This window comes from Serinus canaria, chromosome 4 (assembly GCF_022539315.1).
Source record: "Serinus canaria isolate serCan28SL12 chromosome 4, serCan2020, whole genome shotgun sequence".
Taxonomy (NCBI): domain Eukaryota; kingdom Metazoa; phylum Chordata; class Aves; order Passeriformes; family Fringillidae; genus Serinus; species Serinus canaria.
Genome location: NC_066317.1, coordinates 65,496,861 through 65,750,316, shown reverse-complemented (window position 1 = coordinate 65,750,316; position 253,456 = coordinate 65,496,861). Strand labels below are relative to the sequence as shown.

The following is a 253,456-nucleotide window of genomic DNA, read 5'->3' as shown; positions in this document are numbered from 1 at the left end:
ACTGTCTTTCAGGTTGTTTGATTATTAGTTTGCTGAGCTGTTATCTTGATAAAGTCATTAAAAATAGTGTGATGTTAACATGTAAAGGATTGAATTAAGATGTTTAATCCCCTGTTTTATGGTTAATCCTCTGTTTTACTGATCTCAAAATGACAATACTTTTCTTATGTTCCTCCCAGAAGTCTGGAAAGTGGATTATTGTCTGTATTCCCAGGCTGCACAGTCAGCAACTGCCCGTAGGAGAGGATGGGGGAGGAGAGGGAATCCTTGTCATTTACCAAGGGGCAGCAGAGAAAAAGACTGCAGATTTAGTTGACAAGGAAAGGTGGCTGTCCCAGTTCTCAGGATTTCAAGGATTTCAGTTCATTAGCTCCCAAATTATGGTGGTTTTTTTTTTTTTTTTTCTGCTAAAATTATTTAAAAGCAGATCCTTGCTTTGAGCTTTTGTTGAAAGGTGGAATTTATATTCTCCATTCTCTTCACATTTGTAATGTTTGCTCTGTGAGCATAGGACTGACTGACTGATGACTGTTTAATGATGTTAATTAAGTAGTGTTAACCCTGGGGTCTTTAAAAATGCCAGTGTGTGTCATCTTTGTGTTCAGCCCCAATGAATTTCACTTCACTCTTAAGATATTTAGATTTTCCAGATAATTAAAACTCCCTGAAAGATTGTTTGCAGGTGACAAGTCAAAGACATTCTGAGCTGCAACTGGAAACCAAATGACAGCTACATTTAGAAAATGGAACATTTTCTGGTAGGGTCAGCTTAGTGCATTGGGGATGCAGAGGTGGGGAGGGAAGAGAGGATCAGAGAGTCTGGGGGAGGCACTGGATCCATTTAGGTTTGCTCTGCCAGACCTTTGGTTAACTCCTCAGCTGCAGTTCTTGGTTGTATCCTCCCCTCATCCTGGTGCTTCAGTGTTGGCAGCTGCTTTGTTTTGGGTTGTTTTGGGGGATTTTGAGTACTGGCTTGAAATAACCCTGAAACGACTCCAGAGCTTTGAGTTCTGGCAGATGATTGGCTTTGTCTCTGCAGGGGCCTCATTGAGCTCAGGCCATGAGCACTCGGATATGACGCGCTGGTGACAGCCTCCCCAGCAGTTGGTGTTGCAAATAGTTCAGCTGTGAGCGTGGACGAGTCATTGTTGTGAGATGCCTTCCTGCCAGGGGAAGCCAGGGCACCCTGAAGAAATGACTGGGGAGAATAAAAGGAAACTCCTGGAGTAGAGTCTGAGGTGCTCATGTAAAACAAAGAAACAAACCCCAAAACAAACCAAACAAAAAACCCCACCCCAACCCAACAATGTTTTGTAAGTGAAGTTAAATATACAAAGTCCTTCTTCAAACTCCTACCATCACTTCGCAGGTGTGGGAGTTACTTCACACTCACTTGAAACAAAAGGTAGAGAAATCAGGCAAAAGTGGCAAAAAAAAAAAAAAAAGCTTCATAGCTTCATAAAGCTTCTGGAAAAGAGCCCTGTTCCTGGGGCACTCCTGGACTCAGAGCCTGCCTGAGGCCCTCTGACAGGTGATGGGAAATGTTTTATTGGCTGTCCCCTGGCTCCACCAGCTGCAGGGACAAAGCCACTCCCTTGGCTTTTGCCAAGGGCAAAGGATTCATCTTCCCAATGCTTTGCCACCTGCTCATTAGGGAGATGGGCCTTGGCTGAGGCAGGGCAAGTTTCCCAGGCTGCAGTGGCTGGGAAGGAGAGAGAAGCACTTGGCTCTGTGAGCCCCTCTGCCGGGCTGTGCCTCTGGGACCTACTGTCCCACCTGGACTCTGTGAGCCCCTCCACCTGACTGTGCCTCTGGGACCTTCTGTCCCACCTGGGCTCTGTGAGCCCCTCTGCCGGGCTGTGCCTCTGGGACCTTCTGTCCCACCTGGGCTCTGTGAGCCCCTCTGCCGGGCTGTGCCTCTGGGACCTTCTGTCCCACCTGGACTCTGTGAGCCCCTCTGCCGGGCTGTGCCTCTGGGACCTTCTGTCCCACCTGGACCTGCCACCCGGGACATGCTGCAAACCCAGCGGAGCTGCCGAAATCGCTTTGTATTTAACAAAGTAGCACCAGCAGATACAAGGCTTGCAGTCCACTTTTATCTTTTCCCAAAAGAAATGTTGAAGAATAAAGTTGTATGTGAGTCCCAGTGGAAGGGCACAACACTTACCAGCCCATAAGAGCTTTGTGAGGGGCTACATCTGCAATCCCTCCACTCTTCCCCTTTCAAGAGCCAAAAGGAGCCCATTCCTGAAGAACAGTGTCATGAATTTTCTTCTGGAAGAGGCTGTGTTGGCCATGTCACAGAATGAGCTGAACATGAATTGTTGAGATTTTTCATTTAAAAATCATATCAACACACTGAGAAACCTTTAAATGTGTTTTAAAGTCTCTGAGGAGTAAAGTGATTTAAATGCTTTTTTTCCAGATCAATATTAGTGTGCCTTTTTGAAAATGGATAGTACAGAATTACAGCATGTACACTCTGGGGGGTTCTCAGTGTTTTTAAATTTAAGCTGTGCTATTTTTGTGCTCATCTGTATGAGCTGCCAATTTTCATGCAAATTATGGATTCTTAAAATAACTGAATATACAGAAGCACTGTTGAGTTTCTTTCAGAGGAGAGCCTTCATCTCAACGCAGTAGCTTGATTTTAGTATGTTTTTTGTAGCAGGTTAAATTGTATTTTTGCAGGCCAACACTTCTTGTACAGCCTGGCATGGTTCTTCGAAGATCCACTTCAGCAGGGCCCCTGCTGTGCTCCAAAATGCTTCCAATGTGAGCACAGCCCCAACTTAAACCCTTGTCCGAAGTCAGGGTGCAGCTTAAGTTTGCCTTTGGCTGTCACTTTGGCACAAGCTCCCAGCACCCGAGTGCCGAGGCCAAGCCGCAGAGTCGGAGTTCGGAGCCGCGCAGATGAATCTCACTGAGGAATTTTGGAATTTGCTTTCGCGCCAGCCTAGGGCTGGGAGCTGGACTGGCGTGCGGGAATGAGGAGCGGAGGGATCATCTCTACACCCAGCAGCCCGAATCCAAATAAACTTCGTCCACTAAGCTGCCCTAAAACTGCCCCAACAGATTGACCCGGCAAATACCGGCCCCCAGTTCTGGCTCTGTAATTTTTTTTTTTTTTTTTTTTTTTTAAATGAAAAGCATCGGCCGAGTCGGATCCTGCCCTCTCCCTCGCCGGTATCCGAGGTATTTATATATTATTTTTCTCGCAGCAAAGCGCAGCTGCAGGGTCCAAAGTTGCAGCCGGGGACAGGGATACGACCGCCCCCAGAGCCCGGAGGTGCGGGGTCGGGCCGCAGTGCTGAATCACGGCGGGGGGGAAGGAGAAGGAGGAGAAGGGGAAGGGGGAAAAGGGGAAAAAGGGGCAGGGGGGCGGAGCTGGCTGTTCACGTCACTGTTATGTCTCCGCGGCTCCGCCGGGGCGGGGACAGCGGCAGCGGCGGGCGGGAGGCGGGGGGGCCGCGGCCCCGCTCCCCTGATAGCCCCCGCTCCCCTCCCTCCCTCCCCAGCCCGGCCTCCGGCTCGGCGCTCCCGGGAAGATGTGGGTGAAGCTGTGCTGTTTGCTGCTCTACTTCCTGGCGCTCTTCGTGCTGGCCCGGGTGTTCGAGGCCGTGGCGTGGTACGAGAGCGGCTTCCTCGCCACGCAGCTGGTGGACCCGGTGGCGCTGAGCTTCAGGAAGCTGCGGACCATTCTGGAGTGCCGCGGGCTGGGGCACTCGGGACTACCCGAGAAGAAGGATGTGCGGGAGCTGGTGGAGAAGTCAGGTACGCGGAGCTGCCCCGTGACCCGGGGGGACGGACGAAGGTCGGTGCCCGGCCACCCCCGCCTGGACTCTGGCCGCCCTTGGATGGAGACGCGGGCGCTGCTTCCCTCGGCAGGGCGGGTTTGGGGAGCGAGCTGACCCCCCCCACCAAGGGGATCCGTGGAGGGAGCCCGGGGACCCCGGGGGGTGACGGTCACAGCCCCGCGGCGTTGTGAGCCCGAGCGAGTGAAAGGCCTGCGCTGGACGGGGCACCAGCAGCGGCCCTTCCCTTCCCTTCCCTTGCCGGCCCTCCCCTCCCCTCCCCTTCCCCGGGAGTTCCGCTGCGGGCGGTCGGGTCAGTGCGGGTGGCACAGATGCGACCCAACGTCGTCCGCCGTGAAAAACGAGGAGGAGAGACTCCAAATAGCTGCAGTAGGCTACTGTTTACAGCTGGGGCCAGCTTGTTCCCGTGTATTGCCAGCCGTTTGCTGGGTTTGTTGCAGGTACGGTTATCAAGATGGGCCCCAAGGAAAGCAATGATTTCATAGCTGAGGAGCACAAGGGATGGGTACCCAGGGTTGAGATGGTTTTATACGAGGGGAGCAGAACTAGTTCCTGCGTACAAAAATCAGCTCGGAAAAAGGCAGGGAGGCATTTCAGAAGTAAGGAGAACCAGGTGAAGGAGATGGACTTCTCGGAGCTGATGAAGAGCAGTGGCGATGTAAGAATGGCAGAAGTATCCTGAAAGTAAGGATGCTGCCTGGAGCAGCCGGAGGGAGCTGGCCCCAAGGACTGGGAGATGGGGCTGATGTAATAGCTGTAATGCCAGCCAAGCAGGAAAATGTGAGTAGTTGCTTTTAAATCAATGATGGAAGGGCTGATCCAGGCGAGAGAGAAATCCCAGCAGTCAGGATAGGCAGTGAGGGTCTCTAATGTCTGGACAGAGAGGGAGAAGGATTTGTATGGCTGTAGTGTCTGCCAGATAACCTTAAAAATGTTGGTTTAAATAATTGATATTAATCCTGGGCATGTAAATCTATTTTGTTGTTACTGCTCATTGTTTATTTATGTTTTTATGTTGTTTATTGGCTTTGCTGCTCCAACAGCAAAAAGCATTAGGCACTTTCACTTTTGTTTCCAATCACTTTCACTCCTTGGCTGTCAGGTACTTTCATGATGTCATGCTGTTTGGGTTGCATATGCTTCAGGGAAGTGTTTAGCTCCAAACAAGCTGTATTAACCAACTTCTTCAAATGTCATGGAAACACTTCTCATACCAGCAGGCTTTGCAGCATTCTTCTGTGGTTGCGTTTTGGTTTTTTTTTTTTTTCCCCCTCTAAATTTTATGAATATTTTTGCAAACCCCTAAAGGGTTTCAGCCGTTGCACTTATTTTTATATTTTTAAGGAAACTGGTTTTGGACAAGACCTCATTTCTTAAAGCTTAGTAGATTAGTTACTAGAGTGCAGGTTGTCATTAACAGTGTTTGTAATGATTGTGAAACAAAACATGAGAAGGAAATGAGATTACGAAGGAAACATCATCAGATGATTTTACCGTGAGCTTTTTATGTCGCTGCATTTGGAGTTCCTGGGAACTTTTCCCAACTATGCAAACAAAAGCCAACAGCTGAATTATTCTGCCTGAGATTTTTACTAGCAACAGGACTACAAACATTGGGTTTTGGTCCAGAATTAATGATTGACATTCTGGAAGTCTGTGTGAATTATCCGTGTTAAGAAATTGCTTGCTGCAAAATCACAATCCTGTGAAATGAAAGCAAAGATGTATCGACTAAAATTGCTCTCAGCCACTGAATATTGATATTTGCAGAGAATGAGCCTTAGAAGATGTTCTTTTATTCCTTTGTGTGCTCATGCATGCATGGTGCATCTGTGTAATCAGAAACAGAGCATTCGTATCTTCTGTGGTCTGACTGAAGTCAAATTGTTCACAGTCACGTCACCAGAGATAGAATTATAGTAACAACTTAAGGTTTAGCTACCTTTGTACTGAAAAGGCTCTCTGAGCAACCATGCAAATATAGTTAGTTAAACTGTTACTAGAATTCATGAAGTAATCTTTCTCCAGTGCCATTTTAATTGAATTTCTCTAATCGTCTCTTTTTCAGGAGACCTCATGGAAGGAGAGCTTTATTCAGCTCTCAAGGAGGAAGAGGCCTCTGAATCAGTTTCCAGTACAAACTTCAGTGGTGAAATGCACTTCTATGAGCTTGTAGAAGACACAAAAGATGGGATCTGGCTGGTACAGGTATATAAATTTGACCTTTTATTTTAATATATATTGATCACACACAGAATGTGTTTCAAAGGGGGAGTTTATAAGGGTAATTAACTAGTTGTAAAAATGTGTAACAGGGAGATGGTGACAAAGATAAACTTCATCCGGGAGATGAGGAATAGAGGAATAAAACAAGAAAGGCTGGAAGTGCCAGAGTTCCTATACAGACAGGAAGGGGAAAAAAAAAAGCGCTTGTTATTCTCTGGATTGTTTTTTGAAATGCAGGCATTTTAGAACCAGAAAACAAGCAGAGCAGCACACACTGAAGTACACAGAGTATGCAAGTTCTTGGCCCTGGGTTTGTGAGAGCATTGTAATGGGTGAAGTAGGTGCATTAGTACGGATGCTCCCAGCTGGCACAGGCTCCTGGTGCTGCCCTTCCCTTTGGTTGCATTGCATGCTCAGACCAAACCAGTTTAAGTTTCTGCTTGTCTAAGGGGCTTAGAGCACTTGTAAAGTCTCTGTTGGCTCTTCACAAAGGCAGGAAGGATCTCAGTCTGCCAACTTCCCATGCTAGCAGGCTGCTTCTGCAACATATTCCAGTAGCTTCAAGTTAACCTTCTCCCAAGCCTTTTTTGCCCAGCAGTTTTACAGTCTGTTTTCCAAGGGTTGCATGAGAACAAGAGATCATTTAGGAAAATAAAGACAGACTTTTTCCAATAGGATTCTGAAGCAATTATTCATCATTCCTGAGAACATAGTAACCTAGACCAAAATGTAGAAATTATTTGTTGACAAGAGGGTGTTTTTTAAGGCATAAGTTTCCTCCTAACAGCCACATGAGGTGGAATTCACACAGGTGAATTCCCCACCAGACAATTAATTGTTCCGTTGACAGCTCCTACCTGGTTTGTCTGGTCTCACTTAATGTTTTCTATTTAACAGGAAGTCATTATATCTTCATAATCTATTTATTAGACCTGTACTGCCACCACATCAGATCTCATCCCAAAATAGAAAGTGGACAGATGACCTTCAGACTCGGAATGGCCTTTGTGTTTTGGGAAGGATACATTTGGAGTTCATTGAATCCAAGTTTGAGGTTTAAATCATGCAGGAGGGTATTCTTCAAGCAGAGGGAGAGTGTTGAAAGGCAGTTTACATGTCCCCAAGCTAGCTGACAAATACTAGCATGAATATGCTGTGAAAAACCTTCCCTCCTCCCTGTGCAGCTCAGAAGGGTGAAATATGATATTTCTCTGTTGTCTTTTGCTTGCAGAATTTTATTTGTAATGGATTTTCCACTAGCATCCTAATAGCAGGTCAGATAGGCTGTGTTTTGATATCTCCAGTGTGATGAATGTTGTCATCATTCTGGGAATATTTGCACAGCTATTCTGTTGGTCACAATAGCTGTGGAAAAAAAAATAGTGGAATTTACAGAATAATTTACTTGCTGAACACTATTTGTCTATTTCTCTACAATAAAAACCACAAGAGATGTTGAATTTCTATTTTTCATTCTTGCTTTTCGAGTTTTCATCACTTTGAGTTTTCATTTGCTCCATTCCCCACCACAGCTCCTGTCCAGATAACTCCTGTGCTGAATTCTTCGTGTCCTTTCACAGGTTTTCCCTCTCTTCTTTGATCTCATCCCTGCAGAGCTGGTTTTTACCATCATTTCCCAGTTCTAGCTCTTGATTCCCTCCCTTGCCCATCCTCCTTTGCTGTTTGGAATCCTGTGGAAACTTTCCAGCTAATTAACCAGCTCAATGCTCATGCAGGGGAGCGAGGATGGGTTTGGTGACCATGGGCAAGGTCAGAGATTCCCCTGCTCTGTTGCTGCTGGCTGGGAAGCAGAAAGGATCTCCAGATCCTTTTCAGTATCCTGAGCCCTGAATCCCTGTTCTCTGGGGGCTGCTGGAAAGGAGCAGAGGGAGAGGAGCAGTTCTGCCTCAGCTGGCACAGTGGCTGTTGCTTGAGTTGAACACTTTGTGATGATGTATTAGAGGACTGAGACCTGAAGATGATTTTTATTTTCCAGCTCATATAAATGAAATTTCTGGTGTGGCATAGGCTGGGAGTGTGATAGCCATCACTGTCTCCAGAGAATCAAAGGAAAAAAAAAGAAACAATTATTATTTCTTGACACGTTTGACAAAAATTGAAGCGCAAGTTTATCATTTAGAGTCAGCAAGATGAGTTCCTTGAAGAAAGTCAAAGCCAGTACAGAAGAAATCAGTGTTTTGTGGCTTTGTTTCTTTATTTTCTGGAAATCCACATGCAAAGCATCCTGGTCCAGTGGTAATTTGTTTACCAGTGTAGCTGTTCACAGCTCCTGTGTGGCACTTCCATAGAGCCACAGACAGCAGCATGTTCTTTCTTCTATTAGCTCATGATCTCATCACCTTTCCTTTTATGCCATTCTTCTTGCTTGCCAGCTGCTGTTGTGCACTTCTTTGGCTGCAGGGAGGGTGGCTTTTAGTTTCTGGAGCTGCTTCTCTTGTTGGTTAGGGGAGTTATATGTACATTCTTACTTTTCCAGGCTCTGGTTAGTCTCTAGAAGCCTGTCACATCCAACAGTACTGTAGTCCTTATGGCTTTTGAAAATTATCTATAGAAAAAAATCCCCTCTGAATGAAGGTAAAATCTAAATGAATGTATATTTTTATTTTAAAAGTCTCTACTATAACATAGTGGCAGAGAAAAAAAAAGGGAACTTTTTTCTTGGCATTGAAGTACGAGGACAGACATTTTGATTGTGTCTGGTAGAACTGCAAAGGGCATTGTTATGGATATAAAATTCTGCAGTCTATTCTGCATCTGTTTGTAGTTCAGGCAGTGTAGTTACAGGGCAAGGGATGTGCCTATAGCATTTTGGTGGTGATGGTTTGTTTGTTCTTCCTTTTGCTTGCGTGTAGGATGTGATTTTCATATTTATTTGCATTCTGAATTTTGCCAGGTGATCAGCTCTTCTTGCTAAAAAGAAACAAAGCAGAAACACTCAATTCTTTCAAAATACATAATTCAGTATTTGTATCTTTTCCCAGAGCCCTTTACCACAGGATAGCTGATTTTAAGTTTCAGTTTTCTTCTTGAGACTTCATACCCAGTCAAGGGTGCAGAATACCATCAGCTGGAATGGATTAGTCCTTGTAGTGCCTGTGTTTCTGTGTTAAGTCATAGCAGAAGCTCATTTATTCTCAATCTCTGACTTAACTGACAGCATAACTGACTGTCCAGATCAGTGCATAGGTCACTTCACCTCCCTGGAGAAACTGCACATAATTTTGAGTGGTTAATTTTTGTGTGCTGTGATGGATGTAGTCCTTGCCTATTTGGATGTGATTTCTCACAATCTCTTTCTTGGAAAAGAAAGGCAGAAAATCTCCAGATATCTGCAGTCCATATGGATGGATTCTGAATGAGTTGTGAATTCTTAGGAAAGAGAGTCTAAGTGGAAATTCAGTTCCATTAACACATTGTCAGATAATAAACAGAAAGTGAGATGTCTCAGAATTAATAGAAGTGCAGACATTCGTGTAGAAACTTACTGACATTATCTGGAATAAGTGAGCTTTTTTCCAAGCTTCTAATAAGTAAATTACCAGTCCATTTATAATTAATTGTATTTTTACATCTATTTTAAATATAGAAGCAGAGTTTGCAGCATAGCTGTTGATGAAAAAGGGTTCTATGACTAGAGTTTTTGAAGCTTTTTATCTTTGTGGAGCCCTAGAAATCTTCCAGGTGGTGCATGGAATCTTTACAGTAATATTGAGTTTCCTCTGCTCATTTACCCTCTGCAGGTGCCGTGCAGGAGTGCATGGGTGTCTCAAACTGGAAACCACTGAAGCAGACAGACAATTCATGCAACCTTACCAGTTCATGAAATGAATTAGAAATCACTTTTGTCTTTGGCAAACCTACACAGGCTTTTTCCAATTGAAATGTCTGTATTCCTTATGTGAAGAGTGACTTACTGAGGCAGCTGTGACTGATCCTGAGAGAACCACCTGGATTTTGTGTGTGCAGTAGGGAATAGTGTCTCTTGCTTAATGGTTTTGTTCTTCCTGATGGTGTAAAGTCTGTCACAGTGCCCTAGTGCCCAGAGCTGAGGAGTGCTTGGAGTCATTGTCTTTGTGGCTGAGCTGTAAAACCAAGTTGTCACTATTACTGTGTATTTGAAATTGGGTGCTGTTGATATGAGCAGGTGTGCCTGACACTTGCTGTCCCAGCTAGAATTGGTTAAAATAATGAGAGCTGGAGCACATGAGGTGTTTGTTCTGCTTTTGCCCCTCTCTGACTCATTGTCATGCCTTGTGATATTTGAACACTTAGTTTTGAGCAAGCTTCAAAACTTCCTGAGAACAAATCTTGTTCCTCTGACCTGCTTTGAGATCTCTGTGTACCTGTCTGAAAGAAATTGAACAAAATCTGATTTAAATGCACAGAAAACAGGACAATGCTCAAGTGAGGTTGTTATCATGTCATGCTCAGGTACTTCAGGGGTAGCAGAAAAGGAGTCTTTGCATATTGCATTGCTACAGCAAACTCTAACATCAGCTGGGCTTCCTCAAGCCTCTTCAATTTCAGTTGTATCTTCACTTGTATTTTAAGAATCTATGTTTCATAAAATAATCTTTAGAATGGTTAAAGATACTTGGAAATTAAGGAGCAGCTGGATCCGTGATGGCTATAAAGTAGCTATTGCAATATTGATGCACCTGCCCAATACACTTGGGTTTGGATTAGTCAAGAGAGGCAAAGTGCCTTGCTGACTTAGTCCTCTTTTTCCAAGTGTTTGTATCTTTCTGGCTCTGGGATATTTGCTCTTTAAGGCTGTTCTATAATGTCGTAACTATGACTACTTTAACATATAGATAAAAATATTTCTATTTTTCTAATTACTTTCTTGATTGAACTCTTTGAGGGTAATTCAGTGTCATGAGAACTCTTCCAATGCAAAAGCTCCCTATTCCATTGTCTTTTGAAATCATCGGAATCTCAGCATTTACAGTATTACAGAGATGGTAATTCAGACCCTGCTGATCCCCTGGCCTGGGTTAGGTGTGGGTTAGGGAGCAAATCCACTCTGTGATATGAACTTGTTAAATAGCAGGGTTACTGTGATCCTGTTGGATTCCCTTAGCCCATTAAGATGATTAATGGATTAATTGAGTTACCCTCATTGTCTTACTTGTCACTCTGACATGTGATATGTCACAGATTGTGAACATAGCTAATAATAAACAAAGCTGAGAGGGTTTGTGCTTCTCCAGACGTGGTGTTTGTTTCCCATCTGTGTTAGCTGATCTCCTAAAAGGTACCTTCTCCTAGGAGCTTGGGCTTTATTTCTGCAACATTAAATAGAGTGTGTGATTGAAAGGGACCTTTCTGATGAGCTAGTTCAGCTTTCTGCTAGACTGTAAAATATGTGTTTAGAAAATATTTTGCTGTCTCTCTTACACTGTAAATTGTTCAAATGCTCCTGTTGACTGTTTTCTTCTTGGAAATGTGTGTCTGACTTCTGGCTTGGTTGTATTCAGGGCTAATTTGTTCCTATTGGGCATAAATTGACATTGCCCTTAGTTTCACGGTATCTTGATGTCAACCACACTCCTCTCAGTAAGTGAGGTCAATCAACCAGTTTGTTTTGTCAGGTCTGATATAGCCTGGGCTTTGCTTGTTTTGCAGGCAGTTCATATTGATGGCTGGTGTTTCCTTGTGGAGCAGCTGATAGCCCCAAGCGTTTGCTCCCGTTGCTGTTTCTAACTGATGAACTCCCCAAGTGCCCTGTTCATTACTGAATTCAATTTCATGTGTGACACTCTGCATTACAAGATTTGTGCAGCTCTTCCTGCATGGTGTTGTAATCCTCTTTCCCACATAGATGTGCTTCCCAATTTTATGTCTTCTACAAATGGCTTTGGGAGACTTCAAGTTCCCACAGGAAGGGCATTAATGGCAATATATACTGAACTGAGCTCTAAGGTAAATCTGTTAAATCTGTTAGCACCTTTCTGGCATTTTGATGTCTTTTTGCTGTAGCAAATTTCTTGCTCATTTTTAAAATTTCTTTTTTTTTTTCACTCACTATAAAAGCCTATCTGTAGCTCTTATGTAATTTTTACATGGGGCATAATACATGATACACTACCAAACTACAAACCGGTACTACATTCCCTTTTTCTCTTGAAATTCAGTTCATTTCCTTCAGGGAAAGTTTCTGTCAATCAAGAATGATACATCTTTAGTAGTTGCATGCTGGAAAGAGGTGGAAAATGCAACTGTCTCTGTCTCTGCACCTCTAAAAATTTTACAGTTTTGCATCCTATTGAAATAAACCTGGTGGAGTTTTTTTTTTTTTTTCATTTGCTCTTAAATATAGCTACAGACTTGTTACTGTCCTGTTAAAATGTGAATTGGTCTGATAGGGGTTTGCAAGAAATTTTCACAGGTTCACCTGTGATCCTGTGTGCTTGTGCTACAGTTCTAGGATGGAGATATCCTGCTGACCCTGATTGAAGTGCATTAAGTTATTTGAGTTCTGCTTTCACCTTCAGGTGATGTAGTTTCTCCCATAAATTTGCTAACTGGTCCATGGCCAGCCACCTCTCCCCTTCACTGAAAACTGAGTCACAGTATTAATTTACCTATAAAAAGAAAATTATCTTACATTTCTATCCTGTCTTCATTGTTTGGTGATCCTACTGCTTCTCCCCCTCTTCTATTCTTATTCATATGACTGAAAAACCTTTTGGTACAGCTTGTAATAGTCTTTGTGTGGCCTAACTTGAATAGCTCATTTTTCCTTACCTTTTTTTTCTTTGCATATCTTTCTTTGATAGCTCTTCCTTTTGACCTTTATTTCAATCCTTGTAGATTGTCAAACTATTTCTAACCTTGCTTTGGAAGTGATTGCTAGGAAGAAGTGCAGGACTTGGCAACCTTTTTTTTTTCCTTACTTGAAATATAAAATCCTGATAGCTTTAACACCATGGGCTTGAAGAACTTCCAGGCCTCTTCCACATTCAAATTCCCAGTCTCCTCAGTCACAGGTTTTTAAGCTAAATTTCTTAACTTATCAAAATTCACACTTTTAAAATAAAATCTGTTACAAGTGTTTGCAGGTTATTTTTAATTTAAACTGAAGTACATTTTGATTGCTTAACCTGCAGTATTTTCTTGAACTCCCTCATGCACTGAGGTGGTGACTGCTTTCCAAATTTCCTTGCCTTGGCATGGTGAACTCCCAGTGCTGTAAGTGGGTGTTGTCTGCAAGGAGCAGCTGCAGTGGACATGTTTATTTGGATTTTTTTTCCATAAGGACATAAAAAAGCACGAGCCCAAAATATTTTAGGAAACTTCAGTGTGCAAAACCATAGCAGGGTTCTTCTATGTAGTTACAAAATACAGACTGCTACTTAGGTCATTGTTCTTCAGTAAAAATAACTTTCTCCAGGAGGAAAGACTTTTTCATAGGAAATTAATTAAGCTGGTGGTAAAATATAATGGTGTAAAATATAATGGTGACTGTATTTGCAACAAAGTTTTGTCTTGACACCTAAAGTGAGCGTTGTGGTGCCAGGCAGAAGAAACAGTGAGCAGGATCTGTCCTCCTGCACACATTAACGTTTTCTCATCACTGTTTCACAACATGCACACAGTTTTGGAAGAAGCCAGTCTGTGAGTAATTGTACCAAAGAGTAATCCAGTCACCAAAGTTTTACTTCTGTGCTTACTAATAAAACATAGTGGTTCCTTGCCACATTGGATGCATTTATCATGCCATAGTAGCTCTGAGGATATTTTAAGGCTATTGTATGGCTTTAGGGTGTCTTTAGGAATTTGGTCTCCCTTGACTGAAGTGCATGAAAAGAAGAAATTTAAAATACCCAAAGCTTCAGTCACATTGGGTGATATAATACAGTAATACAGTAGATTTCCCAGCTGGTTGTCTCAGTGTGTGATGGTTACATTTATCTAATCAGAAAGGCTTTTCTATATGATGTGTGTGTTTTAAGAATAACTTGAAGGATTCTTACCTAGATTTTCACCTCCAGTGTTATTGAAACATTTTGGGCTTAGTGGAATAGGAATGTAGTCTGAGACTTCATTTTGTTTCCCTATGCAGAGCATTCTGCTTGGTGAATTCTTCTATTTTAAGATTCTGTGAGGCTGCTACTTACCACAAAGCAGATAATATTTATGAGTCTCAAAGGCTGGACACGCTTTCTAGGTTGAATCTCAGCATGTCTACAGAGAACTGTTAATCATGGTGACAGCCCAACTTCTAGGGGCAAGCTGACATTTGAGGTTATTAAGTCAGAAAACGATTGGGATAAGTTTAATGGTGGGTAAACAAATATCTAACAAATGGAAGTTTCAATTTTTAATTTCAAAATATATTTTAAGTGGCTGCCAGTAAGCCTGCAGATGCATGTGAGCTGTTTCTAAAGTAGAAAATGTGATGGCTTGTGGAATAGTGCATGATCAGTCATGTCATTCAAAATTACCTGTCAGCTGGCAGAGTTTTCTCCTTGTGGGTTTTTCCCCCTCCCTGTACAGATATAAGTCAGAGGTTGAATGCTGCTTCTTTGTCATCTGTGTCAGTAGAAGCTTACAGTGAGGTAACCTGAAGTACAGCTGTAATATACTGGGTTAGAGCAAATTAAACCTTGGGATATATCATAGCAAGTGATTGTCCTGAAATGGCAGATGGGACACTGGAGTTGGTGGAACAGTCACATCAAGTTGCAGAGTGAGTCACAGGCAAAGCTGGAAGGAGTCAAGATCCTTAGGCATTATCTGAGAGTTTAATCAGTAGTTTCCACTGCTCAGGAATGGCTGTTGGCAGTTTAATCCGGTACCAGGTACATGCATTCCCATTCATTCTGCTTGCTCTGAGACAAGGTTTCTTTGGTATGTTGTAAGTTCTGAGGGAGAATTGTAATAAAATGTTGGTCCTTTTTTTTTATTACAAAGAAGAGGAACCTGCTGCACCCCCTCTCCTTTCTCCCCCACTATGAACTGGTTAATGATAGTTTTGTTATTTTACTAAAGTTCCTGTTTACTAGCACTGATTTTAGTATCCTAACATGTACTTAAAATGACAATGCACTTCTTTCTGTATGCAGAACCACATTTCTGTCTTAGTGCTTCACTCTCCAAAGACATTTACCATGCCTCCCAGTTGTACGTTCATACTCTGTGCCCTAAAAGAAGGGAAAGGACTATCAAGCATGACCAGCACTCTCTTTTCTTGAAACTTGCTCTTTATTTCAGGAACCAAGCTGACAGTGATACTAAACTGGTATTTCCTTTTGGCAATAGGTCATAGCAAACGACAGAAGCCCACTGGTGGGTAAAGTCCACTGGGAGAAAATGGTGAAGAAAGTCTCGAGATTCGGCATACGTACTGGCACTTTTAACTGTTCCAGTGACCCCAGGTATATCCTTAAAGGATTATCTAAATCCCAAGAGTATCTTAAGGCTCAGCTGTGTTCTAGCAGCAGGGCTTGCTGTGTTGTAAAAGTAGCTGTGACAGAAGGTGGCTTTATTCGTGTTTTTATCTCTCCTAAAGTCTGCTCAGAATGCTCCATTACATTATTTATCAGCTCTGCAGCTTCCTAAAGTGTCGTGTGGGAAATGCATGATTAGACTGTGGAGGGCATAATACAGCAGTGGAGAGGAATGAACAGAAGAGTTTGGCCTTCCAGTCTAGGCATTCAGGGAAAGGAACTGTGCTTGCTTAGGACAAAGCTGAATAGATCAGCTTTAGATCGTTATATCACCATCTGGAAGGGGAAAGCACAGGTTAGCATGAACCTTGCATACAGTGCCTGCCTCCCAGAATTACTGACAAATCCTGTTCCCTGACAAATGTATGTTTATATATAAACTGGCACACACCCTTGGACAACACACAGTGTGCTGTGCAAGAGTCACTGTGTTTGCATATGATTTCTAACCAGGAAGAAGAGCAGAGCCAAAGAAGCTATTAATAACTCTCTGCTGCTGTAAAAAGAGGCTTTTTTTAAACATTTTGTTGGAGGCGTTTGCTTTACATGACAGGAGACTTTGTCTAGAATTCCAGTGGCATGTATGGATGTGCACGTCTTATGCAGCTTAAGTCCTAAATGTTTACAGAAAGCTCAATGTTAATCTTAAGAGGAAATTCTTAGGCTTTGTGGTGCTTATGCAAAATAATCTTGTGTTTGAACATCTTAAAAATTTGGCAGTGTTTCTCTTTGCATATCTCCTAAGTAGCCTTAATGTTCTGATCAAATACCATGTTTTAAATTAATTCATTTTTTTAATACAAGAAATTTTATCGAGTAAACCCTTGTGAATAGTTTTCATCAGGTTGCAGCTGAAATTCAGGAGAATACTACATGCTGCAGTAATCAGGATACCTTTATTAGCAGGGTCATATCTTATGGCTCTTTCTAAAAATGCTGCATTCAGATTCCTGCCAAGGGGAGTTGTAATTGTCTAAATACATGTTGACAGAGCAAAACCACAGAGGAGCTAGGTAAGATGGCTAGTGGTCCCAATGTGCAGGGTTTTCAGAGATTGCATGCCTGTTGGCTCTGTCATAGTTTGATTGTTGAAGCTTGCCAGATATTTACTTGAAGGAGGACTAGATAATTTGGTGTAGTGATATTGGTAGGAAAGGTGCATGAGTGAAGGGATCTTGTGAGAGTTACTATGCTCTGGACCATGATTCAGAGTTCAGCCATGAAGAGCCTCTCCTTTTAGTTACAGATTTGGGGTTCATCCCATCTGCCTCCCAGGCAGCGTGTGTATTTTTTTAGCCCAAATCATCCAGCATCATGTGTGTGCTTCCTGTTCTGCTGGTTTTGTGACCAGCTCTCTCACCTCACCCCTTAGCCTGTCTGCATCTTGACAAGATGGTCCCAGTAGGAAGTGGACACTTGTCAGCTTCATTAAAGCAACTGCAAACAGGCCAGTGTCTGTTCAACTTCACCCCACAGCTGTTTGGCAAAACCAGGATGGAAGGAAGCACTGGGAAAGCTGTGGGATATTGAGTTACACTGGAGTGGTTTTCTTCTTGCCTGGAAGGCCAAGGAAAAGTAGCTTTTAGTACTAAAGCTTTAAAGCAAAGAGTCACCTTGTGTATTATTCAAATCCAGTTCTAAAGCATCAATGGCTACATGGCTTTGTTTACTTTAATGACCTGTGAAAATTAACACTGTTACTCTTCCTGTTTTATGAATACACATCTCTTTACAATATTCCCATAAGATAGAAAGATATTGTAGGAATAAATATGCTTTTCTGGAGAATATTTGGTACCCTTATTTCCTGCTATTATAAGGGTTCCCAGGTGCTCAGCATGTCTCATTTTTGGGCTTAGAATAGAAATGTAGTTCTGGGGTTATGAAAGTGGAATCTAACGTACTGTTTTCTTTGTAGATACTGCAAGAGGAGGGGTTGGCTGAAATCCACCCTCATTATGTCAGTTCCGCAAACCAGTACCTCCAAGGGCAGAGTCATGCTGAAGGAATACAGCGGGCGCAAGATCGAAGTGGAGCATATCTTCAAATGGATCACAGCCCATGCTGCTTCTCGGATCAAAACCATCTACAACTCTGAGCATTTAAAAGAAGAATGGAACAAAAGTGACCAGTACCGGGTGAAAATTTATCTCTTTGCCAACCTCGACCAGCCTCCGGCCTTCTTCTCTGCACTGAGTGTAAAGTTTACTGGAAGAGTAGAGTTTATTTTTGTCAACGTGGAAAACTGGGACAATAAAAGTTACATGGCAGAAATTGGTATCTACAAGACACCATCGTACATACTGAGGACTCCTGAGGGGATTTACAGGTATGGAAATAACACTGGTGAATTTATATCACTACGTGCCATGGATTCCTTTTTGCGCTCGTTGCAACCAGAAGTTAATGATTTATTTGTTTTAAGTTTAGTTTTGGTTAATCTGATGGCTTGGATGGACCTGTTTATTACACAAGGTGCCACTATAAAGCGTTTTGTGGTTCTTATAAGCACTTTAGGGACGTATAATTCACTATTAATTATTTCCTGGCTACCAGTGTTAGGTTTTTTGCAACTACCCTACTTAGACAGCTTTTATGAGTACAGTTTAAAACTCTTCAGGTACTCTAACACAACTACTTTGGCTTCTTGGGTGAGGGCAGATTGGATGTTCTACTCTTCACATCCAGCCCTCTTCCTCAGCACGTACCTTGGCCACGGTTTACTAATTGATTACTTTGAGAAGAAGCGAAGGCGCAATAACAACACGGATGAAGTAAATGCTAATAATCTGGAGTGGCTGTCCAGCCTGTGGGACTGGTACACCAGCTACCTGTTTCATCCCATTGCTTCGTTTCAACACTTCCCTTTTGACTCAGATTGGGATGAAGACCCGGATTTGTTCTTGGAGCGGTTGGCCTTCCCCGATCTCTGGCTTCACCCTCTGATACCAACTGATTATATAAAAAACTTACCCATGTGGAGGTTTCAATGCCTCAGTGCCCATTCTGATGAGGAAACGCTGGAAACCTTTCCAGACAGCGAAAGTGACTCTGACAGCGAGAACAGAGAGGTCTTCAGCAGCGACAGAGAAGTCTCAGAGGACGATGAGCTGACCACATGTCACAGGTGCAGTGAAGGAGGTGTGGATGCCTGTTCCTGTGGCTGTCACTCTTGTCACCACGAGCCATGCCAACGCAAAGCCAGGTCCTACAGCTCGTACAGCTCCGCGGGTGACCTGGAGCCAGACTGGTCAGCCTGGCCCTCCGACATGTTGCACTGTACAGAATGTGTGGTGTGTCTAGAAAATTTTGCAAAGGGCTGCCTGCTGATGGGCCTGCCCTGCGGCCACGTGTTCCACCAGAATTGCATCATGAAGTGGCTGGCAGGCGGGCGACACTGCTGTCCCGTCTGCAGGTGGGCATCCTACAAAAAAAAGCAGCCATACACACACCCGCAGCCTTTGTCGAGTGAGCCCCCGTCTTAGCTGTGTGCCCGTGTCTTTTGTAAGCTTTCAGGATATTACTGCTTGCCTTTTAAATGTTAGTCACTTAAAAGATTATGTGGTTTGAAGTTTTAGTTTAAATGTTAGTGCAGTGAACTAAAATATACATGATGCTAACGTTAATGACAGAATCATTTGGTTGCCTTGTATGTTGAACTGAATGCAAACTTACCTTACAAATAATTTGTTCTCTTCAACATCTGGAAACTTGATGCTGTTTTTGTAAGCACAAAAATCAAGCCTACAAGAGAAATGTATTCCAGCAAACATTTACAAGTTGGGATGTGGGTGAAATTGAAATTCTAATCGGAGACAATTGCTTAATTTAAGTGTTTCTTATTTTAGAGTCTGTTCTGCACATCTTTGTTGAATAATGTATGTTGTAAGACAGTACCATTTAAAAAGAAATCGGTGAAATAAATTATTTTAAAAGGAGATTTGTAATGTTAATTGTTTTGATAAATATTTTGTGTGTATGGTTACGGATGTCTTGCTGGCCTGATTTATCTGTGAAGAAAATAAAAATATAACACAACTCTTGTGACTAATAAATCATCTCCTAGGGATGCAGGAATTCAGTGCTCTGAGCCACTGGCCAAGGAGAAGGCAGTGGTGTTTCACTGGGAACTGTTTCCTTCATAAGTCAGCTGTGTTGAGGTGCTTCTCTGCTGGATGTGGTTTTCCAGTTGATTACAAACTGCTTTTCCAGATGGAGACCCTCTTCTAGCAGCTGTCTCTCCAGTACCCTCATCTGCAGACATCTAGGAAGACTTTAGGGTAGCTTCCTCTACAGCCTCAAAGTAAACTGTTGAGAAGAAGCAGAATATTGTCATGCAGTGACAAAAGTGGCTTGTAAAAGTACAAATTGCCAGCTTCCAACTGTGCTGGTATTCTGAAGTGATTTCTGGCGTCTTTGATAGTTCTTTTGGAGCCATTAAAAAAAAAAAAAGTCTGTTGTTTTCTTTATATTTCCATATGAAACTCTGATTTTGGTTGTACCTTTCAGAAATCATTTGGCTGCAAATAGAGAGGAATTGTCGGTCAGAAAGAAAAAAAGGGGGGGGAAGAGTGGGAGATTATATGAGTAGAGGAAAAGGCTAAACTGGAAAGATACTTTCAATTGTCTTATTTCTTTCCTAAATCTTGCTATGTAATACGAAAGGAGGATAATGACATAAAGATTATGATAATAGGAAATTCAAACACAGCTCCCCATTGCAGTTACAACCCATCTCCCAGTGTCTTTACAGAGGTGGGAGGCTGCATCTCAGAGCTGCTGGCATTGTTTCATCTGTCCAGGGTACCTGGGCATGTTCTTTTTTATTAACAAATGTTTCAGGGCTCTGTCACCAGGTGTGTTCCCAAGAGGATATTCATGTAATTAGCAGAAGAGCTCTTTTTAATTTACTGAGTCCTTTTTTCTCTCTCATTTCCTTTTTCCCAGGGCTGAAGCAGAGAGGTACAAGGGGCACAGTATCAGCAACTCTCCCGTGGTCCAGAAAGTAATTTTTATTCCAGTTGAGACCTGCCAGTACATGTCCTGTCTGTGTCATTACAGCCTCAGCAGAGCAGCAGAGAGGCATAATGAGGGCAAAGATCATTTCTGCTTCCAATTTGTGCACCAGCACAGCGGATGTGCTTGTCATGAGTAGCTGAAATCCACATTGTTTCAGGAATCTTTTGAAATCTGCACTGAACTGAGGCCTTGCCAAGGGAAAGGAGAAGTTCTGTGAGTATAAATAAGGCTGTAGCTGAGGTGCTGACACACACAAGTGAGGTGCTGTATCACAGCCCGCTGCAGCCTTTTGCTGGTACCTCGGCAATTTGCCAAAAGCTGTGAGTGCTAAACGGGCAGTGCTGTGTCCTTGGAGCACTGAGTGCTCGTGGAGTGCACTCTGCTGATGAAGGCTGACCTCCTCACCCTCACACACAGCCCCAGCAGCTCTGCTAATGTGCACTGGCTCAGCCTTGTTTGCAAACCTTTGTGCACACCTGTTACAGCTGAAGACTTGCTTTAATGGCCTCAGTTGCTCTACTCATCCTGTTCTTTTGATGGATGACCCAAACTGCTGTTTTAATTAGCAGGAGAGCCACTGAGGGCACATCCACAGGAGCAGGTAATTATGACCAGTAGGTAGCTGTGGAGGAAAGTTTAGTCCTCTTGTGTCTGGGTTATATAAATTGTTGTGATGCAGATCCTGGCAACGCATCTGTTACAGAATCTTGAGCAGCTGGCGTAGTGTATTGAGAGTCCCAGCAGGACAGAAAAAGCAGTTGGATGTGTTTATTTTATGAAATGCCCGTGTCAGTAGCAGCAGAAGCATCCCAGTAACATTGTTTTCTACCCCGTGCAGAATCTCAGACAGCCCTTCCCTGACGTGTTGACAATTGAACATCCGGAGAAGGGAGCAAAGGAGCAAAGACTGTGCCTGTAACAAGGTCAGCGGTTTCGCTGCTCACATGTTTTGCCTCGCAGGGCTGGGTTGTGCTAGTGCTTGTGAAGTGTCTTAACTGAGATGCTAAACATTCCTAAAGTGTTGTTTTATTCTCTGATGTCTCGTGCCTGGAAGCTGGAGACCAATTGTAAACAGAAAATGTCAAACCACTGAGGTGAGGGTATTCACTTGTTTGTTAGGTTTAATAAAGGCAATGGATGTTTGGTGCTGCTATTACAAAGGATGGATTTAAATAATCTCTAAAGCTCTTTGTCACTCTCGAGTTCATCAATTACTGTTTTATTAGCACTGGCTTTCCCACTGCTGGTGCTCAGTCCAAAATGAGAGCTCTCTTTTCTAAAGTTTGTTTAGATCTTTTTTCTGCATTAAATTCTGAAGGGAAAGATGACCAAGGTGAAACTGTACATTTTTGTAACTCATTAAAAAGTCTGTCTCCAGTAATTAAATAATGAGGGTAAGTATAATCTAAGGTATTAAAGACTTAGATTAAGTTAATAGCACCTTTTTTTTTCCTAAGCTTTTGCACTCTGTGCATCACTGATTTATTTCCAATGCTCTCAGTCTCAGATTGTGCACCGGGGCGTGAAGAGATGGACTGACTCGCTGGAGCTCCAGCAGAGCGGCTCCAAGCTGTCCCTTCATTTCAGCCAGATGACCCTGCGGAGAGGAGGGTGAGGATGAGCCAGCCTGGCCACCGGGATTTTTCCGAAAGAGCCCCGGCAGCTGGGGTGGGGTGGCCATCCGCATGTATGAGCCCTGCCCTGGCGTGTCCTGGGGGCTGTGCCAGGGAAAGGCCGGAGTGGGAATCAGCCCGTGCACCAAGAAGTTATGGAGGTGTTGGAGTTCCAGAGAAGGGAGCGGAGCTGGGGAATGCTCTGCAGCACGGGTGTGATGAGCAGCTGAGGGGGCTCAGCCTGTCAGGGGCACCTTATTGCTCTCTACAGCTCCCTGACAGGAGGGGCAGCTGGGTGGGGATCAGGCTTTTGTCCCTGGAAACCAGCGACAGGACCACAGGGAGCAGTATTAAGCTGGACCAGTGGAGTTTGGGTTGCGTATTAGGAGGAATTTCTTCACAGGGTGATTCGACATTGGAATGGGCTGCCCAAGGCGATGGTGGAGTCGCTGTCTCTGGAGGTGTTTAAGGAAAGACTGGACGTGGCACCCAGTGCCATAGCGGTGTTCGGCCGTGGTTGGAATCGATAATCTCAGAAGTTTTTCCCAACCTGACTGACGCTTTAGTGAGTTACAACCACGCTCAGCGTGCGGGGCGGACACCAGCGCCCGCCCCTCAGCGCCTTCCCGCCCCTCTGCGGGGGCGGGGCCCTGCGCAGCGCCGTGCGCAACGCCACGTGACTGGCGGGAAGCCGTGAGGGGCGGGGCGAGTCCGTTCCTGTCCCGCCCCCACGCGGAGTGAGCGGTGTCTGCGGTGGCGCAGGCGCAGTGTGCGCTGCGCTCGGCCCGGCTGCGGGAACCCGGAAGCGCCGGGCGGTGCGGCCGCCATGGGGCTCTTCGGGAAGACCCCCGAGAAGCCGCCCAAGGAGCTGGTGAGGGGCCGGAGCCGCCAAACGGGCCCGGGTGGCGCTGAGGCCGGGAGTTTGAGGGGGAGTGGCGGCAGGGCCGTGTGGCGTTGCTATGGCGTCGGGCGGGGACTGCGGAGGGGCCGGGCTCGGCCTGGCCCTGGCGGTGCTACACTCGGGCCGGGACCGGGCCGGTGAGACCTCACGGAACCTCCCGGTATCTGAAGGGGCCTGCAGGGAGCCGGAGAGGGGCTCTTTGTGAGGAAGTGGAGTGGCGGGGCACGGGGGAATGGGTACAAGTTGATAGAGGGGAAATTTAGGTTAGATACTAAGAAGAAATTCCTCCCTGTGGACGTGGTGGGACACTGGAACAAGTTACCCATGGAAGCTGTGGCTGCCCCATCCCTGGAAATGTTCAAAACCAAGCTGGATAGGGCCTTGAGCAACCTGGTCTAGTGGAAGGTGTCCCTGCCCATGGCAGGGGAGGTTGGAGCTATAGTCTGTAAGGCTCCTTCCAACCCCCTCACATTCTCTGGTTCTATGATTCTAGCTCCTCTTGCAGACACAGCTTTAAAGTAGGAAACAGTAGCTAAAATGTTGGGACTTGTAGGGGGAAGACAAGTCTGTAGACAAACTGTGTTTTCACAAACAGCTTTCTGCTGTCAATGTGTGCAGTGAAATAATCAAGACACTGGTGTATTTCACTGTTGCCTTTCATAAGTAGCTATAAATGTCTTAAAAAATCTGTTTGGTGAGAGGAAGATCAAATACATTAGAGGTACTGGAAAATCAGCAGGGAGAAGAATGACAGGCACACAAGTTGAAGGCTTAGACAAGCTGCAGTGTCACAGATATCCCCTGGTGCTTTGTAGCAGCTGAGTCCCAGGGGAGCAGGTTATGGTTGCTGCTTTTGGGGTGAGAGAATCAGATGAGAAATGTACCTTTGGGAGTGTCCTTTCCCTTCCTCCTCTGCCTGTGTCAGAGCACTGCATGGGCTGGGTCAGTCTGCTGAGTTCCTGAGTGTGGTACAAGAGAGCACAGGGAGAGCTGGGGCTGGGGGGCTGCTGCTCTCAGGGGTGGGTGGCACATCAGACAGCTATGGCACCCATACATGTGGTCATGCTGCTCTCAGGAGTTCTCATCTTCTACCTGAGGGCTGCTCTTTTGCCTTCCCTAACTGGTGAGCTTGCCATGTTTTCCAGTAGCACAGAGTCTGTGGGGCATCTTGGAGCTCTTGGAGGATGGTGCCAGCCACCTTGAACCTTCTTTTTGGTACACAGCAACAGGACAAGGAGCAGTGGCCATAAACTAAACCACAATAACTTCCACCTTTACATGAGGAAAAGCTTCTTTATGCTGAGGGTGGAACAGCTGCCCAGGGAGGCCCTGGAGTCTCCCTCTCTGGAGCCATTCCAAACACACCTGGACACATTCCTGTGTCACCTGCTCTGGGTGACCCTGCCTTGGCAAGGGGTTTGGACTGGCTGATCTCCAGAGCCAGTGATTCTGTGGTTCTTTGCAGAAAACCCTGCAAAGGCAGTGTGGTACAGGTGGAGGGAGAGGTGACATGAGTCCTCTTGCTGTCATGAGCCTTCCCTGGGGGTGTAGGCTGGCATGGTGACTTCAGAGCCCTAACACTGAGATATTGAGACACCCATTATTAGTTAAAAATTCCTTTCCTCCTGCACCTAACTGCAGCTTTAGAAGGAAAAAGCAGTAGCTGTTTCTGCATCCTAGCTGATGAGGACACAGCACAGCTTAGCTGGTGTCTGCCAGCAGCTGTGCCCAAGGTGCAGTCCCTGAGCAGGGCTAGAGGGAGCCATCCAAGCACTGCAGGAGGTGGATAATGGTGGGGAGGGGTTGAGATCTTTGCAATGGCAATGATTTGCCCTCAATTCTTTTGTCTGCCCTCTCTTTGGATGTGAGATAATTTATTTTTGATCAATACAAGGCAAATATCTTCAGCCTTTGTGAAGAGCTGGTGATACATTTCAGCCTGTCTAAAGCTGGGGATTTATTGTACTTTTAATGCCATGTCTGGATCAGTTGAACTTAAAAAATGGGGTTTCCTCCAGTGTAGTGTGAGTTGGCTCTTTTCATCTTGAGTGCTTTGCTGGCTGACTCTGGCTTGATGCAGTGCTGTGAGAGTGATATTTTTGTTTAGATCAGGAGTGGAGCAGAATTGCTTCATCAGCATGGAATTGTGCTCAGGGTAATTATCTCTGCTCAGCTGGACCACAGACTCCTGTTCCCAGCATTGCTGCCTTGTGCCATGGTCTGCATCCATGTCCCTGTGTCCTGTGTGAGATGAGAGGTGTGGCTTCTTTACAGCTCAACAAATTGCTGTCTCATGTAGCTGGGAGCAGGGACTAGCCTGGATAAGAGTCAGTGGGATTTCCTCCTCCTCTTACACAAAACAGGAGGGGAGCTGGAAGCACCAGGGAGGGCATAAGCACCTGTACCTTTAGAACAGTCATGTCAAACCCGTGGCAGTGCCAGGGATGAGCTGTGGAAGAATTTTCTGCTGTCAGAATAAGCAGGTTTTGATGACAACACACAACCAGTCTTGATTTAATGAGCTGGGCTGTTCACCACAGAGACAGAAGCTGCAAATCGTGCTGTGGTTCATTTGACAGTTGCTGACTGTGCTTGTACATGAAGGCTTGTTGTGTGTTGGTTTGTTCTAGAATACAAGTTGTAGAGCAAATCTCTGGCAGGTGTTACATTTGAGACAGGACAGTTGGCCAGCCAGAGCTCTGTCATGTTTCTCTCAGTCTCTTCCCCCTGCTTTTTTCATTTCATCTTTTTTCCTCTCATTTTCCTCATACTGTAAAAGGCACCTTCTTGGCTTTCTGTCAGGGTGAGGAATGACTCTCCAGGATGTTCTCTCCTCTGCTCTGAAGAACAAGAGAGGAGGCTGCAGTCAGTTCCGGGTTTGGGGTTTTTTTGCCTGTAAACCCAGGGTTTAACTAAAGATACAGGAGCTTTCTGAAACCTGTTGGAAACTTCTGCACCTCTGCAGGGCTTTGGGTTGTATGTGGGGGTTTTTAAGCTGATTTTGTGCTTAGGCACCACAAATGGTGGCTTTTGTCTGCAGCCAAAACATCACCATGACCAAAGGAAATCTTTTGAGACTGGTGAAAGTCTGAATGTGTTGCTCTGCTGGGCTTGTGCACTGAAGAGAACTTGCTTTACAAGTTTTCATTGCACAAGTTCTCTTCACTCTGCTTCCCTAGAAGGATGGTCAGGGCAAGTGGAGCTCCCCACCTCCTGGGTGAGCCAGAGGATCTGGAACAGAGAGATCTTGGCAAGTGCCAGGAGGGAGCTGCTAAAGGAGTGGCTGTGTTTGAACACCACCAAAGGCAGGGGAAGGGAAGCTGGAGGGCAGAGAGACCTGAGCAAGTGGGAGGAACCCAGCAGGAACCTCAAAATGTTGAGCAATGCAAGACTGGGCCAACCATCCCTACACACAGGGATGTGCAGCCTGGGGCTGGCTGGGCACCAGCTCTGCAGGAAAGGGTCTGGTTTCCCATGGATAATAAATGAGCTCCAGTGCACCTCTGCAGCAAGGAAGGCAAACAGGGCTGTGTTGGGAAGCTGTGATCACAGTGCTGAGTGCTCAGTCACTGTGCTGCTCAGCAGTAAAGTAGCCACACCTGCAGAAGTGTCCCAGTGTAGGCACCCAGCTCAGGAAGGATCTCAGCAAGCTGGGGAAGTGTGGCAGAGGCCATCAGGATGGAGGAGGACTGCAGCCTGTGATGCAGGAGGAGTGGCTGTGGGAACTGGGCTCATTTTGGCTTGGAGAAGAGAAGGTGAAGGAGCAGGGGTCTAAAGCCTCTCACTGCCACTGCTGGGGTTGTAGTCAAGGCACAGACAGGTACTTTTGAGGTGTGTCCAGGAGTGGGGCTACAGTCACAGAGGAGAGTTTTGAATTGAACATGAAAGGCCAGGTTGGATGGAGCTCTGAGCAATCTGGTTTAGTGGAAGGTGGCCCTGCCAACAGCAGGGCGCTGGAAATAGATGGTCTTTAAGGTCCCTTCCAACCCAGACCATTCTAGGGTTCTAAGAGGAAAAGTCTTCACCACACAGGAGTAATTTAGATGCATTTGCTCAGAGTGGCTGTGAAGTCTCTGCCCTCAAAACTCAATGGATTAGACCCTGAATAACCTGAGCTCTGTACTTGATCCTGCTTTGAGTAGGGGTTGGCTTGGGGACCTCCTGGAGATCCTCCTGACTGAAATGGGCAGTAACACTCTTGGGGCTGTCATCTGTGCCAAAGTCTGTCCCTTCTACTGAGACCCCCTGTGACAAGTTCCCTGTGTACAGTGACAGGGCTGTGATGTGGGAAGTTGGTCAGGCAGTGAGCATCTGACTCATAACTCACATCCTGGAGTCATTGAAGAGTTTTGCTTGGAAAGGATCTATAAAGGTCCTCTCTAACTCCTTGTCTAAACATTAAGAGCAGTGCAGTAATTGATGGTATCTCTGCAATGTTTGGGGGTTGTATTATTTGAATAATGAAATATTTTAACATCACTCATAACTTGCAGCTCATGCCTTTTGAAGTGCTGCTTTTGATACTGAATATTTAAGTTACATGAAGGTATAAAAGCGTAGTTTTGAAGTTGGAATTTCAAGTAACTCTCACTTCCTCTTTTTAAGGTCAATGAATGGTCCTTGAAGATAAGGAAAGAAATGAGAGTGATTGATAGACAAATCAGAGGTTTGTACTTGTGTCTCATTTTTTGTTTTTACTCTCCTTGTGTGTCTTCAAGGTTTTTTTTTACTTTAATTGAGGCAGGCTGTGAAATTTAATAACTTGGGGTAGTCTATCACATCTCTAGTAAAGGAAGATAAATGTGATCCTGGGGCCAGACTTATTAGTATGTGTTACAAAATGATGGTGCTGTGAAGTTATCCTAGTAAAATTTTCAAAAGAACATGAATATTTCATGTTCCCAGTAAGACATAATGCTCTTAAATCCCTTTGGATAACATGTGTTAGACTTATTATCCAGAATTTCACCCACATTGATTTAATGAGTAGTATCAGTGTGATTTATAATTCCACATGTAGACTGTTCCACTGGCATGTACTGGTGTGAAAGTGCACATGCCAAGCAAAAGTAGCTTGCTGTCAGCTTGGAAAAATTACGGACAGAAGAGAGGAAGGAAAAAAAAAACATTTTCTGTGTGTGGGTGTTTTGGTATTAAATAATGAGCATTGCACTGCTGAATGTATCTTGAAAAGTAGAGGAGTTGCTTAATATTGCACTGCTGTTAGTTCAGAATTTGTTCTACCTGCCTTCCCTGAACCTCAAAATAGGTTTGGGCCTAGGTTTTGTTTTCCTCTTCTTTGTCTTCTACCCTGTCCCTGGGATTTGTCCATGGGAGGTGCTGGTGAAGGATATTTTGTGTCAGCTTCTGTTACTAGCACATACCTATTTGGAGTGACACCCTGAGAAGCACATCCTGCATTCCCCATCCTCCCCCAGTCCTGGGGTGTCTCTGGAGTGACCTGGCAAGGTTTGTGTCTTCTCCCTCTTGTGGATTTGGTTGGAGAAGGTTGCTTGTGCAATACAAAGTGTGTCTTTGTCCTTGTCTCCAATATGAGGAGCAGAGTTTGTGTCTTTCCCAGGAAAACTGATGTACAGGGATGTGAATTCTTTGCTTTCTCCAGGGCACTTTGTGTGGCTGTATCAGGCACAGAGGAGCTGCAACTCTGATCTTACAAGCAAAATATGTTTTAGAGGCTGCATCTTCCCCTGAAGCAAAGAACCCACATGTTCACTACTGATGTTTCTGGAAATTTGTAGTTTCTCTTAACTTTTTACATGCCATAATGCTTTTAATGGCCTACACAGATACTAGGTTACATGGCAGTGTGATATTTTGATGTAAATGCAAATGTAATTATTTTAGCAGCTCTAAACCTGTCTGTGTTTCAGAGTCCTACATTCTAAGAAATACAGTTCAGCACTAACCACCAACCATCTGCTACACTGGTAATTGCCCTTAAAATAAAGTACAGAATATCTTTGTGCCAGAATTTCACATTTCACCAAGGGTCACCTATGGAAGTACATGGTTCTGCTGGACACTTCCCAGGCTAGCAGGCTGCTCCTGAAGGATGGCAGCCAAGTGCCACTGAAGGTTTCCTCAGAAGTTACTCACTGTAGTTGGATTCTGCCACGCTCTCTTGTTTCACCTGAGCCTTACACAGGAAATCACTGCAATCTTTAAGGAAGGATGCTAAGCTGGAGCCTGTGTTAGTTTCCTTGGGGAAGGCTGTGGATGTGTTTGAACAAGGCAACACTAGATCCACCTGGGATGAACTGAGTGGGCTTGGATCACTTGAGCACTTGGCGTGCCCAGTCAGCAGAGATACTAAAATAGCAACACACTCTTTGAAACCATCTGTTGTTGGACTCTTGCTCCTGTAGTGATTTCTGTTTGGAGTAGGTTGCTTTTCAGGGCTTGGAAGGTTTGGAGAAATGGAAGGTATCCTTGTTACTTCAGAACTGAATTTTTTGAGTTGAAAGAGTTAGAGTAATACAGTAACTTAGTGTTTTGCTGAGCTTGTGAGTGCCTCTCACAGGTGCTTCGGGCTGCTTTGTGCCTCTTGTGCTTGATAGTGCTGCAGAGGCACTGGGGAAGTGATTTTGGCTCCCTTGAGGAGTGTAGCTGGCACTGACCTTCAAAGATGGAGTTGGCTGTTTTTGCATACTTGTGCCACTGATCTCATACTCAGCACGTCATGCCAGTGAGAGCATTCACTCGGGTGCAGGCTGCCCTACACTAGCCTGGGTGCAGTAACACAATACTTGTGGTTGTTTTCAGCCTGACAGAGTGAATGTTGTAATTCCTCAGTGCTGCTGGGGTTTTCTAGTGCTTTCTGTTTCCTGCTGGAGCACTTCAGCTCTTTCTTACCTGCTCTGATATGCTGGGACTCAGTTCAGTCCCATGTCTGACATACAAATGTCTTCAAGTTTGTGGTGTTTCTGAAAATAATAGTGGGAAAGCAGCAAAGGTGTGTTTTTCTGATTGTAATCCTACAGCTTTCTGCCAGTCCTTTAAGGTAAACACCTCAGTGAATGATACTGAGAGAATTACTGGTCTTGAGTACAGGGTTCATTAACTACCACCTGAGAAGCTGTGTTGAAGTCTCCAAGTTAGCCTGTGCCAGAAGGTGTGTGTTGGTGCCTTTGTTTTTATAAAAGGGCAGCTTCTGATTCTTCCAGTGTATAACTGTTTGGCATAAATCAAGAGGACTCAAAGCTAAATCTGAACAGAGGCTTTCTTTGAAAAAATTATTCTTGTGGTCATTTCAATCAACTCTTTGTAGGAAGGTGAGGAACCCTTACTATCTGAATTCTTTATTTACTTTAGGATAATTTTTCTTGTGGACTCTGAGATCCACATTTCATCAGTGACTAATTTATTGCTGAGTCTGGAGAAGAAAGGAGGTTGATATTGTCCCTGCTTACTCTTGCATTTTTTACTCTGGGCTTTTTGGAGTACCTGGCTCCTGCTGTTCACAGCCAGTGTTACCTGGCAGGGCAGAACTGTCAACAGTCACATCAGATTTGCTGGAGAAACCAATGGTATTTAAGAAGGCCTTTTTAGTGTTTAATAGTCAAACCAACTCTGTGCTCATGCTTAGTCCAGTATCCCCACTGAAGTACACTCTTTAAAAAGCTGTTGAACAAAGCTGGATGCCAGGAGAGTTTGAACAGGATGTTTCAAGTTAGATGTATATTTTGTGTATATATATTTGTATCAGGCCAGTTTAATAGTCAGGAAGTTATTTTGAAGTTGTGACTCAAGTCTTCCTCTCAAAGTGCTGTGTTCTTACAGGACCTTTTTTTGCTTTGTAAGCTCTTAGTCAGCTCAGCATCATGGACTAATATTCTCAGACAGTCCTGTAGAGTACTCTTGGCTGCAAAGGAAATTACAGAGCTGGATGTTCACTAATGAGAATTTTCCTATTAAGATTTAGCTGAATTAATCAGCTGACATGTAAATCAGCCTAGAGCAAGGTCTTTGAGTAACAGAGGGAATCTGAAATCAAGCAGAAACAATTCTTTGCATTGGAAACACACCTCAGCAAATGACTGATTTCTCTTATATATCCTTAGGAGTTGGTTACTGTTTGCTGTGTTTTTCTGTGCTCCAGATATCCAGAGGGAAGAGGAGAAGGTGAAGAGGTCAATAAAGGATGCTGCCAAAAAGAATCAGAGAGATGTGTGTGTGATCTTGGCCAAGGAGCTGGTCCGCTCCCGGAGGGCTGTGAGCAAACTCTATGCATCCAAAGCTCACATGAACTCAGTTCTCATGGGCATGAAGAACCAGCTTGGTAAGAGCAAATTCTGGGCCCAAGCACTGCTCTGACACTGGAAGTGAGGTCTGAGGTTTCCTTGTCCAGAATCAAAATCAAATGCAGACAAAGCTTGAATGTGGGAACAGCTGTGCTCCTGTGAAAAGCAGCTAATTCCAGTGGGCTTCAGGAACCTGGGAAGATCATCCCAGAGCTGTGAGGCTGCTGAAGTTCTACCCCCTAATCCCAGCAGGCACCCACACTGTCAGAGCAGAGCCTTTGCCACCACCCCATAAACATACACAGCTTTCACACACTGTGAGCAGCTCCACCCTGTTCTTCCTCTTCAGCTCATGAGGTCCACTAGTAGAACACATGTGTACACAACAGATCAGTTGTTCCAGGAGCTGCTCTCAGATGCTCTGTCCAAGCTGGCCAGATATCTGGTACCTGCCCCAGATCTCCTCTGCCTGAACTGCTGGTACCTGGTCCTGCAGGTTTGTGTGTTTCCTGATCCACTTCAATCCATCCCCAATCTACCACTGGACATTCCCCCAAGATTCAGGTATGTTCCTGTAAACCCATTAAAAGATCCATTGTAAGTTTTCCCTGTGTCCAAACATGCTCTTTTCCTCTACATCCCTGTAAGGAGTCCTGCATCCCTGTAGGCATAACCCCCCTCAGTCTGCAGGATGCTCTGAGGCTGCTTCTCCAGTGCCCTGCCTGGATAGGTGTTCCACCCTGGGCTCTGAAGTAATCAGGGACCTCCCAGTTTTAGTTTCTTGGGGTTCCTGCCCCTCATTGTTCCCTGTTTCCTGTGATGAGATGCTCAGCAGATGATGTCACACCTCTCCTCAGAGCCTGAGGGTTCCAGTGGTGTGAGAATCACATGCTCTGAAACTGAACTCACAGCAATTAGGAGCACATTCTTAGTGTGCATTTCCAAACAGTTGGAATGCATTCCTAATACCCCTGTGTCCTGGTGGAGCCTGTGTCACTGATTTTGACAGGACCTGTCACAGGAGTAGAATTCTCTTCATCTTGTAGATGGGTAGATGGTTGCTTCCCTAGCAAGAGTCTGGGGGCATTTACCAACACCTGCACAGAGATGGGGGAGCAGTGCTTGATTTCTTAGTTTGGATGAATCCTTTTGCCCCTTGGCTTAACACCCAAGTGGCAAAAGGGTTCTGTAAACCCTCCTTGGTCCTTTGTGTTCCTCCAGAACCAGCAGATTTCCCTCATTCCTTATCCACATGAGAAGTCTGTTGAAATAGACTGCCTGCAGAATTTTCCATAGCTGGAAACAGTCCAGCCTTTAACAAGCAGAGCAGAAAGCTGTAAAGACAGGAGAAGACTTGCTGGAGATCAGCATGCTGCTGAAATGTCAAAGCATTTCCCCCACCCCAGCATCCTCCCAATAGATTTTAATGTTGGATGAGTGATAAAACAGGAAGTCACACTGTGAACTTTAAGTGTAATATTATGATGGTTCAAATGTGGCTCCCCATGCAGCTCACTCAGGAAAGGAAGGTAGAACCATCCTTGTACTTTAAAGTGTCCATTAAAGGGAAAAACTCAAAACTGCCTCCTCCTTATTACCACTGCCAGCATCTTCATCTTCCTGGGAATGTTCTGATACACTTGGATAGGAAATATGGAGGAATCTAGAATTCACTCTGGGGTTTGTAGTGACTTGAGAAATGACCACTCAAGGCAAGGTGTCTGTTAGTTTGTTACAAATGTAGGGCTTTTAAAAAAAATTACTAAAATGAAAAATAATATGTGCTGTACCTTCATTTTGCTTCATTAAGGACTGACCATTTTATATGCAAACAGGTAAGTTCTCCATGTCCAGGAACCTGCAAAGCTAGATGGCAGAATTCAAACATCTTCAAAATACCCTTAATTACTGCTTTGTGATCTTGGTATATCAATACATATAAGGAGAGCTTGTAAGTTAGAATAGCCTCTTGAAAGAGTATTGTTAAATTCAGTTTAAACAAGCTCTTTTGTGGCTTGTCTGCTTCAGTATTAATATTGTAGTTATTCTTTGCTGTGGAACTATTGCAGCAGAACTTCTGCCAGGGTTGGTTTCCAGTACCTGCTGTCAGACAGGAGATCCCTGGTTCAGCAGTCACTGCAGCTCTGCTGCTGAGGGGCTGGGCAGGAGCAACTCTCTCCCTGTCTGTGGTGAATTGGGTGCAGGTGGGTTGAAATCTCTCTGCAGACCACCCGGGCTCCTCATTGTACAGGACATTTATAGCTTTCCTATAAATGTGACTTTTCCAATGTGGGATAAGTTGGGCTTTTCCAGGAATTTAGTCAAGAGTGAAGAAGTGCAATGCCTGTTTATTTTTTAAATTGAATTGCCTAAATGTAAACGAATTTCTGTGTAGAGAGGATATAATTTTTCTGCTTTCAGCAGTTGTTCAAACTGTTCTGTGCCTCTCTCCTTCACAGCTGTCCTCAGAGTAGCAGGTTCATTGCAGAAAAGCACAGAAGTCATGAAAGCTATGCAAAATCTAGTAAAAATCCCAGAAATCCAAGCAACAATGAGGGACTTGTCCAAAGAGATGATGAAGGTAAGGTCTGGCACATAAATCAGACTTGAGTGAACACAGTGGGGCTGTCTCTGAGCTGTGCAGTCACTTGGGTGGCCCCTTTGTCACAGGGCTGGAGTGAGCTCAGGACACTCTGACTCCATGGCCAGTCAGATTCTGGTGACACAAAGAGTTTTAAATCTGACAGCAAAAAGCTGTTAGACCAACATTCCTAATAACAATTTTGAGTCAAAATTGGCAACATATAGGGAATTTATTCACCATAGACATGTTCAAAGAAACAACAATTTTTAGGCATTTGTATACACTATAACAGCCAAGATTTTTTAATAGACACTCTTAAAAATCTGCCCAATTTATTGCATCATGGTGGAGGTTACTACCAGAATTACTGGCAGAACATCTCATCTGTCTTTGTTTAATGGATAACCTGAGTTTTATCCAGCTGACAGTACTTTATTAAATTTGCTGTCCCGCTTAAACAATTCCTATTGATTAAGTTTTCTGGGGAGTACAAGGCTATGAAGTGTCTCCCTTACTACACCTGCAATGTATTAATCAAGTTTTCTGGGATGTATAGGCCTTTGACTCCTTAACTCTCTCAAGATACTATTCTTGTTCTATGACATCTCATTCATCTCTAGTTATATGATAACCATTAAACAATTATTTCTTGAGTTTTGTTCTTCAACTATAGATTCTCTAAGGGGTCTGGGTCCATAGAGCTCCTTTCTGCAGGTGCAGTGAGGTAATTTCTCAGGGTTTTCTACTGACAGTTAGTCAATACAGATCTAAACCAATACCAGCCAAAATAACACAATTGAACATTCCTTAACTAATTAATTTTATTACAAAATTTTTAAAGAATCACAAAACTCCTGGCTCACTCAGATACAACTCACTGTCACTGCTTTAAAGCATCTAGCTCAGTGTCTCCATGTGATGGGAGTGCTCTGATTTGAAAGCATACTAAGTCTCTGTTATGACTATTACATTTTCAACTACCAAAGTTATTTTTTTTTTCCCCTTCTTACCACTCTAGACTGTTTAATTCAAATAAGTTTATTTCTAAATCATTTTATCATTGTGCACCAGCATGGTTTGGCCATATCTAGGTTGCAGGGCCTGCAAAGGAATGTTTTCAAATGCAGATAAAAAAACCAAGCTGTGTCAAAGAGCAGTTTTACAGTGTGCTGCACAATTCATGCTGCATGACTGAAACCTACACTTCTATTTCACATGCTTGGAGCAGGCTGGGTTCTTGGTTTAGATGTGCAACAATAATAAATAGCCATGGAATCATAGAATGGTTTGGGTTGGAAAGGATCTTAAAGATCATATAATTCCAACCCCCCTACCATGGACAGGGACATCTGCCACTAGAGCAGGTTGCTCAGAGCCCCATCTAACCTGGCTGGGAGCACTTCCAGGGATTGGGCCTTCACAGCTTCTCTGGGGAACTTTTTCCAGCTCACAGGGAAGAATTTCTTCCTAATATCAAATTTGAATCTCTCCTCTTTTAGTTTAAATTAACTTGAGGTTTTCCAAGTGAGAACAGGTGCCTTTAATCCTCAGTTCTCTTCCTGCTTTTCCTCTGCAGTGGTACAGGTGTGTGCTCATGTTACATGCCTGGATAGGCATAACCTCATCTCAGTAGAAATGAGTTTTCTTATTCTGCTGTTTCCAAGGGCATCACACACTGCCTTGTTTTTTTTCTGCTAGGCTGGAATTATAGAGGAAATGCTGGAGGACACCTTTGAAGGCCTGGAGGATCAGGAGGAGATGGAAGAGGAAGCTGAGGCAGAAATTGACAAAATCCTTTTTGAAATTACAGCTGGTGAGTTTGTGGGTGCTGCTGAGAGCCAGGTCCCTGCTCTGTTCAATAAGATGCAGCAACTGAAATCTTCATCTATTCTGTGCTCTCCCACTGGCATCTCTTCCTTTGGTGATGGGCAGAGAAGGCCAGTGGGGCTCAGCAGGACAGAACTAATATCCATCAGCTGCTCTCTATGCAGTTATGTAATTGAGGCTCTAACAGATCTGTTTGGCTGTGCAGTGAATCCTCTTAACAAGGTGAAACTTACATGATTGGCTGGGTATTGTTATTAATGAAACCAAGAAATAAACTCTGCTGCACTGCCTTGAGTCATAGGCTGTGCTATGGGTCCTGGTAGTAACATGCTGTGTCTTGTTTGGGGGAAAAATCCCAAAACAAACACAAAAACCCTCTTAAAACCGAAACCACAACTTCTGCCTGCCAGCTTATGAAGTAATGAATGATTTAGTGGTTCAGTTCTTTGACTTGGAGAATGCTTAGAATGCTCCTTTCACCTGGATTGCTTGTGCTGTGGTGTGACAAAAACAAACACCAGGGCTGCATTCAGCTGCACCACACTGCAAGTGCAGGGCCCACCCTGCTGGCACCTGGTGCTCAGTGCCTGGCACATTGCCCTGTTCTTTCTCACATCCTCATTTGCTTTTTCCATCCTATTTTCCTGGCTGGAGCAGTTCCTCTCCTCTCGAGCAGGCAGGGGGAGCTCCCGGGCAAGCAGCAGGGCTTGGGGGGAGCCTCCTCCCAGAGGTGAAGGAGCACAGAGGCTCAGAGCTGGCAGGTCAGTGCTGCTGGGCAGCCATCATCCCTGGGCTGGCCCTTTCCCAGCTCAGGGCTGTGACCTCCATGGGAAATGACTGGTTGGGTTATTTTAGATGTCTCCAAAAGCCACTAATTATTAAATGAAGAGTTGACACTCACTAATGAGCCTGTGTGTTGTTGCAGGGGCCTTGGGTAAAGCACCCAGTAAAGTCACAGATGCTCTGCCAGAGCCTGAGCCCATGGGAGCAGCAGCTGCTGCTGTGGACGAGGAGGAGGACATCGAGGCCATGCAGTCACGGTTGGCTACCCTGAGGAGCTAGGGCCAGGGTGGATGTGTACAGTTGGCTTGATTTTATTCAGTCCTACCTTCAAAATGCAAAACTTAATGTATTCTCACTTATGTAATATATATGTATTTTTTTTCCTTCCTGAGGATTTTTTCCTCCAAGACACTACTGTAATATACTTCTTGGGGAGTGCAGTCTCTTCCAGTTTTCTGTTCAGCCCATGTTTCCTGTGGTGACATGGCAAGGGTGGTATAATGTTATGTATTTTTAGATATAAAGTCCTGAAATATATTCTCATATTCAAGCAGCATTTCTATCTTAACAGGCACTTTGGTTTAATCTGTTACCAAAAACCTCCAGCACTGTCAGATCTGTGTTTTCCTGAATCAATACAAATTTTATTAAAGCTGCTTCTAACAGTCACTGCCATGGCAGCAGTTTAGTTTGCATCACTTTGCCTCTTTCACAAACTATACCCACCTCTTAACACCTCCCTTTTAGTTTTGTTACACCTTTCTTTAGCACATTTAGGGCCTTCACTGCATCGTTAAAGAGAAGTTTTCAGTCTGTTCCAGCTCTGTGAGGTCACAGGAGAGCCTGGCTTAGCCAAGGCCATGGCACAGTGAGGGCAGGGCAGGTGGCAGCAGTGGGAGGGGGCCCTGACTCACCAGGCTGTTGGCAAAGCTTCCCATGGCGGTGCCAAGGCCTCTCTGCTGCTCCAGTAGCACATTTCAGGGTCACAGGAGAGCTGTGGCTCCGCCCAAGGAAAAGCTTCAGGCAAAATGGATGTCATGGCTCACAAAAGGCTGTTTGGAAACCAAAAATCTCTGACCCAAACCTGTCACTGCCACAGCACCTCCCCAAAGGCCAGAGCTCTTCTTCTAAGGAAGCCAAGTCTCTAAATAATTGTACCCCAACAGCAAGGGTAGAAAAACACACAAGGCACAGAGAGCTGGATGGAGTCCAAAACCTCCCATTTTCAGCCATAAAAGCATAGGGAGGGCCAAGCACTGTTCACCTTTGTATCCCCAGTGCTTCAGGGCTCTGCAATTCAAGTGTTCATCTCCACCCCAAATGCAACAAAAACAGGCAAGAGGGACAGCTTGTTTCTTGTGGTCTTAAAAAAAACAGAAAGGACATATCAGAAACAAAAGTGGGTGAGACTTGCAATAAAACAAGACTGAACAACAAGTGAACAGCAGAGTGGTAAGAGCTCAAAATGCAGTTTCAATAATGAGTGTTTTCAGATCAATGTGCACACACACAGGGTGTGCAAGGTCAGTGTGACTCAGCTCCCAGGGAGGTACCTGTGCTCCAGCTGGCTCCAAGGAAAGCAATTAACCTGCTTCATGTCATCTTCAACTCGATAGTTCAAGAGATACTGTTCAGGTAAGTGTTGTTTTTAAGCATACTTGACAAGTTCAAGCACAAAATGCCAAATCAAGGGACCTGAAGTGACTGGAACAAGTTATTTACTGTCAAGAGGTGGCAGCAAGTGAAGGTGGAGGAAAGCTTTCAGTGAATACAGTGAAGGGCTGGTGTGTAGGCAAAGCTTTGTAAATCAACTTAACTCTTGTAAGAGGCTCCTGCTTCTTGCACATCACTGAGCCTGTCCCCTCTCCTGAAGGAGCAATCAGAGGAAATTTCTCTGAAGAAGAGCCCTGCCCCCCCAGGCAGACTGAACAGTTGCTGCTGATCACAAACAGCAGGTCAAGTCGTACAGGGAGCATTTGCAGAGTTCAATTTGTTGCATAAGCTCAGAAAAGTGAACTTGGAGGCCATCTGGCAACCTTCAGTGCTGGGAAGGAACTGAAAGGTTAATTTTGTCTCAGGGTATCTCATCAAATGAGAGATTCACTTTTCCATTCATAACCTCTCTTCCTATTTTATGATGTTTTCAGTGTTTCTCCAAACAGCCCTGAGTTCTGTGTGTACAATTTCAGACTGAAGCTGCAAAGCTCATGTGACAGACCACAGCACTGGCAGCAGTAGTGTCAGCTAAGTCATGCTTAGTGTAACCAAAAATAATTATAAACAGGTCTGCTGCTAAATTCCATAAACTAAGCCTTCAAATTCTTCAATAAACAGTATGAACCATTTATGATACACAGTTTTCTTTTGCATTTCAAAGTACTGCATCAAATTAATTACATTTTAAACAGCCAACTGAAGAAAACAGGCAAGGAACAGTATCTGAAATAGATGAATTTTTATGTAACCATTCAGTGTTAAAAACAAGAGAATCAAACATCAGTTCAAATTAAAGAGCAGTTTTGAACAGAAGACATTTGATTAAAAGTTTCTTTTAACATTTAGAAATTTAAATACATTTACCTAAAGATGGTTAACTCCCATCTCTATGTTACTATACAATAGCTTAAAGCTAATTTAAATGCTAGTTCTATGTTAATGTGAAATTCCAGAACTGCATTCTTAACTTTTTATGTAAATTGGTTATTAAACTGAGTGATTCCATACTTCCTCCCACCCCAAAATAAATTTTAAAAATTGAAGCTTTACAATGCCTTGAATAATATTTTTCAAACGAGTAATTTGGAATAGTTCCCAACAGTTCTATAGGAGGTATTTTGTACAGTTTGGAGAGCAACTCCGTATAAAGTTCTATTGCAACTGAGCATTCACAGTATGCCACAGTCCATACATATTACTACATATACATATCAGGTTTGTAAACATTGGAAGAATACACAGAACATAGTACCACGATCCTCTGGTACTGCTGAAAGGAAGATGAGGTAACATTCATATAATCTCAAAGTCCACAGAGGTCCTGACTGAGTAGGTAAAACAGCTGCCAACGCTTCTGTTTCATAGTGTGTGGTTAAGGCGCTCTACGTCACGGTCTGCTAAGGCTGGATTCGTTAGCTCTCAGTATCCCAACTGCATCTTTAACAGCGTGGTAAATGACATTCTTCACCTGCAGGAGCAAAGGAAAAGGTGCTTGGTTTTACAAGCAAACAGCACAAATGGTTTTCCAGCTTTCCTGCTTACTTCCCCTCACCTGGGCAGGTCAGTTTAGACAAAACCATTTGCCCAACCCTCATGAAATGACAAATTTCAGAAAACATTTGCTGTGTTTTAGTGGGGTTTTTGTGAAGAGTCCAGAGCACAGAGCATTGGGAAGTTACCTGCAATTTATCTTCATGGTTCGTATGCGTATGTGACAGATATCTAAATTCCTGAGTGAGCCAGAAGCAGTGTTTGACATGCTCTGGGGATACAAAGTCTTCTGCAACTTTAATACAACTGTACAAATTATGAACCTAGAGAGAACAAACAAGCATTAGGCACGTGCTCAAAGGGCTGCCCAAGCAGTCAGGCCATTCCATGACCCTGGTGCTTGCCTGATGTGGAGCTCCTGCTGGGATGAAAACTACATCTCCTAGAAACTGTACAATAGCCCAGCCTTGAACTCCGTACTCCTGGTGAAGGCGTTTCCTCAGCGATCGGTCCAGGTACCAGCTCTGATCATGAATGGGATCATGATCCACAGGGTTTTCTTGGCCTTGCTCTTCTGCAACCTGGCAAAGTCACAAGACAACAGGTATTTTAGCACACCAGTCTGACTGGACAGTCAAGTTGTATCTGTGGTATTCCACACAAACGTGTGCCAGAGGGACTTGCACCATGTGCTCAGGTAGGAGAGTTACACAAGGGAAGTGTGGATCTCTCCTCAGACCTTTGTCAAGGTTTCAGCATTGCTCAGGTCCCACTGACTTCAAAGACACATTGCAAATGTGGATGTGGAAAGTGCAAGTAATCCCAATGGACAATGGCAAGTGAAGCAGCCTGTGTTCACATTGGGAACCACTGCCATACATGGAACCAGTGCTCTGACATTACTCATGCTGGAGAGGGGCTGTGGAGGAGGGTGTGAAGTGACAGGACAGGGGCAATGGCTTTAAACTGAAGGACAGTAGGTTTAGATTAGAAGAAGAAAATAGGAAGAAATTCTTTCCTGTGAGGGCCCTGTGGCACTGGCACAGGTTACCCAGAGAAGCTGTGGCTGCCCCATCCTTGGAAGTGTTCCAGACCAGGTTGGACATGGCTCTCAACAACCTGGTCCAGGGGAAGGTGTCCCTGCCCACTGCAGGGGGCTGGAATAAGATGTTCTTAAATCTCCCCTCCAACCCCAACCATTCTGAGATTCTGTGACTCTATAGCCTGTGACTGGAAGACACTACCAAGTGTGGAATTCAGCAGGTGTCTGCCTTGAGGCCACCATCAGTCAGTGTGTGCTCACTGACCCAGAGGATGCAAACCAGATTTTCAGGAGAAACGAGACTGGGAAGCACAACAAGCACTTCAGGACACAAATTTGAGGGTTGTGGGGAGAATTTCTGCAAGAAGTTGCTGTATAAATCCAACTTGCTGCAGCAGCCACCTACACCCAGGACTGTAGCCCAAAAACTCATTTGGGAGGAGATAAACAGCTTGATTCTACTCCACTAAGAGGTGCTGAAAGCCCCACACCTAAGTGTAATAAAGGGACTGTGGTGTGAGACACAGATGTCAAGACTCCAAGTGCTAGTGCTTATCAAACCCAGTATCATGTTTGATCAACCATAAGATTTGTTCTTTGTTAATATTAAGTAAGTCTGTTGCAGCCTCTCCCAGCTTCCACCAAGAAACCCATAAGCCTGACCAGGCCAACAGCTGTTTAGATAATCTAATTGATCTTTTTAAATATCAGCATATTGGTTCTTTCCATTTTTAGAGCACCAATGAAGTTTCACCATTAAGACCACAAAGAACTCTGGACCATCTGAGATAAATGTGAACACTGAAATAAGCCCTTTTGGATGTGGAAGCACATCTCTAAACCCTTAACTCCATGAAAACATGACACAAAATACCACCCTTAATTCAGACCTCATCAAGGTAGGGAGGAAAAAAAACAGGCAGCAAGAGAGAGAACAAGGAAGAGTGTTATGTACCATGTACTGATCTGACATTTCTCAAAAACATCTCACATTCTTTGAAAAAGGATCAAATTAAACTGCTTTGCCTTAAACCTAAACCAGCTGTTTTCTTGTTCACTATGTAACATTACTCATCTATGAGAAGAGTGGGCAGAAGGAACCTCTGCACACAAGGTAACAAGCTTCAACTCTCCACCCTTTTCAGGTCCTATGTCTTAGATACAACTCAGGTTGTTTCCACAGTAACCAGGATATGAAGGAGGAGAAAAGCCCCAAAGATAGAGACTTGCAAGCCTCCACAGGCAGAAGATCAGTTTTTAAGATGAACAGCTCACCTTCTTAAGGAACTCCCGGATTTTCTCTGTATCCTTGGCAGCATAAATGTGCCACAGAGCTCCGGGCTTTTCCCGGCTTTCAGTGAAACGCTTAATTGTCAGTTCATCAGAGTCCCCATCCTGGATGGTCTTCAGCACTTCTGTGGACAGCAACACCAGCAGTTACATTACAGGATCTTCCCTCTGGCCACAGAAATATCCCCCAGACACCACCAAGACTTTACCTTCTTCTTGATCAGCCTGGCCTTTGGGGATCCCCACGTAAACCATGACGTTGGCTGCGTCAGATACATCCAAGTGCAGGTTTGTTGTGCCATATTTTCTGTCCTCTGGTGTTATTAATCCTGGGGGAGAAATTAAAGAAGGGAAAAAGGAGTAGCAGATCCATTAGTAAGACAAAATAATGGTGCACCACTATCAGAAGCACTTTCTGAGAAGATTAGAGTGCTTTTACTTCTACCAACAAATGCTTCCAGAACAGCAATTTGCTTTCTATCCAGGACCTTGCTCCATCTTGTGGCTTCCCAAGTGATCTGCTGACAGGCTGATACAGATCAATGTATCTCTGTCTAGCCTCTATGATATATATGTTTAAGTCCTGCTAGAAAAGGGTTTCTACAGCAGTTTAGGATAAAGCATTTTGAGAAACAGTCTCTTTTTCACTCTAACCAGCAGCTTATACAGGATTTACAATCCACCATCTCTGTACTGGCCATGATGCTTCTCCATTTTAAATGTCTTTTGAGTGACAGCAGATCAACCAGACACAGGAAAAAACTGCTCAAGGAGAGATTAAAAACTAAATGATACAGTTCATAAAGGAGAACAACAGAAGCAGCAAAACAAATATACATTGCCAGCTACAGGAAAGAGGCTGTGGAGCAAGCTGATTGAAAGACTGGGAATAATTACTATTGCCTTGAAACCACCTGGAAAAAAGATGTTCAATAAAATTTATCCTATCATGCTCTGGACATCATTGATGCCTACAGATGAGCCAAACTCAGGTTTTCTGATCCATGGGATTAATAAAATCGTCTACAACCACAAGGATTCACATAATCTGCAATAAATTTCAATAGGAACATGTGGTCAGTGTGACCTTTAGAGTGAAAGATTCCTTACCATAGGCATTGTACATCTTGGGGCCCAAATCTGGTCGCACAAAATAGTTGGGAAGTCGAGAGGCAAGGTTGAGTTTGCCACCTCTCCTGGTATATTCTGGCAATGGGATATTTTTCATCAAATCATCAAACCTAAGGTAATGCAACAAAATTTAACATTAGGTACTGATAAAACCAAAACCAGACTGAAACTGACTGCAACAAAAGCACTCTCCAGTTGAGGATATGTACTCTTTCCCTCAGGGGGTTTGCTGGACACCATGAAAAGGAGCCAAACAAACAAGGCACAGAAATACAGCAAAAAAATTTAACTGCTCTGGAGTAATGCTATTTTATTGTGTAATCTTCTCAAGGAATATCAAACAGTTTAAGTCCAAATATTTAAAAATGTCTGGCCAAAAAGTAAGCTTCAACTGAACTTCAGATTTCAAAGTGATCCAGGCTTTTAGGAGCAGTTTTAGGTGCTCACTTTACTTAGCAACAAACACAATGAACCACATAAAAATTTATCATTAAACTTGTGTAGGATTTCCATTTATGTCAGGCATCTCTGAGAAACAGAACTGTTCACATGCACCAACTGCTGCTCAAAGCTGAGGGAGGTATCAAAACACAAGAATATTCCTACAGTCCGTGATTTTGGGGGTGTGCCACAGAACAATGAACATTTCCTCTGGAAATTCATACCTAGAGGGCATCATATCTCTGAAGTCTTCTCCTGGAGGCCAGTCCTTAAGCTTCAGTACCATTGGCTCTCCCTCTTCTGTTCTCAGGCGACCTAATTTGAAATATTAACAAGTCTCAGTTTTTAATAGCTGTATAACTCTGAATCTGAAGAATTAAGATAAAGAAATCCTTCTCAGTCTAAAATCATGTTCATTCCACAACTTTCACATAAAACTGAAGACATACAAGTTCCTCTGACACCAGAGTAGGGTATCACTCTCATGACAAACATGTTACAACAGGAGATGTCAGACAGACAAGCAGCCCTTACTGCTTCCCTGCCCAAGCACTTCCCACAATTTAGCTCAGAAACAGGTTTGAGGCCAAAAGCAGCTGATGAAGCCAAATCTCTTCAAAGATAAGTAACAGAAAAGAAAGGTGTGAGTCTTCCACCTCCCACTCTTCTTGCCCTAAGCACAAAACTCCCTGAGCTTACAACTGATTTAAACAGTAAAGCAGATCCTTCGATAAAGATGTGTAACAGACGCAAAGTAGAAGCCCAAATGAAATGGCAACTGTTAATTCTCCTGGAAAACCTCAAGCTCACTGCCCCTTAATCTATTTTTATACAAAGTAACTTCAGTTCCTCAGAACAAAGAACCTTCAAGTTAAAACAGCAGAACCCATTTAACCTGTGAGCACCACCCCTACCTGTGCTCATCTGTTTTACTCCACTGGAAAAAAAAAAACAAAACTGGCAGATACCTATTTACTAGGAAGATCTTAAATTTCCTTAGAATGTTTTCCCAAAAGACTAAAGGCAGCCAAACATACTCCTGAAGGAGAGTACTTCATGGGAATGAATTTTTATCCAGGCCACAATCCTAAAAGCATGAATGTCTGCAATGCATCCGCACCAAAGTGCCCAAGGTAAGGAGAAATCCTTGAACATCTTGTACCATGCATATGGATCACAAGTCTGTGCTAAAGGCAGAATCATTGCTGCTGAGTGTTCTACCTACTGGAACAAAGAGTTACAGTACTTACTTGAAATATCTTCAAAACCATCCCAGAAATCCCCTACAGTAGCTCCAGTGATGATTTCATTGGTCCTGCAGTTAACCAGATCTACTTCCTGTTGGCCAAATTCCTTCCTAAAGGACTCTGGTCTCCAGAGGTCTGCATTTAACTTGTGATGCACTCCTGACACCATTACAGGCTAGAAAGCAAAAGAATATATTCTGAAGAATTATTAAACACCAAAAATTCTACAAAAACTACAACAGAGTAATACATAAAATACATAGAGCATTTGGATGCAGGCATTTTGCAAACTAGATCAGTATGCCCTACTAGAATTCTGCCTTACCATACATTTAAGCATTCTCTGTTTCAAACTGAGGCAGCTTTTTATACATAGAGCCATAGCTTTTTATATAGAGAGCCATAATTGCACCTCTCTGCTTAGAAACAGATTTAGACAGTAAAACAGATCCTCAGATAAGGAAGTGTAACAGTGCTCATGTCACACATTTGATGAAGAATTAATGTTGCTTATCACTACAGTAATTGTAGCTGTGCTTCAAATAAAGGACAAAGCACGTGAATTGCAAATGGAAAAAGCCAGGAAATGAGGATACCTGTCCCTGCTTCCAGCACTCCCTGAAGACATTCCAGTTGCTCTCATTGTTGGGGTCCTGCAGACAGAGCAGGCGGTTGTCACACAACCAGTAGTGGGGTGTGTCAAAGCCCATGATAGTGGGCTTGATGGTCAGCCCTTGAGGCTTCTTAGGCAGGTCTGTAATGGCTCTGTTTTGCACCAGGGAAGCAAAAATGTCATCAAGGATTTTGGGTGTACTCTTCAGTCCATTGTCTGTCTGATAAAACACATGAAAGAACAACAACAAAAAATTAGTGCTCTTTTCTGTTGCCTTATCCTGAAGGCTTTAAAGAAAGTATTTGCCACTTCAAATATTTTTCACTTGAGATCCAATTGTGCAGAGAAACCAACAACAGCAGAATTCTGCTGTCTAGAAATGCACCATCATTAAATGCCAGTGCCATTCCTTAAACTTTATCTACAGAATTCTGACACAACAATTTCTGCTGATTTGCATCTCAGCAACACTGCAGAAACCTAGAACAGGATTTGCTTTATATCAAAGAGCAGAAATTCAGTTTTGGCAAAGAACTCTCAAGGCCAGTATTTTTCCCCACCACTCTGAAGTCACATTTGTAAGATCAGACAAAGCCCAGAAACATCTGAAGTGACCAGGCTGCAAATGAGGAAAGGGGAAGACACCACAGAAGATTCTTCCCTCCATCTGCAAGTTCATTGGTGCCTTTTTTTTGAGTCTAAAAGACATCCCAATCAATGCAGTTGCCAAACTCTACCCTAAGGAAGTTCATCTGCCTTATCCCTTAGCTCCCAGTTCCTCACCAAGACTTAGCACCACTAAGCTACTCTTAACTGAGCACTCAAACTGAATTAGTCCTTTTTCCCAAATGAAGACAATTTTACTGTGACAAGAAAATCAACTGCCTGTGGCAGCTGTTCACAGGTTTAAAACAGAATCTAAGCCTGGGATCAACTCAAATTGTAGGATAGAATTTTTCCTGTACCTTTCCTGCAGAAGAGTTCAACAGGTTCCTCAAGAAGCCCGTGTTGTTGTTGCTCACAGGGGTTAATATTGCACTGTTGAATGTCTGCAGGGCTGCAGCTGGCTTGGCTAAGCTGGGGAGTGTCTGAAGAGGTTTATTTTCATTCTTTGAAATTGGTAGGAGAAGTTTCTCTGAAATGAAGAAAAGGAAAACCATGGGAACACTTCGAAACCGTGAAAATACTTTGAATTTTTTTCAAGACAATATCCTCCTACATGCATACATACATATATATATATATATATACATACATATATATACACATATATATACACACATACATGTATATACATATATATAAATATAAATATATATATATACACATACATGTATATACATATATATAAATCTTCTCCCAATACATGCAGACAAAATATTTCTTTCACTTAACTTTCTTCAATAAACCAACATTTTAAAAATCCACATTTTAAAAAAACCCAAAAAACCAAAACCCCCAAACAACATGAATTCTCAAACTGAACTTTCAAGAATACTTGCATCAATGGGATTTTAATCCAGTTTTTGAAACAGAATATGCTAGCTCTGCCAGGCTTTACTCCAAGCCACTGAACACTTATCCCAGCAGGCCAATGACATCACTCTCAGCACAAGATATTGCTGGGTCTGACCTATATTCTTCTGACAAACAGCCACAAAGGGGTTACTCTTCACTGGTTCTGCACATACCTTTGTTTTCTTTATTCACGTTTCCACTGGTTAGGTTTGAAAACCAATTTAATGAAGGAGAAGTATTTACAGAAGCAGTTTGTTTACTTCCAAGTGCTGATTTTAGAGGAGGAGGATCATGTGTAGTGACTTGTGGGCTCAGGACAAAACTGTTGTGTTGAAGGCCAGGCCTGTCCCCAGATGCCAAGTGCTGAAAAAGCAAAGCAATAACTTGTTTACACACAAACACACTCTACAGAAAGGGAACACAAGCAGTAGCATGTCCAAACTCATCCTTTAAACAATAAAATGGTTTGGCCCTCAAAACGTGTGATCTCCACCAGAGGTCAGCACTGCAGCTCAGGATCAGGAGATGGCAGCTCAGCAGGATTTGGGATCTCCCTAATTTAGGAGCAGCCAGAGTCCATCACCCCTCAAGACAAGCACAGAGAGCCAAGTTTCCCAGGTGCCTTTTCTGGGATTGCTTTGGGAACCAATTGCAGTTTCAAGAGCAGTTCTTACATTTCTAGTCATAGCTGATGCTCAGGCCAGGGCTAAGCTGGAGATGCAGTTCAGGGGACTAAAACAGACATGGAACATCCCTAAATTTCTCTCTTAAGCTGGCAGCAAACATGCACTCACCTGCCAGGTGTGAGCTACACCTGCCTGAGTGCAGCCAGTGCCAGCACAATCCAAGCACAGGACTGTCCATCTCCTGTGCAGCTGATTTAGCTGGTCATTTGGAGGTTCTAGGAACAAACTAAACAAAACCACAGCTTTGCCCTGGGATTCCTGCATGACTGGTGACATTTCCTCTCTGCTCAAATAATTTTAAGCTAAGAAATGATTCTGCTCTTTCATCTGCCTATCATTACATTCTCTATTTCATCTCTCACTGACTGCTGATGCTTGGCAAGGATTCTAAATATGACATCACACAAAATGTTTTAACCTTTAAAGAGCATATCCTCACACAACCAGTGCAGTAACTAATTCTATAAACACGTGTAGATAAATTTAATGCAGCTCTTTGTCCAGAATCACAGGAAATCTTGATTCAGAAGACTGAAGCCAAGTCAGTTGAATGCTAACTTTTGATTCACATAACTATTTCCCACACTTGTAACAACTGAAATTTTTTTGTCCCTTCTGTTCATTGCTTACACTGAAATCAAGTCCAACCTACTTCTTACAATTAAGGTAAGATTTATTTTCAAAATAAGGCTATGAATAAGGATCTAACAAAATTAAAATCACTTAATTCACCCCATTTCTTGTGAGATACTTCTAAACTATGCTATTAATTTGTGCTCTGTTTTCAAAAGCAAAAAAATACTACATCCATTTATAAATATATGTATCTTGTGGGGTTTCCTTTGTTTTGGTTTTTTTGTAAACAGAGAAGCAAACCTACCAGATTGCCAGAGAAATCACTGAATCCCCACACTCCTCTAAAAATCTTTTTTTTTTCATGTTTAGTTCTTTTATGAATCCAAGTACTCTTCCACCTTACTAAATCTTTAGATGCTGCATGTATTATATCTCCAGGACCCAAGGAACAGCATACACTTCACTACCATTCCCTCTCATCTGTTCTTCATTTTCTTCTCTTAAGGGATCTCACAATTTAATCCCATTTTTGCTCTAAAAATCCTCACTGAGCCTTTTTCAAGGATAAGTCAACTACTGAGGCCTTAGCATCAAAGGAGCTGAACCAGAAAGATGAACAGTGAATAAAATTGTCCCTATGTGGTGGGGTTATCACAGAGGTCAGGGCTGGCAACCTACAAAGTCAAATTAGCAGTGGCTTCAGGAACATGCAATAGACTGACACCAACTTAACTGCACAGACAGAGGCAGTAACAAACCTGTTTGGAATCCTCCTTTAGAGCTGGCTTTGATAGTGCTTTGAACTGCTTATTTGCACAAGGACAATTTGCCTTTATTCCCCACTTTGTTCTTACGGAGTGAACGATGTCACCAACGTCATAGAGAGCTGAAGGGAGAGAAGCACAAATGAGCTCACATGTAATCATAACATTCAGCAGTCACCAGGACTTTTTAAGAAATTGTGTGTGTTGTGCAGCTAAACACTATTATGTGAATACTGTTCATCATCAAACAAAAAGTTCTGCTACTTCTTTGTAATACTATTTTATTATCTTTGACCTTTAAACACACACGCTATTCCTGTCTTTGGATAATAAATGTTAAGCTTTTACCAACTTTACTATTAAAATCAAACCTCACTCAGTACAATATCAACAACACACAAAAGACAGCAAAATCCTACAGCACATTTTAATGTTAATCAAATATTTCCAATACCTTTCCCAGGAATTATTTGTGTAGGCATTAGATTCTCTGGTTCATGTGCCTGCCCCTTCACACATTTAAACCAGGAGAAAGTATCTGAGTCATCATCTGTAAAACAAAACCATTACAGTTTTTTGTTACTGCTCTGGAAAGCCACATATTTGACTATTATTGATACATCCAACCACAGGCCTACAACACATACTCTTTTGCCTGAAGGGTTTTTTCGGCTAATTTTTATGGCTCATTTCTTACATCCAACCACAGGCCTAAAACAGGTCTTTTTGGTTGGGAAAGCTTTTTTCAGCTTGTTTAAGGCTGTCATTGACTTCCCAGTCCAACACAGATTTTATTTCCCCTCCTCCCCCTTTGTTTCAGGTAGTAATAAGCACTCCCACCTTCATGTGAGCTTTTTTTCCTCATCCTGTAGCAATCCACACACACCCCAAAGCCACACTTGGAGCAGACCCAGTGCAGGTTGAAGATGGTGGTATCGCAAACGTCGCACATCTCGCGAACGCCGCGCACCGCGCGCTTCCAGGCCACCTGTCCTGCAGGCAAGGACAGGACAGTCAGAGTGTTAGTGCCAACAGATTCAGCATTTGCATGGTAACTACAGCCACTTCAACTACAGTGATGTGACTCAGACTTGGTCTTGTATTGGGACTCCAAAAAATGCTTTTGTTGCTACACAACAGTCCAAGCAATTGAGACCAGCTTGCTTCCTCCTGTGTAGCACCAACCACAGCTTTTACTCCTGACACATGCCTGTCCAAGTTAACAAGCACATTCCTGGCATTCTCCTAAGTGGAAATCCCACAGCTACTCCAGGAAATAAATTCAGGTACTGCTGGCAAGTTAAACTTAATGTGTAGCTTGCCACAACCAGCTTATCCTTGCTCTCTCTTCAGCAGCATGGTGAACAAGCAGCTGTCTTCCTTTGGGGAGGTTTTAGGTGTATGCGTTTGTCTGACCTTCTCAGAATGGTCAATTTTCTTCTCTGAAGCACTGACTGCTGCTGTTCAGGTTTCCTATGTACCTACTATATTCCCCCTTCCTCATCCCAAGCCACTTCTTCAATCCACTCCAAACATCCCAAACATTGACAATATCTTGCAAAAAATTACAAGCCCTTCCAGGGCTGTATTATTTTTCTGTGAATCTGTGATTATGCAAGAATTATTTTAGCTTGCTCTCCATTTCCTTAGGTTGCCAGCTAAAAAACTAGACAAGACAAAAAGCACACACCTGCCTCCTCCTACCACCTTCCACACTTGTAACTTCTCTGAAACTTTCCTGCCCACAATGTTTCTTAATTTTAAAAGCAAGCTATGAGAGACCATGTCCTAATGCATGCTAAGAAAACCATAACAGCATCCAAGACATCTGCTGCTCTTGTTCTGAATAATGCCCATTGACTATGTATGGAACAACACTGGAATAGCTCAGCACAATTTGTTCTTAAGTAGGAGGTAAAAATTGTTTGACTACTTGCTTCAGAATTCTTCCAAGAGACACAGGTCTAAATAGCACCAGCTCCATTCTTCTCTGCCTTTTAAAAACATGCACTATATTTATCATTTTCTAGGTCAACTCTCCAATTTCCCCCAAACAGGATGAGGGTTTTTTCCTTATCTTTTGAATTCCATTTCCTATCTTTTCTGAATCTTCTCTCTTTCCTCTACTCCTATTTTTTTGGTTCCTCCTTGTAGGTTAATCGTGTTTCCTTTAGGCATTTGGTGGCCAAGGAACAACTTGACCTAACAAGCTGTTCTTTATACACTAGTCAATCTTTTACTTCACAGGGAAAACACAATTAAATTTACCATAACTTCAAGCCATGCTGGCAGAAGAATCTCCCTTTTTCCTGTGCTGACTGAGCACTCTCCCACTGTACTGTTCAAAGAAACCATGTATTCAGACTGTAAATTACTTCTTTCCTGCCCAGGGCATTCAAAATAACCTCCATATTAATGAAAGTGGGTTCCCTTATTCTCACCGGTCAGGGCAATAAAATCAAAGACGAATTAATGAGATTTTGCTCCTTTCAAGCCAATTCCAGAACTCACACATGTCTGTGCTTTTTAAGCAGAGGATGTTTCTGGTAGCTATGCCAACAGATGCATCCTCTGCTATTAAGAAACATCACACCTTCCTTTTGTTTCATGAATTCATCCAAAGCTTCACCCTCCCAGAAGTGTTTCTGTATTCCAGTCTACACATCTCACTCTGGCTACAGATAATTTGGTTCTACAGACCTGAACATGTAGCAGGTCAAGAGAAGAGCAAAGCTTGCAGATTCCAAGCAGCTCAAGGTAAGACCCCCACAGTAAGTATTTCTGGAATATCTCAAGACTTCCCCCCACTTTTGAAGGGCATTCAAGCTTGTTCAGCTCTTTTTCTTCTTTCAGGACAGTGGAGTGACTGCCAAACTGAGAGGATCTTTATCTAATGTCAACACTCCACAAACACAGCAGACAGTGGCAGCCTCCTAAACTGTGCTGTACCCTGGTCATGCACTTAAAATCTAGAAAACAAACTGAGTTTTAGAGTCATTCTGCTCTGAGAAGTGATTATGTAAGGTTGTAGACTTCCCCATTTGTCTGCTCACATTTCCTACAGAAATATCTTGATGTGGCCAAACCCCTGTGTTTGGGGGTGCTAAGTTTGCCCTGTCTACACTAATTAACCTCACCAGTCAGTTATCCCATCACCAGCACTCCTCTGGTCTATGCCCAGTAGGGCTGCACACAATCACTTCTAAAAGTGCTACTGGAAATTTGCAGGGGGAGGGAAAAAAAAATATTTTACTGACAGCATTAGGTCCAGGATGCTATTATAACAAAATAGGACTAAAGCAATCTAACAGAACCCTGTGCAAAGTAAATTCTTTATTTCATTTTCACACCAAGAACAGATTTTGTTGTCAGCTACCTGGTAGTTTACTTGATTTTTTTTTTCACTTTGTAACAGGAAAAGTAATTTGATAAATTGAGAAACAACTTCTGACAAAGAAGGAGAAAGGTGGAATTGCCCTTCCCTTTCCTCCTCCCTGTGAGAAGCAAAGAGTTGTTGACACCAGTTCACAGTGGCTCTTAACCATTCCCACTCTGAAAAGAGAGAGAGACACTCAAGTCTTATATGATATTTCCAAATATATGCAATTAATTTTCTCACAGCAGCTTAAAGCTTCACACAAAGCACTGAAAACACAAAAGATTTCAATACAAGTTGATCTTACTGTGTGGTTCAATTGTTGACATGACTTCCTTTTCAGATATCACCAGCTGGCAGAAGTGGTCTCCAATGTTGGCCAGGATGTACTTTGCTGTGTCCAGATCTAGACCCACAACATTTTTGGACAAAGGCAGCCACAGGCTAATAGCCTCAGGGTCATACTTATTTGGAGTTAAGAAACCTTCCTCACGCAGTATTCCATGCTTATTAAACTGCAGCCTGATGAGAAAGGGGGAAAAGGAGAAAAAGCCCTCATTAACTCAAATGCTGTACTGGTTTAAAGTCATTCCAATCAGTCAATGTTTGAGTTGCAAGTGTATGTACTGTATGCCAATGAATTTACTCAAAGGTTACAACAGACATGGGTAAACATACTGGTCACTAACATCAGGCACATTCAATGCACTGCTTGTTTTAAAGAAAAAAAATTCAGATTTTTAGTTAGGAAATCTACCTTACAACAAGTTGTTCTTTATTCACACAAAACCAAATCAGGTTTACAATTTTTAAAATGCACTGGCATTAAGGCCACATCTAGAGATGGCAAAAGCAATTTTATCTAGGACTACATACAACTCTCAAGAGAAGTTAGAATGCCTTAAATATAGAATATATTTCAAGTAACAATTCACTTGGAAGCAGCTGTCAAAAAGCATCAAGCAAAATTTGAGTAAAATATATTCTTGAGTGATTCTGAGTAGGTGGAAAGAATGAGATCTACATTGTTAGTAGTGTCTAAAATGGAAAACACGAAGAGCTCTTTTCAGGAACCTTTTTACTAAATGCTGAAGAAGGAAGGTGACTTCTGATGACAACATGTGCTCACTGTAGTGTTAGGTGTGCCATGAGAACACATGCTGGCAGCTATTGTCATCAGACAAATGCCATCTCCAGATTTGTCAGATTGCACATTCAATGAAAAGAGATAATTCCATTAGTATCAAGTTCTAAACCAAAGGATTCATGTGATTTGAACTGCACTGCAAGTCTGGATTGCTACGCTGAGAGGATGAATTAGCCTACTCTGTTGTTACTTTGGTCTCACACATCAGATTATACAAAGATTTACTATAGTAAAATCTCTAATCTGAAGATAAATAACAGATTAGTAACATCTGTATTTTTTAAAATGCTTAGCAACAAAACTGAATTCCAGTGAGTGCACAGATTAAACACTTCCATGAGAAGCTTTAATGTTCCCAGCTGAAAGCCCATAGCCACTTACTGCAACTCTTCCATGGCTGTGGGTTTATGGCTAACATTTCAGGTGTCCAACCACTAAACTTTAGGAAACCTGCATGGAATCTACCCTCTCATTAGTATCTCCAATTCTACTGAGCTGTAGCACTCAAACTAAACTCATGTTATCCTACTGGCACTCAGCCCAGAACAGCAAAATAAAGAGCTCTAAGTCCTGCCAAAATATTTTCTGCCCAAATGAAGCACTTGTACCATTTCTAAGGGCTAAAAAACCATTGGCAGCCACTCATTAGTTGGGTATATTGGGTCTTATAGCTACACACCAGCATTAAATAGCTCTGAAACAGAGACCTCCATGAGACCATACTGGGTTTTTTTCACCTTTGCCAGGGTGTTGATGTGAATTGCTCTCACCTCCTGAAGTGGAAGAAGCGGCAGAAGACGGTGGAGTCTCTCTGCTCCTTGTTCTTGCGGTAGCTGTCCAGGCGGCACTCACGGCACTTGTGCAGGTGAGGGGCGATGTTGTTGCAGGAGCCGTCCTGCACAAAGGCCTCCCCGCTCTGCTGCAGCTTCTTCACTTTAGCAGCATCAGACAAAATGGACTTGCGGACAGTGACTGCAGGGAGAGCAGCCAGAGTTAGAAAAGCTCGGTTTTTCTCACAAAGTGCCAGCAAGTGTATTTTAGTGAAAGAGTCAAATCGACTTTTCCTCTAAGTTTTACGTTACACTGAAACTAAGTTATGCTAAAAATATTTGCAGTTGGCAGAAACCTCTTCTCCAGTCAGCAGGAACTGTCTCAAGCTGCAGTTCCAGTGAAGTCACACAGACTCTGTGGAACCAAGAGCTCCTTCCACTTTTTCACAGAGGAGCATTTTGAAAGAACATCTGCTTTTAAAGGAAGTTCTTCAGCCAGAGCTGGAGCCCTGAGCAACCACATTTCACAAGAAACAGGGACAGAGTACAACCCAGCCATTTCTCAGTCCTGTTTTCCCCCTTCATGATGCAACAGCTTTCAGCATCTTACTGTAACAGATGCCAAACATTTCCCTTCCTCCTACACTGCCAGTGAGGCCTTGCAGGGGACACAACAGTGACTGCTTGGCTGGCTGTGTATCCATGCTAATTATGGAACAGCACACGGTAATCCAAGACCAAGCAACAAGAGATAGAAAAAAAAAAAGGGAGGTGGGTATGTAGGGGGATTCCCAGAATCCTGAACTATCAGCAACACCACCTGAAGCACAGCAGGACACATGACACCAGGAGTGCAGCTCCTTAAACAACCACAGCCTTTCCCCACCTGTCCCATGTCAAAACCTGACGAGCTCACCAAATGGAAAAGAGGAACAAGGCAGGTGGTTTTGGGGCTCAGTGCGTTTTAATTTTTGGTGGTGATGGGTGGGTTTGTGTTTGTTTTGCTCTCGGGACAGTTTTTAAATCAAAGCCCCTCTTGAACAGAGCTTTAATGAGGACAACTTCCATCCCTCACCATGTTTGTAAAATTTAGGACCATTGCTAAAAGGTAGGCTCATTATGCCATCAGCATCTGTATTGCAAAAAAAATCTTGATTTTGTAACAACTTATTTCTAAAAATTAATGATTAGTCCTTTTCTTTTAGGAAAAGGTGTTTCTCCAGTTTGTTGCATTCCTGTCTTATAAGAAAACACAAATGATTCAAACTCCTGATTTACTCACACAATTTAAATTACTAATTTTGCATATCTAACAAATTACCTACTTCTAAGTAGTTAGAATTTACAAGGACTTTCAAATAACAGGAAATTTTAGGAACACTTACTGTTATCCTGGACCTTGGCACTTCCAGTCCAAAAGCTTTCACTTTCACTTTTATCACAAAGGATCTCATTTGAATTTCTTCTAATAAAAAACTCCATGTCTGCAAGTTCATCAATCTTGTTTCCTTTGTGGCTGCTGTAGCTGTTTTGTGATTTAAGCCCACACTCACTGAAGGACAGAAGATGAGCATCTGAGGTTGAGGGTCTGCAATCTAAAGTTCTCTGCAGTTCAACAGTGCCACTGCCTCTGGGTATTGCTATGGAAGGGTTGGGATGCTGCAGCTGCTTTATGGAAATGCATTCCTTGGGAAAGTTTGGTGTGGCCTTCATAAAAGGTTCATTAGTATTCTTCAGGTTGGTTCCCTTTTCATTAGCTGAATCAGTCAAAGATGAAGACCTTGAGGTTTTCAAAGAGGTATATTTACCATTTTGCTCACTGGGATTTTGTGTTTGTTCTTTAGACATAAAGCCCACTTTAGGAAAGGCTGTCAGCTCTTCTGTCAATGGTTTAACTCCAGTACTAAGACAGGAAGGATGAGTTTCTGGTAGGCTTCGTCTACATGTGCTGAAACACAACATGCAATAATTAGGAAAAAACCGCCACAAACAGGTCAAACAAATCAGAGCATTAGCTGCTCAATCTAGCCAAAATTAAAGCTTGAAAGAAGAAATTTAGTTATTTAATTATGTGCTTTGAGTTCTGATGTGTGAGTATCTTACATTTTGTGTGAGGCTAAAGAGATTTGTGTTTTTCAGGTGTTTTATCTGGGTTTGATTTTTTCTAAGAGTTAGAACAATAAAACTCTACACCCACGTAGGCACACACAAATTTGAGTATTTGCTGCTACTCCACTTCCTTCTCTCACAAATAAATAGTTGCTTTCTCATTTCCTCCAGGCAACTGCTGAATAACCAAATGCATTTCATTTGCATGTCTGTGGCAAGATTCTTGAGGAACTTCTGACTGGCACCACAAGACAGTATGCTGGAGACTGTAAAACCTCTCTCACAAAAAAACCTTTTAAAAAAACATATTTTCCACATTCAGCATGTGAGAGAAACAAAACTAGCAGAAAAACCCCTTTTAGCACATCAAAATTGGGTTCTTCTGTCACACTATTTCTATCATTACATCCATTTTGTGACAGAACTGGGGGTAACAAAAGTCCAAAGGCAATGGTGGTCAGCAGAACTGTAACTGGGGACCTGTAGCTGATCTGCAAGAAAGCAGACACCTGTCTGAACAGGTTCTTCTTTTCTTGGGGGCAGGGAAGGAATGCATTTGACAAAGCAGGCACCACACCTGTGTATCCTTTTACAGATGGGGACAATGAAACAGTGACACTAGCCTGGGACATTGAAGGGCCACTTCCTTAAAGTTAAATAAGAACATGGCCTTAGGAAGTAAATTACATATCCAGGGCAGGCAAATCTAACACTTTCCTATGCTGGTATTACAGAAGAGAAGTTACTACAGCTCTTGAAAATGACCTCAGAGTTTGTTGAGCTAAGAACAGAATTCTTTTTGGAGGTAAGATGTCTGTATAAGCATAAAACTGTTTCCTTACCCCTGAGGAGTCTCTGCACCAAGGTTGGGTGGTGAGTTGGCTGGCAGGGGCAGGCCTGGGTGCCTTTGGTCTTTATTTGCAGGAGTACAGCCCAGCAGCGCTTCACCCAGCACAGTTGGTACTGACTGCACATGTCCCTGACTGGGAGAAACCTACAAGAGAGATTTTAACAGTTAGGAAGATTCAGGACAAAAAATTATGGCTTTGCAGGGTTCAGCCTGAAAGGAGAAATAGAGTAATACTCTTCTTACCATATTTATTAAAGTCAATTAAAGAGTCACTCAGTTCATGAGGTGGAAAGACTTTAAAATGTCCTTTTAAACATTAGAGGTTTCATGAAAGACTGCTCATGTTACTTCATTTCCCACAATTAACAACTAACTTTTTTGGGGAAGTGTATTAAGAAAGTGGAAAAAAAGGCAGAAAGCTCTGCTCTTTGTAACTGCCAGTGCAACAATGTTTCCAAAGTAACTGCAGTAATTGGCAGTCAGAAATAGATTTCTAATCTCAGCTGAAAATCCCAGAGAAAATCAAAACTGTGAAGACTGACAGCATTACCAAAGATCTTGATGTGAACTTTCTTGTAGCAAAAAAATCTTTGCACCAGAGTTCTAGGAAGTGTTAAGTACAGAAATCCTACATTGATTAAAATATCATCCTAAGAAATCTGTAATTAATTTAGAAATACAACAGGCCTACCAAATTAGCAAGTCTCTTTAGAAAGTAGCTTTTCTGTGGGGGTCCTTCCACAGCTGGGAAGTTACACTACAGGCTCATCAGCATCAGCTCCAAAAGATTTCCTTTTTGCTTTGCTATTACACAGCTGTCAGGCACCAAGTCAAGCTCTCAGAAAGATGCTGCAGATAATTAACTCCACACAAGAAATCAGTACTATCACATACTTATTAACAAAAAATATGGCTTCAGCTAATCACTCCCACATACTGACATCCACCAAAATCAGAGTAACAAATAGCTTCTGGTTTCCTTACTAGAAAGCATGCTCACTGTAAGCACTTTGAAAAAAGGGTTCCAAGGCATTTCCCAAAGAGTGCAAAAGTGAAAAATGATCCAGTCCTCTGAAGGAAGGTAGACTGGAAAATGAGGAGTAAATAACTTCACTACTTTAAGGAAAAACAAGTTATGAATTCAGATCATGGTAATTCTTCAGCAGGGCACTTGGAATGTAAAATTCAGCCCAGCTCTGTGCGTGTCAAGCAGGCTGTTCAATGGCTGAATTATGCAGAAAACTGAAGAAAGGCAAAGTGAGCACCAAAAGCTGCTAAAGGTACCCAAGCACAAGCTGTGGAAACCCAGGACTGCAATCCTTGGCTACTCCAACCTGCCCTGCTGCACACTCTTCCTCAGCAGTAAATACAGTAGAGGACACTCTCCTCATTGAGCCGTCTTACCCTGTGCTTGGTACCTCATGCTGATTCTCTGTGAGCTTGTGAAAGATCTGCAGAGCTGACTGCCCAGAAGCAACACAACCCTGTCCCTCCCATGCCAGAGCTTCCCAAAGACTGGCTACTCCTGCCTAAAATGCAGCTTTTGGTCTGAAATACTGAGGCAAAATTACAGGGCAAGTTTTCTCCAGCCAAGCCATGATTTTTCTTTTTTGCATTTCTACACTGAAGTTAGCAGATTGTCTTTTGACCTTTGAGAGTTGATTTATCTCTCAGTGATACCTGGCAGGTCACTCCCAAAAGAAATCAAAGTAGACATGAGAGTACCAGAAAAATCACATCTCCTTTCTGTACTGGAACAACTTTCAACTGCTGCTTGAGCAGCTTGAATCCCCAAAGCATCCAAGTGCAGCTGAAGGTTCTGGGTTCATGTACAAAATGGTTAAAAGAGGAACATGAAAAGCAAAGGTTATAAACCTCAGAACTCCTTTGTGTTTTCTCCTACTGCAAGAATACATGACCAGGCAGACCAACTCTTAAACAGAAGGAGGGAGCAAAAAGCCAAAAAAGTAAAAAAACAAAACCCAAACAAACAAAAAATTGAACAAAACCCCCAACAAACTACCAACATTCAAGGCTTAGTAGCTTTTGCTCCAATTATCACAAGCAAGATCTTCAATTAATGCCCAGACAAGCTTGAAAGAACTCACACCCTCCAAGGGATTATATTCATCATTCTCCTTTCCAATCTAATCCTTAGTTAAGATGTTTTAAAAAGTGACATAATCATTATGTAACAGCCATATATAACAAAGCAAGACATTACCTCAGGAGAAGATTTTGTGTGTTTAGCATCAACACTTGCACTGCTGTCAGATGACTTCCTTTTCACACCCCCAATTCTTTTTGATTTATCTGGAAGAGAAGGTGATCAAGATTAGTCTATCACAAATAACCTACTTCGTATTGGAAGGACAAAAAGTAATAGGTCTTACCACATTTTCCATTGTTGTCATATATGATTTCAACATGAATTAATTCTGGATCAAGAGTTTTTAAAGCTGGAATCTTGGAAAGGACAGGAAACACAAAAGCAACCATTTAGAGAGGTGAAACTCTATTTTAAAATATTTATCTTAGATGTGCTGGTATGGACTAAGCTTAGACACTTAACTTCTAGGTTCTTTGAATACCAAGCTGAATTTAACAACACACCATGTGACAGTGTCTCTGCATAATAACACAAAACTGGTGCTTGAGAACTTGTGCAGTCTGCACAGCACAGAGAGCAAAGAAACCAAGATCATGTTTGTTTCACTCAAAATAAAAATTCCATGTCTCCCTCATTCTTCATAGAAGGACATTTGTTATTTAATAATCTACCAGCAGCATAAAGAAACACTTTGGGTTATACTGTTCTGCACTACACTGACACCCATGTTTAAAGATTACAGTAAAGACAGGAATAAAAATGGTGCTGGTGGAGACATAAATAAAATTTGCACTTATTCCCCACATCCATTTGTAAACCACTGCAACTGGTTCCTACCTCCTGACAGTTGACTTCTAGAGTTCTTGTAGCTGGATTACCATTGACAACAACTGCTGTGAACCACTGAGTAGAAGGGTCCAGGCTATAAATCCTAATTTTTGAACCAATGATATTTTTTCCACCTACAAAATTAGGGAAAAAAAAAAAAGAGCTTAAAGACAAAGGAGATATGAAGATGACCACAGTTGTCAAAATTAATTATTCTTGTCCTTACAGTATGGGAAATGAAAACTGTAAGGCACAATATCTACCTTTTCAATAAGGTCACTCCCTGCATGTGCAAACACCTAAGCTCAAATATGCTGGTGTGAACCCAGTAATTAAGAATTTAAAGCTGGCAAACAAAAGGAACAATTTTAAATTTGACTAAAAAAGGAAGCCTCTATACAGCACTCTGGAAGTTTTGATAAACAAGCAACAAACTGGAAAAAAACAAATCAAGTTACTTGCAACAATAAACAATTCAAAATTTTTAAGAATTGCTACAAGTTTGATCTATTTCACAAGTACCAGGCCATCTGTATGTGCCCAAAATGACATATTCACTCTTTCAAAAGAAATACTTGAAACAAATATCTACAATCCTTCACATTTTGCATTCACTGCTGTGAGAGTAAAATCAGTGTTTTTAAAAAGCTTTTATCCCCTAGAACAGATTACCAATTAATTAAACCAACACTGCAAGGATTTCCCTTTGGACTTGGGCATTTATTGCCAGTTTTCTGCTCCACAGTATGCTTGTACCTTGGACCAAGCGTGTCTCATCAAGGTGTTTCTTAACCAGAGCCTGAATTTCTTCATTTACATTTTGATCATCTTTAAGAGAAAGCCTGGAACCATCCACATCCTATTTCAGGAAAAAAAAAAAAAAAGAAAGAACAGAAGTTTGGATTCAGGATAATGCTTTTAACAAAATCCCACAATATTTAAAAACCAGATGGCAGCAATTTCCACAAATCCAATTCTCAATAATCTTTTTCCCATCAGTTCTAGGATGTTGAACTGGAGGCAGGTAATTTTTTATCACTAATTCACAACAAGGATCTGCAGGAGAGTCTGAAATGAGCTCTCCAGGTCTACTTTAATATTGCTCTGAAAAGAACCCAGCTTTGTAGTACTACATTGCTAACGAGCAGTAAGTTTAATTGAACTGTCCATTCTTAACTTAGGATTTTAAGTTCCCAGAAGCAGCAGCATATTTGTCCTGAGCAGATGCAAATGAAAATATTTTATGTTTCTATTTATGATAATGCCAGGATCCAGTCTGTGTCAAGACACCATTATAAAATGTTTCTATGAATGAAAACAGAGTCAGCTACATCTAAATTATTCATCATTCTTCAGCATAATGTACATGTATTATTTTTTACTGTCAAATTCTTGAATGAGAATTGATTCTGAAATGGAGAGGTCACAGCAAGCTTCCACCCAAGGCTCCAAGAGTGAGAATAAGAAAGGGGCTTGGGGTTGGGTTTTATTTTTTTTGTCCCAGGCACAGCTCTGATATTTGTAAGAGGCAGAAGACTGAAGAACTAGAAGTCAATAAAATGTTATTCCAGATGCCAGTAAAGCAATCTTTTCCACTGCAGTGCTGAGATAAGGCTTCTGCATAAAGAGATCTCAACCCTCCTGTTGAGCCAGCTTAAGCAAGACAACTATCTACAACTCAAATTTGGCTTTTAGTGACTCTCTTGTCAGTTTCTCTAAAGTACTTGTATATTTGCTGACTGTTAACAAGTATAAGTAGAACATTAATGATTGCACTACTTGCAGTCTCAACACAGGACAACCCTTACTACTTTTATTTCAGATTGTTTCCAGGCCTTGAGAATAACTTCCTAAAAAGGCTAAATCTTTTATCTTTAAAATCTTTAGCAGATACTATGCTTCCAAGCACCTGCCCAGGGACAATAGTTTCAACCCACCTGTACCTAATTTTCACTAACAAACTTTCCTCTGGTGCTCAATAATTCAACCACCTCATGTACATTCTGCCCAATTCCTCATTGGTTTAGGATTAGCAGCGATGTGTTTCTGTTAAATAGCAAGATTTAATGCCAGACATTCCTGAAACTCGTTGCACAAAGTTCATGTTCAAAAGATAGGGAAACTATTCCAGGTTATCCCTAAAATCAACATGAAACTGCTGTCACCTGAGCTGAATAACTGTCCTAGCACACTCCCTCATCTAGCTCTCCTAAGTGACCCTGTCCTGAATCAGCTCCAGAGGGTTTTTAATCAGACATGCTATGTTCAGAACTGATATTTATGAGTTACAGAAATAAACATCTAGAAGTTTTTACCCATCTGAAGTTTGCACTGATTACATTACCCTGATGCATCCTAAATATCAAAATAAGAGATTAATCTTTCATTTTGAAAAAGCCAGTCAAGATTACCTGGATGGGTGTCAAGAGGTCTTTAGAAAGGAAAACACATTTCTCTTCACCCAGGTAGCGCACTGAAACCAGTGATCCCATTCCAGCTTTGTCCACCAAGGACTTGTAGGTCTAAAAAAAGTAATAAAGATGTTCTCAGAAACGGAGTAAGATCTCACCATTCATCATTTGCATATAAAAAATACTTTAATTTTGCTTCTATTTCTCTGTTAAGTTACCACATCTACATGCAACTCTTGAAAACAAAGTTAGTTTCCAATAAGACTTCTAATACACACCTAATGAAAGTTACTGGACTTCACTTGAAATTAATTTCATATATCAGCATGAATTAGGAATTCAGTACAGGTGACTATCATTAGCAATTAATCATTCATGTCCACATGAAAAATTTATTAATGTAATAATTCTAATTGCATATATATTACTAATAAACCTCTTTATGGCAGACTGGGGAAATAGCTAGGAAATCAATCAATGTCTGCAGCATAGTTTACATTAAAGTTCTCAAAACTTGTGCAACCCTGATAACACACTGAAACCTTTATTTAGGCACACGTGATGATCTGGACAGCCTCACAGTTGTAACACTGCAGTGCAATGCTGAAGTGTTCAGATGTACCAAAAGCTTTAAGAACAGACATGGAAAAACAATTTCCTTTAAAAGCTTCTGAACACTTCCTAATGTGCTCAAAATTAAAATTTGTCTAGTGACAGTACCAGATCTGAGAGGACAAGCACCAGGAGCCTGGAACAAGAGAAGTGGCAAGAGTAACTCCCCCCTATCTGAAAGGTGTAACTGTGCCCCACTTAAAAAAAGGAATTCAGTCTGACTGATCAACTTTTTTTGATCAGTCCTCCAAAAACCCAACCAGACTCTTTTTTGTCTTCACCTCAGGACAGCACTGGCAGAGGGACAAGATCCCCACATGAGGGAGTAACTGGGCATTACAACACTTCTACAGAGCTACTCCATTTATCACAAACACACTCTCCTATACACTTGAACCAGTAAGGTGTGACCAAGTTTCAAATAAATTAATTCACACACCTCTTTTGTGACCTCTGCTTTCCTGCCCTGCGTGATGATAAAAGGAGAAAAAGTCTTTTTTTGCCAAGCAAGATCCAGGAATGGCCTAGATTTTGATCCTTTGCTAAATGAGCTTTGGAACACGTACCCTGCACGAATTGACATGTCAAACACTTCAGGAGGAAAACCTTATACCAAAACTGAAGTATCCAGTAAGAACTATTCAGACACTTGGAAATGGACAACAGCTAAGTTTAAACATGAAGGTTTTCAGAACAAGCTGTCAGCAAAATCTACCAGAGGAACTGCTGCTATTAATGCACAGCCCAGGAAATAAAATTAAGGATTTATATTTCCATTTCTTCTCCCATTCTATTGGGTCCTGCTTGTAATAAGTATTGCTTAGATTGGCTTTGCTTAAGAAAGAAAGACCAGCTAAAATGCAGCAATATGAATTACAATGCACACTTTATACCTAGCAAAGTTAATAGTATTAAAACACAGACTACAGCTTCAGCATAATTCATGTCCAGCAAGTTTACATGTTTGCATTTCCACTTATCTCACTACTTTCTTAAGCAGCAATAGCCAAAGCAGTTAAGTACAACTATACTGGCTGAATACATTAAGAAATATTCCCTGTTCACCTCCCCTGGCTAATTTGCCTATTCAGCCATGCATGGCAGGTACAGAAAGCTTAGTTCTCTCTTTGTACAGTATAGATCAGCTTTTTGTATGCAGAAAATCTAAATCTCAAAAATCACTCATACCAGGCAGGCATCACGTAAAAGTAATCTGAATTATTTTTGTCTCAGGATCAAAAATTACCATAGCATTAACTCGAGGCAGAGTCAAAAACTTAAAATAAAAACACAGGCTATCCTTAGATACCAACCATTTACACTTTTTCTCTCTATTTTTAAGAAGAATTTCACAGAGGAAGAAAAAAACCCATGAGACTAGAGGGAGAATGAATTAACAATGTACAGAATGGGGGTCTGAGAGAAAAGCAAATTCATAAAACACATCCTTGTGTCCACCAACTTCAAATGTTGCTGAGCTCTGTCAGCTTGAGCTGCACAAAGAGATTTTCTCCCTTCCCAAGACACCTAGAAGTGAGACTGCCCTAGAGGAATTCACACTGGTGACAATGCTGTCCCAGAAAGTGCAACTGCAGAACCCAAATGACTTCAGCCAAGAGTGTACTTGCCATTGCAGGCCACTGGACAGGAGGCATGGACTGGGTTTTTCTTTCAGCCAGCACCAGCTTTTGCTCCACCAGGAATGCAATCATCATCCTGCTGTAGACTTCTATCCATCTTCGCTTCTCCCATGATTCATCATCAAATTCTACACAAATCTACAGAAAGGAAGCAAAGTGAGTGAGTGACTACCTATAAAATTCAGACACATCCAACATGGAAAAGATAAACCCATCAAATTATTCAAAAATAAAAAAATCATTAAATGTACTTATAATTCCAGCGTGATTATTGCCTGTCACATAATCAAGCAATCACTAAGGCATTCAAGGTTGACCCAGTATTTTATAAGTGACAGTCAATGTTAATTGGTTTATCATCATTACTGTCACATAAAATAATAGTATTTACATTTAACTTTACAACTTCCCACCTCAAAGTTTTATGCTGCTCAAAGGTAGTTTACTATGTTAACACTGTCACTGGTATTTACAAGCAGGGAAAAATACACACACCTCCCCCAAAGAAGTCCACTAAAGCTACAGGACTGGCCTACAGTAGTGGCACATGGATTTTCCACAAACTCTAGAGCACTGGAATAAACAAGGTTTTTTTTTGTTTTGGTTTGGTTTGTTTTTCCAGAATTATTTACAAAATACAAATCCCAAAGATTAACTTCAGCCAACTTATTGAATGCACAAATGACAGTAGGAAGAAAAGGTGATCAAATTATGTAATGCGAAGGTCACTTCTTGACTGCTTTTAACTGCTATTTATCCTTTTGAGTTTCAGGAACAACTATGCAGATTTTTCAAGAGGAAAGCTATTTCGTGGCAAAAATAAAATTGCTTGACCAATGTCTTTGGGATAGCATTACTCTAATTTCAAAGGCAACATGGGAGATCAAGCTATTGGGAAAGACCACAAATACAACTTGGCCTGAATACAGGAATTGGAACATCTTGGTAGAGGACTCTACTCTTGGAAAAAAACATTTTCTCTTCCCAAAGAACACAGCAATCCAGCCAAACTGCACTTAACAAACAGCACAGGAATCTCAATTGAGTGAATCTCAGAAACATTTCCTGGAGTTTTATCATCCCTCTCAAGGGAAAGGCAAGTGAAAACATGCATACAAACAGCATTACCACAGCCAGGAGTCATCAAACTAATGGGTGCAGAAATGAACTTGGTAATTTTGAGGTGCACAGAAACTATGAAAGAGATAAGCAAATAACAACCAGAACCAGAATGGCTTGTTTTGTCTACTGCATCAACACTGCACACACAGGAAAACACAGTTGCGAAAATAATTTCAGAAGCAGTGGACAGTCCTTCTATACAAAATAAAAACTGAAATAAATACTTCTACTCTTTTACAGGAGAAATACCTACTCCCCCCTTTCAGTCCTTTATTTTTTCGGGTCTATGATGCTTGTACAGAACTCGGAGAGAAAAGGAGATGGGATGTGCTTTGGTACAAAGCTCTCCACACCTCCATTGCCCATTCTGCAACTTCTTTACATTTCAACTGGAGAGCCCATCAAGTCAATCGCTTCTGGCAGAACCGTAACCAGCGACAAAGCTCACAATAGAGACCCCATCAGCACCTGCTTCTTCTCCTTTGCGGACAAAGTCCCTAAGAGTTTTCTGCACCAAGAACCTCCTCCTCACTACCAGCACGGCACAGGGCACAGCCCCGCGCCCAAAAATGGACAAAGCTCCACCCCTGCCGCAGAACCACAACAACAAGCTGGTAACAAAGTTTACGCTTTCAAGAAAGAGTTAGAAACATCCAAAGTTTCGTTTTGTTTGACAACTAAGTCAGTTAATCAGGAGTCACTAAATTCTCATCACCAAAAAAAGAGGAAAGGAGACAGATAAAATGGGAAGATGGTGCTGTTCTTGCTGTCACAGGACAGCCATCGAAGTCCTCCGTAGAAACAAGCACGAGATGCCGCTGCTACAATGGAGTTTTGTCCTTGGGGAGCAAGCACTCAGTTTATACTCTAGTAAGTGTCCAGACATGGCTGAATACTTCTACAGCTACCAAATGTCTACAGCTGCCAAATAAAGCCCCTTAATAACTTCACAGCCATACCATAAACTTCGCTTGACTCTCACACAAAATGCACAGCTAACCAATTACACCACGCTTGCAGTAACTACGTGTTCAAAACCCCCCTTGGTAATCATTAATAAGAAGAGGCCACCATGCAAGAAGAGTCTGAGAGACCTCCAGCACCAGGCGTGAATTTGGTGTGACTTTAAAACCCAAGCAGTTGTTCATGACCAGCTGCTCCGAAGAACAGGAAAGGAAAGTCACCAATCCCAACAGCGTTGGAGGGTTTCGGTTTCAACTCTAGGGGTAAAAACCTGTTCACAGCTGGCAAGACCTTAAATTACCTTTAGGAAATAAACCATAGGCACAGTGGGTGCGGTAAAAACCTGCTTTTCAAAATGCCGGTGGAAGAAATGACATTTGTAATTAGTTAGAGATAATCTGCGGCATTAGTACAAGCACATCGGGGACTTGGGCAGGGTGCACGTTTCCAAACGTGTCGGCCAAGTCTCCGTCTGCTCTGCCCCCGAGAGCAGCATGTGCACACACGTGTACACACAGCCACACCAACTTCCCCGGTCACACTCCGGATTCAGCGGGTCTCTCGGAAAGTTCCCGGTTACCTTCAGGTCTTGTTTGGATATGTCCGTGTGTGACACAGCCCGGATCCTGCCCGACTTCCAGGGCCATTCCGAGATGAGGCTAGCGTCCCACGTCCTGTCCTCTTCTTCCGACAGGCAGAGGAACCTCTTCCCTACGAGCAGCGACCAGCTCCCCTCGAGCCTCAGCACCATTTTAACTCATCGGGAGGCCTTCAGCGAGGAAAGCGACGGAAGGAGGAGAGAAACACGCAGGGCGGTGAGCGCTTCCTCCTTCCTCTCCCGGCCGCCCCCCCCCGCTTCTCCAAGCGGCTCCAGCCGGATCCCCGGAGACCCACAGGTCTCCCCCCCCCCCACCCACGGTCCTGTTAATCACTACTCGGCGGGGGTGGGTGGAAGGAAACACCAGAAGGTCTTTCCAGAATGGCTGCAGCGCAGCTCCCGGCCATTCCCACCCCCGCCACCTCTTTGTTTCCTCCTCCGAGGAGTCAGAGCGCCGGGCGGCAGCCGAAGGGAGGGAGCAGGCGACCAGGCCAAGCTCCTTCCGCCTCACCAACACCCCGGCCTGCCCACCCGGGCAGACCTCCAGCCCTGTCCCTGCCCTCACCTGCTCCCCCCCGGCCCCGCTGCCGGCGCACCCCGCAGTCACACCGGGCACTGGTCCCGTTCCCCTCCACCCCCCCGCGCCGACCGCCACCGCGGCCAAGCGACACTGTCGGAGCCGCGCCGCGCACACGCCCCCTCACCCGTGCGCGCGCCCCCGTCCCGCACTGCTATTGGCTGAAACGTGCCAGCGGGGCGGGGCCGACAGCGAGTCTCCCGCCGCGATTGGCCCGGAGGGGCGGGGCCCGAGTGCCTGGTCACACCCCCGAAACCGTTGCTCAGCAGATGGCGGATAAAAAATAAAAATGATATATCCTTCCGCTTGAGCTTCGAGAGAAGGAGTCCCTCGGGGCCAGCCGGCGGAGCGCCCGCCGCCGAACCCCAAGGGAGGCACGAACGCGCTCGGGAGGGCCGGGGCGCCTCTCTAGGTCCGTGTTCCCCCCTCGGGAGCGCCGAGCCTCCAGCTACTGGAACTGCCTTTAGAGACGGCGGAGGAATCGAAGCGAGGCCAGAGGGCGTGATACGGCCCCTTATACGTGCGGCTCGCGGCGTACTCAGATATAGCACAGGGGGCGGTGGCACCTGTGGGGTGTTTCTGCGCATGCGCACGGGGCGGTACCAGCACCTGCGGGTGCCGCACAGGCCGCCATCTTGTCATGCTGAGGGGAATGGGGGCAGGCGGGCCCTGCGGGGCAGGGGAGGCGGAACAGGGTGAAATATTACAAAGTAACGATGTGCTCGAGGTTCCTGGGGAGGACAGTAGGCTGTGGAGGCACTCCAGTTGTGGCTGATGGAGGTTGTGTAGCTGCATCTAAAAGCAAATGGCTTCCACCAGCTCACGGCCTTAACATAAGACCTGTGTGTTCTTCCAAGTAACAAGGCGAGATGACAAAATCATAATTGGTTTGGGTTGGAAGGGTTCTGGTGCCTCGCTGCCCTTACAGGGAAGAATTTCTTCCTTATATCTAATCTAAATCCATTGTCTTTTAGTTTAAAGCCATTCCCAATGAGAACCAAAGAGTTAAACAGAGAATAGGATGTGATCTGGGTGGTGTTGTTCAGCAGTGACCCAAAAAGACACATGTACTCCTCTGCTGTAAGACTTTCCCACCAGAGCACGTGGGAGGAAGAGACCAAAAGTGCAGAAAGTACCCAAGGCAAAGAAGCTGTTGACTCATCCAGTTTACTGAAATCTCACGGTGCTCAGCTTGTGTTTCTCCAGGGTTCCTTCCATCAGAGATGTCTGAGCTTCAAAATCCCCCATCAGAGAGCACTGCAATATTTCTGCCTTGTTGTGGTCTCATCCTCCATTTTCTCCAAGAATCCATTTCCACACTTAGGTTAAATGTATTTTAAAAGCCTTTCCCACCAATTTGCTTTCACCCAATATTTGCTTACTACATTTAAACAAACACATTCATGTATGAAATCAAGAGGCACAAAAAATTCTTCATGTGCCATGATGAAGAAATTGCTGTCTACTCCACAGAAATCAGACAATTTCTATTACAACTGTAGGGAATCTCCAATGATTTCTATCAATGAGATGAACTTAGTAATTGCTACAATTTTCATCGGGGAGAAACAAAAGAAATAAAAGTGACTAATAAAAAAATGATCGATCAGCAACTGTGTGCAGTCTGAGAGCCACTCATTAGCTGGCACTGAAAGAAAAAACAGGTATGCTTGCTTCTCAGATTTAAATATTTACTATATAAACCAGACCAGCAAGGTGGAATTTATGGTATCACATAAAGCAAGCTAGATGTGAAACTACCAAATTATTTGTTTCATTGTAGACTTTAGGCTCGTGTGTCAGTAGCTGTACAATTGACACATCACACCGTGTAGGTGTTGCATAACCTCATTATTTAAAGCCCTTGGATTTTCTGCAGAGAGAACACTTTGCCTCAAAGAGCAGATGATTAATACATGCAGGAAGAAGGATGTCAGGCTATAATGAAGCAATATTAGTCAATGTAATAGATCAAGCTGTTGGTAGCACTCCAGTTGCCTAATAGTATTTTTTCCCATTAGCATCTTAATAAAGGAAGGCTTTAAGGAGAGATTTGAATGACAACAACATGAGTTTAGTGAATGAACTACTCCCATATGCAAAGTGGCATGGAGGTTGGTCAAAAGTGTTTAAAATTTAATGTTTTGGGTAGGTCCTGGCCTGGAAGGCTGAGAGTACAGGGTGACATAGTCCATGAATGCCCTTGAAAATAAACTTATATAGCAAAGGATGCTAAAAGAGCTGTGATCAAAAAGCAGCATTCTGAATGAATAAAATAAAATAAAATGAATTGGCAGAGATCAGAAGAGAACATGGGGAAGCAAACAGAGCACAAGTTGACAGAAGCCTGGACAAAGCTCAATCATCCATGGTATAAACAAGCTTTCAAAGTCCTGAAAAAATAGAGGTGTTCAAACCCTAGAGGCTAAGTAGAAGCCACACAACTGAAGACTTTTTGCTTTTGAAACAGAAAAGGTAATTAGCTACTTGTTTCCATTTCCTAGGATTCTTCATTTCTTGAAATTAAACAAGGACCAAATCTCTTTCTTAAATTATCTTACTTCTTTAAAAGTTATAAGTTAAAGGTGACCAGTAAAGTCTTGGGTCAAAAAGTGAAACACATAAAATTTAAAATTATGACTATAAACATCTCTGAATTTGCTGCATCATTTAAGAACTTGTTTCTCAGTATGACAACCATACAGCACAGGAAAAAAGTACTGTAATTGTGATTGTAATGTTTGTAATTCTTTTTCTTAACTGGTTATTTTATCACCACTTGCAATAGTCTTCACAAAAACTAATGTCTCTTGTGTGTATTTGCCCACTTCCAGTGTGTCAAGAGAAACATCACAATGTTCATGAATAAGTTTCATGCTAACCCTATGATAATGGCACAGGTGCAGTTGTCTCACTCTGCATTATTTACCTCTGGAAAACTCAATGTCTGTTGAAGTACCTGCAAAACAAAGCACTGTAGTAAATAAGCAGAACTGATTGAACCTCAAAACAGCAGTTTTCAGCCTGTTCTTCTGCCTGCATGAAGTCTTGAGCATAATTTTTTCCAGCTGGCCCTACCTACCGGGTTGAACTGGTAATAGGTAAGCCTTTAGCTCCTATGTGAGAAAGAAATAATCTCTGCAAACAGGAGCTCTTTAAATAGTAACTTCAGAACACACTTCAATAAATTCTTCCTTTCAGCCACCATTAAGTAACAGAAAAATTCTCTTTTTGTGGGGTATCACTAGGAAAAGAAGCAGAAGAGGCTATGAGATTTGAATTTAACAGTTCAGTTTAAATTGGAATTTAGCAATAAAACTCAATAGCCAATTTTATGCCTAAACAATTGCACATTCAGGCATTTACGCCTACCTCTCTGCATATAAAATCTGGATGTGCTATTCAAATATTTGTGCTTGAAAATTGGCCTCCCACTACCTAGAAGTATTTGATGTCACAGACCCTTTATAAGAAAGGCACATTTCAGTCAGAGAAGGGGCTGTAGATAACATTAACTGTCCTGGCACTGTGTTCTCCAAAGATGTTTTCCATATGAGGGAGCAGATTGTTTTTCAGGGCTCTCCTGCGTTTCCAGGTTAAAGCTACCAGTGTGTGTGCCGCTACAACAAGCAATGATCAGTGCAGGACATTATTAAAATCTGGTTTTTAAAATCTCTACTGTGGTGACATTTCAGGGTCTCCATTCTCAGTCAAAGGCCTTCTGAATAGAGGGCTGTACAAGCACAGAAGAGGAACATGGAGTCCTTTATATTCTAGTGATTAATGATGGATATGTAGGGATGTGTAATTAAAGTTGGAAGTGTTTATGGTCAGGCTATGAAACCACCAGCTGTGCTGACAGCATGGTGCCAATAGCACCAGGGCTGGGGGTTTGGCCCCTGTATGGGACATTCACTTAAGAGCTGCACTTGGTGATCATTGTGGGTCCCTTCCAACCCAGAATATTCTGTGAACTGGAAGCAGAGCTTTGGGAAATAATCCATTAGCTCATTTCTCCAGTATGTCTTGAGATGTGGTGCTAAATATTGAGCAAAAACTACCAGAAACTTCCTTCAGTAGCACCAAACTGATGCAGTTAAATGACTCCTTAAGTAGCTGATGTAGATCAGACACTGCTCAGATCCAACCTGGCTCAAGTTATAGTTATAGCAGGAAAAGATAAAAGCTCCTTAGTCAGGTACAGCCTCGTTACCTCAGCACACCTCACCTGGATCAGCTTTTTAAGAGTGGCAGGACTGGTTCCAGGGCCTTTTTTCAGTCATTATCTCTTTACCAAAAGTTAAAATAGAATAATTTACGTCTTACCTTAGTTACTATTTTCTCACTGTCTGCAGCTGAAGGAAGCACATATTTTGATACAAAGTACGTTTTAATCTCATGCAATTAAGTTGAGTTGCTGAAGGAAAAACTCTGAGAAATGCTGACCTACTCTTTTCCACTCCCAAACCTATTCTGCAGTGGGGACTGTCTTTTGCTAGTGATGAGTTAGTAGGACTTCAGTTTTTTATCCCAACTGTAGAAACAGGAAAGTGTGAGAGGACTCTTAGGATGATAAATCAGGATCAATTATTAAATTTTAATTGACTATTAATTTAACATTTAATTATTTAATTCTGTGTTAAGTATTACCTGGGGATTTGAATTAGATATTAAATTTTGCAGATTAATTCTAAAGTTAAATTAGTATTTATAGATAGAGTGATGCAATAACCTTTACAAAATAACCATGAGCAAACATTATACATAAAGTGTGGTGAGTAATTCTGTGCTTGTTTTGTTTTTCCTTGACTGCTTCAGAGGAAGAAGGCCTGTTGTGAAAGAAAAAAGCCCTTTCCCCTCAGGTAATAATGCATTATCAGTTAATAATTCAAAGGGTTTGGGGTATCATTCTTTAATAAAAGAATGCAAATCAATATTATCTTGATGGATATATTTGAACCACATTGTAGAAACCACCACCACAGCAGGAATGTCTTGGTGGTGTACAAAAGGAGACATTGAAAGGTGGGTAAAGAGAGACAGTGAACTTTAAACAACATTGTTTAATAATCTGAGGAGAGTTGTTCTTTGTTAATTAGCCTAACCTCTGGAAGCCTCACACCAGAACTGCAAACACAACATGTTACTCATATTTCGCTCCTTAATAATATCCAGGCTCTTCCATCATTGAAACAATATAAACTGGCTTTGGCAAAGTTAGACTTCTCACCATTTCCTGCCAGTGCCAGAGAGATTCTTTTAGATTATTTCAAGTCCCTCCTGCTATTTATTTTAAACAGATCTGTTTTGTGATAGAGTGTCTTCCCTTGGGAGAAAACTTACACCTTTCTCGTCTGGATCTGCCAGATTGCAGCAGTATGGGCTGCTGGGCATGTGCAGGTGTCAGGTCAGTGAGTCCTAGACTGGGGATAGAAATTGTTCTAATTTTAAACTAAAACTAAACTACTCTCCTATGTAATTTTCTAAGAACGTTTGGACTAAATTCACACTGCTGCTTTTGATTATTCAAATCCACATCTTGGAAGTTCTCTTTCAGCCTCTGTAATTTAATGCAGTTTTGGACAAAACTGCATAGTGAACAGAACTGCATAGTGAACATTTGAGAAGTGGTGATCCTCAAGTTACGAGTTTGTGCAATTTGGACAAGAACTTTGACTGCTCTTGAATGTGTATTCACTTAAAAAGAGGCTCAGCCTTTTGACTGGAGGGAGGACACACTGGAGAATGATCTCAGGGGGTGGTTGTACATGAATCTTACTGATGGACTGCAAATCCTTCCATCCCCTGCAGGGAACACCGGCTCTCTTGGCACTAGTTCTTCTGTCCTGTCACTTACCAACTCACCCTTGAACTGGAGCAATAAATGTATTGTGTGGTTTTCCTGCTACTGCAGTAACTGATTCCGGTGGAAAAATGCAGTAACTTTTCACATCAAGGGAAAGTAATTCCCTATTTTTTAAAAAAATTCTGTATATTGTGCTGATATGATGTTAACAAAGCTGAAGTAATGTACCACTGAAGCTAAAAATAATAATAAATTGAAATATTAAGAAATATTAAGATACCAGATATTGGTGAATATAGAACTGGGAATATTTAGAAGTTGGACATTGCTAAATGTGACCTAGTTGGTACAGCACAGAACTGGGAGCCAGATCTGGAATCTGACACTATGTGTGTCATAAGGCAGATCATTTATTCACCTCATTTCTCTGTAAATGGGGATAACAATAATCATTCCTGTGAATTGCTTTGTGTTGTTCACCTGAAAGGTGATGAGTTTTATAGCTACTAATAAAACATTCTTTTAATCTTCAAGTTTCCTTTCCCTGTTAAACTTTAATAAGTGTTTATGTTCCCTTAATACCAGAGAGGAAAAAAAGCACGATTGTGAAGCAGCTGCTAAGAGTTTCTCCCAGAAGATATTTAGTATTAAATTGGGATTGAGTCATCTGTTTTAGATGAAGGGGCAATGCAAGAAATAATATGTGAGAGTTGAAATTTTGAGTAAAATATATTCAAAGCAGAATCAGCTGACACCCCAGTTCCATCAAGCTGGCTCCCACCCCCCAGTACCCTCTGTCCAGAAATTGGAAACAGGCATTGTAATTTCTCTTTAACTTAGAGCAAATGTAACAGTATTGCTTAAAAATAGTTACAGCTGTGGGTTCCAGATTGTTCCTGTTGTTCTTTCAGTGTCAGCTCTCCTGCCATGTGCAGAGGTCTCTGCATCTCCACCCAGCGCAGGAGAAGGGGACACTGGGCATTTCTGGGGCCACTGGGATTGCAGTGCAGCTGGGCATTGGCACTGTTGATTATCTCACTCACTGTATTTGTCATTGTAAACCACTTAGTGATTTTCTGCTCCTCTCTGTAAAGTTCTCTAAGTCAACTACATGTCAGTGAAACTTTAGAGTGTCTTTTCCCTGGTATCTCCTCACAGCTGTCAGAGACTAATGGCTGCTCTCCAAACCCTGGGCTTTGATGGTAGAGGTTTGTGTCTAAAATTAAAACAGTGGTTCTAAAGCAGATTCCTAACTCCAGTGAAACTAGGAATTTCATCCACTGATTTAAGAGATCATATGTCATCCCTGTCTTCTTGTAAGAGGAAGATTGCAATCTGTCCTGTCTCTTGTCTCTTCTGAAAAGCATAAGAAGGTAAATTTGAACTTTTCCTGCTTCCCAATATCTACTTCCCTAAATAGCATGATTGCAGTTTTTTTTCAAAGGTGGAAATGACATTTTCCAGTTTCCTATGCAGAGGAGCTTCTGCTGTGGTGTAGATTTCTAGTGCTGCTTTTTTACTGTTATTTCCTGTACACAGTTTATCACATAATAAAATTTACAGCTGTAGTTTTCTAATGAGAATCTAAGAAACACAGCCATGTTACTCCAGGCTGTCTCTCTTGTTTGACAAACTTGGACACATAAACAGTGAGGAGTAGTTTAAAACCTGTATGTTTATAGGTTGGGGTAACTGGAGACAGATTTGTTTCAAAAGCAAGTACGGAAATATTTGAGGTTATTGAAATAATTAACAAGGCTGAAAATGAGTTGTTGGGAAAAAAATTTAGCAGATCATTGGAGGACTGAATTTTAGCAGGCATGATTGTATGTCAGGTGTTGGGTTCCCTGACTCACTCCATGAGGTGATTAGCACTGTGCCTCTGGTTGCAGCAGAGGTTGGATGTATCTCACTTTGTATAGCATGTAGGTCACAGTCTGCCAGCACAGAAAATACGCATTTAATGAACTTTGTCCACCAGCAGGCATCTCATTGTCTAAGCCTACTCTGCAGAGAACAAAGAGAAGCATCTCCAGAAGGAGATTAATACTAAAATATATGTCTAGAATAAGTGGGACAAATTATCCCTCAGAGATGTCTGATCTTCCTCATTTGCTGTAGAGGTCTCTAATTATTGGTTTATGTTCTACCCTATCTGCTAGAGTAAATGCTGAACTAGATACAAACATGGAGTGGGGTGGTGTCTGTGCTACTCTGGTTTACACATTGTTGCACAAATTAGGCAGGCATTGAAGTTCTGGGGTTTTTTTCTTTGTCAGAAGCTACTGCAATGAATGCTGGTATGAGGCACTAATGAGCTAATGAGGAGCACAGTGTATGCTCAGCTCTCACAGGTTTCCTGTGGTACAGGTGACCTTATGATCAATAGAAGCATAATGTCTGTAGACAGGAATTGGTTGTGGGTTTAAAGGATCTTTTACAGAGAGAGAAGAATGAAAGCTTTATTCTTCAAGTTCATAATTTTATCAGACTTTTTTAAACACATATAATGTTTTTACACAAAGAATGCAAAATCATGACCCAAAGCTTTAAAAGGTACATATAAAAGTTTACAGATGGCTCAGAATGTTTACATTTGACTGTTCCATAGCAGTGTGTTAAACATGCTCCAGTGCAAAAGAAAGTAGGCTCCCCAAATGTATTTGTGTAGTCTTTCAAAGTCAGCATAACATAAGTAGTGAAAATGAAGCTTTAACTGGCCATAGAAATGTTCCTTTATAGGCAGCCTGTTGGCATGGGAGAACAGGATGTGCTGTGATTGTTAGGACTTTATGAGCAGGTTGTACCAACCTATGGCTCAAGGAATGCTGTGTTAAAGCATGTCTGGGAATAGTGCTACTGGTTCACTGTGTGGAACCAGTGTTATTACTTAACCTCTTTGCACTTACATGTTCATCTCTGGGATTAACAAATATTTACCCACCTTTGAAAGGTACCTTCTGTTCTTCAGAGAAGTGCTGAATAAATACAGGCTAGTATTACCCTCATCAGCAGGTAATCCTGTTAATCTAACATACACTCTCTGTCCATGGTGAATATGTTCCAGGCTACTTGATCATTGTAGTTAGATTAACAAAGGATATTACAGGGATTAACTCTAAAGTAGTGGCTGCAGCTGCCCACCATGTGTGTTTTCTGTAACCCAAAGCCAAGGTTTGAAATCCTCTTGCCTGTAGCAAATAGAAGGAATGCACTTGACTTTTGCAGAACCAGTTTTCCACCCAAAAGAACAATATCTTGATCTAAGAGGTTGTAACACAACCTGTTGCTCTTATAGCTGCTTTGCTGCTGGCAGCAGGGGAGACAGCTTCAGTGCTAAGACAGCTTCAGATCTCTGCCCACCACAGCAGTTTTACAAAGTTGTTGTAAGGTAAAACTGTCTCATTTTTCAGTGTACTCTAACAGGTGTGTTACAGGTCACAATTTGTGCTACAGGTCACAAATTCATGTCTAGACTACTTTATAAAGTATTATTGGAGATGAGGTCCACCCCAGTGTAATGCAGCAAAGTTGACCCTGCTTTGAGCTGAAAGTTGGACACAATGACCTCCATGGGCCACTTGTAACTCAGTTGTTGTACAAAGTCAGGTGTAGCCTCAGCAGCATGGAGCTTGGCATGAGATGAAAATCATCCCCAGGGCTCCTGAGGACAGTCCTGTGTAGCTGCCTCAGAGTAAGCTCTGTGTTGCTACAGCAACACTTTTATCAGCAGCCCCCTGACTAGTGTCAGGGTGGCTCTGGGAGGACTGTATGATGTGCTGGCACACTTCCCTTGGGATAGAGATACAGCTTCACTGCTGTTGGTCACTGGCTCTATTTTGTCCATTTCATTTCAGTGGCACTTGAAGAATCTCTGGGCTCTTAGAGATCTGGAAAGTATTTTCAACAGAGGATGGCTGGGCTGGTGTCTGAGGGAGAAGAGAGCCCAGAAAACACTGCATCACCTGCATGCATTGCAATTATGAGCCTCTTACTGGAGTATGGAGGGAGAACATGTATTTGCAAATGCTTCATGCAGTTTGAGAGGTTGAAACTTGCAGTTTTCTGGCTGGAGACTGCTATGGAAAATGGGGATTGAGCACAAATGCTATTTTTAAATTATTATGAAGATGCTGATTTTTTAAAGCGGTTTTCTGTTATCTTTTTTTCTGTTAGAGTACATTGTGATATTGAAGTGTAGACTGCTAGGAGTTCAAATTTCAATTTCAAGTGTTGCCTTTTCAAATTTTGTGCTAAGCAGATGTACTGGATCACTATTTGTGGGGAAAAACTACTATTGCTTTCCTCAGTTAGGCATGCAGGGTTCAGAAATGGAAATGTGTTAGAATACTTTCAGTAGCCATATGAAGTGTTGGGAGCTCTCTAAATGCAATGCCCACAGCACTCACTTTGACCTCTGTGAGCTGTAAGCAGGTACCAAGTTAAGGAACCATTATCTGGTGTCATTAATAGTGGCATCAAAGTGAGATATTGTAAGGCTTTAAAAAGGAGTAAAATTTATAAGGGTGGGGGGGGTTCTTTATAAATAGCCTGTAGAAGGTAACTTGAAAACTCTTATCACAATGGATGAAGTTTTCCTTTTCCTTTGTCCTTTTTTTTTTTTTTTTTTTTTAAGCCTCTAATTGTTTGGTTTGGATCCTGGGTTTCTTCTGTTTCCGTTTTGGAATGTAGCCTTTTTTGTCCCTGGGATGACAATTAATTTTTCTTCCTACTGCCACATAATGAGAGAGAGAGAAGCAGGATGATGCTGCAAGTTTTTCATGTATCCTGACTGCAGAGAAAAAATCTAGTTATATAACTTGTCCATAAAAAGAGGCCTCTTTTCCCTATCATCCTTTTTACTTTTTCCAGAATGGAATAAAACTGAAAGTAGCTTAGTGTGGTGGAATTTCAGTTCATGAATATAAAGTGTATGAGAGTTTACAGTGTAAGAGAGTATTTCTCTTTGCATTTGTAACTGAGGACAAAACAGTTAAAAGGCAGTGAGTGATTTCCACACCTTGAGAAGAACAGAACAAGACACACATGGGGGATGCAGGTGTATTCTGCTGTATGGGAGGAAGAGAAAAATCCTGGCAGAAGTCTGAGAAAACCCATGGAGAAATGAGTGCACTCACAGCAAGGTTGCTGCTCACCTGCAAGTACCTTGAGCAGCTCTTATGGGAAGGCATCTTTGCCAGTTGCGCCAGGGCAGCTTGTTTCCATCTGCCTCCCTCGGGGCTCTACGCAGAATTGAAACCATATCCTGGTTTGTGCTGGGATTTAAACTGATCCAGAAGGTCAATAGCAGCCTTCTAGTAAAACTTACCATTAAGTAGTATTTATATAGTTGTTAAAACATGTTTTTACACTGCCATGTTAGCCTAGGAATTGCTTGGGGGATTTCATCTATGTGCAGGATGTTGCACAAACAGAACAGTGCTTGTGATACCAAAGGAGCTGGTTAAAGGTAATTCAGCAAGGGATGGTGAAGAAGCCCACTTTGCTTTCCTCTCTTATTGCCTTCAGCTCTTTTATTACATCAGTCTGTGAAGACAGTCTCTAGAAACTAAGACTCATCTGCAGCATTCTCCTGACAGAATTAGGGCTATGGATAGCCTCCTGCACATTCCTCCTGTTTCCTTGAAGGAAACCTCTCTTCTACTCACCAGAGGGGCCCCTTTTGTTATTTACAGCCTCTTGTTATCGTTTACATTCCTGTTTGCATGGTGTGGCGCCTCAGTGAAGCCTCAAGGCCATGCACTGACCGTATTTCTCTCAATATCTCTCTTGAGCAAACCTCATGTTCACACTGGCACTTAATTGCCTGCCTCCTTTCTCTCTGAGTCTCCTTTAAGGTCAAGAACATGGTCAAGTCATCCTTCAGCACATTCACTATTGTTACCATCATTAAACTCTGCACAGTAATACAATTCAGAATAATCCATCCTTCTGGAGCAAGAATGTAAGGGCTGACCCACTGAATCAAACCAAAGCTCTGCGCATCTCAGTATCTCCTTCCTGAGGTAGCTGATAACAAGGGCCCAGAGACACACACGAGCAAATTTGAAGTGAAACCTTTCCCTAGTCTTGACTCAGTGCGCATCATCCACAGAAGCTTGCCATGGCCATTAAATGTCCTGTTTTAAAGCTAAGATAGGCTTGGGCTTCACACTGGTTTCAAGTTTTGACAGTATGCCTTAGTATTCAAAGTCACTGTTGGAGGATTTTTGGGTTGGTTTGTGTAGTTGTTGTTTAGGGTGGGTTTTTTGCTTGTATGTGTGTGGGGAGAGGGGGTTATTGAACTGTTTCCATTATTTTTTAAATTTCAGTTGTTTGCTATCCATAGCAGGGTGTTTAGGAGGTAAACAGTGACAGGTAGCAGTTAACAAGGAGCAAGGAATCTAACCTGAGTGTCTGAAGTACTGTAATAACAGTGGTAATTTATTAATGTCTTTATTGACTTCTAAGATTGAAAAAGTAATTCCCAATCTAAAATACTCTTTCATCAATTTATAAAATGCTGTAAATCAAGCATTTTCTTTGTTCCTTATGTGTCCCTTTTATCTCAGGATATTCAATGTTTCTAGGATTCTGATCAGTATAATGGAAAACATGCTGAACTAGGATAATTTCTCATGGAGCTGGAGGGTCTGCAGATACCTCAGAGCCACTAATGAGTTAATATAAAACATATGGATTTATTCCAAGGCAGAGGAAGCATTTTGTAGCATGTAAGTTACATGTAGCAGGACAAAGTTACAGAAGAAGATATGGAAAGTAAGGAACATACTTCTCAGAAAACACTTTTGATGCATGACCTGAGTTATTCAGAGCTTAATATTGGAGTATCAGTGGCTGAGATCTGTGCTGCAGAGTTTTGTATTTGGATAATGGGGCTAAGCCTTCCCAATTTGTTTACCTAAAGCCAAATGATACATTCAGACATGTTGGTCTCCATGTTTTCCCCAAGCTCTAGTAGTGAGTCACTGAAATCAAGAGTGTTTCTCAGAAATCACAATTCCCAGCGCAAATGTCAGACCACACACCCACTTTTGAGACAAAATAGGCATTTCTTAATCTCTCCTTGCTAATGGCCATAGCTCTGAAGCAGTTAATTCAATAATAAAGATGGAAATAGCAGCCAGGAAGTGCTGAATGTCTCCCCATGATGTAACAATTCTCCCCATGGGTAGGATTAACCGTTTCCTGTCTACTCCATATTTGTTAGTAAAGAAGTCATTTCAGAAAGGGGCATTTTTCATCACTGTGTTCAGGAGCTGCGTTCTTCTTGGATTTTTGCTCTAATTGTCCATGTCACCCCATTAAGTTTTCATTTATTTGTTTATTTTGTTTTGCTTCCCATGTAGAAGTCAGGAGATAAATGCAAGGAATCACCCATTCTATTCCAGTGGGTGGAACACCAAACATTTATTTTTCAAGAGGCTAAATATATTTATCTATATGTGTGTATGTGTGTGCATTCCTTGATGGGATGCAGACTATTTATTCCTGATCAAACTTTCTTCTCCTGATACTTTTTAGGTGTTGTAATAACACTGCATGATATATGTGTGCACTATGGTTTTATAGTTTATTTATTTTTATATTAATTTTTGGTTTTTCCACATGAACTTCAGCACCCGACTACCACAGGTTTTCTGTTTGATATTTTTCTCTATTCCTGGATACATTTCTTGGCTGGGTTGTCTGCACTTCAGCTGTTCTTAAATGCCTCTGGTGTAGGTTTGATTCATTGGAGGACACAAGAGTTGTCTGCACTTGCTGCTTCCTGACCTTTTCAGGATTTGGTAACAGAGTGCCCTGTGCATGTATGTCAGTGACGCTTTTGTTCTGGGAAGCCCTGGCTTGGCAGTTGCTGTTCAGCTGTGAGGCAGAGATCCCCTTTCCCTGAGAGGAATGAGTCTGATTATAGTAGAGCTGCTGAGGGGTCTGACTTTTCCATGGCTGTGAACTTCACGGAAAAATTAGTTGCTAGGAGAAAACTACATAGTATTTACAGCAAGGGTGGTGGCTCTGCCTTCAGTAACAAAGCTGGTTTGTTTTATAATTTGGGAAACAGAAATCAGACCATCCAATGGTGCAATCTGTGTAGGATTTTCCACTGCCAAACCTTCTAGTGCAAAAGCAGTTCCAAAATGTTCCGTGAGCATTGGATGGCATTTCTGCTGAGCTGGCTGTATAAATTAATTCATACCTGTTCCTATGCTTTAACTGTTTTGTTTTTTGGGAGTCTTTTTGTTTGATCAGTTTGGTTTGGTTTTTTATAGACTGGATGAGGTGTTTTAACAGCAAAGAGAAAACTTTCTTCGAGCAAAGCCTCTTTCCAGGCTGCTTGGGGTGTCACATGCAGAGCTCATAGTCGCAGAGCTGTGTGACTTGTCCTAAGACACAGCCCATGAGGAGTAGGTAGGGGGCATTGTCACCCTTCCACTGGTGACTCAGTGGAGCTGAATGTCTTTCCTTCACCCTCTGTTTACCAAACAGCTGTTTCAGTAAAGCTCCCTGCATTTACAGTCAGGCTCCTTAGGTTTGCCATCACCAGACTACCTTGTTAACGATCTGTGTACCTTTGAGTCTTAAGATCAGTCATCAGGTAGTGATTGTGCCAATTGTGTACAAAGCAGCAGCACAAGAAGGGTCCATGTCCTGCTTACCCCTGTCAGAGATTGCTGCCTGACAGAAAAAAAAAATAAAAAATTCTTTGACCTTTTTGAGGTTTGCTGCCCAGAAAAGAGCAGTGGGGTCAGCAGCAATGGCAACTGGCAGGAGCTGCAGTGAACATGGTGAGCTGGAAGAGGCTGGAAGAGGCTGGAAGGAGGCAAGAGTGAAAGAAGTTGATTACTCATGCTTACATGAGTTAACTATTAAGAGTCAACAAATACTAGTCACAAGTCTAAGCAGCAGGATTCACCTTAGCCTTGTCAAGATAAGAAAAGCAGAATGCACCTTGGCAAGATAAGAGAAACAAAACCTATTGTCAGCAGAAAATGCTGAGCCAGCAAGCAAAGGACTGCACATGCTTCAGAAAGGTGAAAAGGGCAGTGAGGAAAACTACTGGGCTTCAAGGCTCCAAGACTCACTTGGAGCCTTCCTCAGTGCAACCACCAGAGTACACTGCACTTGTGTGTTACATATGCTAATGCTGTTAATGATTTCTGGGAAGTAATTAGTATAAACACTCCTATCCCAAGGAATGTAATGAATATGCATGAAATTTAACCTTAAATTGTGCTGTGTAAAAGTGCTGGATGTACTTGTTGGGAGGAGCAATCCCCAAATACCCTCCTCACTGAGTCGGTCTCTGACGTGACTCTTAGCTCAAAGGGAATCAAGAGGCCATGAGGCTGAGTTATGATTTGAGCACTAAAATGTTTTGCTGCAGTTTTGGGTGTTGTCCTCTGTATTATCTGTCTTTATGATCCAATATCTTCTCTTGTTGGTCCAGGAAATATGCAGCAAGTATTAAGTGGCAAGTTTTATGTATTTTGGTGATAACACAAATATTCTTACAGAGAGATCTGTGCCTTGTACTTGATAATATCCCATCATTAATTGTAACAATGTTGTGGATTGTCTGCCAATGTGTAGTCTAAAAGCTCACAGTAAATAATCCTGACACAGGAAAAATCTCGGATAACAGACTTCCAAGTACTTATTTGGCTACGATATACAAGCAAGACAGCCACAGGATGATTCACCGCTTTAAGAATTTGGGCTGGATGACCTAATGGCTTCTTTTGGAGAGAAGGCAGTTCTCGCTTAGAGCAAGCATGCCTGCAGAGGACGGCTAATTTACACTTGCCTACTGCAACGCACCACCCAGCCCTGCCTTTGTGGTGCCTGTCCAGCAGTCAGTGCTGGCTGGAGCCATGCTGCCACTCTCGACCCTTAGAGTCCCTGAGGAAAGAGTGTGTGGTGGCCCCATGGCTGCAGCTGTGGCTGGCAGCCCATCTGTAGCCCAGAGTTCGGGCGCTGGGAGCAGAAGCGCCTCTGCGGAGGTGCCGGCGCGTTCCCGGTCCCGGCGCGGGGTGGAAGTTCCCCCTGCTGGAGAAACGGACCCACTGCGGCCAGCGGAGCGAGGCAGCCGCGCGTACCTTCCCGAAATTTAACTTCTAGAGGTGCTGAACTTTAATAACTTTAATTACTTGTCGCTCTGTGCCTGCAGCTTTACCTGAAGGCAGTGAGTTGTTGGTCTGTCTGTCCCTCAACGCATTGGCTTTCTGGGGACCAGATCCAGAGAGCCAACATGAGAAAAGGTGATCCTGTTATGGAGGAGTTTTGAGCTCAGCAGAAGAAAGGTGAGGTGTAAGGCCAGGCTGGATGAGGCTCTGAGCAACCTGGTCTAGTGGGAAGTGTTCCTGCCCATGGCAGAGAGCTGGAACGAGATGACTTTTGAGTTTTCTTTCAACCAAACCACTCTATAGTAAGGGCTGGATACTGTGGAGGGGTCTGTGAGGATGTCTGTGGTAACCTGGGAGTAGAGAAGCCTATGATCAGCTCCTAGAACTGCTGCCTCTGGTTTGAAACATTCAGTCTCTCCTTGGAAGAGTTCTTCCCAGGTTACTCACAATACATGAGAGATTTTCAGCATCTTTCAGCTCTGCTGTCTCAGAATGATGGGAATGCTTTGCTGCAGATGCCCAGTCTTCAGAAAGAGCAGTGCGGCACGGAGGTGAGGATCCTGCAGTGCACCCAGGAACAGGGGTGGCCAGAGCCCTGGACCTAATGCCAAAAACAGGCCAGCTGCTCCACAGACCAACCTCCACAGACCAACCTCCCCAAGCTTGTGGCAGCTCTGGTGGCAGGCTTGAGATCTCAGGATTACTACAAGACAAAACCTCATCATGAATTGCCATGGGCACGTGTGTTTCCAGTAGAAGGGGAAAACCAAAGGAGGACAGATGATTTTAGGCAATCTAACCACATTTGGCATGTGCCAGTGAAAGAAAGGAAAAGAACCCAAAGGAAACCAAAAGAGAGCAACCTGCAGGTCAAGCCAACATATGTTGTTTTCTACGTGGGCAGCTGTTCCTCATGGAAATTGGACTTGACAGCCATGAGACCCGCTAATTAAAAGTGATGTCGAGGAGAGATTCCTGCTTGTCATCGCTGACGATGATGGGAATTTACCTGCATCCTGTGGCCAATACCCCTGTCCGTTGTGACTGGACACTTTGGGGGGTGGGGGAAAATCCTTATTTTCTATGGATCGAAGACACCCCTCGACCCCGAGCCTTAGCTTTGCCTTTCCTTTCATGTGAACAGTCCCTTGGGTTTTCTTCGTGTCCTGCTCGGCTGCGGTGGTCCAGAAGCGCCCGCGTACCTGCCCGGTGCCGCGGCTGGGGCAGGGACCCCGTCCGCACGCCAAAGCTCCGCGCACACGCCGGGGTCTCCAGCTGGGGAGTCCGGCGGGAGCTGGGAGCTTGGGGGGCTCCTCCTCCTCTCGCGGGGGGCGGCTGCGGGCCCTGCCCAGTGTGGGCGGCTGGGCCCGGCTGCGCGTTGGCTGCGGGCGGTGCCGCCAGTGAGGCTGCGCTGAGGCTGCGGGGCCGGATGGCCGAGCCGCCCGCCCCGCGCACTCGGGCGGCGGCCGGCAGCGGGCGAGGACACCGGGCGAGCCCTCCCTGCCGGGAGAGCCAGCCCTACGGCACACGGCAGCGCCATGGTCTCATGGATTATCTCCAGGCTAGTGGTGTGAGTAGCTGCCGCTCGGCACCTGCAGCGTGTGCCCGCATGTCCGCGCGTGTGTGTGCGCGGTGTCCGCGCAGCCCGTCCCGCTCGCCCCTGCTGTGGATACTGGGCTAAATTTAGCAAGTTGTTGTCGGGGCCGGGGCGCCCGGCTGCCCGGCGGGTGAGGCAGGAGGTAGGTGGGTCAGATGGGATTTTCCAGCATGAGAAAATCACCGGGAGGGTGGATGGTATAGCGCTGCCGCGCTGTGCAGCGCAAGGTGACAGGGGAGAAAAAGAGAGCGAGTGACATCGCCCGGCGCTCGGCGATGGACGGGCTCGGGGTCCGGAGGGGGAATGGAGCATCCACGGGTGGGAAAATGGACACGGATTTGTCTCGGCGCTTTGTTACCGGGCTCGGCGCGGCTGGGGGCTCGCGAGGGGGCGTGGGAGAGGCGGCCGCGGGGTCTCCCAGCGGCCGCCACCGCTTTCTTCTGTCTGTTTTGCAAAAGAAATATCAAATATTCCTTTCCTCTTTGCAACTTGCCGCCCGTCCTCTCAAAAGGCGATCTCGCTCTCCCTTTAACCTGTCAGCCTTGGGAGAAGAAGCGTGTGGTTCTTTGCGCTTGTTCTACAGCTTTTCCATGGCTGAAACTGCTCTAGGTGGGAATACATGTAAAAATTCCCTGGAAATTCTTCTCAGGCAACAGGGGGAAACAGAGCAAGCTCGAGGTATATGTTTATCTGCCCCACCAGGAGGTTTAGGGAGAAAAAGGCATTTTTGATGTAATTTGGAAAATTCCTGGAGGAAGGAGATTACAGTCTTAAGGTGGGGCAGCAGGATGGCTGATCTCCCTTCTGGAAATGTGACTGGGGAAGACTAATATATGGCATCAGATGAATAATTTGCCAGTTTTCTCCATCATATACATACAGATGCCTCTCCTGCTGATTCAGGAGGACATCTGTTGTGCTCTTTAGTTATTTTAGAGTGTCTGAGAAGGCCTGTCACGTTCTTTGTCTGAAAGAAACGTGCTGTGATGTTGCACCATCAGCATGTTTCCAGAAAAGCGTTTTCAAGGTCTCTTTTGCCATATAAGATGAAAAATCAAAAGGAAAACTCACCTTCATCTTAGTTATGTCTCTGTATCAGTAAGACATTAAATGTCAGATATGAAGATTTTAGGGGGGTCTAGAGTTGAATTTAGCCCCTGGAGGTCTGTCATCTGGATTCAGCTGCAGCTAGCCATTTTTTGGCTTGCACTTCATTCTGGGAAAGAGTGTTAAATATTTAAAAGATTTCATTTGAACAGTATAACTGTGCAGACATCTCTGCCAGCAATGTGAGATGTAGCATGTATTGTCTAAGGCAGCTTTTCTTTCTTCTCTACTAGACTAATTTCCACTTTGAAAAAACCCACATGATCGTGTAACCCAGCTAATCCTCAAGAACAAAGAATGTCTACACAGAGATGGTAGTTTAACTTACTTGTCTCAGCACATGCACATCTGCACAGATGATTTCATCTAAGACACATGGGCTGGGTAAAAATCTGATAGGGGCAGGACCTGGAGCAGTTGACCAGTCAGGTAATTAGCTGACACACAGACCTTCCTCTTCTCTTCAGTGTTACCTGAATAACATGTCACAGCATGGAGTCACCTGTGCAGAGGGCAGTACCAGTTATTTGTTATGCTGCATTTTCAGTAGCAAATAATGAATATGCAGTGTAAATATTAATAATTTAGTAGTCATAGTAATAATTAATAATTTTTTCAAGGAAACCTAGGGCAAGCCAAGCTTGGTTACCACTTTTCTTTCCACTGCTGAGTGTACATCCATCCTTTAAGAATATTTTGTACCAGGAAGTGCTGGTTTGTTATGATCTCAGTAAGAAACTTGGATTCTTTAGACTATTGCTTAAAACACCATTTGCTAGAGGTAGCATTGCATAAAAAAAAAGGAGGAGAGTATAAATAATCTTACATTCCATCAGATCCCAGAAACCCTGAGGTGTCTGACATGGAGGAACCCTCCAGTCTGACACAGCACACCATGCAGATCTGTGTGTGGAAAGGTTCCCTTACACTTTGATCTTTTCGACTCTCAGAGCCTTTTCTTTTTATTTCTAAAGACGTTTCCATTCATCACTCCCACTGCCAGATGAAAGGGCTGTTCACAAGAGAACTTGTTGCTACATTTAGAGGAAGACAAAGATGGGCAGGTGGTTTAATGTCAGGTGATGAGCAAGTTGCTCCTGCATCCAAGAGGTATGTGCATCCCACCACAGGCCAGACAGGCAGGATCCCCCTGCAGCCCAGCACAGACCATCCAGAGTAACTGGGAGTTGGATCCCTGACTCCTTGGTGTACAGTGGTCTTCGGATTAGGATCATGGCAAAGATTTAATCTATTTAATCCAGTTTCCCCATCTCATTATGAATCACTAGTTGATCCATCAGTACAGATATCTGTGCCTAATGGCACTTGGTTGGGCTTTTTTTCCCTCTGCTTGTGCCTATGTAGTTGTTTTTTCATTAAATCTTATTAGCTGATAAGGATTATGAAGAAAGTGCTGTGGTGTGGTTTAGTCACACTGTTAATGTTGACTTGTGCTCTTATGACTTCTGCTGATCTCCACAGGGGTTATGTCTGATATGACTCAGCTAACAGAAAGGGCTTTAAACAAAAGCAAGCCTTTGCTTTGTCTCTTTGGTGCTTTGCTGCTTCCACTATCTCTGATTTAGTTAGGACAGGTTCTGTCCTGGCAGTTTCTATTTCTAAAACGTTGCTGAAGGAGAAGAACCTGTGAGCACTTCTCACCTTTTTCAGCAGGAAGCCAGGCAGCTCACTGCAAACCTTCTCTTACCTCATTTCACCTTTAGTGTTTGGGCTTTGTGTCCAGAGTGCTGGCTGGTTCTGTTCTGCCTGCAGAGCTGTGTGCTGGGAACCCTCACAAGAGAAATGATACATTCAGAGCAGCATCTCTGCCATAGCTGTGTGTTAAAGTTAAGGATTTTATGTTCAGGATCTGCCCTAGGTACTGTACAAATGTGAAACAAAAAGATAATTGTCCCTGGATATCTTTTTCCTCTAAAAGCTCAATTCTCATTCTCTTGTGTACTATTCCCAGGTAGTTTTTTCACTCATCTCAGTGAGAACAAAATCAGGATATTTCTTTTCTCATGGCAGTGGATTACAGATGACTTTTCCACCAAAGAATGCCTGTGATCTCTGGAATTGCAATTGTTGCATCTTGGAGTGACTTGTTCCTACGTCTCTCACAGTAACTGGAGTGGGATAACATCATTATTTGTGGGTTAATTACAGCCTTTTTTTATTCTTCACCTCTGAGTATATCTCAAAGGACATCCTGGAGCACCTGTATCTCAGTTTCCTCATCTGTGAAGTGTAATGAATTGTTGTGAATTTATCTTCTCTGAGGCAGACCAGAAGGAACCATTGGTCTTTCCTAGCAACTACAGGTTATTGCTGGTCTTTTCAAAGGAGATTCAGTTTCCCTCAAAAGGCAGAGGCCTCTCTAGGAGAGGGAGTTGGGATCTATCTTTGTTACTGCAGACCAGTTCAGCTACAGTGCACAGCACTGGCAGTCCTGCATAGCCACTTTTGGCTGTTGTCTACAGGCCCTTTGAAGTTAAAAGTGGTGTATATAAATGCAGTCTATTGTATTGGCATGGGAATTCTGTCCTTTCTCAGAAACATGAAACTTGGTTTATGTGCTTGGGATCACACAGAACAGAAGTAAAGGGTTTTACCTCCCATTCTGAAAGTTAGACACATCACACTCCCTGTTGAAAGACTTTCAATCTGGAACACGTGGCAGAGGAAGGAAATGTCAGTAGAAACAAAGCTGGGTTAGACAGGTTATCAGTAGATTATATGATGCTATGTGATGACTTAGGCATTTGAGTTCCTCCTGTGAGAAGCTTAGAAGTGCATTGCAAATTCATACAAAATGGTTAAATATGTTCTTCATGGTGAAAATCACAGCCTTAATTATGCTTTTTTTGCCTGCATATATTTTCTTTTAAATCAAAATATCATTAATGGCCTCTCTGATTTCTTATGTTTTGATGTGAAAGAGAATGGCAGCTTTAGGTATGTTCACTGGGAATTCCCATCCCTGTGTGGTAGCTGTCCCTGGAAGGAGTTGGATTCTGAACAAAATCAGATGAGAACCAAAAACTTCTTTAACCTGATGTGTTGGATTTCCTTCCATATCCTTCCCTTTCCTTCCCTGAGTTTGTTAGCTCTCTCTTTTTTGGTTGTTGTGATGTTCCTTTAGCAAGGCTGGGAGATTGGCCACCCCATCTTCATCTGGTGTCAATTCATAGTGCTACTGAATCAGACATTGATTTCATCTTTGTATCTATAAAAAATTTCCATTCTAGAGAAACTGAGCAGATCCTTCTTCCTCCCACTTTTCATATGTATAGGAAGCCTGAAGAAATTTATGAATGAAACAAAACCCAAAAAGTCATGTCGTGGCAGAGACAGGATCCACTCAAGCAGGCAGGGACTGCTCTCATAAAAGCAGAGCACAGCTTCAAGCTGTTGGCTATTGATACATCAGCAGTAGCATTTCAGCTGATGTTACCACTTGATATATATCATGTATTGCTTATTGGTACATCTGCATTTGCATTTTAGTTGACATACATCATGTATGTGAAGGTCTGTAGTATTCACATATTCTCTGAACAGAGAGAGGCTTAAATCTCTGTCAGTATTTTCCTGAGAAGCTGTGAGAAAGCTCAGAGAAAACAATTCCTATCTCCACTAAGGTCCCTCACAGCCTGCTTTATTTACTTGGTGCTGGCAGTTGACGTGAGGGATTCAGGCATTCATTGCTGTCAGCAGGCCTCACACCAGCAGTGTAAAATTATCTGAAAATACAGCAAAGGACCCAAAGTGCAGCTTGAGCTCCCAGCCAAGGCTGTGAGATGAGTTTGCAGTAGACTCTTCTGCTCTGGAGCTGGGAAGTGGGCAGGGCAGACCCCCTGCCATACTCACAGAGGTTACTGACAAACTTTACCTGAATAAAAAGTGGTGTAATGCCTCCAAAACAGCGGCTGCAGGCTTGCACTGCAGTGTGAAGAGCACATGGGCTCTGTGGCTGTTCATGTGCATCCCTGCTGCAGCCTTTGGCTCTGCGGAGGGGGCAGAACCTGTTGGTGACAGTAAGTGACAGAGGAGCGGCCAGCGCAGGTGTGACATTTGCCGTGCCCTTGGTGTGAAATGTGACCGTGTGATCACGCTGCAGGGGACAGCAGGGGCTGCCTGCTGCTCTGGCAGCCCTGACCCAGATTCTCCTGCCCAACACAGATGTGCTGGAAATGCTCCTGGCCCCAGTGGGAAAGGTTTCTGGTGTGCACATCACAGATCTTACTGGTTCTGGGAGGATGTTTTACCAGCCTGGCAGCTATGGGATAGAGCCAAGGGGCTTGGCCTTTGCAGCTGCCTTTGTACAGTATTTTGCCTTTGTGGGACCCTTTCCATTCACTGTATTAAAGCACTTTGAAACATTAATTTATTTTTGTGTTATTAGAAGGATTTTTACTGCCATTGTATGGATAAGGGCACCAAGACACACAGATGAAGTGATGTATAAAGAATTCCTCAGGGTAACAGGTAACATTTTTCCTCCAGATTCCTTGCTCAATAAATTAATAAAAGGGAACTTGGTAAAGGGAATTGGGAAATGTGTGTGGCTTTTGTATGGTTTTTGATGGTGTGAGAGAGATAGAGCAAAACTACAGACTTAAATTGATGCTACTGAGGCAGTCAAACAACCAAAGGCCAAAATATTTTGAATCATGACCTGTTCCCTTTCAACTCCTCAGTGCTGTCCTTAAGGTAACAGTCAGCAGAAAGCAAGAGCCAGACTGCTTAATACAGGCTACTAAATCAGGCATTACACTGCCTAAAATTGGTTTCCTAATCACAGGAGGGAGATTTAGATCCAAGGTACTTGAGCTGTGGTCCACAGATGGCTGGCAGGCCACAAAAGATCAGTCAGTGTATCAGCTCTAAACTAGAAACTCTCACACAGGCCGTTATGTCCTAACTGATTTAGATAGAAGATGCCACTTTTTGCTCTTTTTTAGTTACAAGTTTTGTAATTATATCTATTGAATTTCAGTTTTGTAAAATATTAACATTTCAACATTTTGCCAATTCCACGTGACTTATTACTTATCATCTATCCTTAAGGAACAGGGGGATATAAAATAAGCTGTATGTTTCTTTCAAAAGTTTGGATGGTCCAGTGATTAGGAAAGGGTGAGAAACTTTCAAGTGCTCTTTCTGCAGTTAACAGAGTGAGACTGGACCTTCCATCAGGTGTTGTGTGTTGCATGGAGAGAGCTGTTGGGGCAAGGGGAAATGCTTGGTACAAATTGGATGAAGGAAGGCAATGAACAATCACACCTCCTGCTTCTTGAGCAGTTGCTTCTGAATACTGAGCACTGCATTTGTCTTTCTGCTGTGTCTCAGCAGGCAGAGCTGATACCTTGGGAACTTTAAGCTAATCAGGCTAAAGGTGGATGAAGATCTGAGAGCTGCAGAAGTATTAGCCAGTTTGGATTGCTGCAGAATCTTTGTGTGACAAAATTTCTTCTATGTCTTCGTTAGGCAGCAAGGATCTGAGTCTAGATTCCATTTTCTTGGCTTGTCCACTTGGGGCCACTCAGATTTCAAGTAGGTCTTGTGAGGTGAAATGACCTGATGAAGGGATGCATCCATGTAATTAAGCTCATATGGCAGAATCTCCCTTAGATCACTCCTGTGGTTGAAGTTAATCACATGCTGCTTTTTTGCAGGGAAGCTCTCACATACTTTTGTTATCACTGGTATGCTACTTAGATTGCAAACTCTTGTGGGCAGCAAGTTCATTTAGTATTTTTTATCTTACAACACCTAGACAGTGGGGGTTGGTTTCTAGCTGATTCTTCTAAGTTCTGTAGTAATAGAAAAATAAATAAGGTATGAATACATGCAATTCTGCATTTTGGGTGAATCATTCTTGAGACTGGTCCTGTGCTCCTCAGTAATTTCTCTGTGACACTCTTGCTGGTAAGGTGTTCATGGTCTGATTTGGCATTTCACATGCATGTAGTAAGACAGAATTTAAACTGATAAAATACAGGCAAAACAGATGGTGAGCAGAGTGGTGAGAAAGAGCTAGAAGAAGTGACAAAATGAAGACTGTATTTTATCTTTCCATGACTTGTGTGCTTTTGAAGAGAATGACTGAGGTAACAGGACACACCTGCTCATTCCATAGGTAGGACTTGGGAAGGCACTCCAGACCTGGAGCACAATGCCAGAGCTAAAAGCATGGGTGGTACTTTCCCAGGATTTGTACACAGAACCACTCCATCTTTTGCTGTGAGCCTCAGAACAGGTATAACTCCAGAGTACCCTGCTGTGTGTTTCTTGCAGAAACGTTTTGCAAGAGAAGGGGAGGGCAAAGGATTTTAACTTGCTCTGGGTGGTAGAGCAGAGATCTGCAGGCTGGTAAAAGTGGTCACAGAGCCAGAAGCAGGGCAGGGATGGCATCAAAGGAGAGAAGCTGCTTGTACAGTAAGTAGAAATGAAGAGCAAGGATTATATTTCAGAAGGGACACACATTTATATGGAGGCAGAGTATTGAGTGTCAAGTTGGAGATTTACTCTTGGCAGCGACAGGGGGACAACTGGTGTCATGCTTAGGAAGGCTTGTTTCTTCAGATGCTGCTTGCTGCATCCCTGACTGCTCATGGACTAATTGCTGACAAATAAACATCCAGTTTCAATCAAGGAATCCATCAATTCATCAGTAAAGCTGCAGTCTCTCTTTCCCCTTTCTCTCTCATGGAGCCAATCGTAATATTTTTCTTTCCAAAAATGGCAAATTTTACAGGAGAACAAAACCAATATTAACCTATTTGTGAGGAGCTACAAAGAATGCCCCTCATGTCTGCAATGTTGTGCCTTTTTGGACAGATCCCAGGGATGCCAGGACCATGTTTGTACCTGCCTGTGAATTTATCAGGCAGTCCAATGCGATCAGCATTAATGAACAGTTGCAACTCCTGCAGGAGAAACATTTCTGTTCTGTTGAGTTCATACTGCTGCTTCCTTTCATTCAGCTCATTTATTCTGTTTCTTGTTTCCAGCCTATAAATAAACGTTTGCACTGGAAAGCCAAAAACTGACAGACATTTCTTGCCTCATGTTTTGAGGGAGGCTTGTAACCAATAACCAAGGAAAGGGCTTGTGCTGCAGATTCTATAGGAGAATACCAAGAACTTGGATTCAGAGCAGTGCTGTAAATTCCCTGTGGGAAGAGGGCAAATTATTTATTCTTTCCTGATTTGGTAACTGTAAAATAGTCTTAGTGATAATCTCTCTCTGTGTAAACTACCAGTTCTATTTTACACATGGCAGCGCCTGATGTGGGCATGAAGTACCCCCAGTGGAGCAGAATTGGAGGGGCCAGGTAAATATGAGTTCTGAGATGAAATTTCCAGGCCAATACTCAGAAGTCTTGGGGTATGTTTTACATAGACAAGCTTTTTCTGTGGCAGAGCTCTCCTGGCTGCCAGTCCCTGAGGAGCACTCAGGGAGAAGTGAAAGCAGGAATCTTGTATGGCATTTCAGGAAGAACATCCTTGCAGGGAGGACAGATGGGAAACACCTGGTGATGGTAAAGAGCAGAGCAATCATAGGAAGATGACCTTCTCCATTCACCACAATATTTCATGGTCACCTTTCTCTTGATGTCTTCAGCACAAATGCTCTGACACTTGCTGTGAGCATGTGAGGAGAGCTTCTCTCTCCAGCTATAGGTCCCATCAAACAGTCCTTGTGATGAGGTGGTTGTTCTAGCTTGGGCAGTTCCCACAGCTAGAACATGTCATGCTCTGCCTAAGGCCCTTTTGTGGATGAGCAGTTTGAAGCTCTTGAGCCTCATTCTGCTCATGAAGGGTTCTGCTTGTCCTGCTGCCTCTTCTGCTTGGGAGGACATGGTCTGTGCATGTCTAAACTTATGCCTATGAGACACTCAGATTATGTGACCCACAAGAAACTATCCCTGGTGTTAGGTCAGGTTCAATAACACCATCTGTCTCCTAAATCTACCTGCAGAATTCATGGTGACATGTGAGAGAGGTGGATGCCGGAGCTGCCCTGAGGCTAAAAGGCTTTGAGTTTAGTCACGTATTTCATGGAAAAAGATTGAGTGGTTTGACATGAGAATGACTGCAAGACAGGTGGTTATATGAAAAGGAATTGCTGGTCAGTGTTTAGATTCCACTGAGCATGTCCCTCTGCAGAAAAATCCCACTATCCTAGCTGGTATTTTTTGCTGTAAACCACAGCAGAGAGGCCAGAGGCATGATGGACACAAGAGCTGAATGAGGCTTTCCCCAAACAATTTTTTTCCAAACAATTCATCTAGGTCTGAGTTAAAGCACATTGTCAGGGCAGCCTGGAGGCTGTTTGCATTTCCCCTGGCTTAATTGTACCTGTTTTGTAGCTGAACAAAGGACTCTGCTTTCCAGCTTTATTGTTTTTATTCTGCTTATAAGGCTTTTGGTCAAAACAGAAAGATGTTGCTGTTTAGAAAGAACATTAATAATTAAATTGAGATACTCTGGGGAATATACCCCATAAGGCTGGAGCTGTTGAATTTAAGTAGATCATAATAGTTTCCATGGCAACACACTCTGCTGTCCTATATACAGACAGGGTCTTTCTCATAGGATCAAATGCAGAGAGGAAGCTGCTATTTTAAAATATACCTTAAAAACACAAACACTGAACTAAGAGCAAATGGTTTCCTCTATAAATGTTGTAGGAATTTCCTCATGCTTGTTACACTGTGCTCCCCTCTTTTCAGAACTGTCAGAGTACAATCAGTCAAACCAATCCCCTGCTGACTCTAATGATTTATGGAGAACCTGAGGTCTAATGATGCTTTCTCAGGATATAATCTGCCTCACAAATACATCCATATCTGGATATTTATAAAGCTGTAACTGTCATGAGCCTGCAATGGAGACTTCAGTGGTCCTTTTGAACAGGTCTGCAAAAGTCTTTGTGTTCTGCTGCCTGTCCTGGTGTGATCTCCCATCTCACTGTGCTCAGTAAAGCTGTTTTTGTCAGGATTTGGGCAGCATTGTGAGGTCCTTGTGCATGGTGTGTTCTGTTACAGCTGACTCTAAGATGGGAATTCATGGTGAAAACTTAGAGATAATTGAGGAACTAGACATTCACTTAGAAGATCTGGAGATTCTTCAGTCCATCAGGAATTGCACAAACTCTTTTCCTCTAATCTAGCAATCAAATAAATGTATAATTTGATGTGCTCAGAAAAGCCTTACAGCCATTTGATCAGTTACAAAATCTGTGTGAAATGAAGTGTGATCATCCAAGCAAAAATATGTAATTCAATAGAAAGCTTCTGAATGTAACTAAGAAAGAAGTTACAGTACATGATGGGGGAAAAAACATTTGTATCTGGAATAATTACAGCTTCTCTATTTTGCCCTTATAAATAGGCTAAGAAGGGGTGCATTGCCAAATTTTAGCAAGAACTGCCACAAAATTCCCAGTCCTGGCTTATTGTAAACCTGAAGAATCAAGGCTGGATTTTCTGCAGACAAACTAAATCAATAGCTGAAAAAAGGTGTTTCAATGCAAACCTCAATAATTTTCTCATCCCTAGGGTAATACCAGAGCTTCAAGTTGTATCAGCTGGTGCTACTTTGCTGAGGTCAGTGAGTGGTGTAAATCCACCCAGGTGGAAGACCTAAGGTTGTGTTTGTAGTTCAGAATGGTGAGGGCCTTGTAGAGGGTGCCAGCTGCATCCTAGAAAATTAAATATTATGGGACAGAAGTTGGCCAGTTCAATGGAGGACTTATGTTCTTTATGAGCTTTGAGTTAAACTGCCCTTTGAGTGGTGACAGATGAAGGATAGAGGGCTCCTAAAAGCATGATTCTGTCATGATCCTTTCATTTTAGTATTGGGAATTTCACCACTAAATAGGAATATGGCTTTGCCTGCACTTCAGCAACCCAAGCCAATTGAATGGGCATCCCAAAGCTGTAATCAAGACCCCTCTGACCTCACCTCTGGAGCTCTGGTGAACTTCATTATCAAGCTTTTCTCTAAGAAGTGGTGATACCCACTGAAAGCTGAGGATGAGGAGCATGGCCACCTTCCCTTGAGAATCAATCTAAAGAATCCAAATGCCTTATTGCACCCTAGCATATGTAATTTTAAAGGTACTTTAGTCACATCAGGCAGGCTGAAACTCTGTGATCTCTCATGCTTCATGCCTGTACCTTGAGTGAAGCCCTGTTACACAGGGTGCTGGCTAACCATGGCCATTGGCTCTGAGCTCATCCCTGATCCTGCCTACCTTAAACCTGCAGCTCTGCAGACTTTTCAGAAGTGGACATGCCAGCAGCTCACTGACAGCCAGGGCCTGAGGGGATGTGACATATGTCACACCCCCTGATTGATGATACACTCCCTCTGCCTGTTTCTACATATTGTTCCTAGATCACTGCAAAATCAGCAGAGCTGCTTGAGAGACTGCAGACAGCCACTAAAGATTCTTGCCTGCTGTCCATGAAGCAGGATGTGCATTTAAAATTTATAAATACTATGCCTGATTTTGCATGGTACTTTAAAATTAACCAGTCTGATTTCCATGTAGTTTGTGGTAATTCATATTTAATCTCATGTAAACCCATTCTGTAAAATCATACCCCCCACCCCCAAGGATTTATTTATAGATTAGATATTTATCATCTCTTTGATATAGTGTGTCCTGAGATTTTTGCACTCAGATGTGCTATACAGCTATACTGGAATAGCTCAGCATTCTTTTTCAATTATTATTCTGCTGAGGTTTGCAGATATTGGCTGTAACAAATCAGGTCCCTATTCAAACACTATTATAATTTATGTATATTCTTGAGACCAAGAAACCTCACCCTGAGCAGCCAGGCCATAAAAGGCTGAAGTCTGTGTAAATCCAGTTCTCCAGACACGTTTTATACAGCTACATGTGTTTGAAACACTTTAACCATTTCATTTCAAAATAGCAATGCTTTACTTAGAGTGGCATTTGCAACATTGTCATCCTCCTGTGTGAATCCCCTTGCCTGAGAGAGAGGACAGGCGCTGGGCTGTGGCATTTAACCCAGCAGTGTTAATGAATAAAAAATGATGGAAGAGCATACATGAGATAGCATGCAGTGTGGGTGCTCCCACAAAAAGTACAAGCTGCCTCCTCAAGCAGCTGCTTATTTAGAAATCTCTGAAATGGTCCTTGAAGAATTGGCTGTCTTCCCCTTTGCTTTGCTCTCAAGTTATTTCTGTGAAGTCTCCATCTGGCTCCTAAGCCTCAGTTTATATTTTATTTTATATTTTGAGTAGCTGCCAGCTGAAGGGTATATGTGTGAGAGGAAAGGTGAGAATAGAAAAAAGGTGAAGTCCCTAAGCCAAAAGAAAGAAGAGAGGCAAAGCCCCTTCTGTTCAGAATTGTGCAATGCACTGGCTCTTTACCCAAGCCTGAGACAAAGTGGTATTCCTCATGGTGTAGGGAAGGAGCTGTGCCTGTGTCACAGGCTTTGATCTGAACACATTTGTGTTTGGGGAAATGCAGAATAGAGGAGAGCAGCATGACTTATCCCTTTTACTCTCTAAAGCTCTCAGCTAAAGCCTGAAATTCAGAGACACATGAGAAGTCTGGGAGAGATCAAAACTGAATGTAAATGGGAACATGGCATCTTCTGTGAGAAGGAGGATTGAGTATCTGGATAGCAATACTGCTGTATTGAGGCATTTAAAAAAACTGATGTCTTCATCAAATTGTGAAACTGGATTTTAAATCCCAACTTCTAGAATATGTGCATATATTGCATGTGTCTGTGAACATCAGATATTTTGATTTGTACTGTGAACCTGCAAGGCTGTGTGCATGCTCTCTTCTGAGAAACTATTGCCTGATACTTTATTTTGAAAGGAAATGTTCCTGTAATTGCTTCCAAGAAATCACCTGATGAGAATAAATGAGCAAATGTGGGAATTGCTGGAATGTGCTCACAGTGACATTGTCTCTCTGTGTAATGATGGGGGTGGCACAGAAGCAGTGCCTGGAAACTGCAATTTCTCTTTCTAGATCTCACACTGCCTGGGCTGATTGGGTGACCAAGCTGCTGATTTCCAGTGTTGAAAGCCATTTATTTTCCAGCATGGTTAATGGAACATGTAGATATCTGTCATCTCAGCCTTCTCTGAAAGTTTTTCCCTTAGGTATCTATTTGTCCAAAATCTCAAATTGTCAGATGTCTTTGTAAAGCTCTCAATGTGAGCTGCTGTGCCAGGAAATGCTTCAGCAGATACCTGTCCTCGCTAGTGAGCCTTGCCTGCACTTTAGGTAATAGGTGGTTGTTGAGAAAATGTAATGTAGGTGAATAGTAGCTGGAAGTGGAAGTAAAAAGAAACCCCTTTCTCTCACTTACCTTTAGTTAAAGGCCCAAACTTCACTTACTAGAATATTACAGGGATTGAAATAGAATCTTTTGCTGTAACAGGAAAGTGTTTAACCTGTAAGCCTCAGGGAGAAGTTATGATTGGGAAATATTAGAAATTTAAAAAGAAATTGAATATTGGTCAAGGAATACAAAACCTGAAGGTACTTAAAATTATTTGGGAGGCATAGGGAAGGAAATGTCTCTTTGTAGCAGAAGTACATTCACTTGTGAGGTGAATCATGATATAGAAAAGTTAAATAGAGGTAGAGAGATTTCAAAGTTCAGAAGCATTTTAAGAAACATCCTCGAGTGGCTAAGGAAATATGTCCACGTTCCAGTATTTCACTTGTACATATATACTCTTTGTTGAGCAAAACCAAAGATATTTTAGAATGCTCTGTACAGATTGCATGAGTTGTGTCTGTCCCATGCACCTACCAACTGAATTACAAGTCAAAAGTATTTGACTTCAGCTGCAGTTCTGGGAAATATGCAAGTGTTGCTGAGAGGATGGGCATGAATTTTGGAGGCTGGGCAACTGAATCTCCACCTGGGCTATCTTAGCCCACCCACACTGTGTGCTGGTAAACTCTGAGCCAGACACAGTGACAATATCCTGCCCAACCCAAGCAAGTTAAAGGCACAACAGATGCAGCTTTTATGTGTCAGCACTGCATGATGGATGTCCAACCAGGGGAATGCTCAGCTGGGCTGATGTACAAAGTACAAAATGTACAAAGGGGATCTGAGAACTCAGCTATTTCCCAAAGACTTGCAGAGAACTGATTGAAGATGGTGAAGGCTTACAGAGGTGCTGGTATTTCTGTGCCTAGGGTACTGCTTGTCCTCAAGTACAGCCCTGAAAAGCCTTTTAGAATGATTAGATAAGAAAAATTAAAGATTCCTGGAACCTGGAGTGTGTATTTTTCTTGTTACTATCATAGGTCAACCCTTCAACAGTGCTGAATATAACTTTTCTTAGGAGCAATTTCATTTAATCTTTCTTCATTTAAACTGAAAATACAGTTCTCCAACTTCTAAAGGATGAATTTAGGGGTTCTGGAGGAGATTGTCATTTAAGAAAGCCCTTCAAATCAATTTTAGCTTGATCAAGGCTTTGCAGCCCTTGATATTTTTTAAAATTGTCATAGCATGGGTATTAGCCATGTGTGGGTAATTCACTTTCCCTGTAAGGTTCCCAGCTCCAGCAGAAGAAACGTTGTGTCATTTTATCTCCAGATTTGTCCTGTGGGCCATGGTGTTTGGCATAGGGGTAAATAAGCTGCTAATGACCTCCCTACTCATGGCTTTGTGTAAGAATAGATCATGCAACAACATTACCATAAAACCATTATGGTAAACTGCACAGTTAGTGCCACAAAGGCTTGTATGTGAGTATGTGGCTGTAGAGATAAGGGAAATCCAGCTGCTCCTCTAGCTCACCAAAAGATGGCTAAGCAAGAGAATTAGAGCACTGTTTGTAAATATTCATTTCATCTCCCTACCCCTCTTTTTGAAGCTCTGCTCACAGTACTCATTCTGTGTGAAGTCCCAGAGTTAAGACAGTGTGCTGCCATTCTCCACATGCTTCCCTTGGCAATCCAGTCGTTATTCCCCAGCTTAGCTCCTTGGATACAGCACCAGTTGCAAAGGAAAGGGAGTGGTGGGGCTGAGGAAGAAGGTTCTCCAAGCAGCAAGGAAGAATCTCCTCATCATTCAGGGAGTGGATCCCTGGCACTGCTGTGCCTCTGACCATAGGAATGATGTAGTGCTGTTCTCTTTGAGATCTCAGCACAGGGCTGGGTTAGCAAGAGGATTATCCAGCAGGTTGAAGAAAGTGATTGTTCCCCTCTATTTTGCAGCTGTGGGGGATGTCACAGTTGCTGGCTGGAGTAGAGTATCCCATTTGAGTTTTCCTGGTAGAAGGAGGGCCTGGCAGCAATGAGTCTGGTGGAAGAAGGTTGGAGTGCATGGTGCACCAGGACAGATGAGTGGGATGTTTGTTCAGCCTTAATAAAAAATGAAGGGGAGATGTCATTGCTGTCTTCAAAAATGAGAATTGTTACAGAGAAGGCTTTTTGTGGAGGCGCAGCAAAAGGGGGAGATGTGGCACTCACATTCTCTGAACAGAGAGAGACATAATTCTCTCTCAGCATTTTCCTTGGAGAAGCACAGAGAAAAGAAAAGAAAACAATTCTTATCTCTGCTTGCTGCTCCTGTTGTTTTTACACATGTGGAATGTGTTAGGAAGATTGTTTACCTGAAGTGATTTGCCAGTTGGATTCTGCTGAGGATTGTTTTGATTCCTTGGCCAATTGGCTCAAACCTGTGACAGTCACAGGTTTTTCTTTAGTATCTTTTGTATAGTATAGTATCTCTTTAGTATAGTTATAATATATTATTAATGTAATATAGTGTAGTTTTAATAAAGCAACTGCTCAGCATTCTGAATCATGGAGTCAGATGTCAATCATTCCCTGCCTCGGGGATTCCCTGTTTTCAACAGGGACAGGCAATGGAAACAAGTTGCAGCAAAGGAAATTCTGATTATATATATAAAAAATTCTTCAAAGTAAGTGTATGCAAGCACAAACAGGAGTCCAGAGATGAAGATACTGAAAGTTTGACTGGACAGGGCCTGGGGCTCATGATTTATCTCTGGCAGGGGCAGGGGATTAGTGCTGCTCCTTTGTTCCTGGGTGAGTCTGGTTCCTCCAGATTCAGCCCTGGAGGAAGTGCTCCTGCTCTGCAATGAGCATCATCAGTGAAAGCTCAGAACCCCTAGTGCTGGATGCTGGCTGTTCCATGTGTTCTCAGGAGAGCTCCAGAGGTTCAGTAGGTACATTGTGACCATTGTGGGTGAGCATGTGGAGGAGATGTGAAACAAGAAGTGCCATTCCGTGTGTGAGCCCAAGTCCACTGTCTGCCCATGCATCCCATAATGAGTCTCATGCCCCTGTAGGTGCTTAACCACCCCCAGTCTGTGAAGTGCTCTAGGGAGCCTCTCCCATTACCTCATCATGATGGATGTCACCCCCGTGGGGCTGATGCTGCCCTGGGCCAGCCCTGAGAGGTTGTTAGGGTCAGGGTGTTATTTAGGCTGTCCCAGCTGCTGTTTTGTACCACTTATCCTAACACCATGATTTAGGATTAGCCACTAAATGGTCATTTTTCTTCTAATTTATTTTAATTAGAGGCAAAGAGTTATCCTGGTAGTTGAAGCCGAATTCAGAGGTGTGGCCAGCAGATCTGATTGATTATTCATTAGTGGTCCATGGCTTCAGAACAGAGGCGTGTTTCCTTCTGCTTTCCTCTCCCTTATGTCTGGGTTAGACTGGAGGCTGCTCTGTATCAGTTCAGCTCCAGCTGGAGAGCTCTGCTTTCATGTTTATCTCAGTTGCACCATGCAGTTCATTACAATGCTGTTATTAGCTGTATAAAATGGAGGGATTAAAAAGGATGAATGAAACGACAAAAGACCCTGGAGGAAAGAACTCTGAAATTCACACCAGAAACACTAGTCAAAAACTTCTTTTTCAAGCTGTATGACAATTTCTTGCTTTCCTTTGTTTTAAATAAAAATTATGCAGGTCTTAGTAAGAAAGCAGGTGCCCAGCCACTCCCTAAAATGTTTATAGTACCCAGAAGAAATACCAATCTGTGTATGTGGGCCAGAAAGAGAAACTTGGTCTGCATGGCCTGTGAACTCACAGCAATTTTGCAGCTGTTATATTTAGCATGTGGCATTCTGATCCCCATGCTAACCAAATCATGGAGCTGGGCTGAATATTCTGAAATTACCTGTAGAATCATCTTGCCTTAACTTTCTTACACTCTTTCTTCAAAACTGGAGTTGAAAACTAGGCACTGATATATCATGTCCTGATATGATTCTTCCTGTATGATTTTAATGTCTCACTTTCTTATCATTTAAAATAGACATAAACCACTAATGAAAAAGAAATAATCAGAAATCAGTAGTAATGCCACCAGCTTTGATATTCACATCAATAATATTTATACTGCACCTTGAAATCCTCCCTTGAAATGTGTTATCAAAATGAGAAGAAATGTTTTAAAGATGTGTGTGGGTTATTTGTTTGTTTACTTAACTAAGAGGTAGATATTGGCTCTGGAACCTGGAGGTTATGACTGAGTTGGGTCCCACTTGTTTTCAGTGAGTCTGGTCCCTCAAAACCTTTGGTCTTCTGGGTTTTCTGGTTAATGTTCTGCAATCCCCAGAGAGGTAAGAAAGTCAGTTCCTGATGGAAGGAGTTATGCTGTTATAAATTAACAGTAAGTTAATTTACCAGCATCCAGCATATCCACCATACTAGTGGAAGGTGGCCCTGCCCATGGCAGGGGGTTGGAACAGCAGTAAGATTTCACCTCAGGCTGTTTTGCACCAAGCTGGCCATGGCTATGGCTGACACCTGTTTGTGGACCAAACTGCTCTCCTTGGCTAGCACAGAGATCTACCCTGGCTTTCTGTCCTCTTCTGGAGAGAGCTTCTGGAGAGCTCCAAGGCCCAGAGGTACTCACAGCAACCTTGGGACTGCTTGATCTGTTACAGTGGATTGAGTCATTGGTAATCCATGGAAAGTCAGTATTTTTCATTGCTTCAGCTGAGTATTTGGGCCAAAGAGATTTTCTGGTTTAATTTTGAAATTATGTTGAGCTGAAATGTTCCTTGCATTTAGTTAAGCACTTCTAGTAGTGTTCTGTCCCTGGGAAGCTGAAGTAACAATACTCTAAGGAGGTTATGTTGCAATTGATTTGGATGTGTTGTGGTTTAATTTAATTTTTTATTCCTGTTTTCTGTCCCATGAGTCACCACAAGAAGTCTAAAGCTGTCTTTCAGTGAAGGGTAGATGAACAGGAGCTTTTGTGTTTCTCACCACTTCCTCAGACAGTGGTAGCACTTATGGTTTGATGGTGGAAGTCTTCTATAACCTGAACGGAGGTTTCAGATACAGAGAATGTAGTAGGATTATGCTCTCAATTCGGATTTCTATATGTGGTTCCACTTCCTAAAAGGTGATTCACATAGTATCAGTCAAAATAGTTCCAAAATAATACTTTCAACATGATGTGGCTTTCTGTGAAAATAATGTGGATCTTCTCTGTTGATAAGCAATCCATATTTTGTACCTTTTTTTAGCCTAGAAATCAGTTTGGTTAGGTTATAAGTTTTTCTCTTCCTTTTCATATCATGAGCCTACCATAAATCTGTAGGCTAACTCACAATGCAGATTTTGGACCATCTGTCATCTCTGGAATATAATATCAGTGCTTCTAAAAAATCTTTTTCCCACATAAACATCCCCCTCTCCAGAGTCAGGAAAAGCAGCCCTTCCCATGTAAAACATATCATTTAGTTTTCAAAATGCCATTTTTCTGGCTTGGAAAAAACAAAGCTCTCAAAGCCGGAATTATAAGGTCGGTTCCGGACAGGGAAAACATCGGGGCACACACACAGACCCTGAGCCCTGCCCTTTTGGAGCAGTGGAGCTGCATGAAGACCTGACCTGGTCACAGAACAGGAATGTTTTCTTTCCTAAAAGACATGGATTTTATTGCCCTCAGTATCACACTTGGATTGATTGATTGCTTCTTCTTCCCCAGAAGAGTGATGAAGCCGTGGGCTGTGCCAGCTGTGAAAAATGCGTATTTTATGATTGGCTTTTCACAAATATGAAAATGAATATTATATGTGTTGTGTTAGAAAGTAATGCTGTATTAAGTCTCTTAAGTAGTGTGTTAAATATAGTTTTAGGTTATAACAAAATGTTAAAATAGAAACAATGCTATGTAAAATGCTTTTTTTTCCTAAAGAAAGGACTCTCACTGAGATAGCAGTCACAGGACACCTAAATCTTTCAGAGAAAGAGAATTTATTGCTCTATTATCAGGAGAAATTAACTTCTTCCCACCTCGCTTGACGCTGTTAAGATTGAGAAAGAAGTTGACACTGACCAGACAGAATCCTGTGTTTGAATGGAATTTATGCATCATGTATAAGATGTATGAATATGCACCAAGTTCTTGTTTTTGAGTGTTATTCCTCTGTTAACGTGGGTTCTTTTTCAGGCTTATGCTGCCCATAAAAAGGTACCCAGATGTCCGTAACTCTTTGTTTCTATTGTCTCATATTGTCCTAATTCAAATTGTCCAAATTATTATTACTCTAATTATATAACTATTTTTATAACCTCTTTATTACTATTAAACTTTTAAGCTTTTAAAACCAAGTGATTGGCGTTTTTCCCACCAGCGCTGTGTGAGCTGGGGCCGTGGGCTGTTTTCTGCCGCGGTGCTGCTGAGCTGGAGCGCGGAGAGGGAGGAGCAGCGGCCGCGCAAATGCCCCTGGCGAGGTGCACGAAACCCTATCTCTGCCAGGCAGCTGCCCGGAGCCTCCTGGGCTGTGCCAGCCACAGTGTTCTTGTTTACTGTGGCTTCTCACAGGTCCCACACCAGCCCCACACGTTCTCCACACAGAGCCCTTTTCAAACATTGTCTGGGTGACAACAAATTCCTCTCTTTCATCAGCGCTCTGGGCCCGGTAGCTCCGCTAATGGCAGTGTGAAGTAGAACAGACCAGCTTAGTAAACCTCCACCTGCAAGGAATTTGCTTCCTAAAATAGCTGCAGAGCTGTGGGGTATTTTTATAGCAGCCACACAGGCATTCTCTGTTCTGAAGGACTGGAAAGAGAACTTTCAAGTGTTGGCTTGAGTGCAAATTGATAGAATTCTGCCTGAGTTTGAGGAGAGTCTGGAACAGTAACCCTGGGAAGGGTTAAGGACCTGCCTAATCTTGAATGGACTTTAAATGTGATACTCAAGGGTATCCATGTAAACATAACCCAGTGAAGACCCTTCACTGCTGGTAGCTTTTCTAGGAATGTCAGGCTTTAGTAGGCATCACATGCACTGTAATAGCAGTCCCAATATTTAACAAGGTGTCTCCATCAGTAATAGACTTATTTTAGCATTTCAATCTTCTTGTTACAGGAAGCGTGGAAAAGGGAACAGTGGGGACAAATTTATCTTGTTTAGACCAGTCTGAATGTAGGGTTTCAATGTGAACAGATGTAATAATTCACAGAATCACTGAGGTTGAAAGAGACCTTCAAGATCACCCAGTCCATCTGCCAACCCCACACAACCACAGTCACCCCAAACCATCTCCCCAAGTGCCACGTCCAGACACCCCTCGAATACTTCCAGAGATGGTGATTCACCACCTCCTTGGGCAACTTTTTCCAATGCCTAACCACTCTTCAAGTGATTTTTTTTTTCTAAAATCTAATCTGAACCTCCACTGGTGCCACTTTAGGCCATTTTCTCTCAGCCTTTCACTATAGACAGAAGAGGCCAAGCCCACCTCACTGCAACCTCCTGTCAGTTCTAAAGAGCAGCGAGGTCTCTTTGAGCCTCTTCTTTCTCCAGACTAAACAACCTGAGTTCCCTGAGTTGCTCCTCATAGGATATGTCTTCTAAGCCCTTCACCAGCTTTGTTGCACTTCTCTGGACATGCTCCAGCACCTCAGTCCTTTTAGAAGTGATGGGCTCAAAACTAAGCACAGCACTTGAGATGTGTCCTCACCAATGCCCAGCACAGGGGGACAATCACTTCCCTGGAATTGCTGGCCACACCATTGCTGATACAGGCCAGAATTCCATTGACCTTCTTGGCCACCTGGGCACACTGCTGGCTCATTCCCAGCTGGTTGTCAACCAGCACCCCCTGGTCTCCTTCTGCTGAGCAGCCTCTCAAACCACCCTGCCCCTAAATGCTTGGGGTTGTTGTGACCCAAGTGTAGTTGTGTGACAGCTCCAGGCTGGACAAGGCCAGTTTCTCCACCCATCCCCACTGCTATATTTCTTCACCTGTTTGTGCCTGGCCATCTGCCAGCTGCTGTGTGAGGAGGGCCATGGCTGAGGAAAACAAAAAAGGGTCATGACAACTGGAGAGGAATATGTGCTGCTTTGGGAAGATGAAGGCTGCTTAAATTAGAAGCATCAAGGACAGTCCTTGACTTGCTGTTTCTGCTGGGAGGCCAGAAGCAGCACTGCTCAGGCAGTGTCCCTGTGCCCTGCAGTTACACCAGGAGGAGTGACTGGGTTTCAGCAACCATTAGGTTATATTAACCAAGATGAAGTTCCAGTTTGCTTCTGTAGTAACCTGGCTGAGAAGGCAGAGGTAGATCTGGGTGGAAAGCAGAGTATCTTTGTGTTAGAGCTCTCCTAGATGTGCCTTCTGCTCCCTTGGTGTGGGTGTGTATGTGCTTTGGAAGTGCAGACGTGAGGACATGGTCTTGGCAGGCCAGAGGAGCTAAGCAGGTCACCAAGGAGGTGCAGAGGAATGTTTCCCAAAGCAGAGGGATGTGCTGGGTGGCTGTGCAAGTGGAGCTTTGCCTGCAGAAGCAGTGCATGACTGGCTGAATGATATGGGCACACCTGCACATTTGTCCTTGGGCACTGAAGCAGCCCCATAAGGATTTGATTCAAGTTGCAAGTTGAGTTTGAAGTGAACCTGATCTGTCTCAGGGGTATCAGGACCCAGTGCTTTCCTCGAGAGATATTTTTGTCATGAGTATTCTCAGAGTGTATCAGGATGTCAGTCTGGCATGGTCAGGTATCCACATCTCTTGGGGCCCAAGGTGGGGATGGTGTCAGCTGTCACCCTGAAGGTGAGCAGGCAAGTTCCTGGCTTCCCTGGAGCCACCATTCTGCTGCACAGTGACTGCAAAGAAATTTGCAGGCACCACCTCCTAGGGAATATAGCCCAGAACCTCCTCTGCAGCTGGTGCTTCCTCCACCCCAGCCCCTTCTTGAATATCAGGCATTTGGCCTGTCCAGGGACTCGAATTAACCCTTTCCCATACCTTATGCACTGCTTATTTTCACATCCCTGACTGCTGGATTTCAACCAGGAACCTTCAGTGCAATGACAGTGCTGTTTATTTTTAGTCTGTGTCACTGTGTGAACATTAATTAGGACTGATAATAAGGAACACAAACCTATTGGCACCCTTCTTGGTGGTATCATTGAAGAATTCTGGCATGGTGACAGCTCAGCTTCTGTTTTCTGTGCAAGAAGCACGCACTAGCCAGTAAACATGTTGAGAAAATAGGAAATATCTCAATGATTCCTAAATGTGTGCATCCCTGTGCACAGAAGTTGCTGTCTTGGCTGCTGTGTGCCCATAAAATGGGAACATTTGTTATTTATGGGCAAAATGAGGGCTGTTCTATTTGTGTTGTGATGGTACAATGTTTTAAGTGTTTGGGCAGCCCAAACACTGCTGGTGGCATGGTAACTAGAGGAGCAAAACTTGGAAGCCTTGGGATGTGGATAGCCCATGCTGGTATATTTGTAACAGCAGGTTACTACCCAGAAAATACCCCTGGGGTTCAAAGTGCTCAAGGGAGTGGATGTGCAGGCATTTCTGGAGGTAACCTGAGTCCTGGCAAGAACTCCTGAGAATCACTAAGAGCCTTTCCATTTATTTCTGTGGCTACTTTATGGAGCATGAGAGTTAATTTTGTGGGTAATTGACTTTTCCATGAGGAAAGCAGCATCACCAAATCAGAACCCAAGGTGTCCTGTGAGATCCTCCCAGGCATGGTAGCAGCTCTGAGGCTGTTCCCCAGATGGTAGTCTAGATTCTGTCAGGAATACTGCCACATCTGGGATAGCCTGTGCTCTGTGATGGTCAGATCACTGCTGCAGCAGATCCAGAGAAGGAGCAGAAAGATGTAACAGGCAGGTCTGGTAAGTGGAGACAGAAGGAGCTTCGGTGATGATGCAGCTGCTCCCCTGGAATATGTCAGAGTTTGTTAAAGAGGAGCCAACAGTTCAATTGCTTTACTATTCCCCTGACAATCAGGAAACCCCACAATATGGGAAGCTTCATCCTTTCCTGCATCATTTAATGGTAAACTTGAATAATGAAACCCAAACCCCAAATCCTAGATAATGTAATTATATTAATAAATGCAGTTCATCCATTCCACATAATATCTCCTGGTGGTACAGGGGATTTCTCCCGTCCTTTTGCTTTTGTTCTCTTTATTGAGTTGAGCATCCTTGCACTGCATCAGGAGGATAAATAACCTCAGTTATCTGTCTTTGTTGCAAAAGAAACAATTACAACCTTTACAGTCCCTCTTATGGATCTTCCCCAGTGCACTTCCACTTTCCCTGTCCTTCTCTTTCCCTTCATGTCTCCCTTTTGACAAAGAATGACCGGATGCAATGTAGTGATCCAGGCTGGGGATTGCTGCTGCTGAGGTGCCTAATAGGATTATAGGATTTTCAGCATTAATCCTTATCCTATTCTTTAGGCAGACTAACCTTTTACTTAGATTTTTGCCTCCTGTTGCACAATTATTTGACTCTTCAGTGGTTTCTTTACAGCTGCTGTTTTGTCCTTTTTCAAGGTGATTGTAATTGGTGTAGACCTCCAGCACAGAGCAGTGTCAGAACTGTCAGGTTGTTGTGGTTATTTGTTGAGTGCTGCAAGAGAACTTTTCCTAACTCACTGATGGGTGTCACCACTTCCTTGTCTCTCTCTATACCCTGAGGATATGTGCTTGTTTCAGCCCAGACTGCAGAACATTTCTGTACCTTTAAATGTTGCAGCTATTCTATATCAAGCTCTGGAAGGTTTGATGATCAGGATATCTGCTTCTGCACAGAAGGTAAAAGGGCCAAGGCTTTCATGGGTACACAACTCATTCAAAGAAGCTTTGAAAGATGGAAATGGGTGGGGAGTGGGATGATGCTGATTTCCTAAGGAAATGAGACTTAAATTGTCTGTTTTTCCACTGCTGCGAAACTTTTGGATCTGCAAAGTGGTTGTGGCCAAAACAGATGGGTCAGTGAGGTCTCAAATATAAATTTCTTACATTATTCCTAAGAATTAGCTGCTGAATAGGAGACTGTTTTCTAGCACTGTCTGCCAGGAGGTAAAAGCTGCAGTGCTGACTCCACAGTAGGTCATTAATTTGGCAGGCCAGCACCAGGCAGACAGACAGACAGTGCTTGTAACACAGAAGGAGTCACAGCACATCTGAGTCCCAGCTCAACTGACAGCTGTGGGAGGGAACTGAGGGGCAGTCCTGTGATTTTGGGGATGTGGGAAGAAAGCTGAAGGTCCTGTGATCTGGTTTAGGAACATCAGAAGCATGGCAGAAGAAGGATATAGAGATGAGGAGGACTGGGGAATGATATGGGTGGAATTGGGCTGCTGTCTCAGACTGGGGGCTGTCAGGATGACTGCCAGGGAACAGCTTGTTTTGGAGGCAGTGAACTGATGTGCTGTGGGGGAGCAAGGAGCACAGGAGCTCCAGGGTGTGGGAGAATGCAAGCAGGGAACAGCAGAGGAAGAAGGTGGTGGCACTGCAGTCATTAAAGGAGAGAAGGGACTGAGGTAGGATGTGATAAAAGAGCAAACCAACGGGTTAGGAACAATAATTTTCAGGCATGGAAAGCAAAGAGAAGATACTTCAGCTTGTTGGGCTGGGAGTGGGGGTGATGGGGACAGGAGAGAGGGGTTTAAACACAGGTGCATCCAGGTGGGGTAGAGAGCACACAAAGGAGGTGGAAAGGAGACTTGGACGAAGAAAGACTTTACAGCTTTCAAGGGACAAAACAGGGACAAAGGGTCAGCCTCAGGTTTGTGTGTAGCGTGCAGAAGGAGTGATTTGGCAACATTCTGAGCATGGAGATGAAGGAAGGCAGGAATCAACAATAACTTTAATTACACAGGAAGCTTGGATGAGGGGGAAGTGAGAATTATTTTCTTCAGCAGGGTAGAGGAGCTGAGGGAAAAGATGCAGGATTGATGTGTGTGAACTGAATCGATTGTACTCAACCCTGATCCAAAGCCAAGTGAAGACAGTAACTTCAAGAGGCTTTTTGGAATACCCCTATACACAAATATTTGTCTTAAAACCCCTGAATATGCTTTACAGAAATGCCCAAACATCTTTTGTCTTCTACTTGCAGAGTGTGCCCAGAGATTGTGACCCCAAGCCACTTAGTAAGCCACAGCAGTGACAAGACTGGCTTCCAACATTCCTTAAAACAATTTTCAATCTGGTAAACCACAGCAGTAATAAATGTCCATATATGCACACAACACACTGCAAGGCAAATCAGTGAAACTCTGAATCTCCAGTTCAGGGAGATCACGTCACCTAATTAACTGTCCCTTGTTCTGCACATGTGAAATTATTGCAATTTCCTTCCCTCACAGGATTTTTTCCCCAAGTATTTATTGTCTGCAACTAATTATTTTCTGGTATTCCTATAAACCATTTGCTTCTTCAGGATCCAGTGACTTTCTGTTACCAGCACCAGCTGAGGAAATGAATATCAATCATTCAGTGGTTATTTGCAGGAAATAGAAGGATCCTGTGTTTGAATGCAATTTATGCATCATGTATAAGATAGCAGCCAGCCTAGGCCAAGAAGGAAGAAGAGCATTGCAGTGCAGTTTATAAGGAGAGCCAAAAATATTTTTCATGTGCTCAGCTGTTATTTTCTGAGTATTGTAGCTTTCTTCCTTTTGTGAACTCTTCCTTCTTTGGATTAGGTCCTGCTACCACTGAACTCAAAATATTTGTTATTATATCTCAATGAGAGCAGGATCAAGCCATTGGGTGTGTGTTCATCCTTGCCTTAACCCATGTTGCTGTTTGGTGGGATGCTGCAAGGGACAAAAACTCTTTTGGTTGCCCAGGATCTTTCTGAGTGTTTGTATCGGATCCCTGCAGATAGCACAAGCCCCTCTGAGTGAAATAGATTTGGAGCTGACTGCTACCAGCAAATCTTTTTGAAACCAGTGTGAAGCCTCTGTAAAATGTTGAATCTCCTCAGTCAGTAGCTGCTTTTCTGAAGTCTGCATTGTGCTTCAGGTTCTGCCAAGCCATGCTACAGTGAGCATGATGAATAGCAGACAAATTGCCTTTGGTGACTGCTTTGGAAATCAAGATGTGTGCTAGCTCACCCCATTCTTTCATAAATACCTTCCTGAGCTCCGGGAAGGGCGATGGTGCACCACATCCCAGAGTGTTAATTTTTAATGCCTTATACACCTAATGGACTTGACTGTAATTACGAATCCCTCGGCACACAGTCACTGCTGGCAGCGTGGAAAAAGATGACTCTGGTCCATGTGGCTCCACAATTAGGGATTGAAACATTGATCATTTTCATTCCCAGGAGCAGAGGAAACAGTTGTGTGAATTTAAAGCAAAAGCTTCAATGGAAAGATGGGTAGTTGCAAGCCAATAAACATTACCCTGCAATTTATTAAATTTAGACTTTGCAGCATCATCCTCCTGCTTTGAATAAAACTGACTGAAACCTGGGCAGGGCAAAGTGGTTTTGACAAGCCTATGCTTAGGTCCAGAATAATTCAAGTGAATAAGCATGTAGGCAGTGATGCAGAGAGAATCTAGTATAAAAAATTCTCCATGTGTTTTTCTCAGTAGTGCTATTTTTAACTTACAGATCCTTGTTTCTTTCTTACATGAAATCTTGAAGCTGACAGCATCCCTTTCAGACTTGAAAATGAAAGGAAGCTGTCTGAAAGAGCAGCAGAGCTGGGATTTTTAGGCCTGATCATGTTGGCATATTCTTGGTGGGAAGATTCCTTCTCCTTTCATGAGCCCAAACTGACTTTACTGAACAGTGCAAGCTTCTTCCCTCTACCAGGTTTAATGTAGGATAAGGCACCCAAACCCTTGCACCAGTAGAACCTGGCTCCTGCTTTATCATCTGACGGCTTTTCACAGTACTGAATTGAGGTGGAAGGGATTTTAGACAAATAATTCTTTCTCTGAAAACAATACTTCCATATTTCTGGTGTCGCAGAAGTCTGATCTTTCAAGATCAGACTTTTAATTTCCTTTTGACAGTGTGGTGGTGACCTTTTTTGTTTGGTTTGGGTATTTTGTTTTGTGTGTAACTCATAAGGTACACCTTTGGAAACCATTGCAAAAGGAAAAACAGCCTGAATCTCTGCTCTTCATTCAAGTCACTGGCAATAGCTGCTCTGAATTCAGTGATGCAAAATCACTCCTGTGCTGTACTTAGTGCACTCAAGCTTAAATCAAATCCTAACACTTTTTACCAGTGCAAAAATCACATTTAAAACACGGTAGGGAAGTCTTTCCCTGTGACAGGAAATCAATTTAATCCGTTTAATGTTTGTTTGTTTTTTCCAGGCTTATATTTGGCACACTTTACCCTGCATATTATTCTTACAAAGCCGTGAAATCAAAGGACATCAAAGAATATGTGAGTAATGAGGTTTGTGGCTCTGCTGGGGGGTTGGTTTCTAAGATTGCTCCTCACCCCATTGGAAAAGTGTTGTCTGTATTCTGGGAAAGCTCATAAAGCAGTGCAAGGGGCAGACTGGCCTGAAGGTGAACTGGTTGATTGCTGGGCACAAATGAGCCTTGGGTTTGTGCTCCTGGCTCCAGTGCAGAGCTGATGTGCTCCTTGACAAATGCATGCTGCTCCTCTGGTGGTGAGATACACAGCAGACTTAAAAGGCATTTGGCATCCAGAGCTTTGTGTGCTCTTCTTTGTTTCTGAATAGCAGCATAAATCAAAGCCTTTTCAAAAAGCCTTGAAGCTTTAACTGCTCATTCAAAACAAGGATAAGAGGAGGCAACTAGAAGTGCATATGATTGAATCCTCAGACAGAAACATCCTTCCTTGCAGAGCGACCTATTTACAGGCAGGTCTGGCAGCTGGGTGTGCTCTCTTTTTTCTTTTTGCTGAAAAATCTTCCCTGGGCCCTGGTTTCTAAAGGCATATGGGGCCATCAGGGAAAGTGAAATGAGGGAGAATCAAAAGCACTTGGATGCTGTTGGGGTCCTGTAGGATTTGTAGTGCCCTTCACAACCTGAGCTCTTTTAACTTCATTGAACCCAGCTCAGCCTCCAGATCTTGACTCTTCAATCCTCTCAAGATCCCAGGGATAACGAGCCCATTTTCTCATCTGGATAACAGCATACATGTCCATCCCATTAAATCTTTAGTGCAAACTCAATCTGGAACTCGCTGTGGCTGCTAAGAGTTTTATTCATAATTTTCCTCCTTCAGAAAACGGGTTTGGGTATTTTGAGAATCACAAGTGTCACAGAACACAGCAGATACTTAAGGCAAAATGTCTCTGCAGCCCTTGCACAGCTGTGCTTCTCAGGGCCTCTTTGCTTGAAAATGCTGAAGATGTGCACAAGCATCTCCAAGCAGTGTCTGCCACTGATACTTAATTTTCCATAGTCTCTTACTGGAAGGTATTTTGTTGAAGGGTCCAGTTCCTGTTGGAAATTGAATTGTACAAGAGGAACTCACATCAGACACTTGTGGTGATGCAAATGTAGAACAGCTGATCTAAGACCTGGTCTGCCCTTACAATTGATTTCAGTTTGATATAGCAGTTGTGGCCATGTATCCATTAAGGCCTGATTAAAAAAATAATAAATGAAGTAATAATTTACACTGACATAGGAGAAACCTTCTCTTACTTATCAAAACTTACATCACTCTAAAGTAATTTTATTCTGCTTGGTAATAGTAATTTTGAGGAATGTTTTAGGCTGATCCAAGCCCATCCACACCAGGTCTTGGTTTGTGTTTAAAAGTTGTGCTGGCAGTAATGTCTAAGTGAGAGAGCCATGTTGGCACTGAGGCTCTGGGGAGTCACAGTTACATAAGTCTGGCAGAAGCTGCACTAGGAAGATGATGCTCTCAGGCATTTGACAATGTCATTGCTGTTATAACACCACATATAGATATAAATATGCACATAAATATAAATCTCAGGAGATCAGTTATGTAGCAGAGTGATAGGTGCTCAAGGAATAATTCCAGTACCTGCAGGGAGATGGAGACTATCAGTACTGTCCCAATGTATGGGGGAGAACGTGGGGATATCATTTCCAAGCTGGTGAGATCCAGATTTATTGATGCCTTCATCTTCCATTGCCCAGAGCAGCACCTGGTGTAGGTATCCCTCTTGTGCTGTCTTCCTTCCAGCCTTTCCTTAGCCTATTGCAATTGTACCAGCCTTAGCTAACATGGTCCAATTCTCTAATTCATGGATTTTCATGGATTTTCATAGATTTTCATGGATTTTCATGGGTTTTACTTCCTTAAGCTTTTTAACATTCTAGCAAAGCTGCTTAGGGATCTCCATTTTCAAATACATCTAATTAAACAACTGTTGTCAGTAAAATTAACAAACTTTGTCTCACCATCTTTTTCCATCCTATGAAGAACCAATGCTACATACTTCAGAATAGTTGAGCTGTGCTTTTAGGGTGCTATTTAGTGCTCAGTGACAAAAATTTCCAAATTCCTGAATTACTTGAGGTGCTACAGTTTATCTGACCAAGTCACCATGCCCAAAGACTCTCTTGCTGTCACCCCAAAGGAAACCATCATCCCTGCCAGTGGAGTGTCTCCAGTTGAACAGAGACAGCACAGCACATGCTGTCACTCCCAATGTGAGGTAAAACATTCCCCCCTAAGCCCAAGGCAAGGAATTCAAACTATTGCCCTTGCCCTTGTCACTGTATGGGTGGGAGCAGGCACAGCCACTCCAGGGCTGCCACTGAGTCAGTAAGTTGTGGTGAGTTGATTGTGCTCCTGAGCCCTGAATTATGGGATGGGCAGTTACCTCTTTACCTTTTGCTGGCTGTAGGTGTTATGTAAGTAATTACATTTTGTCTTAACTGGAGTTTGGCCAACAACCTTATATGAACATTTGCTACTAACATGAACCAAGTGAGATTTTTAATACCCTGTGATAGGGCTGTCATGCTCTACTGGCCAGTGGAGTTTCTGTAAGGACAGAGTCAGGCTGTGCTCTTCTTTTTCTGAGATCAGTCCTAAAGGCCACAGTCACCTTCCCAAGGGCTGTGTAAATCTGACACGTGTTATGTGCTGAAGTGGGGCAAACTGGCACCTTCAAGTCCACAGTAATTGCTAAATACACAGTGGGGAGGGTGAGGGGGTAAGAATTTCTTTTCCTGTGAGAGTTATTCTGTGCACTTGTGCCTGTAAGAGATAGTTTGAGACTGTTTTTGTTTACCAGGTCAAGTGGATGATGTACTGGATCATATTCGCACTCTTCACGACAGCAGAGACGTTCACGGATATCTTTCTTTGCTGGTAAGCACCAGAGGGGAGAGGCTCTTTGGCATGAGATGAAAAGAAAATGGAAATGTTTACAAGGGGAAAAAAAGGCACAAAAAAGTGCACTGACTCCTGTAGAGGGGTTCAGCAGCTTCAAGTGCATAGAGGGTTTTTTGTCTGCAGGAGACATTCTTCCTTTCTCGGTGCTGTCACAGAGAAAAGAAAGAAGTGGAAAGGCTCAGTGGTATCTCATTAGTGGGAAATCATTACTAGAGTCTCAGTCCTGCCTGTCAGAGAGGCTCAGCTGACTGCCCAGTTGGATGCTGCAGAGGTCATCACATAAATAACAGTTGATTTAGCTACAGGCTGAGTTTTAGACTTGCCTGGCTGTATGCTACAGTAAATACACAGACTGTGGATCAGGTACAAACAGCCCTGCAGCACAAGTCTTTGTAGGTTGCTGTGTGGGTGGTTGTTCCTGGGATATTTTGCCTGGCGCATTCCTGGTTGGGCTGGGTTTCTGGTTTGATGGAGGACAGTGACAGTCAACACTGATGTGGCTCTCTGGTGCCAGTGGAAGGATTCCTGGTGACCTCTGTCAGGATGAGAGCACATAAATGCCCATTTATCAGATCCAGTTCTTTCTGGATTCTCAGGTTTGAAAGTGTTTGTGGCTTGGTTGCCCTTTATAGTAAGGCCTTTCTACCAGAAACCAGTGAGGTCAGTAGATTTAGGATGAAAATGTGACTGTAGTGCATGGACCCTACAGCCTATTGCTGCACAGCACTGCCTGCCTCGAGTGAGTGCTCCAGATGAAGGAAATCAGGAGAACTTGGCAACATGTCAGATCTGTTGAAAAGGAGATAAAAGACATTAATGCCCATCTAATTTGCATGCATATCTACCTCTCCTGTCTTCATCTGGAGCTTTGTGGGTTTTTTTGGAGGATGAATTATATGGATCTGTCAGGAGAAATGGCAGAGGGCTCATCCAGCCTGAGAAATCAAGCGTGCTGTAGAGATCCTCAGTGAGGTGGGAGATCAACCTGGCACATCCATGCTCAGAGCAGAGCATTGCAGAGGCCCATGGTGTCAGACCTGGGTGCTGGCTGGCCCAGCTGGCTCTGTTACAGCACTGACTCTGTGTGGCACAGCAGGAGCCTGTCTGGGTCCAGCTGGCCTGGTCCACAGCCATCACAGGTCTCTGCTCTGCTCTTGCTTACAAAGAGTACCAATTGTTCCTCACACTGCTTGCTGGCAGCAATAAGCCTGCCCACATGAAGATGCTGCTGGATGGCCAGTCTTGAACTCTGGGCTCTGTCGTCCAGAAAAGAGTCTGAATAATTTAATCTCAGGATGTCCCTGGCTGCTTGTTACAGCTAAAGCATGTCCTGTTAATGTCCTCCATATTTTGCAACCCTACCTGAAAGTCAATGTGAATCTGCACCTTTATGTTATTGGACAACAAAGGTTCTTGTATTTCAATTTTAGTCATATACATATTAACTTAAAAGCTGACAGGCAGGGAGATGGAAAGTGCATAAATATAAAAACAATGAAATATTGGTTTGCTGGTTTGGTTTTTGCTTTCAATGACTGGGGATACTGTGAAGGCAGCACCTGTGATCTTTGTATATAGAAAGCTTCTCTTATCACATGTCAGAGTCTCTTCCAGACCATTAAATAATGGTCCTGATAACCAAGTAAAGATTCACCCACATGTGTCATTGAGATGTGCTCAACACTGAGACAATGCACTTTAATCCTTAGATTTTTTGGTAAGCAAAAGCTGCCTTGAGCTAGGCTGGCAAATCCCTACCTCTGCTGAGCATCTCTAATTAAGGGCAGTGGTTAAATTGGGAGCAGACAGTAACCTTCTTTTTCTTCTAGGTTTCCATTCTACTATGAACTCAAAATAGCTTTTGTAGCTTGGCTGCTGTCTCCATACACAAAAGGCTCCAGCCTCCTGTACAGGAAATTTGTTCATCCAACTCTGTCTTCAAAAGAAAAGGTAATCACAGGTGCCTGGGTCCTCTCTGGGTGGAACAGAGCTGTGGTGTGTTTATTCCAGTCCCTGTATCATTCATTTTCATTGAAGGATTGGGGGTTGCTGATTCTCTTCCTCTATGACTTGATCACCTCTTTTTGGTTGGTTTTTTTTTTCCTTGTTGTGTTTTTAAATACTGGCATCTGTTCAGTGCACTCACACTTATTAACTCCTTTTGGTGCAGTTGAGAAGGTGGGAGGGAGGGGAGATAAAAATACCTCCTGAGCTGCTTTGCATGTACTGGCTGATTATAGCTGGAGTGCTCTGTTGTGGCTGGATATAACAAACAGAGAAACTTGGTCTGGCAGCCAGGACTCCTCAACTTTGTTCTGCCTAAAACATTGCACAGCAAGGAGACAAACAGCCCAGGCAGTCTAAAATGGGCTTAGCAAGCACATGCCTGGCTGTGTAGTGTGTTGAAAAAAGGCATGTAGCCTGTTGAGGTCCTAGATTAAAAAATGTCTTGCTCAAATTAAAGATGCTTATTTTGGGAGGGGGACATTAGAACTTGGATCGTTTGCCTGCCTGGGAGATTCCTGTGGCTGTGAATGGGGCACTGTCAGGCAGATCCATTTGGCTTATGAGAATAAATGGACCAAGAACAGCTATTGTCACATTCCAACATGAAAACTGCTGAGTGAGTAACTGTTTCCTGCACTGGCAACTTGGAAATGGAAGCTCTCCCTTTGGCCCCAGGCAGTGAAGGAGCAGTTGGATCCCAGTCCTGTCCAAGAAGGACAGTGGGAATCAATCCTCTGTCTCTGCTTCCCTTTGCTTGTGCTTCTCCCAAGTAGGACTCGTGCATTTTGAGCTGCCACTTCTTACCCATGGGGAATAGGGAGAGCAGCCAGCAGCTCCTCACAGCCTCCAGGCCCTACTAACCCAGCACATCCACCAGCTGAGAGCTACAAGTCATTGTTATCATTGTCATCCAGACCCCTGTGTCCTGAGGGAGGGACAATAAGGGCAGGAACCTCCCTAACTGTTTCACTGTAGATTGAGCAGCACCAAAGTCCAGAAGCTCTGGGCCTAACAATTCCATGGGCATCTGAAGCTGGGCACTGCTGTGATGTGCAGAGATATCCCAGATATTTCTGAGGCCACCTGTCCTGGACACAGTGCAGTGCAGCCTCAGCTGCCCAGTGTCATCATATGAGTATTTTTAACTATGAGGCAATCCCATTTGTCTTTGGAGTGCATGGTTTGCAAATGGCTGTCAGTTCATGTTGCTCAGGCAGATTTCTCTTGCTTCCAGGACCCCAACTTTGGGTCCCAATCTTCCATTTGTACAATAAAGAGATCCCAAATCCTGCAATGGGAGTTACTGCCCCCAGCAAACTTTTCCTCTTTGCAAATGTTGGCTGTGAATTTCTCTCCAGCCACCGTGGAGGACATGGAGGACATCTACCTCCATAAAGCATGACCTGACTCTGCCAAGAGTCTGAGGCTGGGAGCATAAGCCTGAGCTTGTCCTTCTTGTGCTTTTTTAACTGTTTGTTTTGTGTTCTGCTCTGGCAGGAGATCGATGACTGCCTCATCCAGGCCAAAGACCGGAGCTACGATGCCCTGGTGCACTTTGGCAAGCGGGGGCTGAACGTCGCAGCCACGGCAGCCGTCATGGCAGCTTCAAAGGTAAAGCTGCAGCTCAGGGTGGGCACTGACTGACATCTTCTCTGCCTCCACTGCCAGCAGCAGCAGCCCCAGTGTGGAGGGGGAGAGATGGTTGGGATAGGGGTTCTCTCAGTGTTTTCATAGTGACCTTTAATTTTGTGTAGGGACGGGAAAGAAGATGAAGTTCAGCGAGGCTAAAAGTTCTTCTGCAAGGCATGCACATAACATAACTGGTGTGTAATTCTCTGCTGGGATGTTGTGGAAGAGTGAATGGGAAGTGCCATTAGTTGCTTTTGGAGGATGAGGGGTCTCATCTGAAGGGGTGTATCCTATATTCTCTTCCTGCCTTAGAGCCAAACTCAGAAAATAGCTGTTATCTGTTGTTCCTTTTCTTGCATACAAGCTGCAAGGACTTGATAATTGCATTTTGGGCTCCTGCCCTCTGGCCATGGGCTATCCTGGCTTAGAGCTGATGTGCACAGTGTGTTTTGGGGGTGAGACTTGGCTGCCAGGCCTGTTGCAAAAGGATAGTTAGAAACATATGGACAAGGAGGGTACTGGTAGTAGGAACAACATGGGAATGGGAGTTGAAGGAAGGTTTTTTCCTCTGCCAGATGCTTTTCCTCTGACCTAAGGCACATCACTTTAGTATGCCTTGGCCTTGCTTCCTGCAAAAATGCAAAATGCATCCTTGGGAGGCCAAATACCATAAAGCTTATAAAGCCTGTTGAAAGCAAGGTATTATAGAAGGGGAGAGCCCAAAGGGTGTGTCATGCTCATGGCATCACAAGGATATGCTAAACCCAAAAATTGTCTCCTTTTTCCCTGCCTAGCATTGTGCAGACTGTATTGTCAGGCCTGTCTTCTCCTGAGCTGTTGTTCTTCAGTAGGGAGACTCTTCTAACCCAGGGACTGTGAGATAAACCAAATTTGGACTCAAACCTGGGAAAACCATGGAGATAGGGCAGTGCTGTGTATCATATGCCCAATGAAATAACATTTTTGTGATGCCTTCAGGACACTTAACACTTTTGCTGCTGCCATGGAAGCCTGAAGAGTCATAAATAGGCTCTAGGAATGCCAGTTTTGCAGCACTGCCTTTGCTCTGAGCCCCTTCCTACAAGGTGCTGCAGACTGTCTGTGCTAGAGCTGTTTTTAGGACACATTGAGAAGCTATGTGTGAATCCCAAAGGAATTCTGGCTCCTGTCTAGGTAGCTCCTGAATATGAGAAGCTCAACAGTAACCCAACCCCACAGTGCCAACCTGTTCCTCCATCAGGACTGCAACAGTGCCTGCATCAGCTGTTAGCTGGAATGAGCAGCCACACCACAGTTTTACTTCCCACTGTTCCACTTTTCTGGTGCTTTTCTTAAGACTCTCTCTGCCTTAAAGTGTGGCTCCAGTGGCAATGGGGAAGAGAGGGAAGAGTCTCCATGGTACAAGGAAGCTGTTGTGTTTTATAGTTGATGGAACTCCCATTCAGTGGTGGAAGAAAACATTTCTGTGACTCGTGTGGTATTATTGTATTGCACATCTGCCAACACAGCTTGAGAGAAAACTGTTAGGGTATTGCAACCTGTAAATGGGCCAGAAGAATCTTTCTTGCACACTACTTTGGGGAGGGGAAAAGGATTTGTTAGTGAGATAGATTGAGAGGTTGTTATTGAATAGATTGATTTTTACAACAAGGCAAGGACTGCTCAAGTATTTCCTTCAGCCTTGACATTTAAATTTCTCTGACTGTATGAGGAAAAAATAGGATCCCTGGTTTCCTTCACTACTTTGGCTTGTGGCCTCCAGCAAGTTGCTTGTTTCTGTGTGCCTGAGGGTGCAACTCCAGCAGAGTGAGCCATTCTGACAGCTCTCCTCCAAAATGGGGTAGTGCTCCAGCTCCCAGGGTGCACCAGCATTTTGGAGCTCCTCAGGTTATCTTTATCAGAAAATTAATCCTGAAAGAAAAAGAAAGGGGTGTGTTCTTTTGAGCCCACAAACTTATCTCAAGTGGCTGAGCCAGCATAAGGAAGGGAATTGAACTGTGTTGGGAGAAGCATGGCCAGAGGAAAGGAAAGCAAGATCAACCCTTCCTGGTCTTGGGAAGCAGACAGATTAGCTGTGCTGTTCATGGAAGTACAGCCCAATCTATCCCCAGTGTAATACCCAGGGATGGTTAAAGCAGCTTCTGTCCCTTGCCCTCCTGAGACAGAATGTGCCACTGTTCTGGCAGGGAGAGCAGCCTGCTGTGAGGTACAGCCTGGTGGGCTGCAGGGCAGGGCTGCTGAGCTGGGGCTCCTCAGGCATCCAGGATGTGGCTGGGGGGTGTGGATGTGGTTGTCCCTGCTGATGGGGAGGGAGCTGTTTCCCAGAGGGGACTGGTACAACAGGCAGGGTGGGAGCTGTTTCTCTTGCCCTGGTTTTCAGCTGCTGTAAACTATGTGTCAATGCCTTTCTTTGCTCACTTGAGGATGTATAACTGAGCCAGATTATCCTGCCTGAGAGAAGGTTAAATGACTAATTAACTGGAAAACACTTTGAACAGACAGATGCCGGATCAGACTGCAGTGCTATCCTTAGGGGGTAGTTTCCAGGGAAGGAGGAAAGAGAATACTATTTTTAAGGTTTATCATGGCTTTCCCAATGCCAAGACTTAAGGGTATCCAGCTAGTCTGTGGTAAGTGTTGAGTGTAGTGGGAAAGTGAGTTAATTTGGTTTCAGCCTTTAAAGGATTGTGTTACAATTGGAACCTATAGAGATGATGATTTATTCAGTAGCACTGAGCTCCTGCAGCTTCCATGGAAAACATGGCTTTTACCAGCAAGTGAATGTGAGGATTATTTACTGCTTCACTTGGATTAGTGGGTGAGAAAAAGATGCTTTTGTATGCAGAAATGGACCTTCAGGCTTTGCAAATCAACTTCATGTAGTGGCAATACACAGTGAGCTGCTGGGCTGGAAAGGGCCTCTGTACAGATCTGTTTTCAGTAAATTAGCTGAAATCTGAAGGCTCCTATACCTGAGAGAGAACATGCCTCATGCTGTGCCTCTCCCTGTCCTCTCCTTTCTGTCTGAGCTGTGATCCATCATGGCCTTTTGTCTTTCATGATAAGATCTTTGGGCAAGGCCCATCTTTTAATTCTTTTCATCCATGGGTATTTTTTTTACCCATTCTTTTTGTCCATCATATTTTTAATCCATCCTGTTTATTTGTGCAGCACAATGCATCTGCCTCTCTGATTACTATTTGTGTGTGACAGGCTGCTGCTTGTATATTTATATTTAAGATGCTGCAAGCTGTGCACAGCCACACCTTCCTTACCTCTGATCCCCTGTCCCTTTCCCTTTTTTATCTTAAATACCCTGTTGTTTCAGTTAGCCAGCAGCAGCCTTGTCCTTCCCCCTCCTCCTGCTCCTTGCTCCTGCTCTGTTCTGTTTTGAAGCCACAGTTGTGCTAATGCTGGCACAAACCCGTGCCAGTTCATTTTACAGGCTGAGGGGCTGTCAGTGTCCCAAGCACCCTGGGTCTGCCCAGCTGGCTCACTTGGGTGTTTTCTCTCTCTCTGGAAAGTCTATTTTTGATACTCACTAGGCAAGCAGAATGTTGGCTATCTGGTTTTTTACCCCTGCTAGGTGCTCAACACAGATTTTTTTCCCTGCTCCTAGCAGCTCAGATCCCCCACCAAGGAGCATAATCTCATTTGGGGCTCTAATCCTGTCCTCACCACTTGGTGATTCTGTCACATGTGGTGATTTCAAGTGGGTAAGTCCTTAGTGGTAGGATTAAGTGGCCAGGCAGTGAATCCTGCTGCTCTTTGTGTGTTTTCAATTAGTTTCAGCTAATTCAGCCATTTCCATTCCTGAAGAGCCCTGACCAACATCACCTTTCCAGCTCACCTTGGTGGAGAGAAACCAAGCTTGCATTTGGATCACAGCAGAAGGGAGCAGCAGCAGCAGGGCTGTTACAGCCCCAGCCCTGGGGCTGCTGCAAGGCCTTGCCCAGGCAGTGCAATCATCAGATGGATCCTGGGCATAAGTGGGCTTTTCACTGCCACCAGTCAGGATTCAGTGTAAGCAGCTGGGACACACATGGCTGCAGCAAGGAGAGGCTCCAGTGGCTTGGAAGCAGGACCAGCCTTTTCCAGCACACTTGTATGTACTCCCTTGCTGTCACCACACTCCCAGCACTTATCCTTCACCTGTCACCCTGAGCCTGCTACCACCTTCCCTTTGCCATGTCCCCAGTCCCCAACTCCTCTATCCCTGCCCAGCCCTGCCATTGCCTCCTATCTTCCTACAACCCACATATCAACAGTTTTACACTCTCCCCCAGCTCTCTCACTCTCTTTCAAGCTCCTGAGTTTCCCAGATCCTGTTTGGATGTATCCTTATCCCCACCCTGAACAAACCAATTCTGCCAAGCAGACCCACATCTTCCCCCACCTGAAGACACACCCTGCTCCCAACCACTTAACCATCCCTGAGCTGCAGCCTCAACACTGCTTTTCAAAGGAGATTTGGAGAAAACATCCCATGCCCACAATCAGTGTTCTGCAGAGGGTTCTGACAATCCTTCCCCTGCCTTTCTCCTGCCCTTGTGCAGGTGAGGTGGCAGAGCAGCCGGTGCTGTGCCCGTTGTGTGCCCGCTTTTCCACAGGGGAGTGGGGACAGCATGGTGCTGGCAGTGGGTGCACAGCCTTGGCAGGAGGAGAGAAATGAGGAGCAGGGAGCAGACACACATGACTGGTGTCAGTGAAAAGCCCATTTGTGCCTAATAAGTCTGAGAAACAGCCCAGGAGCCTCTGAAGCGTGGGGAATGTGGCTCGTGGGGAGCCAGCAGTCGCTGTGTGTATGGCTCAGAGGAGCAGGCATGCAGACAGGCAGGGGGCTCAGGGTGTGCACCCACCTGCTCTGCTAATGCCCTGCTGTGCAGCCTCAGCAGCTCCCAAACCACCTGTCTGGGCTGGCATTTCCATTCTATTCATTCCTAGTTCCACCCCTGGCTCACCTTCCCCTGGAGGGTTATAGCTTCATTACTTTAAGGCCCTTTAGCCCAAGAAATTTATCAGGAGGCTTTTCAGTGCATTTGTTGGTTTTAAACCAGGACACTGGGAGGGGGATGCTGGTGATGATTTAGGCTTTATCCTCTTTGGACAAACAGCATCATTTAAGTAATTTCTAGTATCCAGCTGGTGTAGCCATTGCAATTGCCTGAAAATCAATATTTAGATCCCTAATTTACTGTGTGATTTTAGACCTATTTACTGTGGAAACGGGGAGAAAAATACTTGTGGGGGAGAGACATGCTGCCTTTTGTGACAGAACAGTGCAGAACTGCACTTCTACTTGGATTGGGAGAGGGAGGCAGGGGTGGGGAGCATCCTTTCCCTTAAGATGCTTGATAAAGCCTCTTTGTAATGATTAGATCCCAGTGCTCAGAGGGAGAGTGCTCCTTTGCTGAGCAAACATATGGGAGCACAGTTCTGACCAATCTGCTTAGCACCACATCTGTGATGGCCACATCATGTGCCCTCATCAGTACCATGGCCTAGAGCTGCAGAGGTCAGGAGTGATTTAGAGTTCACAGTCTGAGAAGCCTTTGGGGACACTTTGCTGTTATCTCAGAGGGGCTGAGCTTGTTGCTTCTTTTAAAGGATCTCCATTTGGGATCCAAAATCAAAGATCTTGGAGCTATTTTACTCCAATAAAGAGGAACTACAAATGGCTTCCTTAAAATATATGGTAGCATGCCACTGATTATAGTACTTTGTGAAGTGTTCTTGTCATGTGTGATGCATCTTTTATTCAGAAGTCCTTAAGAATCTGTTTTTCACAAATCTCTAGGATTCCAATGCTGTTTGAGTTACAATCCAGGTAACTCTTTCCAGTTTCTCTGTCACAGCTGTTTGGTCAGTGTCTCCAACAAGCAAACACTCACTGAATGCACAGGACAGCAGAACCAAAAAATAAATTTATACAGAGAGACTAGTGTGGGAGAAACAATAACAAAGAGTTCCCAGGAGAGGAAATTAACTGCACAAACAAAAAGGGTGGATGAAATTACATTTCCACCATCAACATTAACGTCAGCTGGTTTCCCTTTGAGTCTTTATTACTGTCTGACATTTCCAAATAGGTAGCTCTTCCAGACTAGGCATGGCACGCAGGCCCTGGCCATAAATAAGGATGTTGCTTGTAGGATGTTTGTGTTCATATGATGGCAGAAGCAATTTACTCCTTCACTCATGCCTGTGCTCAGCCCATAAAGCTGATGGTTCTGCTCAGGACCTGCCTGCAGCCAGACAGGAGGAAGCTTCTGTGTGCAAACTCCTGCTCAGTGAGCAATTCCCCACTGTCACCCTGCTGCTCAGGAGCTCTGTCAGTCACCAGGGCTGAAAGGACTGCCACGTGTCCCTCACATAATCCTGGGCCTAAATTAGTCATTAGGCCTGACACTGGGGATTTCTCCAGTGGGAAGCATCAATCAAGTGCAAGGAGTGGGGTAGCAGTCCATTGTGTTTATAATTTGCTTTAGGAGTGGAGTAGCAGCCCATTGTGTTTATAATTTGCTTTAATCTTTAAAAACACGTGTTAGGTGACACCTTGTCAGCTTGGGGTTATGGAGTGGTATCTCCATCTCTCTGGGGAAGCTGAGGAAGGGAGGAGCTGTGTTCAGAGGCGTAGTCCACAGGTGGGTGTCCCTGCTTTTCATGTGGATCTGAGTCCCTGCACATGGTGCCCAGTGTCATGCTCGTGTCTCACCTCGGTTACTTGTGCTTCAAATAGATCTTATTCTCAAAGCTTTGGTGTGTGTTGCCACAATGGCTCTCTTTTTTCCCTTTGCTAGGTCTCTCAACTACTCCATTTACACTTGTATTGGGACCAGAAAAAAGGGCAGGTAATCAGCTGAGTGCTTTTCCTAACCCCTAACCAATGTCTGCTCCCTGTTAGACTAGTTGTTAGACTAGTTTGGACTGTTTTCAGCTGAGATTGGTCTGAGGCCAAATGCTGTCTGCTCTGCTTCCAGTGGGTAGATCCTGTGTGCTGAGCTTTAAAAGCCTGTCCTTGATCTCATCAGCAAATTGCCTTCCAAGTCCTCTGCTGGCAGTGGAAGGGATTCCAGCTCCAGGCAGGGAGCTTTTACATGGAACACTCACTTAACTGGGCTGGTTGCTGCTGTGTGTGCTGCTGTGCTCTCACTAATGGATGAAGGGAGCCTCTCTCCCTGTGCTGTGGTCCCTGAGGGTGGTTGGGGTTGCAGTGGAGCTTTGGAAGGATCTCTGAGAGGTGAGGTTGGGGCAGTCCTGCTGACACCACAGCCCCAGCTGGGGAATGTGCTCTACACCTTGTGTGGGCAGGTTGGAGGCTGCAACGTGCATGCAGACATCTCTGGGGGAGATGCTAACCACAGTCACAGCAAAAAGAGAGGAGAACATTAACAGATTGAGGATTGTGCTGGAAGTGTGCTGAGTGTGACTTAGTGTTCCTTTGCTTGCCCATTAACTGCTGAGCCTGAGAGACAAAAGGCCAGGAGGTGCCATCCTGCATTAACACTGAGTGTATTAAAAGCTTCTCTTTTGTGACTTGGCAGTTTTGGGTTCCTGATTTGTCGTGCTGTGTCATAGTTTCCATAGCTGCAAAATGGAATTTGTAGGTATTAGAGGTGTATTGAAGCCTAAATAATGTTTCCAGAATTTTTTCGTATTTTCAAACTGAAGGGATTTGTTTATATTTAGATCATATTCAATGGGACTGTTATATAATTTTCAGATTTTTTAATTATGTGCCTAATTTTTTGTGCTTTAGCTTTAGCTACCTACATACATGAAATATTTATAATGAATAATTCCATTGAATTTAAACCCAGTTTTTCCCAGACTCCTAAATGCATCTTTCTCTAAAAAGTTTTAGTTCAAATGGAATGCAGAGACTGATTATAAAATGGTGAAAGAAATTAAGGCAGTTCCAGCTCTTTCTGATGGAGTGCCTTTTACACTGTTTGTCACAATGCAGATGTCAGTTTTTTGAAAGTGTTTCTGATCCTTCCAAGCAAATACTGGTTGTATCAGTGTTTGTGCTCTGGACCCAGAGAGGTTGATGGTTGGTTTTGGAGATGATGATGGTGATGTCTGCAACATGAAGAAGAAGGCAGTGTGCAGGCTGCTGGCTCTGGAAGCTCAGTGTTTTAATACTGGTTTGTCATAGTCTTTAAAGCAAGCAGGAGAGAATGTGCTAGATGTGGGTGAGATAACAATGTCTATACTACTGTCATTTGGACCAAATTTAATTTAATACTTCAATTAGTTTGAGATTAATTACATTGCCAGGTGGATGGCAGCTTTAATTTCACTTAGAATCAAAAATGAGCCTCTGCAGCTTGTCTTGGTGGCCAATGCCTCATACTGTTGGTGCAGTCATGAATCTAAATAAGGTTGATATCAAGTCATAGCAGCGACTGGGCAGGAAATTACCATGTCCTTTTTAGTATTTGTCTTTTATTCTATTCAGTAGCACTGAGCCCTGGCTCTTCTGTGTAAAAACAGAACTTGTGAGGTTGGTAGATCCTGGGGAAAGGAAGCCTGAAGGGCTCCATTTCCAGTTTGTGCTGTACCTTCAGCCATGGGCACGATCAGATGAATCTGGGGACAGACGCACTGCAGTGATCAGGGAACAGAACCTGTTCCCACCTGTGTTCCCCAGAACCTCACTGTCTGTAAAATCAGAAGTGCCCTGCCCTCAGGGGTGGTCCATGTCTGAAGAGAAGCTGGATGAGAAGTTGAGTCCAGGCAGGGAGTCTTGTGCACAGAGAGGTTAAGGCTCAGTTTTCCAGCCCTATTTCCTGCTTGTGTCCTCCAAAGTCCTGAAAACACAGGTCCCACCCTGCCAGCACAGTCATCCTGGCAATTGTTGGTCCTCAGTGAGCAGGAGAGAGAGAGGTGGTGTCATCCTTAGTCCCACAGCCCTCCCAGTCACAATTTTCAGGAGGCTTTGTAATAACATTGAGCTGTTTCTCTGCTGATACAGAAATGGTGTTACTACAGCTCCTGTCATGATGTTACTGCTGTCACACTCTCGAGGATAAAACCAGCCCAGATCTGTGGGGATGTGCTGCAAACATGCTCTGACCTGCAGCACAGGCAGAGCTTCAGGAGCTGGATCCTCTCTCTGTGCTGAAATTCCTGGGATAGCTCTCATGTCTATAGCAGTTGGAAGAGCATCTGCATGATCATGGCCACAACAGTAAACAAAAATTCCCCCAAACAGCTGCTCTTCATCTTCCACATGATTGTTTTAACAAAGCACAGGCCAAAACACGAGCTGTGCTAAACTTATTCTTTCAAGAAATAAAGCTATTAACTTATTTTCTTTTGCTAATAAAAGATAAATATTTTTGTGGAATAATAAACTTTACATCTGGATAAAGTCTTTATTTCTAAAACACAGCTCTGAAAACCCTCACCATGTTGGCTTTTCAAATGTTTGTGAGTTCCTCTACACCAGCTGCTTTTGTGGCAGGGAAATAAAGGTTGGTAAACAATATTTTCCATTGTACTCTGAAACCATCCCCATTCTGTGGTAATTTCTGTCACATTTCTATTTGGGGTCAAGTAAAATTGTGGTAACTGGGAAAGAACTGTGAGTGTATTCTAGGAGCAGATAAATCGAGTCTATCCCTACAAAGGCCAAAGAAAAGGAAATGGAGCTCTGCAGATTTTCACAGGTGTTCAGTGCCTTCACTCAGCCCAGGCCTTTGCTGTTCTTGCCATTTCTGATATTTGGAAAAATTGTTTCAGAGAATGGTAGGAACAGTAACAGTAATATTTTGCTATTACCTATTTTATGAACAATCTTTCTTTTTGCTATTAGAAACTCAGGTTAAATTAAAGCAAAAATTAAGAAAATGCAATTTTAGGTTTTTTTTCCTGGAGAAAGTCAAAGTTGTTTAGTTCAGCTGTTTCAGTCTGTGCTCAAGGCACAGTGATGTAACAGACCCATAGATGACAGGCACATCTCAGGTCCCTGTTTCAAAGTTCTTCTGGGGCCTTTGATCATTCTATGCTGCTAAATCACAAGGTGCACTGCAAGAATATTAACACATCTTCTTCATTTTCAATGTGTTGCTGTCATCTTCCCTGCCAGGTTGGTCTGACACATGAATCTCATCTCTAACCTGACTCATGTCCACACACATAAATTGCTGGCTGGAATGAGGTGGAATTTGGGTTAGCTGGCTGAGCAGAGCAGCTGGGGGGAGCTGAAAAGCCTGAGCCCTGCTGACACTTGAGCTGGGTGTGAGGGAGGAATACAGCACTCAAGTTACAGTTCATCAGTTGCTAACCCTCTGGCTTTGCTGGCTCAGTCATTCTGCAATAGCAAAATGTTATTTAATGGTCAGCTTGCTCTCTCTGGAGATCTGCCTGTTGTAATCAGGCTGCAGGGTAGGATATCTTCTGTTGGCTCTGAATCAGTCACTGAGAATTGGGTGTCTGTGCAGGAATTCAGTGCAGGTTCCAAAACCCATCCAGAGCTGCACTGAGCTCTGGGCAGCTGAGATCTCACCCAGCTGACCAGCCATGCAAGGCAACTCCAGTTACCAGCTTAGTAACATTTGCAGAGTAAATGTAGCTTGCACTGGCCCAAGAGGATTAATTGGAGGTGCCTCTTGGAGTGAGAACATCCCCCAAGAGTGGCTCAGCCACTGGCAGGAGTAGCCAAAATTCAGGCATCAACTCTTGTGCCAGGCTGAAGAATGTGAGGACAGAGGTGAGGATTTAGCAAAATAGAAGTTCTAAGGACTCCACTGCCATGCCTATAAAATCAGCAACATAATATGTCTTGGTATTTAAGCAGAGAAGCCCCGTCAATTTAAAATGCTTTCAAAAGTAGAATAGGCTAGTGGGAAAGAGCAAAGTAAGTCTGCTGCTTCTCTGTAACAGTCTGCAGGAAAGCTAAATGTGGAGCTGAGAAGGAAGTTTGAACCCATTGGTTTTGTACAAAAAACTTCAGGCTGAAAAGCTGGAGATTACTGGTCTGTCACTTCTTGGATGTAAAAAGTGCAGACTGTCACTGTAGCTATCAGCACCTGATGCCCTCTCTTCTTACACACCCTAAAAGTAAAGTGCTGAGGAATTTGTATGAGGTAGAGGCACTGATTTTCCTTTACTGTGCATGCAGAATTTCTGAAGTGGTGTTGATCAATCAGTCAGTAAATTATTGCTTTGCCTTCCCAGTGGATCAAGGCCAGTGCACAGGGGATAGGCAATGTTGCCCAACAGCTTTAGCAAGGAATGTGTCCAGTCTTGCTTTGATTGTGGATGTTCAGGATGAGTCCTTTCTCTGCCACACCAGCCCCAGAGTGAGCTCTCTACTGGCCTTGCCCTGCCCCCTGGGTCAGGATGCTCAAAGCTGCAGCCCAGAAGGGAGCAGTGATGTTCTGGTCCAGCCCAGCCCTGTCCTGTGGCAGTGGTCAGGCTGTGCTGCTTGGACAAATACAAGTCTAGATGAAAGTGGTGGGTGAATTGCTACAGGCTGCCTTATCTTTTTGTTAAATAGGACAATATTTACTGTCTGTTATTTGCCTTCTTTCTGATTTCATCTCAGCCAAAGCATCCATTGAATTTTTCTTATTTACAGTTGCAGAAAGAATGTTAGAATCAGGCTCTATGTGTTTACTTCAGGAGTTTTTTCAAGACTATATGCTATGAAGTCTCTTTCAGTTCCTCCCCCTCAATAAAATGTTAAAACATAAATGTAATTTTTGTCTGTTATACGATTTACATTCTGAATGTCATTTAATGGAGCTCAAAAATTCTGCATTTCTGTATGTATTGATTTTTCTGGTGTCCTACTTTATGGCTGTGGTGTAGTATGAGGGTTACAGAATACTTACAGTCAACCTTTTGATGGGGTGCAATTTTAAGGGAAAGTGTTGTTTAACCAACTCATCCTTTACAGTTACATTCCTTTCACCAAGGAATATCTTTGTTGTCAGATTGAGAATTAGTGTAAAAAGAAAGAAAAATATTGCATTAGTTCATTTCTTCATTAAGCTGCATGAAAAAAGCATTGTTATTTTTCTTAGAATTTAACAATATTTTTTCATTACTTTAAAATTTCAGATTTCCTGTGCTCTGGTAATGTTGTGTATTGCTGAGAATGGCTGGGAAAATATAATCATAGACGGTTAACTTTAAAAGGGATTTATTTTGATGCAGGCCATTTAATTGTGATTCTGAAGCCAAGCATCTGTTTGACTCATTCCTAGTAAAGGAAAGTACCTACTGGAAAGATAAAGCAACATCCTGCTCCTTTACACATGGCTGTCACTGTCATATTTTCTGAAAAATCCCTTTGCCAGGATTTCTTCTCCTGGGAAGCTGAGAAGCCTCAGAGAAAAATGAAAATATTATCTGATTACTTCTCCTGTGTTTTGCTGCTTTGGAATGTGTTTGGAGAGTGTTTATCCAACAGGTGGATGTTTGATCGGTTTCATGTGAATTGTTTTGACTTAATCACCAATCACTGTCAGGCTGTGTTGAGACTCTGGAAGGGGTCATGAGTTTTCATTATCATTCTTGTTAAGCCTTCTATCTGTATCCTTTCTCTATTCTTTAGTACAGTTTTAGTACAGCATTCTTTAATATAATATAAATACATAAAATAATAAATTAGCCTTCTAAGAACATGGAGTCAGATTCACTCATCTCTCCCCTTGTTGGGGTTTTCTGCAAATTCAACACATGGCCAAGGCTACTCTGCTCACATCACTGCAATGAAGAATCAGAGATGTTTGCCACAGAACCACTCCAAAAGGAAGAGCCAAGAGAGGGAATGTTGCTTTTAACAACACATTTTTATCGTCTCTAGGTCACCGGACCACACAATTTTTTCTCTTCCTCTTGTCCTGATGGATTTCAACGAGCAAGAGAGAAAAAAAAGTCTCAAAATGTTGGATCTGACTTTGTGTTATTGACTTGCTTGTTTCCCTAGGGACAGGGAGCCCTGTCTGAGAGGCTACGGAGCTTCAGCATGCAGGACCTCTCGAGCATTCGTGGGGACAGCAGCAGCACCGTCCCTCCCTCGGTCACTGTACGGACAAGCAGCAAACAGAGCCACCCTAAACCATCCAGAAGTGCATCAGAAGGCACTGGCAGCTCAGGTAAGTGCCAGTGTTATTTTCAGTGCTGTGCTGTCTGGAATATCACACTGCTCAATGAAGTCATGCCCTTGGCAGGGACAGAGAGAAATGGACACTGCAGGCAGCACATACCAGAATTCCCAGGACACAGACATGCTGTTGAGTCTCTTGGCACTTAGGAGAAAAAAACAGGATCATCATTTGATGGTTACTATTCCTGGCTGGTACCAAGGATGAGACTTGAGTGTGCAGAGAAGCCAGACTCAGTCTTTGCAACCTGAGCTGGAAAGTTGGGCTGGGGGCTGCAAGCCATGCTGAAAAAACTGTGTCTCCTAAGGACAATGGTTTGTTTTGTAATTCTGAAAGGGAAGAAGTATCATGCTGTACATAAGATCCATTCCTGAGGATTCAGTTAAAAAAATTATTTCAAGCTTGGTTAAATAAATCTTTTTGAGTCCAAATCCAAAACATTTAATTGGAGATAGCTTTGCAGACTAGATCTCAAAAACTGAGACATGGAGGGTTATCCCAGGGAGGTGGCTCCAGATGGTTTCTGGGATTCCCACACACCACCAAAGATCACTCAGCTCCAGTGCTGTGATGGGAAGCCACGGAAAGTTGCAGGCGTGTTGCACTTGGGAGCTTGTGAAACATATGCTGGCAAGTCAGAAATTCAGCAGTTTCAACTTGTGTGTGCTGAGGTCTGTGCAAACACTTGCACTGTTTCAAGCCTGGGTAGCCGCTACCCCTTCTAATTTGCTTTAGTTTTGGAATGCTATTAGGAATGTCTTGTCTCATGCTTCCTAAAGAGTATCCTTCAAGCCTTTTACAAATTCTGTGAATCAGATTTTCCTTTTTTTTAATATTATCTGTTGAATACATTTTCTTTATGGGTAAACTGAAATGTTGGTGCACAGTGGTTTTATTCTCATCTTTATGTAAGGTCTTCTGTACACTTCTCTGTAAGTAATCAGTCTGAAAATAAAGTGCTCACACACAGAATATAAAAGTCCTTAAAAAGCCACATATTTAGACAAAAATAAATAATGACACAAATAAACCATAATTTACCTATCTTAGTTCCACATTGAGTAGAGCAGCCTTTGTAGTTTTGCTCTTGAGACAGTGAAGTCAGCTCACCTGGCCACAAACCCCTGTCTCAAGACACAAGAGTTTTTTATTTTGGTTTGGTTTTGTGTCCATAGTGCACAAGAATCTCTCAGAATGAATCTCTGAAAAATTGTTCATAAATGTTTTGAACTCAGACTAAGTGTTTATCACAAATTTTGGATTCAAGTAATTTGAGATTTTGGGTTTAATTTTTTTTTTAATGGAAACTGCACAAATTTGCAAAATCTTCCAAGACCTCTATCTGTCTCATCTCACTTGGTGATTTCATTGAGGTGCTTAATTCTCCACCTGCAGAGAATACAAAGAGACTCCTCTTGCAGGTGGTGGGAGACTCCAGCCTTGGGCTTTGCTCTCACTTTTGATCACAGGAAGGGAAAGATACAGTTCTGGTCTCTGCAGTTTTTGTGTTGTTTCATGTGGGCACCATTTTGTGTGCAGTCAGAATGTCTGGAGGGGAGAGCTGATCAGAGTCAGCTGTCACTTGTGTGTGTGTGTGAGACTGTGATGTGCCAGCCACACTGTGCCACATCCTGAGGGCCATGTTCTGCTGAGATGACACTGCTCTGGGCACACTAAGCCCAGACATGGTTCCATCACTCCACCTTTCATATTTGTTTAGTTGGAGAGTTGGACATCAGCAAGGGACAGACAGAATTTGCCTCTGCCCATTAGTGTGCTATGTATACATGAAATGTGTGCATGTGTGAGAATGGGCATGAGCACTCACTCATGAGCAGCAGGCACACAGCCCTGTCTCCTGTCTCACAGCCCTCAGATGGCACAAATGTCCCTGTCAGGGGTGCCCACTGCCTCACAGAAACGTTGAACTCCTCTGGTTTGGTACCTGCTTTAGAAATATTGGGACACAGTCAATGGGACATCAGATGGAGTCATCAAAAATGACCCAGACTGTGTTTGGCATGAGGGTGTTCATTTTAAACAGACAGCTTTTCTTGTGAACTACAGAACCTGCATTCTCCTTCTATCTTCCTCATGCTCTATCACCTCTTCCATCAGCAACTTGTCACCCAAAGCAGATTTAGGTAGATAATTTTGTTTTGATTATTTTTTTTCTTTTTAGAGGTATTTCCCTCTCTTTTTTCTTTCCATCTGAGTCCCACTGCAAATCCACAAATTATATTAGCAACATTAAGAAAAGAACCAATAAAAAAGAAAAGGAAACATCTTACCCTTTCCTTCTGTAAGTGCTTCATTCCCAGTGTTCTAAGAGAAACCTTAAAATAGGAGGATAAATATTCCCAAAACAAAACCTAAAGTTTTATATAATTCAAAGGAGGCTTATGTTGATTGTCCTTGACTGCTGCCAGCTAGAATTGTGCCTGCTCCTTGATCTCTTTGTGACCACACTAATTAAGGGCATTAGCTGAGGGCTGGACTGAACAAAAAACACAGAGCCATGTCCTACCTGGTGTGTTTTCTTTGACTGACAAGACAGCAGAGCTCAGTTTCTGAGGGGTAATAACCTTGCTATTATAGAATTTTAGATTGAGCTCTCAGGAAATAAACACACACCCAAACCACCATCCCTTTTTGATGAGAGCTCTGAAACTCATGGTTAGAATTAAGGTATAGCTGAAACAATGATGTCTGAACATAAAAATGCATGTTAACTCAATTAGCCAATAAAAGCTAAAGCCCTGTCATCACACAGGAGCTGGCATGGAGCCTGCTGAGAGCTGACCCCAGCTGAGAGAGGAGAGGGCTCTCTGGGTTGAGCTCAGAGTGTTTGTATGGGTCCCATGCCCTGAGCAGTGGACACACAGCTAGACCTGGTGTGGAACTTGGTGTTGCTGGTTCCAATCCTCCTGTGTGACTGTTGTGTTTAAGAGCAGGTGTGCTATCTGAAACAAAGTGTTTTGGAAAGACAGGGGCATAGGGAGAGGTCTGTTGTCTTCACTGCATAGAAGGGACTGCTAAAATTCAGTTTTGTTGGTATTAAACCCTCCAGCCCCCTGTGAGCACCAGCAGTGGTTCAGGTTCTGGTTTCACAACTCTTGGGCATGTTTCCAAGCCCACTGAAGCATGAGAAAAGGCTCTCCTGACACCAGTGGGCTGTAAAAGCTGGCTGTGGGACCAGGCTACACAAACACTCAGCCTGTTTTGTTTCCAGTGTTGTTATTTTTGTAATGTGAATGGTGCTGCTTAGATGGATTTGTGATTCTTTGAATCCCCTCTTGACACAAAGTACTGTGTGGAGGGTTTGCCATTTTGTAACAACCTCATGCAGATACAGCAAAAGGGTTTTTTTTGCCTGCTGAAGAGTGTCTTATGAGACCAAGAAATAGAATAAGGAAGAGCTGCCTTTGAGACAAGGGGAATTACTCCTTTGCTCTACCCTTTGCTACTTTTTTGCCCCCTCTACCTTCTTCTGTCTTTGCTGCCTTTCAGTGGTGCCTGTTCATTGTGCAGCTCTGCTGTGAGGATGGTCCTTCTGCAGGAGTGGGACTGCTCAGCACACAGTGGGCTCTAGGGGTGCCCACTCATCCCAAAAAGACCCTTCTCCTCCTCCTCACACCCTGTCAAAAGCCACACCCAGGTGGCATGAAGAGGCAGAGGCTGCTTTTGCCATGATTTGATGTGGGCTGCTGAATCCCAAACAGCTCCAGGGAAATGTGCACGCCTTCCTTTGGTGGCACCAAGGACACACAGTGAGCCCCTTCTTCCACATAGCAGGCCCACCACCTCTTCCTCTGATTTTTCACTTCCCTTTTGGTTCAGCATTTCTCAGTTATTGTCCTGGCACCCAGATGATGGACTGTGACATTTTGCTTCAGTGCCTGATCCAAGATAATGCCCTTTCCACAGGCAGAACTGCCTCTTTCCTTTGGGAACTGTAAATGTCATGTGGCTGTGCATTGTTATGGAAAAGTGTAAATTCCAGAACAATATTTCCAAATATTTTTCAAAGGAATCCCGTTGTTCTGGCAAATGTCCAGTAACAATCCACATCCAGACTTGTCTTTGTTAACAGGAGCTTTTGCACCTCTTAACTTTATAGCATTACCTTAAATTGTGTTGCATCACAGGACAGTCAGTGTCCAGAGCTGATGCTGCCTGGGGCAGAGGATCACAAACAATGCAGCCACCCTCTGTACTGACCAAACCCAATGTTCTTTCTGCTTAAGCTTGTCCCAGGCTAAGATCATTCTTATCTGGAATGATTTCAAAGCAGAAATGGACAGTGTGCTTTCTGATACTCTCCAGTCCTCTGAGCAGGAGAGAATCAAAGCTGTTTTTTTGGTCTTGTGCTGAAGGACCAAAAGCTTTGCAGTACAGAACAAAGGTGAGGGAACATCAGCAGTCAGGATGTGTTTGGGTATTCAGTGCCCATCAACCAGAAAGATGTGTGAGAACAACCCAGATATATGTTGTCTGATCTCCCAGAGAACAAACTGTCATAAAGCTGTGATCAGCTTCTTTCTGTGTAAGATCAGAGGCTGAACCCACAGCAGATCTCTTGAGGAACCCATAGTTTCACAGCAGCATCCAGCCAATGTGAGGCAGCACTCCCACCAAAAGATGGAACCCAGCTGCTTGACTCTGGCCCATCTGTCTTTTCCTTTGGATACATTTCAATCCTATTTCTCCATGCTTACCCCAGTCAAGGAATTGGTTCAAGTTAAATGCTATCCCTTGCTTCCAGGTTGCTCTTGACCTGGGTCAGATCCTCAAGCCAGTGGAGAGCAGCAGCACAGACATCAGCAATGGGACAAGCAAGGGGAGGCCAGAGTGCAAGGGACAGTGAGGCATCTGCTCTCAATGGTGCTGCTTTAAAATGACTGTGAAATTATAGAAGACCTTCCAGTGTCTCCGGTGCAGGACAATCATAACTAAAAAAAAATCACACAGACCTCAAATCCTTTTCTTCTTCAATAATTTTCTTTAATGTGGAGTCATTGATGCCTCTGTGAGCATTAAACTGAAAGGCTCAAATTGGAAATTTAGGCTGTTTCCTGGAACACAAACTGTGCTCATGATGAAGCTGTAAGCTTCACATGTTCATGAACAGTTATGAATCACCTGCTTTCACTGAAGGGTGCAATGCAATCCCCTTGGCTGCTTTCATTCTTATGGCAATTCCATCAGGATATTAATTCCTGTAGGACCCTCCTGGTTTAGGAAGATCAGGAATGTGTGGATAGATTTCTTTAGAAGCTGTGTGAGTGGTTGCAGCAGCCTTCTTGTAGATTCTGGAATTCTTGTAGAATTCTACAAGAATTCTAAATCTACTGGAAGAATACTGGAAGAATTCTAAATCTACACAGCCTTACAAATCCCAGTATTGCACCCTGTGTTTGTTATCATACAGCCCTTTGCACTGGGTTGTGCATCCCTGCTCCAAGATTGCTTATCCACACTCCCAGGTCCCTCCAGTGGAGTGGACCTTCTGTTCAGTGGTCCGAGAGCCACTGAAGCTGGTGAAGTTTGTTGGTATGAGACCAGGGAGTTGTATCCAACCCCATCCTTAACCCACATCTGGACACAGCCTGGGATGAGGCACATTCCTGAGTCTGTGCTCCATGCTGGTCATCTCCCTGTGCATACCAGGGCCTTCAAAATGGTGCCAAGTGTTTTCTAAGAGTGAGTGGCCTCACAATGAGTTCCTAACGCTCAGCTCCTCTTTCAGTGTGCACGTGTTGCTCGGTGTGCCGACTCCTCAGAGGTGAGTGCTGGATTTCCTGTGTCCTGGCATCCATGCATCCCTTTTGGGCATGGCTGCATCCCCCAGCCTGGCTTGCTCCTGATGCTCTTGCTCACTGGGTTTCCTAACACCAGGGGGGCAAAGCAGGGGAAGACCAGGCTGTGAGCGGGTTTGGGAGCTGTGTGTGTGCTCATGGCAAGAATCTCAGTGCTTCTCACCATACTCACCTGTGCTACTCAAGGATGGGGATTGTTCCTCTGGAGAAAAACTTCATTCCTTTCTCTTCTAGAGGATGTGCCATGTCCTTGCTGTGCAGTGTAACTCCTCTGCCCCCTGTCCCCCAGTGCTGGTGTAAATCCACTGGGGATGCAGCAAGAGCAAAACCTCCTCAGCCCCAGCCCTGTTTTGCTGTATTCCCTAAGGATTGGTACTTGTTTCTCCATTGGTGGAGAGAATATTTGTGTTTGAGGGGAACAGGGTATGTAGCAAATCCCAGCAGCAGATCCTGGTAAGACAAAATAGGCTTGAACTGACCCTCCCTGATTCAGTCTCTGGCAGAAGCATTTTTGAAAAATGTCCCCACTGTCCCCAGCATTTATTGTGTTTACAAACGTTGGAGTGCAGTGAATGGTTTAGCTGCTGGTGGTCTTTTCTGTGCTGTGCCAGTTAGCTGGGTTGCTAAGAGCCCAGACATGTCACTTCTGCATTTTTTTCCCAGTGACAGATGAAAGGAGTGGGAGAACTCCAATTTGGGCATGCCAGAGGACGGGACTGCCAAGCAGCTTGTCTGGGGAGAAAAAAGAAATACAGACTGGCAGTATCTCATGTTGGTGGAAGCAAAAAAACCTTTGTAACTCCTTTTCTTCTCATGTACTTTTTGTGTATTTTGCACTCTAATCAACCTGGAGACAGCAGCAGAAGGACTAAAGGATCACAGTGCTGCCACCGTGCTGCAGCCACCTGTGCCTTCCCAGAGCCCTGCAGCTGGTGCCAGAGCCCTGTGCAGTGCTGCTGCTTGGAGCCTGATGGTTCCAGCCTGGCACAGCCTCCTTGCACCCTGCCTGGGTGGCAAACCCACCCTCATATTTGATTTGTTACCCTTCCTTTTCTGGGGGAGTGTGCCATTGTGTAGGAAAATTAAGCACGTTTAAGGTGGTATCTGTTGAAACAACACATGTATTCACAGGGCATTTCATTAGAACTCTTCTAATTTTAGCCTAAGCCTACTTTATGGATTTGACTTCAAAGTGTTATTTATAAAAAGAATTACTGAATCCTTATGGGCTTAAAAGTCATGAGGTAATCATAGGAAAGTCTTTAAATGATGCTAAAGCAGCAGTCAGTCCAATATGTTTATGAATTGGACCCAAAGTAATTTGGATCTTGTTGAAATTGTGTACCCTGTCTTTCACATTGGCTTGTTTTACTATTCCTGCCCCCTCTCCAACATAATCCAGTCCCTTAGACCATGTCAATAGGGATGTGCCAAGGCTCTGTGTCACAGAGGGTTCATTCTGTCTCCACAGGCTGCCCTTTCTCTGTCTCCAAGGCAATAGATGCATTAATGCACTCTCAGACAGTGGCCTGCCATTAAAATGCTCCTTTGTAAGTGCATCTTTGGTAGCTTTGGAGAGCTGACTACGTCATGTGAACATTTTTCAGTGCCACAAAAAGCTGGAGGAAGAAAGAATCTAATTTTGTTTAGCTAGGGCTGAGTTGCCTTGAGCTATTGGTACTCATCTTCTCTTGGTGCAAACTTCAGTGAAGCAAATTTCAGAGTCCCATCATTAAACAGCTCTCATTTCCAAAGAGTTTAAAATCTAAATGGGCAGATAGTCAAGTGTTTCCTCAAGGAGGGATATTAAAAGCTGCTTTAGAGCCTTGGTGCAGTCTTTTTGGCAGGAGCAGTTGCATTAATGCTCTTGTAGGTAAAACTCAATTATTTCACTCTCTGACTCACAGAAACCTCCTCAGCTCTTAGGAGAGCACAGGCTGGTGGAGCAAAAGTCCAAGCATTCTGCTCCTTAGATGATACCCTGAGAGAAGGTGTCAGGAGGATGACACCTTGCAGGTGCCATGGAGTGTGCATTTCTGCAGAGCCTGAAGCACAGCCTGAGCCCCCTGAGCTGGAGCAGTCCCTGTCAGCACTGGTGGTGGGCTGGGTGCTGATGGGCCCCTCTGCTCTGGAGCAGGACTGTCCCTGTCAGCACTGATGGGATTCTCTGTGCTGAAGCTGTTGGCTCCACAGGAGAGCTCTTCCCTGCCCAGTTGGATCACTCCCACTGCCTCACAGTCTGCACATGACAAAGCACTGATGCAATTCAGGACATTCATCCTGCTCTGCTCTGGGCAGCTTCACTAAAACACAGGCCTGTTTGACAGATGGACTCCAGCACATCTTTTTGACAGCTCCTGTGCCAGCTCCTCTTGCTTTTGTTCCCGGCCAGGCCTTTGCTGGTGGAACTCCCTCCAGGTTTTTACCCAAGTTTCTGCTTTTTCTCCTTTGTGTTCTGTGCAAAGTCAGGCTGCTGCATTCAGGAGCAATGATACAATTATGTAAGAGCTCCTTTTCCCTTTCAGAGAGGACAGAGTAAAAATCTCCAGGGATATCTGTTTGTCTTTTGGCAGTGCCTGGCAAATGTTTAAACGCTGTTCAATATTAAGCAATCTTGCTTGGGACCAGCATTTAAGAAGTAACAAAATTATGTTTGGTGGTGTTCTCTCAACTAATGTCTCTTAGGTGCTGTTGCAAAGACCTGAGGCATGGCTGAGAGGGAGAAACCATTTTAATTCTTGCAGAGAATAAATATATCTCTCATGAATTGAAGAATCAGTGTATACCAGGAGAATTGTTGGGACTGCAAGTATTTGAGGGGGTATTTAATACTAAAATGGTGATCAGAAGCCTCAGGCAGTGTAAGAAATGTGCAGGGACATTTGTGATGAACGGGTCTGTTTTGAGTGTGCACTGCAGGGTTGTGCTCCACAAGGTGACCGATGACACCCAACCAGCAGTGCAGCTCACCAAGGACCTCAATGGGACATCCACTTAATTGGGCTTTAAATAATCTCCCCACAGGTCTATTAGCTGAATCCAACCCCTCCTTTGTGGTGTGCTCAGAAGTGCACATGAGTTATTACACTGGAAAGTGCTTTAAAAACACTAATTGACTTTATGTCAAGGGGGCTGATTGTACATCTCTGAACTAACTCAATTAAATGGTGTAGGTGGTTTTATTTTGGTTCTTAGCCAGTTTTGCTTCCAGCTTTTATTCAGAGGATTTTTTTTAACCTTACTGAACTTAAAGAACAAACAGTAATTTTCTGTTGCTCTAGGCATTTTGTTCCTTGAAATTTCCCTTTACTAAATACTGAAGCAAATTTTTACAGGGCTGGTTTGCATCACTTTGCGCTGGTATTTCTGAATAGCAATTTGTGATTTTCTTTTTGAGATTTAAAAATAGTTTCAGATGTATTTTGGTTACTTCAGGGAAGAAAAAAAATTCATAGAAAATCAGTAGTTTTTAAGTGCATTTGCATGTACCAGCAGAAAGTGAAAACATTAATTATTGTTTAATAAACTTCAGCTGAATGACAGTTCTGATAAAAGCAAAAATGAATATTTCTGTGTCCTGAAACAATGTTCCTTCCCCCTCTGCACCCAAATGTTTTCTCCTAACAGTTTATTCTTTCTTTTTCTCTATGTAAATATTATGGGACTCTGATGTAAGTGTTACAGATTGCATGAATTTTCCTCTGAGGTGTTTGGAATAGACTAGCACTTAACAACTCACTCATTTGTGGGATGTGTTTTCATTAACGGATGACTTTGTTGATGTAATTAGGCTTGTTTGCTTTGGTTGCATCTGACTCCAGCTTTGGAAAAGATGTCTGCCTCTGTTTGGTGGCTCCTGGGCAGTGTGTGCTGGTGTAGTTGGCTGCTCCTAACTCCTTGGTTTGGCAATGAAATCTGCTGGGGAAGTACAGGACTTGGGTCAATGTCTTTTGGAAATGATGGTGAATTTATCTTTGTTGCAGGGGAAAGAAGCTGATGGCCATCGTAGAATAAATATCTGTTCTCCTGTGCTTATTAAGTGGTGTGCAAACCTCTTTATATGAATGATGCCCTGGAAAGGCTTAACTTTAGAGTGACTGTACCTTCCATTACAATAATACACTACATCACTCTTGGTTTGTGTAGTCTGTGACTGTGGTTTTCCCCATTGCTCCTGAGGAAGAAGTATTGTGCTGACAAAATAAGGGGAGGTGCAATGTCAAAGCTGCCTGATTTTCACTGTAACTGTACTTAAGTGCACAGATTTTTCAGAGGATCTAGATCAAAGTCATTTGTTCACTTGCACTTAGAGTGGGCCAGGTCCTGACTTCTGTTGTACTCAAGAAAATCCAAAGGAATTTGGTACAGATTTACATGGCAGCATGAACCAGAGTCTGAACCAAAGCGATTTCTGCACCAGCACACTACTGAATCCCAGATATTGCTGTAGGAAGAGTTTTGCAAGTGAAGTTTCTTAGCCTTTTGAATCACAGAGATCAAAGATTGCAATGATCTGGCCCTGCATTTCCTGGTCCATGCTGGGTTGTTCCCTGAGGTGCATTAACAGCTCAGATCCCAGCTCAGCAGAGCCCTCAAATGTCTGTTTAACTTGAAATGTGCCCATTTTCAGGGCTTCCCACCCAATGTGTTGGTTGTATCAGTCCCCTTGGGAGAAATTATGATGGAATGATAGGAACTGGTTTTAAGGGAATTTACTGGAATAATCCATTTCCTTAGACTGTTTCCAGTCAGATTCTGTCTTGCTTTAGTGGAGAGAGGAATGTAATCTGGTCTGTGCACTGGGAAGGTGTTTGCAGGAGGCAGCAGCAGCTTCAGTCCTGGAACACCAGCCCATTTCCCACTTCTGCAGCAATTCAGCCCCTTCACACAAAGCTGTGGAGCCATAAATGTAACAGGTGGAGACACCTAAAACACAGCCCCCCCCTGGGATGGGGAGTGAGACTCTCCCAAACAGAGTCAGGGCAAAGGTCTGATGTATGATCCATGTTTTTACACAGCCACCTCCTGGCTGTGACAGTCCCTGGGATTGTTGGCTGTTCCCTGGAGCAGCTCACACTGCTGACTCTGCTGCTTTGGGGATATCTGATAGTGACCTGAGGCCCCACAGCCTCAGAGCATAAAAATGGCTCTTAGAAACACACAGGAGGTCACCCAAGGCCAAGTGCTGTCCTCAAAATGCATGCTTCAGCCCTGGCAATGTTTAACTCCTCAGTCTTTACTATCTCTGGTAACAACCCTTGGTGTCCCAGAACCCTTTCATTCACTTTAAATCTCCATCTCCTTTCTCAGCAGTTCCTCACATGTGTGTTTATTCTTCTGATTAACCCCTGCTTTACATTTTTACTCACTTTTTTGGTGTCAGAAAATCAGTTTTTTATCATATCATCACCATATTCACAAAAAACTACAATTTCAGAGCTGGGGCTCACACAGCAGCTGCTCTTTGGAGACGAGTTCTCTGCCATCCCACAACAGCAGAATGCTTCCACAAATGTGGGACAAAGGCTGGCACCCCAAAGTCTGGCAGATCAATATGAGCTTGGATTGCTCACAATACAGATCTCCTTCCCAAGGCAGGATGGGCAGGGAGTCCTCCCTTCTTGCTCCTGGTCTGAAGGAAAGTGCCGTGTGTATTACAGATCTTTTCTCATCCATGGCCAGAAAAGTAGTGGAAAAGCCTAGGAGAGCCCATCTTCCTTTTTCCAGTTCAGTGAGGCTGAAGCCAAACTGGTTCCCATTTGGGTGGTTTTCGGTGTCCCACTCACAATGATGTGGAGCAGGGAAGAAAAGGGCATCAGCTCAACTTCCAGGGAACTTTACAGACCTCTCAGCTGCAGGGATCAAAGCAGTATGTGCCAGCTTGAAGGCTGAGCTCTCCTCTTGATCTGCAAGGAAGCAGCTTCAGGACATGGACATGATGCTTGGACTGATGGGGAGAATGGGAAAGCCTGCAGGAGACTGTGCCTGCTGTGGAGATGACATGGGTGGCAGAGCTCACTGGGTATCTTTTTTACCCAGCATCTAATTTAAGAGAGAGCACAGTAATGAAGAAAGCAATGTGTGCTGCAAAACCATGGATTCACAGAAGCATTGTCAGGCTGACAGTTCCTTTTGGCTCCTTTTCCAGTGGAGTGGCTGATTGTAGAATGACAGCATGGCACATTGTCATGATTTTATTCACTCAGCCTCAGCAGCCAGTGTCTCCTCACCCTGCTCACTGACCACCCCAACTCTGGGTTTCCAACACCCCTCCATCCTGTCCCATTCCAAGCCCTTTTTCCCTGGTGAAAGCCCCTGTCTGCTCTCAGTGGCACATGGCTGGAGGTGTGTTGTTGGGCCACTGTGCAAACCTCAGTGAGGCCATTGAAAGAAGTTCTGAGTCACTTCTACTAAACTTGACTACATTTTGATTTGGCTTAGGCAGGCAGCAAAGAACAGCTTCCATATCCAAGAGGGTCTAAGCTCCTGGGTAATCACTTCCCAAGTGGAGGGATAAAATAGTAAACCAAAACATTCCTGTACTGTTTTGCCATGTGGTCTAGAGAATATTTAATTCTCCCCACAGTGCAGTATTCACACTACAGTCCCACACAGAACAAAAACATTTCAGCATTATCCTGGGCCTCTCTGCAACGTGCTTATCAACATCTTCAGTACAGCTGGGGAAAAGTCAACTTCCAGCTCTTCCTGGAAAGCTGCAGTGGTGATTTCCAGCCTGCCCATGTGAATGGTGATAAAGGGGTAGAAGCACAGGGTCAGTGGGCAGAGGATGGTGTGCACAGGCTGCTGTCTTGAGCAGCAGCTGCATCCTGTGGGCTGAGAATGATTAGCTGCTGACTTTAATCTGGCACTGGGGAGAGCCCCAGTGACCTGCTCATGACTTGTGGTGTTGCTGTAGCCAAATCATTTCCCATCTGTCTGTTACCCAACTGGAAGAGCTGTCAAATAATTCAGTTCTTTTGGGCTTTAAGAATCAAAAGGGATTAGTAAGTATTAGATGTTGAAGAATCCTCTTTGGTTTCAGTCTTTGGTCCAGCAGACTCTTACACAGGCTGAGACAAGAAAAACAGAGCATTATTTCTATGTTTGTTCATGCAACAAAGTATAGACCCAGTAATTCTGATTAGTGCTACTTAAACAGCAAATAGTTCCTCTCCTACCATGTTTTGGAATCAAAAAAGCCTTCTCAGGTAAACAGAGAAACCTCCAGCCCTGCTGGTAAGAAACCATGGAGAGCAGAAAACTTGGTCATGTTGAATTTCCTCTTCTGTACCTCTTGCTTTGGGCTGGTCATTAAAAATACTGTCTCATTTACTGTGTGTATTTAGGCAGCAAATGGATTGTGTTGTGTAACACAACCAGTCCCACAAAGATTGTGCCGTAAGTTACAAGGGTAAGAACCACCAAGAGTTTGTGGTTTGAAGTTATGAGGCCATAAACTGCCTTCAGGAACATCAGCAGAGCCAGTGCTCCACCACATTTACTCCAGAGTGACAGAAGAGACACTTTTCCCTGCACTGGTTTTCCAGCAGCATACCCACTTGAGGAGGGTCCATTCAGTGCCTGGTGAATCTTTTTGAGAACTTCAGTGGATCTCAGACTGAGTGCTTGCCTTGACCACTCTCACTTTCAAGTCAGTAAGTGCTGCTGTGTTTCCTATTTCTGCATCCCAGGCAGGCTTTCTGTGTTTACCAGAGGACTTCAACACCCATTTGGAGTCTTCTAGAGGAAGCAGTAGATGCAAGAGCTAGGGATGGAACCAGCAATTCAAGAAATCAGTTATTTTATTTATCCCTGAGCAAACAAACAAACAAACAAAATAATCTCTTTCTAGTGTCAACCTCCCAAACATCAAAAGCTGTGAATTTAGTCTCAATTCTGTGTAAAATAATCAAAATAGCCTTTATAATGGCTTTGTAAACAAGAGCCTACTGATTTCTAACCCCACAGCTGCTATTATTAGAGTGTGATGTGTGACTCTTCTGTCTATTAATCCCTGGAAGATGCATGGCTTTGCAGTGAGTGACATTTGTGTGAATCAAACCATCACTGATTTCCTCATCCCCTGTCTTCACATTTAGGCTGCAAATGGCTGTGTTAAATAGGTGAATTAAGTGTGGACATTAGGTATGAGAAGCCACCTGAGACAAACTGTGAAACAAAAGGCTCAGTGTTCTCAGATGATGAAGAGAACGATTGTGCATCCACGAACAAAAGGCCCAAAAAGAAGGATCAACCCCTTGAGGTACTTCCATACTGTCAAGACTCCTCCTTCTGACAGTCCTTGATTCTTCAGCTGGAATCTTCAACTGAGAAAACACCTCTCTTTGGTCTAAGCTCACTAAATACACTTTAAGTTGCTTCATGGAAACAAAAGAACTAAAGGAAATGCAGATCTCACTCTGATTTGCCAAAATTTTAGCAACATTTTCTTATGGAGGAAATAAAAACTTCTGTGAGAGATGCTGTAGGCAAAGATTCCTTGCAGATCTGGGCAGGATGGATGGAGCCACAGCCAGCCACCCGTGGGAAGCTGAGTTTGTTCCCTCCCAAGTCCTTCCCTTGGCTCAGTGTGAGGGAGCAGAGCAGTGTGGTTTGGTCAGCAGCTGCAGTCCCTTCTGCTGGGCTGTCCTACCTGTGGGGGCTGTCACCTAAGTCTGGGCTGCTCTGTTCTAGCCATGGAAAGGTGCAGCCTCTCCAGCTACTCCCAGAGCTGTCCAGTGGCCTCCCAAAGGAGGCAGAGCTGTTCCTGCCTCATTTAAGAGCTTTGGCTGTGCAGTCAATGACAGCTTTGCTTTAAGAGCCACATGGTTTCCCCAAGAGCAGCCTTCTCCCAGGCTGCAGGAGGTGCTGCTCTAGTTGTCTGGCTGTGTCCCTGGGCTCCTGGGAGCCAGCAGCTGTGGAGTCAGGTGTGGTGTGGGATCCATTGCTGCTGTACACAGCAGCTTTGCTCCTCACCTCTGCTCCAGCTCTGCTTTCTGGGCACAGCCATCCCATCCAGATCTGTTGTGCTGCTGGGGATTCACTGCAGGGACTTGGGATAAGATTTCAGGCTTGGAAGATGGGGTGAAGGGTTGGATTAATCCCATCTCTGTGAGAAACTACTTTGGTTTATGGTCAAACTAGAAAAATTTGAGATTTAGGTGGAGTCTAAACAAAACCTCACCGTGCTAAAGTCCCTTATCTACATGAATAGTTATACCTTGCTGCACCATGGCAATGCAGAAACATGGCATGGTCTTGGGTTTGAAAGTCCCGTAAAACAGAAAAGTCCTTGCTTTGGTCCTGTCAGGCCCTTACAGGTAAATATGGGTTAATGCTATTAGGATAACAAGGTTAATGCTCTTAAGAAAGCAAGGCTTTGGATCTTTATGTAAATGGAGTAGAAGAGCCTACCACACCTTGCAGTGTTACTTGATGTAGTGACAGGCCTCCACACTGAGAATCCATGCCCTCTTACAACATCTGATAACCATTTCTTGTTGTGAAGCTCATGAGACACAATGCCACACCAGAACTCTTCTGAGAGAAGTAGGCACAGCAGATTAGGGCTTTTTCTTTCATTTGTTTGCTAGCCTGACTAATGTCTGTCTGAGCCTGGAGAACAGGGCTAACCACAGGAAACCAAATTCCTGGAGTTGGTCTGCCTCCTCCTGGGCAGTCAGGGCTCCTTGTAAAAACTCTGCATCAGCTGACTACAAGGCAGAATTCCAATAGCTGGTTTCTAAAATCATTTCAACAGATTTTGTCTGGCCTCTTTCCCAAGCAAGATGGTGATTTTAAGGAGTTCTACCTTATGAGAATTACAGGCCTGGTGTGTTCCATCTTGGGAAACTTTTCAGCTTTGTAATGCCATGAGCTGTACCCTCTGAGGAGCTGTGGATGGGTTGGACAGGGCAGGATGGGCTGGGAGACACCAGAGCTGTATCCCTGACACCAGTTTGATCTCTAGATCCATGAGCTGCTGTAAATGGCACCAGTTTAACCTGGCTCTTTCAACTGCTGAGTTATTAGCCATCCTTAACCACACCTCTAACCAAGGACTAGAGGGGAATGTGTTGATGTAACCTGGGTGTACAACAGATTTCTTAAAGAGATTAGTCCTCAGCTGGCCATTCATTACTGATCTTCAGGGCCAAAACTTCTGCATTACTTTATAAGTGGAATGGGATCCTCTTCACAGAGGTGTCACAAGGATGGGTGAGTTGTCAGGAATAAAAAGATGTTTCCTACTATGCCTCTGAAGTTTTGTCTTGTTTCTTGGCAGGCACCGCCTAGGACTCTTAGACCTCGCTTCAGGAAGAAAAGTACCTCGTCCTCTGCCACTGAAACAATGTGAGTGCAATGAGCCAATAGCACCAAGATCCACAGAATGTCTCTCTTCTGCCTTAAAGAGCTACTTGTTCATAACCTAGGAAGCAGCAGTGGGATGGATGTGCTTTGATGTACAGCACTGTAGACATGGCCTTTCTCCTCCTCTCTCCACATCCTTCTGTGGCACGCTGCTGGTGTTTGTCCCTGATGTGGGTAGGACAGTCTGGTAGGCACCTGCAGGTGAGGGGTCCTGGTTTGGTTTGCAGAGTGTGCACCCACCCACAGTGTACATTTACAGTTTCATTTGTGTCTGCATAGCTCTTGCTCTGTGAATGCCCAGAGGATACAACAATAATCAGTTACTCATGATGCTACATTGACAGTGTATTTATTTATGGCTTTATCATGGATAAAGTGGATTTGCAGAACCCATGGATTTCTCTTTCCTCCCTTCCTCCTCAAGACTGTGAATGATGTAACAAATGTCAAAGTACTTTGACTGTACAAAATGTCCAAGATTTGTTAGAGAAAGCTGAGCTGCAACTGCGTTTTTCTGCAAGTAAATCACATGTTCTGAGAAAACCATTGTGCTAAACCCACAGAGACAGAACCACTTACAGAGGATGAGGAAGTGATGTGCAAGAGAAAAAAAAAATGTTTTAATGATGTAATGAAGGGGAGTCCTAGTTTCGATCAGCCTGAGCCAGGAGAGTATTTTGTGGAAAATGATGCGTAGAAGAACTAAATCCCACCACTTGTGGCCAATGTTCTACTGCGAGTTTTAAAGTGTGAGCAAGCCAGGCTTGAGCAAGCTGCAGCAACAGAAATTAGAATTGCTTTAGTGATACATTTCCAGGGGAAAATACATCTTTTTCCCGTGCTGCAACAGTGCCAGTCCCAGCACTCTGCTCTGCTGCTGAGGGACTGCTGTTCTGCTTGCATGAGCAGAGGAGAGTGCTGGGTCTGAGCTGCTTTTTGAAGCCTGGAGTTTCTCCTGTAGCATGAGTTTGGTTAGAACCACAAGAACCAGATGGAGTGGTTAATTTTTATCCATATATAAATGGGAAATATAAAAGAAGAGGAAGACATGTTAGGGTTTGTGTATTTGTGCTTCAAGTTGGTGTCTCTTGTAAGTGTTGAGCATGTGAGATTCACACATAAGTTAATTACGTGACCCTTTGTGTTTGCTCTTGGACCTGTCACATAGACTAGAAAAGGATTTAGCATTATGTAGGATGTGCCATCACCAATGGATCAGCACAGGGGCTCCATGGTGTCACTGTTCATCTGGCTCAGGTGCAGCAGCCCAAGGTGCCAAAAGCCAGCTGGAGTGTGCCAGGCTCAGAGATAACTCTGAAGTGGCCTTTGGAACCATTTCTCTGCCAGGTGTGCATCCATATCCCAGCTGCTCATCTGGTGGATCCCTGAGGTCACGCCCACAGCTTCCTACATGTGTGGGGAACAAAGAAATAAATTACGTGCACACAGAAATGTTTATCTGATCTGGGTAGAGAATGGAAAATCAGGCAGTTGTTTCCTGTGTCTGCCACAGTATTTGGCCTCATTACCTGAGAATTTTATTTCCATGTGCTGATTCAGTCATATTTTGCAAATTTTGAAAAATTCTTCGGAAAGTGAATAAAAAAAAACCCAAACAAACCTGTCTAAAGAGCAGTTACAGAAGAGTTGGTCCCTGGAAGATACTCAGCAAAAGTTTTGAGAAGCTAAGCTTATGTATTTTTCTTCTAAGCAGCTTTAGAGTTTATTTGATTTCTTTTGGCTAACATTAAAAAGAAATAGGAAAACTGCCTGCACTGTTAGCAGAAAATAAAATCCTGTTGCAAGCAAGCCATGTTTCCCTGCTATGCAATGGGCTGCTGTAAGATAAAAAAGAAGCTGACAAGTTTGCACTCCATTATGCCAAATAACCCCAACAACATAGAGCTGCATAACATCTGACAAGTTCTAATCTCAGACACGCTGTATTAACATTGATTCTCACTAAAACTATTTAATGTGCGTCTAATCTGCTGTTTTACTGTAAACTTGACTGTTTAGCATTTCTTAAGTGCTGAGGTGAAATGTTGACAAGGGAGTTGCCTTATATCTCTCAAAACATTCACTGTATAAATGAGAAAAATAAACCTTTTCATATCTCTGGAAAAGAAAAACTGTATTATCAACGGAGCTGTATATTTGCATATAGATAGACAGAAATGTGAATGCCTGACCTCGTGCACTCGTGCTCCGTGTGCTCCAGTGCTCTGTACAGATGAGAGCAGCCACTCGCTTTGGTTCCTCACCTTCCTCGCACAGGTTGTTTACAGGGGCTGCCCCAGCCTGTCAGTTCGGTGTCACAGCTGCTGTGTTCATTCCGGATAAACACCACCCGTGAAGTCTTTTGTTCCCGCTTTTCTCTGGAACCTCTGCCAAGGAGCAAGCCCGGTTCGGTAATTCTCGCCTTCCTGCGCTGCTGCTGACCCCTCCTGGCAAACCGGGGTGTGCAGGAGAGATGGATGGATGGATGGATGGATGGATGGATGGATGGATGGATGGATGGATGGATGGATGGATGGATGGATGGATGGATGGATGGATGGATGGATGGATGGATGGATGGATGGATGGATGGATGGATGGATGGATGGATGGATGGATGGATGGATGGATGGATGGATGGATGGATGGATGGATGGATGGATGGATGGATGCTTTCTAGCCATGTGTTGGAAAGGAGCAGTTCTCAGCTCCCTTCCCACTCCAGCTCTGAGTGTGCAGGCTGGTTGAGCACTTCCAGATCTCCCCTCCTAAAATCAAGCAATCTTCTAGCTGATGGTTTAAAACAGCAGATCTGGTTTAGTTTAAAAAGCCCAGTTTGGGCCTTTCAGGCAGCTGGCCCCTACCATCAGTCCTGTAGGGCAGGCAGGCACCTCCTGATGTCTCAGAGAGGGCTGAGAGAGTGGAACTCTGAAGAGAACAGGCCAGCCCTAGGAAATAGCCTTTACCCAGTTCAAGGTTCCACTGAAATGTGCATTATTTTAATAATATAAAATTGAGGCTGACGGGAGGGAAACTGCAGCTGAAGATGGTCTGTGGTAAACAGGCCTGCGAATGACCTCCCCAATTTATCATGCAGTTATGAAGAAATAAGCCTGAAATAGCCCAGTGCTCCCCTCTGTGCCTCCTCTCCTGCCGTAGGTGTCAGCATCAGCACAGCTCCAGCAGTCACCAACTGCTGAATCAGGATCCCACCAAAAACAAGACCGACTTCACGTGTGTCCTTGTCACCCTGGAATGAATCAACCTAAAAACCTTGTGGAAGTGCAAACCCAGCACAGAAGGAAAAAGAATCAGGCAATTTATTCCTGCTAGGAGGGAGAAAGCTGCTTGGAGACAGTGCTCCTCCTGTAAACAACCTGCTGCCTCTGGCTGCTGGCGAGTCCTCGTGTCGTGATGAACCCTTGTGCTCCTCACCCAGTCTCCCTTTTGCTGTTAGTTTCAGGTTCCTGTTTTGCATCCAGCACATTTGAACTAGCAGAGAACACGCTGGGATTTGCGTTTAGACAAACTATTTAAGGCTCATAATTGTGCACTTGGTGTGATTTCTTTCCTGTGATGGGTAGAAAAGGTCTGTGATACAATGGTACACTTGATGCCTCACAAGGATGGCCATTACAACAGTATTCCAAAGGTTGTTTTGCTGGTTTTGTTATACTGCTTGATATACAACTTGAATAAAGTCTTAATCTTTTCTTTATTAAAAAAAAAGAACAAAAAAACAAAACCAAACATCTTTAGTCTGTTCAATGTATCTGGCAGGCCAGAATAATCACTTTGATTGCTGTATTATTTTTATCTGAATTCTGGCTGACTGTATATAGATGTATTCACTAAGTGCTGCATGTCCTTCAGAACTTTCTGTATCATGAACTGGAAAAAGAACAAAATACAGCTGCTGAACACTCTGAGTAACTAGTGAATTCATTGCAATGCTACAGCCTTGTACAGCAAACCCCCCCTGCTGTACAGGCAGCTCTGGGGCTGATGACCAGGGACTGTCTGCTCAAAAATGGGTGATCAGGGAATGCCTTAAAGTACTGCTTTCAGACACTTTCTGGAGTATCAGCTTTGTAGAGAAAACATCTGATCCAAGCCTTGGCAAAAACAGGGTCTAGCTGATCTGCTCACTCCAAACAGACCCCATGATGAGCCTTTGGGGTTGTTCCATTCCTGTGACCAGGAATGTGCAGTATGAAGTCTATTTAGACCTAATGGAAAAAACAAGAAATTACTCCGATGTTGTGCAGGACACAAAGAATAGATTCTACTACTCTAAAAACCAACAGAGGACACAAAATGTGAGTTCTGTAATGAAAGCTGATGGCCAATACATTTTAAAATCAGTTCCAAAACCAGCATGTAGCTATGAAACTCTGGTTTGGGTTTTTTTCCCCCCTACACTTTCTAGCATGGACACAGGGCATTAGTGTGTTATTGTGACAGCCAACAATGCTGAGATGGACCCTGCACTCCTTTTTCCTCTTCCCCAGAAGACTCCATTCAGTGAGACATCACTTAGTATGGATACAGAAAAATAGATTCTGGGGTTACTTAAACACATTTATTTAAAAAAATAAGATTAAGAATGTTGAATTATTCACTTTTAGTGCTGTTTAGTGTATTCCTCCATGACAGACAATCACAGGAAACCACCAGACATCAGAATGTGTAGGTGACCAGCCTGACCTCTGCTAAGTAAAACAAACAGCAGATGAAGATAAATTCGAGTATTCCTTTATTGTGGGCATTGATTCCCCTAATTCTGTTCAGATGATATGCACATGTTTATTTAAAAAAGGCATTACAGACATTCCAAAACTCAGACCATGCCACATGGTCACTGCCCCTTTCCCAGAGATGGGCAAAGCCAAGATTTCTACACACGAAGGTTCGTGCGGTCGTGGTACTTCTGGTAGGGGTCATCAACGTACCAGGTCCTTCTTTTCCAGAAGGAAGTGGTCATTTTATCCAGGAGCTTACACTGTGTCCTGGTGCACAACACCAACTCCCTCAAACGCTTCTTCTGGGCAGCTGACTTCTTCCACAGCTTCTTCTTATAACCAGACTGTCAGGAGAAAACACACACCAAAAAACCCCCATTTTTTAGTAGGTCACTGCAAATGCACAAAGACAGCCACACTGCTCAGCAAAACTGGATAAATCCCCCCGCTTTAAGGAAAATGGGAGTCTCTCTACAGAGTTTTTTTTTAACTTCCACACCAGCCACTGCCCTCCTTTATCCTGACTGTAAAGAACAGGCTCTCATTATCCCCAAAAATCTCACCTTTCTCCTAACCCAGAGGCCATTGTGCAGCCGGAGGAACCTTTTGACCACAGCTTTCACACTTTTCCTCTTTCCTTTCCGTAGGCTGCAGTAGGTGAGGCTCCTCGCTGGCTGCTGGAATAAACTTGGAAGTAGAGGTGTGACACTAAAAAACACCAAACCAACCCCAAAATGAAGAGGGCAACAGAACAGGAATGAAACACCTTTTTCTAAAAGAAATCACTGCCTTTATCACATATAGAGAGATCAGAAGAGCTGTGGCTTGGTTGAAGGGTAACAAGGACTTCTTAAATATTACAGCACACCAGCTAATGGGTGTAGAATACCAATGGCAGGGCTGGACTCTTGTCAAAATTCAGCTCAAACTTATTGTTCCACACAGAGCACCTTTTTTAATCTACTAAAAGCAGTCAAACACTCAGAAGACAATATTCAGCTGTTACTTGGATTCAGAAATTACTTTTAGAATATTAATCACAAAATAGTTTGAGTTGGAAAGGACCTCATTAAATCATCTAGTCCAACACCCACCAGCAGCAAGAGAAACAGTGGTGATTATGAGACTGATTGTAAAAGATGCCTGCAAAGAGTATCCTAATTTACCTCCTGCTTCAAGCATTAATGGTGACTGAAGTGGGAGGCTTTGGGGATAACACAGATCCATTGCAGAGTGAAAAGGTGCCCAAGAGTGTTAGACTGAGGTTTATATATTATACATGTGTTTGTCTGTCTGCTATCTATCTATCTATTTTATAAATATATAGGGAATGGGGTCAGTCTCTTCTCCCAAGAAACAAAAGAGAAAGTTTTGCCAGGGGAGGTTTAGATTGACTCTAGGGAAAAGTTTCTTTACATAAGGGGTTGTCAAGCACTGAACAGGCTGCCCTGGGCAATGGACAAGTCTCCATTCCCGGAGGGATGTAAAATCTGTGCAGATGTGGCACTTGAGGACATGATTTAGTGCTGTCCTTGGCAGTGCTGGGGTAAGGGTTGGACTTGATGATTTCAGAGGTCTTTTCCAACCTATGATTCTACAATATTCATATATATATATATATATATATATATATAGAGAGAGAGAGAGAGAGAGAGAAATTTCAACATATATACTACACATATTGCATATGTTATATACTACTACATATTATATTATTAAATATAACATAGACTATATTAACAATATAATATTAATACACACGATTATAAATTATATATGTTATAGGATACATAATAAATGCACAGTATATTGCATATTATGTAATGCATATGAAGTGGAGTAAAATAGATATTCCAAAATATATTTATGTAAAAATATAATTTAATATAAAATATAGTTACATATATATATACTAAATATATAGTAATTTAATGTATATATATTAAATGTATAGTAATTATTCATATCAATATAAATAATTCAAATAATTTATATTTATATGAAACAATATATTACATCTAAAACATGTAAGGTATGCAAATAAAAATATATATTAGGTACACATTTATAAGATACATAGAGAGAGAAACTGAAACCCCTTTTAAGGGTTTTTCGCACGAGGGAGAAGCAGCGCAGCCGCACCTGCTGAGCACCGAGGGGGTCCCTGCCCGGGGCCGGTTCTCGCCGAGCAGCCGCGGGGTGCAGAGCGGAGCAGGGGCCGGGGCCGGGGCCGGGGCCGGGGCCGGTCCGTGCCCGATGCACCGGGCGCAGGGGCCGCCGAGCGGGAGCGCGCGGGGGACCCAGCGCCGCAGGATCCCTGCGGGGACATGGGAGAGGCTCAGCACAAACATCCCAGCCAGACACCCCCAGCCCCGACACCGAAACCGCCCCGGTACTGCCTAGGTACCGACCCGCCAGGGCCCCGCGGGCCGCCGCCGCCGCCATGGCCACGCTGCGCCGGGCGGGGCCGCGCCGGGTCCCGCCCACGGGTCTGCGGCCGCACCGGAGCCGGGATCTCTCGCCGGAACCGTGATCTCTCACCGAAGCCGGGATCCCGCACCGGAATCCCGCACGGGAACCGGGATCGCTCACACACCCAGAGCCTGCCCCGGTCCCGCTCCTTTCCCCCTCACATTCGTCACCTTCAGTGACGGGCACACACCGACCGTCCGCCCCAGGGGGTTTGAAACCTTTTACTAAAGTCTCCTAAAAAATGCACCAGGTGGATTTAACTCATTGTTTGTGCACGTTACTGGTGTATTCTGATTTTTTTCTCTTCAGAAATCTGGCCGGTCTGGTTGAAGGATGAGATAAAAATGGCTCCTGAGTGCTCTGAGCGAAAAAAGATTTATGAGGGAGCTGTGAAAGGCTACGGCTGTAAATTGTTGATAAATGCTATAAAATGTGCTGTGTTACACTGAGACTGGAGGACTGGAGGAAAGGCTGAGAGAGCTGAGGCTGCTCAGCCTCGGTAAGAGACCTGAGAGGACGCCTCATCCATGTCAGTCAGTGTCCGAATTTATTTGTAGGCTGTCAGTGCTCGGAGCAGGGACCAGGCTCTGCTCGGTGGTGCCGGGCAATGGGATAAGAGGGAAGGGGCAGAAGCTGATGCCCAGGAGCGTCACCGGAACGTGCGGAAGAAGTTCTCCACAGCGCCGTGACCGAGCACTAGGGCGGACTGCCCAGAGAGGGTGCGGAGTGTCCCTCACTGGAGACATCCCAGAGCTGTCTGCTTGCAATCCTGTGCTGCGTGCTCTGGGATGACTCTGCTTAAGCAGAGAGGTTGGACCAGACGACCAACTGTGGTCCCACCCGACCTGAGCCATCCTATGATTTTTATCTTATTTTATTCAATCCAGCCCGCGCCCGGACGGTTCCAGGAGTGCGCGACCCCTGCTCGGCACACGCGCCCCCGCGCGCAGGCACCACCCCGCCCCGCTGGCGTCGCGCGGCCCGTGCCCGCCCTCCCATTGGCCACGCGAGACCCGTCACGCGCGGCCGCCCCCTGGCGCGGCGGGAGCGCCAGCGCAGGCGCAGTGCCCGCTGAAGGGGGAACGGAGGCGGCGCCGGCAGGACCCGCGCAAGGCGCCTTCCCGCGGGCCGTGCCGGCCGCCGCTCCGAGCCATGCTGCGGGCGTGCCGCCGAGCGGGGCTCGCCGCGGCCAAGCAGGTGAGCGTTCCCCGGGGGAGCCCCGCGACCCATCCCCGCTGAGACCAGCCCTACGACCGGTACGGCCGGGCCAGGCCTGCGGGGAGGGGGGAATCCCTGTGACCGCGGCTCGGCGCGCGCTGAATGACTCCGCACGCGCGGGCCCTGATTGGCTGCGTAGCCTTTGACGGGCGGCCGCGGCCGCCAACGGAGACGAGGGGCCGGGCACTGGTCGTTGGGGTGTACTACCAGTCCCAGCGTGCACCGCGGCAGCACAGCGCGGGACGGAATGAGGCACCACCACAAGGCACGCCGGGACTCTTAGTCCTTTATGTGGTGTTGGGCAGCCGCGTTGCTTGCTGGGGGCTGTAGTCTCGGCCGCCATGGCCGCGCTGGGCCCGCAGCTCCGCTCCGTTGCTCCCGGCCCACAGCCCGGGACAGCGCCGGGAGCCGCGGGCGTGGCCCAGGGCCCGGTGGGGGCTCGCTGGGGACGCGCACGGCCCGGCTGCCCGTACGGATGGCGCGTGGATGGACGGCAGGCGCGCTCCCCAGCGGGAAGGACGTGACCTTGCCTTCCCCGGCGCGGCCTCCCGCGCAGCCCCTGCTGAAGCCGCTGAGTTCGGCCGCCCGGATGGCCGGGAGCGGCGCGCCCCGATGTGTAGCGTGGGGACACGAGTGATGGCAGCGCTCCTGTGTCAGGGGATCTTTCTGTCTGCACAGTGGGACACAACATGCGGTGCCGAGGGCAGAAGTGCCCGTAGGACTTGTTCTGTGTGTTCTAGACCTTTGCCTCTCTTTATCAGCAGAGATAAGGGTGGTGATGTGCTCTGGAGCCTTTTTAAAGCAGTAGGCCAACTTTAGGAAGCCACAGGGATTTATAGGTGAGGGTGACTCCTTTACCAAGGCCCCCTGATAAAAAAATAACCTGATTAGATCACTTTTATATCCTGTTTTCCATCCCAGTGTTTATTACCCTCTGTTCACACGATTTAGCAAAGGAGAAGCTCTAGGTTCTTCCCTCTAAAGCTCCAGCCTTTCCCACTGCAGCAGCTGCATTTCCTCTGCTGCTCTACAGGGCTGGAGAGTCCTTTGGTCACCTGATGGCCACTGAAAAAAGGCTCTGGGGTTCCCTGGCTGTGGAAAGTTTCATCTGGAAGTTGAGAAGACAGAAACCAGGCTTTGGCAGATATTTATCACTTGAGGCTATTTGCATGTGCTTGGCTTTAACAGAATGTGTCTGGAATGACTGTTCAGCTCCAGAACAGCTAGGGTGGTGCTTTGCAGCGGGAAGTTGGTATATAAATATTTGGTGAAAGAGTCACAGAGTGGTTTGGAAAGGGCCTTAAGACTTTCTCATTCCAAACCCCATGCCCTGGACAGGGACACCTTCTACTATCCCACGTTGCTCCAAACCCTGTTCAGCCTGGACGTGGACACTTACAGGGACAGGACATCCACAGTTTCTCAGGGCAAGAACCACACCACCCTCACAGGGCAGAATTTATCCCTAAGAACTGTGCAAACACAGAGATGCCACAGCACTCTCTGAAGTTTGTTATCTGTACCAGATAGTTTATGGTGGAGACTGGGAAAACTTCATTCATTCTTTCCTGTTACTCATTTTTTCCTACTTTCATTCTTTCTGTGTGCTCTTTATTCATTCTTTCCTACTGTGAGCTCTGTGTGTGGAGCAGCAATAGACTTGTAACAAGTAAATTGAAGTGGATTTGACAGAAGGGGATCTTCATCACTTTCAGAAATCTTTTCTGCCACATGTGCTGTGCTGCAGAAAGATTTTTCTCTTGAAGTATTTTTGGAGTTTTCTGTGAAATGAACAGGGCTTTTAGTAAGTGTGTGATATTTGACAGAAGTCTTGAATGATGGGAAGTCAGAGTTCTGTAGTGAGATGTCCTTGTTGAGTCTGATCTCTGTCTTAATGAAGAAAAACTTCTCTGAAGTTTCTGGTTTGCTCTTTCTGTTGAAGTGCACGAATCTCATATTACAGAAATTCTGGAGTAGGATGCTTGAACCTGGTGCCTAAGGGAGGTTGAGCTGGAGCTGAGTGAGCAGAGGATGGTGTGTCCTGGCCATGGATGTATTTGAAGTTACACATAAAGTATAAACCTGCAAGGCAAATTTAATTTGTTTAATGATGTTCTGCCATGCTGTTCTTGCCCTGAGCACTGTGCCAAAGTGAGCTCACTTGGATATCCTTAAATGTCCTTAAATCACTGGGGCTCATAATATTAACCAGTGTGATGTGCCCTGCTAAGTGATTATTGTGGTGATTAAATAGTAGATAATGAATGCAAAATAATAAGTATTAAAAAAGTTGAGAGAAACAAATATAATGTAGAACTGCTGGAGGAGGAGGAAGAAATAGAAACAGCTGCCCTGCAGTGCCCTTGCTGTGGGCATCTTTGTTGTGTCCATGCTGGCTCATCCAAAGAATTTTCTGTCTTCTGCAGGACAGAAAGTCATTTATTTCTGCCTTTTGAAGGGCACAGCAAAGCATGTGTGATGAATTCCTCCAGAATTCTTTGAGGCATTTTTACAAATAAATGACAGGGGTCTGAAAATTTACAAAGTCCTGGAAATTTTGCAAAGGGGAGATTAGAAATTACCTGCTAATTTCCATATTATGATGGTACAACAAATACAAGCAATATTATTGTGGTGGCCAAAAGAGAGTAATACTTATTTAAAAAATGATTTTTTAAAAAAATGGTGATTTTTGGAGGTATTAGTTTATTTGGATGTGAGAGAGGGAAAATTGAACTTGGGCTTCTGTTAATAAAACATGGGTACCTACAGATTTTCATTTGCTGTTCCACTGGCCAGCTGTGGCAATTTGTGTCAGTGACTTGAAAGATGGAGTTGGTGAGGGCTTGTTTTGGGTTTAATTACTGCTCCCATTGCTACATGTGTGAGAGTGCCAGTGCCAGAGATAGAGAGCCTGTGTTTTGGTTCCTCTCATCTTAATGAAAGATAAATAGAAATGAGGATTTGGCTAATTCTAGAACAGTCCAGCTTGGAAGAGATCTCAAAAGATCATCTGGACTAAAATCAATAATCCCTCCAAAAAAACTCTCCTGGTGTATAAAGCATAAACTGCTGAGCTAAGAGGAGCAGGTGTTCTCTGCCTTGGTGGCTCCCTGAGCACAGCCTGATCCCAAGGGCAGGAACTGGTGTTTGCTGAAGGTGTGGAGCCAGATGGGTCCAGTGTTGTGTGCCATCACCAGGTGTGAGTAGGGGTTTTAGCCAGCAGGGACAGGGCTGAGCTGGCCCAGAGGGCAGGTCCAGCCCGAGCTGGATGAGGGAGTGACAGTGGTGCAGGATGGGATCACCTCCAGAAAGCCTGGCCAGGAGCTCAGGAGTGATGGCTGATTTCCAGGGGAGCAGCAGGCAAAATAGCATAATCTCAAAGTGTTGGAAGGGACTGGAAGTTCAGTCTGAATTGATGAATAGAAAATCAGGGGTTTTTCCCTTCTCATTTTACTGGATTGAGCTGTATGCATAATACTGGATTATTTGCTTCTCCTGTGCTTTGTGGTGTAATAGGGACATACTGAGAGTCAGGAGCACATTCAGAAGTTGGTAACAAAATGATTTGTGAGGCTTTTAGTAGTGAAATTCCCCTTTGAAAGGAGCTCTGAAAGAGCCTCAGGAAGTGCTCCTGGAGCAGTCAAGTCAGAAAATCAAAAATGTTACAGAACATATTTATTATTTTGTTGCCCTTTCTATCCATCACAACCTAGAAAACCACCCACGGTGAGGGCTCCTGGAGGTCTCAGGGCTAAGAGGAGCAGGCTTCCTCTTGCTGAACATGTGCTCCTGCTGCTAATTAAAATGTTTTGGCTGCCTTTGTGGAAAGAATCAGAATGCAGTGTTCCTGCCTTTTCCTGTCTGTGCTGTTGGACAAGGATAGGACCTAAACCACAAGAGTTGCGCATATTATTGCCATGTGCAAAAGGAAATAGAGAAACTTGTCTTCTGGGGTTATGTTGTAGTGAAGCATTTCCCAGTTTTTTCTTTTTTAAACAAAAAATTCCCAGTTGGGCAAAATACCTCAACTGTGGGAAAAGTTCATTTTGTGCCTTGTGCTTTGATTTCTCATGAGTCCTGTATTTCCCTGTTAGTAATTCCCATGTGGGGGAAAAATCTCTGAGCCAACAGTGTGTTTTCTTCTGTAGGCTTAGAGTAGCTTAACCAGTCTTTCAGAGGAGATAAAAATCTTGATCATGTGGATCTTGTTGAGTAGAATATAATAAAATATCACTCTTCATATACTAATTTAATTTATATTATAATCTGATGTCTGTCTGAAAGTGTACATGTTGTTAATTCTTTTAAAGAAGTGGTCTTGGTTTGGAAGCTTAAGGAGAATTGCTTATATCTTAAGAATTAAAAGTAGTTTTAAGCATTTAAACAGCTGTTGTTGTGTTCTGCGCCACTCACACTGAGCAATTCTAGTATGTGAGATTGAAATGCACCTGAAACTAACCCAGTTGTACTGCCCAGCACATAAATCAGCAAAATAAATGGGGGAAGAAGCTGGGATAGGGGTTTATTCCTTCTCATTTTTCAGATTTTCAATTCATTTTTCAAAGAATTTTATGGCTTCTTAAAAAGCCCTGAACCTGGAAGCTGCACATGTTCTCAGAAAAGAGTCCAGCGTTGTAGTGCTGGTCAGAGCTGTCCTACAGACACACTGAGGCTGTGGCAGTGGAGCCAGTGAGCCCAGTGCTTCCCTGTGTCCCTGCTGACCCTGCCTCCTCCCCGACAGCTCAGTGCAGCTGTGGGGAGGGAGATGTTTCCCTGTGTCCCTGCTGACCCTGCCTCTCCCCACAGAACAGTCGGTGTGTGAGAGCCTCGCTCCGTCCATCGCGGCTCTACCGCGGATATGCCACCCACTCTGGGGACTCCGGGTACGTAGTGGGGTCTGGGGGGTGGCACTGCTTCTGCATTCACCAGCAGGGGGTCTGCTTCTTGGTTTCACAGGAGAACAGACTCCTGGCAGTGGGATTTCTGTGTGGAGTAAATCCTGTTCTCGTGGAGCATGTTCCTTGTTTGGTTCAGTCAGATTTAGATGAAGAAAATGAAGATAATCAGTATTTATCATGGAAGTTGTGGGTTGGCATCTTACTTTGGGTTAGTCACTAAGCAGTGTTGTACCAGGCTGAAGGTGATTTAAAGCAGGTTCTAGTGGTGGTCCCTAGCTGTAAGCTGAAGACTCACAAACTGTTTGATGTTTGCCATATAATGTAATTTATTTACTTGTGTAATTTATATCCCTTTCACTCTTGTTTCCTCCTCAGTGTTTCCGTGGGCAAAATCATTGGTGCAGGTCTGCTGTTTGTGGGTGGAGGGATAGGTGGAACTGTCCTGTATGCCAGCTATGACAGGCAGTTCCGGGAGAGTGTGGAGAAAGCCATTCCCTACTCTGACAAACTCTTCGAGATGGCACTTGGCCCTGCACCTTCCAGCACACCAGTGTCAAAGAAACCAGTAAGTGTCTCCCATCCACCCTCACACATCCACTTCTCTGGTTTTTAAAGAGAGTGTCTGCACTTAGCTTTCAAATTCTGAATAATTTTGCTTTGTGGTAAGAATTTAAAAAGTTAAAGAATTATAGTTCCTTAAATTAATGAACTCCACCAACTTCCTACTTGGTGCTGCAAAAGTGAAGCTTGTACATTTCCCATTACTATCTCATGATTGTGGTGTGTGGGTTGTAAAGCTTGTTTTTATTTCAGTAAAATAATCTAATAGAATCCCAACTGAATAACTGCTCTGCTTATACTCAGAAATAAAATGGGGAGAGAGAGAGGCAGGTGACAGGCTGGAATTCAGCTGCTTTACCAGAAGCTTACTGTAGTTAGTGGTGTAGCAGAATTACAAGACTTACTCTAAATGAACTTATTTTAAAGAGGACTAAGAACATTCTTGAATAAGTGAAGATTTGAATGGTACAGAGCCAGGTATAAGCATCATGCTTCAAAATCTTAGTGGCACTACCCTGGAGAAAGGAAAATCTGATACTGCCTTTGGCACAACTCTGGAAATTGAAACCTGGAAGTTTCTCTGCTCCTCCATGTGAAAGGAAACACTTCCCAGTAATCAAGACTACTGAAAATCTGCTCCGGCCATTTTTTTTTTTTTTTTTAGCTTTCAGAAGCCATTTGGCCTTCAGGAAACTCAAAATAATTTTAATGGAATTTAAAGAAAGCTGTTCTTAATGAGGGGGGGGAAATATCAGTCAATAAAATTTTCTCTCTTCTTGTTTTAGCTACAGTTTGTGTGATCATCCAAGCTCTTGGTGCCTCCCAGGGAACTTTGCAAGCTAGATTGATCAGCAGAGTTTTCAACTCCCCAGTCATGGCTCTAACCATTTTTACCTTGTGGCTTTCCACAATGGATATTAAGGGATTAATATAAAAAATGTCACAATCCTCTGTGTTTGAGTGTTTATTTGCCCCAACCACCAGCATGGGAAGCCTTTCAAAAGGAAATCAGTGGAGCCAAACTTAGGGTTTTTGTATTCAACACACTCAGAAGTGCTTGAAATATTTGGGGCATGAAAATATTTGTTTTTTATGCATAAGTTAATAAATATTTGTTTATATTGAAAACTGCCACAATTCTACCTGCATTTTTGGAGAGGAGAAAATCATAAAAATTTCTTCTGAATTAAAAATTAGGTCAAGGCATTAGATGTCTGTTTTAAATTGCACTTTGAAGCTCAGATTTATGGTACAGACACCTGGATATGGGAAAGTTCTTTTCCATTATACTGGAGTTGGTGAAATCCAAGCTGTTTGAAAAACTGATGATATTTCTTATTTCTGACTTTTCAAGATACAACAAGGTCCACTGAAGATCTCATCTGTAGCAGAAGTAATGAAAGAGTCTAAACAGCCTGCTCACAAATCCCAGATAGTCAAACCAGAAGGTGCTGCTCCTACAGAGGAAAAAGGAGGTAAATTTATAGAGTGTCATGTACAAAGAAGCAAATGACCTAATGATCTCTTGTGTCATATATGGTAGATTAAAATTGTCCTTTGAATGGTTGAAGGTAAATATTGTAATTTCTTAGAATTTTTTCTTTGCAGGTCATAACATTTGTGTTAAGTGGCTTTAGCTTTTTTCCCCCTATTTTTTAAGAAATGTACTTAATTTAGAGGATATTTGGAATCCAAGATAAATAATTAGTAACCTTCATAGTTTAGATGTGATTGAGACTCAGCAGGAAGAGAACTTTAGGTGCTGGACTCTGAGGCTCTTGCAAGCACAAGATACTTAATTGTGGATAATTACTGGGCTATTGTAAAGCCAGATCAGATGGAGCTTATTTAGAGAGGAGCACTTGTGATGTCTTTTTATGTTTATCTAATGGCTTTGTGTATGTGTAACTAATATCTTGTTGCTGTTTATCCAGGAAATAATTTTCTTCTGGAAATAATAACATCCATATCCAATTAATATTTTTCTACAGAGGAAAAAAATTAAGTCTTATAGCCCTGTTATTTTATTATAGCATTTAGCATGGAATGGTTTGGAAGGGAGCTTAAAAATCATGTAATTTCAACCCCCTGCCAAGGCCAAGCGCACTTTCCACTAGACCCAAAAAGTCCATCCAACTTGGCCATGAGCACTTCCAGGGATGGGGCAGCCACAGCTTCTCTGGGCAGCCTGGTCCAGTGCCTCACCACCCTCATAAGAAAGAATTCCCTCCTAATATCTAATCTAACCCTGCCCTCTGTCAGTGTGAAGCCTTTCCCCCTTATCTTGTCACTCCATGCCCTTGTAGAAGACCATCTCCAGCTCTCATGTAGGAACTGGAAGGTAATTGAAGGTGTCCCTCTACTCCATGCTGAACACACCCAGCTCTCCCAGCCTGTCTCCACAGCAGACGTGCTCCAGCCCTCTGAGCATCTCCGTGGCCCCCTCTGGACTGGCTCCATCAGGTCCATTTCCTTCTTGAGTGGGGGGCCCAGAGGTGGATGCAGCAGTGCAGGTGGGGCCTCACCAGAGCAGAGTAGAGGGGCAGAATCTCCCCCCTTGACCTGCTGCCCACACTGCTGGGGATCCAGCCAGGACACAGGTGATTTCTAGACTGCCTGTGCACATGACAAAGTCATGTTGAGCCTCTCATCCACCAGCACCCCAAAGCCCATCTCCTGGGGCTGTTCTTGATCCATTCTCCCCTCAGCCTGTGTTTGTGCTTGGACTTGCCCCAACCCAAGTGCCGGATGTTGCACTTGGTCTTGTTGTTGAGCTTCATGAGGCTCACTGTCCCACCTGGAGCCTGTCCAGGTCCCTTCCCTCAGCTGGATGCCATCAGCAAACCTGTTAAGGGTGCATCAGTCCCACTGCCCAGGTCACTACAAAGATGTTTAACAGTCCTGGTCCCAACAGTGACCTTGAGGAACACACTTATCACTGGTGTCCCGTGGACATTAAGACATTGACCACAACTCCTTGGGTACAACCATCCAGCCAGTGCCTTATCTACAGAGTGGTTCATCCATCAGATCCATGTCTCTCCAGTTTAGAGATAAGGATGTCATGCAAGACAGTGGCAAATGCCACTTCAAATTTCTGAAAGCCAGGGAAAGATGATGTCACTTGCTCTTCCCTTATTCAGCAACTCTGCTCCCTCACTGGAGGATCTCATCTACTCTGTCATCCTGCTCAGGCAGCCTGAAGCAGATCTCCAGTGTAAATGTCACCTATCCCTACACTCCCTCTAATCCTGACCATAAACTGTTGATTGGCTCCTCATCCATTCCCAGGCAGAGCTCCATTCACACACAACTGACAAGTTGGTCATTGACAAAGAGGGTGATTGCACTCCCCTGCCAGGCCTTCCTAAAGAGCTTTCATCCTTCCATTCCAACCCTCCAGTCACAGTTGCCATCCCACCATGTCTCCACAAAGTGAGGTTCCCTTTTCCTGGGCCCCCCTCCCATCAGCTTTGGTTTAAGCTCCTCCTCACCAGCTCAGCAGGCCCCTGGCTGAAGATGCTCTGGCCATGGTTCTGTGGCACATGGAGCCCATCTCCCCAGCTGTACTAACCGGTGTGTTCTGCAACTGTGTTTAACAGCAGGCAAGGCTGCAGCACAGATCATCTCTGCAACAGGGGTAGCCGTGTCGGTGCCAGCTCCGGGGATACAGACTGAAGAAGGTGAAAAAAAACATGTGAATACAATGAAGAAAACCCAAATCCTCTAGCTTCATGTGCATGCATTCTTGCTTCTGTGTTGGTATTTGTCATTGTTAAAAGGTGTGAGTTTCTGTGCCTTGTGCTGAAAACTTCCATCATCTGTTAATAGATTTTGGACACAGTGAGAGCTGTAGATGACTGGGACAGGTATAGGTGTGAGCTCAAGAGCAAAGCCTGCCTTTGTGCTGAACTGAACTTGCACATTCCAGTTTGCCTCTGTTCTTGGTGGCTTTGTGATTGCTGTTCAGTAGGGCATCTCTGCCCAGGGACAAGTGAGGAAACTGTGTTTGTTAAACTCAACAAGAGACACCAGCCTTGAGATTATGGTCTATTCCAGATGTGATTAGATTATATTAATTATTTTAGTTATGAACATTTCATAGAAAGCATGCCAGGGTTAAGTACATGCTGCAGAGTAACATCACCATTATTCAGAGGTGACCTGATGGCTTTTGTTGCAGCTTGAGGCTGAGCTCTGAGCCGTCTCTTCAGTTCAGATGCAACTTGCTGTTGATCTTGAGAGTGTTAATTAGGTCAATTCTCACTCTTAAAGGCATTTTTAGTGGTTGTAGGCAAGGGAATGGAGTATAATTGTGATCCACCATAGCCTTCTCACTCATCCTTCGTTGTTTTGGTTGGGCTCTGTAAGCATGCCAGAGGAGAACTGAGAAAAAGCAAGAAAGGAGATTCACTTGAAATTTAACCTTGGCTCTGTAGGTGTTTCTCATTTCCTGCTTTGCCTTTGACTTCTGAGTCTTGTGTAATTTTGTAACTAGACAATGGAAAAATCTCCAAATGCATGGGAGGTGTCCATGCTCTTGTCTTTAAGTTGTGAGACTGGCCTTTGTAGTTATGGATATAAAGATTCTTCAGGTAGTTCCAGCATGGTGAACAGAAGTCAGATCTATAAAGTGATACCAGCTATAAAAATCAGTTTTGATAAAGTTACTTCCCTACAAGTAACCTCTGTACACTAATTTGGACTCTCCACTTAAGCAGCTTGACTCTTTTTTTTGTTTCTGAGTAGGAAAACAACACGAAGGTTCCCATGCTGTAAAAGAACGGCCACCAGAAGAAGTTGCAGCCCGGCTTGCCCAGCAAGACAAAGAGGAGCAAGAGAAGGTATCAGGTGAGTCCACACTGTCACTGTTCCTGTGTGTGTTGCATGGGACAGAACTGTGAAATTGCACTGGCTTTACAGTCCTCAGCTCCTTACACACCTCTTGGATGTGGGAGTGGTGGTGAAGCTTCTTCCACCCACTCATAAATAACTGAGAATTGAAGAATTATGGAAAAATTGGGGTTGGAATAGACTTCAGGGTTCAAGGAAAATATGAAAATTCGTTTCCAGAACCATTAGAACAAGTGAACATGGGATACACCTGCACCCCCCTCCAGTCCCATGGGAGAGGTCTTCCACTGGGTGGTGTTTTGCTCTCCTCAGTACCTCTGCTCTTAATGAGGAGAGCATTTTGATGATCTTCTTCTGTAGGCTGCTGTTTAATTCCCAAAGTGCCCAGCCCTTTTAGATCATAGAAAATAATTTAAGAGACGTAGAGGCTGAAACATATTATTTTATTAGTTATAAAGTTCTTTTCTTTATTGTTTAATTGACTTAAATTTTTTTTCCAGCCCTTGCAGCAACTCTAGAAGGAGCCCTAAACACAACAGCTCGTGTAACCCTTCAGGCTATCACTGCTCAGGAGTCAGCTGTGCAAGCAGTGAATGCCCATTCCCAAATACTGAAGGATGCCATGGATGATTCTGAGGTAAACTGGACAAGTGGGGACAATTTTTTCTTTTTCATTGGGTTCAGCAAAACTTCAGTCTGAATTAAAAATAATCTTGGAATCTCTTCTTGCAATGCCTTTATCATAGTTTTAACTCACCTTTCCACTTGTGAAATGTGGTATAATCAAATAATGCAGTGGTTTTGATTTTGAATTTTGTAGTTTTTTTTTTTTTCCAACTCCTCTATTTGCTTTTTGCAAGAAGAAAATTCAAGTTAAGACAATAATAATTTTCACACTGTATTTTAATTAATTTTATTTTAATTCCCAAGACTGTTTACCTAGTTAAGATCATTCTGTCCACCCCAATAATTCCATTCAACTTTTTCCCTTTGCCAACATTCTCTTGCTGGATTGTTTGTTTCTTGTCAGGAAATAAGAAGGAGATGTACAAGTGATAAAATTTGTGGTGTGCTCATGCCAGAGTTTGTGTGGGTCTGCCACTGCCCATTCAGTTCTGGAGCAGAGACAGAATTCAGTTGTTAATCAATTAGCAGGGACATGGGCACCCAACCAACCACTCAAGACTTAATCTAGTAGTTAGTAAAATAACTGCCTAAAGAGATTGCTTTTAAGCTTAATTACTAAGCTTAATTTAAAATCAACTTTAAAGTATTATGGTACTTTAAGTATTAAGCTTAAAAGCAATTTTAAAGTATTAAAGTATTGTAATACATGTGGAAATTTCCCCACTATAGGTTGTGCACCATACAGTGATTCTCATGTAAGCTCTTCTGGGTGAATAAAGGTCTGTGGCTCAGGAAGAAAAAAACCCATTAAGAATCAAACAAAACCAAAACAAAATATTGGAAGAGAAATATCACTTGTAAAGCTTCCAGCTGTGCTGTTGAAAAACACAAGAATGGTGCTCAGCTTGAGGGAAATGTTCAGTGACCAGGCTTCCCCTGTGTGGTAACCATTGTTCAGTGATTGCCATGACCCTAATGAGGAGTCTGTGCTTCCCAGGATGCTGGGGGGAAGAAATCCTCGCAGTGGCGCACGCTGGATGAGGCGCTGAAGGACCGCAGGAGAGCCATGGATGAAGCTGCTGATGCCCTCCTGAAAGCCAAGTGAGTTGCTGGATTTAAGTCTTGGAGTAAAAAGTTACATTGCTCATGTGAGAGCTGGCAAACACCAGATGTGTTTCTAGAAAGAATGGAGTCACCTGTGTTCATATTGAACCATCTTTTGATTTGGCACAAACAATATTCATTCAATATTGTTTGTGCCAAATCAAAAGATGGTTTAATACTCATTAGCCATGAGAATTTTAATTTGACATGTGCAAATCTTGGGTGCCTGTGCACAAAGTCCTCCATGTAGCAGAGAGTCTGAAACAGTCCTGTTCTTTTAAAGAGCTTATTTATCTCCTTAGTCCTAACATAGAGTGCTGGTAAGTTCAAGTAAGATGAAAAAAAAAATCCACAGTCCTTTTAGTAGTATTGTTGAATAATTTTGTTAATAATAAATGTATTGTAAAGACTTCAGTCTGGAGAAGAGAAGGCTCTGGGAGATCTTCAGGCACTCCAACACCTAAAGGGGATACAGGAGAGCTGGGGAGGGACTTTTTACAAAGGCAGAACAAGGCGGAATGGCTTCAACTGACAGAGGACTGATTTAGATTGGATATTAGGAAGAAATTCTTCCCTGTGAGAATAGTGAGGCCCTGGCACAGTTTGCTCAGAGAAGCTGTGGCTGCCCTGTCCCTGGAGGTGTTCCAGGCCAGGCTGGGTGGGGTTCTGAGTGACCTGTTCCAGTGGAAGTTGTTCCTGCCCATGGCAGGGGGTGGGATGAGATGATCTCTAAAGTCTCTTCCAAGCCAAACTGTTTGAGGGTGACTCCATGACTGCACTTTGGCTGCAAGGTTTAATTTTTTCCTTTGGCAGTTCCCTGTGTCCACAGAATTGCTTTTAAGCAATTTGATTTTTACTGAGCACATGGCTAAGAAAAACTTGAATTCTGAATGGCAGCAGTGTTCATACCTTGGGGTCTGTATGATCTGTGTTGATGTGCCCTGAATGTGGTCTGTGGGCACTGAAGGAGCAGAAATAAAATGACAAACAGTATCTCCAAGATGCCCTTGTAGTGCGGTTAGAAATAAATTTGTAAACCCTTTGATGCTTCTAAGGCTGAGAGGGTAACATCATCCTTGAATCTGCATGGTTGCTATCACATTACAAACTTCACTTATCTTTGGTGTTGCTGGGCTGACTGAAATTTGTGGGAGGTGTAATTGAGGTTTCATTGTTAAAACAAAGCTAATGCAAACCCCACATGCAGCAGCTTTCATTCTCTATTGCTCTACTGGATATCTTTGCTTTTATTATTTTCTTAATTTACTTATTTTAAATCTTGTTCCTTATTCTAATGAGGTCATTGAAAACCTCCATTGGTTTGAATGGATTTGGAAAAGGAACATTTTTTCACTTTTTCCTTGATTTCCAATTGTGCTAGAGGAAAGCATTTCTTTCCTAATTACAAAAACCCATAATCTATCTTTACAGATTCTCTCCCTATAAATTCTCTCCCATCCTCATTAATCTCCACCAGTCACCATGTCCAAAACACTTCTGCAAGAGTAAGCCATCTATATTAAAAATGTTTCCTTGCTGCTGTTACGTGCTGGAAATGTCTGCTGTATAATTCTAACCCAATTTTAATCTCTAATTCTAGTTTTACTAATACTAACTCCTTCCAGTGAAATTCCATCTTCCCTCCAGCTAAATCCTGAATACTAATTGCAGTATAAATAATTCTCATTGTACATGGAATAGCCACACTGACATCTTTAGGTTTCAGGCTGTGGGAAAAAAGTAATCCTTAGTCAAAGCATCTTAGAGTTGGTAGATAGGAAGCACCAGTAGAGTTACCCAGTAGTTGTTCCTGTGAATACCAACGACATAAAGTACATTTTCTTTGGGTGATAAGCTCTGTTTGTATTACATTTAGCAGCTGCTTCTCTTTTCAGAGAGGAGTTAGAGAAGACAAAGTGTGTCATCGAGCAGGCCAAGAAGTCTCAACTGGCAGGAGCCAAACCTCACATTGTTGCTGCAGAAGAAAATCTCCATCATATGATTGTGGACTTGGACAATGTGGTGAAAAAGGTAAGGCTTCCTCAGACTGTTTACAATTGCCTCTAGAGTGGGGACTCTGTGACAGCTTCTGCAGACCACTCATTCCCATTCCTCTGCAAGGGGTGAGATATTTCATAGAATCACAGAAAATGATGAGATAGAAGGGACACACCAGGATCATTGAGTCCAACTCCTGGTCCTGCACAGGACAGGACACCCCAAGAATGCCATCCTGTGCCTGTGAATGGTGTCCAAACATTTCTTGAGCTCAGACAGGCTCTGTGCTGTGACCACTTCCAGTGCATTGTAAATCCATCCTCTTGCTCAGAGGATGGATTTACAATGCTGTGCTCAGGCTTTGAGCTGGGTATACTGCCAGTAATCAGACATGGCAAGATCTTCATGAGAACTTGAACTCTGTCTTGAAAGAGCCTCCAGGTGGCTTGATGGTCCCAGTCCTTTCTGGTGGCAACTTGTAATTCTTCACTTGATTCCAAGGTAATTTACCACAAGGTTAGGGAGAAGTTCAATGTGTGCTAATGATTTGGTTGTAAATCACTTTGAAGTTCAAAAGACTGGGAAAGGAATGTAAAGGTTTATGTCCCTTTGCAGGACAGCTGGTAATTCATCAGGTGTGTTTGGAGTGAATATAGCCTGATAGTGGGAACATCAGAACTCACTGAGGATGGCAGCAATCACAGGCATCACTTACTAGGCCTGTATGATGGCTGTGAGCAGAGAAAAGGGGCTGGAGATGTTTAAGATATAAACTGAATTCAAGATACTCTTGGTCCTGTCCAGGCTACAGACTGGCTGTGTAGTAACAGTGGGCATGTGAGGCAAACTAGATTAATTAAATTTCCAGCAAATAATTATTGTGTTGGAGAAGTTTAATATCACAAGGTAGGTTTTTGTGCTCTCCCAAGTGAGTTTGCCTTGTTTGGGCTGGGAATTGATATGTGCCAGCATCCCAGGGCTTAGCTTTAAATGCTATGTGCCTTCAGTTTCAACCCTTGTCTTGAAAAGCAAATGAATCTCACCCTTGTTTGTTCCAGGTTCAGGCAGCACAGTCTGAGGCTAAGATTGTGGCTCAGTACCACGAGCTGGTGGTCAAAGCCAGAGAGGAGTTCCAGAAGGAGCTGGACAGCATCACCCCTGATGTGAAGCCTGGCTGGAAGGGGATGAGTAAGTCTCCCATTGGAGAGGGGTCACCTTGTCCTTGTTGCACTGTGGTTTGTAATGCATGACCACTCAATGTCCACCATCCCAGTTTTCAAATTTTCACAGTATTTGGTTGGTCTGAAGTGAAAATGATTTCACAACTAAATTAAATGATCTAAAGCAGGTGGTGTGAAGAGAATCAGTTCTATCTGTGCTGTATGGGAAGTATCACAAAACGTAGCTCTTGTGTGGTAAATATCATACTGTTGTATGAACATCTCTCCCCTCCCTGGTATATCAGGAAGGGAGTCAGGTCATTTGAGATTTCAATCAAATCTGATGTTAAACAGTAATCAAATACTTGGTTGACTCTGTGATTAGAGGAATTATAAAACACCGTTGTTACAGGGTGATGAAGAATTTCCTGAATTTTTCTACATCATCACTGAAACGGAGAGGTTTCTTTGTTTATACCCTGCCTGCCCCAGGAGAGGTTTCTTTGTTTATACCCTGCCTGCCCCAGTACATTTTATTTCTGAACTAAACTGACACAGTAACACACCTGTAGCAACAGCCAGTGCTGCACAAAAGCAGTGGTCAGCTCACCCCCAGTAGTGCTCCCTGCACACTCCTTGCCACAGGTGCCCTTGCTCACCTTAGCTGCTTTCATTTTAAAGACAAGCAGAGTTGCAGGAGGTGGATTGCGTGTGTTCACCATTACTGTGGGTGAGCTCCTGCAAGAACCCATGTCTGGTATGTCAATGGAACAATTACTGTCTGTGATAGTTCAAAAAAATTAATTCCCTAAAACACTCACATTGCCAGATATTTTCACTCAGGGTTTAACATAAATTTACTAAGTGATCTCAGACTTTTCTAGCTGATGTATTCAGAAGCAGCTGTTAAGGCTTTATTTCCAAGTTAGACATTTTTTTATAGAAGTAATAACTGTCATTTGAAAAAAATTGTGTCAGTATTGCCTTAATATTTTTCTTGAATTATACAATGCAGAATTACAACTGATTTTCTTTAACCTACTTTATGCTTTAGGAATGTGGACCTTAGTCCACAAAATAATTTTCCTGGCTAAATGAATACACCAGACCTTTGGAATGGTCAGTTTTCATTTAAAAAACAGCCAACCTCACACCCAGTCTATTGGGGGGAAAATATTTGAAATTAGGAAATTGTTTGTGCAGTTTGCTTTTGGAGTGTTATTAGTTCTGAAAAAAAACCCAACTTATTTAGGCTCCTTGGGGATGGAGCTGCCTTTCCTTTCACAGGACAAAATATTGGGTTTTGTGATCACTGCCCTTTTGTGGGAGGAAAGGGAAGCTCCTGGTGGCTTCCATGTGCCCCAGTTCTTACTGGTGTGGCTTGCCTGGAGCACATGGGACAGACTTGTTGGGGTCCCTGACTCTCACTGCCACTGGGGAATTTGTTTCTTCACCAACTGCTTCTGTTTGTAAGACCCTAAAAATGGCAGACTAAAATTTCAAGTGTCCTGTTACACTTTCCTACTTCAAACTTCTGTTCCTTGCTTCAGCTGAATTTAAGTGTCCATCTGTGGGTTTCCAAGGGTGGTTTTAGTGGTTGGGTTGTCTTGGGCTACATCTTGCCTGTAACACAGAGTCTTTTATACTCCACATACTGTTCTTCCTGAATTCCTAAGGACTTGGTCTCATGTTTAAGTCACTGTAGATAAGCTCTTAGTTTTCTATTTAACTTTTGCATGACTGCCTTGCTGTAGTGAATGTGCATTAACTTTTCCAACTTCTTTCTGTTGCAGAGATAACTGACTTAGGTGAGTCACTGTCACTTGTTCTTGTCCCTTGAAAGTTACATCTCTTCTCTTTGTCCTTTTTTATGTTTGTGTGGGGCATGGCTTTAAGTTACAGGCAGTTATCAACAAAGGGTGAAATGTGGCACACCTAGAACATTTCAGGCTGAGGTATGCCTTGGGACCTTTTCCAGACATGTTGCACTCTTGGCTTAAACCACAGAGGGATCTTTTTGTAACACTGTTACATCCAACAGCTGAGCTTGGTCTGCTGGTCTTTCCTGCTGGACAGTGAGCACCATCGCTCTATGTCCTCCTGTGCCAGTCCTTTGTCCAGCACTCAACAGGAGGGTGACTGAAGGACTGTGCAATCTTGCTTGCTTTAGACCCTGCAGGAATGCTTTCCCAAGTAGTCCCAGCTTTCCATACAGATTATTTAGCTGGCAGCCAGTGCAAAATGAGCTGCAGCATTTTATAAAGCCCTTCTCAGGTCACCAAATGCTGCAGGGTTAGCTTGGGTCCTCCGGTCCCAGGTACAGTGTGGTTGTGAATTGTGCTGCCCTCTGAGTAGCCAAATCTTAAAGGTACAATCTGGGGTAAGGAATCTGATTAGGAGCAGTTCATCTGGAGGACTGTCAAAGAGAAAATGTAATTCTGTCTGTCCCTCACAGTGACATCCCCTGCTGCTCTGTGTGCTGGCAGAGGGGAAAATATGTGGTGGTGTAAAAACCCAAGAAATGACAGAGCTGTTGACAGTCTCTGAGTGCGACATGGGTATGGAAATGTAAATTACAGCTGGGAATAATTTGGAAGAAACCAAGATAATTTCTCTCCTGGAATGAAAATACAGTTCAGAAAGTGGTCTCAGGTGGGCATTAGCACAGGTCAAGGGCTTGAAGTGCTCAGAGACCTTCCCTAGAACAAGCTCACTGGTCAGTAATCCCTTGGAGCTGGAGAGCACTCAGGTGGGAGGCGGGGGGACCCTGCAGCATTTTCCCTGTGGTTGCCATCCCCTCCTGATGCCCAGTGTTCCCTGCAGCTGGGCAGCTGTCCACAGATGACCTGAACTCGCTGATCGCGCACGCCCACCGGCGCATCGACCAGCTGAACCGCGAGCTGGCTGAGCAGCGCGTGCGCGAGCAGCAGCACATCGAGTCCGCCCTGGAGAAACAGAAACTTGAAGATAAAAAAGCATTTGAGGCAGCCGTGGCCAAAGCGCTGGAGCGTCACAAAAATGAGATTCAATTAGAACAAGAGAGGAAGGTAAAGTGGATAAAGCACCTGGTTAAATCTTTGGGTCAAAAAGAAGGTAGAAGAGTTAATGGAAAAGGCCAGAGGGACAGCTGGGATGTTCTGGGTAGTGGGAGACTTCACATGGGTGACTCCCAAGCTAAACATGAAAAGGAATCACAGAATCACAGAATAATGAGGTTGGAAGAGACCTCTAAGATCATTGAGTCCAACCTGTGCCCTCACACCTCAACTAGACTATAGCACCAAGTGCCATGGCCAGTCTTTTTTTTAAACACATCCAGAGATGGTGATTCTACCACCTCCCTGGGAAGAGCATTCCAGTACTTTGTTATTCTTTCGGTGAAAAATTTCTTCCTAATATCCAACCTATACCTTCCCTGACGTAGCTTGAGACTGTGTCCTCTTGTTCTTCAGGAGATGCTGAGCAAGGAAACTGCTGCAAAGTTAGAATGGTGAAATCATACAAGGAATGACTTTGTGAAGTTACTTGGCTCCTGTTGGAGACAGGATTACTGGGTCAAAAGAAATCCTAGAATGATTTGGGTTAGAAGGGATCTTCAAGATCTCCTTGTTCCAACCTCCCGCCATGGGCAGGGACAGCTTCCACTAGACCAGGTTGCTCCAAGCCCCATTGAACATGATCTTGGGAAGGGGTTGGGGCTTCTCTGGGCAGTCTGTGCCAGTGCCTCACTACCCTCACTGAGAATTTCAGGGTTTGATCTGACCTTGTGCAGCCATTATAGGGCTCTGCATGGAAAAGTTAAAGTCTCTTGGGTTTGGAAACTCATTTATAAACCAGCTTCCAAAAGTGTTTGATTTGACATGTTACTGTATTTTTTATATACTACTTTGGTAGCTGCACTAAGTGCCTACTGAGTAACCAGCAGTTACTCACATGGTGAACCACAAATCTATTCCTTAATGTGCCTAGGAAAAGGCTCAGCTGTAAAACTGGACCTCAGCAGGTCTTTAAACTGAAAGAGAGGCTGTCAGTGCCACTGCTCTGACACATGCCCCCAGTACTCACTGTCACAGATCACTGCTGTGATCCTGTGACAGTGTGACAAGCAGCTGAGCAGCAGTGGTGCATTACACCCCTCGTGTGTGTGCAGGTGGAAGAGGTGCGGGAGGTGATGGAGAGCGAAATGCGGACGCAGCTCCGGCGCCAGGCTGCTGCCCACACCGACCACCTCAGAGACGTCCTGAAGATCCAGGAGCAAGATCTAAAGGTGGAATTTGAGCAGGTAAGGGAGAGGAGCTCCCAGGGGAATTAAAGGGATATTCAAACCCTTGCAAAGCACACGTTTCATGTGACAAGAATCCTGAAACATGTTCCAGGGGATGGAAGTAGGGGCTGGGGAGAAAAGCAAGCTTACTTTGAGGTGATACAGAGTGACTCAGTGTGTAGGTTTTATTCTGACTTGTCTGAAAAGCTTTTGCTATAGGTGATAAATTTTTGACACAAGTGCAGTAACTGTTAAATTCACCCCAATAAGGTTTCCTACTGGTATATTGTTTTTACTGTATGCATTGGCCCTAACAAGGACAACAGATGTATAGAAATGTCTTTAAAATAAGGTAAATATTATTAACCAGCTGTTTCTGTTACTTGTATTATTGTTTCAGAACCTATCGGAGAAGCTCAGTGAACAGGAGATGCAGTTCAGACGCCTTACTCAGGAACAGCTTGACAATTTCACCTTGGATATAAACACTGCCTATGCCAGGCTGAAGGGAATTGAGCAAGCAGTCGAGAGTGAGCACTGAATTCCTCTTTCTTTAAGGACTGTGTTCCCCAAAGGCTCCTTGCCCAAACTTGGGCATCTAGCCTGTGTGTAGCTCACACTGCTGAGCACCCAGCAAATCCCAGATGAGCAAGTCCAAGGTGGTTCTTCCAAGAGTTGTCTTGTTCTGGCTCTAAGCTGTGGGACAGACTTGCTTTAGAGCCCGTGCTGAGGGGATGGCTGCTTTGGAAAGGGTGGAGAGGGATGGCTCTTGCTGCTTGTTCTCAAATCTGAGTTTGCCCAACTGAGAGCCCCTTCTTGGCTTGCCTTGCAGGTCACGCAGTAGCTGAAGAGGAGGCCAGGAAGGCCCATCAGCTGTGGCTCTCCGTGGAAGCACTCAAATACTGCATGAGGTCAGGCACAGGGGACAGTCCCACGGAGCCCCTGGGCAGTGCGGTGAAGGCCATCAAGGCCAGCTGCGCCGACAACGCCTTCACAGAAGCCTTAACAGCAGCTCTGCCGCAGGAGTCCCTGACGCGGGGCGTGTACAGCGAGGAGGCCCTCAGAGCACGCTTCTACACTGTCCAAAAACTGGCAAAACGAGTGGCCATGATCGATGAGACCAGGAACAGCCTGTACCAATACTTCCTGTCCTACCTGCAGTCGCTGCTGGTGTTCCACCCTCAGCAGCTGAAGCCACCGGCTGAGCTCGGCCCAGACGACCTCGACACGTTTAAGTTACTGTCTTACGCTTCCTACTGCATCGAGCACGGAGATCTGGAGCTGGCAGCCAAATTTGTCAACCAGTTACGAGGGGAGTCCAGGAGGGTGGCACACGACTGGCTGACGGAAGCGCGGATGACCCTAGAAACCAAACAGATTGTGGATATCTTGACAGCATACGCCAGTGCTGTGGGGTTGGGAACAACTCAAGTGCAGTGAGCTAGGATTGGAGCTTTGGAGGCAGTTCAGCTGTTCTGGGCCAGAGAGAAATCCCATGATCTCCTGAGGGTTCAAACAGAGCTGTTGGCAGGGGCTGGAAGGAGAAATCAAAGCACGGGTACCGTCTTGTTTCCTTGCACTGTATTTAATTTCACCATCTGTTGTATTTTTGTTGGTTTTGAGTTGTCATGACAACCAACTTCAGGAAGCTTCCCTACAATTTGTGTAAGAATTAATGTTTCCCCATCTTACCAAATGGGCTAGTGATCGAACCAAAATAATGTTTGTAACCTGCCATTAATCATTTGCCACTTTGTCAGCTGAATAAAACAAGACTTCAACCACTTGCTCCTGCTGTTTAAGTCTCCTGTTTAAACATCAACTGCAGCTGGGCAGTACAAAGCTCAGTCTATCTGCATGACCTGAAGAGTTAAAACTCTAATTTTCTTCCTTCAAGGAGCAAGAAAGCAAGAACTCACTGATGTGATTTATAAATTTGTACACCATTAAAAAAAAAATGAACCTATCTTTGAGTACAGGATATGTACAAAACTGGTGTAAGAGCACATCCTGTCCTAGATTTCTGCCCTGGTAGGTTTCTTGTCCGAGCTGCTCTGCTGTAGTTCTCTAACACCAGGTATTTCTACCAGAAGGGTAAACTTTGGTTCAACCAGTTTTTGCTCAAGGATTAACAGAATACAGCCAGCTTTAAGGTCAGTCATTTATTAGAGACAGTTTCCAGCTGTACAAAGTATAATTTAACATGTAGACTCCAACACCTGTCCCAAAACACCAAAAGGATGAGAAATAACACGACAGGTGCTGGCTATTGCATTACTTCAATGTTTATATACAGAGTAAACATGGTATTTGAGTAGTTCAGCAAAGTTAGCTGGAAAGGAGTTACATCTGGTGCAGGGTCGAGTGACAGGAGGCCCATGAGAAGTCTTGCTGGAGCTGTGGAAGTCTTTTGCCTGCCTGAGCAGCCTCCAGGGTGCACAGAACCCCTCCAACCCTCAGTGATGCTGTTTATCAGGAGCCAGCTCTTGCAGGGGGTGCTAGGGAGGAGACCTGGGGCAGCCCACACTGTGTCCCACATTACCAAGAAGATTTAACAGCTTCCAGCTGGGACATGAGGATTGTGTCTTGCCAAGCAGGTCCGGTGTCAGAACACTCAGAGCATTCATCAGCGCTGCAGCACCTTCCAGAAGCCATTCCTTCAGTAATTCCACTCCTTCCAAAGACTCCTGGTATCTGGCAACAGTTGCTCCCAGTTTTCCCAAGAGGAAGGGAAGAGGGACAGCTACTCACGGTCACTGTCACTACTGTCACTGTCACTATCGCTGCTGTCACCATCCCACTTGATACTCTCCAGTGTCTTCCTGTGATTTCAAACAGATCAGTCAGTCAGTCACCTGTGTGCTTGAAAAGAGATCCCCAAACACAAGGCAAACACAGAGAACATTATGGGCTGTCTAATGAATGCCTACTGTCCTCAAAGGACAAGTGCATCCAGCATTTGGTGGAAGCACATCCTCTTGGGAAAGCCAACTCCTTCAGCCGCCCCTCCAAGTGGTGAGCCAGCTGTCAGGGATGCTGGGCTTGTATTTATTGCCTTGGAGCATATCTGGCTCTAAACTGTGGTCCCTCAAGCCCTGATCACCATCTGAGGATCATCTGGGCTTGGCTATAGCAGTGCAGTGAGAGGAGACCACAAGCCTCAGAACCTGGCAGCCACATGCAGGGCCATCCTGTACCACCCCCTGCTTCTACTGGGCTGCAGCAGTGTCTTCAGGCAGCCAGACCTAGCTAGGAAAAGATTCCAGGAAAGAAAGGCAATAGCAGGACTGAGCAGTGGATAGGGCTAACCCCACCATGGAAAATTCTCTTCCCTCCAAGGTAGGATGGATACAGCATGGAATCAAAAATGAGGAGCCATTTCAGTCCTGGACTCAACACACCAGCCCGTCATTCTGAAGCCATTTGTCTGCTCCCTTGTCAGAGAAGCCTTTCCAAAGGCACTGCCCCTCCAAGGCCCTGTCTTCTGTAGCCCTTCAGCAAGAACATGAAACATTTCAACTTACTTCTGTGTTTCAGAGAGTTCAAATTCCTCCTCCGTTCTGCTTTTCAGCCTTTGAGATAAAGGAAGCCCAAGGGATGCTGCCAGCTTTACCATCTTAATTGCCTCATCTGGGCTATTGGTTTGCTTAGCACAGTTCAAGAACTCATCCATCACTTTGTCACTGCAAAGGCAAATGGGAACTGTTCTCAGGGTCACAGGAGAGGCACCCATTAATCTACAGCCCATGCTTTAGAGAGGGAGAGAAGATGACATTATCAGATCTACCAGTTCATCTCTGCTCTTGCCAGGAACCCCACCTCTGGTACAGAGGGAAGGCTATGTGGTAAGTTTGGCAACTTCTGTCCCAGCAGAAGAGAGCAGGCACAGAGTGCCACTAGGTGTGTAGCCTTTGGTACCACACACCCTCATGGTGTTCACTGGGGCAAGCTCCAACTTTATTTAAAAAAAACCCCACCCAAACAAAACCCATTACTATTCCTTAGAATTTGTGTTCTACTTCAAACAATTCCCTCCAGAATCCTGAGGCAAGCAAGCTGCTGTAGCCTAACAGGGAACCACCTATGATTTAGCATTTGACTTGATAAACTTGTTTTCAGAAATCCAGGCACCTCTGAAACACCTGTGCTTGGTTAAGAGCACACTGGAATATTTCTGAGCACGTGGGAAACCAGATGTTTGTGAGTCCTGCTCAGACTGATTTTGCACAGCTGAGTTCATCAGTGGCACTGCTCTCCATGGCCCAGAGCTTCAGACAGCAACCACTTCCCTCCCTTCCACTTTGCACTTTCAACATGTTTGAAACATATATTCCAAGACAGAAAGCTCTTGGAGTATTTCCACTGGATAAACAAACAGCCACATTCACAGGGACAGACACACATGCATGTTCTGGAAATAAATGGACCACTACTATCAGTTACAACTGGAGATTGGACTACCTGACCTTTAAAAGTCCCTTCCATCCCAAACTATTCCTTCATCCCTGAACAGAAACTCAGGATCTCAGCCAAAGGGGAGACTCAGTAACTGAAGAACCTAAAAATACCTACGTGGGAATCCTATTGATTTTCTGGAAATGCTCCATCATGTTCCTGTTCAAAAGAAAACAAAAGAATAATTTTTAAATGACACATAAAAGGAGCAGACAGATATTCAACCTCTTGGATGAGCCTCCACTGAAACATAGGTGTTTTAAATTCATGAAACAATCTTCCCCATGGATCTCATGCTGTATCCTTGCAAATGCAATCTGTACCAGCTAACTTCACTGATTAGTTTAACACAAAGTATCTTAAACTCTGCAGAAAATGGCAAGTGTAGCTGGTGGCAATTTTAAATTACTACATAGTTTTAGTATTTTAAAGACTCCTTTGTTGCTACTTCTTTGTTTCAAATGAATCACTGTACACTGAACATCTGTATTTAACAGAAAATAGCTCAAAACCTTATATCGGAGGCTAGATATTTTAACCTGTATTTCAAGTTTAGAGCATCTAGGACAGTAAATACTAGCTATCAGAGTTCTAAAAATAGTCTATTTAGAGTTTTAATTAGGACTGCTGCTAATTAAAAAATTATTAATCTCTTTATCAATTTGAATTCCAAAGAGTTCTAAAAATAAAAAATGGCAAGTTGTTGGCACTCAGGGAAGTGATTGTCAGACCACACCTTGCCATAAGCAGCTGTAGAAAGCTCTACACCAGATACTACATTAGTTTCTAAACCATTTTTAAGACAGACAACTGTAACTTGGTGTCAAGAAGGAACAATAACAAGGGAAAAAACCCATCACACTCCCTGCAGGCTTTATCCCCTCCCTTTGTCTGCACTGGCATTCCAAGACATAGGTCATTAATTTTTGCTTTTTGTGATTAAGCTTTGAGTTGCAGTGTCAGCAAGCCCAGAGCTCAGAGAGCCCACACATACCAGGCTTCCTGGGTTCTCCCAGCCCTGGAAAACAGCACCACGACGTGGCCCAGAGCACTCCCTGTCCACTCCAGCGGGACCTGCCCTGGCCCAGCAGGCTCATGGACAGCTTTGATTTCTTCAGCACACTTGGCAAATGCCAGCTGAATCTGTGAAAACATTGTGCTGTGAAGAACAAAACCTGTGAAATTAACAGAAGCTTTTCAGGGCAATTTCTCCTGCAGCTCCTGTAGGTTTGCTCTGTATGTGATTTATATTTGTGAATTAACAGCTGCTACACTGGGAGACAAATCTGTCACTTCTGTCAGGACGGCTGTCCCCACTAGGCAAGCTGCAAGGTGGCTTTGCAGGGACAGCTGTATTCACCTTCAACACCCTGCAGCTTGAGAAAGCAACTACTGCAATGAAATCCTTTGCAAAAATCCCTGGATTCTGCCATGTTCTTCCCCAGAGATACAGCTGGTTGGGCTGCATTACTTCTCCAAACCCTGGTAAGGGATCCTGTGGGCTGTGTTTTGTATTTAAGGTGGGAAGTATGTTGGTAACACAGGGATATTTTTGTTATTGCTGGGCAGTGCTTAAAGAGCATCAAAGCTCCCCCACCAGGGAGTGGGCTGGGGGTGCACAAGGTGTGTGGCACAACAAGCAGTTGGGAGGGGACACCTCTGGGACAGCTGGCCCTAAATGCCCAAGGGATATTTCAGACCACAGGATGTCATGCTCAGCAGATAAAGCTGGGGAAAGGAGGAATGGGGAATACATTTGAAGTGATGGTGTTTGAGTTCCCAAGTAATTGTTCTACACGAGCTTTCCAGGAGCCTGGCTTTCCTAGGGATGGCTGAACACCTGCCTTTGACAGGAAATGGTAATTGAGCTTGAGCTCTGCCCTTTTACTGTCCCAGTTCCCTCCACCATCTCACAGGGGAGGAGCCAGCAAGTGGTTGTTCATGGGTGTTATCAGCTTCCTTACCTCACTGGGGTGCTGGTCCCTGCTCATCAAAGACAAGAACTCCTCCAACAGGTCTTGTCTCCTGTTAAACCCCAGCTGTTTCACATCTGTTTAGAAGGAGGCAGAAGTTGGTAGGTGTGACCAGTACCCCTGTTCCTAAATCCTGGCAATACGGTCAGCACAATTTAACAAGGCAGAACCACTCTCTGTGACTGAGCAGGCCACATTTAGTTCCCTTTCTTTCCCCTCATTATGAGATCCTGTGCACCAAACACATGAACTAATCTGATTTCTTCTAACCTTCCCTGCTGGTCTCAAGATTTCCAACTACTCCCCTAGATAATGGCCCTCAAGGTCCCCTACACTGATCAGCCTGGTGGTGGTGATGACCCTGTCACAGATCACACAGAGCACTGTCTGTAACATCAATTACCAGCCCTCAGGGGGAACATGGACCTGAACTGCTGCTGGACAGTGAGGCCCACAACCCCCCACAGCCAGAACCCACCACCACCATCTGCTGAGGATTAAGGAGCGACTCATTATTTTTTGGGGGCTAGATTAAATCTTAACCAAGGATCTGCAGAGGGTCCAGATGATTCAATACCACAGGCAAGCACGGCACCTTATCATGGCTACTCCAAGCAATGGGAAGTTTCCAAACTAGCTCCAACTTAGCACTGCTCCTGGCATTTGTCAGACAAACTGCCTATGAAGCCATGTGGCCATCACTGACCTTCCCAGACTGAAGGGATCACTTCCAACTGGTTGGCTGCATCCAGTGCTTGAAGGAGGTCCAATATATTTTTAGGAGATGGATAGAAGAGCTGATGAAGGAAGAGAATCATTTCAGTCACCTGTGACTGCTCCATTTCTCCATGGAAAAGCTGCAGCTCCTACCATGGTGCACACTTACTGAAGATGACATTTCTTTGTACCACTTCAACACCACCTCAATTTGTTCCATCATGCACAACAATGAAAAGAATTTTGACCTAGAGAGAAAAAACATCCTAATTCAGTGATGATTAGATCAAGCAAACGATGTAAGTACCAGCAAATGATGGTGTGCTGATCAGATTTGTATTGCACATCAAGGACATTTCACTGGTTGCCACACTCCATGCAATCAGAAGAGCAGCAGTGTTTCTTACAACAGCTTCATGCTGACAGCAGATTATTGGCAGAACTAAATCAGACCACTCTGTTTTAAAATATGTTGAAAAAGCAATCTTACTGCCTGACGCCAGTTTTAAGGTACCTGAATCTGTCTCAAATGCAACTTTTGGATATAAACTGAACTAAATTAACCTTGTTACTTATGCAAGTTCACAAGACAAGCCTGAGTCCTTGATCCAGTGCACTGACTAGGAAAACATCCCTACACAAAGAAATTATGCTGTTTTGGTGTTACCTCCAAAGCTGCCATCCATGGTACACAACAAAATGGTAGAACCCCCAACTGGTTGTTCTAGTTGTTGGGTGGGTGTTGAGATAAACTGATGCTCCAAGACACTGGACTTCAGTTCACAGGCCACAAACTGAAAATAAATCCTAAGCAATCACTGCTCTTATGAAGGATCTAATTCCCAAACTGGACACACATTAACCAGCTGGTGCTCAATGTCTGAATCCTAGTTTGTATTGAAGCTGACAACACCAGACAAGATGCTGACTACAACCTCCACTTCACTCACCAGTAGCCATTTGACCGATCCACATCCAAGAACTTCCAGTTGTCTCCCTTCTCCAGGGCCTTATTTAACTGATAGGCAAGCTTGATATCCTTGAGATCACAGCACTGCAATAAACCAGTCAGATTTGGAAGCTGTTACCAAATGTAACTCGCAAGAGTCACAGAGGTACCTGCACATATCACAGGCATGCAAATTACCAGTTAGGGAGAGGTCAAGCAAAGAACTGCAGAATTATGTCAGAAAGAAGGAGGTGATGAGCACAGATGAAAATGGGAGACACTGAAAGCTAAACCTTGTATGACAGGATGTAAACTCACAGGCAATTCTCCAAGAGCTGGAGGAGCTCAAAGGAATTCTGATGGCAAGGAAGAGGCACTTACCACTTGCATGGCGGTGTTAAAGAAGTTGGCTGAAAGGGAGCAAACAAAACTCTGTTAACTTCAAGCTTCCAAGGAGACAAAGCAGCTCATTAACCCACCCTCCCAAAGGATGGATGAGGTATGTTCAATTAGAAGCTCAGTCTGCAGCTCAGTTTGACAATATAGCAGAGCTCTTTTCTTTCTTGGTAGTCTTTGGCATGGCATGAGTTGGGTGGGGATTTTTATACACTTCTAGCAACAACTCAGAGCACAGAAAGAAAGTTTAACACATCTAGCAGGACAGAAGCAAAGGAAGTTGATGAAGAGTGGCCTTCAACACTCCATTAACACCACGTTTTCTAGAGATCTTTCTTTGCCAAACCCATCTTCAGATGAAAGCTGCATCTGCCTCCAAACCTACAGAAAGGTTTATGAACTTCCCAGGGCAAAGCTGTGGACGTACAAATAGCAGAAAGAGCCAGTAACATATGGGAAGTTCAGGATATATCCCTCCTTCAGACTCACACTTCAGTTTCCCAAGAAGTTTTATTTAATGAAATTTTCTGAACAGGATTAGGAAGAACTAAAATAGGAAAACTCACACCACATCTACAACAAAACCCTGCCATTCACCTGATGTGCATCATTTCATGGAACTGCTCCCCCTTAAACTGCTCTTGTAAATAACTCTGGGATTTTTATCACATGGACTTAAAATGATCATTCACACAAGCTACACACCTACTTTCACACAGAAGCCAGTGCAGCAATGCACAGCATAATTCCCAACACTGGAATTTGCACTTTTTCTCCAGAAATATCAGCAGGGACTGAGAGAAGCAAGCTGCATATATTTATCCTAGCCTAGTAAAACTACCTGACATTCACAGGTACCTTTTCACTCAAGTTTAAAATCCTTACCGTCATCAGGGTCCTGAGCAGTGAAACTTCGCTTTTCAACCTCATTTAACACCTCAGAGATAATGTCTGATGACTGAGCATCAACTGTGGGACAAAGAGACAAATAACATCACATCTCAGTTGCGCCAAGTACATCCTTGTGAAGAGCATCAGTCTGCAAATACAATATGAAATTGGGAACAAGCACATCATTTTAAACAAATGTAACTTCTGTGGTGCTCCACACCAGCTGCAATTTAATTTGCTCTAAAATTTGCCCTGCTATTGCCAGATATCCACATCAGGAGGGCAGATTCAGAAAGACAGAAGTGCTTTCTAGCAAGGAATTAAACAGGCCTGGAAGTTTGTCTATTAGAAGATTGCATTAGAAAAAGCGAAGTATTTATACTTTAAATACTTTTAATACTTTTAAAGTATATTATATAAATATGCTTTATGGTTATATATAAACAAACAAAAATTTGAAATTAAATAAACCCCCAAACTCCAGAACCAAACCTAGAGAGACTCCAGAACAATTCCTTTACATTTCTTAAAACACAAGGACTGCAGTTATGGCTACTTTGCCTATTCTCTTCCTATAGCCAAAAGTCTACGGGCATGGGATCCTAAACAGTTGGGTTCCTGTCTTCTAACACAGCTGCTTTTCATGACAACTCTAATGCACAGTAGAACTGTTGCAGGAAAACAAACTCCCGTGAGTGGCACAATATGAAATCACACACTGTGGTGAGATCCAGCCTCCACAGTGACTGAGTAGCATTAACTCCCTGTATGAGGTTATCCTTTCTTTTCACCCAAGCAGAATCAGGCAGCACAGGGAACAGTAAGATCACACCCATTAAAGGCTGTCTTTCAATCCATAAGTGAACTCCTTTCACCCATCACATGTGAAAAGCATCAGAGCAGCTGCTACACGAGGCACATTAGTGGCCAAGCCGATGGTGCACGTACCGCCTTTGTAATACACGGAGAGCAGATGATCATAAGATGCAAGGCTGGGCTCTGGAAAGCAAAAACATTGCAGTCACTGCAACACTCCTGGTGAGCTTTGTGCCACTGCTCCAATTCACAGTCTGCTCCTCCAGTCAGGGAGCATGCATGAATTTACTAATATCTCTCCCTACCCACCCTAATGCTGGACCAGAGCTCACTACACATGCCTGGGAGAGGCGATATCCAACACTGGACCACCAGTTGGGGCATCCTCTTCCTATGGGGGAGCAGCCAAGCTTCCCTGCTCTAAATTAAAATCAGATATACTTCACAGCTAGTTTTCCTTTTGCTCATGAATGTGATCTTTAGCCTATCAACAAGCATGTTATGGGGACAAAGCACAGCCCATGGGACATCAATTCTAGAAATATTCTGTTTCTGCAATACTTATTTGGAAGAAAAACATCATCATCTAGATGAAAAGCTTTTTTCTGTAGAGATGTAGATCTATAGACCTGAACTGGCTTAGGAAGCTTGGGAAGTACACCTCCCCTGGAGTCAGGGAATAACCACCACTTTGTGTGGTGCTGAACTCCTGTGTTAACTGTTCTGTTCTGAAGGTGGCACTGGAATATCATAATCACTGCATATAATAAATACTCTGGTTCTCTTACCTATATCAAGTGCTTCCATTTCCTTTAATACAAATAAAGACATAGTTCTGCCCACACCACCACATCTTCTCAGGCTCTTCAGTACAGAATTAAAAGTCAGCAGAGTTGGTTGCACTTTCTGTTGAGCCATGTGAGTCAGGAAGTCCTTAAAACAAAATTCCCAAATCCTTAGTGCTTCACATGTTATGGATCACAGTTCTTTCAGGTGGGTTATACATACATTTCCTCAACCTAAGCCTTCTCACCCCATTAAGTGAATTACTCTGCTTTAACTGAGTATTTAATCAGTACTACCTAACTGTTAATGACCAAAACCCAAGGCTACATTACATCAGAATAAATCCTGGAGAATTGTCTCTAGGACATTATGGAAAATTTTTTAGTTATATAATATTTTCCCTTACTGATGCATCATTAAAACTCAAAATTCCATTTCTGTCATAACACCATGAATTAAAATTCAGAGTTTTAATCTAAAATTGTTCATTTATTTTATCTCCCAGAAGTAATTTCCCCAATTACTTTCTATCCAGGCAGTTCTTGGATCAGGTATGTTCTCACAAGGCAAGGCTGGATTTTTTACATTTGCCATTCCTCCACAGTTACCTTTTTGGTTTAAACTACTGTACTTCCTCTACAGCAGAGATTAGTATCTGGGGACAAAATTCTTGCTTTTGATCTTCCAACAACTGCAAAATTTTACTAATAAGGCAGACTCTTTATTAGTAAAACAGCCCACTCCTACCACTTCACCACCCATTTTGCTCTACCCTCCTTACCTTGGCTAATTCCCATCTTTCTACAAACCTCTCCTTCAGATATGGGACTGCTCTGATCAGTGCATTGAAGGTGTGTACATCAGCTGGAAAATGTAAGATAATCCATTTAAAATGACAATTTATAGCCTATAGGAAACAGTTTGTTCTAGCATGGCTCAGTTTCTGGCAAAGTCTCATGCAAACCTGTTTCCAGTGAGCCAGCCACACGCCAGCTGCACTGGAATTGCCAGTTTGCATTCAGCTCCCATGATCCAGCTGAGGTCCGTACCCCTGCGCCAATCATCACTGCCATGAACAAACACTCTGTGCCCAACAGGGGCTTCCTTTACTCAGGACACCACAAAGCACAGCCAGGAGACACTCACCCTTGTGCCTTTCATTCAGCAAGTCTATGTACATGTCATAAGCTTTAGAATAAGCCCCATGCTGCAAAAACAAAAATAAACCATCTCTGAGTATGTGAGATTTCAAAAGCTGAAAACACCCCCAGCACTGAAGAATTACTTTACCTTCACCATCCCACGGATCATTGTGCAATAGGAGTGTGCATTCTTCTCTGGCATTATCTTAAATATCCTTTCAGCATGGCTGTTCTCCCTAGAACCAGTGAACAAGATAAATGTTAAAGAACCAAATAAAAGATACTCTTAGGAAAAGGATTCAACATGCATAACAAAATATGAAACTATTCTACAATCACCTGCCAGATTTCCATGAGCACTTTAAAAGATCACCAAACACAGGTTTATTTAAAAAGTAGTACCTGTGAGTGTGCGCTGCTAAAAGACTTAGCTCTGTTCTACAACAAGACAACTGTACAACCCATGGAATATGGGAATATAGGCAACATCTTCTATACCTCCATCTGGGGCCAGATGCCTGTGATCCTCTTTGAAATTGTCTCTTTGGAGCTTTCTGTTCTGAAGCATCCACCTGGAGAGATTTTGGCAAAAAGAAGTTTCTCAGAGTTAAATTATGATTTAACATCAAATAACATGACTTGCTAGCAAAACTGAAGTTCAGCAACATGGACCAAGATGTTTTATAATGGCTTATATATAATGGGAATAATTTCTATCATAACATTCAGGAAGCAATAGCTAGATTGAAAATTATGTTTATGTTATTAAATATATTAATATCTTTACACAAACTACTGTGGCTACTAGGTAAGTCATAGATTTTTGTAACAGAAGTATCTCCTGGGAATGTTGTCTGCATCTGATCCACCTCATGGCATCTCCCACGCAGACAGTACAAAAATCTTGATGTCACCTCAATATACTCCCACTATGCATGAAATAAATAAATAGAGATCAACAAGTTTTCCATACCCCTGCTTCTTCCAAAACCTCTTTTTCTTCCTGCTCTTTTTCAGGAGTAGGTTCACCATCTCCATAGAAGCATAACAAATCTAAAAGGCTGTTTGTGGTCTCCAGAGACACAGGGGTACCTTTAGAAAATGAGAATTTATGACAGTCAGAGAAAGCAAAGAGCTAACCATTCTACAGCCATATAGAAAACCTCTGAACACCACTGTGCTCTCTTCCAACACAAAGACATTTTCTAGCAAGTCCCTAACCCTGCTGTGACACCAGTACTGCCACAAACCCAGTCATCACAGGAAACAATTTTAACACTGAACTAGAGTATGTTTTTCTACTGAAGCCACTGAAAGGGTAGAGTTTTCCTGATCAAGTAGGAGAAAGAAGTGACAGCTCTCAGCCAGAACTGTGAAGCAGCACAAGCCGAACACAACATCTGAAATTTCTAGTGCTTTTCATAACTCTTCCTAGGATACACCCTGCTGTGAAGAACACTGCATGTTTCACTTTCAATGAACTTTCAAAATCAAAAGTATTTAATCTGCTTCCTCTTCAAGAAGCCAATTGCTCTCCTATCACCAAAGTGATAGGAGAGCAATTGTCAGAAAAGCAGTGGCTAAGATTTCAGAGAATTCCACTTCACCAGACCAGAGTCAGCTGCAAAAGAAGCAACAGAGTCACAAAATTGTCTCCATAGCCTGTGGCAGCTACTGAAGTATTTTTGGCACAATTTAAGTAGAGCTCCACCACAGGACCTGGCAGGTAGACATACCTGCCTGTAGAAGCTGATCAAACATGTCCACAGACTCCTTCACCATTCTGAGATGGATGCGCTCCCTCAGAGCTTCCTCACTCACTCCTTCAGTCTGAGGGGTGAGGGTCTCAGGCATCAGGCACTAAAAGCAAACAATGGAAGTTGGTCACAAATTCAAACCTTCTCTATATATCCTTACTCTTCGCCCAATACACTGCTTGCAGCCTAACAGCAGTCCTTTTGGTGATGAAGGACCACACACATCCTCATCCCTCACTTTGTGCCAGGCAGCAACACCTAAAAACCACTACTTTTATCTCAAGGACCTGATATGATACTGAATTCCCAAAGAAAAATGTCCACTACAAAAACATAATGGAAATACAGTACTGCGTTCATACTGTCTGCAAAACAGTTTAAAAGTTTCAATCCCTTCATCTTAGTTTTGGACCAGTCCAACAGTAGATTTCAGTGACAAAGCACAAATACAATGAGAATAAAGAACAAAAAGCTTACTGGTACGTTGGGCTCTGCAAAAGTCTTGTCAAAATACTGAGGAAAGTTCTTTATGATGTATTTTGCAGCATTTCTGCCAGACTCCTTTGACAAGGAATACAGACGCTGCATAGAAATGAGACAGAACAAGATGGAGAAATACAAAAATTACAAGGCTGAGAATCAGAAGAAACATTTTATTTAACAGTGAATATTCTGATGGGATCAAATTAAACTCATGCATAATTTTCAACTTGCTAGAATCACAGGGACAACATTTCAGACAAACATTCTGGTATTCATGCCAGTATAAGAACCTCTATTCTTTAAATGCCATTGTATTCTACTTCCTTGTTACTTAGTCAAGGGACACAGTTCAGACTCTGAAATGCTGCACTACTACCTCAAGCTCAAAACCATCTCATTTTAGAGAGAAGAGAAAATTCTGAAAGCAATCTGATACCTCATTTTCTTCTGTAATCTAAACCAGGCTTCAGTTAGGTAGGAGTATTCACAGCCTAGACAAAGGCAGGAGGGAAGCTACCAAGGATGGGAAAGGAAATACCTACAGAATTAGCTGCATTTCTTGGGATCAGGAAAGGGTCATCCTGGAACATGTAATGTGCAGCAGTAGGATCCTGTAGAAAGAAGAGCCCAGCAATGAGAAGTTTATAGTTATGTGCACACAGCCACAACACACTGCCTCAGGGAATTTAAGGCATAAGGAATCCTTCCATCATAACCTTCAGTAGTGCATATTTTACAGAAGTTCCTCCTGTTCAAAAAGGCTTAGTCTGTTTGGAAATAGCTTAAAAAATATTGCCATTTTACACACACACACTTGCAGGCTAATATGGTGACAAAAGGGTCCTGCCTAAAATATATCAAGCAGGAAGTGCCCTCCAAAGTAGGACCCCAAATGTAACAGTCTTGGGAAGCTGATGGGACTTGGCAAGTTTTGATTCAACTCCCAGAATTCAAGTTAGATGGGATTTAATAACAGCATCACAGCATTTCCAGGTTTTGCCCAGCAAGAGCAGACACTCATTGCACTTTTTAAAGCCCTTCTGAACTGATTGGGAAGGACATTCTGGATTGGGAAGCTGAACTGGTGAAGGAACTTGCTCCCTATGTTAGTGAGGACTGAGAAAGCACTGCAGCTTTCTCAGGTAACTGCAGCTCTCTCTTAGCACACGAATGAGGCTTTAAGGACACAGCAAAACACCCAGAGCCAAAGTGAAATCCCTGATGTGAGAATCTCACCTCTCATTTATGGCCAAAGTAGAAATGAAAGGCCTCCTGAGCACAAGGGTGTTGCACAGAATGGACACCCTGACCCACCTCCATGGTCCACAGAACCACTCACCCTGTTGACAGTAGAGGCCAAGGTCTGGAGCACGGCGAGCTTATCCCTAAGCACAAAGGAGCTGGATTAATTCTCAGCTGCAGACTTTGAGTGTTGTGCATTACATTGTTTGGAGAACAAGCAAAGATTATCCTAACCCACAAGGATTTTCAGCGCCAGGAAATAATGTTTCTGCTGCACTAAGAAAACAGCACTTCTCACAAAGAAAGAGAAAATGCAAAAATGATCTCGGTTCTTAAACAATCCCAGGAAAAAAAAAAGATTTTGAGGAAAACCAGAAGAGCATCAGCAATTACTGAAGAGTAATAACCAGAAGAGTACAGCTATTACTCCTGCCCTTATAATACATTATCAAAGAAAGATCATAGGGAAGAGACACAAAAATAATTATGTGGAATGCTGCTCCTAGAGCATCTCCAAGGGATAAATATATTAAGTCACTCTAGAAGACATGTCTTTGCAAGAAGAAATAAACCTAACCAAAACCAAGTATCTTAGGACACCTGTGCCTGTGGAACCGTAAAACTTTGGTTGTTTCAAGCAAAGAAGGAAAGGCCAGTGAAAGTGTTTAGGTGAAGGTGGCCTTACTTCAGGTTTACATGCTGACACCATTTGACCATAAACTTAATTTTTGCTGTACAGTCATGCAATTCCATCTTAAGTGCTCCCAACAAAACAGGTTTTGTTCAGCTGTGTGGTTTCTAAGCATTTATTCAGTCAGTCATCAACAATCAAGTTTTATTTTGCTGAAGAAACACATTCACATGCAAACAGCCAAATGAACTTGGCTTTACAGATCTTTAGCAAATGTGATGTTTTACAAAGAAATAGAACCATGTTTAAAAATGCAGTTGTAGTAAGTGCTTTTAAAAGAAAAGTCAGGAACGCAGTGTGAATAATCTGCAGAGAGAGTAAGAATCAAGAATATTCACAGAGCTCCAAATCAGCAGGAGAATCCCTAGTGGGACACTACATCAAGGAATACAGGAACTTCAATTTTCTTTTTCAGTTTTGGTGGAGAGATTACATTTAGCTGTTAACACTGTTTTTTTTCCAAGTGAAAATTCCAAAAGTAAACACTCACCATGTTTTCCTTCGGGGGAGCACAATTTCTTCTTGAGTTACTGTGAGAAACAATATTAAAATGGTCATTAGAAACAAAGAGATGCCCAAAGAAAATTCTGACCCCATAAGTTGTAGCAAGGGGGGGGGGTCAATCCCACCTTGCTACAATCCCCAATCCTTGTCTCCCAAGTGATAAGACAAGTGCAAATGGCCTCAAGTTGCACCAGGTAGTTTGGACTGGGTATTAGGAAAAAATTCACTGAAAGGCTTGTCAAGCACTGGAACAGGGGAGTGGTGGAGTCACCATCCCTGGAGAGATTTAAGAATGTTGATGTGGCACTTAGGGACATGGTTTAGAGGTGCTTTGGCAGCACTGGGTTAAGAGCTGCACTCCACTAACTCAGAGGTCTTTTCCAATCCCAGCAATTCTATATTCTACAAGAACTGATGAGTTAAGCTGATCCAGCTGAAAGTACTAAAATAAGGATTTTAAAACCACAGTCTAACATAGGCTGATGGAGCTCCACAACTCAGTTCATGTTCTTGGAGCATGGAGCTGATTGGTGATGAGGTAAGGAAGCAAGTTAGTCCAGACAACTTATGCACAATGAAGACAGGGAGAGAGAAAATCCAAGGAGAGCAAAGACGGTGTTTACATCATCTTTATCTCCTGATACACTGTGTTGTCTGGAGATTAAAAAAACACATGCAAGGAACCAGTAATAAAGCCATCCTACCTTGTGAATTGTCCACAGTCTTCCCCAGAGCAGGACTACTTGAAGAGCTCCTATAAACAACCAGGGGTTTGAATTTATGGCTGTCACAGCAATACAGCAAAAGCAGAATAATGAAATTCTATACGACAGGTTAGAATTAACTGAAACATTAGAGGGAACTGAGTGCATTAGAGTAACTGGCAATGTTGCCCTATTATTAACTCCAAATTATTACCATAACACTTATATTTGGTGCTTCTCTTAAGGCCCTCATTTCAAGAGAAAAGAATTTGCATGTGAAAAATTTTACTACAAAAAAAACCACCTGTGAATACTTAATATTGGGATATAATAATATTACAGTAATTTTCACAAACTAGTGCATCTTAGAAAGAAAATCACAAATATAAATCAGAAAAGACTCCTTATGGTTTAGAGACAGGATCATTCTGAAAACAGCATTAAAAAAAAAACAACAAATAACTTTAGACATGAGTAGTATTCACAGAAGGAGAAAACCCAGAGTAATGATGCAAGTGAATCATTCTTGGTGAGTTGCAGATGTCCACATGTCTCTACAGAAGTGCAGAAGCTCCTCACAAAACCAGAGCTGCAGCACACAAATGGACTCACTTTGCTGAGTACCACAAAGCAGCTGCTTTGTGCTCACTGCTTCAAGTCTTGCTCACCACTGTTCACATTTTACTGCTTTAAATACAAACTAAGGCTTATGGTAAAATGCTTGTACTCCTTTTGCTCATGAAGCAACCTGACAGTAAAGCTCTACTGCAACCCTGGCCTTCAGTGCCTCCACACTGACCTTGACCCTGAGGGAGAGGCTGTTCAGGTGCAGTCACAGCTCTGTGCTTTACCGTGGCACTGCACAATTCCAGCTGCAGCAGGGACGTCTCAGAAACTGATTAAGTATGATTTTGCCACCCCAAAAATGAGTAACGATTACCTAGTGAAGTGGGACCTTTTCATGTGACACAGCCTCTAAATAAAACCATGGCATACAGTCATGGAGTGTTAAGGGACCTTTAAGATCTTGTTCCCCCTCTGCTAGGTATGGACACCTTCCACAGACCGGGCTGCTCCAAGCTCTATCCAATCTGCCCTCGAACACTGACAGGGATGGGGCATCCACAACTTCGCTGAGCAATCTGTGACAGTGCCTCAGCACTCCTACAATAAAAAATTTCTTTCCAATATCTAATCTTAACTTCTCCTATTTCGATCTGGACTCATTATTCATTGTTACTCGTATCACTACAATTCCTGACCAAAAGTTCCTCCTTGGCTTCTTGGAAGGCCCCCTTCAGATACCGGAACACAGTTTTGGAGTCTATACGCAAACTTCCCTTGGCCAGGCTCAACAGCCCCAGTTTCCTCATCCTCCGTAACGAAGTGCTCATCCGCTTTTCGTGAGACTCGGCTCTAGGAATCGCTTAGACGCCCTAACTCTCTCCCAGGGAAGCTCCGAGCCGCCTCACACCAGGGAAGATCCCGGGAAAGGCGATCAAAAGCCGATAAAAACCCCACAAAAGGCGCTCCCTCCCGCCACGCCGCCCCGACCACGCCGAGCCACCGCGCACTGCGCCTGCGCAACCCTTCCCGCCTCACTCCACACACACCCAGCACCGCCCGTTCGTCGATTCCTCCCCGGTGCCGTCTCCGCCACCCGTCCCTTCCCTCCCGGCAGCCCCTCACCGGTAGCTCTCCCGCCCGCCCGGGAGGCGGCACCGCCGGCCCAGCCACAGCGCCCGCTGCCAGCAGCCGCCCCCAACTCGCCGCGCCGCCATGGCCCCCGCGCTGGCCTCTGGGAAGGCGGGCGGCACCACTCCGCCAGCGGGTGGACGCCGATACGGCCCCTCCGCGGCGGTGGTACCGTCCGGCCCCGCCTCCCCCGCCGTCCGGACCGCGTGGTGCTGCCCGTGGCGCGGCGCTTCCAGCGGGAGAGCGGGAGCCGCTGTCGGCCGGGAAAGAGTTGCTCGTTCGCCATGAGGCCGCCCAAAGTGGTGCCGTGGCGGCGGCTGGTTGGGGTGTCCTTCGGGATGTACACGGCCGAGGAGATCAGGTGAGGCTCCATGTGCGCGCTTCCCGAGATGTGCTGGTGCTGCTGGGCACTACGAGTCCCAGCGTGCCCCGCGGCAGGGCGCCAGAGGGTTGCGGCGGGCTATGGCGCGCGGCATGCTGGGACATGTAGTCTGGCTGGGCCGTGGCCCAGCCGCCGGGATGGCAGCAGCCGAATTTTATACAAAATCTCGCACCGTTCGAGGGGACACACTGACAAAATTATGTGATTTCTTAGTAGAGTAGCTAGTAATGTAAAAGAAATATGACCTGCTATATTAATGATTTTGCTCATTGTATCATGAAATCAGTGATACACAAGTTCCATTGCATTCGCAAGGTGCTCTCAGAAAGATAGTTTAATCAATTGAGAAGATCACACGACTACTAAACGCCCATGCTAGTTGTACCATTCAAGTGCATGTCATATTCCTGTTTCCTGCTGCTGATTTTCACTCTTTCCTTTGACCTCCAGGAAGCTGAGTGTGAAGCCCATAACCAACCCTCAGTACCTGGACAATGTGGGCAATCCTGCTGTGAACGGGCTCTACGACCTGGCCCTGGGGCCCCCGGACTCCCGGGAAGTGTGTGCCACCTGCATGCAGAACTTCAGCAACTGCCCCGGACACTTTGGCCACATAGAGCTGCCTCTGCCCGTCTACAACCCCCTGTTCTTCGATGTATGTATTATATATGTACTGAATTATTGCTGGGGAAAGGGCTGGTGGTGCCCCAGCTGTCATGTGTCCAGTTCTGGTCCCTCAGTTTAGGGAGGATGTTGAGATACTTGAGCGTGTCCAGGGGAGGGCAGCAAGGCTGATGAGGGGCTGGGAACACAAACCCTGTGAGGAACATTTGAAGGAGCTGGGGCTGTTTAGCCTGGAGAAAAGGAGGCTTAGAGGTGACCTTGTTGCTCTCTACACCTTCCTGAAGGGAGATTGTAGACAGGTGGGGGTGGTCTCTTCTACCGGGCAGCACTGACAGAACAAGAGGGCACAGCCTCCAGCTACATCAGGGAAGGTAGAGGTTGGATATTAGGAAAACATTTTTCACCAAAAGAATAATAAAGTACTGGAATGCTCTTCCCAGGGAGGTGGTAGAATCACCATCTCTGGATGTGTTTAAAAAAAGACTGGCCATGGCACTTGGTGCTATAGTCTGGTTGAGGTGTGAGGGCACAGGTTGGACTTGATGATCATAGAGGTCTCTTCCAACCTCATTACTCTGTGATTCTGTGTGGTTGCAGTCCTTGGAAACAGTAAAGGTGCCAAGACCTGCTTTCTCTTTTAAGTGTAATAACAGCAGATGTAGTAGAAGAGCTTTGTTGTGTCACAACAGTTCAATACAAATAGGCCTTTTGAAAAGTATGCACTTTGTTGTAACTGTTGTTTTACTCAATGTTGACAGGCAGGTGAGGGGGGATATTCATCCTGAAGTGACTGACTGCAGGATGTCGTGCTTTAATTAAATTAATAGCACAGTAAAAAATATAATTTCCTTTAAACAATTATTTCACATGAACAGCTGTCTACTTTTCCAGTTTTTAACAAACCTGATCTGGGATGAATCTTCCTCCTGAGGTGCTGATCCCACCATTTGCAGTAGCTGCCTTTTGCACAGGCTACTAATTGAGAGTCAAAACCTCACTTTCGAGTGACCAAAGTTAGATGAAGTAACCACTTTTAGCCTTGTTTCAGCTTTGAGTCAAATAACTGTATTGACCAAGGATTAAAATCCTGCTGCAGTAATTCCCAGCCTTCAGACCACAGGGGCAGTGAGAGAACTGTGTTAAATAATAACACAGAGCTGTGTTAAATAAAAAAACTCACTGATAATTTCCCAGACCTCGAGGAAAACGTGATTGTGTGAAGGATCTTGTAGGATTGAGACCAGGATATTTCATTTTACAGTGTGGGGGCTTGGGTTCCACATTTTCCTCTGTGGGGTGAGCAGGCAGGTGCTGTGTAAGAGCAGCCTGTGTCCCAGAGCTGCTGTAGATACCACAGGTGTTTCATGTGTCTGTCCTGTAGCCTGTGGCCACATCTCCCTTCACAGAGAGCAGCAGGCACAACTCTCTCCCAGGATCTTTCCTGGGGAAGACAGTGAGAAGCTCAGAGAAGAGAAAACAATTCTTCTCTCTGCTTACTGCTCCTGTTTTGCACATGTGGAATGTGTTATGGAGATTGTTCACCCAAAGGGATTTGTTCATTGGACAGTGGTGAAGGTTGTTTTGATTCCTTGGCCAGTTGGGTCAAAGCTGTGTCCTGTCTGTCTCAGACAGTGACAGGTTTTTCTTTAGTCTTCTTTAGTGTAGTGTCTCTTTAGTATGTAATTTAGTATAGTATTAGTGTAATATGGTATAGCTTAATAAATCAATTGTTCAGCCTTATGAATGATGGAGTCAATGCACATTATTCCCTACCTTGGGGTCACCCTGCATTAATAGTAGACAGCCTGCAGAGAGTTTATCTACAGATCATGCCTTGCACATGAGTTTCGTTGAAATAATTTTTTTTTCAAGCAAATTCTTTATGATTAAAATTAACCATTAATCTAATTTCCCCATTATAGTACTATGGTATTTTTGGGATCCCCTGTCGTGGGGAGGAAAGATCAATCTGACTCCATGTTCTTAGAAGGCTAATATATTTTTATAGTATAGTATAGTATAGTATAGTATAGTATAGTATAGTATAGTATAGTATAGTAAATAATAGAGAAAGGATACTTACAAAAGGTTTAACAAGATGCTAATGAAAAACTCATGATCCTCTCCTCAGTCTGACCCAGCCTGACCATGATTGGTCATTAAGTTAACACAATTCACATGAAACCAATCAGACATCCACCTGTTGGATAGACAATCTCCAAACCACATCCCAAAGCAGCAAAACACAACAGGAGCACATGAGATATTATTGTTTTCCTTTTTCTCTGAGGCTTCTCTGTTTCCCAGGAGGAGAAATCCTGGCAGAGGGATTTTTCGGAAGATATGATGGTGACATAGAAGCACTCTCTTTAAATCCAAACAATTGCATTTACTTGCTTACTGTGCAAGCTAGTACATCTGCCAGGATAACCTTTCCTTCCCCTTTCCTTTGCAGAAACTGTACCTTTTGATCCGAGGGTCCTGTTTGAATTGCCACATGCTGACATGTCCCCGAGCCGTGGTTCACCTGCTGCTGAGCCAGCTGAAGGTGCTGCAGAAAGGGCTGCTCCATGCTGTCCATGACCTCGAAATCATTCTGAACAAGGCAAGTACTGTGTGATGCTCCATCCCTTTTGGACTTGGTGGTCTCACAGCTATAAAACTCTCTGCCAATTTCTCTTCTTGTGTTCCTTGTAGTTTGTAGAGCAGTGTGCAGATGCAACGGGCTCAGAAATTGAGGAGGAGTTGAATCGCCATGTGCAGGAAATGTTACAAAGCTCCCAAACAAGAGATAGGTGCTCAAATGTAAGTACAGGCAGTGCTTCTCCTGAGATCTTGGGCTTTATCCTCTTAAAGAGTGATGTGCAGAACATGCAGGTGTAGGATTTGTGTAGGTGCTGAATTTTGAAATTGAGGAAGAGTTGAATTGCCACATACAGGAAATGTTACAAAGCTCCCAAATGTAAGTACAGGCAGTGCTTCTCCTGAGATCCTGGGCTTTATCCTCTTAAAGAGTGATGTGCAGAACAAAGCCTGTCTTTGTAGGTGCTGGGTTTTGTCCAGTTCTGAACTGTGTTATGTTTAGAGGGCTTTTTGAGGGAAATGTCTGAAATTAAACTTTAAAAGGATTTTATTTCCCATTAGTGTAACTGTTGAATTTCTGGAAAACAGGGAAATGTCTGTGTAGGGACATGTTCTGATGGTGTAAATGCCATATTAAAATCTGATACTGCTGTTAGTACACCACCTACAGATGTTGATACTTCTCTGTCTGATGCTCTGACTGTTTTGAGCTGCAGAGCACATTTTGAGAACTCATGCATCCAGCAAACTTGCAGAATTAATTACACTGCCATTTTTAGGAAGACTTGTGTAATTGAGTTCTAATTTCCTTTTAAATGTAGTTTAATGTGCATGGTTAGTAAAGGTGAGTGAAGAAGATACTTATAATCTTAGATCATTCAGCAGATTTGTTTACAAGCCAGTTTTAATTCCTTGATCACTTGTTTTAAAACTAAGCTTAAGCACTTTGTAAACCATACATTCATGGGCTTTCAAAAGAAGTGGGTTTTGTCATTTTTATACTTAAATGAGAAGAAAAGCTTTAAATTCCAGTACTGACTTGAAAATGAAAGACTTTATGGAATAAATTGAAAAAGGAGCACAGAGAGCACTGAGGGATGTATGCCTCCAGCAGATGGGAAGATGATGAAAGAGCACTACAGAACAAGGCATGAATTAATGAGTACATGGATGTGTGTGCATTGATACTAATAATGTTCATGTTGTAATGTTAACTGTGTAATGTTTAGTGAATTCTTCACATAACATGTTTTAATTTATTTTTATTATATTCATTATTTTTAAGTTTTGGGGTTTTTTTTCCTTTAACAGGTCAAAAATGTTTGTGAGTGTAGAAATAAACTGATATCACAGTTCTGGAAAGCACACATGGCTTCAAAGAAATGCCCAAACTGCAAGTAAGTTTAACTACATGAGGAAGCTGGTTTCTGGCACAGTTAAATGCTGTGTTTATATTAACCTTTAACTGCCTGTCCTGTTTGGGTTTTTTTCCCTTTAAGGTCCAGGAGATCACTGGTGCGAAAGGAGCACAACAGCAAGCTGACAGTCACCTATCCTTCTTCAGTGTACCATAAGTTAGGAGAGGAAGGCATTCTGGATGAAACAGCAGGTGAAATATTTGTCTCCTACTCAAATATGTTGGCACTTTTTCCCTGCATTTAAGGGGCACAGATTCTTAGCAGTGACTGTGCACTTGGAACTCGTGCACAGTATAAAAAATACTGATTATATTTTATAAAAAATACTGATTATAACTAAACCAGTAAGCTTGGGAGTCAGAGAGAGCCCAGTTCCATTAAATTTCTGCTTGAGAGCCTCTTGTTCTTTTGCAGCTTCAAGTGTCTCTATATCAGGAAAAGAAGTACAACAGCATAATCTTTGTCAACTTTAGGGTGGTTTTGGGGCACTTAATTTTTGGCAGGTAGTTGATTTTCTGCTGGATTTTTTAAACAGAGCAACTGCAGGTAAAATTAGGAGGAAGATGACCAACTTCAGAAAGAAAATCACATAATCCTAACTCTTGTGAGTGAATTTCCTCTTAAAGAGTAAAAGACAAGAAAGAAAGTAGGTGGCACTTTCCGGGATTAATTAACCTATTGTTTGAACCAAATCTCCTTTTAAGTCTCCTTTTTCTTCTCATATCCTTGATCCTTTACACAATGAAACAGAATTGAAGCAGACATTTACGTGTGTTATTTAGCCCTTAGGAAAGGCTTCCATAGAGAGTTTATTTTGTTTGCTACTCTTTGATTTAAATATCAGATTAAATCTCTGGAGCTGTGGCTGAAGAAGCAAAATGGGAAGTATTCTATGTTCTGAACTGAGATGGATGACACAGTTAGGTACATTGTGCATAGCCTGTGCATGGTTAACTCCCAAAAGGGAGCACCTTTAACCTTGGCATTGATGCATTTCTGTTTGAGGGATGGAAAGGTTTTCTAGGTGAATGGAGAATTGAACTTCAAGTGTGCAAAAGTCTGCATTTCTGGACCTAAGCCAGGAGAAGAATAATTGGAAAGTTTCTGAGGTTGTGAGAGAATTGCCTTTCTTCGAGTTGTGGAAATTGAGAGCTAAAATCTCTGGCTTTGTTTTGAAAATAATTCATCTTTTTGCTTTTTAGTAGCAAAACCATGTGTTTTCCTTCCTCTCCAAAGCAGAGGTAGCCCAGACTCTCACCTATAATAGGGATGGTGCTTTTGTCTCCTTCAGTTGAGTATTTCATGGGAACCTTGATACCTCCCTGATAGTACCTGAACCCCACTGAAAGCTTCCCCAGCTGTGGGCTGAGACTTGATTTGTGTTTTGGTTAGGGGTGAGATCATTTGAAGAAAGGTTCCAGCTCACTATAACTCAAAAAAGCATAAACTTTAGATGTTAGAGTGGAGTTTTATTTCTGTTACTTATATTCATATCCACTAGTCACAGAGATGGTTTCATTTTTACTTAATTTCATATTCCCAAAGCAAACATTGAAATGATCATTTTGATGTAGATGTCAGCCAGTATGTTTTGTATGTATATTTTGTATTTCCATTCCTTTTCTGAGCTGGAAGCACCACTGTAAGAAAAAAAAACCAAAAAGACAACAACAAAACCTTTCAGAGTAATGTCTTGATTTTTTTTTTTTTAAAATAAATATTTTATTTTAATTTTATTTTTTACTTTTCAGGTATTGATGAAAGCCAGTTAGGGAAGAGAGGATACCTGACACCAATGACTGCCAAGGAATACATCCTGGCTCTGTGGAAGAATGAAGGTAATGGTTGTGAAGAGCAGCGTGACTTTATTTTCTGTACCACTTACTGGACAAATCTGCAAATCCTCCAGTATGAACTCCTTGTCAAATATTTGCCTTTTGCCTTAGAGGCTTCTGGCTCCTTTGTGACAGGAGGACTGGCAGCCAGTGAATGCAGAGACCTGGATTCAAATAACACTTTGATCATTTATTCTCAAATTGTGGCTCCCCACAAATCACAACAGTTGTTTGCAGAGACTGTGAATTTCCTGTGGTGCTGCACCCCACAGGAAGTGGGGTTAAAGACTGAGAATGGATTTATCAGCCTCTTCTTTGGGTTGCCTGTACTGAATCTGTCTGCACTTGCCAGGAGAAACCAAAGCAGTTTTGTGCATCAGTCAGTTGCTGGAACCTTTCTTCCTCTAGTTTTGCTTTCTCCATTTGCTATAATCTATATTTCTGTCCAAAGTTGTTTCTAAAATAACACATATGTGACAAAAACAAAGAGTGGCACTTCTTTCTGAACTGTGTTTGAATGTTTTTATTTTAAACAGGCTCAATAGTGTTAACTTAGCATATCTTTTGACTTGCTTCACCAAGTGCATCTTGGGGTTTGGATTTCCAAACAATAACAATGAGAGTGAGTTTATATTTCTTTTGTATCCTTTTAGGTTTCTTTCTGCGTTATCTCTTCCCTGGAATGGATCCCCATGAGAGTTCAGAATTCAGTCCAGACATGTTTTTTCTAGACCTGCTTGTGGTTCCACCTTCAAGGTAAAATTTATCCCCCCAAAATCTTGTAGAAATCACAGGGTTTTGTGCATCCTTTGCAGGAGTTGGAGATCCAATCTCCTGTTGTACAGATACTGGTCTGCTTAAGTGTCAGTGGAGTGTTTAAATAATAAAAATCACACTAGTAATTGATAAGTTCTGTTGTCACTTCAAGTGAGTTTGTTAGAAGACTGAAATAGTAATTATGGAAAAAATATATTTTAGTATTAGTATTTTAAATTATTATAGAATATTATAACTGCATGGTACTGATAGAATTTCTTGTTAATGATCATTCATCTTTTATGACTGTCCCTGTAGAATATATGAATTTTTAAATGCCCACTGTTAGCCTGGATTATTTTCCATGCACTGAAGATTTAGCTTAGGATGTTTGAGGTTTATCCTGCTGCTTTTGAGTGGCTTTAATCCTCTGAAGTGATTTTGATTTTCTGTAGGTACCGTCCTGTGAATCGCCTCGGAGATCGCTTGTTCACAAATGGGCAGACTGTGAACTTGCAGGCTGTGATGAAGGATGCCCAACTGATAAGGAAGCTCTTGGTTTTCATGGCCAAAGAACAGTGTCAGCCAATAAAGATCACAGAAGAAATTCAAACAGTAAGAGTTGCTGGTTGTCTTATTCTTTGCTTTTTTTGGATGGGTGGGTTGAGTTCAGGAAGGCTCCTGTTTAAGCTGTTCCTGTAACAGTTTTTGCCTCTTGGAATATCTGCTGATGGAGATGGTCCATACCTTGTTTGGTTTTTTCCCTCTGCTCTTTTCTACCTGGTGCAGAGGGAAAAAATATTTTGCTCAGATTCTCTTAGCCATGGATTTTTGTATGTGAGACATAACGGGCTCTTGTTTCTAGAGAATTAAATATGTATAGGACAAACAGTTCACTGTTAAACTTTGCCAGCATCTCAACACATGAAAAGAGGGGGAAAAAGACACTTCAGCTTCTAAGCCTAGTGGAGCCAATTGTGATTGTGTTTATTTTTTGACAGCTGATGTCTTAAGTAGGATGCAAAACTTCACAAATAATTTAGTTAGTAACAATATTTTTCTGCTTCTGACAGTTCACATGGTTGTATCATGTAAATAATAGTGTATGTCAGCTTGCCTCATTCCTTATTTGTTCATCAGTTGTATCATTGAGGGGTCTTTGACACTGGGCTCAGTTTCAGGGGAACTTGATTTACATCTGCAGTGTAAAGCATTTTGGAACCACTGTTAGTTACTCACAATGCAGCCACTAGATGGAGATCTGTTCTTAAAACATTTGACAGGAGGTCAATGAGTTTTGGATGTGACTGGTTTAGTGGCTTTTAGACTGAAAACAAAGAGATGTAAGTGATAAAAACTCATGGATTTACATTATTTTTATCTAAGAGTAGGATTTTCTAGTTACAGTGATTCCTAACATGGACTGACTACCAGTGCAAAATAATGGTGACTGTTTCTTTTGCTATATTTAATACTTAATTAATACTATAACCTCAACTTAGTAAATAGAAGATATTTTTTGTTATGTCCAAGTTTCTAATTTCTGTTTTTGCAGGAGACAGGAGAGGATGCTGAACCTCTGGACCGTTCTGTGCTGACAACAATTCCAGGACAGAGCATTGCAGATAAGCTGTACAACACCTGGATACGTCTCCAGAGCCATGTCAACATTGTGTTTGATAGTGACATGGACAAGCTGATAACAGAAAAATACCCTGGTATTCGTCAGGTGGGTAGCAGCTAGAGTCTTAATTAAAAAAGAGAAGCTGATGGAGTAAGAAAAATGAACTATTTGTGGTTAGTATATGGGCATTTTCATGCCACTCATCATTGCAAGAATCCATCTGGTTTTCCATACTTGTCGCAATAAGACATGAAATGAATGACACACACAAGCTGGGATGCCAAAGGTGAAAGAGGGCAGTTTATTTCCAAACTCCAATATTTATAGACTTTCAAAAGTAACCATGGATTGGAGGATGAAACTGCCACCTCTCCAGCCACACTGGTCAAAACCAACAGTCCATCAATTCTCTCCTCCTCCAGAAAGGAATATAAAACAATCATTATTTACATGAAAAGTGTGTGAGAAACTCCATTACAAAAATGTAAACATCAGAAGGCTTAGAAGAACTTAGAAGAGCAGGCTGGCACATACTTGCAGGTTTTAATTGTCATCTTCTGTTTCCCAAGCTGTTGGAGAAGAAGGAAGGGCTGTTCCGCAAGCACATGATGGGGAAGCGCGTGGATTTCGCTGCTCGGTCCGTCATTTGCCCCGACATGTACATTGGGACCAACGAGATTGGCATCCCCATGGTGAGCATGAATAAAGGACTGTGTCCTCCTGTGTCCTGGGCTGCACTGCTGGCAATTTGGTAGCAGTTTAAAATCTTGAGGGTTTCTGACTCATCTGAACTGTTTCCTGCCCAGTGTTAATAAGGGAGAACATTGAAGAGCAGGAAATTCTTACTGTTACAAAATGAGAACAGCACATCTGAGAAAGGGGAGTTAAAAAAAAATAAGAAAAAGCTGTACTTGCTTTGTGGGATTAGGAATTGGTGCAAACTTTGGAAATAGATCCTGTTCCTCCTATGGTCTTTGTACAAGGTATTTTTGAGGCATTGCAGTGCTGGGGTCCCTGTTGTTGGTTTCTCTGGGTCTGGATTTTAGGCACTTGAGACAGTAGTTTCATGTTCAGACTCAGGTGTTTATTATTTTATCAGTGAAACAGTCTCACTGCTGTGAGTTCTGCAGCCTTTCATTAGAAGGCACAAAATGGCCAACAATCTCTGGTTACAAGGTATTTTAAGACTAAACTGTCCAATTAAGAACTGACACCTGGATTATTTTCCTTTTAATAACTGATCCCTGGAAGCCCACAATGCAGACTTTTCTGTCCAATTACAAAACGTCACCTAAACCTATGAAGAAGAAACCCAGGATGACACCCTGTGCCCTCCATCTTGCTTCCATCCACAACATACTAAAAATCCCAAAACCTAAATTTCTCACCAAGTGATACACCTACACTGCTCTCTAGAATGCTGTAGGTTTCCACACAGTAGTCTTAAGAGGAGGCTGTGTTAATGTCACCAGCTTCAACAATCCTTAAGGATTTTTAGCTACACAGAGATGACACCAAGCCTGAATTTGAGTTTTCCATTATCTCATCTTTGCAGAAAAGAGTGAACCTGATGATAATGTGCTTTTTCTCTGTATTTGTTGGCTTATTTGCAGAATCTAAATTCCTGATTGCTTTCTGAAATTGCTAATTGAGTTTTATACCACAGTAGAAAATTGTAAAAGGGACATTGTTTCTATTCTTATGGTAGAGGATTTTAAAACAGAAATGTATTTATTTGGCACTAGAGTAGACTGAGGAGGAGATGCATCCAAGAGCTTAAAGTAATTCTTTCATTATGCTACTTAATTTTTGATACTGTTTTATCAGTGGCTTTTAGAGTTTTAAGCCAAAATTGAACAACATGTTATTTCTCTCCTCTTCTCCTTCCTGTCTAGGTATTTGCCACCAAACTGACCTACCCTCAGCCAGTCACTCCCTGGAATGTCAAAGAGCTGAGGCAGGCTGTCATCAATGGCCCCAAGGTGCACCCTGGGGCCTCCATGGTCATCAACGAGGACGGGTCTCGCACGGTGCTGAGCGCCACCAGCCTGACCCAGCGCGAGGCCATCGCCAAGCAGCTCCTTACCCCCTCCTCAGGGGCACCCCAGACAGGCCTGAAGATTGTGAGTATGGTCAGAGCCCTCCTCCATCTCTGGTTCACGGGGTAGGAATAAAAACATGGTACTTCTTCAAATTCTAAACCCCATTTTTCCTTCCTTTACTTTCTTCTAATACACAGTGTGTGGCATTCATCGTGCCAAGATGCTGAGTATTCTCAGTGGTGGCTTTGGCAGTGCTGGCTTAGTTGGGCTCCATGATCTTAGAGGTCTTTTCCAACCTAATTGATTCTATGTCAGTTGTTTTTCCTCTGTGCTACAGTTTAATCAACCTTTGAAACTTAACTGTTTTTCCTTCCCTTGCAAGAGTTGGAAAAGCCCTATTTAGCTGCTAGGGCAAAACTTTTGGTGTTTAATAGGGTTTTCACATTGTTGTGTATTACCTTGTCTCTCATAAAGGCTTAGCAGAGATTTGAAATTTAAGTCTGAGTATTTCTGTGATGTCAGTTCTTTCAGAACCTGTCACAGAGTTAAACATAACAGTGTTTAGATTGTACAAGCAACTTACCATACTCTTCTTGGTAATCACTTAAGTGGGTATATGGATGTTACTAAAAGAAAAATTAAAATGAGACTGTTCTGAGAGACTCTGTTCTAGATAAGGATCTATTGTGTTGTACTCAAAGTTGAAATTAAGAGATTCCTGGCCTCTGCTTCAGCTACTGGGTCAAATTACTACCTTAGTCTAGGGTGTCCAGGGCTGGGTATATTGTGGGAGGTATCAGTTTAGCCCAGTGGGATTTGGATGAAGAGCTGATTGTTTTGATCACTGTGGTTTGGAGGAGTATTTGGGGAATAGTTGTTTGGTGGAGAGCCAAGGGTGTTCAGGGGCAAACCATCTTGATTCTCTCTGAGTTTTACACAGAGCACAAATACCAGAAAGATGTTTTGGAGGACACAGTCTCAAGCTACGTCAGGGAAGGTACAGGTTGGATATTAGGAAAATATATTTTACCAAAAGAATAATAAAGTACTGGAATGCTCTTCCCATGGAGGTGGTAGAATCACAATCTCTGGATGTGTTTAAAAAAAGACTGGCCATGGTGCTATAGTCTGGTTGAGGTGTGAGGTTGGACTCGATGATCTTAGAGGTCTCTTCCACCCTCATTATTCTGTGATTCTGTGGATCTGTGTGTGTGTTTAAAGATCAACCAGTCCTTTTTAGGCACTTGTGGCAGCCCCCAATCTCTGTGGCAGGTGTGTCGGCACATCAGGAACGGGGATGTGCTGCTGCTGAACCGGCAGCCCACGCTGCACAGACCCTCCATCCAGGCTCACCGCGCCCGCATCCTGCCCGGCGAGAAGGTGCTGAGGCTGCACTACGCCAACTGCAAGGCTTACAATGCTGACTTCGATGGGGACGAAATGAATGCCCACTTCCCACAGAGTGAGCTGGGCAGAGCAGAGGCCTACACCTTAGCCATCACTGACAAACAGTACCTGGTGCCAAAGGCAAGTAGAACCGCCAGATAAATTTATTTCTAGATGCAATCGCTTTCGTTTATTTTGTCTAATGATAAATAGGATAATTTTTTAAAGTCTGTTTACTTACTTCTGAGGTTTATTTCTGTGTTCTGTTCCTCTAAAGAAGACCCAGCACATCCAGACAATCTTGTTCCTTTGAGTGGCAGTGTCCAGAAGAGATTCAGTAGAGAGTTGTGCTGTAATGAGTTCTTTACAAATTACTTAAGTGCTTTTATCCAGAGGGAATAATTTTGGGAGCTGGAGGCACACAACGTATTAATCCCACCACCACCTTTTTCTTGTTCCCTCTTTAGGATGGGAAGCCACTTCCTGGCTTGATCCAGGACCACATGATTTCTGGAGTCAGCATGACACTGCGGGGCTGCTTTTTCACCAGAGAGCAGTACATGGAGCTGGTGTACCGAGGGCTGACAGACAAAAAGGGAAGAATTAAAATCTTTCCTCCAGCCATCATGAAGCCACAGCGATTATGGACAGGAAAGCAGGTAGTTTATCATTTACTGGGTTAAAGAATGCTGGTGGTTCTAAAGTAAGCAGAATGCTAATAGTAAACCAGTGCTGTTAAGGGTGTTTGGAAAGCCAGATCCCATTAACACCATGTAGGTTTTGGTGTGTGTTTCTGAGCTGTAAAAGCCAACAGAGAGCTTTTTTTAATTTTTTTTTTTTTAATATCTAAGTATTGGAAAAATCTTTGCTGCTTTATATTTCTGAATAATCATGTGTCTCAACTCACTGATCCTTCAGAGGGTAGAGTAGCAGAAGAATATTTCTGCCCTATGAGATTTCCAAGCTTTCAAAACTTTGCTGTCAGTGGAAAGGATACATGCAGGGACATTGCTTTACTCATTCATGCCAGATTTTTTAATGTTGACAAGTGATTATGCAAAAAGAAAAATAATTCCTGCCCCTCATCCTGCTTCTTTATAGGTTGTTTCCACATTGTTAATAAACATCATTCCAGACAACCATGCTTCACTGAACTTGACTGGGAAAGCAAAAATTGGTGGGAGAGCCTGGGTAAAGGCACCTGCAAAAGGATGTCTGAATCTTGATTCAATGTGTGAATCTCAGGTATGCAGCAGCTCTGGGGGTTGGGCTGGGCTGTGTTCTATTAAAATTGTATGTACAGTAAAGGAATGGGAAGGGAACAAGGCAGATGACAAAGTTAGAAGCAGATATTTGGCAACAGTTGCTGCCAGAAGTGGCTGATTGAGGGATAGGCCTGGGAGTCAGAAAAATTCTCTGTGGTCCTGACTTAGGTAGATTCCATCTGGTTTTGTTAGACCATGGGTCTTCATTGTCAGACTTTATAGAAAAATGCAGGTGGTGATAGAGGTTTCATTTCTGCTATAAATTCTGAAAGTACAGATCATTTGACCACATTTAGCCATTCACCAACATGTAAGCTTTTTAAACTTAAACCAGTTTTCACATAGATTACACAGAAAAACCTGTCGAGGTCATAGTACAATTAAAATTTCTGTTTCCCTGATTCAAAGCTGTGTTTTATTTTCCAGGTTATTATCAGAGATGGGGAATTACTGTGTGGAGTCCTGGACAAAGCTCACTTTGGCAGCTCTGCCTATGGGCTGGTCCACTGCTGCTATGAGATCTATGGGGGTGAAACCAGTGGGAAAGTGCTGACGTGTCTGGGGCGCCTCTTCACTGCTTACCTGCAGCTCTACAGGGGGTTCACCATGGGTGAGTGCCTGCAGCAGTACCTGCAGCACCTCCTGAGGTCTAAACCACCCATGGTTGGGCATAATACATGCTAATTCTGTGAGTTAAATTCTCTAAGACTGCCCTTGAATGGGATTTTTTTGATCACACTGCTAAGGCTGCCAGCCTTTTTTTAGATCTTGTTTTGTGGTTTGTTTTTTTTTTTTTTTTGTTGGTGCATACCTGGCCTTCTAAGCATAAAGAGAACATAAAGAATTTTTGAGTATATCCAACAGTTTCTCTTTGCTGTCCTGCCTAGCCAAAGTGTGCACCGTTAAATATGTCCTGTGTTGAAATTTTGTTTAGATCAAACAAAATTCTGCTTCTCTGTAAAGTAATTATTGCTTAGAAAGCAAAACATCTGACAAAACAAGATGAAAGAACTTTAAGGGCTCGGTGATCAAGCCTTGCACATCACATTTTACTATAAAACTTTTGGTAAATGAGTTTGAAAAGCTTTCATTAGAGGTTTTCAAATTCATACTAGAATTATGGAGCAGTCAGCAGTAGTGAGGAACCAACAGACTGCTGTGAGTCAGGGAAAAGGGAGGGCATCTTTTGGAGTGAGGAAGGTGACTGATTACCTCACAGGACTGCTGAGAGCCAGGGTGCTGAAGCTAGATAGGAAAAGATAACAAGCCTGGGACCACTGGGCAGTTAAAGCATCAGAAGAGAAGTGAGACTGGAGCAGGAGTTTGGGATTTGGTGTTTTGGCACAGCCATTTTAGTGACTATTTTAGTGTCTGTGGCAGGACTGCTCACAAACAGCTCACAGGAGTTCAGGTTCCAGTGTTTAATCTGTTCCCTGGTCCTGTCATCTTAAGGATCTGTATTTTTAATTTATCTTTTTTTTAAAAAAGCTAAGAAATGCCAGATTGTGAAAAGTTTAACTAATAGGAAGTTTGATGTGCGTGGAAGGAAAAAAGCAGTTTGATGTAACTGGTCCATAAAGCATTAGTTTTAGATTTTTTAGACACTCTTGAAGTTAAGACTCCTTAAATTAGAGAGCTGATTTTGCACTCTTACTGCTTAGCTGATGTTGCTCTTTATTTATTTTTTTTTAATGGCTTACAACTTCTCTGGCTCTCTAAAGAGCCAGAAGCTACTCAGAATTTTTTCTTCTTGTCAAACTGCAGGCCCTGAGTCCAACATCATTATAACTTTAGTTGTGACTTTCTTTCCCAGCTCTTCACTCAAAATCCATGACACCAAATGTGGTTCTTTCCTTGATTTTTTTTCAGTTTAGACCATTGTGTTCTGTCTCTCCTCTTTAACAGGGATTGAAGATATTTTGGTTAAACGTGAAGCAGACCACAAAAGAAAAAAAATCATTGAAAGGTCAAGGCAGAGTGGTATTGGAGTAAGTCTGTTTTGCAGATTTATTTTTTCTTCCATAATGCAAAATTTTTGAAATACTGCCTTACTCAATCATGCCTGCTTAACACCTAAAAATTCCTATATTTTACTTTCAGGCTGTTAGAGCTGCTCTTAATTTGCCAGAAACAGCATCATGTGAGGAGGTCCAAGGGAAGTGGCAGGATGCCCATCTCTGCAAAGACCAGAGGGATTTTAACATGGTTGATATGAAATTCAAGGAGGAAGTAAACAATTACAACAATGAAGTCAACAAGGTTGGCATTGAGTAATCTGTGCATACTCATCTTGTTTAACTTTCTTATTAAGTTAATTAATGTGGATGAGCAGTGCCTGACTCTTCTGGAGGCTGAAGCTTTCCATCTGTCCCCTGCTTGGGGCTCCACATGCTGCCTCTCCTCCTCAGCCTTGTCCTCCCTGAGTGAGAAGATGGCTTAATATTCAAGATGCTTTTGAAATTATAAATAGGAATGTTTGTGATTGCTCATTGTTTCACTTTGTTAAAGCCTTCCACAGGAATTTCTTGGGTTTATTGTTTTATGAATAATGTTTGGTTTTGTTCACTCCCCCACAACTCTGTAGGTTTGCATGCCCCTTGGTCTCCACAGGAGCTTTCCAGAGAACAATTTGCAGTTGATGGTACAGTCAGGAGCCAAAGGATCCACTGTAAACACAATGCAGGTAATGCCAGCAGAAAATGCTTAGCAGCCACGTGTGCTGATGTGGTGTGTCCTAGAATATAAGCTGTTGAGAAGCTCTTGTGGGGATATCTGATACCAGAGCAAGGTTTCATTCTGGACTTTGGCATGGAAAAATGCTAGAAGAATGTAATAAAGACCTCAGTGGGTGATGGAAGAGAGTCAGTGTTTATTATAACCTATTTTTGAATCACTCCTCAGTGCATGAGGGTTTATTGAAATAGCAGAGCTGCTTTTGAAAAGGAATGCTGCAGTTTATACAAACAAGCCCACTCTAGGAGAATTGACTTCTCCTGGCCTCTGTTGGAGACTGACCCTCTCCTTCTTCAGCTTCTGAAGAGGAACAACATAATCTTTGGTTTTGCTAGAAGTGAAGGATGCATTTTCATTTTACCATTTGCAACAAAGACACCAAGCAAGAGACACCATCAAAATGCCATCTAAAATGGAGAGAATGACCACAGCTAAAGAGAGAGAGCATTTTGGGTTGAGGTTTTTGTTCTGTTTTTAGTACAGTGCTAAGAGGTGGTGAGGGTAATGTAGGGACCTAAAAAATATCTACAGTATTTTTAGTTTCACATTTCTGTGTTAAAATAAGTATACAGAGTGAGATGCTGAGGTAATGTTGGGGATGAGTCAGGGTACTGGAATAACTTTGAAAAACCAGGTGAGATCTCCATGCCTTTTCTGCCCCTCAGTAGCTGGAACATTTCATCAGCAAGTCAACATTGAGCTACAGAGCATTTACTGAACATTTGACTTTTTTTACTGTATTTTCCAAGAAGAATCACTAAGCTTATGTGAACAAAATGCTGGATGGAAAAGTGATGCTTCCTTTTTTCCTGCCCACATTTAGATTTCTTGTTTGCTGGGCCAGATTGAGCTGGAAGGCCGAAGACCCCCACTGATGGCATCTGGCAAATCACTGCCATGTTTCCAGCCTTATGACTTTTCCCCTAGCTCAGGAGGATTTGTGACTGGCAGATTTCTCACTGGGATCAAACCTTCTGTAAGTTTAAGACTGTTTGTGTTGATACTGAAATTTATTTAAGTCTTGGTATTTTAATAAAGGGCATCTGCAGTTATAGATAAATGGACTTTGTTCACCCTGGTTTCATATGAAGCTTTTGAGGAGGAACATAATTGCCAGTGTTGATGCCCATATTAGCAGAATGCTGATGGTATTGTGCTTGTGTTTAGGAATTCTTCTTTCACTGCATGGCTGGCAGGGAAGGTCTTGTGGATACAGCTGTCAAAACCAGCCGTTCTGGGTACCTGCAAAGGTAAGAGGCCTGCTTTACAACTGGAGCCTTTGAAAGGTCCTTTTGTTGGTTGATTGATTTTTCTCTTTTTCCTGAGAGAGTGCTGTAGACTCTGAGTGCCTGTATTGCTTAGATTAACTTCACTGTATTTGATTTTTATAAAATAGTCTGAATGCTGAATGTTTGTTGTAAGTACAATTTTCTAGAGATCTAGATCAACTAGAACATTATCATTTCAAACTCACCTCTGGCACATAACAGCAGCACCAGCTTCTTCTTTTGCAGAAATCTTTTTTTTCTGGTACAAATATAGACAGGTGCACAAGTTCCAGGCAGCTCTAGTTTTTCTTGGCCACACTGAGTGGCTCTTGTCTTTAGTCAAGCAACACCTCCAGCATATATAGAAGAAAATGGAACTTTTTAATTGTGTCGGAGGGTAGTGAGGAGTTCTAAGGAGGGATGGCCCTTTCTTCCAGAAAACTGTTAAAGCATTTTTGACAGCAGAAATGGAGAGTAATTTACTGTTTCATTTTAAGTTAGATCAGCCCAAGGAAGCTTGGAGGGAGCAGTATGCTGAAAGCTTTACAAATTTCCCATGAGTGTTGTGTCTATAGGATTTTGGCTTCCAGAATTCCTGACCAGCCCTTAAGTACACTTAAGATGTTGATGAAAACAGTGTTTTTTGTGTTAGAGTTGTATCATTCTTGTTGCTTTGTAGCCTCTTAACAGAATTTTTCTTCTCTTTTGGTTTTTTCCCAATTTTTTCCTCTCTGGAATAGGTGTATCATAAAACATTTGGAAGGACTGGTGGTTCAGTATGACCTGACTGTACGAGATAGTGATGGCAGCGTGGTGCAGTTTCTGTATGGAGAAGATGGGCTTGATATCCCTAAAACTCAGTTCTTGCAACCTGAGCAGTTTCCTTTCATTGCAGAAAACTATGAGGTAGAACACCTAAATCTTAAGTACTTATGAGGGGAGAAGGGGAGACTGAAACACATGGTTCACATCTGGCATATCTGTCAGGGATCCAGTGGCAACATTTGTTTGTCTCAGTTACTTTCAGACTAATGTAAAATTTTATTTGCCATTGTATTCAAAATATGGAAGCAATCTGAAGTCTGCAGCATGATTTAAGCAGTCTCAATTTCAGCAGAGCACCAAGCACTGTCTGTTCTAACTCTGTACTTCAATTCAACAAAGATCACTTCACTTTTCAGTCTGTCAAGTTGGATTAACTTTTACCAGTATCACCACTGCTTATTCTAGAGTGGTGATAGTAACATAAAGTTGTAAGGGTTTTGTCTCAGTTGGGTTGAAAACTGAATTTGAAAATTGTTTTACAGCAATGACAGCAGATGACCTTCTCAGTTTGCTTTGCCTTTTCTGGTATAGTGAGGATAGAGAGAAGAATAATCCTAGAAATTACTTTCTTACAGGTAATCCAGAAGACAAACCATCTGGATGAAGCTTTAGCAAGGATGGAGTCTCACCAAGCTAACCAGCAGTTCAAAGCCATCAAAAAGTGGCGAGCCAGACACCAAAACTCTGTGCAAAGAGAAGGAGGCTTTCTGTTGTTTTCCCAAAAGAAATTGGCAAGTTTGAAAGCACAGCTTCCAGGAGGTGAAATCAAGAATGGAAGAGATCCTGCTACTTTACAGGTAACACACAGGCAGTTGAACTGACCAAACCCTACAAAAGAAGTTACAGAATTCAGTATATTTTGTTTAATTGCTCTGTGAATCCCAAAGTGTTTCACAGAGTAACTAAACAAGTTGCCTTTTAAAGGAATCATCTCAGCTATGTGGGTGATTTATTTAAAGCTAAGATTTATTAAAGTCTGAGGGCCCTAGTGCTAGGGAAGGGGCTAAAAACTGAGATAAATGTGTTTTTAGGTCATGTTTGTGAATGGTTTGGAGGAGTTGTTTCTGTTTATTGGTGGGTTATTTGGTTTTTTCATGTACACAAAGTAAATCTCTCTTACATGGACAGCTGTCTGCTAGCTGGATGAGAGCCTGTTTGAATAGCAAAGATCAGAGAGCTGAGCCAGCCCTGCCTAGTTTTTCCAAAAAATACTCCTGCTTAAGCCTTTTGTCCATCACAGCACTGGTCTCTATGACATGGCTTCTAATGAAGATGGTGTGTGGACACAGAATTCAGACAGGACCTGCTTCACAGCCTTGCTGTCAAGAAGGAATTTATCCTGGTGGAACTTGGGCAGTTAGCATGAAACTCCAGGTTGAAGGTGTTGAGAGAGAACTCTGTGAGCTTGTCTGCAAAAGCTGTTTTTCCTAATCAAAGGTTTATTGATTGAGCTATGCTGAATTTGTGTTGCTCTTGACATTTTTTGATAGTAACTCCTAGTTTTTGATTTCACTCCCAGTTAAAATCATTCTTTGAGGCCTTATTTCACTGCTTTCTGGAGTAGTTATCATGGAGCAGTTACATAGGTTGGGGTAGTTTTAGGCATGTAAAGAATCTTGAAATCATTTGACTTGAAAAGTGTTAACTATCAGAAAAAGCAGAACACCATATTTGCAGCTGAGCTGTTTGCTGTGTTGTATACACCCTTACACTCTGCACACTGCTGCTTGTTTGCTTGTGGTCTTTCTGTGGATAAACCAGCCAGCCTAAAAACTTCCTGTTATTTTCAGTTGTTGAAGATGTGGTATGAGCTTGATGAGAAGAAACGAAGGAAGTACCTGAAGAAGACAAATAAGTGTCCTGACCCAAGCCTCGGGGTTTGGCGTCCAGATACTTATTTTGCATCTGTTTCAGAAACATTTGAAAAGGGAGTTGAAGGCTATATCAGTAAATGGCAATCTGAGAACAGCCGGAGTTTCATGCACCCAGCACTTTCTTCCGATAGGTAAAAACCTCTGAGTGGCTTCTTTGCACTGAGCCAAAACCCCAAATACCTTTTTGGAACAAGTTTGCTAAAACTGAAAAGTCTTTACCAAGCCTTGTTTCTGTTGTGGCCATTGTGAAGCTCAGCAGTGGGTTTCAAAATGGTTCTTGAGAGCCAAAGGTGCTTAGTGTGCAATGGAGAGGTTCTGGTTATCTGCTCCTTCCAAACCTGAATTTTCCATGCTGCTGAGGGCTTTAGCAAAGTCTCTCTGGAACAAGAGCAATGTATTGCTGTCCCCATGCATATAAAATAATACTTTATAGTGATCTTGAAAAACAAAGTATGCTCTTGATGCACCTTGGAGTTAGCAAGGCTGTTAGCAAGTGCAAGTGGGAGTAAATGGACTCTCTCTTGACATTCTGGGAATTGGCAGCAGAACTAAAATACAATTTGGCCAAGGCCCCAGTTCTGTGTTAATGGGCTGTGTTTGTCAGATCAAGTGGGGATAGACAATTTTACAGTTTCTGGAGCATATTTATCTGTAAGCTACCAGGAGAAATTGTTTCAAAGATGTAACTTCATTGAACTGAGCAATGATTCATTATTTTCTGATTTTTTATTTTGTGTGTTGAGCTCAACCTCTCATTTCCTGTCTCCAGATTAAAGGATCTGTTGTATTTAAAGTGGCAGCGTTCTCTCTGTGACCCAGGAGAAGCTGTGGGGCTTCTTGCTGCTCAGAGCATTGGGGAACCTTCAACACAGATGACTCTGAACACCTTTCACTTTGCTGGCAGAGGTGAAATGAATGTCACATTGGGTATTCCAAGGTGAGAAAGCTGTGTCCTCGATGAGCCCTTTATTTTAGGCACTTGAATATATAATTGTGCCAGGTTCACTAGCAGGTATATGTGTGAATATTGAGGGTGAACAGTCCTTCAGTGGCCTTGTAGATTTTGCCTGCTCAGAATACTTTAATGCTTTACAATTTTCTCAGTTATTTTGGTTCTTTTTCCAGATACTAAATATCTGTGAAAGCCCCTTACTCTAATCTGATTTACAGCAAATCATCAGTTTATTTGGAATAATGGGGGTCCTGACCTGGCCTCATGTGGGAGCGTGGGATGCCTTAGGTGGGAAGGGATTGTGTTGCTTCAGAGAAGCAGAGGAGGGGGAGAACATACAAGGAGGCATCCATCATGCATCTGTAGGGAACAAGACCTCAGTAGTCCTTCTGTTCTTGGAACAATTTATTATCATCTCTTCTCATAACTGGGGGAATAATCCAGTTGAGGCAGTGGGGCTGCTGTCCCTGGGAGGGGAATCAGAACAGAGAAAAGAAGCAGTGCTGTATAACCACAGCTCTGGTGCAAATGGCTTTGGTGGAACTGCCAGTTGCTGCATTCTGCCTAATGAAATTACCTAGATAATGACTTGATTTGCATAGTGCTTTTATGGCTTAATTGGAATGATTGTTCTTTGTTTCAAGGTTGAGGGAAATACTGATGGTGGCCAGCTCAAACATTAAAACACCGATGATGAGTGTTCCTGTGCTCAATACCAAGAAAGCTCTCAAAAAGGTGAAACAGCTTAAGAAACTGCTCACAAGAGTGTGCTTGGCTGAGGTGAGCCTCCTTTTCAGTGCATCCTTTGGGAGTCAGCAAAACAAATTCTCCTCTTTGAGCTCATCAGTACTTTGCTATGCCATAGTCTTTGGCTTTTTCTCAAGCACATTTTCCTTTGTCTGTAGAATTGGAGGGATTCTGTTTTGTCTTAGAGACAAGCTCATCTGGCTGTGATTGACATAGAGCTCAGACAGATACCTTTCTATCTGTCCCCCACCCCTTCCTAATTTCACACAAATGGCTGTGCTCAATAGAAGTAGAACATGTGTCTCTGTGGAGATGGACTACACTGGGATGTGTTCTCTCCTTCCTGGCTGTGCACCCTTGTGCTCTCCTCCATGCCCTCCCCCTTCTATTTTTCCACCTCTTGTGAGTTGAAAGCAGCAAGAATCAGGTTAAGACTTAGCTGTGTGCTGGAATGCTGTCCTGCTCTGTGAGCATGGTCAGTAAAATGAAGCTGTGGCCCCTTGAGAATGGTAATCTCTTGTGAAGGAGTTGGGTGGGAGTGAAGCTTTTCCAGTATTGTCTGAGTTCATTGTTGGGAAGACAAAAAGTGCAGTAGGGTACAGTCCTATTGCCCAGGAGCAAAGCCTCCAGAAAAGTTTGCCAGTTAGCCTTGTGTAATTCTGGTTTCCTGTGGAAAGCACTGGAACTGCAGGAAGCAAATGTCTTTATCAAAGGAGTAACATTCCTACTTGGGAATGTTTTGTAGGTCTTGGAGAAAGTGGACATCGAGGAATCCCTGCATGTGAAGCACAAGCTGAACAAGCATCGCCTCTACAAAATCAAATTCCATTTCTTGCCCCATGAATGTTACCGAGAGGAGAAGTGTGTGAAGCCCAGGCAGATCTTGCACTTCATGGAAACAAGGTGAGTTTGCTTTCATATACTTTAATATTTGCTCTTCTTTTACCTTTTTATGGGCTTTGCATGTGGTTGATGACAGCTGGTGTGGCTTTTAGAGCAACAGTTCCAGCAGACTTGCAGAAAAAAATTACACAGTTGCTTTTATGTCTTGAATAAAATTGACAATTTTATTATTCAAGTCCAGTAATGAACCATCTCTTCTGAAGGTCAATTTGATGTGCAGATTTTATATCCAGATGAGTGTATAATATTTTGCTTTGGATGCACAGCTACATCTGTGACAGTAACAGAGCTCATACCAACCTTTTGATTCCTAAATGAATGAGAAAGGGCTGAGAAAAATTATTTGCATTATCCTAGAAGTACTTTTGCATCCAGCAGGGAATAATCTCCTGTTACGAATTGTCTGGCTTGTTCACCAAAATAAAAAATTTTTTTAACAACTTCAGATTTTCTGTGGCACTGCTGAGCTTTGACATTCTGAGTTTCTTCTGTCAGGTTCTTTAAAGTTCTTCTGGAAGCAATTAAAAAGAAGACCACAAAGATGGCATCTTTTAATGAAGTCAGCACTCGGAAGACAACTCGGAAGGATTTAGATGATGACCAAGACAAGGTACAAAAAAAAAAAAAATCACCTGAAAAACACCTCACTTCCTTTCAATGTTGTTGAGAACCAGAATTGGAAAAGTGCAGCATGTTTCAGTGCACACCAAATGTGTGAATACTAAATTACTACCTAAATACTTCATACATAAACTGTCTTTGCATTCATATGAAATTAACAAGAAAATTGAAGTTTTTGTGTATTAAATCCTGATTTGCTTAAGACTGTACTCTGAAAATGCCTGTTCATTTTAGCTTCTTTGGGACAAAAACACATCACTCTTCTTGCTCCCAGATCAGGGTTCTGTTGGAGCAGTGGTTGTCAAAACTTTGGGAAGGTCCTTTGTTCATTGAAATGCTTTTGCATGTTCGTCTGCCACTCCTCTCCCATCAAGGACTGTCAAAGCAGAGTGACAGCTTATCCATCTTGTAGACATTGATCTTGTTAAATGTTGAAGTCATCAGGAGTATGAGTTCCTTTCTTTATAGTAGTGGACATACAGAAATTATGTTTTCTGTAAAGGTAGAACATTGAACAAGAGATTGTTAAACTGCAGATGTTTGGCTGAAACCTTTTGATGCTATTGGTACTGACTAGCAGTCAGCCTGATGATCTGTCTGTCATGGATTTTTAGACACTGAACAGTCTGGAAGCTGTAGCAGAGGAAGAAGAGAACATTGTTGATGCAGAAGCTGATGAAGGGGATGGTGATGCTACAGAAACAAAACGGAGGAAGAACCAGGAAGAAGAGGTAATGACTTTATAGGTGCTCAGCACTGTCTTTAATTCCCTATTTCTTCTGTGTTTGACTTAGGAAGGAAAACTTCCACTGAAACAAAATGCTGAAAAAAACCAAACCCCACTTGAGAGGGAAATAGGGGTTCTCTCCTTCTTTGGGCTGAAGAGTTTTCTTTTGGCTCTTTTCTGAAGCTTTGTTCTTCAGGCATTTGCGTGGATGTGTCTGGCAATCAGGCTGTGCTGAAGTTCACCTTAACTTTACCTTTTGCTAATTTCATGCTATTCATTGTTTTTAACACTTTACTGTGGTTCCTAAAAAATAGTCTCCCTGCATGTTTCTCTGTGTTCAGTACTTCATAATTAGCTATTAAAAGAGGGAGTGCTGTAATTACAGCAAGAGGGTGGGGTAACTGAAAATTCTGAGGGAATCCCATCATCAGAGTTGGATTATGGGAAGAAATTGGACTTTCTCAGGGAGAGCAAACTAAATTCTGCTACAATCTCAACATCCTGTAGCATCCTGGACCGTGCTGAGAAATAATGGTAAGATTATAAAGAAATAAAGACTGAACTGAATCTGTTGTATTATTTTCTTTACAACAAAATTGCATTTTCTTTGTGCTGTAGGGGCAAGATCCTTGCAATTCAGCAGTGAAGAACATTCCAGAATTAAACTGTTCATGGTGTGCTGGGTCTCTGTGCAGGTTCTGGCTCAGATAAACACAGTGTTATTTCTTTGCAGGTTGATTATGAGAGTGAAGAAGAGAATGGGGAAGAAAACGTTAATGAGAATCCAGAAGATGAAGAGGCTGAATCTGAAAAAGAAGAAGGGACTCCTGGTGCTGAAGAGGATCAGAACAGAGCAGAGGGTGAAGATTCTCAGCATCTTTCCTTTGTGTCTCAGACTAAAAAAGGGAAAGATCAATTGCTTAAGTCAGCAGAGGTGCGAGTGAGCGCTGTTGTGGAGAGCCACCCATCCATACAGGATTACACCTTTGACACTGAAAATGAGCTTTGGTGTGAGGTAAGGTGGAACATCTCTGGGTGGTTGGACAGTGGTTGCATGTATCTGCCATAACAAATGGTTCTTTTCAGTGCAGTGCTGCTGTTCTGTCTCAGCAATCCCATATGAATACAGAAAGTGGCACTACAAATGGGTTTTTTAATGTCATTTTTAGTTTTTTCTCATTTTCAGAACACCTCATGGAACTTTTTCTAAAAACAATTTTTGACAGGTTTGTTGTGTTTTAATCTTTTAGTCTATGATGGTCTGCTGTGTAGCCCTTGATGAAAAGTGATGGCTGTCCTTGTAAGTTCAGAGACCTCAAAAGCAACGTGGATGAACAATCTGGGATGGGGAGTTCACGTTGCCATCATTCACCTCTAATTCCAGTCAGACATTTATCCCTTTACACACGACGAGAGCAATTCCACTTGTCAGCTTTATGCCTGAAGAGAAGTGTGCTGGTTATTGAGCCTGGTGTTCAAGCCTCCTTACACTGTGTTGGTTTTTTCCCCATCAGGTTTCCTTGGCACTGCCACTGACCAAGGTGTACTTTGACCTCTCCTCCCTGCTGGCATCCCTGGCGCGCAGCACGGTGATCCACGAGGTGAAGGGGATCACACGCTGCCTGCTGAATGAGAGCACCAGCAAGGAGGGACAGAAGGAATCTGTTCTCCAGACAGAAGGGATAAACCTGGCAGAGCTCTTCAGATACTCTGATGTGTGTAATCTATTTCTAACCCCAGACTTCAATATTCCTTTGTGTTTTGGGGAGAAGATGGATGATGGATGTCATTTCAATTTCTCAGGGGTGATGTGGGGCCTTTTCAGCTCTTGAACTGTCTTGCTCCTCCTTTTTATCTCCAGATGTATTCAGTGGAGCCTTTTCTCAAGGGCAGTTTGCAAATCAGTGTTTGTGCAGCAGCCAGGGCCTAATGACAGACGATTTCACACCATTCTTCTCTCTCATGGCTCTCTAAATGTTACTTGAGGGAGTTTTTCCATCTCAATGAATTGCAGAGCTTGGAGATGAATAGTTCTGTTATCCCATCTAGCCCATAGCTCTCCAAATACAGGATTGTTTTAATCTGCATCTTCTCTTTTGCTAATAGTTCTGGCTGTCTGAGACACACTGGGCATTGCATTGTGTTGTTTGGCAGACTTTAACTTTTGTTTTCTGGTGTATTTTCTTAGCTTGCTTTTTGTGATTTCAGTTCATTTTCTCCTGTGGTGAATTTTGACTCCAGTGCTCCTGTTCATCTATTTAATGCTGCTTAACACAAATCCTCAGAATAATTTTTCTCTGTGATTGACAAGTAAGCTGCTGCCTAGTTATTCTGTAATTGTTGGTGCTGCTTAAGTTCATGAAAAATGTAGGAAAAAAAATCTGTCTTAGCTTAGCTTAAGCTATTTAGAAATACAGAGTAACTGTTGTCCTAACTTGTATCTCTATTTTTTCTGCTTTCAGATTTTGGATTTGAACAGACTTTATTGCAATGATATCCATTCCATGGCTAATAATTATGGAATTGAATCAGCCCTGAGGGTGATTATAAAGGAAATAAAAGATGTATTTGCTGTATATGGTAGGACTTTTTTGTATTTTTATAGTGTTTAATAACATGAAGATATGAAAATGCAGCCACATGCTTTCAGTTATGGTTTTGTGTGATCTTTTCATTTATGTGCTTATCTTTAGGTTGCAGGTTTTCATTGTTTTAATTATTTTAGAGTCTTCTGTGAAGACCTTGCAAGTTAATTATTAGGTTTCTTTTAATCAGTAGGAAATAGGTGATGTTGAATTTATTCCCCTTTCACAGGGTTCTTCCATTCTTGTATATTTTTTGCAAGCTGCAGGTTTCAGACCAATTAATTATTAATGTCTGAGGAAGCCAACTGTTAGACTTGTGAAGTGGCCCTGAGAAGAGGATTTTGCCTTTTTAATGATGGGAACCTAAGCTCCTGAGTTTTTATATCTTTCCTAAAACAGCTGCACTTCATTGTCTGAATGTTCTTCTCTCAGACAGATGATTCAGAGAGCCCAGCCAGGGGAGGCTGCATGACTTCATAGGCACTCACTGCAGTGGAGTCTTGCTATGAAATAAACTATTGAAAATAGGGAAGAGTAATACAGTGGGAATTTTAGCAAGCAGTTACAGCAAACAGATTTGCCAGCTGGCAGCCCAGAATGGTCTGACCTTCAGGTTGTTCAAGACCTGCTCAGCAAATGTTGACAGAGCTGTTAATGACCCCCATTACACTGAGTCCACAAGTGTTATTTAGGAATAAGTGCATTTTTTTTTTAGCCTGAACAGGGTTTTCTGCCTGATGTTATGCACAGAGGACATCAGAACCTTTCTGACTCTGGGGCCCAGCTAATCCAGGCCACCAGGTGAGAGGCAAGAGCTCTGTCCCTCCCAGATGGATGAATGTCATCCCCTTCTGTGCAAACAAGGATGGTGCAGACATTTGCTGATTTTAATTAGAGAAACTCTGCTGCCTTACAGCATTCTTGACATTGCAGTTTCCCATTCCTTTCATTTCAGTTTGGAGAGATACTGGTTTGTATTAGAGTGAGGTCTGCCTCTCTTGGATATTTGAGGGGAGCAGTTAATCCAGAGAGACACACTGCCAGAAGAATGTTAATAGAGATGTTCTCCAAGCTGCTTGGATTCAAAGGCTTTATTTTAGACCTGAATTGTTTAAAAAGCCCCACAGACTCAGCCCTTGAATGCTCTGATGATTGGTCTTCCTTGTGTTTTAAGGAATTGTGGTAGACCCTCGACACCTTTCACTTGTGGCAGATTACATGTGTTTTGAAGGATTTTACAAACCACTGAATCGCATTGGAATTCAGTCCAACTCCTCCCCTCTGCAGCAGATGACGTTTGAAACCAGCTACAAATTCTTGAAGGATGCAACAATGATGGGTAAATGGTTTACTTTGAGATCTCTTGCTGCAGCATTTCACATATGCTTGGTTTCTGTCATGACTTTCCAGTATTTTGAGTAATGCATAATTGCATTAGAAAAAAGGCCAGAGGCAGAAATTTCAAATAAGCCCTTGCCTAGGAAAATGTTCCAGATGTTTTTTAGTAAAATTCTGTCAGCTTAAATAAAACCAGCTCCCACATGGAATCTGTGGGGTCTGTGACTCCTTTCTTTAAGAATTAGATGGGCATTTTTACAACAAACCTTAAGGTTGTTAAGATTTGTTATAGCTAAGCTTTATAACAGACTACTAAATCTGCCTTTTCTTGTCTCTACTATTAAAATGGTCTTCTCTGCTTTGTTTTTGTGCCCATGTTATAACTTCCATGTCTTTTCCAGCTTGCTATTCAGTATTTTATTTTGAGAACAGACCTAGCTGTTACTCTGATTTAGCACTTTATCTTTGCTTTTTTCCCCTCAAACACAGACAAACAGTCAGACTCATTTGTCTAATGGTAGGTTTCTGGTGCCATTTGAGATTTCCCAGGAGTATCCTTCTGCCCTCAGTTATTCTCTGGAAAGTGTAGAGATCAGAGGGCTGTGAGGATCATTTAGGATATTTGGAGCAGCACTAGCCATCTGCATTTAAGGCATTCTGTCAAAAAATCCTCGTGGTTTAAGTCTGTCATTTGACAGCTTTTGTGATCTCAGCCTTTGGATACTAATTACATCTCCCTTTTGCAAGTAGACTTGGTTTCTGTCACTTGCCAGTCAGATGCTTGCTTTGCAGATGCTGCTGTGCTGTGTCCTTCCAGTTCCAAATGGGGAGAGCTCTCAACATGATCTCTTCAGCTCCTGTCCTAAACTGCCTTGCACTGACATCAGAAATACTTCTAGCACTGAATTCCTTTTTGCTAATGCTGTTTTATACCTTTTCTGGGAAGAAAGATTGGGTTTTAATTTATAGCATTGGTTATGAGTGACTTAATTAATCTGAAAATTGTGAAGGAAAAGTGTGAATCCAGGGTGAAATTAAAGAGAAGAGGATGTTTCTCACTCAGTTTCACCCTCTGGATTTTTGTTGTATCACATAATGACTTATAAATTAAATCAGAGGGGGTTTTTGCCAAGTGAAATGTAATGTATGGATAATATTATGAATGAAGACATTCAGTGCAGGCTGACAGAAGGGCAGGGTGGCTTGGCAGGAACTGCACTGATTACAAGCAGAGGGAGTTAATGATTTCACCACGCTGGAAATCAGTCATAATGGGGATTGCAGCAGCCTGGATCTAATTTGCTTTAATGTAACTGATAACTTGATTGTACAGTTCAAGAGACACTGAGAGGGTGCCTGGGGCTGATGCTCTGAGCAGTGGGAAGGAAAGGAGCCCTGAGCAGTAGGAGGGAAAGGAGGAGGTGTGTGAGGACGTGCACAGCTGAGGTGAGCAGGGCTGTTGGAGCACAAGCTGCTCAGCAGGGCTCCTTGTGCAGGGAGCAAACTGCATCAGCAGAGAGATCCCCTGGGCTGTTTGCTCAGAGAATGGCTCTTTGTTCACATCACATGAGCAAACGGCAGCACGACTGTCCTGTTTAACCATCTAACAAAGGGGCTTTTTTTTTCTTCAGCTGACACACATTTAGGAGGAGCTATTTAATTATCCAGCTGTGGCTGAGATCAGAGCACATGCCATACACAGTGCTGTCCATGCTCCTGCCCCCACCCTCTGCATGATGCAAAGTTGAGTACATTTTGCTCAGTGGAATAAAGATAACCAAACTTAGCAGAAGTTTAATAATTTTATTTCCAATTTCCCCTACTGTGCTAATGATAAACTTGCAGCTTGCTGTAGTTAGGATGAATGAAAACCAGCCTGAATGCTTACAAAAACAGTGGAAGTAAAACAATCCCAGCCAGACATGTCATCTGGAGTGCTTCCAAATTTCTGTGACACTATTTCGCTACAGTGAGTAACCACAAAATCAGAGGAATTCATGGAATGTCTCTCCAGTGAAAAGTTCTCTTCATATCTAGCCAGAGGGATTTAAAATACACATCAAAGGGATTCATGCTAACAAAGGAAAAAGGCAGCAATGACAAGGGAATCTTTCTGGTTTTGCCTCACATGTATTTTTTAGTGACCTATTAAGTCACCAGGATGTGTTCACTGGAAGGTCAAATCTGTGTTCTCTTAGAATTCAGACTGTTTTGTCTTTCCATGTGGAATCAGGAGGTTTTAGTAATGTGTGGCCTAATTATTTGCTTGGACCAAAGAGGGGGATGAGATAATGGTTGTTGTAGGAGGGTTAGAAGGAGTTCTGGCCTCTAAACTCCCAGAAATCCCAATTCAGTGTGAACAGCAGGTGGCAGAACCTTTCTGAACCTGGGGGTGCTGAACCAGATGGCTTCTTGCACATAAACCAAAATAGTTTCTTTCCAGCACTGACCTTGGAGAAACCTTGGGAACCTCCTGACAGGATTTTGTTTGAATTCTGTTGCAGGTGCCCACGATGAGCTGCGATCCCCTTCAGCCTGCCTGGTGGTTGGAAAGGTTGTCAAAGGAGGGACTGGCTTGTTTGACCTCAAGCAGCCCCTGACATAGAGTTCTGGTGGTAACTTAAGGATCTGGTTGAAATGTTCATCATGAGAGCAGCATGTGCTCCACAGCTACACAGTGAGGGCACGTGCTGTGTTTCCAGATGCCTTCCCTGTGCCAACAGGTTTCTTTATCTGGATACCCAATGAGCCTTATCTATTTAATGAGTATCTTTTGATCCAAAGAAACACTTATTTACAGTTCATCAATGTAAAAAAATGAGGTTGTTTACGTAGAAAAGAATAAAATGCAGGAGTCAGTCTGGGTCTCAGGCTGTGCAGCTGTTCTGGCAGGCAGAAGTGAAAGCAGAATCTGTTTATGCTGTCTGACTTCTGTAGGGCAGAATCCTATCAGGGTGGTAGTGCCAGTTGCCACGTGGTCATTAACATGACAGATTTCCAGTGCTGGAAATAACATTCCAGACTGGCAGGTGGAGCTGGGCACTGCTGGGCTGAACCTCAGCACTGCATTGGAACATTGTGCTCGAGGCATTTCCTCTCCTTTTGCTGCCCTTGGGTGCACTGACATGAACTTGCATAAACTTCAGAGGATGCATTTTCCTATTCTGCTGCTTCATTTATTAAGAAGAATGTGTCTGTGACACGGTTCTCAAATTTCTTTTAGCTGAAGGATGGAATTCAGAGTTTTCACCATTTCTATAGGCCTTTCCAATGTTCTTTTAACTTCTTTGGGTAGAATAGATCTCACACAGTGAGAGATTTGATTTTTGCTCAAGATTTATTCCTTAAATGCCAGCATGAGCTGCTGTAGGAGTGACTGTGTGAAAGACTCCTGTAAAAATTACCATAACTAGAGATTGTAAACTATTTTTTCTTAAATATTATGTATCAAAGAGGATATTTAATAAAAGAAATTACAAAGAAATATTCTGAATGCTGTATTATGTGGTTGTGTTACCAAGGGGAGTTCACTTTTGGCTCTGCTGGCTGTTATCATGTGACCCAGGGCTGTTTGCCACTCCTCAGAAATCAGACTCATTTATATGTTCTATTTTATTCATGATGCACTGCACACAAGTAGCTAAAGCTCTTTGGAGTTGGCTCACTGCCATCTAGACAGGTTTTCTAACAGTTCTCAGTGCCTGATTATTCTCACTGGTACCTCTGCACCAGTGGGAATGCCAGAGCAGGGGAAGGCCACTTCCATGGGGGCTGCACTGAAGGGGATCAGAGAGTGGGACATGTTGATTTAGGATTGTGAAAGAGCCTCTGTGGAGTCCCTTGACTGACTGTTCTGCCTCAGCCCCTTAGAGCTGTGTCACATGTCCTGCCAATTGCACTGAAGCTTAACAAATGCCTTAACTCAGCAGGTGTCCAGTTTCACTTCACAAATCCCTGTGAAAGATTTCCTTGTGTCTTTCTCCAGTCTTAGCACCTGCTTTGTAGTTGTCAAAAACATCATTCAGCAAGGAATCATGAGAGACTTAGTTGGGTACAGTTAGCAAACAGGTGGGGAAGAGCAAACATTGTACAAAAAGGCTTTTCCTTCCAGGTTACATCTGTACTGGTACAGACTCTTTGTTGAGGGAGCCACAAAACACGTTCAGAGTCCTGCAGTGAAGAGCATCTTTGCCACATTTCCTTTCTGGAGATGTGGCATCCTGTGGTGCTCAGAACAGTTTGATCCAAATAACTCATTCATTCAAGTGAAGTGGTTTGTGCTGCTCCCAGTAACACTGCTGATTCTTTAGCTAGAGCCATTTGGAAAATGGGCTCAGGCTGTGGCAGGACGATCCAGCTTTCCCTTTCAGTGCTGAGTTGCCTTTAAAATATTGGCATAGACCAGGATCCAAAACCTGATTATGACTGTTCTGGAATATTGGCAGAGACCAGGATCCAAAACCCAATTCTGATTGTACTGAAAGAATTGGCACTGTAGGAAAGTCTCAAACACAACAACTTAGATTGAAAAAGAAAGTGGGTGGCTGTCCCTGTTCATGGACAAAAATGAAAGGGGAGAAACACGACCTCAGATGAGAGGCCATATCTCCAAGGCTGGGGAAAGGTACATATTTTGGCATATAAATGGGTTTATTTTACACTGTGAAGGAGAAGCAGCTGAGGTAGCAATTGCTCTTACTCCCTGGTGTGAGCAGATTGGCTTGGGGATGATCTCAACTGCCCTTTCTGAGAAAGGAATTTGGGTTTGTTTAGAATTCATGCACGTGCAGAAAACAGTTAGAAAAAAGTCCTGCTTCACGTGGTTAGGAAACTTTACCTTCTTTTCACATCCCATAAACCTCTGTTGCATCTAGGTCTTTCATTTTAAAGTGTCTGTTTTCCTCCTGGCACTCATTGCTCTCACTGGCCAGTGCTTTTTGAGGAAGTGTGAACCACCTACCCCCAGCCACAGGGTGGAAAAAGGCTGCAGTAATGGCTGGGGCTCTTGCTGCTTTGTGATTATTTGCAACAGACAAATGAGAGGCACTTTTGGCATAAAGGACCCCAAGGAGTGAGCAGTAGATGAGATTTTGTAGAGAGGAGATCATGATTGAAAGGCTGAAAGAAGAGAACCATCCCTTCTCTTGGCTGTCTGCTGCATTTCAGGGTGCCAGGATATCCCAGTGCTGTGGAAACACAGGAGGAATGAGGGAAGAAAAAGCAACTTCCAAATTTTCTCCCTTTCTTTATGTCCATTAACAAGAACGGTCAATTTGTCTGCAAAACCAAAGGGTATAAGCTTGACTGAATGTGCACTCCAGGGATGGGCTGCTGAGTGTATGAAGATGTGAAAGCTGGGGAAGAGGATTTTTGAAAGCTGCAATCAGGAGAACTCAGAGTTACTCAGCCAGAAAGAGGAAGCAGTGATCCTCATCTGGTCCCATGTGCTTTGGCAAGCAGGGCATGAGCTGTGGGTTCTATCCTGCTTGTACAGATGTGCCTGTGTGTCCTGTGAACACAGGCTGAGAGAACTGGGACTGTTGGTCTGTAGAGGAGGCAGCTTTGGGGAGCCCTTCTAGCAGCTTCCAGTACTTAACAAGGGGTATAAATAAGGGAGAGTGATGTTTTACATGGACAAAAACTGAAAGGGATCTACATTAAATGTAAGGGAGAAGTTCCCTGTGAAGGTGGTGAGACACTGGGCCAGCCTGTCCAGAGAAGCTGTGGCTGCTTCATCGCTGGAAATGCTCAAGACTAGGCTGGATGGGGCTCTGAGCAACCTGCTCTAGTGGAAGGTGTCCCTGCCCATGGCTAGGGGTTGGAGTGACAAGAGCTTTAAGGTTCCTCCCAACTCAAATGATTCCGTGGCTCACACCCACTTGCTGATGCAGATTTGTTACCTTCAAGACAGAGATAACAAATGTTTTCAGTGTCCTGGTAACAGTGAATCAGCTTCTATTTGCTCAGGAGCTGGAATGCAAGCTATGTTCAAGTCCAATCAATCATACTAGAAGGCTTGTTTTTCTCAGTAAATGATTAAAAACTCCTAAATTGGGCAATGAGAATGGATACAAATAGGAATTAGTTCTTTCATCTCAAAAGCAAAGCTAAATATTAGAAGACAGGGAGCAAGGAAGTTTGTTTTCCCAGGTCACTGGTTCCCATGTTGCTGTGCTTGTGTAGGTCAGTAACCAGGCAGTGGCCACAACACAGCTCCCAGAGATCTTTAATCACTCTGAGCCTTTCTGGACAAACCACTTGATGCTTGCCAGTAAGTGCTGAAATCTGGAAGCAACCTCATCTGCTGAGGAATTTGGCAAGTGGGAGAGCATGTGGCAGCTCAGGGACACTTCCCACAAGGTCAGATTGTGGTGACCAGGCTGTGCTCCAGGACGTGGCTGGCAGCAGGCAGATGAAGCCAGAACAAAAATCTTTCTCTGGGATTAGGTCAGATGGGAGAATTTGTGAGGACTGCCTTTAAGGGCTGACATCCAAAAAGTGTTTTGAAGATTTTGGAGCTGAAAGTGGCAGTCTTGATCTTTGGGGTGGATGTGAAGGGGTGGGAGAGAATGAGTTCTGCTTCCCACAGCTTCCTGTATGGCAACCAACTCCTCAGGCAGAGGGGAACAGCAGGAACTTTGTGCCTCATCAGTCCCTGCTTTGTTTTGCTGTTTTTATAGCATGGATGATGCTTCACCCTAAAGACCCCTGAGTTCTGTTTTGTTTTGTGCATAATAGAACTAAAGAGAACCAAGGTGAATTCATTGACAGTGCACCCAGGGAAGAGACAGTGACCTGTGTCTGGTCATGCCTGTGAGCCCAGGCAGTCACTGAGGGCACAGGAGCCCTGCTCTGGGCTCTCTGCAGTGCCCTGAGGGGCTTCAAACCCCCCTCCTGAGTGCACCAGCCACCAGTACAGGAAAATTTCCATTTTCCTGCTCCAAAACTCCTTGCTGCTGCTGGAAATAACACACTGTTCACAGGGACAAGGGCAGAAGGAGGTCAGCTCCATTCCCAGAGGAAGAGAGGGGAAGCTAGGGCTTTCTTGGAAGACCAGAGAAACCTTTCTCCTTGTGTTTGTGCAGCCTCATGCAGAAGGGTGGAGAGAAATCCTGCCTCAAAACAGAATTGCAATCAGGTCTTTTCCTGTGATGAGAAAGACAGGGGTGGTAAGTCCTCAGGGATAAGAGAGCAATGAAGCCCCATGAGCACTGTAACTCCCCTGTAAAACAACCCCCAGCTCCTTCAGCATTGCTTTTCTATATTAATTCTGATTTACAGAGCAATACAGGTTTGAGGAGGCCTGAAGATGCTCCCAGTGGGAACTGAACACCAGTACTGTGATATCCAATCCTGGATGCTGAGCTGGAGACCCACAGGGGTGCAATGGGATGCTCAGAGGGCAGTAGGGTGGGAAATGAAGGTACCTACAGAGACCTGCTGCTACAGGGTCAAAGGGCAGCTAAGCAGCATTTGTCAGAATGCAAAATTGATCAGGGAGGCATCATCAGAGCATCCTCCATGGAGCATTGCACTGCTGAGCTGAGCTGTCAGCCAGAGCCATCCCCACAGTCTGCTCCTGCTCTTGTTACACTGCATGCCACACAGCCAGGATTAAGCAAGCTGCTCATTAATGATGTTTTACAGTTTCCTGGCTTAGGTCCCTCGACAGAGCTGACTGTCCAAACTGCCCTGGAAAAGTTCTAGGTCTGATCACAGAGATGGAGAGGATGTAGAGCTGTTCCTGTTTTCCTAGGTGCAGTGTGCCCTGCCAGCTTTGGGAAGATAAATGATTCCCCTTGGTAGAGCTGCTTTGAGTCTGGTGGGGCTCATGGCTTGGTCTGTAGTAAAACTGCTGCTGTTGTTTGGGTTTTGGAGCCCTGCCTGGCACTACAGACAGAATAATGAGTGATCAAGATGTAACAGTGGAACAGTAATGCAAACTGCAATAAATACAGAGATGCATTATTAATGGGACATTAAAACTAAAAGGGCAAGTAGAGCAAATTGTGTGCTGGCAGCACAACAGCTCTGCAGAAAAATCCCAGGGCTGTCCCTTGAAAAAAAAAATCAATGCTCAGGTTCTTCTGCTTTCTGTTATACTGTATTTGTTCTGCCTGGGAGCTGGGGTTACTTCTGGAAGATGCAGAATTTGAGATGCATTTTAGCCCCAGTAGCCTCCTGAGTGTAAATAAGGCTACAAACTAGAGCAGTGCCCTCAGCCTGCCACAAAAATCAGCTGTGACTTAATGGATCTTTAATTTTGGGTTAAGCTGCAGAACTGGATTTTACAGGAGTGGAAAGACAGCAGAATCTGCATTACTGCTTTTGCAAAGCTCAGGCAGGAGTTTGAGGTTGGGCCCAGACTGATACCAAGAGGGGCAGTAGCAGGAAGGGCCCATTTCATCCCCTCATTGCAAGAACACCAGCACTGGGGACAAATTTATGTAATTTTATAGTAACTGAAGTATCAGTTTCTCTGGGTCTGGATTGAAGGCACTTGAGACAGTAGTTTCATGTTCAGACTCAGGTGTTTATTATTTCTTATCAGTAAAACAGTCTCACTACTGTGAGTTCTGCAGCCTTTCATTAGAAGACACAAAATGGCCAACAATCTCTTGTTCCAAGGGCTTTTAATACTAAACTATCCAGTTAAGAACTGACACCTGGATTATTTTCCCTTTTAACCCAATAACTGATCCCACAGAGCCCACAATGGGGACTTTTCTGCCCAACTACAAAATGCCACCCAAACCCAAGAAGAAGAAGGAAGAAGCAGCATGAAGAAGAAACCCAGGATCACACCCTTTGCTCTCCATCTTGCTTCCATCCACAACATACTAAAAATCCCAAAACCTAAATTTCTCACCTAGCGATAATCTACACTGCTCTCTAGAATCTATTCCACACTTTTGTGGATTCTGGTCTGTCTTGAAGTCTGGGAAGCTTTCTCCATGAATGAGGGTCAAAGTCAGTGCTCCCCTGGGGGTCAGGGCACCCAGAGCAGACAGAGAAATATTCCCTGTGCTGCCCTGGGTTTCCACGTTGAAGCTCAGGCAGAAGCTTTTGCCTTTGCCTCATGCTTTGAGGCTGTTCCAGAGCTCTGGGGAGGAAAGAGCTGCTGAAAAAGGTCTTTTAAGGTGCTGATGCTTCTACACCTCCACCCATCATGCTGCAGATCTGCTCAGTTATCTCTGGTACAGCCAGATCATGACAAACTCATCTTCCTCCATCAGAGACTGAGATAATGCCCATGGATGTGCTCCAGCTGAACAGGCCAGCAGCAACTGGGGGACACAAAGCACGTGGTGGGAGCACAGAGAGGATCCACCCCTTTACCTTCACCACAGGGCTCTCATTGACCCAACTCTTTGCCACCAAGTGGCTTCAGATCCCTCTGTGGGCCCCTGGAAGCACAGTCCTCCCCAGGCAGTGCTTTTAGAGTCTCTCTCTCAGCATTACCTTCCACTTGCAGAGGTTTCATAGGTGTGGCTTTGGTTTGCACAAACAGATCTTGCAGCTCAATCTCCAGCCAGGTCAAACTTAAACATGTCCAGCTTAACTGCCTTTCCCAGCTGTATTCCTGGCACCCCAGTTTCCCAAAAGCCTCGCCCTTGTTGGTGGTGATAATCCTTTCCAGAAGGCCATGACAGGGCTGGCACTCCTGTGATTCATGCTGGCCTGTCCAGGCTGCTGCTGGGGCTGGTGCTCTGGGCAGGGGGAATGTTGTGCCCTGTGCTGCTGCTAGGGAGGGCACAGGTCACTGCTGCCTTCCCCTTGTGCTGCCCAAAAGCTTCTCCCTCTCTTATCAACACTGAAACCTGTCCCTCCCTTCCTTTGTGTTAAATTCAAGGAACTGAAAGTTTGGTTTTTCTTTTTTCTGTTTCCTGCCAACATCTGTCATACCAAAGTGCTTTCACATGAAGCTATTTACGAGAATGAGTCTGCTCATTCATTTTGGGATAAACTGGGAGACCTGCATGGAGAGTGAATGACTGATGGCACATTCATCTGGTCAGGCCATGGAGTAAAGCCAGGCTGGGATTCATCCATGCAGCTAATCCCAACATTACAGCCCTGGGGTCTGTGTTTCCCAGGGCCCCTCTGACTGTGACTCCAAGCTGGCAGCTGGGTTTAATTCCACAAAGTCCTACAAAGCCATGTGAGGCAAATATTTTATCCTCCTGGGATTCATGGGTATTCTTTTAAAGGAAATGTTCAAAATGAATCATAGAATCATTTAGGTTGGAAAAGACCTCCAAGATCATTGAGTGCAACCCTTGACCTTTTCTATTTTTTCTCAGTTTAGATGACTCCTGTGGTGGTAACAGTCATGAATTTATGTCATGTAGTGTTGGGGGAATTCTCTCCAAGTTTTAATTCCTTGAAAACATTTGAGATTTTTTTTTTTTGAAAGAAGTTTTGTACTGTGATGGTTACCATTAAGGGCTTCACCAAAAGAGCCCAGATCATTAAAGGCAGAAAAGTAAACTTAAATATGTTACCTTTAAGAAAGATTATGGTATCGGGTAGGCTCAGAATATGAATATCTGGTATCACTAATAATAAAAATAAGCAAATACCTCATTTAATTAGTAGTAAAGACCTTGGAAGATTGAAAAGGACACAGGTGAATGAACAGAAGAACTAATGATCTGAGTTTCTGATAGGCAAGTCAGAAACCTCTTTTCAATGGAAAGATGGAAATCCAGATACCATAGGCTTTCAAAACACAAAAGACCAAACCACCAGGTGGGTTTGTAGCCATGGGTATATGAGGCAGACTGTGTCCTGAGCACTTTTGTGGCCAACAACTCCTGCTGACAGTTTTGACAAAGAGGTTTTGCCACTCACTGCCTTCCTAAGCCACCCCACCCTGTCACCACTCCTCTGGCTTGGTGGGAGCTGCCAGGAAGTGCCTTCCCCATGTAAGGATTACTTTTTTCCCTGCTTGGAAAATCTGCTGCTAAAGATGTGAATGGCAAATGCTGGCTCATCATGGTAAAGAAGGTCAATGACCACCCTCTCCAAACTCCCCTGCACTGCTGGGTGAGCCTGGCTCCCTAGCCCTCAAAAAGTGGCCAGACCTTTGTACCCAGTGTGAGATGAGAGAGTTAATTATTACTTTCTAGAACAAAATGTGAGACCCAGAGGTGAGGTTTTCCTGTCTGGAATAAATCAATACATGGAATTTACCTTGGAAACATCAGAGAGGGCTGGGAGTCAACACAGCTCTCCACAGCACCAGCCAGAGAGGGGTCAGTAAAGGCTGAGACATCCTGAATTCCCAATGACCCTCAGTCCTGCTGCCTCTGCACCTTCTTTAGTGTCCCCCTTGAAACATTTCTGGCTGCATCCCCATCCTTCCCACCACCTCTCAGCATGTTACCCATGACTCAGGCAACACCTCCAATGGTGCCTGGCTCCCATTTCTGGGCTGTGAGTCAACACATGCTAAGGATTTCACAGATGTGCAGCTGATTGTCCTGCTGCTGATGTGGCCCTCAATGCTTTTCATTAAGTAAACTCCCAAACCTGCAATCCTTTGTCAGAGCTGTCTGAAATAATTTCCTAGGCCTAAAACATGCCAGGACTGGGGACAGGACAGGGCCTGCAGAGGCTGTTTTTGAAAACAAATCCAACTTAAAAAGAAAGAAAAAAAAAAAAAAAGAAAGATGTGATGAGGATCTGACACTTGCTTAATCCAGGGCTTAAATGCCAGTGCTGAGTTAGGGCACAACATGGGTGGTGCTCAGCAGGGAGGAAGAAGGGGAAGCTGAAGGGCAGGAGAGTACCTTTAGAAAGGGCTTTCTGCTTCCGTTTCCTCACTGCTGGTCTGGATCCTGATACAAGCAGCTGTGTCAACCTTTAAATTATAATATAATATACATATATACATATATATTAGTTATTTATACATATATATGTATATCGTTCAAAATTATTCTTTCAGTTGTGCCTTAGGCAGGATTTCACCCTGCTAAACCCAGCTGCAGTGAGCAGGGGGTTGATCAGAGCCAGCCCAAACTCACCACCTTGCTTTGCAAGCAGTGTGTGCCAGCTGAGCAGAGCAAAGGGCAGGAGGGCAGCAGAGCTGCTTCTTCTCCTCTCCTCTGTGGAGGTGTGTGCAGGACAGTGCTGCTCACACCCTCACAGTGGCTGTGAGATGTCCCCATGTGTGGCAGGCTCCCTTGGAGAGGGACTCCACAGTTTTAAATAAAACTTACTCCTTCCCAGCACAGCCCATGAAAAAGAATCCCAGAATCATGGAAAGATTTGGGTTGGAAGGGACCATTAAAGATTACTTAGTCCAAACCCCACAATAAGCAGGGACATTCTCAACTAGGTCAGGTTGCTCAGAGCCCTGTCCTACCTGGCCTTGAATGTTTCTGAGGACAGGGCATCCACCACCCTCCTTGGCAACCTGTGCTAGGGTTTTACCACCTTCATTGTAAAAAACTTCTTCCTTGTATCTAATGCAAATTGACCCTCTTTTAGTTTAAAACAATTACCATTACCCCTTGTCCTATCAATGGGGACACTGCCAGCAGCTGACACTCAATTAAATATTGTATGCAAAGCTGACTACAAATTACAAATGAGCAGGCAGATTTTGAAGCTCTTCTTACTCCTCAGGAGCAGTCCCTAATTGCACAGAGCTTTGCAAGCACTTTGCTTCCCCTTCCTATTCCAACCTGTTTACTTGCTCTCCATCATGCTGTGCTCCCATGTTTTGCTCCAGGGAGCAGGTAGGAGAGGCAGAGAATTTCTCCAGGGACACTTTATGGTTGGATTCTGCCAGGTGCCAGCTCTGAAACACCAGGCAGTTTGCACTCAGGCTTAGGAATACAGTGAGACAATGATGGGCTATTTGTACTGCACTGTGCTATTTTTAAAAGTCCTGCCCCTAAGCTGAGACACAAACCCTTTGTCATGGCTCTTAGAAGAGACACTGTGTTCTCATGAATCCTTCCTCTTTTTAAAAATAATAATTTTAAAATTCTCAACGTGGTCCCTTTTTGTTAGCAAAAGCACAACAGGTTATCTCCAAACTATGGTCTAAAACTATGAATGTATATGTGCTTATACCTGTATGTCAATATACATATTTTTTTGATGCATCACTTCAACTTTCCATGAAAGATGGAGATGCAAATAATATTCCTGAGGAAATCAGAATAGAAGCATTGGACCCAGTGATCCAGCTTTAAACAAACTGTGCAGCTCTGAGCATGCATGCAATTATGCATATAAATACAAATAAATTACTTCCCAGTAATGAAGAAGTTAATCACAGTGATTTCTTTGCAGAGCAATAACTCTATGCAAATAATCTTGAAATTTGCCTGGACACCTGTCAGCTCAATTGCTTTGACACTGTGTGCAGCAAGGCAGTTTATTCATGGTGCCTTTGCAAGTCTGGGAATGAGCAGTTGTGGAGCACCTGAGACTGATTTCCTCATGGCACTGCACATGTGGATGCCTTTAAATGCAGTTTGACTAAGGGGCAAAGGAGGAATTTCCCTAGAGAGTCTAATGCTGTGGCTTTTCTGGCTCTGCTAAGGTTGGAAAACCAGAGCTTTACTTTGGAAAAGACACATCTGAGTGATGGAAAGCTATGGAAAATGTGATTCATGATGAAGTTTAAACATTGCAGCTGGAAAGTTTGGCTGGGTGTGGAGAACAAGATGATCCAACCACCAAGAGAGGAGAGATAAAATCACCCAGAGTATTTTCCCCAAACACTTATTTGGCTGAGAATTCAAAATCACCAGTTCTGGGTTAATGTTTAATTATTTTATATTTAATTATATTATATCTATAAGGAAAGGCTCCTTCTCTGGTGTGTCTGCATTCAGTGGAGAAACACACACCTGAAAAATCATGCAAAATTTGACCTGGGATACTCTGGCTTCCCTCCCCATTTCCAGGTTTGATATGAAATGCCCAGCCAGAGGCAAATGGGTGCACCATGGCAACAACCTCTCACTTCTCCTGCAGCTCATTCATACTTTGGCCCAAGTGTCAGGTGAATGATTTCCCAAATTCCCATTTCTTTCCCACACAGAGTTTTTAACAGCTGCTGAGCACATGGAACTCAATCCTTGCAGTTTGAACATCCTCCACCCCAGCAGCAGCACCAGGGCTCTCACCCAGGCTTCGCCTTTGGAGGACATTGGCAAGAAACAACTTTACTCACATAAAAGGAAACCAGTTCACACCCAGCAACCATGAAAGCAAGGAAATCCTTGCCACAAGATCTGTCAGTATTGAAAATTTTGAAAGGGTTTAAGAAAAGGTCAGGCCTGTGCATAGAGGGCAGGGCTCTCATGAGCTCTGGGGCCCGATCACCTCAGCCTCTGCTTCAGGAAATCATTCCATCACTTATGGCCAAGGTCTGGGAAATAATAATAGAGAAAGGATCACCCCCTCCCTGCCCTGTTTTTTAGTGGTGCTATTGGAAAGTTATGCTGGGCTATGGACATTTTTGTCCAGACCCTGTGTAGGTATTTTTCTGGGGTTGCCAGATGAAACCCTGTTCCTGAGCTGGTTCTGTGTGGCTGTTTGAAGCCATGGTGAGGAGACATCAGGCTGATTTCATGGTGGCATTTTACAGTTGTTTGATGCTGGCACAATTAACTGGCTCAGGGCAATATCATTTCACCCAACACACACCAACAGGAGTTTCCATTTTATAACACTGCACAACATCATCTGCACAACAGTGGTGTCAGGGAGCTGCTCCTGCCACACCTTAACCAAGCCAAATGCAGTCCCTGTACTTTGCACCATCACAAAAACTCCAAATCTTTTAAGTTCCAAGGTTGTTTCAATATTTTCTTTTCTCAGTCTTTGGCCAATGACACTGACAGTGTTGAAACACAAGGAACTGTATCTTTGCTCAGTGGTTTTGGCTCCCAAATTGCTACAGCTCTGGGGGAAGATGAGCTTTCAGAAGGGTGTCTCTGAGCTGTGAAGCACTGCCTTGGTCTCCCTTTCTGTTTCTGGGGAATGTGACCATGCTACAGACCCTTGTAGCCAGCCATGGGGTTTTCCTGGTTTTCTGAGCCTACCCCTCTGATTTTATTTTGCCCCAGGGTTCAGTGCAGCCTATTATTTCACTGACTTCTTTGTCCAGACTGCTGGGTTGGGAGATAAGAGCCCCAGAGATTCTGCCCAGTGGTCCTGACAGCTTCTCTTTTTCATCACCTTCATTCCTTTCTGGCAGGTTTAGCTACTCAGAAATGCCATTGCCATAGTTAGTCCTGGCTTGAGGCAGGAGGTGGAACAAATGGTGTCTCCCTTTCCTAATAGTCTGCACTATTATCCTTCCTATTTAGGCTTCATGGAGTGCTGGGTTATCCCTTGCAGTGGAGAGCTGAATTTAGGGTTAGCACTATGTGATGGCACTCCCTGCCTCTGGATCCTTCAGCATCCAGTGCAGTGCAGGTGATTCTGGAAGTGCTTTCCTCTACATCCCCTTCTTAAAGGCCACAAGGCTGCTTTAGGCTTCAGGTCTGACCCTCACCAGGTAACTGTGCCATCAGGCTGTTGGCAGTGTAAAAAATAGGGAGGTTCTTGCTTCAACAAGTGTCCAGCTGAGGGCTGTGCAGAGTTACAGGCTGGGGCTAAGGCTGCTGACTCTGTGGCTGCTGGGAACACCTCCAGCAAGCTTCCCCTCAGAAACAAGGAGACCAAATCCAGCCAGGCTGAAGTCTAAGGCAGCATGGTGGAAAAAACTGTTCTCAAATTCAGCTCTATAAATTCCCAGCACGTACGTATGCTACAGCACAGCTGGGCTTAACAAAACCATAAATTTAGACCATCTGATATGTGGCCATAAAAAATGATGAATTGATGACTGAATGAATTATTTTGCTTTTTCATCCTATCTGGACTCTGATCTACATTAACTAAACCAGTTGGTGCAACTTTTATAAATTGTTTTTAAATTGACCTAATTAAAGCAGTAAGAGTACACAATGGAGATGTACTTAACCCAATTTAACCCTTCCTTAAATCAATTACACTAGAATTCAGTAATTTGCAGGCAGAAGCTAAAACAATTAAAGAAAGATTTGGAACAGGTTAAGAACCCTTGTAGTGCAGGAGAACACACTGGTGCAAACCACCCATGGCTATAGCTGCAAATATCACCTGAGCTTCCCATCTGAGTTAGTCCAGATTCAGCTCACCCCATTTCTTCTCCTGGTCTTTCTTTAGCATTAAAGTGGTCTTTAGCACTTTAATGAAGGGCTTGCTTTTCTCTTCTCCCTGAAAGGAGAGAAGGAATGAAGGTATGTCAACTTTTTTATCATTTTAAGCAATGTTGCCATCCCTGACTAATTGGTATTGTTAAAGATAATCAGCAAAGTCAAAATTATCATTACATGGCAGTGAGAGGGCAGGATGGGAGAGTGTCCTCCAAACCACTAAGACGTCATTAATTAGGGTTTAATAAGTACATTTGCTGAGGGATGCATGTGACTTACAGAAGATTAGGTTGAAGGGATTGGGAAATCCTTGTTGTGTTGCTCTACCCCTTTGGAAGTGGCAACTCCATCACTCATTGCCTCCTCGTCGCTGTGATGAACTGAATTCTTCTCCCACTGGTCCATAAAGGCACCACCTTCAGTTCCCTCCTGGCCTCTTTCCAGCCAAGTATCAACTCTCTCTTCCAGAAATCAGGAAGATAAACATAAACCCAAATGAGAGGCAGAAGTAGAAAAGCAAGCAAGAATTTGCTAAGAAGCCAAGCATGTGGAGATAGAGCCCCAGGAGAAATAGAAACATTCCATGAGTGGGGAAGAGATGGGAACAGGCACTGGGCCACTCCATACTGACACCAAAGGGACAAGTGTCTGCTGCTGCTCTGGGCAGGAAAGCACCTGGCAGAACCCATGGCCAGCACAAGCTGCAGACCAGACCTGTGGTGATGAACCAGTGGTATGGCAGGCAGAGCATCTCCAGGTGCAGAGAGGAAACCTCAGCCTTGTGAAACCACGTGGGAAAAGGTCACCTGGGAGACACCACTAAGGGAGGACAGGAGTCAGCAGAGCCTTTTACGGACACAGCACTGTTAGGGAGATGAGGGTATATGTCTGTCTATGCTGTTATCATCAGCAGTGCCAGGTCACTGTGCAGTCAGCTGAACAAGGTCCTGCTATAGAGAAAACAGGTTCTGGGGAAGATTTTTTGTTCATGAACACAGAGACCTGAGGGACAAGGAGGTGGCAGTGAGTCACTGCTGCTATGATAGTCCCAGAAATGGTGCCTGGGAAAGGGGGATTTAAGGAGCAAGGTGTTCACTGCAAGTCTGGTTGCTCAATACACCTGGCTGGCAGCCAAAGCGTGGAAAGAGAAAGTAAACACTTTCTGCTTCACCTATGAGCTGCATCTGTTGTAGAGTGTGACACACCAAGCAGGCTGAAGGCCAACAGAAGGCACATCCAAAAAGCTGCTGGAAGCAGGGCCAGGCATGCACGGTGGTCTGAGCAGAGCAGAGCTGGGTACGCTGTGCAGGCTGGGAAGCAGCATGATTAATGTAGGAGACACAGGCAGTCAAACCAAAGGGATGCTGCCAAGCCACGAGGAGAAAGTAAATCACGTCAGGAAGGTGAGATTCTTTGTTGCAGTTGTATGTTGAAATCTCCTCATTCATTCTTCCAGTGCCTACAGAGACAAAAAGTAGTTGTAGATGAGTCAAAATTGAACATCAGAGAACTGCATGTGCCCTACCTGGCAGGTCTGAACAAAGTAAACTCCATCCTTAAAGATAAGGCTTATTTCTGAATTATTGTTATTACCATAGAAGCCACAATAACTGTTGGGGAACAGCTGTATTTCACAAGGACCACCACTGATGCCTAGGGATGCCACAACTTGCCCTCAAAATGAGGAACAGAGAAGGATCTGGCCACCTGTATGCAGAGCATCAGCTAAAAGCAAGTGATTGTTGTATTAGATGACAAACTGGTTTCCCAGCTAATCTTCTTGTTGCAGATATTTTTGGTGGTGTCATTTTAAGCAGACAGCCAGAGGAGCAAGCCACTGGTCTGTCTCAATTTCCTACAGGATGGCTGGAGAAATGTCACTTAAAGGGACATGTGCAATACCATTTTTAGTGTGTTACTGATGATAATGGGTCATTAAATTTGTAAGCCTTTTTTTTTTTTTTTTTAGATGACTTCTATTTAAGGAAAACAAATGGCAGATTTAGTGTGAAACAAATTGTAGTCTTAGAAGTTAAAAAGTAAATGGAGTTGCTGCTCTCAGGTGCTAAAACAAGACCTATACCAACAGCCCTTCTTTATCCAGCCCTTCTGGGGGCTTATGAAGCTGGTGCTGAGAAGTTTTCATGGTTTGAGACTTCTGGGACTTTAATGGAAGTTCTCTTTGGCCCAGCTTCATCCCCAGTGAAGAACAGGATGACACAAGCAATAGCAAACCATGTTATTTGCAAGAACAGGAAGCACCAAGGGTGCTTACACTGAATTAGATGGTAACTTCACCAGATCTTTTATAAAAGTTTCTGCTCTATTAAAACTCCACTTTTTTTTAGCAGGGATACTTAAAGGTTGCTGGTAAGTAAACTGAGCTCTGCCTTCTTACCACTAATTAAATAGTAGCAATATTGGTTGAAAGAAAGCCAAATACCTCATTTTCCAAGAGAGTTATCCACATTGCTCTTGATATCTTTCACCAGAAGCAAGGAACAGCTTCCCCAACACAGGGTAAGTCATTAGCATATATAGACATGAATATAATTACCAGAGAATACAGTTACTTTATCAGTGACCTTTATAAATCTAATCTGATTTAAATAGCCATATTCTATGGCTCTTCTGTGTGGTTTGCAAACTGGTGACTCCCTATGAACTCAGATTAATTTTTACTATGAACTCAGATTAATTTTTACATCTCTGCTTGCTGCTGCTGCTGAAGAAAAGCTGTGATAAGGTGACTCATTGTCACACTTATGCATGAGCCATCTGAAACATCACATTTTTCATCTCTAGTTCTGCAGACCCCTGTTCCTGAAATTACTAGTTAAATGAGCTTTTTTCCCCCCAGTTTTCCATTCTAGTCTTTTAATACTGTTCAACCTTGCTCAAGGCTTAAGACAAGGTCTGTGTATCTGCTTGCCTGACCTTGTTTATTTGAAATTTGATGCTGGTTTCTCTTGAGGTTCATCCGACCCACCCCCAGGCCTCCCACAGTGATATGGATATTTGAGCCAGGAGTTCTGGGCTTCCTTTGGCAGCAGCCAAGAGAAATAGGCATATTTAAGGTGAGATTGACTCTCCTTCATGTAGCAAGGTCTGCAGCAGGGTGATAAGACCCCACGCTATTCTTGGGATCGTATGTGTTGCATCAAACATCTAAAATCAAGGGGGACATTTGCAATGAATTTTTTAATGTCTTTTCATTACTGGCTGTGGTAGACATGTTTGTCAACATAGCCACAGCGAGTGCAGTCTGTTGAGGGACAGCAAATGCTCTGGGAGCATGTCCCACCAATATTTCACTCAAAGTAATCCATTGTCATTTAAAGAAAAGATGGTCCCTATGACCACAGTGGTGGTAAATGTTTTCAGTGCCTGCTGTTCATTAGGGAACAGAAAATTAGGATAAAAAGCAATTCTGGGTTTCCCCTGAAGCCACTTCACCCTTGTGCTTGTTAATGCATTGCTTTCTCTCTAATGCTTTTAAACTAGTAAACTTCAGGACAGTAAGTTTTTAATAGTGACATAAGTGCACTTCCATTTGGGGAGGGAAATAAACTATAATGATGTCAGGATGTTTATATTAAAATATTTGTGGCTTTGCTGGTAAGATGCCTCTGTGAAAGAAAACCTCATGCAAACAGAAAAGTTCATACCCCTAATTAAAGCAGTAATAATCTTTACAAGGGATTAGAACACCAAAGGCCAGGCTGACATCCCTAAAGTCCTAGTGATAAAGCTTGCTGCCTGTTGCCTTGCTTTCAGCTGTGCCAGAAAACCTCCTGACAAGTGAACTGGAAGCACTTTCAGAGGCACGACCACAGTGTCATTGAGCTGCTCTGGCGCCTGTTGTGCTGCGGTACCGGCACCACCACAGCGATGCTGCCATGCCTTAGCTCTGCTCTGCTTGCTCTTAAACACCACCCTAGGCCTAAAAAGGAATTCTTCATAAAAACTAACTGTAAGGCTAAGAAAGGGCTCACTGGTCTCTAATCAGAGGAATGAAAGAAGCCTGTAAAAGGGCAGTTTTAGCAACCAGTATCTCTTCTGCATTAATATTTCTCACACATTTTGGAAAGACTTCTCTTTCTGCTACCATTCTCAGCAAACAGATTCCTGGCCAGTAAAGTCTCAGCTCAAAATAAAAAGGGCTTGGGTTGACCTCAGGTTGCATCCCAGAGAAGGAAATTTCTTGGCTCAGCTCAGAGTGCCATGGAAGGAAGCACTGTAAGCACTGTCAGAGAGATGGGAATTGCTGTTTGGATAGAAGGGATAATGGGCTAAAAGGAAATATAGCAGGGAAACAGCAATGCTGGTGGAGGGAAAGGAAAAGCCAGGAAAAGCCCTGGTCCCTCTGTCACACTTGGTGCTGCAATGCAGGGCAGGGATGGGCAGCCCCTGTATCTGCAAGGCAGAGAGCTCTCAGCAAAGCAAGGCAATGTGAACTGCTGCCACATTCACCTGCTCCAGAGTATGTGAATCCATCCTAAGTATTCCCCATGTTCCTGTAGAACTGGCGTCCTGTAGTTGTCAGCTCATGGAGATCACACATGCTACTATGCAAGGCTTAAAAATAATATTCAAGAGACATGACAGCTTTTTTCTGATAACAAACAATGCAAAAACAACAAAATGTGTTTCTGCGTGTGTTTTAAAACACAGCATGCTTCCCACAAATTATTTTGATGGTTTCTCACTCAGCCCAGCCTTGAAAGCAAAGACTAAACCTGCAGTATTTGCTCTTGGTTTGGCCACAGAGCTGTATTTGCATTGCTGCTTCACTGAGGCAGCATCTAAACACCCAGGACCTCACAGCCTTTGGCCACAATCTCTCAGCAACAAACCTTGCAGCAGAGAGTGCTCAAAAACAACACACATTCCAAAGATCCTTTTTTCTTTTTTTTTTGTAAAACAGAAATAAAAACAAAAGGGAAACAAAAATAGAAAGAATAGACAATGCAAATTTAAGTCAAAGTAAAAACAAACAGATGGAACATCCAAAGCAAGGAGAAAGTCCAAAGATGCCTCTGAGCAATCCTGCAACTGGGTTTTCAGGTTACAGGCTTTTGCAGGAAAAATTCTTCATAAATCTATTACAGCATCAAAACCACATAAGTCTGCTTCTCCATCTGAAATGCCACATCTTAAGCAAGTCATTTGGCAGCAGAGGGCATGTGTTGGCTCAAGGCACTTGGTTTTGAACTGGCTCACCAGCCTAGCTGGCAAACAACGCTCCTCTCATCTTTCAGTGCTGATTTATCCTGGCACAGGCACAACTCTGGCACAACTTCAGTGTTTTTAGCTGGCGAGGATGATTTAACGTTTGTACAATTCTAGGAAGAGCAGTTTCATTTCTGCTCTCAGGATAAGATATCTTCCATATGCAGGAAGTGTTGGTGGTCTAACTGCAGTGGGAAGGATGGCAGGTGAGTCCACCTTCCAAACAGACATCCTAGAAGCCCAGCTGAGCCCCCAGCTGTAAATGCACACCTTGCCTCCCACCTCTGTATTTTTAGGGCAAGACATGGGCACCCACTGGTCCTTGCTGTAACATCTCCCAAGACTGACAAAGAAGAAGTGGATGGACATTCTTTTCCCCACAGCTGTTGAACCAAAATAATCTGATTTAACAATGACTTGGAATGGCCTGTCTTGATAAGTAATGCTTAAAAGCAAACCTGAGCCTGACAATGGGGGAAAAGAAAGAAATAATAGAGAAGATGGTTTGGACTTGTGCAGAAGATGATCTTGTCAAGCATGATCAACACATGATGGCTGACAGGCAGGTCCCTGTGCTGCCCTTGCTGGGCTTGGCACAGGTGGGGGAATGAAGACTTTTGCTGGGGCAAGTCTTTGAGATAATAACCATGTTTTGGTAGAAGAGGGATCACTTATGGGATTTCTATGGTTGGTATATGAGAAATGCCCAGTGCTGCACCAATAACCCCATGCTCTCAGAGCTTGTGTCCTGCCCCTCTGGACACCAGAGAACAGCCTCACATCAGCACAGTGTTAGTTCTGATTTGTTCCTCCATTTTGATTCTCCTTTTTCAAGCCTTTTAACTGTTTTGTCCTGCTCTGATTCCTATTATGGCACAGTAAAACTGTGTGCTGTGCAGAGCATGCTATATTTAATTCGTTATGCAGTTCAGAGAAGTAAAAGAAACTTTTCAATAACAGATCCTCAACAGATCCTGAAAACCCTGCATAAACTCTTAACACGGCCAGGCACTATTTACTCAACGTAACACAAAGCAGGACCCTGTCTGCCTGTGCCACATTGTCAAAATACGCTCTTCACGCTTTCTGCAGCTGAGAAAAGCCTTGATGGTTCTGGTAATTGGTCTTCCATCTGTTAGGTAATGCTAAATCAGCTCTTTCCTCCTCATCACTCCTTTGGGCTTACAGAAAGCAGAGAAAATACAATGCATGTCAACAAAACCAGACATGTTTGGGTGTGTTTGGTTGGTTGGAGGTCAATGGTCACCCTTCAATGCCTCACATAAGCAAAAATCCCCTTCTTCCAAAAGCAGAGACACAGATTTTGATCTCAGGACATCTCCTGGGACCTGCCCTGTAGATGCACCTGCAGTTCAGCAGTTGTAGCATTGCTGCCCAGTTATGCATGATCTATGTTATGCCCAGAGAGCGTTAACTTAGACTTTATATTATGTGAAAACACTTTTGAGGGAGCGTACACTAACACAATCAACAGCTTGCACATCTGCTCAGTTTTCCAGATCTTACCACTGCCTGAAAAGAAGCCCTTCCAGCCCTGAAGCAGAGCTAAAACAAACACTTTCCTCTTCTACAAGAGCTTTACCTCCACATCAGCATGCCAGTGTTTGTGCAGGGCAGCTGTAGCTGCAGTGTAGTTCTCTATTTTATCCATTCACTGTCTGTGGCAGCTCAGCTGTACTCACAGCAAGTTGCCATTCTGCTCCTCACACTAAGGAAGTCTCTTTTGCCTTTGGCTCATCTGGAACAGCTCAGGCAGCAGCAGTGCTCTTGGAGGCTGCCAAGAGGAAGGGACAGGGAGGGTTCCTTCAATCACAGCCTCGTTAGACTCTTCACTGTTCCGATCACTGCAGATCTGGTTCACCTCAAGCAAAGCTGCTGTGAAGATTAGAGTGATGGTTTTCACACCAGTGCTTTTCCAGTTCATTCACAGCAGGCTGAAGCAGTGAAGACAATGGTTCTGCCCTGTGAAGCTGGTACCCCAGACTGGCTGTGTTTTGTGTGTCTGAGCATGGGCATGGATGAACACAGGCTTGCCGCGACTTAGCCACAAGATACTAACCTATGACATTGAAATGTACACAGGAAAGGAAAGGATGAAAGTAAGGGATTGCTTGGGAGATCTGATTGCAGCCCTCCTGTGAGGAGGTCAATGAAAAGAAAGAGGCTGTTCTTGAGGTCCATGGTGGGAGAATGAAGAAACAATGGGCATCAGTTGAAACACAAGAGAGTCTGATCAGATATAAGGAAAAGCCTTTTTACTGTGACAAGAGTCAAGCAGTGGGGCAGCTTGCCCAGGGAGGTTGTGCAAACTCCATCCTTGGATATTTTCAAGTCCCAGCTGGATAAGATTTTGTGTAACTTCGTCTGCCCTCAGAGCCAATTCTGCTTTAAGGAGATTGGAGAAGAGACCTCCTGAAATCCATTCTAACCCAAATTACCATATGCTTCCAATATGCCTCATTTCTCTGCAGAGTAGCTTATCTACTAAATTGTAAACAACATGCCTTGAAAGTTTGCTTAACTGATAAAGAAGGCACAAAACAGAGTGTGGTCTGTGGTGTGTACATACTTCTTATTCAACAATTCTTTTTTTAGGTCCCTGCTTCATATATACCAAAGGTTACAGAGGATGTACTAAGCAAACAGGATGATCAAAATCACAGTGTTGAAATTTAAACCAGCAGGCGATAAGTGCTTACACTTCACTCTGAAGAAATCCCCTGATTTCCCTAAACCAAATTGAAGAACAAACTCACAAACTGTACCAGTGATTTTTATTGCATTTTAAAGATAACTGCTGCAGAAACTGCACAGGAATCATTAATGTCCTAGAACAAGAAAGCTAATATTCTCTTAAATACAAAAGAAAGCTTGCTAAACAAATCTACAGTTCTTTTTACTTGATGTTTTAGATTGATTCAGTTTTCTACTTTAATGTGGACATTTCCAGGAAGGGCTGGGGCAAGGGAGAAAGAAGGAGAAGAAAAAAGCTAGAAAAGTCTTTATGGCTCAGGCTGCTATGATCATATTTAGTATTTCTGGAAGTGGCAGACCACAGATAGTCTTGTGGCCATGGTTCACTCCTTGGCCAACCAAGCCACAGAGGAGGAGCTGTGAGAACCTCCCAAAGCTGTCTGTCACAGTGGGCTGGATGCTTTTCTCCTCAAAGCCTGCTTCACTGCATGTGCTCCTCTCTTAGATTTCTTAGAAAAACTCTTAGACATCTACAGTATCATAAAACAATTTAAGATTATAGTTCCTCTCTGTTACTAATGCTTTGTGGCATTAGGTAATTGCTTAATTGAGCATTTAGAAAAGCATTAATATATTTTTCTTTGCAAATGCATTATTAATATATACATTACAATCTCTGCTGTTAAGGCTTTGTACAATTATTAATAGACTGAACTGCATGAAAATATTTTCTGCTACGAAAAAAGAAACTCAAAAGGACACAAATCATACCTGGTCTACCATCATTATAAATTAAATATTTATATTGATACTTCTACACTCCAGCAGTCCTAAGCCACTGTCTGCACCAGTTGAAATGTGAAGTATGAATATTTCTATTCTGTTTCACATTAATTCACCAACTTGGATGGTTGAAGAATAACAACCTGCTTTGCCTCCATCCCTTTAGACCACCTTCTCCACCATACAGTGTATTTTTTTTCCCCCAGAGCAGCACACCACCTATAACATCACTCCTCCCATGTAGGTTGTACTTAGGATTGCACTGAGGACTTGCATTCTCCCAGAAATGAGAAAGGCACCACACCTACAAGTGATAATTTGTTTTTAATGCTTCTGGGAAGAACATATTAAAGATTTTAATGAGATTTTTTTTTTTCTCAAAATAGTAGGCAGTGCCAAAAATCCATGTGGGCTCAAATATAGTGCTAAAAGCGGTGAATACACTAAAAGGCAAAACAAAAAGGCAGTGCAAAAACCCTGCAAAATTACTTAATGACCAGATATAGTTTGGGGAGATAATGGCAGCTGGATGAGCTGGAGTTGGGAGGTAAAAATAATCCTAAATCTATAAAAGCTGATGTTGGGTTGGCTGAAAGCTCCACCCAGCCCAGCAGTTTCAGACAGATGTGAGTAGGAAGACAGAAAGAACTGGGAAAACACGTTCTGTACTTCCCCAAAATGTATAAATGCATTTTCAGCTCCAGCAACTTACAAGTCAAGAACTTGCTGAGTTAGATCAAGAGTCTTTGATGATTTTCCAGTTGCTTTTTAACTTCATGCAAAGTTTTGGTACCCACTGTATCCTGAAGCAAAGACTTCTGGCTCAAGTATGGACTGAATGAAGCACTATCTCCTTTTGTTTGTTTTGAACCTTCCAAGTTCTCATTTCATTTGCTGTAGCTCAGTTCTTGTGTCTGATAAGTCAGTGAGCAATCTGGATTCCTGGTTCTTATTTGGATCCCTGAAGATTTTACATAGACTTTGATATTATCTCCCCTTCCCTGCAGACTGAAGAAACCCAGCTGAGTCAACCACAATCCCTTTCAAAGACCTCCTACTATTTCTGATAATTGTATTGATTTTTATTTAATCAATTCCAGTTCTACCATACTATTTTTGAACTAGAACTGCACAGGCAATTAAAGATGCAGGTGCAAACAGGGATTGATACAATGACACTTTCTATCTTTATTTCTCTCTTAATAAATTTTTTAACAATAATCTTAACAGTTTTCAGTTTCTATTTTGATCACTGCTGAGTCCTGAGTTGATGTTTTCATAGAACCAGCTTTCACAACCTCAAGGCCTATTTTCTCACTGGGAAAAATCAACTCAAAGTTCCTTAGTATATATGTGAAATTCAGAATTTTTTTTCTCATATAGTTAGCCTTTCATATTTATCAGATTTAATTTCATCTGCCATTTTGCTACCAACTCTGTTAGTAGCATAAAAGCCATTCAGTTTTTCTCAGTTAGTCCTACCCTGAATAGCTCATTATCAGCAACATATTTTGTAAACCACTACTGGCCTCCATTTCTATCAGTTATTTGTCTAAGTTTCATATCTATTAGTAGCCTTGTTTTTTACTTCCTTTGGGGAGGAATCTTACTGATTGATTTTGGAAACCATCATAGGCAGTTAATTGAATCTTCATGGTCTGTGAGCTTTTTGACTTCATCAAGGAAAGCTTTCCTGAGACACTACTTTGCTTTCAAAAGCCATAATGACTTTCCCTAATGCGTCATCTTTTCTGTGTGGCCACTAAGATTTTTCTGTTCTTCAGCATAATTTGTACTTATTTGTCTATCAAAGAGATTGGGCTTCCACGTCTAGTGCTTCCACAATCTTCTCCAAAATCCTTTAAAAAAAAACTGGTGTCACATAAGCAACTCTCCAAACCCCTGTGATGCCAAGGTAAGTTTAAGTGAGAAGTCAGAGACAGCAGTTAGTACCTGAAGCACTTTGTCTCTGAGCTGCTTGACAACTCGTGGTTGAACACCATCTGGTCTCAGCAGTTGGCTGCTGCTCACTTGTTAATGTGTTCTTTCATCTTTTATACTTGCACTGTAATCCAAGACATGTTTTCCTAATTATTCCCCTTAAAGAAGCTTCCCATTATTGGAGTTCACCCATGCTCATCTATCCCATTCACAAATGCAAAAATAAATTCAGCCTTTTTTTTCCTGGCTGTATCTTCTCCAGATGTTTCTTCTGTGTATGAAACAATCTATTTGCCTTACAGAGCTGTCAAACTCCAGCAGGCTCCCTGATTTGTTCTAGAAAGACTTGCTATTATTTGTTATAACTTTTGCAAGCTGACCCTGAAACTTCCTTCTGTATCCTTCTCATAATTTTGCACTTAACCCATCAGAAGTTATAAGTCCTTTCTTTTACCCCCTTTTAATGAAAGGTATGTCTTGTCCTATATTGCTCCTCTGTTTTTGAAAAGAATGCAGAACACTGCTGATTTTCTTTGTCATGGTGCTACAAGGGTGTTGAAACCAAGGATGCTACAGTTCCTGCTACAGCGTGGGTCTTTGTCAATAATATGGCACTCTTTAAGGTCAGGGATTGCTTTTCCTCTTCTGGCTTCCAATGAGCAGTTGCAGATACTTTCTAAAATGTTCACACCAGCTCCACTCCCTCCTGTGACATTTATCCAACTTAAATTATTGAAGGCACTTATGATTGTGTTTTCTGCCTCTCAGGTTCTGATCTCCTTGCCTTGTTAGATGGACTCCTGATGCACTCCTATACTGCATTTTTCCTATTTATATCTGGAACTTCAATCCACTGAGACCTTATTTATTGACAGAATTAACTGCTAATTGGAGAATCCTGTAAGCTTTCTTTAATACAGTATCACTCATGCACTGTCATGCTTTGTCCTGCCTCAAAAATATGACATGTATCAAAACTGATGGTTCATTTTTCCTATCAGATTTCAAAATATGAACATAGTGCATATCTTTGCTGCAGCTGCTTGCAAAGCCTGATTGTCTCCTGGCCAAAGCCCAATGTGACAGGCCCTGAGACACTCTTGTTCATGCCTGGTTGTACACTCAGGGTCTTTATTTACATCTGGCTTCATCTGAAACAAACTAATGAACAGTTGCTTGCAATTATGGAGGAGGACCAAAGATAAGAGCTAATCCTCAATTGTGTCAACAGCTGAAATAACAGAGCAGGGAATATTTTGTTTCTGACTTGTATACATTTTCTCCTGAATCATACCAAAAGGGATCAAGGATCTGCAGTGACTACAACTCAAACCATTAAACAGCTGACAAAACAGAGAAGCAATATCTTATCCACTGTAGAAAACTAAGTGTAGTTTAACAGAAACTGTGAAGAAACGACCATTATAAGGATAGAAAATATATCTGTGTTTATCGTCTATAAAATTTGAAAGCATCTAAACTGTCCTGCTTCAGAACATGCACTCATCTATTCCTTACAGTGAGGAAACATTTATACACCAGTCAGAAAATGGTGGTTGTTTTCAGATCTCCTTGGGTTCTTCTCACTGAACTATATCACCCCTTTTTAATTGAGAATGGGACCT

General features: G+C 43.4%; 8 protein-coding genes, 1 long non-coding RNA gene and 1 other non-coding gene across 24 annotated transcripts; 6 read left to right on the top strand and 4 right to left on the bottom strand.

Annotated features, from left to right (window-relative positions):
• Positions 1–3,428: 3,428 nt before the first annotated feature.
• RNF103 (ring finger protein 103) lies at positions 3,429–21,866 on the top strand. Of its 6 annotated transcripts, XR_001992090.3 has the most exons (6): positions 3,437–3,774; positions 5,884–6,023; positions 15,330–15,445; positions 17,436–17,846; positions 20,465–20,749; positions 21,375–21,859. XR_001992090.3 is itself a non-coding variant. In XM_018923682.3 (5 exons), exons 1-5 carry the CDS (start codon positions 3,549–3,551, stop codon positions 20,670–20,672), a joined length of 1,101 nt encoding a protein of 366 aa, XP_018779227.1. In that variant the 5' UTR covers positions 3,437–3,548; the 3' UTR covers positions 20,673–21,866. The 6 variants fall into 6 exon arrangements, 5 of the variants coding, with proteins under 5 accessions (XP_050830128.1, XP_018779250.1, XP_018779227.1 ...); XM_018923682.3 differs by having other exon boundaries at positions 20,465–21,866; XM_009098619.4 differs by lacking the exons at positions 20,465–20,749; positions 21,375–21,859 and having other exon boundaries at positions 17,436–19,455.
• Positions 21,867–22,861: 995 nt separating this feature from the next.
• On the top strand, positions 22,862–37,174 carry CHMP3 (charged multivesicular body protein 3). Of its 2 annotated transcripts, none has more exons than XM_050974174.1 (6): positions 22,862–23,020; positions 27,656–27,716; positions 31,170–31,349; positions 33,771–33,892; positions 35,594–35,708; positions 36,648–37,174. In XM_050974174.1, the coding sequence occupies exons 1-6, from the start codon at positions 22,976–22,978 to the stop codon at positions 36,782–36,784; spliced, it is 660 nt and encodes a 219-aa protein (XP_050830131.1). In that variant the 5' UTR covers positions 22,862–22,975; the 3' UTR covers positions 36,785–37,174. The 2 variants fall into 2 exon arrangements, with proteins under 2 accessions (XP_050830131.1, XP_050830130.1); XM_050974173.1 differs by lacking the exon at positions 22,862–23,020 and adding an exon at positions 23,094–23,210.
• A 1,771-nt stretch (positions 37,175–38,945) lies between these two features.
• On the bottom strand, positions 38,946–68,592 carry KDM3A (lysine demethylase 3A). 3 transcript variants are annotated; one of them, XM_050974169.1, is made up of 26 exons: positions 68,261–68,592; positions 67,539–67,727; positions 64,862–65,011; positions 62,622–62,732; positions 60,967–61,069; positions 60,220–60,344; positions 59,666–59,738; positions 59,497–59,585; positions 57,265–57,416; positions 55,699–56,261; positions 54,314–54,515; positions 52,704–52,918; positions 49,861–50,013; positions 49,475–49,570; positions 49,015–49,142; positions 47,168–47,357; positions 46,442–46,611; positions 45,460–45,696; positions 44,867–45,038; positions 43,841–43,931; positions 43,155–43,285; positions 42,254–42,373; positions 42,030–42,169; positions 40,117–40,293; positions 39,901–40,035; positions 38,946–39,689 (listed from the first exon to the last, which is right to left on the bottom strand). In XM_050974169.1, the coding sequence occupies exons 2-26, from the start codon at positions 67,707–67,709 to the stop codon at positions 39,609–39,611; spliced, it is 3,975 nt and encodes a 1,324-aa protein (XP_050830126.1). In that variant the 5' UTR covers positions 67,710–67,727; positions 68,261–68,592; the 3' UTR covers positions 38,946–39,608. The 3 variants fall into 3 exon arrangements, with proteins under 3 accessions (XP_050830126.1, XP_009096888.2, XP_050830127.1); XM_009098640.4 differs by lacking the exon at positions 68,261–68,592 and adding an exon at positions 68,122–68,243; XM_050974170.1 differs by lacking the exon at positions 68,261–68,592 and adding an exon at positions 68,122–68,243 and having other exon boundaries at positions 42,030–42,166.
• LOC127059590 (uncharacterized) lies at positions 67,692–74,228 on the top strand. The gene is made up of 3 exons (XR_007777533.1): positions 67,692–67,773; positions 72,952–72,995; positions 73,945–74,228. It is a non-coding gene; the product is annotated as an uncharacterized LOC127059590 (long non-coding RNA).
• An 11,257-nt stretch (positions 74,229–85,485) lies between these two features.
• REEP1 (receptor accessory protein 1) lies at positions 85,486–153,285 on the top strand. 3 transcript variants are annotated; one of them, XM_050973872.1, is made up of 7 exons: positions 85,486–85,654; positions 113,424–113,496; positions 116,306–116,382; positions 118,236–118,356; positions 119,911–120,024; positions 132,986–133,154; positions 138,913–139,070. In XM_050973872.1, exons 1-7 carry the CDS (start codon positions 85,623–85,625, stop codon positions 139,053–139,055), a joined length of 729 nt encoding a protein of 242 aa, XP_050829829.1. In that variant the 5' UTR covers positions 85,486–85,622; the 3' UTR covers positions 139,056–139,070. The 3 variants fall into 3 exon arrangements, with proteins under 3 accessions (XP_050829829.1, XP_018779334.1, XP_050829830.1); XM_018923789.3 differs by lacking the exon at positions 138,913–139,070 and adding an exon at positions 149,271–153,285 and having other exon boundaries at positions 85,489–85,654; XM_050973873.1 differs by lacking the exon at positions 85,486–85,654 and adding an exon at positions 85,663–85,823.
• Positions 153,286–154,095: 810 nt separating this feature from the next.
• MRPL35 (mitochondrial ribosomal protein L35) lies at positions 154,096–156,782 on the bottom strand. Its single transcript, XM_018923800.3, has 4 exons — positions 156,510–156,782; positions 156,241–156,415; positions 154,662–154,806; positions 154,096–154,442 (listed from the first exon to the last, which is right to left on the bottom strand). Exons 1-4 carry the CDS (start codon positions 156,541–156,543, stop codon positions 154,254–154,256), a joined length of 543 nt encoding a protein of 180 aa, XP_018779345.2. The 5' UTR covers positions 156,544–156,782; the 3' UTR covers positions 154,096–154,253.
• An 833-nt stretch (positions 156,783–157,615) lies between these two features.
• Positions 157,616–179,045, top strand: IMMT (inner membrane mitochondrial protein). 4 transcript variants are annotated; one of them, XM_030239634.2, is made up of 15 exons: positions 157,616–157,767; positions 162,598–162,674; positions 163,065–163,254; positions 164,605–164,725; positions 166,853–166,933; positions 168,000–168,101; positions 168,605–168,741; positions 169,729–169,832; positions 171,731–171,866; positions 172,892–173,021; positions 174,787–174,801; positions 175,817–176,040; positions 177,144–177,275; positions 177,658–177,787; positions 178,090–179,045. In XM_030239634.2, the coding sequence occupies exons 1-15, from the start codon at positions 157,723–157,725 to the stop codon at positions 178,695–178,697; spliced, it is 2,232 nt and encodes a 743-aa protein (XP_030095494.1). In that variant the 5' UTR covers positions 157,616–157,722; the 3' UTR covers positions 178,698–179,045. The 4 variants fall into 4 exon arrangements, with proteins under 4 accessions (XP_030095494.1, XP_050830132.1, XP_030095495.1 ...); XM_050974175.1 differs by lacking the exon at positions 166,853–166,933; XM_030239635.2 differs by lacking the exon at positions 174,787–174,801.
• A 359-nt stretch (positions 179,046–179,404) lies between these two features.
• Positions 179,405–196,602, bottom strand: PTCD3 (pentatricopeptide repeat domain 3). 2 transcript variants are annotated; one of them, XM_009101396.4, is made up of 24 exons: positions 196,453–196,602; positions 194,764–194,813; positions 194,046–194,085; positions 192,962–193,007; positions 192,165–192,233; positions 191,617–191,721; positions 191,119–191,242; positions 190,356–190,474; positions 189,881–189,954; positions 189,531–189,618; positions 189,387–189,447; positions 189,022–189,104; positions 188,243–188,387; positions 187,587–187,637; positions 186,633–186,716; positions 185,733–185,761; positions 185,353–185,456; positions 184,572–184,650; positions 184,392–184,482; positions 183,677–183,762; positions 182,707–182,855; positions 181,830–181,871; positions 180,782–180,940; positions 179,405–180,079 (listed from the first exon to the last, which is right to left on the bottom strand). In XM_009101396.4, exons 1-24 carry the CDS (start codon positions 196,542–196,544, stop codon positions 180,001–180,003), a joined length of 2,049 nt encoding a protein of 682 aa, XP_009099644.2. In that variant the 5' UTR covers positions 196,545–196,602; the 3' UTR covers positions 179,405–180,000. The 2 variants fall into 2 exon arrangements, 1 of the variants encoding a protein (XP_009099644.2); XR_007777534.1 differs by lacking the exons at positions 179,405–180,079; positions 180,782–180,940 and having other exon boundaries at positions 182,707–182,871; positions 196,453–196,578.
• LOC115485373 (small nucleolar RNA SNORD94) lies at positions 189,172–189,313 on the bottom strand. Its single transcript, XR_003946133.1, has one exon. It is a non-coding gene; the product is annotated as a small nucleolar RNA SNORD94 (small nucleolar RNA).
• A 76-nt stretch (positions 196,603–196,678) lies between the features above and the next one.
• POLR1A (RNA polymerase I subunit A) lies at positions 196,679–228,424 on the top strand. The gene is made up of 34 exons (XM_009101397.4): positions 196,679–196,819; positions 197,291–197,495; positions 199,920–200,069; positions 200,162–200,269; positions 201,359–201,444; positions 201,547–201,656; positions 203,217–203,303; positions 203,954–204,056; positions 204,512–204,671; positions 205,612–205,785; positions 206,250–206,372; positions 207,576–207,803; positions 208,995–209,249; positions 209,576–209,767; positions 210,210–210,353; positions 210,800–210,983; positions 212,279–212,361; positions 212,474–212,632; positions 212,958–213,056; positions 213,930–214,082; positions 214,274–214,356; positions 215,115–215,280; positions 215,775–215,996; positions 216,990–217,204; positions 217,843–218,010; positions 218,670–218,805; positions 219,518–219,675; positions 220,171–220,285; positions 220,911–221,027; positions 221,757–222,038; positions 222,538–222,738; positions 223,486–223,603; positions 224,783–224,947; positions 227,451–228,424. Exons 1-34 carry the CDS (start codon positions 196,743–196,745, stop codon positions 227,549–227,551), a joined length of 5,127 nt encoding a protein of 1,708 aa, XP_009099645.2. The 5' UTR covers positions 196,679–196,742; the 3' UTR covers positions 227,552–228,424.
• Positions 228,425–253,456: the final 25,032 nt, after the last annotated feature.

Excerpts from the sequence above, each read along its gene's own strand:
- PTCD3 (XM_009101396.4), bottom strand. The coding sequence starts at position 196,544 with ATGGCGGCGCGGCGAGTTGGGGGCGGCTGCTGGCAGCGGGCGCTGTGG. Across the intron at positions 190,475-191,118 it reads TGATCAGCTTCTACAGGCAG|GTACCCCTGTGTCTCTGGAG; the intron begins GTATGTCTACCT and ends CATTTTCTAAAG. Across the intron at positions 185,457-185,732 it reads TTAACACCGCCATGCAAGTG|TGCTGTGATCTCAAGGATAT; the intron begins GTAAGTGCCTCT and ends GGTTTATTGCAG.
- RNF103 (XM_009098619.4), top strand. The coding sequence starts at position 3,549 with ATGTGGGTGAAGCTGTGCTGTTTGCTGCTCTACTTCCTGGCGCTCTTC. Across the intron at positions 6,024-15,329 it reads ATGGGATCTGGCTGGTACAG|GTCATAGCAAACGACAGAAG; the intron begins GTATATAAATTT and ends TTTTGGCAATAG. Across the intron at positions 15,446-17,435 it reads AACTGTTCCAGTGACCCCAG|ATACTGCAAGAGGAGGGGTT; the intron begins GTATATCCTTAA and ends TTTTCTTTGTAG.
- CHMP3 (XM_050974173.1), top strand. The coding sequence starts at position 23,109 with ATGGCGTCGGGCGGGGACTGCGGAGGGGCCGGGCTCGGCCTGGCCCTG. Across the intron at positions 23,211-27,655 it reads AGACCTCACGGAACCTCCCG|GTCAATGAATGGTCCTTGAA; the intron begins GTATCTGAAGGG and ends CCTCTTTTTAAG. Across the intron at positions 33,893-35,593 it reads TGTCCAAAGAGATGATGAAG|GCTGGAATTATAGAGGAAAT; the intron begins GTAAGGTCTGGC and ends TTTTTCTGCTAG.
- REEP1 (XM_050973872.1), top strand. The coding sequence starts at position 85,623 with ATGGTCTCATGGATTATCTCCAGGCTAGTGGT. Across the intron at positions 85,655-113,423 it reads ATTATCTCCAGGCTAGTGGT|GCTTATATTTGGCACACTTT; the intron begins GTGAGTAGCTGC and ends TGTTTTTTCCAG. Across the intron at positions 116,383-118,235 it reads ACGGATATCTTTCTTTGCTG|GTTTCCATTCTACTATGAAC; the intron begins GTAAGCACCAGA and ends TTTTTCTTCTAG.
- IMMT (XM_030239634.2), top strand. The coding sequence starts at position 157,723 with ATGCTGCGGGCGTGCCGCCGAGCGGGGCTCGCCGCGGCCAAGCAG. Across the intron at positions 166,934-167,999 it reads GGGGATACAGACTGAAGAAG|GAAAACAACACGAAGGTTCC; the intron begins GTGAAAAAAAAC and ends GTTTCTGAGTAG. Across the intron at positions 177,788-178,089 it reads AATTGAGCAAGCAGTCGAGA|GTCACGCAGTAGCTGAAGAG; the intron begins GTGAGCACTGAA and ends CTTGCCTTGCAG.
- MRPL35 (XM_018923800.3), bottom strand. The coding sequence starts at position 156,543 with ATGGCGGCGGCGGCGGCCCGCGGGGCCCTGGCGG. Across the intron at positions 154,807-156,240 it reads ACCCCCTCGGTGCTCAGCAG|TGTCACACCTCTACTTCCAA; the intron begins GTGCGGCTGCGC and ends GGTGTTTTTTAG. Across the intron at positions 154,443-154,661 it reads GCCTCTGGGTTAGGAGAAAG|TCTGGTTATAAGAAGAAGCT; the intron begins GTGAGATTTTTG and ends TTCTCCTGACAG.
- KDM3A (XM_050974169.1), bottom strand. The coding sequence starts at position 67,709 with ATGGTGCTGAGGCTCGAGGGGAGCTGGTCGCTGCTCGTAGGGAAGAGG. Across the intron at positions 54,516-55,698 it reads TGCCAAGGTCCAGGATAACA|TCACTGTCCGCAAGTCCATT; the intron begins GTAAGTGTTCCT and ends CTCTCCCTGCAG. Across the intron at positions 40,036-40,116 it reads CAGCAGGAGCTCCACATCAG|GTTCATAATTTGTACAGTTG; the intron begins GCAAGCACCAGG and ends TGTTCTCTCTAG.
- POLR1A (XM_009101397.4), top strand. The coding sequence starts at position 196,743 with ATGAGGCCGCCCAAAGTGGTGCCGTGGCGGCGGCTGGTTGGGGTGTCC. Across the intron at positions 205,786-206,249 it reads AATACCCTGGTATTCGTCAG|CTGTTGGAGAAGAAGGAAGG; the intron begins GTGGGTAGCAGC and ends CTGTTTCCCAAG. Across the intron at positions 218,806-219,517 it reads CAAGAGTGTGCTTGGCTGAG|GTCTTGGAGAAAGTGGACAT; the intron begins GTGAGCCTCCTT and ends AATGTTTTGTAG.